At 36.4% G+C, this 288,358-nt stretch overlaps 1 protein-coding gene across 1 annotated transcript; it reads left to right on the top strand.

The window, feature by feature from the left end:
- The first annotated feature begins 53,478 nt into the window (after window positions 1-53,478).
- Window positions 53,479-214,103, top strand: LOC131858454 (uncharacterized). The gene is made up of 2 exons (XM_059211691.1): window positions 53,479-53,726; window positions 213,863-214,103. Exons 1-2 carry the CDS (start codon window positions 53,479-53,481, stop codon window positions 214,101-214,103), a joined length of 489 nt encoding a protein of 162 aa, XP_059067674.1.
- Window positions 214,104-288,358: the final 74,255 nt, after the last annotated feature.

The raw sequence follows: 288,358 nt of genomic DNA, 5'->3' as shown, positions 1-288,358 counted from the left end.
TCCATGCCAAAGGTCTTCAACACATCTTTGACATACTTGGACTGAGTGATAAAGATTCCATCCTTCATCTGTTGGATCTGTAGTCCAATGAAGAACTTAATCTCCCCTATGAGTGACATCTCAAACTCTTTCTTCATCTCATCTGCAAATTCATGACTCATCTTGTCATCTCCACCAAAGATAATGTCATCAACAAATACCTCACAGATCAGGATTTGATCTCCTTCAGACTTCAAGTAGATATTGCTATCTTCTTGTTCTCTCAAATCCAATCTTCACAAGATGGGAATGCAGGCGTTCATACCATGCTCTAGGTGCCTGCTTTAGCCCATATAAGGCTTTCTGTAGCCTACATACCATGTCACTGTCTTTAGATAGGGAAAACCCATCTGGTTGCTCTATATACACCTCCTCTTCAAGTACACCATTTAGGAATGCAGATTTTACATCCATTTGATATACTTTGAAGCCTTTAAAAGCTGCATATGCAAGAAGCATACGAACTCCTTCCAATCTGGCTACAGGAGCAAAGGTTTCTCCATAGTCTTCTCCTTATTCTTGAGCATATCCTTTGCATACCAATCTGGCTTTGTTTCTAATCACTATGCCATCCTCATTCAGCTTATTTCTGAAGACCCATTTGGTACTAATGACATTTTTATGCTCTGGTTTGGGTACCAGAGACCATGTACCATTTTTCTCTATTTGGTCAAGTTCCTCTTCCATTGCCTTGATCCAGTCTTCATCTTTATGTGCCTCTTTAAATGATTTAGGCTCAAATTCAAATATCATACATGAGTTTTCTTTGACCTTTCTTCTTGTAAGGATTCCTGCATCCTTATCTCCTATGATCTAATTAGGATCATGATTCAGCTTGACATACCGAGGAATGGTCTTGATGGATTCCTCTTGCTTTTCTTCTTCATCCTCATCTCCATCAGTATCAGCATCTACATTTGCCGGTGTAGGAACACTATTACTGGTACTCGATTGACTGACAACCGGTTCCCAGAAGGTTGCAACCAGTTCGTTTACTGCTTGCCCATTGCCGGTTTCCTTAGTTTTCTCAGAGGTTTCATCAACTCTTACATTGATGCTTTCCATAATTCTCTGAGTCCTATTGTTGAAACACTTGAGAGCTTTGCTCTTGGTGGAATATCCAAGGAATATTCCCTCATCACATTTCGCATCAAATTTTCTCTGACATTCACTCCTCTTGATGTAACATTTGCTACCAAACACTCTAAAGTAGCTAACCACGGGTGTCTTACCGGTCCAATACTCCTAAGGAGTTTTATCCTTACCTTTCTTGATGAGTACCCGGTTCATTGTGTAGACTGCAGTGCTCACCGCTTCTCTCCAAAAGGTGTGAGCTACCTTTCCTTGAATCAACATGGTTTTAGTAGCTTCAACCACAGTCTGGTTATTCCTTTTTGCTAATCCATTTTGTTGTGGAGTCTGGGGGGCAAACAATTGCCTCTTGGTGCCATGTTCTTCACAGTACTTGTTGAATTCATCAAAAGTGAATTCCCCTCCTTGATCAGTTCTTAGGCACTTGATCCTTTTACCACTTTCCTTCTCCACTAAAGCTCTAAAAGCTTTGAACTTTACAAAGGCTTCAGACTTGTCTTTCAAGAATGTGACCCACATCGTTCTTGAGCAGTCATCAGTGAGAATCATGAAGTACCTATCACCCTGCACACTTCTCGTTTTCATAGGACCACACAAATCAGTATGCACAAGATCAAGCAAGTTGCCAGCAGTGAAAGATTTACCTTTAAAGGTTGAGGAAGACATTTTAGCCAATTGACACTCTCTACACAAGGTATTATCCAGTTTGCTTAGCACCAAGAACCCTCTAACTGCCTTGATGTTACTAGCTTTCACAATGTTATCAAAGTTTACATGGCAGAGTCTCCTATGCCATATCCAGCTATCATCAAATTTTGCCATAAGACATGTACTTATATTTGCATTCAGATGAAATAGGTTACCTTTGGTCTGCATGCCAGTGGCCACCAATTCACCATTCTTTCCTTTGATTATGCATTTATTTCATTCTTGAATTTCAGAGTGAGGCCATTGTCATTCTGTTGGGCAACACTCAGAAGGTTGTGTATGAGACCATCAACCCAATACACATTGTCAGCACTACTCTTCCCATTCAGAGAGATGGACCCTTTGCCTTTGACCATGCATGGTGCATCATTGCCAAAGCAAACCACACCACCATCATACTCCTCCAAGGATAGAAACTTGCTCCGGTCACCAATCATATGATGAGAACAACCACTGTCAATGATCCACTCATTGGAATTATCAAACCGGGAGACAAGAGCCTTCTTGTCTGACACATCTTCCTTGACAGCAACAAACACAATATCTTCATTTTCTTCATCCTCTAATTCTTCATCTGTGACACCTTCATCAACTGCCACAAAATAGTTTCTCCGGTTTCCTCCTTTGAATTTCTTGAACCTTTCTGGTTTGTCCTTGTTGTCGCCATTAGGACAGTTTACAACAATATGTCCTATCCGGTTGCAAGAAAAACATTTCAAAGGTAGCTTACCTTTGTATTTGCTGGTTCCTTTAGGAATTTTCGTGGCAAGGAGAGCTTCAAATGCCATCAAAATCTCCTCATCATCCATTTCTCTACTTTGTCTTCATTCACCACTAGTGCTAGCTTCTTTTCCTTTTCTGGATGATATAACAGAAGCTTTAAAAGCTGATTCAGTCTTTTGAACACTGCCATCAAAACTATTTAGCTCATAGGCTGTCAACTTTGCTATGATGGAGTCTAAGTATACCTTAGTCTTGTCTATTGATCTCAGCTCCTGAATAGCAGCAACCCTTATTGCATAGACCGACAATAGGGATCTTAGGACTTTTCTTACCATAGTGGCATCTTCTATTTTACCACCTGCACTCTTGATATGTCCAACAATGGTTTTGATCCTTATTCCATACTGTTGAATGGTCTCACCTTCAACCATCCTCATATCTTCAAACTTCCCTCTAAGGCTTTCTTCCTTAGCCTGTTTTACATGCTCATCACTGCCATAGATATTTTCAAGAGTATCCCATACTTCTTTGGGATTTACCTTATCCTGAACATCAATAAACTCAATGTCAGATAAACTACTGATTAGGGCTTCCATGACTTGCCCATTCTCCTGCATCTCTCTCTTTTGTTCATCGGTAAGGGTACCGGTAGGAGCAACATAGACAGTCTCAACATAGCTCCAGTATTGAGCACCCATTCTTATGATGAATATCTTCATTCTATCTTTCCATATACTGAAATTTTCTCTGTTAAACTTTGGACCTTCCCTCTTCATCATTAGACTGGGATCTTTATCTCAAGCGGTTAAGCTTATAGCACAGAGGACCTGGAGAATGCTCTGATACCAATTGATAACTTAATGATGAGCGAATAGTACCAAACTGGTACTAAGAGGGGTTGGGGGTGAATCAGTACAGACAAAAATATAGTCCAAAACCAGTTTGATAGTAGACACTTCAAATGATTGGCAGACAATGACACCGGTTTGAAATAGTGTAATCAGTAAAGCTAAGAATGTTTGAGACAAGCATTAACTGGTTACTCACTTAGCTTTTCACTCAACTTGAGACTACACTACCATTTCACCCTTATGCATAAATAGGTAATCTATCATTAGATCATAATAACCGCTAGTTCAACATGTTTTATTGGCAGGCATAAAACACAGAACCATCATATGCTTGACAGACAATAGCAAAGCATCACAAGATAAAAGCATCACACATGACACATGTATTTTTCACGTGGAAACCCAACTGGGAAAAACCATGGTGGGGATGAATACCCACAAGCTATTTTTGAACTCTTTAGAAGTCCGCTCTATTAGGAGCCTTGTCCGGTTAGAGACATTACAAAAGGTTCTGCTAGGAACCAATCCTGTTAGAGATCACTCGATTAAGGGATGGATACAATACCCGGTTAAGGGTTAAACCCTGTTAAAGGTTACCTTGTTAGAGGATTTCAAGAACTCAATAGCTAAAGGATTTTGAACTCAGTAGCTTTGAGTTACCCTGTTAAAGGATTTTTAGCAAGTCGATTAAGGCTACCCTGTTAAGGGATTTTCCAACTGTTGAGGTGGTTAGAGATCAACAGGTATTACAATGATCTGGTAACAATACTCAATGCCAGTGCAGATCCACTTAAGCTCCTCTTCACCTTCTGTACTTACACTCTACAAGTATCACTTCTCTCCTTTTGGTTTGGCAAGAATCACATATCCCTTCTCTTGGATACACACACACAACTTTTTCTAACAACCTTAGAAAGAGACACAACATCGACTTTATAGGAAAATAGATAGGTGGGTAGCATAAACCTTAAACCCTAAACTTGTTAGGTTAAGGAATTCAAACGGTTCAATCCTGACCATTGAGCACACTACATTAAATGCAACAGATCTTGATCCACACTCAAGACATTCTCCATCATCTATTTCCACCGATTTTATGGCAGCTGATAACCCATCACATGTTATCACCGTTTTAAAGACTTCACACATTCCCGAGGTAGATAGGAACAATCTCCCTCATGCAAGATCCTTCACGCACACAGGCATGCATGGCAACACGATCTATTCTTCTTTACAATGCTTGCTCATCACACAATATCATCGGTTGAGCCGCACAAGCTTGAAGCACATAAAATGGAAACCCTAAAGTTGAGACTACCAACCGGTAGACCTACAGTACTTCCATATGCCGGTTCATCATGAACAAGCACACCACTTCACTTTGGCACAAATGCAGGTTCACGGTGTTATACCGGTTCTCACATATGTCGGTTCACAACTCTTCATCATATTGACATCAATGACAACATACAACAATGTCATTATGTCCACATACCAGTTCACATAATGCCAACAGCGAAGGCGGGATCTAATTTGAGCACTCTTGGTGTGGTGATACTAATTTTAATTTGATACTTGATTCCAACAACCAAGGTTTAGTAAGGGAGGTCATTGAATGTATTTATAGTTGAATGAAAACCCTCACAAAATCTTTGTCATTGACCTATTTGTGGTTATGTGCCACTTTTTACCACAACATTAGAAATAGGTGGTCATGCAAGTAAACATGCCATCCACCATTTGGTCTACCTAAGAATGAGTGGTAGATATGGTTGATTTTTCTAAACTTATACAATGGGTTGGATAAAAATTCTCTTGTGAGGAAAAGTATCATGTTCATATAGAGCTACATGTTTGCAATTCCATAAGAGCCATTATTTATCTTACGATAAAATTTGATTTAGAATAGTGATTAGAAAGGGTGATATTTGTTTTCAATTTCACTAGCCATCCTCATATGCAAAGAAATGGAATGTATACTTCTCATAAGTCATCATATGTTTCAGCCAAATAGGACCCTATTAAGACATGAATGAAGGTTATATGCTATAATTAAAGAATCTATCAAGATGTGCAAGATAATTTTTTTATTTATTTTTCATAAATAAAATCAATCTTTTTACTTACTAATCTCCCATCTCTCCAATAATGAACTCCCTCTTTACTCTTAGTAGAATACACAAAATTAATGTCATCATAGATGATTCTATTAGATAACGGTGCTAGGTTGTGAGATCTATTCATCTCCATAATGCCATATTTTTGGCTCATTATTTAGTACATCAACATTGATAGTGCTAGACATTTTCCCATCACTATCAACCTCAATCTACACAAGTTGATACTTTAGCTCCCCACCCCCGCCCCAAAAATAAAATAACAAAATAGAAGAAAATAAATGTGGGGAGAGTAAATTTCATGAATTGGGCATGGAAATCCTTATGCAAGGTGGTGAATTATAAATTATGAGGCCACATTGTCTTCTAAGCATTATTAGGTAAAAATGAAAAGATTACACCAAAAGGGTAAATCTTATTTAAAGATGTGAACATATTAGAAAATTTGTGATAAGTGTTTTTATGCTTAGACATTACATGAACTTACTCCTATATTGTGGTATTTAGAGAGAGAGAGAGAGAGAGAGAGAGAGAGAGAGAGAGAGAGAGAGAGAGAGAGAGAGAGAGAGAGAGAGAGAGAGAGAGAGAGAGAGAGAGAGAGAGAGAGAGAGAGAGAGAGAGAGAGAGAGAGTAGGAGGGGCGAGGGGGAGATTCCTAGGACTCTCATCCAAGCATATGTAACCATCTATATAAAAACAAACTTGACATTACTTGAAACAAATATAATGCCAACTTACAAGGAATAAAAATAAAATACTTTGTAAAATAACTTAATATAAGACACCACATAATTATTGTATGAATCATATTAAAACATATTAGTGTGGAAAAAAATAAAGAAAATATTTTGAACTCTCTATCTTGATAAGAATGAAAATAAAGCTTGTACTGGAGATTATAAAATAGAAAATAAGTTGATTCACAAGTCTAACCATCGAGCTCTATGGGTATGCCTTGCCTACTTGTACACTATATTCTCACAAAAAAATCTCATGAAACAATACACTAGAATATTTTTGCTGACCTATTGACACCTTTTTTCTTCTTTTCCATCTTTTAGATTGTAGGCCATTATCTTATGTTTGCCAAATTCTACTAGTTCATTTCTTGTGTACTCTCCATATGTCCATAAATTGGAACATGTTGCAACCCACCATGATGATAACATATGCCAATCAAGTATGAATTCTTGTAAAATAATTAACCATTGACTATTTCACATAAAATTCTAGATATGAAATCTCTTGAATATTTAGGTGGTGCCTTTATGTTGTAGTCCTACAAAACATCGTTAGTATGAAATTATACACATATATGTTGATATTTAATACAATATGATTAGAAATCTCAATGCACTCTACAACAACAAGTTGTGCGTGTGTGATTTATTTTGACATAAAAATTCTTTACTTTGACTAATTTTAATTTGAGAATACATCTTTAGAAATTTGGCAAAAAATGTGTTTGGATCATATCCAAAAAGTGCTTTGGATGTGGCTCACAGATTTGACAAACAATCCTCCTTCTTAAAACATCTCTTTGATCAAGAGATACCCTTGTGTTATTCTTCCAAAATTATTAAATTAGGGGTTTTAAGGTTTCAACAATTATTTTACTTTTCCATAATAACCTATTGGAGAATGCACATAATCCATTTTTATTTGGGTTCTCCACTCTTTGATACCTTCCCATGGATCTAATTACATATTTTCTACTTATTTTCACTCCTTTACTTGTCCTTTTAATGATGCAATCTTTATTGGTTAGATTTATTACTATTGTTAATATAATGACATGTCATGTGACATTACTATCTTTTGCATGAGTGAGGTAAAACCCACACTATCACATGCACTCATTAGTTTCTTTAAAATAGATTTATCACTTGAATCATCCAATGTTATTAGCTCAATAATCTTCATGATGTGTGTATATTTTGGATTCCTTATCATTTTAACAAATAGTTGACATCTTCTAATTTTATTTAACTTCTCAAAAAATAAGCTCAATATCCTTCAATTGGAGATGAAGAAGATTGATGTACCTTGGTGTTGAGATGTAAAAGATGGTGTACTTTCAAATTGCGATTTGGAAGATGGAGTGTCTCCAACTCGATATGTTAATTATGATGTACTTTCAACATGAGACGTCATACATGGTGCTCCTTAAACTTGAATTGTGGTAGATGACATGCCTCCAACTTGAGGATTCAATTGTTTCATTTTACAAATTTTTTGCATCCATTGGCTTTGTGTTTCTAATTCCACATCTCTCTTATATTGCATGGATTCCATGTTCCTCTTGAATTAGCATGTCTTCTTTCATAGTGTTCAATTTCCTTCCTTCACAAAGTTTCTTCATTCTTTCTCTTTTATTTGCATTCTTAGCTTCACACTCGTCCAATACTAGAGCCTTTGGTTGTTTCCTTGGCATGATGTTAATTATAAATGTATGCACAAATAAGACATAGAGATAGGTTCACAACTTCATTATTACAATCATAGGCTCTTTAGGATAGTCATATGTACATCAGTAATGTCATAACTTTCTAAGGATATTCATAGATTCATTATAGTAGTCTTATTGAATGTAGGACAATCATAGCTTATTTAGGAAAATTGTAACCTTGTTAAGATAGGCCTTGAATTAAAGAGGAAAGTCCTAATGGATTGAGGGTAAAAATAGCTTCATTATGGAAGTCTTAATGGATTTAGGGTAGAAATAGCTTCATTAGGGAAGTCCTAATGAATGCAGGATAAACATAGATTCATTATAATAATCATATATAATATAAGACAATCATGGCTTCATTAGGACTATCATATTTCCTTTAGGATGGTCATAACCTTGTTAATATAGGATTTAACTTCAAGAGGGACATGTCCTAATGACTGTTGGATAAAAATAGCTTCATTAGAACTAACACAATTTCTTTAGTATGGCCATAACTTTATTAAAGTAGGCTTCAACTTAATTAGGGTATTCCTAATGAACATATGATAGTCATAGATATTCATTAATAAAAGTGGGTTCTCATTGTTGCTTGGATGAAACATATTTTTTGTGATCACCATATAAAATTTAAGTTGTTTTCTTGAGAAAGATCTTATTAGGAGAAAAGGATGTGCACTTTAGGTCAAAAAATTGCTTTACCTTCCTTCATGCATCGTGATGATAACTTTTACTTTTATCATATACTTTATTGGATAATGGATGTAGGAAATTCTTAATGAACCCAAGAAAATCCTAATGAATGTCCTAATGATCCTAGGACAATCCTAATGTATGAGGTCACTCCTAATGAACCAAGGATAGTTATAATAATCAAGGACACTCCTAACTCAAGAAGCAAAGAAATTTGAAAAACAAAACAAAATTAAGGTGATAATAGGCCAAGTAATGTGTTTTTACATACACTTAGGAAGTGCTTATTGTCATGCATGATCATAGATTCCTTAGGACTGTCAAAAGATATTTAGGATGGCCATATGCTCCTAGGTGTGACAACATGAACCAATAGGAATTTGAGATAGCAATCCAATATATGTTCACTTGTGTCGACATGGACCACATAAGATGTGCACACATGCTAACTTAATCATAAAGCCAAGTAAATGAATACAAAAGAATAATATTATGTTATGTCTAGTTCTTTCACTTTTAGCTTCAAACTCCCCAAAAATTTGTGTTTTTAAGAATCTTCCTTCAAATTAAATGTTCTACTACATGTAAATATAATAAAATTAGTAAACGTTATGATAAGAATGAATCTAAATTAAATTATTAAATTAAAATAATAAAATTATAATAAAAATTTGAGATCTAGAAAAATGAAAATACTGCCTCATATAATCAATTTCAATCTAAAAAATATTAAATTTTCTTTTGCATTGTCAAATGAACAATAAGGTGGTGGAAAAGTGATATAATATATAAAATATGCTTGTTCAAGAGGTCAACACCATGAAAAAGTGTTCTTTATCAAATAATGGATATGAACCAGAGAATAATACAACATGCATAGGCTTGATTGATGGGTTGCATGTCTCACATTACCATTTTTAGTTAATGTTATAATGTGTATGCATTATATCTCTATTTAAAATTTTCAATCCTTAACACATTAGGAAAGAAAAAAAGACAAAGAAGAGAGAAAGAGAGAGAGATAGAGAGATACAAATACCCTAGACCTTATAAACCTATAATCCTCAACCGTAGACCATATATCCTCAAACCTATATGCTAAACCCTATATGTTATGTACTCATAATCATAAAACCTAGATAACTTATATGGTCCTTACTTGTAAACCCAATACCCTCAAACTTAAACCCTACATCCTCAACCCTAAAGAGGGCAAGAGATTTAGGAGGGGAGAAATAAGAAAAAGGAGAGGGAAGGAGGGTGAAACCTAGAGAGGGGAAAGATGGAGAGATGAGAGAGAAGACAAGGAGTGATAAAGAGGAAGATTATTATCTAGAGGAATGTAGGGAGGAGGTAGAGAGGTGACAAACCTAGAGGGGGAGAGAGAGGTTGGTAATGAGATAGGGATGAAGAGGTAGAGAGTTAGAGAAGGAGGGAGAGACCTTGAGAGGGGATTGAGAAAGTGTGGGTGAGAGATTCCTAGAGATAATAAGAGAGGGAGAGAGAGAATATAAGGGAGAGAGGGAAATAGATAACATGAAGGAAAGAGGAGTGAGGGAGAGAGAGATGAGGGTATTGAGTGATGGGGAGGAAGAGATGGAGAGTGGAAGGAGATAAGGATATATCTAGAGATGAGAGAGAAATGTGAGAGAGAGAACAATGGGAGAGGGAGGGAGAAAGAGGTCAATATCAACACCAAATACCCTCAACCATAAACCTTATAACCTCAAACTTGATGTACCATAAATCCTATACCAACACCCTTAACTTTAAACCATGCACCCAAAACTCTATACCCTCAACTATATACACTATGACCTCAATTGTAAAACCTATATTGGGGAGGGAGAGGTAACGACCTATAGAGGGGAGGAAGAAAATAAAAGGATAGCCAAAATTTAACTAAGATAATTTTTTTTAAAAAGGGATGGAAAGATATAGATAGATAGGGAGGGAGGGAGATACTGTTGTGACATAGTCACACATCACCCCATTGCAAATGGGGACCCCCACTTTTTAAGCATAGTCGTACAATAGGGTGTCTTAATTTAAAGTTAGAGTCAAAATTCAAAAAATATATAAAAAAATTATAACATCTAAAAAATACAAAAAAAATTAAAATTTTAAAAAATCAAAAAAAAAAAATTCGAAATTTAAAAAAAAAAAATATCAAAAAATAAAAAATACAAAAAAATGAAAATAATGAAAATTTGGCTAAAGCATGGGAAATAAGCAGTGCCTTTTAAGCAGCGCCTCTCAACCACATCATGTCACTGCTGCTTTTAAGCGGTGCTTCTTAGTGTCACTACTGCTTTTAAGCAGTGCTCATTAATATCGTTACTACTTTTAAGCATTGCACTCTTCGTGTATTGCTCATCACTGCTCCTAATGATGCAAGTTGCTCAAAATGATTTCAATATTCAATAACACAATGAGCAAAGCAAATTGGATGCATCTTCTCTGTCAGTTGAGCAATATTAAATGATTGAAGCAATAAGGTATCAAATCAGTTAAGTGTGGGAGGCCACGAATTTGTGATAATTTATTTGATCAGGGTGACGATTTCACAATATGAGGCAATCATTTAATATATGTTGTGTTGAGTTATTCAAACAAGAAGGTGGTTCGATTTGATTAAGCAATGGCATCAAATGATTAAAACAAAGCAAAATAACACTAGTGCAACCATGAGTATTTAGCTACGCCACCTTGGAATTCACAGAAAGTAACATCAACGTTATGACCAATGAAAATTTTAAGTTCGATAAGAGGGTGTAAGTGATAAATGATGAAGCATTTACTAAGGATGGTCACTCGAACAAACGTTTGAATTGATGCCTAGTTCGATGCATTTCAATCATAATCAAATCAAATATGCCTCATTCGCAGATAGCGAATTATATTACCACCCTGGCAGTAATTTGACAGCGATTTCCGTTTCTAAAGAAGGTTTTGACAGCGAATTACTCTATTGGAGTCTACGACTTTTGGGAGGTGGCGAATTTGGCACTTGAGTCACAGCAATCTCATATATTTCACTTGGTGGCAGCGAATTGTGCCTATTTTGATCACTGTGTTTGATCAAAATGTCTGGAGTGGGTGATCGAGTTTTCATATCTATTACATAAGATCCCTGTTTCCTTTTGTTTAAATTATCAGATTATGTCTTGCGCTGATACAGTTTTAGGATTCTTACATAATCTTTTATTATGACATTCTCTTTATGTCATTTTAAAATGATTGCATTAAGGGTTGAAAGCATGAATTAGACTTACAAGATTTTATTAAGGTTCATGTCCATATGATCGATTACATATTTGCAAATACATGCCCTTACGTGACATTAAGTCAACCAAATCTCGCAGGTGTGTGACGATAGGATCGCAACAAATTCACATCAAGGAGGATATCGCACTTCAAGTTTTTACAAGGCAATGACATTGCATCGTCAAGTCGCAAGAACACGCAAAGAGAAGTAAGATTGATGCACTTCAAGGCACGAGGAGGGTCAAGCATAGGCAAGACAAGGTCTACACCAAATGCAAGATCAAGGCAAAGGAAAATATTGCATCACGTCAACATCACGCATTCAAGGAGGGAGAAACTTTCACATTCTTGGATTTCTTTCTCTGCGAGTACAGCCAGATGAAAGCTCGTGAATGCAAGTGATCAAGACATGCGATCTTTCAGAAAAGTTAATCAAAGTTAGAAGATTGACATGAGCGGAGTCATCGTCACATGTTGAGTATCAAGAGATATGCCTCATTCATTCATTCAATTGCACCATTGTGATGAGTTACACAATCAATCAAGTTGAGGTGGCACCTAGTCATCATTACATCCAATCACATTATTTCACGAGAAGGCATCTAGATTCAATGTACCTTACTCATTTATCAAAAGGAGATAACCACTACAAGGGCATGAATATCGAAGTACCTACCCTCGTCATCTATTGGTCAAATTTTCTAAGGACACATGTCCCATCATTTGTAATTGTATCATTGGTCAAGCATTTAATGCTTTGCAATAGGGTTTCTATCTTTCAATCTTGGCCATTGATCTCGAATTAATCTGAGCCATTGAATGTAATGAGAGAACTATAAAAGGCCTCACTTCTTCATTTGTAAAAGTTAATAGTCAATAGTTGAAAATGTTGGATAGATAATAATTAGAGTAGAGTAGGAAGAGAAGGCAAAGATTGTTGCCAAGACATTGTTGCAAAAGACATATAAACTTCATTGAAGGAATGGTGAATTCCTCTATTTTAATTCAACAATTTGCGTGGTCTCTATACTTCTCGATTTGATTTCATGTTATTTAGATGAATGGCAGACTTATGTGATCGATGGTGAAATTCGTATATCCATACTATTAACACCTTGATGATGGTAGTGTGCCTTGCGTAGTCAACTGGAATCATTCAACTTAAGCTTAACTTCAATTATTGCTTCTCAATTGATATGCATCAACTTGATGGTGTCTATGCTTGCGGTGATGATTTGAAAATTATAAAGCTATACTTAGAAGATTGCACTAGCCTTGTAGAGATGTTTGTTGCATGTTGAAACAAGACTTAGTTAGAGTTTCATCAAAGATCATCCATCGCTCCTACATTCCTAGAGCTAGAATTAAATCTCTTTCAACCTCTTATCCTTTTTCCTTTTTTTTTTCAACTCAAGTTAACTTCACGTTCCAGCAATCATTCAAACATTTAGGTGTTCAATGTAAGTCCCCTCGCAGGTACAACAAATCACATCAATACCATTGAAGCTATCTAACAAGTCAAGACCTGACATAAAAGAACCTTTAAGTTATCTCAAGTGATCCTTATGCGAATCTTCAACATTTGAGAGTCTTTGCTCAAGAGAGGATAGAGTATTCAATACTTTATTCTGTGTTCAACAGTGCATCAAAAGACCATCAACAAATACATAAAGAGGGGTGAGGGGAGATAAAGAGGAGAGAATTCACAAATAAAAAGGGGCAAGGATGGAGGGACAAAGAGGTGGAGAGGGAGGGAGAGAGCTAGAGAGGAGACATATAGAGAGGGGAGATATATAAAAATGAAAGACCTAGATCCTAGAGAGAGGTGAGCAACCTAGAGGCTATGACAGATAGGTGAGAGAGATACAGGGAGATAGATAAAGAGGTAGAGGGAGAAGTAGAGAGGTAAAGAGGGAGGGCTAGAGAGAGAGAGAGAGAGATGGTTGGAGGGTTAGGTAATGATAATAGAATGGAGAGAGATGGGAGATAAAGAATAAGAGAGGGATAGAGAAGAATAGATGAGGAGGAAAGAAAGGAGAGATATGGGGGTAAGGAGGGAGAGATAGATAGAGTGGAGAGAGAGGGAGGGAGAGACTTAGTAAAGGGAGAGAGAGGTGAGAAAGAGAAGAGAGGGTGATAAAGGGAGAGGGAGAGAGAGATAGGGAAATATCAACATGAGGAATAACATCAACCCTATACCCTATTCCATGTACCATCAAATATGTATTGTAAACATTGTACCAATACCATCAACTCTATATCCAAAGAGAGAAGAAGAGATGGGGAGGCAAGAAAAGAGAGATATGGGGGTAAGGAGGGATGTAGAGATAGAGTGGGAGAGAGAGGAAGGGAGGGAGAGACCTAGAGATGGGATAGAGAGGTGAGAAAGAGAAGAGAGGGTGATATAGGGAGAGGAAGAGTGAGAGAAGTATCAACATGAGGAATAACATCAGCCCTATACTCTATTCCATGCATTATCAACTATGTACCCTAGAAACATTATACCAATACCATCAACCTATATACTCAATTGTATATTTTATACTATAAACCCTAAACCCTATACAAGAGAGGAATAGGTGATGACCCATAGAGGGGAGGGAAAGAAAAGTAGATAGAGAGAAGAACAAAGAGAAAGAGAGAGGGGTAAAGAGGTACAAAGGGAGAGGTAGATAGGAAGGGAGTGAGAGACCTAGAGAAGGAAGAGTTAGAGAGATGAGGGAGATAGGGAAGAAAATGAGAGAGAGAAGTTCACAAAGAGAGAGAGGGGCAAGGATACATGAAGAGAGGTGGAAAGGAAGAGAAATAACTAGAGAGGAGAGATATATAGAGGTGAGAGACCTAGAGGGGGGAGGGAGGTGAAAGAGATAGAGGGGAAGAGAGAGAGAGAGAGGAGATAAAAAAATAGATAGGGAGAGAGAAGAAGAGATAGGGAGGGAAGTAGGAAGAGAGATGTGGTTAAGGAAGGAGATGGAGGAACATATGGAGAGACTTAGAGAGGAGGAGAGAAATAAGAGAGGTTGAGATATGTAGAGGGATAGAGAGAATTATCAACACTAACAATACCATCAACCCTCAATCCTATATGCTAATCCCAATACCAATACCATCAAACCTATACCCTCAACTATATATGTTATAGCATCAATTGTAAATCCTATATAGGTTAGGAAGAGGCGATGATCTATAGGGGGAGGGAGAAAGAGACATAGATAAAGTAACAAAGAGAAAGAGAGAGGGGTAAGGAGGTAGGCATGAAGAGGTAGATAAGGACAAAGTGGGGAACCTAGAGAGGGAAGAGGTAGAATGGTTAGGTCACAGAGAGAAGTTCACAAATCTAGAGAAGGGTAAGGAGGCATAGAGAGAAGAGGAAGGGAAATAAAAGGAGAGAAGAGATATATATGAGAGGGGAAACAAGGCATGGAGAGGTGGAGAGAAAGGGAAATAAATAGAGAGGGGAGAGAGAGATACATGAGGTTAAGCTTCTTTTTGCTATGTGGGTTTTGATGGTGACTATGTCATGTTAGTTTACTAGTTTATGTTTAAGAACTTTGTTATGAAAGATTGTTCTTTACTTAGACCATTCTAAGACTTGCAAGATTTCTTATAATTTTTGCCTAATAGGTTAATGTCTAGTCTTAGTTTAAGCTTTGTTATAAGTAGTTTAAGTTGGACTTTGTTAGGTTAAATATTTTTTTAATATAAGGGTAATTTTTGGCTTTGTTGTTTCTAGCTACTTCTGGGCTAGTTGCTTCATGATGGGTCGATGTGGGGATTTGTTGTTCTGTTATGGGTTTAGGGCCCCTGTCTTTCTTATATAATCTAAAATATTAATTTATGATGTTTTCTATAGAGTTGTTTTTAATTCATTTTGAACTTTAAGATCTCTCGATATTTCTTCCATATTTTATTTTATTTTAATATAAGTATATTAGTATATTATCCTCTCTTAGAGAAATTAATAGGAAAAATAAATCACAAATTATAATCAACTCATTCACGTTGTAAAATGTTGGAGATAGTAATCCCAACCACCCCAACCATGCAGTCGGCTTTGTATCCTCTAGTTTGAAAGTATGTCTCAAAATGAAAGAAATTTAGTGAAAACCGATATTGGGGGATTTGAATTGATTTTCATTAACTACTCCAACCTAGCCATCATACCATCTCAAGTCTTCACACAGATTATGGGTAACATAAAATATAATTTTATATTGTTATTCTATCTCCTTGGGAGGTTCTAGATGTCTATCAGTCAATTCTTCAACACATGTATCTACAATTCTATATTGTTTTGAAAGCCTTTAATATGAGGCACATGTAACAGGTTAAGACTAGAGTAGAATGATCAGTAGGTTTTTGTGTTATATATATTTTTTTGTTTTTATTTATGTGTTTTCCCCAACTCCCCTGTTTCTAATAGTGGTATTAGAGATGATGGTATATGATCTAGAGAAACTTGTAGAGGCAAATTAATTTGAAAGAAAGAGAAGGCTGCAATAGTCATAGAAAGAGAGCTAGCCACTACCATGGGAAGGGAGGTTATATATTGGAGTACAAAAATTGCTAAAGAAAAAGAAGTTATGCTAGAGAAATCAAAAACTTAGAAGGCACTTGGCTACTTGGAAGTCATTACCAAATTGACATGGACATCATTAAAAAGTTGGCTACTTGGAAGACTACGATTTGAGGCCACCGATTGGATAAAAGAAGATTTCCAAAATGAAAAGAGATCTCACACCAATAAATGTGAAGCCGCTAAATGAAGAAGTTGTTTGTAGATGCTGCAGATTAAGAATGTCATCAAGGAAAGAAGATTGCCAAGTTTAATCAATTGTTTGGGGTTGGTTGAAGTGTAGTTTGAAGACAAGTAGGCTGATTATGGGAAAGTTCAAGTCAGACGAGGTTGCAACTATTGAATGCAGTAGTAGGATGAGAGGAGAGTGCAACAAGAAGGAAGCCACTTTCAAGTATCATAGATTTTGAAACCACCAAAGATCCCAACTAGTCAAGGGTATGCTGCAAATTGTTAAATCATTGTAAATCTAGAGTGTGAAGGCAAGGTTAGTTTAATCTCAATGGGAAAATCAGATAGAGTAATGAAAGAGAATACAAATAATTTGGAAGAAGAATTGAAGGAATGTAAGAAAAAATGTTCAGAAATGATCTCTTTCAAAAGAGAAACAAGCTGAAAAATGTAAAAATTTAGATGAGAATTGTGAGCTTGAAAAAAATTTGAACAAAGTAAAAGAGAAAAATGAAGAGCTAGAGAAAAAGTTAAAATTGTTTAATGAGATTAAGAAATTGAACACAAAGTTAGAACAAAGAGTAAATTTTTTTGATGACTTAGAAGAGAAACTAAAAAGGGTAGAAGAAGAAAATAGTTTACAAAAAAAGGAAATAGCAAAATTGAAACAAGAAAATGAATGTTTAAAATTAAAGGCATTTGTTTGTTAAGTTTCTCTAACACAAAGGATTTATGTTCATCATTTGGTAAAAGGTGATTTAGCTGAAATTGTTTGTGATGAAGAATGTCAAGATAAACATGACCACGTGTGTGCAAATGATGTTAGTTGTGATGATAACAACAATGATTTGAAAATTATGAAAAGAATGGGATATGATGGAAGTGGATTAGGAAAACATGGTCAAGGAATCAAAGAGATCATTCAACCAATAGAGAGACCAAAATATGAAGGGCTTAGATATAGAAAAGGTGAAAATAATGTTCAACATAATATATGTTTAAACAAATTAGTCCAAAGAAAGAGAGAAACCTGGTGTTCTCATTGCAATAGAGAAGGACACATAAATCATTCTAAAAAAAGGTGTTGGAAGAATGAATGGAAGAAAGAATCTATGACAAGCTATATAAAAATGGATTTTGGATGGACCTATGGATCTAGTTGGGAAAATTTTACAAGTATGTTCAAAAGGTTGTACAAATGTTCATATGTGAAAACTAATAGAAGTCATGAAAGATTTGGATGTTCAAAAGCAATAACAAGTGTTTTGAGTAAAAAGAAATTATTTTTGATTGAAACAAATAGGTTTTATAGGGACCCAAAACCCAAATCCAACAAAACTAGAACCTGTAGAAAACCAAAGTCTAATCAATTGCTAAACAGTAACAAAAACAGGGTAAGCTCCCTACTGGGCCAAACAAAAAGAAACTAGCCTATAGTAGAAAAAAAGACAAAAACAACTAGCTAAGGGCGTTCATAAGCTCAACATTCTTCTGAATCATACTATTGTTAATCTCTTTGAGCTCATCTTTAATAAATCTGGAGTTGTCTTTTTCCTATTTTTTGCTTTTGGTCCTAGTAGATGGCCTCGTGAAATTCTGCTTCTTGTCCAAGTTGATTATTGAAGACGAATCTGCACTGACAGGCTGGGCTTTCTCTATCACATTTTTTTTGTTGATCCTTTTGGGGCCTTTCACATTGCTAAGCATAGCTTCTTTTCTAATCTTGACAAGTCCCCCGAGTTTGCCCATTAAATCCTCCATACCTTTTTCCAGGCGTGGAATCCTAGACTCGTGCTCTGTTTTCATAATCTTGATGTCCTTAGTAATTTTTTGAGTCAACTTTAGAAGCTTTTTAGTTTTATCAAGCTCTGGATTTTTAGTAAAAGTGTTAATGATGTCCTTGGTGTCATGTTTCAAGAGGTCAATTTCACTGATAGCCCAACAAAAGCATTTCTCCTAGTTGGAAGTCAAGTTAACCAAGAGCTTGTCAATATCCATCTCATCCTTTTTATAGTCCCCCGGGTCCACAATTAGTGTAATATCCAATTTTATTTCTTGACCCCCTTTAGTTTGGGTTTCCACCTTTTTCCCCATTTTTTTCTTTTTTAAATTCCGAGAGCCCAAATTCTGGAAATGGGGAATTGGGGATTTCAACTTTTTCGCTGCCCATCTAGGTGGATTTTTACTTTTTCTGCTGCTAGTAGTGTCGGGAGTGGGTTTCTGAGGGAAACCCTCATTCTTTGAGGGTCTATACTCTAAATCATCTGACACATGGACATCATTCCAATCCATTGCCATTCCCCCTCCTTCTCATCAAATTCTGTATCTGAGACCACATGCACATCTTGGCTAGAGATTACTTTAGTGGCGAATATTCACCAATGGTGAATTTTTCATGTCGGCCATGTCGGAAATGGAAAATATTTTGTACCATCTGGGGTGGCCATGTCGCTAGAACATTATCAATTTTTGTCAAAGTCACGACCCGATCACCATACATTTTATGCAATTAAATATTTCTATGCGATGATTTCGCCAATACAATAAATGGTGGACACAGGGTAAATTTAATTGTTTCACCTACACTCTCTGAGGTTGGCTTAATAGATGACCTTAATTCGCCTATAGGCATGTGAAGATTTGTTAGCCAGGGGGACCCAATTCACCTGACATCTTGCCGATGTGTGTCTCCATTCACCCCAACTTTCGCCAACTATATTGTATTCGCCTATTATTTGGACGACCTATAATCACCTTGAAAATTACATAAGTCATATTTGGACGACCTATAATCGCCTCAAAAATTACATAAGTCATGTTATAGCTACGTGGGATTCGCCAAATATTTGTATACTCTATAAAATTCCCACGGAATTTGCCATAGAAGGATTGGTATAAATACATGCAAAGATCAGGTCTATCTCAACACAATCTGGTGGGTTCTAGGCTCTGAATTCTGATCAATAGTGAAGTTTCAGACCAAGGAAAATCATTGTTGTTGACTGTATTGGCGACTGCTAGTGACCTAAAGCCTAAAGATGAGCGATCATATTTTTGAAGTGGTATATTATACATTATAGTCTATTATTGCTTCTTTAGCAAATTGATATTTTTTTGGCAGCCTTTATTTCGTTGGAGATGTCGCACAGGAAGAGGGGTAGGAAACCTGAATGTGGGGAGGGCCAGGGGAGGCCAACAAAAAGAAGAACGTTGTCTTCGTACTTTGGCATTGGAAATGATTATGGTACTGGTGAAAATCGGGAAGGTACATCATCACAAGTACAAGTACAAAATTTGCCACCTGCACCGCATGTTGAAGATGACGGCAAACCTGATATCTCAGATTAGGATGATCTTGAAGAAGATTATCTGGTAGATACCCAAGTTAGCCGGAATGATATAATCGACTTGGGTGATAATGCCATTGATGATAATTCATGGAAGGGGAAAAGAAAAGCCATATCAAAAAAGGGTGAACCACAATCAAAAAAGGATTGGGAGTGGGATATGTCAGTGAGGAATTTTGAAATTAATTAGGCATCAAAGTATCCATTCATTGAACCAGTTGAGAATCCAATTGAAGGCGAGCCTCCAATAGAATGTTGGTGTAAGATTTGCACTTGGAAACATAACAAGGAAATTAGGTTGCAGCTAAAATTTGACACCATAGAAAAGCATATGGGTAAAGTTTATGAAGAACAAATGATAGATAGGGTTGAAAAATTAGTGATAAGATGGAAAACAAAGGTTGAATGTAAGCATGCGAGGAATGCCAAAGAGTAAAATTTTTCATGAGAAATTATAGACAAAGCCTGTTGAAGTTAAAGGTTCTATTGAAGCTATTTTTGGAAAAGCAATGCAAATAGAACAACTAGGAAAAATTGTTCACTTAAGCGTTGTTTTTCATATTTTGAGCAGAGGGCGTGCTATGACAGATTTCCCATCAATTAGTGGTTTATTGCACTTTTTGAAAGTTCCTAACTATCCTAATAGACATTGGTCAGTAAACAGTGGATGGGAATGGGCAAGTTGTCTTGTTGAGGTTGAAAAAGAAGATGTACAGGAAAAAATAAGAGAGTCAAACTTCATTGCATTTTATTTAGACGAAGTTACGATAGTAGAAAATACTTCATCGGTATGCATGCATTTTTATACTGTAGAGAATCATACCTGCCAACCTCATCTACTATCTGTTGCAAAAATGAAGGAGAGTGCGACAGCGGAAAATTTATTTCAACTAGTAAAGAGAAGTTTAATTGAATATGGAGGTATGGATGACATGACGGTAGCCAAAAAATTGGTTTGTGTTGGAGCAGATGGAGCTTCAGTAATGCAAGTTCACAGGAATGGTCTTTGTACAAAGATTGAAACTTCATTTGCACTGTACATTACTGCAATTCACTGCATGGCTCACAGAATGAATCTAGCTTTTGGAATTGTGAGCAAGTTTGCTTCGGTTAAAAAAATTGAAATTTTAATCAGAGAGCTCTACTCACACTTTTGTCGAAGTCCTAAATGATTTATGGAATTTCAACACTTGGCTGATGGATTAACTGATGGGAACAAGCTTCTCAAGGATAATGATACCAGATGGATCTCTTTGGATGGTCCAACGTATTGAGTGTTTTCAGAAAATCCATCCTTGATTGGACTATTTCACACAACTCGCGATGAATCAGATCAACCGAAATTTCCTGAACTTCTTGGCAAGTTAAGTAATTTAGAGACACTCTTAACTTTAGCAGCTCTTCTGCCCATGCTAGAGGAAATGAGGAATATTATGAAGGCTTCCCAAAAAAGAGCTATGTATATTGCAGAATATGCTATGTTGCGTAAGATGACATGCATGACCCTCGACAATCTCTATCGAAATCAACCAACACTATCTGATGAAAAATTTGTTAAGTGGCGGACACTCACAGATTTGAACAATCTTGATAACTTTTTACAAATCGGTGCAAACGGGGAGGTATGTGCCAATGTACGGGGAGTTGAGATACCAATGCACTTCTATGCCACGGTTGACCCCGAGGAACCAGGAAAGCGCCCCAGGAAGAAACTAGCAAGAGTTACAAAGGAATATTTCGACAAGATTGTTGAGACTGTAACTAGTTCTATGAAGAAAATTGCATATGATCTTTCCTCACAAATTAGAAGTAGATTCCCTCTTGACAACCTACTCGAAGCCATGTCTATTGTGTTTCCTCATTATTGGAGCCTCAATAGTGCATTTGATTTTTGAAGTAAGCTACTGACTTTGATAAAACAATTTTGCATATCTAGAGAATTTAATGGAGTAACTATAAATGGAATATTAGATGAAACTCATCTTCGAGAGCAATCATCTCATTTTGCATACACTATGAAAGAACAATATGCCAAAATTGAGAACCCCAGCGAAGAGGGATCAGTAACAAGGCTTTGTAAATATATAGCTGAGAACCCATCCTTGCGTGATTCAATGACAAAATATGTGAAGCTTGCTGATTTATGTCATACCATGATATTGGGTTTGGTGGAAGATGAGAGAGTTTTCAGTGCTTTGGGGTTCCTAAAATCAAAACTAAGAAACAAACTAGACAAAAATTTGGAAAATTGTTTGAGGCTCTATACATCTAGGTATGATGTCCACACTTTTCCTTATGATAGGGCACTGCAAATTTGGAGGTCCAAATGTGAAGAGGTTTGGGCAACACTTCAAACCAAAGTGCTAGTGGGACTACTAGACCTAATGGTAGTGTTGAGATGCAGTGCGACCAAGATATGTAGACTTAGACTCGGAGTGAAGAAACCATAGACGAGAATCAAAATCAAGAAAGCACTGAATTTGATGAGGATGAATGGCAACTATAAGAGATTGGTATTTATTAATCTTATTATTGTATCTCATCATTCATATTACAAAAGCATATTAATTTTTGCAATTAGAATTTAATATTGATTTGTAATTGTATTTTTCAACTTTCTATTTGTAGATTTAAAATAGCATAATTTAAAAAAACCATAATGTGTTTATTGATACAAAGATGTTTATTGTTTATTTATACATGTTTGAGTCTCAAATCTCTGTGATACATTTCAGAACCATATGATATTCAATAGTAATATACATGTAGAAAACTTAGATTTTCATTAATTCTTTCAAAATATAGCCATATGATACAATTCATTCAATAGTAATACACCAATCTGTGTGATTCTCCATGCCAATTGCAAAAGTGAATACAAAGTTTTAGAACCCTTTGCAAAAGACCTTGAATTCCCTTTTATAGAAACAAGAGAGCATCAACAACTCCTGTGTGATTCTCCAATGTCCATGCAAAAGTGAATACAAAGTTTCAGAACCCTTTGCAAAATTGCAAATGACCCTGAATTCCCTTTTATAGAAACAAGGGAGCAACAACAGCTTCAGGTAGAATTGCAAGTTTGCAACATGTGAACACTGAACATCAAAATCACAAACTCAACACATATTTATATGGCCATCACAGGCCGTATTAGCAATTTAACATCTGGTACATGTTTGATGTCTCCTGTTCAAAAAACAGAGTTCAAAATTAAATATTAATTCACACCATGACAAATCAAACATAGATAATAGCAGTGCCTAAAACCTACTAATCAGAAATAGAGAAATGAATAAATGTTAAAGCAAGGGAGAATTTGAGAATACAAATGCATTGACTAAAGTTGTGCACTGTGCATCATAGATTCATAGGCTGGATTAGCAAAATAGCAATAGTGAGTGCTATTTTTTACCTATTCATAAAATAGATTCATAGGCTGGATTAGCAAAATAGCAATAGCGAGTGCATCATAGATTCATAGGCTGGATTAGCAAAATAGCAAACAGAAAAAACATAAAACCTTGAAATTAAGACTAAAAGAAGAAAATTGTGCAATACATACTATGATTCTTAAGAATTTTGTGCCAGTTTTTGTAGGGTGCTCCACTCTTTGTCTGATGGAAGTTCAATATTCTGTAAACTATGGAAAGTCAACTCCAACTTCGTCAACATTCCATATTTAGAAAATTTACTTGACATCACTGTTTCATCCAATACCGTATTTAGAGTTGTAAATGGTTGGATGAATTCCATAAAACTTTTGGGAGTTGTGTCCTTTGGAAGCAATTCTAAATCAGACTTCATTTTTATCTCCATGATTTTTTGTAAGCTTCTTCTCCAATGAATTTATTTGATGTTTCAATAGGCTTAGGCAAACCAAGTTTAATCAAATTATTTTTCTTTTCTTGCAGCTTCACTATCTTTTTTCCACAACTTTCCATAACTTCTGATGTTTCCCTTAGCTTCTAGCATTTTTGAATGATAGACAATGTCTTAACTGTGGCATCAATGCGGCTCTTAATTCCCTTGGATGCCAAGTAGCTGTTACTGGAATTGTAGACTACTTTCAATTTTTTTTTTGCCATTTCCTCTTTTGAATAAACATGTGTACTCTTCTCATAGTGCTCTTTGATTTTTATAAAAATTTGTCTCATACTTTCAGTGAATTGAAACCATTCACACAACTTCTCATTCCTCTGCATTATTTTCCGCCAAATGTTTTCTTGTATATACTTCATTGTATTTTTCATGTTATCTTTCAATCTATCCTCCAAAGTTTTTATTTTATCATTTGCATTGTGCAGGCCTTCTTTCATTTGTGCACATTTTTTTCTTTCTTCCTCTACTTCCTCTTGCAAATTTTTTTCTTTTTCCTTCCCATGATCCAGTAGGTCCTGTAATTTTCTCATTTCAGCCGTAGCAAACTCATTACTTTTGTATAATTTTTGAAAACTGGCTTTTTCCTCAACAATTTTTTTACTGCTTTTAGCCAGTTTTTTTGTCAGGTTCTTCAATTCTGCATCCATCTTCTCCTGCTCTGCAATTTCTACTGCAGAGCCTGATTTTTTTATCCTTTTCTGTAAATCATTGCACTTGCTATCTACTGCTTTCCTCCTTGATTTTTCATTTTCTAGGTCTGCCTGTAACTTTTCTATTTGTTTCTCCAGTTTATTTTTTTCTCTCTCCACCTTTAGCAGTGAAGTGTAGACCACTTCGTTAGTCCTTTTTGACACACTAATTTTGTCCACATTATGTACTTTGGAAAAATCCATTTGGAGGGTGCTAACTTGAAATTGAGAGGGATCTATCTGACTATGTGGTGGATTTTTATCTTTAGATGGGCCCGGGGGCATAACAAGCATGAACTCCATCATATCTTTATGTGGGTCATATGTTGGAAATATCCCGTTCCTTGTAGGCTGTTCGTTTACAACTTCAAACATGGAATTCCTATGAAATGATTTCTTTTTTCTTTTTTTTTCTTTTGTTGTGTGTTCATATATTTCATAGTAATCACGAAATTAAAAATCAGGGCTTGTTGAAGCAATTGAATGTTTGAAAGGTGACATAGGAATACCATAGGCTACAGTTCCACTTATTCCTTTGGTTTTAACTAATGCTTGACCAGGATTACCAACAACAGTTCGTGATGCTATCCCACTCCCACTGACACTTTCATGTGTAGTTTTCATAGTCTTTTGAGGTGTGTGATCTAAAGCTGCAAATGATTGATTCCTAGTGTCAGTGGCACTTGATATAGGATTCTCAATAGTATGAGATTGAGTATCTACCTCTAGTGGCCTCTTGCAAGAGATATTTTGATGTTACCCTTGTCCAACACCAAGACAACTAGTATCAGTAGTAGTACCCAAGCCAACCCCACCAATCACAGTGGCACTTGACTAAATAATAATAGGAATACTATCCCCAGATTGCCCACCAGTGGCAGTGGCACTTGATTCACCACCAATGGGAATACCATGATGTGGTGGTGGACCTGGTGGTTGTGGATTTGAACCTGAAACAAATGTAGGTGGACCCTGAGGGTAATGAGTAGTACCTATCCTTGATGAATCTGAATAATCAAGTCCAATGATTGGTTTAAGATGACCTTTTGATTTTGACTGTGATGGAAGTTGTACCTGAAGTGGATACCAAATGCCATCTCCTCTGGCACCCAGACCACCACCTTCAAAACCCATTTTTTCCACAAGGTTTACCCCTTTGCTATATTTTTCTTTCATGGACTCACTGACTCCACCTATATTTTCAGGACTGTAGTAGTTGTTGGAGGGGGCTCAATGACAACCTCATGCTCATCATCATCACCTTCAGTCCCACCATGCTCCATATCCCACAATTTGCTAAACTCTGCATCCTCGTCAATGCTCTCAAATTCTGCACTTGTCTTTGGTTCACCGAGATTCCTCCTCATATTCCAAAAATCATTTATTTTGGTTTGAGTGAAATAATTCTCTTTACATTCGTGCACAATTGATTGGGGAACAGATTTGTTAGATGGATTAGCAGATTTTAGGTAGAAATTGTAGGACCTCCTATTTTGGATGCCCTGGCCCTGCTCTGTTGTCCTCTCTGTGTGCATTTGTAATGCCATAATTTGTGATGAAATTTCTTTTGTTGAAATGTTTTTGTCAGCTGCAATTTTCTCCATCTCTTTTTTAACCTTATCCCAAGAGTCCATGTTTCTAAGCTTTTCTAGCAATGGTTCACTTTCATTTTGACATAACGCTGAAGCGTTCCCATTTTTCTTAAGCCTTGCTTGAACTACACCGATTGGATCATACTGCCAGAGACCCTCATCACCAAAGTTAAAAACTCTCAATAAATCATGTGCCACATTGAATGCTTTTCTCTCAAATGTGAACCCTCCACATGAGAAAGGCAAGGAAGGAAATATGTTCTTCTTTTACCGACCATGGAAGTGCCTATCTATGCTCTCCAATTGTTGTACATACTCTAATGCAAATACCCTGTCTGTCACATGTATTGGAAGTTTGTATGGTTTTACTGCCGATCCGTAAAACCTTAACACAGTGAATTCTTCCATTAAGAGCCAGTCAGCCTGTAGATCAGGAAATTGAAAATCATCAAAACAATAGCAATTAGGACAACCACAAAACCTAAAGCTTCTATGAAAGCAATCCTAATCCAATCAATAAAGACATAAAGACAAGATATTCAAGTCAAATGAAATCGAAGCAAACCGACGCAAATATCTCCTTCATGTGGCTCCATTGTTCTTCTTTCACCTTCAAATTTGATGTGGATCTCACCTACAAGTGCAAAATGCAAGTAGAAAGCAAGTTGTTGAGAGATGAAATTCGCAGCATAAGGTTACTCAAAAATGTGATTGATTCCCCTTTCATTGAGGAAAATCATCCAATTTATAGAAAAATTGGAGAGAGGACAAGATTAGCATGAAGAGATTTGAAAGGAAATTCAAATCAAGAATGGCAAAATTATGACAAATGTGTGACACTTTCTATGCAAGGTGTATGACAAATTATGCACAAATTATGACAAGTTGCTATGCAAGATGTATGACAAATTATGACAAGATTGAAATGACATTCCCATGAGAAAATAGCCTCCATGATTGCAACAAATGGAAGCATAAACATAGGAGAAAATGAGGGAATGAAATTAGGGGAAATATTAGAAAAATTAAAGAAAATAGGAGAAATAGAAATTAGGAATTAGGAGAAATTAGCAAAACTAGAAAATTGAGGAAAAAGATGAAATAGAAATTAGGTGAATTAATTAATAGGTTTTCATCCATTATTTAATTCATGAAAGAGACCTAGGACTAAATAAATAGATTTATTTAACCCACAAAGAAGAAGAAAAGGATTAAATGAACAAATCATAAAACCCTAGAAATAAGAGGACAGGGAATTAGGTCAAGACAACAAGAAATTAATGTAGGTTCGATCATGATTCTAATTGACAAAGGACCAATGTTGATAAATGATTGAGATTGGTTGACAAAAATCAATGAAAAATTGACCAAGATTGACAAGGAGATCAAATTGATAGGTGCCAATTGACGAGGAACAATGACTAATTGATCCAAATTGACATGATTGAAAAGGACAAGGATCAATGACGAATCGATCGCAAAATGACAAGATTGACAAGGACAAGGATCGATGACAAATCGATCGCAAAATGACAAGGCTGACAAGGACAAGGATTGATGACGAATCGATCGCAAAATGATGAGATTGACAAGTTAATAATCGTAAATGATTACTAACAAGATAAAGATGATTGAAAGATTGACAAGAGGACAAAACCCTAATTCTATCATCGATTAGGATTAACGATGTCCAAAATGATGATAAATGAGCACGCACCATGATGCGACAGGATAAGATCAACCAAAATCATGATTGAAGATTGCTATCGACAAAGACCTAATTCAAAAGCGATAAAAATGAGGAATGCAGAAGAAGGACTCGATGCTTGCAAATGATAAAGACCAAGTGCGCAGCATAGAAGAAATGTTAATGCAACTCAAGAACCCTAAAATAAGGCAATGCGCAAATGTTAAAGTATGACTCCACAAGCGTTGACCATTTTTAGACGTCTACATTTTGCCCCTCTTTGAGACAATGCAATTCTAAGTGTTGTTTCAAAGAACAATAATGAAAATTTCCTAGACAATAACAATGACATATGCATGCCCCCTCGAGGAATTGGCCGGAAAAATCCAAAAAAGAGGCCAAGTTATCGATAAGAATGAAAGAAGACGATAGGTTCGAACGGATCAAAAATTGAAGGTCGGATGCACAAAGGACAAGCAGTGGAAGGCGCAAAAGACCGCGACCATCATAAGATGGAGAGCATGCACGTCCATCTAGGTACTGACAAAGATCTATATAGGAGACAAGGAATAGGAAAAGAATTCATTTTCACTGGCCAAAGTGGAGGAGTTGTTGCTCAGGAAAAAGGACCCTTGCAGAGAGATGGTGAACATTCCAATGGTAGGTCACCTTGGGGAACATGTACACATCTATAGATGATCAGAGGACGCGGGAGCAATGACATGTAGCTCAAAAATCCATATGTTCAATTTCATGAATTTTGCTTTATTGCGGGACATTGCGGGGCCCATAGGTGAAGGAAAAATGCAGATCTGCGCCTGTGTAGTGATGTTCTGCACCTATGTAAGGTACACAGGCGTAGCTTGATGTTGCACAAGCGCAAGACAATGTGCACAAGCGCAATTGTGCACTTATGACTCTAGTTTGACTGAAAGCAGTGTGTAGATGATCCTGAAAAGAGGGATAAGGGTAGGATAGGTCAAAAATAGATAAGAAAACCCTAATTGGTGCATGAAACAAGGAAATGTAGCCCTTAGGAAAAAAAACCCTAAAACTGACAAATTGTGCCCCAATTGTGATGCAGAGTCGACAGTATCCATTGATCACGTAGGAGAAAAAACCCGACTGCTTCATGTTGCGATCAAACTCAGGAGTACTGACAAAGACACATTAGCAGGACTTGGATTATACTACATTACGTACATGCCCGAGATTAGGGCAAACACAGGACTTCTCACCGAATTGGCAGAGTGATGGCATTTAGAGACTTCCTCTTTCCATCTTCCGACTGGAGAGGCGACTATGACACTAGAGGACGTGTGGCGTATCCTCCACATTCTGATTCATGGGGAGATGGTGGTGTACGACCCAACAACAGGGAGGGACTCTTTGTGCAGATTATTCGAGTGCGACGCAGATGACCTTGATATCATAGAGAGGGAGATCCGCTGGGAGACCATGGCAGCAGAGTATGATCAGTGATATGTGGTGATAGTAGTGGTTATGGCATGCCTATTAGTAGGTGATAGATGAGGACATGGATTCCCTATTGGATGGGGAAGAGTACTAGAGCGGATGGCGACAGAGGGGACTGTATACACATGGGGAACATGTGTGCTTGCCATGCTATATTTTTAGTTGCATCAGATAGCATATCAGAGGGTACATACTTTGAGCTGTGGGGTCACACTTTTACAGGTATGGGCATTTGAGCACATAGCCATATGTTGGCTGATTGCAGAGAGACAGGTAGTACCACATCGACCATATGTGTACTGCTATGGGGGAGCGGTGAGACAGGGTCCATTCGGATACATATTGTATTGGCGACATGAGCTAGATAGGTTGAGAGATTTCACATGGAGGCCATATCATGATTGCCCTGGATGGTCAGATGATGGCGATGAGCTACCATATTGCAGATAGGAGAGATACCTGATTGGGCGACTAGTGAATCACGAGAGAGTGATTGAGATGTATCTGCTAGAGAGAGTCAGACGACAGTTTGGAGAGAGGCAGGATGTACTGATAGGGACTGCACACTTTCCCCGATCCCACAGAGAGATGAGTCAATGGGGAGGATGATTCAGCCACACATAGCATATGCCAACTTCATACAGCTACAGCAAAGACAGTGGGATTGGAGATCAGATGTTGTAGATGTCGGGATGACAGAGGAGTATGAGCGATGGTTTGCACGATAGCGGCCAGTGCCATTGATGGATCTTGATATTTCGGTACCTAGGAGACAAGAGGACTTCCCACTCACTGGAGAGGAGAAGGATGACGATGAGGGAGAGGAGGAGGGAGATGATGAGGACGAGGGGGATGAGGATGAGGGAGATGAGGAGGCTGAGGAGGACGATGAGGGAGAGGAGTCTTAGGTGCACGTAGAGAGATGAGCCAGATCCAGTAGATCATGAGTCATTGTAGGATATACCCATAGGGCAGGAGATAGCTAGCATAGAGGAGATACATATATGTAGGGCCCCCTAGCGAGTCAACATGATTACATTGCGACATTAGAGAGACAGAATGCTATCTTGAGGACGGAGCAAGATCAGTGGAGAGTAGAGCAGGAGTAGTGGTCAACTGACAGGGATAGGTATAGAGCAGAGATAGCCAGGCTGACAATGGCTCAAGATACAGCGATAGCCCAGGCATAGCAAGCAGAGCAGAGAGTGATCGAGTATGTTGGGTCGATTAGGGATGCTAGTACGCGTGAGATGGAACAGATGTTATTAGAGGCAGGAGATGAGATGCGCCATTTGAGGACTTTATATGAGAGTGCAGTTCCACTAGAGCAGAGAGCAGCATCATATTGGTCACGATCAAGGACAGAGAACAGGCCACACTCTCGGAGGTCAGTGAGTAGCATGGGGGGTGAGTGGACCTATGAGACCACCACAGCCAAGACCAGGGACATGAGGGGCTTCATCCTTGAGACATGGCAGGAATGAGGAGGATAGAGGGAGCACCCAATGACAGAGGCACGTGCTCCTTATGACAGAGACATATATAGTTTGACATTATGTACTTAGCCTGCGGGCCATACGTAGGACAGACAGTCCAATTTTGTACTCCGATTTTTATTTTTTTTGATATATGATATGATATGCAGCTATATGATGGGATGCAATGTGTTATGGCTTATGTTTACTTTCCATGTATGGATGTCTTATGCACTGTCTATGTACTATCTTTGGAACATGTATGAATGTTGTTTATGTTTTTGATGCATTTATAAGATGAAATGGATAAAATGCTTTGTATGGGCTTGATATAATGAATGCAGGATGCAGCTTATTTTTTTTATTTTTTTTTGGAGATCGGAGAACTAGATCGAACAGACTACCAAGATTGATGGAAGAAATTTTAGTAAGAAGAAATTAAATAGAGGACAGTTAGAGATGAAGGAAAACTTGCTTTCACAAATGCACATAAGTAGGTGAGAACCTTTATTTATTGTAGCAAAGCGGATGTAGAGCATCGTGGCATTGAAGGCCAGAGCTGGAATGCAACCCCTTTTGCAAAAGACAGACACATCGCACACAAGGAATGAGTGAAGCATTCTAGGGTGCATACATCAAGGGTGAGGTATGTGCGGCATTCACAAAGAGAACATACTTATCACAGACACCCAATGATATAGTTGCCCTAGTTTGTGACAAACATTCCACAAACAGCAAACACAACAAAAAAAGGAAAGGGACCATGAACCATCCCGGTCACTCTAAATCACTCAGTGACATCATCGAGCAACATAGGAACATGATTGAAGCCAAAGATAAATCAATAAAAAGATAAGATGCACAAATTCAACCAAGTCAAACAAATAGTCTAATCGTCATTGTCAAAAGTGGAAAACAAGAATGATCATGCTGTCTGGTTTCAGGGAATGCGGTACCCCATCAAAGATAGGACACAGTCTGGTTTCAAGTATACCACACCTTGTATAAGACCCATGATAATGTTGACAAGGACCAATGGTAATGTTGATGCTATTTTGATTGATGTGACAACTGTGATCAGGTTGAATGCTTGCTTGGTCGAACAGTTTATCTGTTAATGCGTGATTTCATTAAAGCACCATGTTTGATTGATTGTCGTTAGATGTATGCTCAACGATCTGTCTATGCACAAAGGGGACCATTTATTGACAAAATGCTAAATGCCAAAGAAATTGTTTTTGGATTTTGATGTTTTTCACTTTGTAGGAATTTCGAGTTTTTTACAATGTTTTTGTTCGTTTTTCAGGACTTTATTTGACATTTTAGGGATTTTTTCAGGACATTATTTGATTTTTAGGGATTTTTTTTAGGACATTATATGATAAGAAAGCTCCAGTCCGCATGCAGCAATAACTCCAGTAATTGATCATGACAAGGGGCGCGCACCCAATGAAAATTTGAAAGACATATACAACGACCAGGACCAAAACATATGCACAAGGACTGGGAACCTAAGTATGCAAGACAATGATGTTGACCAATCACAGGCCTAGAACAAAACATTGGGTCAGGGCAAGGATAATCGTGATAAACTTATGGGGGGGGGAAAGTATAGCTAGGAGTCATGATAGATAACGGAGCAATAGTCATTTACACATGGCACCTGTTTGCCAGGTTTTCACCATGGTACTTGCCCAAAGCGCCTGTTTGCCAGGTTTTCACTAGAGGGCGAATTATTTTTCCTTACTTTTTTTTTTCTTCTTTTCAATTTTTGACTTTTCTGACTTTTTTGTATTTTTGAGCTTTTGATTTTTATTTTTGTTTTGTTCAGGATCATATTGAAGAACTGCTGACAAAAAAACTATGCCTAGTACTTTCGTAGGTGCATGCTATTTACAAGATCTGACAGAGGTTCACCATCTGGGGTTGCAAGCTGATATGCCCCTAAACCATAGGCTGCAGTAACTATGAAAGGCCCAACCCAATTAGGCTCAAATTTTCCTTTGATGATGTCAGTAGATTGTGTATTCTTTGGGTTCTCCTTTAGGACCAAATCTCCCACTTCGAAGTGTCGCCCTTTGACCTTCTTATTATAAGAGCGACGGAGACGGTTTTGATATGCTTGCAAATGTGTCTGGGTTGTTTGACATTTCTCATCTAACATCTCAAGCTGATGCAACTTAGAGACTTTGTGCATCTCATCATCAATCAAATGTTGCCGGGAAACACGCAAAAAGGGAATTTCCACTTCCACGGGTAAAATGGCTTCCGCACCATACACCAAGGAATAAGGTGTTGCGCCAGTAGGTGTGCGGATGGAAGTGCGATAAGCCCATAGTGCTACATTCAACTGTACATGCCAATCTCAACCAGCATCATTGACAACCTTTTTCAAGATCTTAATGATGGTTTTATTTGATGCTTCGGCTTGACCATTACTTTGTGGATAGTAAGGACTGGAGAAACGGTGTTGGATGCGAAACTTTTCATAGAGTTCTTTAACATCTTTATTTTTGAATGGACGGCCATTATCTGTGACTATTGCAAGGGGAACCCCATATCTGCATATGATATAATTCAGTAGAAACTTTGAAATTTGAACACTAGTGATATAGGTCATAGAGATAACTTCGATCCATTTTGTAAAGTATTATGTGGTTGTGATGATGAATTTGTGTCCGTTTGTAGATGTCGGGTGAATCTTGCCAATAAGATCCAATCCCCATTAAGAAAAGGGCCACGGAGATGACAGAGTGAAGTTCTTGAGCTGGTGCATGAATGTAATTTCCGTGTATTTGACATTTGTAGCATTTCTTGACAAAATCATGAGCATCCTTTTCCATGGTGGGCTAATAATATCCAGCACGAACCAACTTTTTAGCTAGACTCAGACCATTGAAATGGCCCCCACATATACCATCATGAACCTCACGTAAAGCCATTTGTGCCTCATTAGAATCCAAACACCCAAGGAGGGTGTGGTCAAAGGAACGACGGTAAAGGGTGTCTGCGATGATGACATATTTGGCAGTTTGGCATATGAAGGCTCAACGTTGGTTAGAGGAAAGGTTAGGTGGTAAGGTTGGGGATTTCAAATACCGATAGATGTCATTATACCATGGGGAATTAGGACCAACAAGAACACACATCACATCTAATGTCAAAATTTCAAAAGAAGGCACCAACAATTGTTCGACCAAAAATTCACATCTGTCCATATTGTGGGGCATATTTAACATGGAAGCAATAGTTGCCATAGCATCTGCTGACTTGTTTTGAATTCTTGGAACTTGATTGAAATGGATATCCGTAAATTTTGTCTTGAAGAAATCCACCATATTCTTGTAGGGAAGAAGCTTTTCATCTTTTGTTTCATAGTCATCATTCACTTGACAGATGACTAACTGGGAATCTCCATAGACTTGCAAATGTGTAATGTTCCATTGGATTGCTATTCTGAGTCCTATGACCAAAGCTTTGTATTCTGCAATATTATTGGTGCAATGGAAAGTGATCCTATATGACTTTGGGATAGCATCTCCTTGAGGGGTGACAAACAATATACCTGCTCCTGAGCCATACTTTGTGTGAGATCCATCAAAGTATAATTGCCATTCCTTAGAAGAAGTAAGAGCAAATACTGATTCATCAGGGAAATCTGTCAACATTGGTTGATCATCATGAATAGGTGCCTCTGCAAGTTGATCTGCTATGATTTGTCCTTTTATTGCCTTTCTCTCAATGTACTCAATGTCAAACTCACTTAGGATCATAACCCACTTTGCCAGGCGACCTGTCAAAGTTGCCTTGCTAAGCAAGTATTTCAAGGGATCAATTTTTGCAACTAGCAATGTCTGATGATTTAACATATAGTGTCGAAACTTCTGTGTTGCAAATACCACTACTAAACATGCCCATTCAATAGTTGAATAATTCAGTTCATAGCCCACTAGTGTCTGACTGATATAATAAATAGCTCATTCTTTGCCTTTCTTATCTTGTTGGGCTAAGAGAGCTCCCAATGCCGTTTCAGTTGCAAAGATATACAATATGAATGGCTTCCCTGCTATAGGAGGCATTAGAATAGGTGGTGACATCAGATAATCCTCAAGAGTTTGAAATGCTGATAGACATTGCTCAGTCCATTTAAAAGTGACACCTTTATGCAATAAATGTTGGAAGGGATGACATTTGTCTGCCAAGTGAGCTATAAACCGGTGGATTGACTATAACTTCCCTTGCAGATTTCTTAGTTGACGGAGATTGGAAGGAGGAGGCATATCCATTATTGCTTTAACTTTTTTTGGGTCTACTTCTATGCCTTTGTGAGAAACAATGTACCCTAATAATTTGCCGGCTATGACACCAAAGACACATTTCTTTGGGTTGAGTCTGAGCTTGTAGGTTTCCATTTGATCAAAGATTGGGCCAAGGATGGCTAGATGACTATCTCTTGTGATGGATTTGCATAATAGGTCATCAACATAGTCTTCCATCAAAGTATGCATAAAATCATGGAAAATTGTTGTCATAGCTCTTTGATATGTTTCTCTAGCATTTTTAAGGCCAAAGGGCATCACATTCCAGTAGTAGGTACCCCAAGCACATGTGAATCCAGTCTTATGTTGATCTTCAGGACCAATGTGAATTTGATTATATCTGGAAAAACTATCCATCAATGATAGCATCTCATATCCGGTAGTCATGTCAACTATGATGTCTATATTCGGTAGTGGAAAGTCATCTTTAGGGCATGCTTTATTGAGATCCCTAAAATCCATACAGATTCTGATGCCCCCAGTTACTTTGCTAACTAGTACCAAATTTGAAATCCAATCTGCATAATCAATTGGTCTGATAAAGCCCACATCTAATCATTTTTTGAGTTCTACTTTGACTAAGAGAGCCACCTGGGGATGCATCTTTCTGAGTTTTTGTTTGATGGGCTTGGCATATGGTTTTAATGGCAAGTGATGAAGGACTAATTTTGGATCAAGGCCGGGCATATTTGCATAAGACCATGCAAAACTGATCTTCTTCTCAAGAAAGAAATTGACAAAATCCATCTTTTCTTGTTTTGATAGAGAAGCAGCAAATGAATGACCTTAGGGTTGTCAGGTGTACCCAAATTTATCTCTTCGGTCATTTCCACAAGCAATGTTGATTTATCCTAACTTGATGAGGGTATGTCCAATCTTCCACCTTTGGGCGCCTCAGAGAGGTTTTCACCCACAGGTACATCTTTTATTTTTACTTTTCCATGATCAGAGAGTGCCTTACGGTTTTCACTCAAAGACCCATTCTTTTTATTTTTTACTTTTTCTTTTTCTTTTTCATTTTTATGACTAGAAGATGGAGTTGACTCCCCAAAATATGTTGTGGAATCTAAATCAATAGCAAACCCTGCCTTATGATCTCCTTATGGTATGCCTTCCCGTAGTCCAAGGAATTCTACAATTGCTTCGTCATTTTGAAAACAATCCAATTTGAGTGGTTCTTGTTGGTCATGTTGGATAAGCTGTGGATAGACAAGGGGCATGTCATCATCTATTTCAAGGAGAGTTAGGGCCAAGATGGTAAGGATAAAAATGTTCGTGGTATCATTGTTTGAACTGCTCGTATTTGATTCGGAGCTTGGGTCCCAGAATGACTCTATCCAAGCATTAGGACACATTTTGGGAGGGGGAGTTATTTCATGTTTGTCTTCCATGGGCAAATCATCAGGGTCAAGGAAAACATTTTCAAGGGCATAGGAGCTAGAAGAAAAGGAACTCCACTCCCATTCATTGGAATCAGTTTCAGGTTGGATATCCTCAGGTGTTGTTTCATCATCAGAGTGACGCCCCTTTCCACACGTGGTCACTTTGGTAGACGAGGTTCCAATTCGCAATGGTACAAAACCTAACCCTAAAGTTGGATGTCGCATCTTAGGTATAATAGGTTCTAGTCTTCCTTTCTTGTCAGGGCCCAAACCACTGTAGCCATCATATCCCTTTTTCTGCATTATAATAAACCCTTTTCCATACTGCTCCACTGGCAATTTGACAGGTGGTGTATCAATTTGATTCTTATAAAGCCAATCTGTTACATCATCATCCAAAGTTTCCTTGTTAAGTTCACCCCATTTTGTAAATGTAGTGGGGGGCTGATATTGAATGACTGTCTTAGGTTCCTTTTGCAACAAATGTGGTTTGCCATGTGATTTTGGAGATATTGGTAAATTCCCAATGAGGAATGTTTGAGCCATTGAATACTCTCCGCATCCTTGGTCCAATATCTTCAATTTTCCTTTGACAACATCTAACAACTTATTAGGATCCACATAATTATGTGAGTGGGCCTCTCTATTGACTGGGACTTGTTGCTACGGGGAATCCGTTAGATTAGCACAAAATTGAAATGGATTACGATCTCCTGGAATTGTTATCTCAGTCCCATTGTAAGGATATTTTAAACACTCATGACAAGTAGATGGAACTGCTTTCATTGCATGGATCCACAGACGACCAAGAATCATATTGTAAGGGAGATCAAGGTCTAGGACCTGTAGGAAAGTGTTTTCTATCACTGGACCTACTCTGATAGGCAATGAAATTACCCCTTTAGATGGGCACTCAACATCATCATATGCTTTGATTGTTATTCTTCTGGAAGAACCAATGTCATTTTCTGTATAACCAAGACCAATGACTACTCTCAAGGTACAAATGTTAAGACCTACTCCACCATCTATCAAGACTCGTCGGATCTTGCACTTATGGACAAAGACTTCAAGATGTAAAGGATCATTATGAGGGAGCTTATCAGGGGAAATATCGTTATCAGAAAAGGCAATGTGTTGGGAAACAACGAGATGTCCAATGCGGGCTTGAAACTGGTCAACATCAATGTCTGTCGGGATGGTGGACTCAGTTAAAGCTTTATCTAGGACTGCGTGATGCATAGGGGACATTTTCAACAACTCAAAAATTGATATTTGTGCAGGTGTCTTTTCCAGATGATCTAGGAGATTATATTGACTTGTAGGAGTTTATTTGGGAGGAATTGCAGGAGCTCCTTTTAGGACTATTTTGGATCGACGAGTGGTGACTACACAAGAAGGACCTTATCCCTTTATTCTTATGGTGGAAACATACTCATTTGACGCTCGAAAACAATTGATGACATTGTTATAACCAGTATTTGCATAATTAAGATTCACTGTTTGGGTAGAGTTTGAAGAAGATGCTTTGCCTTTGTCATGATCAAGCAAAGGAGTTTTGAAAATTGTATGATCAGTGTTAGAGGTCATGTTGGGTGGGTCTACCTCAATTACTCCTTGATCTAACAAGTCTTGAATCATATGTTTCAATTGAAAACATGATGCGGTTTTATGTCCTTTTGATCGATGGTATTCACAATATGCATTATCATTCCACCAATGCAGCTTTACCAATGGTTCTTCCTTGACATCTAGTAACTTGATAAAATTTGCTTGTATCAATTGTTTCATTACTGATTCAATAGGCTCTCCCAATGGCGTAAACTGTCGAGGAGGCCCATCCCTTGATCTGAAAGGTTTTTGTTGTTGGTTTTGTTGCTGACCTTGTTGTTGATTATATTGTTGGTATTGCGGCTGTTGAATAACATTGCTTACTTGTATCTGATTTTTTTGCATAGCTGACATATTAGGAGCACTCAATTTCTTTATCGTGAACTTGGGTTGATTTGCATTCACTGCTCTTGCGTCGACAACTCAATCATTAGTGACATTCTTGTTTTTGTACCAAAATCTATTTTTGTCCCCTGAATTGTTTGTGTTGTCACTGTCTTTGTTGAGCTTAATGAGTCCCTTAGCTATAAGAGCATTTTCAATGTTCATCCCTTTCTTAATGAGCTTCTCAATGGTACTAGGACTTTTCAGTTTGAGCTCATACATCATTTCTGGGACCAAATTTTGAATAAATAAGTTCACTTGTTGTTCTTTAGGTATATCTAGGGAAGAACGACTATACAAGCTTCGCCATCTTTGTAAGAAAGTCACTAATGGTTCACCTTGCTTTTGCTTTGTGTTGCATAAATCTGACATGGTCACTTCATTGTCAATGTTGAATGCGAAGTGGGATATAAACTTTTGAGCCAATTCCGGCCATGTCTTTATGTTCCCTGGCAAATGTGAATACCAATCCATGGCTTGTCCTGTGAGACTTCGTGTGAATAAGCGCATCAAATATGTTTCCTCATAGCTCACTTCAGTACATGCTGTGAAAAATGCTCGAATATGGTCTTTTGGATTGCCTTTCCCTTTATATTTCTCAAAATTAGGTGCCTCAAAATGCTTAGGAAAGGGAGGCATGTACAAGCTCTTGTCAAATGGATTAGGACATAAATTTTGATCTGTGTATAATTTCTTGGTCCCTTTGGTTTGCAATGCATCGATTTGTCATTGCAACTTCTCAAGCTGTTGTGTAATTGTGTCAGATAGCAAAGATTTTGGAAGTTCATCATTCATTCTTGGGTGTACTCTTTGTCGATACATCGTGCTCTCCATTGGCTATTGATGCTCTAAAATTGTTGTCTTTGGTGTCTCTGGCATATAAAGTTCTTGATACAGCTCTTGTTGTTGTGGTTGTGCCATGCCTTGACATTGACCCTTTTGTTGTGCTTCTTGTGATGGGATCATCATTTGTAGCCTTGGTTGATATTGCATGGACATTAGTTGTGGTTGTGATGTATGATAACTTGTTTTTCCTGGCACATATTGAGGCACATGTTGTTGTTGATGCTGACGAATCAGAATTTGCTGACTTTGTGCTAATTGTTGTTGTCCTGATGTAAATCCCATCATTTGCAAAAAACTTTGTTTGGGAGGTTTCTATTGTTTCTCCTTTAGATGGGGTATGGCACTTGCATTGACTTGTTGTGTTGTTTGTCCAATCCATTGTGGTGGTTGCAAGTTAGAATTGACTTGTAATGGTGCAGAAGACACTGCAACTTGTTGTTGAATGCGATATTGTTGTTGTTGTGCATTGCTTGTTTGCGCATTCGATTGTGCCTTTTTTGCATTCCTCAATTGTTGCAACACTTGTTGTTGGTGTACACCACTATTTGTGGCTCTTTGTGTTGGCACTATCGAAGGATCTATCACAATATTTTGCATAACAGGTACTTGAGTATTTTCCAAATGTATTGAACTTGATGGGACATATGAACTTTGTTGCATTGTAGAATTGTTTTGAACATTTGTAAGATCAGGCATTCCAGTCGTAAAGCTTTCTTGCATCTTAGATTTGGATCCACTTTTAGGTATTCAAGGAATCACTTCTTGTTGAGGGACACTTGTCAACATTTGTGTGGCTATCATTTGATCTTGTGTTAAAGGTGTTGCATTAAACAATGGATTGTTTATTGTTTCGAATGTTGACTTTTGTGGAATAGTCACTGCCAAAGTTTTTGAAGCACGCTTACTCAACAACGTGTGTTGAGGTTCTTGTTGCACATTTTCTTTGTTTGGATGTGGAGAGAAACTTAACAGATCACCGCCTTGTTGTTTTTGCACATTAGTTTGCTCATTTGAGGAGGTCACATTACTCATCATATCAAGATATTTTTGTGGAAACATCTTAAACACCTTGTTCAAGAATTTATCCATCCTTTTTGTCACCTTCAGATCTTTAAGGAGCATATCAACATCATCGGAAGCATCGGAATCTGATGAAGAATCTGGTAAAACATTTGGATTTATTTCTTGTTGAATGCCTTGATCTGAACCAAATCCTTGAGAAAGAGTTTGTTCCTCATGTAATGTTTAAGTTTGAATTTCATGTTGCAGGTTCAGTTGATTCCAATCAAAAGGTGCATTTTCCCTTGGCATTGGTGGAACACTCCCATATATCGGTTTCATGGGTACAAACACTGACTCATATAATGGAGGTGGTCCAAGTTGAACCATTTCATATTGTGGTAATGATGTGTTTGATGAACCTTCAATTTGTAATGTTTGACTAGGTTGAAACTGTGAGTTTGATACGTTGTGAATGGGTTGATATGTTGGTTCGCCCATCTTCTTAGATTTTGACCTTGTTTCAATAGGCATGTCACTATGCAAATGTAATATTTTTGGGACTTTTTTTTATTTTAAAAGGATGATGTATGATATGCAACTAAATGCAACCTAAATAGATGAAAATGCAATCTATGGCAAGAATGCAACCTATGTTTTTGTTGTTTTTCAAGATTTGGACAAACTTTTTGGAATGCAAATCTAAAGACTCAACCTTGGGAAGTTGAAATGAAGCCAAGACCTTAAAGGACAAAGGACCAAATGACAATAGGACAAATTTACAATGTCTCACCTATATCCTTGGATACTAAGCTAGGTTTGACAAAAATGATATTAATGAAAGGACAAATTTTAGACAAGGTCAAGACTCCCTAACAACAACTTAGGGTATCATCCAAAGTTTTGAGACTAAATGCAAGAAGGCAATGATTATGACAATGACTTAGGATATGACATGAAAATGATCTAAGGATATGATATGAAAAGATGAAGCCAAGACAAGATGACAATACAATGATAAGGATATGTGAAGACCAATGACTTGGAATATGCAAAATGCAACCTAGGCAAGACCTGATTTTAGCATGACAAGGATAATGCATGAATGTCACCTAAATGGAAATCTAGCTTGGATATGACAATGAAATGCAAACTTAGGGAAATGATTTTGAACCTAAGTGCAAAATGAGGATGCTTGCAATGAAAAGGACTAAAATGAAGGGAGATGATAATATGCCCTAAGACCTAAGTTGGACTATGCAAAACCTAGCCTAAAGTGACATGAATTTTGAAACAAAGATATTCAATGTTTTGACAAGCCATGTTCAAATGTTGGATGAATACTTGGACAAATTTGGACTTTTGTTTGGATTTTGTTTTGAATTGAAGGTTGTTGATTTTGAAAACCCAAGTTGATTATGAGCACTTTTGAAAGTTTGTTTTTGATTTAACCTTTGACAATCACGGAAGACAAAATGTTTGTTTGACTTTGACTCAAGACAATCAAGCACATTCACAACAAATCCTATGGCTGGCAAGGGCAATATCTGTTGAATCCTCTAACCATAAAATACAACACTCAGTCGGATAGCTAGACGCTTGGTAGCACTGGCTCCCCCTTACAGTACACTCACTTCTCAGGCATACCAAGCTTCGAGTTCAAGGGGCATCACTTCCCAAGAACTTGCTATCTCTAATTGAGGAGTACATGAGAGGTGTCTTCGGCATGTGCGTATCACAACGCCTGAGCCAACAGATAGAAGGATTTTGGCATCTAAAAACAAGAGATTCTAGTAAGGGCATCCATTCGGGTGGGTATTGATCTGACGAATAAATCATCGCAATACCATTCCAGCACTCGTTGTCTACAACTTTTGTTGCATCCACAGTTATTTAGAGTGGTTCAAAAGAGCTTGGCTTTAGCCCGTCACCACTTTGGGTCGTTCCCTCTCACCAATGCCTGTGCGAAGTGCCAGGCAAATCGATAGGCAGGCCCAGTTCTAAGGGTTAAAACATGCAATCAAATTAAAAATAGACAAAGCATGCATGGTGTTCATTAACCTTTAAGAAATGAAATGTGCAACTACTTTAAAAATTGCAAGCAAGATGTTTTAATGAGAGCCTTTGACCACGTCCTCCATAAGATTCGTTAGTAGTTGCATTTTTAGTCTTCGTCACATGTAACACCAAGATGTTGCACAGAGAATTAGTACCAAAGAAAAACCAGAATGCAAGAAACAAAATGAAAACAAACAAATTTACAAGTACAAACAACTGATTTCACCTCTATTTCTGGCCTTGCACAGGCACAGAATGCCTCAACACAAGCGTAGAACCAATCAACACAGGCACATAAAAATTCAACATGGGCGCAGAATTATTAACACAGGCACATAAAACTTCAACATCGGCACAAAAAACTCAAACACAAGCGCAGAAAACTTCAACACAGGCGCAGAAGTGTCTAGAGAGCTCCGAGTCGCCCTGTTTCTTGAGTTTTTCACCTGCAAACAGCTCAAAAGCACTCAAAACATGGTTAAGGGGTTAGTTCACGTTGGGTTCACCAGAAAATGTAGATTAGGAAATTGAAAATCATCAAAACAATAGCAATTAGGACAACCACAAAACCTAAAGTTGCTATGAAAGCAATCCTAATCCAATCAATGAAGACATAAAGACAAGATATTCAAATCAAATGAAATCGAAGCAAACTGACGCATATATCTCCTTCATGTGGCTCCATTGCTCTTCTTTCACCTTCAAATTTGATGTGGATCTCACCTACAAGTGCAAAAGCAAGTGGAAAGCAAGTTGTTGAGAGATGAAATTCACAGCATAAGGTTACTCGAAAATGTGATTGATTCCCCTTTCATTGAAGAAAATCATCCAATTTATAGAAAAATTGGAGAGAGGACAAGATTAGCATGAAGAGATTTGAAAGGAAATTCAAATCAAGAATGGCAAAATTATGACAAATGTGTGACACTTTCTATGCAAGGTGTATGACAAATTATGCACAAATTATGACAAGTTGCTATGCAATATGTATGACAAATTATGACAAGATTGAAATGCCATTACCATGACAAAAGGGAAGAGAGAAAATAGCCTCCATGATTGCAACAAATGGAAGCATAAACATAGGAGAATATGAGGGAATGAAATTAGAGGAAATATTAGAAAAATTAAAGAAAATACGAGAAATAGAAATTAGGAATTAGGAGAAATTAGCAAATTAGAAAATTGAGGAAAAAGATGAAATAGAAATTAGGTGAATTAATTAATAGGTTTTCATCCATTAATTAATTCATGAAAGAGACCTAGGACTAAATAAATAGATTTATTTAACCCACAAAGAAGAAGAAAAGGATTAAATGAACAAATCATAAAACCCTAGAAATAAGAGGACAAGGAATTAGGTCAAGACAACAAGAAATTAATGTAGGTTCAATCATGATTCTAATTGACAAAGGACCAATGTTGATAAATGATTGAGATTGGTTGACAAAAATCAATGACAAATTGACCAAGATTGACAAGGAGATCAAATTGATAGGTGCCAATTGACGAGGAACAATGACTAATCAATCCAAATTGACATGATTGAAAAGGACAAGGATTGATGACGAATCGATCACAAAATGACAAGATTGACAAGGACAAAGATCGATGACGAATCGATCGCAAAATGACAAGGCTGACAAGAACAAGGATCGATGACGAATCAATCGCAAAATGACGAGATTGACAAGTTGATAATCGCAAATGATTACTAACAAGCTAAAGATGATTGAAAGATTGACAAGAGGACAAAACCCTAATTCTATCATCGATTAGGATTGATGATGTCCAAAATGATGATAAATGAGCACGCACCATGATGCGACAGGATAAGATCGACCAAAATCATGACTAAAGATTGCTATCGACAAGACCTAATTCGAAAGCAATAAAAATGAGGAATGCAGAAGAAGGACTCGATGCTAGCAAATGATAAAGACCAAGTGCGCAACATAGAAGAAATGTTAATGCGATGCAAGAACCCTAAAATAAGGCAATGCGCAAATGTTAAAGTATGACTCCACAAGCGTTGACCATTTTTAGACGTCTACATAGCCAATTCTATTTGACTTCCGAGTTGAATGCAATCTCTACAAGACACAGGCAACCTAGGCATTGGAGTGCTTGTAATTTCATTATACATTAGTGCCAAAAAGAAGTCTACAAAATGGTTGTAGTTCTTCCTGTTATCAGGCATCCTTATCTTTGGCGTCCAATCATATATTGGACACTCTGTTCTCTTCCCAGTCTTCTCATCGATCTTATAGCTCACAATTTGAAGCTTGTTGGTCTCTAATATTGCACGATACTCAGATAGAAGGAGATAGCACAAGTAGGATGAGAACCTAAATGTCTCACAGGAACCTTTTTTGATCATTAGGAATTGTTTTTGCATGGATTGAACAACGTGCTCAACAAAATTATATCTTATTGGCTGACCTACACAATGGATATTATAAATTATTTCAAGAAGGCTTGCATCCACTTCCCTATCATTTTCCAATCCCAGGCAAAACGACGGCAAGGAAATAGTATCCCCAACCCATGGAACAAAAATGTTAGAATCATAACGAGGCTTATGATTCTGATCCAACACAATAATAGTACCACTCTTTATTAGAGATTTGATAAATGAATCTCTGCGACTTGGATCGAGACTCTCATAATTCCCTACCAGCTTTTCAAGGTCAATTTGGATGTTTGAGTTTTTGGCTTCAAATCCTAGGTTCAACAAACAAGCAAATTCTCCCTCGTTTATGGATAGAATTTCCTCTTTTGTATTTTTATTGACAATTGCTTTTTTATCTTCATCATAATTTTCGGTGCAGACCATGACAAAATCAAGGCAAGGTAATACTTCAGGAAACACCATGCTTCCCAATCCAACATCCCACGATGTGATTTTATTTGTTTTTTGTTGTAACATTGGGTTGAAAATAGTAAATTTTACCCTGTTTGCATGTCCCGCCTTACTAGACAATGTATATCTAATATCTATGATACGCTTTTCACCATGGATAGCAGGGTCATAAATATCATGGTATTCATTAGTGAAACCTAGTGTTTTAACCAATTCGATTAGGTACATTTTGTTTTTCACTTGGCTTCTCATTTTCCCCATCACTATTATTGTCAATAATTCAAAATAATGCTAGATAAAAACCTGAAAATGCTAACCCTTAAATTGGACCACGAGATTACCAAAAGCAAAAAGGGCAGGATGTTGGTGTTCTAGATTTTACTCGGAAATTGGAATTTCTATTTCACTAGATTGGCACAGACAGTCTCTGTTGCAACTTGCATTCCTCAATCTAGTAGTTGTTTCTGAATCTCCCTCAATTCATAGGTTTGTCCAAGAAATGAAAGACGATTATGATTTATGAGTCTCTTATTTTGAAAACTCTGAAAAGTAGAAAAGTAAAACCTAAAGGGCAAAATATCTAGAATCATGTTGTAATTTTATTAATTACTATTAACAACTATTCGACGCCGAAGGACAAAATTAATTACTATTAATAAGTATTCGATGCCGAAGGACAAAACATTCATTACTTCAGTATAAATTCTAAGGACATTAAGAATCATGTTGTAATTTTATTAATTATTATTAATAACTATTCGATGCCGAAGGACAAAACATTCACTACTTTGTAACTTCAGTGTAAATTTTGAGGACATTAAATGTAATACGTTCAATTCCAGGCGAAGTTCTCCCAAATGTGTTCACTTCCCACATTCGGGCTGAAATCTACCCTAAGTCGTTGATCTTTGCTCATCCAACGGACGAGGGACCAAGGTACTTGTTGTGATTTTACAAGTCTGTTTTTTAAGTCTGTTTGATAATTTTAAACTTCCACCCGAAAAAGTGCTTTATAGAGTTACTTATATTTAATTAAATTTAAAACATTTCAATTCCGGTTGAAGTTCTCCCAAATGTGTTCACTTCCCACATTCGGGCCGAAATCCACCCTAAGTCGTTGATCTTTTCTCATCCAACGGAGGAGGGACCAAGGTACCTGTTGTGACTTTACGGGTCTGATTTTTAAGTTTGTTTAATAATTTTAAACTTCCGCCCAAAAAAGTGCTTTAATGACTTAATTATATTTAATTAAATTTAAAACGTTTCAATTCTGGGCAAAGTTCTCCCAAATGTGTTCACTTCCCACATTTGGGCCAAATTCCACCCTAAGCTGTTGATCTTTGCTCATCCAACGAACGATGGTACCTATTGCCAGTTGTCGTGGGTCCCATGACTTCTGCCAGTTTTCAGGCATGTCACCATACTCGTGTCACTTTTCCAGGCAAAGTTCTCATAAATCTGTTCACTTCCCACATTCACCCTGAAATCCACCCTAAGCCGTTGATCTTTGTTCATCCGACGGTCGATGGTACCTATTTTAAGATGTAGTGGGTCCCATGACTTGTGCCATTTTTCTGGCACATCACCATAATTGTGTCACTTTTCGGGTTTGATTTGTAGTCTATTTAATCATTTTAAACCTCCAGTCGAAAAATAATTAAATATAATTTAGGCTATATACTTAATTATATTTAATTACATTTAAAATGTCCAATTCTGGGTGAAGTTCTCAGAAAGGTGTTCACTTCCCACATTCAGGCTGAAATCCACCCTAGTCATTGATCTTTGTTCATCCAACAGTCCATGGTAGTATGGTACCTGTTTTAAGATGAAGTGGGTCCCACGACTTCTGCCATTTTTCTGGCACGTCACCATACTCGTGTTACTTTTCAGGTCTGTTTTAAAAGTCTATTTAATCATTTTGAAATTCCGCCTGAAAAAGAGATTTATAGTCTATAGACTATAGACTTAATTCAATTTAATTAAATTTAAAATGTTCAATTTCGGGCAATAGTTTGAGATAACTATTAAATATAATGTTAATATTATTTATAAAAATTTGAAATTCAAAAATAGTATAAAACATGAAACTTAGTTTCTAGAATAAAACAAATAACTAAATAAAAATATAAATTTTGATATACAATTTGAAAGGTAAAAGTTTAATATTAAAAAGAAAACATTCAATATTAAATGTAAAATATTAAGTTAAAGTTTAACAAAATTGTTTGAAAATATGTTTACGTTATATTATTTTCAAAAATAGTTTAAAAATATATTTAAAAGTTCAACATAAATTTAGTGTATTAATTTAAAAAAATGTGCAACTGCAGTCTTCAACCTGTTAAGGTGTGCAAATTTGGAAAGTACAAATGCCAAGGTGGCGATTAATTGTTGCAGAAGGAGTTGCTTGTGGCATGTCGCACGAACAGAGGAAGGGGAGGATGGTAGGAAATCTTTTTCCTGATCTCATGGCATTAATGTTTTATCGTGCATATTCATTACCCGGCCTATAAGACGGAGGCAGATTTTTTTACCTTTTGATCTGTGTAATGTGTACCACTTTTTGCTTTGAAGCAGCTATAGAACAAATCTGTAGTTCCTAGAATCGTACCTTCTGTAAGACATTTTTTGTAGGAAGTGATTTTGAAATTGCAGGTGACAATGGAGGCCAATTTCACACTTTGAACAGACAAGAAGTTGGTGCCCTTTTTGGGCAAAGTATCTGATAAATGAATGCAAGGACTGTTCAAGTTTAAGGAGGAGAAGTTGTGGGTGGTAGCTTGACTGATGCTTGCAGAGGAGGTGGCACATATCAGTCACCAGTATCGAACGAACATGGAGGTTTACTCTTTGATTATGGCATGGGCCTATGAATTCGGACTGGAGGTGGAAAAGGTAAAACTCACATTGGTCAAATTGATTGATGGGGAGTTTTTGATTAACCTGGATTCAATCTTGGAGTGGGTGGTGTTGAAAGTTGGCATTCAAATTAAGGAAGGGGATGACCAAGAGGAATTGCTTCCTTTTATTCATAGCCTAGAGGATGAAATCAAATACCAGTGCCGTGAATGAGCCTGAGTGGGGTGGGAAGCGATGAAACACTTTGTGAAATTAACGAAGGTGGATGAAGTCCTAAAGGCTTTGCATGTGGTGGCAAGGATGGAGGTTGGTAGGGCATTGAGAGATAGGGCTGAAGAAGGAAGGGCCATACAACTACTACAAGCTTGGAGGGCGACCCCGACTTCGGGTGCCTAAACTGCATTCCTAAAATGAAAGCTGAAGTGGAAAAAGGGAAAGCCAAAGCATCGACCTCCGAGGAGGGAAGGGACTGGGAGGAGATGACCCAGAGGGATAGTGAGACTGAGTGAGCGGCCTATTGGACTAGTTTTTTTGTCTGCTTTCTATAAGCTGTGGGCAAATTTTGCATCCTGAAACTTTTGAATTAATAGAATGAAAATAACTTTACCGATAAAATTTTGTATCTCGATACTTTTGAAATTTTGTATTTTGAATGACTATATAGTATATATTTATAAAATTATAATCAACCATAGTCAATGTACAAATAATTAATGGAACGAATTTTTTTATTTTATTTTATAGCATTACATAAAAAAGATCACGGTATTAAATTTATTTCCATTGTTTAACAAATAATTGAAATAACGTAGCTCATATACAAAAAGCATTTGAAAGAAATTAATTAATAAAAATGAAATAAAATTATAGAAAGCATTTTTATATCCATAAGACTGTAAGAGGCAAACTGAAACAAACTGGAATTTGAAAAATTATCATTAATATTTATGCTTTTGAAATTTACAATTTTTTCGTCAGAGACTTGAGTCCCCTAGAAACTTAAAAGCCAAAATGAGTGAGCCACTGGCACTCAGCCTATTAGGGTTCAAGGACATAGGAAAAAAAAACTATAGGTAGTGGAATTGTTTACAATTTTGCCCTAAGAATCTGGCCCTCCTTCCATGTAGAATTCTTCAGACAGCATAAGCTGAGAGAATTCTTCAAGCCACATGTAGTTTTGAAAGTCATCCAAGAGGAACCATTTCTGGAGGAAAAAACTGCCAATCTGTGCCCATTTTCTATGACGCGTCAGCTGCTCCGCATTCAAGTTTAGGAGAAACGGTTGCCTCGCCACTGGCAATGTTTGGTCAGGGAGGAGAAGCTTGGATAAATCACTCGCCCAAGGGATCCCCACTCCTACTTCTGCAAGAACGACAAGAGTAATGTCGTCTACAAGGAAGTCTTCCTTAAAAACCTTCCTCAACAGCATCAACATATCCACCTTGTCTCCTCCCAAGTCCAAAAGAGATGCTAAGAAGCGAGATGTAAGGTCCGTGTTAACACGGTACCTATTTTAGTTTCGTAAAAATTCTCTGCCCAACACCATCCGCACAACCTCATTGGTGAACGACCCAACCTCCTTGCAGACTGATTGGAGGGTTGGGTCTCTAATGGAGCCTAGAAAGGCCCTCTGGTCCTCTGCAGAAATGCTTCTCAAGCGGATGGGAGTGTCCATCTTGAGAAAACAGATTAACAAATTAAACAACCTGAGCAATGAGCCTATAAACCTAAAATACCATGAGCTCTGACGATTTATCTACCAAATGGCAAAGGCTAATTGAAGATGAAAGAAGCAGAGATCGTATATAAATTGTTGAAGCTCTTGATTGTAATAATTACTTCTTTAATAGTATTAGCTGCTCTAAATTTTTTAAAATCTTTTGTATCTCTGCAAATCTTTCCCATAAATGCACGAGTGTGCAAAATTGGAAACAGCTATGAACCAGTACCAAATTGCCAAGTATCACATTGGAAGTCGTGGGGAAAAAGTGGGTTGACGTAAGTGAATAGATATATATTAAATGAATGAAATTATCGATCGTGATTCGTGACATTTGATACATGTCTATTGAATCCAATTCCATTCCGGGCACTTTCTAGTGAGCTATGTTCTCTTCAGAAAATTGGGCCGAAATAAAACTTCAGCCATTGATCTACGATCATCGAACGGTTTAAAAGCATTGATAGATTTTAGGTATGTGTCACCCTTTACGTGTCAAAGAGGCCGCGCTTATTGATACATCATGTAGAGTTCGGACTCAATGTATAATGTGATGTGATGTGATGTGCCTTGTCTATTAATGGCAATGAATTTATGAAATCGCCAATGAATTATATATTGTACCATAAATAGCAAAATATTCGCCAAAACAAATTAAATAATTTTCAAGCAGTGGATAAAAATCGCCAATACATTTAAATAATTTTCAAGCGGTGGATAAAAATCGCCAATACATTTAAATAATTTTTCCTTAGGAGTAAATTTTTTTGCTCATACAATTATATATTTGTTCCTTTTAATAATAATTATTCACTTCCCACAATAAATATTTTCCCCATAGAACAAGGTATTATTCGCCATAAATTTATGGCATTTTCGTACCCTAGAAAAAAAATCGCCAATACAAAATAATTTTTTCCTCATTTAAAAAATAAATTTCGCCATTGATATGAAAATTTCCCCCCTAAAATAATGTTTGATTCGCCAGGATTTTACACAGTTGCCCGGGGCGGGGGGGGGTTTCTTAAAGTTATCGCTGATCTTGGCTATCTAAGGGCTTAGGTTTTTTCAAGATAGGGGAGGGTTTAACCTCGTGCACCTTAGCATACTCCATGATGAGGAGGATTAACCCCTCATGCAAGACAGGATTTTCATTGGTCTTAACATGATTTTTAATGCCATGCTCAAGAGAAGAAACTAAATAAAATGACATCAAGCCTAAAGTGATTTAGGATTGTAAGATGATAAGAAAATATGCTTGCATAGCGACCATCGAGGGTTATGTACCTCATGATAAATTCTGCAATGTCTGCCCAGAGCGTCAGAAGGTCCTTTCGATTGTAGCCTTCATCCATATTTTTTCTAACTATGCTTCTCTCACTTTGTTTATCATAGAAAATAGAGAGGGCCGATTTTTTTCTTTCTCTGTAGAACTTCTTTCCTTCCATACTCAGCCCTATAACCTCAGCAATGAAGGGTTCGTCAATCTTGAATTCAGCCCCATACACACTAAGCACCCCTTTGCTCCAACTTTTCACAAACCTGTCTGTAATCTTGTGATCCTGGCCATGAATTTTTCTAACATACGGTTCTAGGTTGTCATTCACAACATTCGTCCAAAGCTCTTTGCTTTCCTCCCATAATGCACACAATGACCGTTCCATCCTATTCTTGTCTCCCCCCATATGAATTTTACCTTTGCAAATTTTGGTATTCAAACTAAAACCAGTCTTAAGCCAAAAGCTAAAAAACCAGAGCCAAAGGAACAATCTGAAAGGATGGCTCCACTTCTTTCTAGGAATGCCTTTACACGTGAAAATCTGCCATAATTAATAGTCAATCGATGAGATATTATCAGCATCCTTCTGAACTAGCTCACACAAATGAAACAAGAAGGAATCCCCCTCCCACCATCATTTAATATCATCATTAATCGCACCAATACTGGCTTATCACCCTCTCTAAAAATGTGGGAAATTTGAGTTTCATCCAACTTGGCAATCAAATCAAATCATTCCTGAATAAGGTGTTTAATAGTCCAGCTAGGGGAGGTCTTTTTACTCAAGCAGTTAATGATGTTTAGGGAGTCACTTTCCAACCAGACCTTCTTGTACCCTCCACGCATAGCCATTTGGAGTAAAAAGAAATTGTTATCTAACAAGATATTTACAGATTGTGAAGATGCATGAAGTTCTAGGTTGATGTTTTGAAAATTTGAGACTGTTGCAGCAGTGGAAGAAGCCAAATGAAGAGTTGAAAATAGTTTAAAGGAAAGCTTCCAAAGTCTAAAGACTTGATATTGAAAAGAGACAAAATAAGACAACAGTCTAGAGCAAAAGAATTTGTGAATGTTGCAACATTCAAGGTAGTTGTGATTAAGGGGGAGCGTTGGAGATAGTAATCCCAACTACCTCAACCATTCTGTCAGCTCCGTATCCTCCAGTTTAAAAGTATATCTCAGAATTAAAGACATTCATTGAAAACAAATCTCAGCAGGATTTGAATTGATTTTCATTAACTACTCCAATCTGGCCACCGTATCATCTAAAGTCTTCATAAGGATCGTAGGTAACATGAAATATAATTTTATATTGTTATTCTTTCTGCTTGAGAGGTTCTAGTTGTCTATCAATCCATTCTTCAACGCATGTATCTAGAATTCTAGACTGTTCTAAGACCTCTAAAATGAGGCACATGTAACAGGTTATGACTGGAGTTGAATGATCAGGAGGTTTCTGTGTTATATATTTATTTTTGTTTTCTCCAACTCCCCTGATTCTAACATAAAATAGCTAAATATAAAGTTACTCCTACTTTGCTAACGAGCATCGACAATTTTTTCGAAATATTCTGTTTATTCAAAATATTCTCCGGACTCAGTTCATAACGTTATTCTCCTCACGTTTGGTTATAAACAACATTAATTGAACGTTGCCTTTTGTTTCAGACACAATAAAAATAACAAGCCTGAGGTAATTGGAATCTTGGAAATTAATGAGAGTCCTCGTTTGTTGCATCGATTGATCACAGTACAACTCATAACCACCTCAAGTTGATGTAATTTTACAGACTGTGTCGGATGCATCACAGACAAACGAGCTTTTAAAACGAGATAAAAGAAATGTCGGACTAAGACTGATAATATAAATGGGCTTCCTCCTCTCCTTCCACGAAACTACATAATCTGATTACCCTGACATTATTGCAATTATTTCTGTTTTCCCAGAGATAAAATATCTTGCCTCCGCGACAGACACTAAAGACACACTGTCTTTTAAATAGAAGAATCATTTTCATGTGCGGAGTGTTCCCTGTGAATGAAACCAATGGGAATTCTTTATTGAAGTTTGTTTCATCACACAGATTTCACAGCCATTTGCAATCATATATTAGGCTACCAAGACCATTGTTACTGTACTAAGCCTGAATGAGACAAGTGTCTCATCTTGATCTTTAGTGATTTCGATTTCTGGAGTAATTGATCAGTGAGCACAGTGCCTATGTGTGAAGGGTGTTTTCCTCTACAGAAACAAATTATTCAGGGAGAAGTTTTAAGTCAGATTTTACAGTGATAAGAGGGAATTGTTTTCAACTTTTGATAATGGGAATTTGCATTTCTGTTGAGGGTAATGATGTCTATGAACCGACTGCCAACGTTATCTTAATGGACGGGGGCATTCAGAAATTCTCAGGTCCAGTCAAGGTTGAAGAGATATTGAAGAACAATCCGGGTCATTTTGTTTTTAGCTCTGATGGTCTTTACATTGGGAAATTTATATCAGAGATTCTTCCTCAGGAAGAACTGCAGATTGGGCAGCTATATTTCGTTCTTCCTCGAAAGAAATTAGGGTTTGTTTTGTGTGATAAGGACATGTCTTCTTTCTTTTGAAGGCGAATAATGCAACGGCACAAATTTACTCTTCTAAACTTCAAGGAAGAGTGCATCCACTGTTTAACATGCATCCCTATTCTGGTGAAGATGAGGAATGTTCACTACCATCATCATCATCATCACCATCTTCTTCTCTGTGTTGTGTTAAAGTGGCCCGATCGGGTAGAAAAGAGTGGAGATCAAAGCTAGAAACAATTGTGGAAGGTGCTTGAATGGGAGAAATTTTTATATTGTATATAAGAATAAAATGTACAATGAATACAAACATAGATAGTCTTTAATCTGAGAACAGAATGCATGGGAGATGAAATGTGCAACGGAGTTTGTTCCAATTCTTTGTTTTCTTCGGCTCCCACTATGAAAATATGTAATCTTCCTCCTGCATTAACCTCTAGATTTAGTCTCCTTTTGCTCCTAATAACCAGAATAAGTAATACTGGGAATCCTAATAATAGTGATGAGGGAGGAAAATAAATAAATAATTAAGTGTTTACCTTCATGTATTAAATTTAGTACTGGAATCCATAGTATCACAATATTACAGCTGTCTCAAACAACCAAATTCTAAAGATATATGGGATAACGATTGTTACAGCTGTTTTAAAGTAGACAAATCCAATCAAATCCCATGATGTACTAAATCAAATCAGTCTTCTGGGAAAGCTCAAGTGTAGGATGCCTCGTCTTACCTCTCATGCTATCCGTTTATTAATCACCAATATTGTAGTATATTGTGAGTCAAGGATCCTACCTAATCTGATATAAAAAATTCAGGGAGGATATGTCAAAGAGAGCATATCTTACTTCAAATTGTTCTTATCCAAAAACTTGTCCATAGATAGTCTAAATGAATGTAAGAAACGACAGCAATTAGATTTATGTAATTTATGTGTTTTGATGTACGAGTATAAAAAGTATAGTTTAGTTTTATTTTGTATGTCTATATTGTTTTTTTTTCTTAAATGGTAATTTGATATCTCTTTCATTTTATTTATGTTTGTGCATTATTGTTTTGTCTTGTATAGGTCATATTGTACTAAAACCTTGTAAGGAAGAAACTTATGATAAAATTTAGATTTAAAAATAATTATATTAATTGCATGCAAACTTTCAATAGAAAAGAAAAGGATATGTTCTTGAGTTTGATATTTACTCCTACTTAGCATCTTCATGTTCAAACCAAGATTATAAGTCTTGAAATATAAGGGATTTGGCACGATATTTCTATTTTATTTTTTTCTCTTAATTGAATAAATTTACTTTCTTATAAGAGACATCTTACTAATAAAGTAGTTCACATGAGGATAATCATCAATATCAACATGTCCCATATCAATACACATGTATGAATATCATATATAATAGAAGGAGAGGAGTGGAAGATGTATCATCAAGTAGTGCCACATTATCCTTATATATACTAAGTAAAAGAGGTAAAAAAATCCTTATGTTATATTGTTACAAAGATTTCATGTATATTGTACTTTTGTCTAGTAGGTGTATACAAATGCATTTTGTTATCACTTAAAGACGCATCATAAGAAACTAAAATATGATCCAAAGGAGTGTCGCATCAAAAAATTGCATATCAAATCATGATGTAAAGAAAAGCTAATGAGATTCACTAAAGAAAGGCCAAAAAACATGGAAGAATGAGAGTGATAAGTAGGAAAATATAAAGGACCAATAGTAGATTAATTTATGAAAGCACGTGAAAATCATGGAATAATGTAAAAAACATAAATGAATTAAATAATTGCTTATCTCTATCAATTAAGGAATCTGCAATTGCATGCACCAAATTACCGCCATCATTCACATAGACACATAATAAGAGGATTTAAGAAAGATCAAACATGTTAACACGCACCTTCATTCCAAATAAATAACGTGTACTAAAAGTATTCACATCATGTACATTCAATAATTATGAATAAAAAATTCCATTAACAACATCATAAGAAGATAAATAACCATCATGTTATGTATATCATTAATAGACCAAGAACCACAAGAAAGTGAAAAAAGACTAACAATCTTATGTGGAGATAAAACGTGGATGACAATATTGCTAGGTCCCTCAAGGCTAGATAATTCAAGAGATACATTGATAGATGAAGCCATATATTAACCAAAAAATCTATAATGAAATGTATAAATGATATGATTATTAGGTATAAAATCATCACATTAAGGTAGATCTCTTGATGCATGAGGAGAGGTTAAGGACACATTATCAATAGTAGGAACCAAATAATGGGAAGAAAATATGATCATAGGTAACACGTAATCATACTTACCACTCACTATATTAATAATAGAGACATCATGAAGGTCACATACAAAGGATGTAAGTGTCTCCAATAGATCTAGAAAATTTTGCAGTAATAATATTTTTGGAGGAGGAAGAACATACTTGATGGAATGACACTTTGATAGATGAGACATCTCCATCCATATGATAAAAAGATATGAGATATTTAATTATTGAAGGATTGAATGCTAGAAAGAATCAAAATTCATCAAATTTGATAATATATGCATAGATGAAGGTTAAGAATAATTTGGTCTATGAGAATCCATGCAATTATCAATAATACATAATAAAGGGTGGGTGGAATTGACTAAAGTAACAAAGGCTCTAGAAGGGATAAAATTAAAGATACAACAATGAGCTAAGGGCTAATATAAAGAAAAAGAAGTCAATAATCAAATCTATGAAGCACAACCTAAAGGGCCAAAGCAAAGCTAGATAGGGTGTGAAAAAGATAAGAAGGAAATGACAAGAAAAAATCTTGATGAAGTATCATCAATTACTAATAACATAAGAGCATAATTAAATCCTAAGGAAATATTATATGAAAGGTAAGTAATTAGAAAAATCAGTTTTGAAATACTAACAAAGGAAAATAAACCATAAGGGAAAATCGTAGACTCACAAAGATGTAAATAAAATTAAATATTTTTAAAAATTATCTATAATTTAAATAAATAAATACAAAACACTAGAAAATAATAAACATGGATAATGAAAGTGGGATTAATAATAAAACTAAAGTAGATATATGATCTAATTAAGTTGGAGGATAGTTGTACTTAGATCTGGTATCTACAATAGATAAATGATGTTGATGTTATTGTAGACTATTTCATCATGTTGTAAACCTTTATTCCCTACTCAACACACTTTTTTTTTTTAATATATTTGATAAAAAAAATGATCATTATATTAAATATAGCAAGGTCTAAAAGTGCATACCATGCACCCAAGCACCTCTTACTCTCTGCCATTTTGTGTGGATGTTGGAGATGTATGGTTTTATCAATCAATTTTATTCATTTGCTGTACTATTTGACCATTCAATTATAACTCAAGTTTAGATTTGATAAATATCTTCTCCTATGGAACAAGATTCATCTATTTTTATTAGGTTTTTCCATATGAACTAGGTTACACATGCACTTTTGTCACTTTGATAAGACTACATTATTGTCTATTTCTCCCAATTTTAAATTTGAATCTCCCACATATGATTTTAAATTTCTAAAGCTATCACTTGCAAATATTGGAGGTTGCTAATAGGAAATTCAAGGGAATGTTGTCATTGTCTTATCCTTGAACCCAACCATTATTATCCTCATCATTACTTTCTTTAAATTGACTTACAAATGTATCAAACACAAGACTTGAAGAATTATAAAAAAAAGTAATTTAAGTTATGGAAAAATATTCTACCCAACATACCTATCAAGATTTATTGAAAAAAGTGAGTTAAGTGTTGTGGTCCCATGGAGAGTACGTACACCAATTTTATGTACACATCAATAACTACTCTTATATTTTGTAGAAATATGAAGACTAAGATAGAGAATTCTTTTTTGCAATTATAGAAACTTGATACTTTAAGAATACTCTTTTCAGACATAGTCGTGTCTAGAATTGGTTCTTAAAAAATGTTGAGTCATTGAAAATTGATGCAAAATTAGAGATGCTAGCTCTATATATCTATAGAAAGATGATCTCTCAAATGTGGAACCCTTATTTTTGTTGAACATGGACACATGAATTCATAAATGAATTTATCAAAAGCATGTAGGTTACCTAATTGTACAACCAAATCTTAACCAAGTAACCAACCATGTGAGATGATGTATCCATTTAATAAGCCAAGCTATTTTTACTTATTTAAAATAATATTTTTAACTTTAAGTCATTTTGTGTCAAACCAACCCCTTTCATTGTGATGCTTGATCTTTAAAGTACAAAAGCTAGTAGTAATTGATATATGTGAACAACTAATTGATACACTTAAAGACTATGCTAGTATGATTTAGCTATATAATTATAAATTTAATGCAATAGAGGACTTGTATGATGTGGCCCCAATGAGTACATGTCCCATATAAATCATTATATTATGAATATATGACCTCTTTTTATATGTAATAATTGTCTATAAGGTCTATTATATCCACTACCATTGGTGAAGGGTGTAATAGTTGACCCCTTGTATATACTCATTATGTAATGATTTTATCTTCACTGTTAGTACTTGTGAGGCTTTCATAGTAATGAGATATATTTACTAATTTTAATGGTTGATGATATGAATAGTATGGGATATGTAATGTATTCTTGTTAAATTAGATTAAAATCTTCTAGTTATTTTTTTGGATGTGTTACACATGCCTTGTCATATTGTCATTAATAATATCTCATAAGTCCTCAAATTTCAATTATATTTGAAAATTTATTTTTCAAGTACAATGGTCATCATCTCTCAAGTGTCCAAATACATCAATTTGGAAGTATTTGAAGCCACTTTGTAAAATATGAGGACTGTATATCTCCAAATAAATTTTCCTTCCTACATACTTCTCTAACCAATATACAAGAGTCTTCGAGACTCTCACTCCAATTGAATCAGTTGGAATTGTGGTGAAACATTGAAAATAGAATCCAACTAAAATAGGCAAGGCAATCATGCAAGAGGATGTCCTTCATCAATTGTGTGTGTTACAAAACCATTTTCTATAATGTTTTTTCATAGATTTTTTAAAACAATCTGAAAATATTTTTCTAGCAAGTGGAAAGATGTTTCACATGTGAAACAAGTTTACCGATGAATTGTGAACTCACAAATCCACTTAAGAAGACTATTGACTAAATATGATCATTATCTAATGACCAGTACTCTAAAATTATAATGTTTAATGTCTTAAACATATATTTAAAAACATCTTTTCATAAATAATTTTCGTTATTAACAATTAAAATCATAAAACATCTCATACCCAACTATAATTAATTTATTTAAAATTCTAATCTCAAACACATGAACATTTTGCATGTTCTAAATCTTTTCCTATAGTATCTATTTATCAGCTTACAAATAGAATCCAAATCTCAACTATCTTTTCCAGACAGCTTACAAATAAAATCCAAATCTCAACTACATCACCATTTTAAAATCCCTATTTAACATTTTTCAAATCTTTTCTTTGTAGGATGTATTTATCAGCTTACAAATAGAAACCAACTACTAGATCCGCCCACAGAATGACCGATCCCTATCAATTGTTTTAAAACTGATAATCATATTTTGATGAGCCCAATAAATGCAACTCAGCTCAATGGAAAGTGCTACATCCAAGAGATTCCATTTTTGGGCACCCTCAAAAACTGCAGGAAACAACTATTTTATAATGCAGACAGCTAACCCAGCTGAACGATCTAACGTGCTGTTCTAGCTGGACAAATCTCCCACCTGCAATCTCCTTTTCCATTTGCTCACAGAAGATTCACCGCCACTATTAAAAAAAATACAAGGCACTCTCCAACTCATCCATTTAACAACTCTCTGATATTTCTTACTACTTTCCATTCTTTGCTATTCTCCTTATCTTCACACTGATTCATACCTATATATACCCTATCGATCTTCTTCAACCATCACCATTCATCATGCACCGCTATACCAGAGTGCTAGAAGATCGAAAGATATAGTGCATATAATACATATCTGCAATATAATAAATGGCATGCACATTGTCCCTATAAGATCACGTGTAATACAGTATTCTTCCTCTTCCATTATTTTACGCTCCGAAAAGTTGGTATTGGAGTCTTTAATTTTTGTGCAAATCTCTTCTTTGGTTGAACTAACCATATGTGAGAGCTAAATTTGGAGGATGATCTTAGTTCTCATTAGTGTTATAAATGGACACTAAATTTGGTTTGCCTTCTTATGAATTATGGAAATTCAATTTTACCTTAATATTTGTAAGAATATGTAACTACTTTTTTTATAATATAAATGGTTTTTTCTATTAGAATTAAAATTTCTAATGTTTGAATCATAAGGAGAATCATTTGATCTTATGATTCAACATTCACTTTCAAGTGATTTTTGATTAGTTTTGAGAGAGAAGAGAAATTATGATTATGATTATGATTGTGATCAAGTTATCATTATGAATTAGTTTAATACTTTGACACAAATTTTATCAAAAAATCAATTTAGGGTCTCAAGCGTTGGACCTTTGAGCTTGATATTTCTCTAATTGTTGTCATTACCTAAGTATTTATTGGAAAGAGATTCAACATAGAGTTACAATGGGTTTGGAGTTGTAAAAATGCATAGTAATTTTGAAGAATTCACAAGGAAAGCTAAACAAGTCATGGACCTTTTCATTGGCTATTTGCATAAGCACAAAATAAAAAAGTTCATTAAACTTAAACGGACCATCGTCAAAAGATTGAGTAGCCAAATCAATATTAGAGAGAATACCCAAATATTGTTTTAAAGATTCAAAGTACTTTGCAAGATTCACTTGGGGTTGAAAATATTAGTTTATAGTAGCCTTGAAAGACTTTATATTAGTCTTTGGGAGAGATATGAATTATTGATGAGAAAAATGGATAACCTTAAGTTGTAAATGTCAATCACTTTAGGTAAAGAGATTTGAAGAATTCTCTTGTGGTTTTGTCACCGAATTCAACCTAAGTGAAGGTAGGATTTAATATGAGCACTCTTGGTGTGGTGATACTAATTTAATCTTATACTTGATTCCAACAACCAAGGCCTTGTAAGGGAGGTCATTAAGGTATTTATAGTTGAATGAAAACCCTCACAAAATCTTTGTCGTCAATCTATTTGTGGTTATGTACCATTTTTTACTACTACATTAGAAATAGGTGACCATGCAAATAAACATGCCATCCACCATTTGGTCTACCTAAGAATGAGTGGTAGATGTGATTGACTGTTCTAAACATATAGAATGGGTTGATTAAAAATTGTCTTGTTAGGAAAAGTATCATATTGATATAGAGTTACATGTTTGCAATTCCATAAGGCCCATTATTTATCATAACATAAAATATGATTTAGAATAGTGGTTAGAAAGGATGAAATTTGTTTTCACTTTCACTAGCCATCCTCACATGCAAAGAAGTAGAATATATACTTCTCATATGTCATCATATGCAGCAACCAAATAGGACCCTATTAAGACATGAATGAAGGTTATATGCCATAAATAAAGGATCTATCATGATGTGCCAACATAAATAAATAAATAAGGTTTAAAATAAAACCAATCTTTTTACTTACTAATCTCCCATCTCTTCAATAATGTTCCCTCTTTACTCTTAGTAGAATATGCAAAATTGATGTCATCATAGACGATTCTATTAGATAAGGGTGTGAGGTTGTGAGATCTATCCATCTCCATGATGTCATATTTTTGGCTCATTATTTAGTGTACATCAACATTGATAGTGCTAGACGTTTGCCCATCACTATCGATCTCAGTCTACACAAGTCAATGCTTTAGCTCCCCCCAAATTCATGAATTGAGCATGGATTTCCTTATTCAAGGTGGTGAATTATAAATTATGAGGCCATGTTGTCTTCTAAGTATTATTAAGTAAAAATGAAAAGATTACACCAAAAGGGTAAATCTTATTACATGGGAACATATTTTAAAACTTGTGATAAGTGTTTTCAAGTTTAGACATTACATGAACTTACACCTATATTGAGGTATTTAGAGATAGAGAGATAGGGTAGGAGTGGTGAGGGGGAGATTCTAGGACTCTCATCCAAGCATATGCAACATTATATATCAAAATAAACTTGACATTATTTGAAATAAATATAATGCCAACTCAAAAGGGATAAAATAAAATACTTTGTAAAAGAAATTAATATAAGACACCACATAATTATTGTATGAATCATATTAAAACATATTAGTGGGAAAAAAAATAAAGAAAATATTTTGAACTCTCTATCTTGATTATAATGAAGATAAAGCCTATGGTGGAGATAAAAAAATAGAAAATAACTTTATTTGCAAGTCCAACCATCAAGCTCTATGGGCATGCTTTGCTTACTCATACACTATATTCTCACAAAAAATTCCCATGAGACAATACACTAGAATATTTTTTGCTGACCCATTGACACCTTTTTGCTTCTTTTCCATCTTTTAGATTGTAGGCCATTATCTTATTTTGGCCAAATTAGATACTAGTTCGTTTCTAATTGCATGTGTAGTCTCCAAATGTCCATAAATTGGAACATGTTGCAACCCACTATGATGACAACATGTGCCATCCAAGCATGAGTTCTTGTAAAATAATTAACCATTGAAACTTTCACATAAAATGAAATCTCTTGAAAATTTAGGCGTCATCTTTATGTTGTAGTCCTACAAAACATCATTAGTATGAAATTATACACATATATGTTGATATTCAAAACATTATGATTAGAAAATTCAATGTACTCTATGACAACAAGCTGCACGTGTGTGATTTATTTTGACATAAAAATTCTTTACTTTGACTAATTTTAATTTGAGGATACATCTTTATAAATTTGGCAAAAAAATGTGTTTAGGTCATATCCAAAAAGTTCTTTGGATGTGGCTCACAGATTTGACAAACAATACTCCTTCTTACAACATCTCTTTGATCAAGAGATACCCTTGTGTTATTCTTCCAAAATTCTTCAATTAGGGATCTTAAGGCTTCAACAATTATTTTATCTTTCCACAATAGTCTATTGGAGAATGCATGTATAATTCATTTTTATCTGGCTTCTCCACTCTTTGACACCTTCCCATGGACCTAATTACATAATTTCCACTTATTTTCACTCCTTTACTTGTCTTTTTAATGATGTAATCTTTCTTGGTTGGATTTATTACTATTGTTTTTATAATGACATTGTTACTACTTATCAAATTGCCATTAGTTTTATATACAAAGTCATTCTATATATTCTAGTCGGTTACCACTACCAAAATATTTAGTCGGTATGAACAGTCTAGTCGGTTACAAAAGGAAAACAGTCACAGAGCCCAGTATACATTGAGTTGTCTACCAAGTGTTATTTCATGTCTACCGAGCAGTAAAGATAATACACCGAGTGAAACGTGTTACCAGATTCATTGAACTTGGACACACATATGAAAACGTGTTACAAGATCGAGGCACATAGAACCGTTATCACATTGGAAATTGCACATATAGATTTTGTATAATTTTGAGGTCATCTAACCAATGAAATATTTTGTATAGTTATTTATTCGAGAAATCATGTTTGTAAGATTGAAGCAAAGAATTAGATCACCGACATAAGAAATCTATTTATACAACATGAATTTAGGGTTAGATACATATGTGAATGAGAGAAATGTGTGTGCATATGTGTATGAAGCAAGACTTATGTGACACATGAGAAATCATAGAGTATTATGACTGTTACAGAGACACAGAGGTCATCGAGAAGGTTATCAGAGAACAGTCAAAGAATAGAGTAAATAGAAGGGTTTACCGAGTTACTTTATGAGTTACTGAGGTATGCTATAGGAAAGGTAATCTCATTTTGAGCACATAGAATCTGCTACAGCATTTCAGATGTAAAGTTGCACATATTTGTAAAATCTTATTGTAATATTTTGAAGTTGTAAGAGAAACCTTTAATAGGGTAAAAGACTCTAATCAAGTCTATAAATTGTAAAGCCTCCAACTAGGTGCAACATTTATATAGTGTTGTAAAATCCTTTAGCAAGGTAGATCTAATAGATCTTGTTACTCCTAACAGGGTAAGCTATCAGAAATAGCTAAACATGTAGCTCTAACCAAGCACTCTTTATTATTGCAGTAGTGAAGTTGTGGGTGTCATCCCCACTGCAGTTTTTCTCTCTAACAAAGAGTTTCTGCGTAACCAAAATATATGTGTTATGGAGTGAATCATGTATGATTGTTACTTATTTGTTTTAGCTTTATGTTATGTTACAATAGTTTTTGGTTTATGCATAACATTAAAGGTATTGTTGATAAAAGGATTTGAAGTATTGATTCACCCCTCCCCTCTCAGTACATTAGCTTTCCATATTGGGCCTAACAATTGGTATCAAAGCTTGAATCTTGGAAAAGGGTTTAACTGCCTAAAGAGAAAGATCTTATCAATGGAAGGTTACAAACAATCTTGGAGGATTGTGTATCTGCAAGAAGAATTGGATCATGCTAATCAAGTGATTGCAGACATGCAAAGGCAAATGCAAAAATCTCTAAAAGTGAGAAGAAGATTATCTGATGATTTGCAGGACTCTCAAGAGTTAGTGGAAAAAATTGAGACATCATCTGAGAATAGTATGTCTGAAGAGACTGAAGAAATGATTGGACAATTGAAAGAAAAAAACAAAGCACTAGCTGATCAACTAAAAGCAATGAAAAGAGAACATGAACATTTCAATACACAGATGACTGAAAATCTTGATGCATTGAGGACAACCAAGGACAAAGTAAGAGATCTAGAAAGAGAGAAACAATAACTTGAAGCTTTAGTATCTGATAAGGATGATGAAATCATAAGGTTGACTGGGATTCAACAAAATATGACAGATCAACTAGGTTATGCACATCATGAAGCAAATCTGAAAGATGATGAGAATCAAGCATTGAAACTTGAAGTATCAAGGCTAAGCAATGAACTTGAAACAAAGAAGAAATCCAAGGAAACACTGAAGAAGAGTTATGAAGCATCAAAGATGTTGGATGAGCAACTGAACACAAGACGACCCTACAAAGAAGGAGGACTCGGTTACAAAGGAAAAGACTCTACTGAGAAGGGAATCTGCACTACCGAGAAAGGAGAATCATCAAAACAAGCTGGAAAAAGGAATAACATCAAAAGGAAGAAGCCTATTTGCTACTACTGTGGAAATCAAGGTCATACTACCAACATGTGTCAAACCAGAAAAGGTAAGCAACTGAATGCCACTAAGACCAATGGTTATTGTTACAATTGCAATAAATATGGTCACACATCTAATTAATGTAGGACAAAGTCTGTTAATAATTATCAGAAGGCAAAATTCAAAGGGTTTTGTAAAAACTGCAATAGATATGGACATAGTACCGAGAATTGTTGGTTTAGGCAAAAGAACCACATGTGGTCTGCACACCGAGTAAATACTAGAGGTTACCGAACTCACATAGATCCTTACCGACAATATTCTGCAGTACCATGGGATTACAATACAAGGATATGGTGTGAATGTTGTGGAAGATATGGACATATGAGTGCCAACTGCTTTATAAGGTTTGGAATGAATAATCGAAGATCATGGAGAAATCCTGGTATGGCATGTTTTCATTGTCACATAGTTGGACACTTGGCTGGAGATTGCAAAGATCAACCTAGAGAAGACACTGAGGAAATAAAAGAGAAATTAAAGATGATTTGGAGAAAGAAGGAAATTGTGTCAAATAAAGAAAGCACCTTACCTACTGAGTTAGGTGCTCCCACTCCAAATTAATCAGTAAAGGTATGAAGGGACTGCATTCTCACAAGGTTAAATCTTAAATAGTTCCTATTTTAGTATGTACTGAATTCAAAATCTGCATAGTAAGATGTAGTAGTAAGTTTGAATTTCTATCAAAGTCTTTTGGAGCACTTTACAGGAAATCTATCAAGTCAGTGAATTCAGGAAGCCTTTCAAGTCGGTATATGAAGGAAATTTGGTTACTCGGTTAAAGCACAAAAGGGAAAGAAAGTTAAGTGAACTAAGTGCATTTAATGTCTTTGACCTAACTTGCGCGGAGCCCGATAAGGTATTTTTGAGTACTTAAAGGTTTTTCACAGTCATTTTCATTCACCAAGTTTTTGAGAAGCAGAGCAAAGCGAATCAAGGCGATCAAACCATCTTCAAAGCAAAAACTAAGGTATTTACATCGAATCTCATCACATTGCTAAGCTGGTTTACCGAACTCATTAAGTTTTTATTATCTGCTGAGTGTGAAACATCTGTCATTTGTTAAAGTTCTCAAACCCTAAGGTTCCTGTGTTAATTTTTTATCTGAAATCAAAATGGCACCTAAGATCCATGACCCCATTGTTGTCAAGATTGTAGAGAAGCCCTCACTGAAATACTCTTTGACTCCCAAAATTGCATCTGAATTGCATGACAAAACTGTCTTTTCACTCATCCCTGATGAAGTCTTGTTATTCAAGGATGTGAGATTCTTCACAAAATGTTGTGTTGAAGAACTCGGTCATGTTGAGATCAAAGATGCATATGATGAATTGTGCACAGATGGTAAAATGGATAGCAAATATGAGCACATGAAAATCAAGGGATTGACTGAAGCCCTAACCTATCCCCGTGTGTTCAAACCTCAGTGGGTCAAATTTGTACTAAGCCAAGTGCATGATGATTTCATGTGGCTACAAGAGCAACCGTTTAAGATCACTAAAGAAATCATTCATCTGATTACCAGCTATCCTATCTATGATCATGCCCGAGCACAGAAAATGATATCACAGAAGGAATTGATCAGTTTGACTGGAGTAGAATCTGATTGCAGAGGTCTGAAGTTGAACAATGTCACTGATCCTAAACTCAAATTTGCCATTAGAGTAATTGGTTACTGTTTCTTCCAATCGGCAAGGGAAAACAATGTACCCTGTGCAGCAGTGACTTAGCATACAAAATTGTTAAGAAAGGCATGAAAATTGACTTGTGTGAAGTATTGTTGAAGAACTTGTTTGAAAATCTGAACACAATCAGGAACCTGAAGAAGAACAACTCGGCAAATACTCTAAAATTTGGATCACTACTTGTATGTATGTTTTTCTACTTTGAGAAGTTTTTTCCAACAGTCGGTAAAGTTGTTTGGGAACTACACAGACCAATAACCCATCAGATCAATGACTTCATCAAGAAGTTAGGTGATAACTTTAATGATATAATGGATGATTACTTCAGCAAGTTCCAAGAGAAAATGCATAACAGGTACTGGATTCCACCACAGCTGGTAGAAAAATACAAAGATGAAATATGTTTTGAGGTCGACACCGATTACTATTATGTGAATGTTGTGGAACTGAGGACTCAATCTTTGTCACCTATGGGTTACGAGATTGATTTTGATATCATACAACAGCAAATCGATGCATTTCTAACACTACCAAGGCATGCTACCGAGCTGAGGTATGGAACCTATGAAGAGGTGAAAGAAAAAGTAAATATGAGCATTGTAGTACCCAAAGCTACAAGGAAGGCTACAAAGATGATTAAGGCATTAACTGAGAAATTCAGAGAAGAGTCTTCCTCCACACCTATCAAAGGAGTTCTAGCCATCACCGAAGAGGAGATAGAAGCCCAAGAAGCAGCCATAACACTTAGCATCAAATTGCCTAAGGGAAAAGTGTTGAAGAGAAAGAAACAGGACACTTCAATGGCCCTACCGACCCCTCCAACAAAGAGACCTAACACAAGGGCATCTACTGCATCACCAAGTAAGAAACAAAAGACTGTTGTCATTCCTAAGGTAACTAGAACTTACAAGAAATCTACTCGGAGACTCATTTTGTCAAAAGAGTCGAGTGATACCAAATTTGAAGATGCAAATAAATTTCAGATTGTGAAAAGCAAGAAGGTAGATGTACATAGTGTAGAAATTTTTTGTAAAAATCTGAAGGAATATGGTGGATTTGGTGGATTCAGATTTGTCAAATATGAATCCAGATCTGCTGATGAAAAGAGGCAAATTGAAGAAGCTGTCATTTGCACACTTTTAAAATTCTAAGTGGTCCCATTAGAAGTATGTAATTCTATTCCTAAGGAATTATATGCACATATTGAAACCAGATGGCAATATGCCCTAGACTCGGAGAAACAAATCAGAGAAAGAAGTCTGGTGCATCTCTTACCTGATATGTCGGTTGATGAAATTAAAGAACATCTGACAAACAGCCAAACACAATTTACAGTAAAACAAAAGGCCTTGAAATTGATGAATGGCATGTATATAGATGTGGAGAAGGAAACAAAAGAGCAATGGAAGGACATCTTTCAAAGAAAGAATGCTGGTGAACAATCTACAGTGGAAATAGTCGATGTCACTGACCAAGAGCCTGATGTCACCGAGCAAGACCCTGCTGACACCATTCAAATAGATGAAGATATCATGGATGTAGAGGCACCTGAACAAGAAATGATTGAAGGCAATGCTTATGCAAAACTTGTCTTGAGTGAATCTGTTTTGGAACAAGTTCAGCCTTATCCACCGATCAATCAACTTGCTACAACCGAAGCTCCTCAAGATACAGGTGAAGGCACCAAAGGTCAAAAGTCTATAGCAGAAGGTACACCACAAGAACAAACCTCTCAAGCACCTTCTAGCACCGAAAATCTTACAGCTAAGACACCAAGCACCGAGACACCGAAGGACACTACCGAGGCTAAAGAAACTGACCAAAGTGTTGTCTCTACCAAGCAACCTACTGAGGGTCCTCAAGCCTCTCAAGCTATTGTAGTGGTTCACTCGGTGAAAGGTAAAGAAAAGAAGTTGAAAAAGCATAGTTTCAAAATTGATTTATCAAAACCGATAGTGTTGCCCAATGTAGACATCTCCAAATTGAAAGGGCAAGCACTCACTGAATTCGGTGAACTGTGCAAAGCAAAGGCCGAATAGGAGAAGCAACTGGCCATACAAAAGAAGAATAAAGTACTTCAGAAGGTAAAGACCTTACTATCAGATATGCTACCTTCAGCTACAGTATCAACCGATGCAGCCATCCATATTCAATTGGATGAACTCCTAAATCAGATTGAGACATCTGGAGTAGATGCATCCGAATACTTGAGCAAACTAAAAGACAAGGAGCTAACTGCCAAAATGATAGAGGAAGTATAGAAATCCATTGCTATTGGCAAGGTAAAACTTGTCAAATTTATTGCTGAGTTGTCCCCTCAACTCAAGCACATTCTTTCATTATTTCAGAAACTCTGCACATTTTCTTTATTCCTTAATGACATTAAGAATAAAACAGAAGCAATTGAGAAAGAGATCACCGATCTCTCAAATAAGTTGACCCCCAAGCCCAATTCAGTTCAGAATTTTTATACTAAGCTACAACAGCTCATGGCTCAACAATTAGAACTGAGGAATGAAGAGCACAAGATCAGGATGGACATAATGACACTTCAAACATTATTCCTTCCTCATCTTTCATCCATTCAAGAACAGCTAAACCAAGCCACTTACCTCTCTACTACAAAAGAGGGAAGCACTTTACATGGCCTCATTTCATTATTGGCTGATATTAATGCATAAAATTCTTTAATGGACAGTGTAAAGGATGCACTCTCTGTCGCTCTCGCCGAAGCAAAGACAAAGTACAAATCCATTTTTGATCAATTGCCACCTCCAAATGGGTAACTAAATTTTGATGTTTGTCAAAAAGGTGGAGTATATCATCAAAGTATATATAGCATCAAAGTACATAGGGGGAGTGTATAGTATTCAAAGTATCAAACAACTGAAGTGTAGTATATAGGGGGAGTATACCGAGCAGAATGAGCAGAATAAGCAGAGCATCCAAGAGTAGTGAACTGAGCAGTGAACAGAGGAAAGAACAGTCATTACAGAGTATTGATCATCGAGCACACATAATCAGAGTTTTGTATAGTATATTGATAAGGGGAGTATATTTGATTATACTATTTCATTGACTAATGTATATTATGTATGTTTAGTCAAATTTTATAAAGTATACAGATTTTTGAGTAATGACTTTGAAAGTAGTTTTGTCAAACATCTCAACTAATGTCAAAAGGGGAGATTGTTACTACTTATCAAATTGCCATTAGTTTTATATACAAAGTCATTCTATATATTCTAGTCGGTTACCACTACCGAAATATTTAGTCGATATGAACAGTCTAGTCGGTTACAGAAGGAAAACAGTCACAGAGCCCACTATACACTGAGCTGTCTACCGAGTGTTATTTCATGTCTACTGAGGAGTAAAGATAATACACTGAGTTGATATACACCAAGTGAAACGTGTTACTAGATTCATTGAACCTGGACGCACATATGAAAACGTGTTACAAGATCGAGGCACATAGAATCATTATCACATTAGAAATTGCACATATAGATTTTGTATAATTTTGAGGTCATCTAACCAATGAAATATTTTGCATAGTTATTTATTCGAGAAATCATGTTTGTAAGATTGAAGCAAAGAATCAGATCACCGACATAAGAAATCTATTTATACAGCATGAATTTAGGGTTAGATACATATGTGAATGAGAGAAATGTGTGTGCATATGTGTATGAAGCAAGACTTATGTGACACATGAGAAATCACAGAGTAGTATGACTATTACAGTGACACAGAGGTCACTGAGAAGGTTATCGGAGAATAGTCAAAGAACAGAGTAAATAGAAGGGTTTACCGAGTTACTTTATGAGTTACCGAGGTATTCTATAGGCAAGGTAATCTTATTTTGAGCACATAGAATCTGCTACAGCATTTCAGATGTAAAGTTGCACATATTTGTAAAATCTTATTGTATTATTTTGAAGTTGTAAGAGAAACCTTTAACAAGGTAAAAAACTCTAATCAAGTCTATAAATTGTAAAGCCTCTAACCAGGTGCAGCATTTATATAGTGTTGTAAAATCCTTTAGCAAGGTAGATCTAATAGATCTTGTTACTCCTAACAGGGTAAGCTATCAGAAATAGCTAAACATGTAGCTCTAACCGAGCACTCTTTATTATTGCAGTAGTGAAGTTGTGGGTGTCATCCCCACTGCAGTTTTTCTATCTAACCAAGAGTTTCTGCGTAACCAAAATATATGTGTTATGGAGTGAATCATGTATGATTGTTACTTATTTGTTTTAGCTTTATGTTATGTTACAATAGTTTTTGGCTTATGCATAACAGTAAAGGTATTGTTGATAAAAGGATTTGAAGTACTGATTCACCCCTCCCCTCTCAGTACATTAGCTTTCCATATTGGGCCTAACAAACATGTCATGTGACATTACTATCTTTTTTGAGTGAGGTACAACCCACACTCTCATATGCACTAATTATATTCTTTACAATAGATTTATCACTTGAATCATCCAATTTTATTAGCTCAAGAATCTTCATGATGGGCCTAAATTTTGGATTCATTATCATTTTAACAAATAGTTGACATCTTCTAATTTTATTTGACTTCTCAAAAAATAAGCTCCATATCCTCCTAAAATATTTTGACAAGTATGCTTCAAAATCTTATCAATCATTTGTTTCAAAACATTCTCATCAGTATCAATAAAAAAATTAGGCTTTCTATGCAAAAATCTAAGAGGTGTTTTAAAAGGTAGACTTGCCTCAATATAAGGAATTTCAATAACATTAGGGATACATGCCATACGTTCAATTGGAGATGAAAAATATTTATGTTCCTTGATGTAGAGATGTAAAAGATGGTGTACCTTCAACTTGAGGGTAAGTGCACCAAGATGGTGTACAAAAGGGGGGGTATAAGTGGACACCTTTTTTCTAAAATCAGCTAAAATTAAACTTGGAGGAGAAATTTGAGACTCGTCCACTCAAAATATGAAGATACTCAAAGAAAAAATATTGTAGTACTCTGAATCTAGTTTCCAAACTACTAAATTTTCTCAAAATTGGATAAGATTAAGGGGGTCAAATCCTTCATGCATGAAAAACAGATCCTGATTTTTTCTGAAAAAAATAGCATAGTGTTTGACGTGCACATCAAAAAAGTCATAGTTAGATTTAGTATTTTGACAAATCCTTTAGTAGAAAGATAGTTAAGAGTGAGCACTAGAAGTTTTGTATTTTTATGTAATTTTTTGTTGAATATTTTTTTTATGATTTTTCGAAATGGGCACATCTTGAAAATTAGGTACTTGTTTGTGCGTGAAGCATAACTTGCACCAAAATAATTAAAAATGTTATTTATTTTTTTTAAGTGTAAAGAGTCAAGTGGAATACAATAATATATAAATTTTTTAAAATCTGGATAAGTAGATCAAAATTTATTAAAAAAATGGTACACATATGTCTTTGAGAACTATGGAGACACTAGTAAAAGAAATTCAAGATTAATATGTTATTGTTGTTCAAATTTTTAAAAAAAATATATGGTTAGAAAGCTCAGAAGATGGGTGAAATATGGTGGCAATTATGGAAATACCCAGTTGATGAGGTGTAAACTTGATGATGAGAAAGTCGAGAAACCAATTTGATAAAACAAAACACATCAAAAAGAAGGGAAATTGAGGGAAATCAAACTCCCAACCCCCATCCTTGTCATCCAAGCCTATTCACAAGCCTAAACACACTAAGCGTGTACTGGTTTTTTTAATCAAAAGCACGTATGTGGTTTATAGAAATGAAAGCACATACGAGGTTAAAAAAAGAGAAAGCTCGTGCACATTTTAGAGAGAAAGAAACCCGTATGCATTTTGGAGAGCAAAAAACCCGTATGAGTTATGTTAGTATAAAAACATTTCAATATATAGAAATAGATATGTATGTATATAATATGTATATGCATATGTATATACCATGTCTATGTCTATATGTATATAATATGTGCATGTATATGTTTATGTCTATGTATATAATATTTGTATGTGTATGTGTATGTATACATATATGTATGTAAAATATATGCATATATATTGTCTCTCAATATATTAGCACATTGTATTACCACCCTCTTTAAATATCTCTCTCTCCCTCTCTCCCCCCTTTAGGACCCCACATGACCCCTAATGAGATCATATAAGATCCCTTAGCACACCATATGATCCCTTAAGACCATATGATGTCGTAAGGGGTCATATGATGTTCTAACACATGTGCGGCCCCATTAGGACCCCACATGACCCCTAATGACACCATATGACCCCTTAGGACCATGTATGATATCCTAAGGGTTCATATGGTGTCCTAAGGGGTCATATGGTGTTCTAATACATGTGTGGCCCCTTAGGACCCCACATGACCCCTAACGACACCATATGACTTCTTAGCACACCATATGACCCCTTAGGAGCATATGATATTCTAAGGGATCATATGGTGTTGTAACACATGTGTGGCCCAATTAGGACCCCACATGACCCCTAACGACATCATGTGACCCCTTAACACACCACATGACCCCTTATGAGCATATGATGTCCTAAAGAGTCATATGGTGTCATAAGGGGTCATATGGTGTTGTAACACATGTGTGGCTCCATTAGGACCCCACATGACCCATAACAACACCATTAGACCCCTTAGCATCCCTCATGACCCTTAACGATATCATGTGACCCCTTAGTAGACTACATGTCCCCTTAGGAGCATATGATGTCCTAAAGGGTCATATGGTGTTGTAATGGGTCATATGATGTTGTAACACATGTGTAGCCCCATTAGGACCCCACATGACCCTTAATGACACCATATGACCCCTTAGCACACCATACGACCCCTTTTGTACCATATGATGTCCTAAGGGTTCATATGGTGTCTTAAGGGGTTATATGGTATTGTAACACGTGTGGCCCCATTAGGACCCCACATGACTCCTAACAACACCATATGACCCCTTAGCACACCATACAACCCCTTTGGATCATATGATGTCCTAAGGGGTCATATGGTGTCCTGAGGGGTCATATAGTATTGTAACATGCGTGTGGCCCCATTAGGACCCCACATGACCCCTAAGAACACCATAAGACCCCTTAGCACACCATATGACCCCTTAGGACCATATGATGTCCTAAGAGGTCGCATGGTTTCCTAAGGGTTCATATAGTGTTGTAACACATATGTGGCCCCATTAGGAGTCCACAAGACCCCTAAAGACACCATATGACCCCTTAGCATGGCACATGACCCCTTAGGACCATATGATATCCTAAGGGGTCGTATTGTGTCCTAAGGGGTCATATGGTGTTGTAACACATGTGTGGCCTCATTAGGACCCCACATGATCCCTAACAACACCATAAGACCCCTTATCATACCACATGACCCCTTAGGACCATATGATACCCTAAGGGGTCATATGGTGTCCTAAGGGGTCATATGGTGTCCTGAGGGGGCAAGATAAACCATTATTTCAATATATTTTTATCAAGTATAATTTTCTGAAGGAGTAGGTGGAAGCAAATGAAGTCAGATTGGTTTGAAGAATCATTTGAGCATTTGAGAGACAGGTTGAGGTTTTCTTCCCCTCTGATGGAGACTTGATTGATGTTGTTTGGCATCAGTCTAGTATGCATTATCAGAGCTATCATTCATTCTGGATTGATGTGGGGATGCTACTACTCAGGAGGAGGAGTTAGTCTTGTGATTCAATGGTTTATGATTTTGCGTTGATATTTATGTTAGATTTCTAGCATTGATGTCAAAGGGGAGAGATATTCATGTGAAAAACAAACTTAAGGAGTTATATACATTAAGGGGAGAGATATTTATTTGAAATATAGAGCTTAACAAAGATATCAATCTAAGGGGGAGATTATTGGAGGAACTGAATTTCAGATTGGTTGTATCCCATTGGGGGAGTTTGGTTCAGGTCTCTGGATGGTTAATTGGTACATAGACATTTTTTATTGAACCTCATTGTTATATCATTTTGTGGGAGATTGTTGGTTGTCTTCTATTGGGGGAGACTTGTTTGGCATTTCTTGGATCTTGGATGTTTTTCATATCTAGTGTTGCCATCAATGCCAAAGGGGGAGATTGTTGGCAATTTGGAGGAACCGATTATGTATTGTAATGATATTTGTCATTGATGTCAACACTAGCTACTTTGGCTATTTACCGGCATCTAGTTGGTAAAATCATGTTGATCTGGTATACTTCGGTATGCTTTGGCTTATGGAATTGGCTTATTTCTGCTATTGATGCTACTCAGATATATGTTCAGTCAGTTGGTATTGATTTGGTGATCAGATGCTATCTTATATGCTGGTAAGCCTGGTTTATTGATCCAGTGAGGGTTTCACCGACAGAGATTTGTTGAAGATCTTTTGATATTATGCATAAGTGGTGTTGGTGCGGCTTCTAGTAGGGATTTAGGATGCTAATGGTTATCATGTTCATGATCCATTTGATGGACCAGTTTTCTGTAATGTGATGGTTGATGCTCCTGATGCATTACCAATTGGTTTCATTGATTGGATTATATTGTTTTAGTCTTAAGACAACTTGGTTGATCATTAGATTATGGGTTTTAGTTATGAATTTATTGTATTATCTTTTAGATGGCCGACCTAATTGTTTAGGTCTTGGGTTGGTATAAATATGATGTAAGATCTCTTTGTAGATCATAGAAGAACATGTATGGTATGGGATTATGCAAACAATGTTGTAATCATTCATGCAGAGGATTTGATCGATCATAGGTCATCGAATTGGGTTTGTGGAAGAGGTTTAAGATCTCCGGTATTGAGCTTAACCAGAACTATACTCAGGCATGGAAGATGCTATACTTGCAGTTCAATCTTCATTCCAAATTGTTGTCCGATGTTTTTTGTAGTCAGTGAGACTCCTTTTGTGATGAGCAGTGCGCTCTAGGCTGTTGGCCTTCCTACATGTGCAGACCCCTTATTGTAATATTTATTCATCTGATTAGTGGATAGATATTGTGGGTCTCCAATCCCACCGTGGTTTTTTCGCTTTGAGGTTTTCGACGTATAAATTTGTGGTTTTATGGTGTTTATATTTATGGTTGCATTGTTTCTTATTGTTATATTCTTTTATGTTTACCGGTTTGAGTTGTTGTATTGATAAGGTTAAATTTCTCCATTCTGGTAGAACACTAATTCACCCACCCCCCCCCCCTCTTAGTGTTCTTGGATCCCAATAGATTTCTCATGAGCCTCAATACTTTGTTACACATATCCTAAACCGCGTCAAGTGCATCCATGTTTACAATCAAGTATAGGTGTTGGAATGTTACAAGGAGAGCTTTCATTCTTAGTTGTAAAGTCTAAAGAGCCCCAATCACCATCAAGACATTTTTTGGAAGAAAAAGAGGTTGTAATAGTATTAGAAGAAGCTTGGACAAATAAAACACTAAGCCCCTATGAGGATTCAATTTTAAATTCAAGGACTTTATACTCTCTAAAAATGAGGTGTAAAGTCTAAAGGACCCCAATTATTTTATAAGAAAATATCATCAATAGGATATTGTGTTCTAGAAGGAATCATAGTCTTAAGGGAAGATTTAGATCCTACTTCTTTTTTGGACACCACTATACAATTTTTTATCACCATCTAGAGTGTACATATTTTTCTTGCAAATTAATTTGAGCTTGTGATGAAGAGTAAAAGAGACTGATTGCATAGCATGGAGCCATGGTCTACCCAGAAGAAGATTGAATCTGAGAGTAGTAGGAATGACATGGAAAAGTGTGGGTAGGATCACCTCACTCACTTTAATAGGAAATGTAATTATAGCTCACTCATCTCACCAATCATAGACATCTTAAATTCTTTTTGCATATCACCAATAAACTTTATGCTTGAGTCATCATCACTTCTAAAGATAATATTATCAACGAAGACTTCAACAATCAATATGTTATCATTTTATATCTTAAAGTACAAATTACTATCAAAAATCCCTTTGTTAAATCCCAATTTTAGCATATATTTATCTAGTCTAGCATACCACGCTCTAGGGGCTTGCTTCAATCCATAAAGAGATTTCTTCAATTTACATACCATGTCTCCATCATTTGATAATGAAAATCCTTCTGGTTGCTCAATGTAGACTTCTTCCTCAAGATCACCATTCAAAATGGTAGATTTGACATCCATTTGATATACCTTGAAATCTTTCTAAGCAACATATGCAAGTAATAGTCTAACACCTTCAAGTTTGGCCGCCTAAGAAAAAGTCTCCTCATAATCGATTCCTTCTCTCTATGAATATCCTTTGCAAACTAGACTAGCTTTATTTTTGACAACTTCACCGAATTCATTCAAATCGTTCCTGAATACCCATTTAGTACCAATAACATTCTTATCCTTAGGTCTAGGCACAAGTTCCCATGTTTTATAATTTTAATCTAATCTAATTCTTCTTCCATAGCTCTCATTCAATTTTCATCTTTGCAAGATTCAACAACATCTTTAGGTTCAAATTTAGAAATTAAACATACTTCTTTAGCAGCTAACCTTCTTCTAGTCATCACACCTTTATTCTTATTACCAATAATCTGATTTTTAGAATGATTCAATCTTACATACCTCATAGTCTTCTGATTGTTTTGATTCTCAGGTTTATGCACCTCTTCACCAACAACATAAACATTCGGGTTTACTGTCTCTACTAGATCATTCTTCTTAGGCTCTTCAATTTGCACAGGGGCTAAAACAACATGTTGTCCATTTTCAGATCCACATGCTCAGATCTCTTTCCCAAGGTTCTCATCCACCTTCACATTTGCACTTTCCACTATCTTTCTGAATCTCTTATTCTAGCACCAGTAGGCTTTCCTCTTTGTATAATATCTCAAGAAAATTCCTTCATCACTTCTAGCATCAAACTTCTCTATATCCTCATCTCTCTTGATATAACATTTGCTACCAAATACTCTGAAATATCTCACAATAGGAACATGACCAAACCATAATTTATAAGGGGTCTTACCTGCATCACCATTAATGTGAACTCTATTGAATGTGTAAACAACAGTGCTAATAGATTATCTCTAGTAGATCTTAGGAACATTCCCTTCAAGCAACATAGTCCTTGCAGCATCCAAGACAATTATGTTCTTCCTTTCAACAACTCCATTATGATGAGGGGTTCTAGGAGTAGATAATTGTCTTCTAATTCCATGCTTCTCATAGAATGAAATGAACTCACCAGAACATAATTCTCCAACTCTCTCAGATCTTAGACACTTCACCTTCAGTCCAGATTCAGTCTAAACCTTTGCTTTGAATATCTTGAATTTGTCCAATGCTTCTGATTTCTCCTTCAAAAGGACAACCCACATCATCCTAGAATAATAATCAATTACCAACATAAAATATCTATCACCCTGCACACTTCTAACATTTGTAGGTCCACATAGATCAGTATGTACAAGATCTAGCAATTCATTAGATGAATATTGTTTACTCTTGAAAAAGATTCTTGTTTGCTTACCCAACTGACATTCCTTACATACGGGATTAGCAGGCTAAACAATCTTAGTCAGATCTCTAACAACTTGTGTGGAACAGATCTTAATCATTGAATTAAATTTACATGACACATTCTTCTATGTCACAACCAACTCTCATCAATCTAATCAATCAAACAACTTTTCTCACTGGCATTCAAATGAAAAAAGTTACCTTCAGTCTTAGTTCTAGATGCAATCTCTATACCGGAGTAATTTAGGGTTTTGTATTTTCCATCCTTAAATTATAGATCATAATCTTTATCAATCATCTATCCAATACTCAAAAGATTATGCTTCAAACCTTCAACATACAAGACATCATCAATGTTATGCTTATCATCAAAAGAGATAGAACCTCTCCCATGGATCACATAGGATTTGTCATCTCCAAATTTTACGATTCCACCATCATACATTATCATACTCATAAATTTGCTTTTATCACCAGTCATATGATGTGAACAACCACTGCCAATCACCCATTCATTTTTCTCTTCTACTTTAGCAGCTAAAGCTTTCTCCTCAATAGTGCAGCTTGTGGAATCAACATGTAGCGATCCATATTCCTTAATGGCAATAAACACAACTTCATCTCCTTTTGATTCTTCATCTATAACACCTTAATCATCAACATAATAATAGTTCTTATGATTCCTTTACTTCCAGTTAGACTTGTAAGGCTTATTATACTTATCATGCTTCTCATAACTATCATTCCTATCATGCTTATCAAACTTATCAAGCTCATCATACTTAGCCATTCTCTCTGGGAATCTAGAAGCAAAATGTCCTATCTTATTGCAAGAGAAACATTTCAAAGGAAGTTTTCCATCATACTTATTGGCTCCTTTAGGTAATCTCCGGGAAATCAATGCTTGAAGCTCATCAAACTCTTGTTCTTTCTCTTCCATCTCTCTTCTCTCTCTTTCATATCTAGATATTCTGCACTCATTAGGATTATACTTCTTCTTACCAGATACAGATGTTGATCCTCTAAATGTTGTCTCAGACTTTCCATGTGATTCTACAAATTTTCTTAGCTCAAATGTAGCAATCTTTCCAACTAGCATATCTCTTGTCATTATAGTCACACTCTGGATCTCATCAATAGCAGCAACTTTATGTTTATAAGCAGTAGGCAAGGATCTCAACACCTTATCAATAATATCATCTTCCTCAAGGGTTCCACTAGCACAATTGATACATAGGACTAGATCATTCACTTTAGCCATGAAAGAGTGTATGTTCTCATCATCTCCCATCTTCAACATCTCATACTCTCCTTTCAAACTATGTAACTTAGCAACTTTCATTTGTTTATCTCTTTCATACAAGATTTCAAGCTTCTCCCAGATCTCATGTGTTGTCTGAAGTCCCATTAAATTTGTCATTTCAGAATTAGTCAGGGAACTAAGAAATGCTTCCTTTGCTTTAATATTATGTTCATCTTTCTTGATCTCACTAGCAGTAGTGGGTCCATTCGGAGGAGCAGAATAGGCATTTATTGTAATCTTCCCATAATCTTCCCCAAGACATTTCAAGTGCACTTCCATCCATTCATTCCATATAGCATAGTTACTTCCATGAAACCTCAAACTATCCATCTTAAAGATAACACCTGGAGCTGCCATCCGGGATCTCAAGTGGTTAAGCTTCTTTCAGAGGATCTAGCTCTGATACCAATTGTTAGCAACAACAAGGAGGGAAAACTGAGAGGGGGGGTGAATCATTTTTCACCAGATCAACAAATTTAATCACAAAACATGGATCCGATAAAATGTAACAATAAGATAGATAAGAAAATTAAAAGCACAACACACAACACCAAAATTTTGACATGGAAAACCCAGTTAAGGGAAAAACCATGGTGGGGACCTACCTACAATAAGATGATACTCTATAGTAGTATGTGAAATGTTACAATGGGGAATGCACATGCATTCAGGAACACTACCTAGAGCTCACTGCTCAAAAGATAATGACCTGGAAGGCTACAACCCTTAGGGAAGTCTCACTGACTTACAACAAGATTCAAACTTCAGTCCAAAAGAAATGAACTAGAAGAATAACATCTCCAAATGCCTAATTACAGTTTTGGTTAAGCACAGTTGTTTGCTCAGCAAAACCAATCTCTCCTCAATGACAACACTGAAGGATAAATCACTTGTTTAGACATACACCACTCTTTGATAATGTAGACACAACATCGACACCATAATTACATGACAACATCACTTATTTATACAATTGATCAACCTTGAAAACAAGGTCAGCTAAACCCTCAACTCACAATTACAAAATTACATCACATGATACAAAGATCAACCACCAGACCAATATAAATATTTACATGACATAACATGGACCTAATTCAAATTCCTAAATGCACAAATCCACTGAAAATCATGCTAAGATCAACCGCAACACGCTACACCACCAAAAATATTGCATAACACGAGAATCATCACTGGTTCAGTAAAACACCTAAAACTTGCACAATGATCAATATGGATTGACAAAATAAATAGGAAACAATTAGGAAACACCAACAAGCACATTAGAATCATCAAAAACAATAGCACCAACACCACTTATCAAATCTTCATCGATCAACATCTAAAAGGCTAGAACACTCAAACAACAACATCTGTCATGAAGAAAGATAACTTGTGGAGAACCAAATAATGAACCATCAAAGATGAAGATATAGAAGACCATCCCAAAAAAATATCCCAATATCTTAGCTCAAGATCTGATCACACCAAAATATATCAAAGGAAAAACTGAACTCTACAAAGCAGTGATTAGCAAAACAAAACTACAAAACTGGATCATAAGATCTTCCCAATCTGCAAACACCGGAGCAAATCACATGAATATGTTGACATGAATGAAAACAACATATCCTAGTAGTAGCAATGACCAACAATATCCAACAATCTCCCCCTTTGGCATTGATGGCAACATATGAATGTGAAAAATGATCAATGCAAAGAAAGAAGATATCTCTAGCAAATTCGAACAAACTCCCCCTAAGATCAAGATAGATAGAGCAGTTTTTCACATGATATCTCTCTCCCTTTGACAAAAATTCCAAACATCTCGAAATAGATAACCAAATCATAATTCTCTCTCCCCCTGAGACAGATAACCAAGCAAACAAACTACTCCACCAAAGGAGCAGCACCATCTCATTAATTTGGATAAAAAGATATAGCTCTGAAGTCCACTGGATTGAAGCAACTTAATGCATCGAGTTCTCAATAGGAGGGGTAGATACCCCCAACTTGTCTCTCAAATGGACAAATATATATGTAGCCAAAGTCTTAGTGAAAATATCAGCTATTTGTTCCTTTGTAGATACATACTCCAACTCCACTTTCTCTTCACTGGCTTGCTCTCTCAAGTAATGATATTTGATTGACATGTGCTTAATATTTGAATGTTTCAGCAGATTCTTTGACATCTTAATAGCAATGGAATTATCACAATAAATGACAATAAGCTCATCATAGATAATTTTAATATCCTTCAACATTTACTTCATCCAAACTACCCGAGTGCAATTACTGGTAGCAACAATGTACTCAACTTCAACAATAGATAAGGACACTGAATCTTGTTTCTTACTCGCCCATAAAACTAATTTCTTTCCCCCAAAAAATTCTCCACCAGTAGTTCTTTCCCGATCATCAACATCATCAGCCCAATCAGCATTAGTGTAAGCACATATCATGAAATCATCATTCCCTGGATACCACAAACCATAATCCACAATCCCCTTCAAGTATCTGAATATCCTCTTTACAACAATGACATGACTCTCTTTCAGATTAGCTTGATATCTAGTAGCCATGCACACAACATGCATAATGCTCGGTCTATTCTGAGTAAGGTATAGTAGTCCATCAACCATAGATCTGTACAAAATCTGATTATCTTTTGGAGATTCATCATTCTTAGTTAATTTACAACCAGTCACCATAGGTGTTCCAACTAGTTTGGAGTCATCCAACCCAAACTTATTCAACAAATCTTTCACATATTTAGTTTTAAATATGACATATACCTTTTCCAGTCTATAAAATTTGCAAACCTAAGAAATTTTTTATCTCACCAATCATAGACATCTCAAATTCTTTCTACATATCACCGATAAACTTTATGCTTAAACCATCATCACCTCCAAAGACAATATCATCAACAAAGACTTCAACAATCAAGATGTTATCATTTTCTATCTTAAAGTACAGATTACTATCAACAGTCCCTTTATTAAATCCCAATTTTAATAAATAATTATCTAGTCTAGCATACCAGGATCTAGTGGCTTGATTCAATCCATAAAGAGCTTTCTTTAGTTTACATACCATGTCTCCATCATTTGATAATAAAAATACATTTGGTTGCTCAATGTAGACTTCTTCCTCAAGATCACCATTCAAAAAGGTAGATTTGACATCCATTTGATATACCTTGAAATCTTTATAAGCAACATATGCAAGTAATAGTCTAACAGCTTCAAGTCTATCCACTAGAGAAAAATTCTCCTCATAATCAATTCCTTCTTTCTGTGAATATCCTTTTCAAACCAGTCTAGCTTTATTTCTGACAACTTCACTGGCTTCATTCAATTTGTTCTTGAATACCCATTTAGTATCAATAACATTCTTATCCTTATGTCTAGGCACAAGTTCCCATGTGTTATTCTTTTCAATTTGATATAATTCTTCTTCCATATCTCTAGGGGATGATATTGGTTTTCAGTAGGTGTTGACATCAATGACAAAACCATACCAAAATACCAATAGTATAGAGATTGCATCTGGAACTAAGACTGAAGGTAACATTTTTCATTTGAATGCTTGTGAGAAAAATTGTTTGATTGCTCAGATTGATGAGAGTTGGTCGTGGCATAGGATAATGTGTCATGTAAATTTTGACTCAATGATTAAGATCTATTCCACACAAGCTATTAGAGATTTGCCTAAGATTGTTAAGCCTGCTAATCCAGTATGTAAGGAATGTCAGTTGGGTAAGCAAACAAGAATCTCTTTCAAGAGTAAATATTATTCATCTGATGGATTGCTAGATCTTGTGCATGCTGACCCATGTGGACCTACAAATGTTAGAAGTGTGCAGGGTGATAGATATTTTATGCTTCTAATTGATGAATATTCCAGGATGATGTGGGTTGTCATTTTAAGGAGAAATCAGAAGCATTGGACAAATTCAATATATTCAAAGAAAAGGTTGAGATTGAGTCTGGACTGAAGGTGAACTGTCTGAGATCTGAGAGGGGTGGAGAATTTTGTTCCGGTGAGTTCAATTCATTCAATGAGAAGCATAGAATTATAGGACAATCATCTTCTTCTAGAACTCCTCAGTAGAATGGAGTTGTTGAAAGGAAGAACAAAACTATCTTGGATGTTGCAAGGACTATGTTGATTGAAGGGAATTTTCCAAAGATCTACTGGAGAGAAGCTATTAGCACTATTATTTGCACATTCAATAGAGTTCATATTAAAGGTGATACTGGTCAGACCCCTTATGAATTATGGTTTGGTCATGTTCATACTATGAGATATTTCAGAGTATTTGGTTGCAAATGACATATCAAGAGAGATGAGGATATAGGAAATTTTGATGCTAGAATTTATGAAAGAATTTTCTTGGGATATTCTACAAAGAGCAAAGCCTACCGGTGCTAGAATAAGAGATTGAGAAAGATAGTGGAAAGGGCAAATGTGAAGGTGGATGAGAACCTTGGGAAGAGATCTAAGCATGTGGATATAACGATGGACATCATGTTCGTTTAGCCCTTGTTCAAACTAAAGAGCCTAGGCAGAATGATCTGGTAGAGATAGTTAACCCGGATGTTGCTACTATTGGTGAAGAGGTGTAGGATCTTAAGAATCAAAACAATCAGAAGACCCTGAGGTGTGTAAGATTGAATCATTCTAAAAAATCAGATTATTCGTAATAAGAATAAAGGTGTGATGAATAGATGAAGGAAGGTTGTTGAAGAAGTATTCTTGATTTCTAAAGTTGAACCTAAAGATGTTGCTAAAGCTTGCAAAGATGAAAATTGGATGAGAGCTAAATTGATTTCATAGTCTACTTTGACATCTACATGGTGCATACCTTGTAGATGTCTTTGAAATATTCATCTACAACATACATACCCTTGAGGGAATCAACTCCTACTCTCTCAAACTGGATTTTTGAAACTGTTAGTGCCCTCCTGCTAAGAGCATCTGCAACTTTTTTTGAGACACCTTTTTTTTGTTTGATTGTAAAGGTGTAGGCCTAAATGGACTCAACCCACTTCATATGCCTATGGCTCAATTTCTCCCAACTATTTAGGAAACTTAGTGCCTGATTATTTGTATACACAACAAACTGTTTGGGAAGCAAATAATGCCTCCACTTCTTTAGTGCATGAACTAATGCATACATCTCCAAATCATAGGAAGAATATTTATTTTTAGTATCATTCAATTTTTCACTAAAAAATGCAATTGGCCTACCTTCTTGACTAAGTATCACACCTATTGACAAATGACATGCATCAAATTCAATCTGACAAATTTTGTCAAAATTCGGTAAGGTAAGAACCGGTTGTTGTGATACCTTTTTCTTCAACATTTAAAATGCTTCATCCGCCTCCTTGGTCCATGAAAATTTGCACTTCTGTCCACCCCTGATGGTCTCTAACATGGGAGCACAAATCTGGCTAAAATTCCTGATAAACTTCCTATAAAAGGTAGCTAGGCCATGAAAACTCCTTACATCACCAATTGTTCTAGGAGTTGGCCATGTGAGAATGGCATTCACTTTATCAGCATCCATTTTCATATTTTCTAGATAGAAATCACAAACCCAAGGTAAGTCAGTTCTTCCTACAAAAACACACACTTTTCCATGTTTATCATTAGTTTCTCTTCATTCAACCTTCTCAAGACCATATCCAAATGTTTTAGGTGCTCCTCCTTTGTCATGCTAAACACTAGGATGTCATCTAGATACACTATGACAAACATACCAATGAACTCCTTCAACACCTCATTAATGAGTCTCATGAAATTTCTAGGGGTATTTGACAACCAAAATGGCATCACCCTCCATTCATACAATTATTTGTTTTTTTTTAAAGCAGTTTTCCATTCATCACCGACTCTATTCCTTATTTGGTGATAACCACTTTTTAAAACAATCTTGGAATAGTACCTTGAACCTCCTAAACAATCAAGCAAATATTATATTCTAGGCATAGGGAATCTATACCTAAATGTTATCTTGTTAATGGCCTGAGAATCAATGCACAATCTCCAAGTTCCCTCCTTCTTTGGTGATAATATAGCTAGGACTGCACAAGGGCTCAAGCTCTTCCCTATCAAATCTTTATCAAGCAACTCTTGGATCTGCCTTGAAACTTCCTCATTTTATTGGGGAGTCATTTTGGAGGCTGGCTTATTTGGTAAGGTGGCATCGGGAATGAAATCAATGCAATGACTTATCTCCCTCATTGGTGGTAGGGTTCTTGACAACTCTTCTACAACTATGTCCTTGTATTTTCTCAACATTTCCTCCACCTCCTCAGGGATTGTCACCCTTTTCTTTTCTACTTTACCATATGAAATGGGCTCTTCTTCTTGCCTTGGTATTGACATCAATGCAAAACAAGGTGTTCCCTCTTCCTTGATTGCGTTGAGGAACTCTTTTCCTTCCATGATCATGATCGTGGCCTCCTTCTCCTTCCGATCCTTACAGTTATTAGGCATGGGTATCAATTCAATCACCTTTTCATCCTTGGTGATGGAGTAGGTGTTTTTGTGTCCATCATGATGTGTCTTGAGGCTATATTGCCATGGTCTCCTAAAAATAAGATGAGAGGCATCCATCTCAACAATATCAAACATAATTTTGTCTTTGTATGCTCCTATCTGAAATTCAACCCATGATTGCTATTCTACCAAGGTTTGTTTTCCTTTTGTAAGCCATGAAACTTTATATGAAAATGGATGAGGAATTATTCTCAATTTTAGTTTCTCTACCATTTCTAAGGATACTAAATTTTAAGTTGAACCTGAATCTATTATAACCTTATATACCTTGCTTCCTGCTTTGAATGTGGTCCAGAAGAGTGTCTTCCTTTGTGGAGATTTAGTATTGCTTGGTACCTTCAACAATGTTCTCCTCGTCATCAAGGCTTCTCCTCTCTCTGGAAGTCCATAGGAATTAGGTGAATTGACACTCTGACAATCAGTGTCTTGAACCAAATGTGTTCTCCTCTCTTCTTGGGAGCTTGATTTGGTCCTCTCAACGCACTTAGTTGTGGTATGACCTACTTGATTGCAGTTGTAGCATCTAAAAGGCTCTGAGCTTGTTCCACCAAATCTACCTCTATGGTTTGGTCTTCTTCCTCTGAAACCCCCTCTTGTGTTACCATCTCCATGCCAACTTTCTTGATTAGCCTCTCCTTATGGCCTAGGACTCTATCCTCTCCCATTCATTGGGCCTCTGCCTCTGAAGTTTCTGCCCTATCTACCTCTATTATTCTGATCATTCTTTCTCTTTAGCTTCTCCTCTGCTCTTAGTGCTAGTTTAAAGCACTTGTTCACTATCTCTGGTGCTAGTATGCCGATCTCATCTTGGATACTATATTTCAATCCACTAATATATCTTGCCACTTTCTCCACTTTCTCCTCATGGTGTTTGGTCCTTAGACTCAACCTATGGAACTCCTCGGTATATGTACTCACATCAAGGTCTTTTTTCCTCAAACTCTGCAACTTCTTATAGACATGGACTTCATAGTCTATGGGAATGAATTGTGCCTTCATTTTTGCAAACATTCTATCCTATGAGGTTATCATACCTCTACCTTCCTTCACCCTCTCACCTTGGAGGTAATTCCACCAAGTGAGCACTACTCCTTTCATCTTGGACTTAGCAAAGATAACCTTCTTATTCTCAGGGGTGTATTTGCATTCAAAATGGTTGTTCAATGCCTCAATCCAATCCATCACTTCTTCTACATTCATTTTCCCACTAAACATAGGGATGCCATCTTTACCTAACAAGGATTCTCTGCCAATGAACTTTAGGACCTCAAAAAATGCTCTCTGATCTGTAGGTAACTCAGCTTCCTGCCTTGGGGTCTCTTCTTCTCCCCCTTGTTCTTCTTCTTCATCAAAGTCACATTCACCCTCCTTTCTTTTACCTTTGGACTTCTCTAGCTCCCTGATGTAGAGGTTGGCAGGGGAAGCACAATTAAGCCCTAACTCTAACCGTCTACAGATGACCAATCCTTCTAGTTCACTCTGATCTAGTGAACAATGTCTCCTTACTTAGCATGCTAAGGCTAATGGCTGACAAGTCAAATTAGCAAAACATGGAAATACTCAAACCCTTCAGTTTAGGGAGTGGACAGGGTTCCCCTATCTTATTTTAGACTTGTTTTGATCAACCAAGTTGATCCCCAATGACTCCTAGACCCACAACACCCAAGTGTTACAATACTATTATGCCAGATTGAATTTAGCTTGTAGCCCTCCAGACACTGTTTTCTGCAAACTAGCCTCAACTCCTCCAAAGGATGAAGAAAACAACATTTATATCTAAGTACTCTTTATTGAGTACTTCCAGATTCCAAAAAAGGATAGGCTCCAACTCCTTTTGCACACCTCTGAACTCCTCTCAGCTAGACAGACCTAATAGGGGCAACTAGGTCTGGTTCTGAAGCAACAAACTACAAATGAATTCACAAGGCTAAATAAACCTTAAGTTTAGGTCTAAGGATGCTCCTACATACACAATCCAACCTTGGATTGGTTCAATCCACTCTCAGAGTTCGTCTGCACTCCTACTTCCTAAATTCTGAGACCAAGCCCATGGGCATGCCTGGCCTAGGGTATGGTGTGGAACCTAAGTGGTGACACTTCTCAGGCTGCAATTACCAGTGTCCTAATGTACATTGCTCTAACTTGAACTCCCCTAATGCCCGTTGTGGTCCAATGCAGGAATCTCAAGTTAAAGCCATTGCTAGATGAAACCTTGATTTCACTTTACCCTGGTTGACAGACTAGAACAGAAGAATTTCTGACTCAGATATGTCCACCCAAATCCTAAGCCAATTTGAAAACAATTGGAACTACACAATTTAAGCCTTCATGATTGTGCCAAGTCCTACCAATGCAAATTATTGATTTTCAACACCCAAAAGATGTTCTGTGAAACCTGTAACTATATTTTTGTCCGCACCAAAAGATCACATTACATTTGTTGAATCAATCCACTCCCCGTTGGAAATGATTCACACTTGGTCAAATAGGTCTCGACCAATGTCCTCAACTGAAATTCAAATGGGTCTAGCCATTGGAAGGATTTGGGAGACCGAATTCCTTTTCGGTTACATTTTCTGGTAGTTGTCAACTTCCATCGGGTCATTGGCATAGGTCAAAAACATGACCTCTGATGCCCGACGAAATGTTTTACAATCATGCAGTTCTATTGGGTCATCGGGTTAACTCAAAAACAATGCTCTCAATGTCCGATCACAACTCTGCCAATGGTGCATTCCTATCAAGTCTTCATAGTAGCTCAAAAACTCTCCACCCGATGTTCGATGAAATGTCCTCAAGGTGGTGCACTTTTCCATCAGCTCTTTGGGATAACTTCAAGTGTGCTTTGCCGATGCCCAATAACATGTGAACACAAGTCTTCTTTTCCATCGGGTCATCGGGATGACTTCCAGACAATTTCTCCGATAGCCGATGCGAAAAATCCAAGTGTGTTGACTTACTGGGTCGTCGAGGTAAGTCAAGATCCTCGACTTCTGATCCCTGATGCCAACTCCTTCCATATGCTACTCTATCAGGTTATTGGTGTTGGTATTTTGGTATAGTTTTGTCATTGATGTCAACACCTACTGAAAACAAGCACTTTGGAGATCCAACAACATTCACCAGCAAGCAACTATTGCACAGTTACTAGTATATGGTTCACCGACAGGATATAATGTTCACCGGTATCTGGAATAATATGGAAGACACTTGGTAATGTCGAAGAGATTGTGTGGACACTTTGTTTTGAAGAATTAATCATTGGTATATTCATATTTGCATATTTGCTTTTACCAACAAATAGGTCTAGGTTATCTAGGGTTACACCGGCAGGTTTATCTTTTCCAGATCAGCATGGCACGCTATGGAGATGATTTATTATTGATGTAAATGCATTAAGCCGAAAAGTTTAATCGATTATTGCATCAGATATTATATTGTTTGTAAAATGATTTTATTGTAATATCTTGTAGAGCCGACCTACTAAAATTGGTCTTAGGGTATGGTATAAATGTAAGATCTTATTTGTAAGATCAAGTGTGGAATGCGAAAAAGAATTGAGTGAAGGTATATGCGAGATCAAGCAGAAGTATACATGAAGACATCATTTAAAGGTGAAGCTAGGTTTTTGTATAAGCATATCAGCATTACATCGGTACTGAATACAACATATGAAGATGCTATTTTGTGCAGTACATTCTTATTGGATTTAACCATCCAACTGTAGTCAGTGTGACTCCCACTTTGTGATTGAGTAGTGAGCTCTAGGCTATTGGCCTTTCTGCATGTGCAGACCCCATTTATGTACACTTACTATTTGCAGTAGTATCATCTGATTGTGGGTAAGGTTTCCCACCATGGTTTTTCCCCTTACAGGGTTTCCACTTACAAATATTGGTGTTATGTGTTGTGGATGACTTTATGTTTGTGTTTCATGCATTAATATTTATCGGTATAGCAATTTACTGTTAACACTGTCTACCAACATACTTAACTGGTTTACCGGTATTAAGCATTAAGTTGGTTAATTAGTTTTTGGTTTGAATTTATTAGACAATTGATTCACCCCCCCTCCCCCCTCTCAGTTTTCTCCAGGACCTAACAATTGGTATCAGAGCCTAGTCCTCTTTTGCAGAAGTTTAACAACTTGAGGAGATCCAATGTCTACAAATTACTTCAGGAAGGACAGTCCTAAACTTGATGGAACCAACAATGGGATATGGAAGATCAGAATGGAGACACATCTGAATTACATTGGTAAAGACATCTGGGAAGTTACAAAGAATGGTTATACTACTACTATAGCTGGTCAGACTACTCCAACTACCTTAGCCAAAGATGAAGAAAATGATTGCAAAGCAAGAGAAGCACTTTTGAGCACATTATCGGAACAACAAATCATGGGATTATCAGATAGGTCTACTGCTAAAGCTATTTGGGATCATTTGGAAACACTGAATGAAGGAGATTCCACAGTCAAGATTGTAAAACTTGAAAGCTTCCAAGTCAGGTATGAACATCTGAAAATGGAAGAAGATGAAAGGATTTCTGCTTTTATGGAAAGAGTAAATGAAATTGTTTTGGGTATTAAATGTTGTGGAGGAACTCTGAGTGGGGATGAAATTGTTTCAAAAATCTTAAGAGGTTTGCCACCGGCATATAAAATGAAGGTTACTGCTATAAATGAGTTGAGAACAATGCCTAATACATCAGTAACTAGGGATACATTGATTGGAAAACTTTCAGCCTTTGAAATTGAGGAATTTGGTCCTATTGCTACTATAAAAACTGATTTAGCCTTTAAAGCATCAACATCATCTACTCCATCATTTGACAAATCAGACTGGAGAGCCTTTTATGCAAGAGAACTTGAAAAATCCAGAAAGGAGAATGAAGAGCTTGAAGAACTTGAAGCACTATTTGCAAGGAAAATACCAAAAGGTCCAATTGGAAGTAAGTATGAAGTTAAAGCACCCTTTAAATGTTTTAACTGCAATAAGATTGGTCATATGGCTTCAAGATGCCCTGATAGACATGCTAGACTAAGAGAAGAAGCTAGAAGAACATACAAGCCTAATCCTGAATATCAGAGATACAGATTTAAGAAGAACAATGACAAATCTTGTTACATTGCTGATGAAGGTGTGACTGATGATTCTGATGAGGATCCAACAGACAATGGATGGGTTTTTGTTGCTATAATAGAAGATCAACTAGCACCTAATGCTCAACCGGTAGAACAAGCCCTAGTAGCTAAAGTTGAAATAAAGGATGAATGGATCAATGATTCAGGATGCTCACATCATATGACTGGAGACAAAGATAAATTCTTAAACTTTCAAGAATACAATGGAGGTTTAGTAAGATTTGGAGATGACAAAGCCTGTTCAATCAAAGGTAAGGGTTAAATATCTCTTGATGGTAAGCATAACACTGACAATGTCTACTATGTTGAAGGATTAAAGCATAATCTTGTAAGTGTTGGTCAATTAGTTGAGAAGGGATTTCAGTTACAATTTAAAAATGGAAAATGCAAAATCATGAATAGAACTAGTTTGGAAATTGCAACTAGTAATCAGACTAGAGGCAATGTCTTTCATTTGAAAAACAGTGAAAAGGCATGCTTGATTGCACATATAGATGAAAGTTGGTTATGGCATAAGAGACTATGTCATGTAAACTTTGATTGCATGGTAAAAATCAGTACTTCTAAGGCAGTTAGAGATCTACCTAAAATTGTGAAACCTCAGAATACAATTTGTAAGGAATGTCAATTTGGAAAACAAGTTAGAGATAGTTTCAAAAGTATTCCAAAAAAATCCATTAATGCTTTTGATTTAATTCACACTGATTTATGTGGTCCAGCTAGAACTAAAAGCTTACAAGGTGATAGACATTGCATGCTAATTATTGATGATTATTCTATAATGTGTTGGGTTATTTTTCTCAGAGAGAAATCAGAAGCACTTGGGAAGTTCAAACTGTTCAAAGCAATGGTTGAAAGTAAAACCGGTAAGAAAATCAAATGTTTAAGATCAGATCAAGGAGGAAAATTCACATCTAAGGACTTTAATACATTCTATGAAGTGAATGGAATCAGAAGATAGTTATCAACACCTCGAACACCACAGTAGAATGGAGTTGTTGAAAGGAAAAACAAAACTATCTTGGATGTAGCAAGAAGTATGTTATCAGAAGCAAATCTACCACATGTGTATTGGAGAGAGGTAGTTAGCACTGCTGTCTATACATTCAACAAAGTTCACATCAAAGGTGAAACCGGTAAGACCCCTCATGAACTATGGTTTGGTAATTCTCCTACTCTTAAGTATTTCAGAATTTTTGGAAGTAAATGTTATATTAGAAGAGATGAGTATATTGGCAAATTTGATCCTAGAAGTGATGAAGGAATATTTCTTGGTTATTCATCTAAGAGCAAGGCATATAAATGTTTTAATAAGAGATTGCAGAAAATTGTTGAGAGTACAAATGTAAAGATTGATGAACAATTCAGAGGAACTTTAAGGTATATAGACTCTGAACTGGTAACAAAAATTGTGACAAATGAACCTATACTGAATCCACCGGTACAGAATGAAGATCCAGTTACTCCGGTATCATCAAAGGATTCCACAGTAATTGAAGAACAATAGCAAACTAAGACACCCCAGTATGTAAAATTGAATCATTCTGAAGATCAGATAATTGGAAACAAATTTAAAGGAGTTATGACAAGAGGAACATTGGCAAATGAAGGGGTATGTCTTATTTCTCAAATTGAACCATCATCTATCAATGAGGCATGTGAAGATAAATTTTGGATTAAAGCTATGGAAGAAGAATTAGGACAAATTGAGAAAAATAATACTTGGACATTAGTTCCCCGGCCTAAAGATAAAAATGTAATTGGAACCAAATAGGTATTTAGAAACAAACTTAATGAAGATGGTAAGGTTGTCGGAAATAAAGTAAGACTAGTGTGTAAGGGATATTCTCAGAAAGAAGGAGTTGATTACAATGAAACCTTTGCACCGGTAGCCAGAATTGAGGTAGTTAGATTATTCTTGGCTTTTGCAGCTCACAAGGACTATAAAGTTTATCAAATGGATATTAAATGTGCATTTTTGAATAGAGATCTTGAAGAAGAAGTATATATTGAACAACCTGATGGATTTTCTTTGACAGATGACAACGATATGATTTGCAGGTTAAGAAAAGCTCTGTATGGATTGAAACAAACCCCAAGAGCTTGGTATGCAAGGTTGGATAAGTATCTTTTAAAGATTGGTTTTACTAAAGGAAATGCAGATAGCAATTTATATTACAAAATAACTAATGATGACATCTTGATTATTGAAGTATTTTTTGATGATATAATCTTTGGAGGAGAAGATGGATTATGTAACGAATTTTCTCTTAAAATACAACAAGAATTTGAAATGTCTATGATTGGAGAAATAAAATTCTTTTTAGGTTTACAGATTTCACAGACTGATAAAGGTATATTTTTGAGTCAATCCAAGTACTTGAGAGAATTGCTAAAGAAATTTGGGATGGAGAACTCTAAACCGGTAAGCACACCTATGACTACAAATGACAAATTATTTCAAAGGGATGAATCTACACCTGTTAATCCAACTAGATACAAATCTATGATAGGAGGTTTACTATATTTGACACAAACTGGGCCTGATATTATGAATGCAATATGTATTGTTTCTAGATTTCAAAGTAATCCTAGGGAAAATCATGAATCAACAGTAAAAAGGATTTTCTGATACTTACAAGGCACATTAAATCTTGGATTATGGTATCCTAGAGATGAAAATTTTGACCTATGTGCATACACAGATGCAAATTGGGCAGGAGATGTGGATGATAGAAAGAACACCACTGGAGGAATATTCTTTCTTGGAAAGAGATTAGTTTCTTCATTGAGTAAGAAATAAAGTTGTACATCTTTATCAACAGCAAAATCAGAATATGTTGCAGCAGCAACTAACTGTACATAGGTATTATGGCTTAAGCAAATGTTGAAAGACATAAAGGTAAAATGCAAAGAACCCATTACTATATAATGTGATAACACTGCAGCAATTGATATATCTAAGAATCCGGTATTACATTCTAAAACAAAACATGTTTCTATCAAACTGAATTTTCTAAGGGAAAAAGTTGAAGAAAAGGAGATAAAACTGGTTTATGTGAATACTAAAGAATAGCTTGCAGATATTTTTACAAAAACTTTGCCTAAGGAGACTTTTGAATATCTCAGAGATCAACTTGGAGTCATACCACCACCGGTAGAGACTAAGATAGTTGATGATTGTCATCAACCAACAGAATTAAAAAGACAAATCTTTATTCCGGTATTTGATGAGAAAGCTACTTCTCAGGGGGAGTAGTTGGTATTTTTGTATGGACTTGAATTTTGTAGCTTTGGCATTTGATGTCAAAGGGGGAGAGATATCTATGGAAAAACACATTATCTTTTGAGGAAAGATTGGTATTGAAAATAAATCTTTGGATAAACACATGTTGCTCCCAAGGGGAGAAATGGAGATTGTTGGTTTTTGGTATTTGGCATTTATGTTTTGGCACTTTGATGGTTTTTCCATCTTGTGTTGCCATCAATGCCAAAGGTGGATATTTTTGGTATTTTGGTATGGTTTTGTCATTGATGTCAACACCAATTGAAAACAAGCACTTTGGAGATCCAACAACACTCACTGGCAAGCAAGTAAATTGTGCAATAGTTACTGGTATATGGTTCACCAATATCTGGAATAGTATGGAAGACACTTGGTAATGTTGAAGACATTGTGTGGACATTTTGTTTTGAAGAATTAATCATTGGTATGTTCATATTTGCATATTTTCTTTTATCGGCAAATAGGTCCAGTTATCTAGGGTTACACCGACAGGTTTATCTTTTCTAGATCAGCATGGCACGCTATGGAGATGATTTATTATTGATGTAAATGCATTAAGCCGACATGTTTAATCGGTTATTGCATCGGATATTATATTGTTTGTAAAATGATTTTATTGTAATATCTTGTAGAGCCGACCTACTAAAATTGGTCTTAGGGTATGGTATAAATGTAAGATCTTATTTGTAAGATCAAGTGTGAAATGCAAAAATGAATTGAGTGAAGGTATATGTGAGATCAAGCAGAGGTATACACAAAGATTTCATTTGAAGGTGAAGCTAGGTTTTTGTATAAGCATATCAGCATTACACCAGTACTGAATCCGACATATGAAGATGCTATTTTGTGTAGTACATTCTTATTGGATTTAACCATCCAACTATAGTCAGTGTGACTCCCATTTTGTGATTGAGCAGTGAGCTCTAGGCTGTTGGCCTTTCTGCATGTGCAGACCCCATTTATGTACACTTACTATCTGCAGTAGTATCATCTGATTGTGGGTAAGGTTTCCCACCATGGTTTTTCCCCTTACAGGGTTTCCACGTACAAATATTGGTGTTATGTGTTGTGTTTCATGCATTAATCTTTACCGGTATAGCAATTTACTGTTAACACTATCTACCGACATACTTAACTAGTTTACCGGTATTAAGCATTAAGTTGGTCAATTAGTTTTTGGTTTGAATTTATTAGACAACTGATTCACCCCCCCCCTCTCAGTTGTCTCCAGGACCTAACATATACTAGAGGCATTTAGGATCTTGCATTTACCATCCTTGAATTGTAGATCATAACCCTTATCAACCATCTGTCTAACACTCAAAAGATTATGCTTCAAACCTTCAACACACAAGACATCATGAGTGTTATTCTTACCACCATAAGAGATAGAACCTCTCCCATGGATCACACAGGCTTTGTCATCTCCAAATATTACTATTCCACCATCATACCTTTCCATACTCACAAATTTGCTTTTATCACCAGTCATATGATGTGAACAAACATTTTCAATCACCCATTCATTTTTCTCTTCTACTTTAGTAGCTAAAGTTTTCTCCTCAATAGTGCAGCTTCTGGAATCAATAGGTACTAGTCCATCTTCCTTAATGGAAATAAACACAACTTCATCTCCTTCTGATTCTTCATTTTTAACAGCTTCATCAACAACATAATAACAGTTATTTTGATTCCTATACTTCTGGTTAGGCTTGTAAGGCTTATCATAGTTATCATGCTTCTCATATCTATCATTCCTATCATGCTTATCAAACTTATCATGTCTATCATACCTAGCCATTCTCTCCTAGAATCTAGAAGAAAAATGTCCTATCTTATTTCAAGAGAAATATTTCAAAGGAAGTTTTCTATCATACTAACTGACTCCTTAGGCAATCTCTGGGAAATCAATGCTTCAAGCTCATCCAACTCTTTTTCTTTCTCTTTATCTCTTTTCTCTCTTTTTCATATCTAGATATTCCACACTCGTCAGAATCATACTTCTGTTTATCGAATACAAATGGGAATTCTCTAAATGTTGTCTCAGACTTTCCATGTGATTCTCCAAATTCTCTTAGCTCAAATTTAGCAATCTTTCCAACCAGCATATCTCTTGTCACTATAGTCACACTTTGGATATCATAAATAGTAGCAAATTTATGTTCATAAGGAGGCAAGGATCTCAACACCTTAGCAACAATTTCATCTTCCTCAAAGGTTCCACTGCCACATCTAATACCTAGGACCAAATCATTCACCTTAGCCATGAAAGAGTGTATGTTCTCATCATATCCCATCTTCAACATCTCATACTTTCCTTTCAATCTCTGTAACTGAACAACTTTCACTCATTTATCTCCTTCATACAAGATTTCAAGCTTCTCCCAGATCTCATGTGCAGTCTAAAGTCCCATTACATTTATCATTTCAGAATCAGTCAGGGAACTAAGCAATGCTTCCTTTCCTCTAATATTATGTTCAGCTTCATTGGTCTCATTAGCAGTAGTCAGTCCATGCGGAAGAGTAGAATAGGTATTTTTTGTAATCTTCGAGTAATCTTCTCCAAGACATTTCAAGTGCACTTCCGTCTAGTTCTTCCATATAGTATAGTTACTTCCATCAAACCTCATACTATCCTTCTTAAAGATAACACTCAGAGCTACCATCCTGGATCTCCTCATGTGGTTAAGCTTCTTCCGGGGGATAATGATACTTATTGTTAGCAGCAATAAGGAGAGAAAACTGAGAGGGGCAATGAATCAGTTTTCACCAGCTCTATAAATTTAATCACAAAACATAGATCTGATACATTACAATAATAATATAGATAAGCAAATTAAAAACACAACACACAACACCAAGATTTTGATGTGGAAAAACCACGATGGGAACCTACCCACAATAAGATGATACTTTGCAATAGTATGTGAAATATTACAATGGGGAATGCACATGCATTTAGGAACACTACAACCCTCAGGGAAGTCTCATTGACTTAAAACAAAATTCAGACTACAATCGAGATGAAATCAACTAAAAGAATAGAATATGCAAATGCTTGATTATAGTTGTGGTTAAGCACAGTTTTCCACTCAGCAACACCAATCTCTCCTCAATCACAAAACCGAAGGATAAATCACTTGTGCGCACATACACAACTCTCTGATAACTCATACACAACATCGACATAAGAATTACATGACAACATCACCTATTTATACAATTCATCAACCTTGACAACTAGGGAGGCTAAACCCTCAACTCACAATTACAAAATTACATCACACGATACAAAGATCGACCACTAGAACAATATAAATATTTACCTAACATAACATGGACCTAATTCAAATTCCCAAATGCACAACTCTGCCGAAAATCACGCCAAGATCAACTGCAACACACTACACCACTAGAAATAGCACATAACATGAGAATCATCAACCTAAAACTTGCACAACTATCAATGCGGATCGATAAAAAAAAATAGGACACGATTAGGAAAGACCAGCAAGTATGTTAGAATCATCAAAAATAGTTGCATGAACACCACTTATCAAATCTTCATCGATCAACATCTGAAACTCTAGAACACTTGAAGAACAACAACTGTCATGAAGAAAGATAACTTGTGGAGCATAAAATCATGAACCATCTGAAATGAAGATACACAATACCATCCCAAACAATATCCCAAAATATCAGCTCAAGATCTGATCACACTGGAATATACCGGAGGAAATACTGAACTCTACAAAATAGTGATCAGCAAAACAAAACTGCAAAATCGGATCATAAGATCTTCCCAATCTGCAAACACTGGAGAAAATCACAAGAATATATTGACATCAATGACCAACAATATCCAATAATTGCATCATTCAAAAATATGAGTATGTTTATAGTGTTAAAATCCCCTTCCAATTAATTTAGTTACCTTCATTATTTCACACACACACACACACACACACACACACACACACACACACACACACACATGCATGAGAAAATACACTTGATGTGTGAATATTTTAGTGACTACAAGTATAGAGCATAAAATCCACTTGGCTCCATGGGTTTGTGTGTGCTCATATCATCAATGGTGGTTATAATAGCACCCTAGCCAATATTGTTACCCAACCATAGCCATCATTTCTAATTTGGATGATTTTCCCTAATTTCATTTATATTCACCTTTGGTTACCAATTTAGTAATGTCTAGTTACCCTAATGCATAGTTGTGAGTGATTTGTAAATATTGTTTGTGCAAAGTCAGTAATATGTGAATTGTTGATATTTAATGTGCATATATTAATGGTATTTTAATATTATTATGATGCTATGATATTTAATTGTGAAATATGGATTATATGTATTCGATTTGATGTGGATCACATGCTTTTATATTTGGGGGTCTTTTGGGAGTTAATTGGTTTTATTTGTCTAATTTAATTTTTAATATTTTAATATTTTCGCTTCAAAAAGTGAGATATAATTGGTAACCAAAGTTTTATTTTGAACACTACTTTTTTTTTTCCTATACTTACTCTCAAAACCCTACATAGCCATTTTGAATTTTTTTTAGTAGAATTTTGTGGGTATGAGCTCAAAAGATTTGTGTCGTCAAGCTTTTTATGTTGTTCAAATTTTGTGGCCTCTTTTGGTGTGTTTGGCTTTCATTTTAATTTTGAAAATTTCTTCAAGTTGAACATATGGATCTTGATTTTCTCCATTGTTTCTCTACTTTAGTGTTTTATTCTTGTTGCAAAAGGTTTATAAATGGATTTAGAATACTTCCATAATTTTATTTTGTCTTTTGACTGCATATTTGAATTTATTATTTGAAATTTGAAAACTATGGTCAATATGGGGAAACTCTACCCAAATTTTTATAGATGGATGACATGTGGATTTAGTGCATTTTTGGAGTGTTGCATAGTTGCATATCAATGGGTTTTCCCATTATTTTATTTATTAAGTTTGAATTTTGAAGCTTTTGAGAGGTCCATCAATGGTAGATGGCCTCCATGACTGGTTTTAGCCAAAATGGGCATTTGATAAGAAGTTGAAATTTGTTGCTTTAACTATGATTTTGTTTTGTGAAATCATGATATTATATGAGTAAATTTTATTAATGAATTGATTCAAATATATTTTATTGGCATTATGGCCAATTGAGTATGTTATGGTTGTATGTGAAAATAGTAATGTAAATATAATTCTTTGATATGTATTGAGAATTTTTGCGCTTAATTGATGGAAGTGATTGTCTTGAAAACGGGTATCTCTATCTTTTTATTTCATGTTTTGTATTTCTTAAGCCTAGGGTAGGTAGTAGAGTCAATGATGGGAGTGGCTCCCACTCACGTCCTCTACCCATAAGTGGTATGAATGACAATTGCATTTGGGGATTTTCATAGTCAAGTATTAGTATAAAAAAATAGGGTAAAACACTAATAAGATAATTGGATTCCTCAAGCATGCCATGAGTACTATCATGAGGCTATAGGTGTCTTGAGGAATGCCTGCACATGGAGCATTGGGACTTGTTCGGAGAGGCATGCCCACTCATGTAGCATTAGGATTTGCATGATTGTAATTCTCATCCACATGAGAGAATATTTGGTTCTAGTTTAGCCATCTCTTTGAGCTACATAATGACACTCCCCGCTCTTATTGTTTATGTACAGTCTTATTCTCTATGTACCTATCCCTATAGGTATGAGTAGCAAACAAAAGATGATATTCCTTCCATTTTGATAGTTCCCTTTTATGGATTTATGTGGAATCCTTATAGGTTGGTCATTTAGCCCTATTATCTCTTTGATGATTGGACTCATTCTTGATGCTTGATATTGCTCCTTCTTATTGAGAACAATCTTGTTACTACATGAGATTAATTTATTGGGATCATGACTTTACCATATTTTACCTTCATGTTGCATTATGCTCCTTAATTGTCAATGTGATCATGTTAGGTCATCTAGAATAGCTTGAAATTATATGAGCTTATCAATGGAATTCAAGGTAAACTCCATTTCCTTAGTTTTTGTACCGAAAAGAAGATTGAATTCTTGAATAATATTATCAACTGGGAGCAACTTATTATCATCATCAAATACCACACACTCTTGTTGTGCCTTTCCCAAATCCTTGATTAACCTTTCTAGAGTGTCCATTTCATACTCCAAGGCCTCACACTATTCAATATACATTTCTCTTATAGGAATGACACCAACTTCTACCAATTCTTTTGATTCGAAGTCTCTAAGTTTTAACCATACATCTGTAGCGTCCTAAAATTGCGACACTTGCAATTTCGACTGCATTTTGGTCTTCACGATGGCGACGCAACACGCAACCTGAATGGAGACCCCAAAACTTGCTCACGACACTGAAAACTACATTTTTCAAGCACCCTGGCCTGAACCTCCTTGCACCCTGATGTCCCGGGAGGTGGGACCAGAGCGCCCAATGCCATGGTCCCTCAGGACCAGGGCGCCCAGCGCCCTGGTCCCTGGGTCCTATTTTGGGCCCGGTTTCCTAAGTGATATCGGGTCTTTTTTATTGCAATTTGGAAATATACTTCCCTGGTCGGCCTAAGGTCGGGAAAATCAGTCTATCAGCCCTAAATGACAAGTATATAAACTACATTTTTCTCTCTCATTTGATATGAGGAGGATATGTGTACAAAGCGTGGAAATTATACTCAAGCATTCAAGCATTCAAGCATTCAAGCAATTGATCATTCCAAGTCTCCATTCAAGGCTAAGTGTTGCATTCAAGACAAGGATTCAACCATTGAAGAGGAGATCACATACTACATGCTACAACATACAACATACAACATCTAAACCTTCGCACATAAGGATACAAACATCCTTAGAACAAGGTATTAGTACTTGTTTTACAGTCATTTACATTTACAGCTCTTGCTCATTTCTTGGTTAATTCCAAAACCAGGGTTTGACCTAAAGGCAAACCCCTAATCCCTAACCCCCCAATCGTCTTCGCTTTTCTGTGTGTAGGTTGCAGGTACGCGGCTGAAATTGAAGATCTGGAATCCTTGTGCAGAGACGAACAGATCCCCCTTCGTTTCGCGGATTTTTCGGAGGACCGTGGCGCCGGGCACCATCGTCCTGACAAATTTTGCCCAAATTTGCAGGACAACGCCGTATCGACATTTTACTGCTAATTCCAGGTCCGCAGCTTCATCCTATAACCTAAACTCAGTTTATAAGCGAATCTTTATGACTTTCTATGCATCCTTAGCTTAATTTCCTTAATCAACATTCTTTACAAAAGAGGGTAGCCTTGCTTTCCTAACCCTTGAAATTCATTTAGTATCCAATCTTACATCGTGTGGGATTGAATCTTATGAGTTTCAACCCCTCTTTTGAATGTAAAGTCTTCCCCCTAAGTGAAAACCCATCGAATCCTAGCGAACCTCCCTTCTCTCTCCTTGGAGTTAGAAAAGGGGAGACCAACTAGGGTTCGACCGCGATTTTCCGCTTTACATTTTGGTGAACCCGACGTGAACATCCTTTCTGATTTTTCATGCTTAGATCTGAAAAAATTGATTACATTTCCATGTTTGATCTTTTGCAAAGTTTTAGAGGTGATTGCATTAAAACCCTAAAATTTCTTTTTAGTAATTAAACTTGCGAAATGTCTAAATGTTAATGCTTGTTTCAGATCTGTCCTTCTATTACAAATTATCAATTCATATTTGTGCTTTAATTCTGAAAATTAAGTGGTTAAAAGTCAAAACCCTAATTTTTGAAACCCTCTTGATTCAACCTTTGTCCGACAATTTGACCGATCAAAACATCTCCAAATCAGCTGTAACTTTGGATTCCGCAATAAAATCACAATATCTTTCATCCCTGAAAATTTGGAAAAAAGTTGCGAGGACTGTGTTGCACTCCGAGCGCCATCGTCCCCGACATTTTTCCCAAAATTTCGGGAGCAAGATCTTGCTGTATTTTCTTGCTAAAATCCAGAATTTTGGCTGATTTTGTCAATTATAACACTTTCAAAATTACAGTCAAAGTTGGTCTTGTGATTGCTTGGTCTAAGGCTCCTAATCATTCAAAAATTATCGAAACTGAAATTTTGTGTCAAAATTGTGTTCTTACTGTCTTAGATTTGAAAATTGTATTTGCATTCATTTGAAATTTCAGTGCTTTATTCAAATATCTGCATTTTGTGACTTTTGAAATTAAGTGCCTAATTACAACAACTTTGATTTCCGCTTTCAAAATTGAATTTTGCGTGAAATTGAGTCAATTTTCAAATTTCAAAATTTGCATTGCTCTTGACATTCCCTCTAAAATCATAAAATTCAAAATTTCAGTCTCCCTCTCTTTTTCAAAATTCAAATTTTGCATTTTTTGACAATCTTGATAGGGTTCAATTTTGAATTTGCAACTTTAATTTGGCCTATCTACAGATCGTAAAATCCCTCAATTTTTTCAGATTAGCTCTAAAATCATCATACCTTTCATCCCTGCAAATTTCGAAAAAAGTTGCAGGGACCGTGTTGCACTCTGAGCGCCACGGTCCCGAACATTTTTTCTGAAATTTCGGGAGACTGTTGTGATTGCATTTAACAGCTTAAATCTGGAAGATTGGCTGGTTTTACTGAAAATTGCTACCTCTAAAATCAAAATCTTCTCTCTCTCTCTAGTGCATGAGTTTTACAACAATAAGCCCTACTTACACTATTCCCGTTAGACGAAGCCGTAGAATTAAGTCTTTCCGAGGTTTAACTACTGAGGAGATGGAACCTAATTTGAGTAGTCTTTTTAACGAGGACATGGGTAATTCCTCTAATCCTCCTAATGATGAAGAAGCTCCCCATGAAGTTTCTGTTGAACAACTTTCCAAATTGGATAACCAATTTGACGATTTTCACCAATGGATGTCTCATGAGTATCCCGATAGTCAAGCTCTTCCTTTAATTGAGGGTCTAAAACATATGCTTCAAAGTGATAAGAATGGAATTGATGTTTTACGTGGTATCGCACACATTGTGGATTCGAATGTGATGCCTATGAAGAGTTGTGCTGAATCTTTAGGTTATACACAACCTCCTACACAAGTCAATCATTCTATTCCTTTGACCACTTCTATTGCTAGTATACCTACCTTTACATCAAACATCATGGCTACCTCTATACAAGACATTCCTCCTGTGATTACCAGTCATGGGGGCAATCCTCCTTCTTCAATTAACCCTATTCCTTCATTTAATCCGACTTCTTCATACATTCCTTCAATGAGTGTTCCCATTACATCTTCACAAATGAACATGATGCAAGGGGGCAATTCATTTAATCATTCCATTCCTCCTTGTAGTGTTCCTCCTATCCAATCATCCCCTATGGTTGACTATCATAGGGTCCCACCACCTTACTCTTTACCTTCTTTCAATAACATCACACCTCCATCTCAATCTAACACACCTAATATGAACTCTTCGACTGAAGCTACCATTAATAATCTTGCACAAACTGTCTCTTCTTTACAGCAACAAATTGCCTCTATGAATCAATCTAAGTTTAGTGTGCCTACATTTGATGTTGCGAGCCCACTTTCTCTTGACATTGTTCGAGCTATTCCTCCTAAGCATGTTGAAATCCCGCATTTGGAACTTTATAATGGTAAAGGAGATCCTCTAACACATGTTAAGACTTTTCAAACAATATGTACTGATTTTGCTTATGACCAAAGGTTGCTTGCAAAACTATTTACTAGAACATTAAGAGACAAAGCCCTACAATGGTATTGCTCGTTGCCTTCTTATTCTATTACTTCTTTCGAACAACTTGCAAATGCTTTCATTCAACAATTTCAAAATAATATAAGTCCTAAAGTTACTTTGATTGATTTAATGCATTGTAAACAAGGTGTTAAAGAAAAAGTGACTGATTTCATTAGTAGATATAAGCATTTGTATGCTCAAATTTCTTTTCCAGTGCCTGACAATGATATTCAAAGAATCTTTATTTCTAATTTGCAAAAAGATATTCGAGACAAACTTCTGTTTTCTGAGTTTACTTCTTTCCAACAGTTGTGTGCCACTCTTCACAATTATCAACTGACTGTGAGTCAAATGGAACAATCACATCCTATGGCTCTGAGTGATAAGGGTGATAGCAGTCAACAACCATTTGGGAAGTTTAAACCGAATAGAGATTCCATCAAATTCAATGAAAACATCATCAACAACAATGTGAATGCAGCATCAGGTGTGCCTCCTATTTCTAAATTTTTCAAGAAAGAAAGAAAGTATACTCCTTTGAATGAATCATTGCATGATATTATGAATAAGTTATTGGGACAAAATGTGCTTACCCTTCCTCCTATAAGACAAATTGATCTTGCAAAGATTACTTCACCTTATTTTGATCACAAAGCTTTTTGTCACTTTCATCGTCAGCCTGGGCATGATACTGAAAAATGTTTTTCTTTAAAGGGTAAAATTCAAGATTTGATTGATAATAATACTATTTCTGTTTCTGGAGTGAATGATAAAGGCAACACATCTGTAGCTCCTCCTAACCAAAATCTTCAGATTTTTACTGATCCATTACCTTCTCATACTTCTCATACTTCTAATGTGATTGAGGCTAATGATTCCTCTTTCTCATCTGATGGTCTTGTGTCTATGACTCCGAATGTGATTAACTTTGTAGAGCAGCAAGAAAACCCTAAAGAACCTTCCATCACATTTGATTCTAGCGAAACCATTAGGGCACCTGATGGTCCTTTATACATAGTTGCAAAAGTCAATAATATGCCTTGCCGTGGAGTGCTTATTGATCCTTCATGCATGGTTAATGTTATTACTGAAGAATTTCTTTTTACTTTGCAATTGAATCAAGTGATCTATGACAAAACAGATGTGATTGTGAAATTATTTGATGCATTTTCTTCTCCTGCAATTGGTTCTATTACATTGCCTATTGAGGTCCATAACAAATCTCTTGATGTGAACTTTGCTATTATTCCATCTTCCGAACAATTTCATGTGAAGCTTGGCTATCCTTGGCTATCTTCCATGAAAGCTATTGCTTCTCCTATTCATAAGTGTTTGAAATTTCCCCATAATGGTGAAGTTGTTACTGTCAATCATAGTCTCTTTAAACCAGCTGAAAGAACCTCTAGTGTTCCTATTGATTACTTTTGGCCCAAACAATTCCAATCTCTTCCTCCACGAAGTGATCATCTTTTCAAATCTTATCAAAAGTGGAAAACAGATATGATCCTATCTCTAAGTGAACCTAGAGCACCTAAACTTGACATTCCTATCATTCTTGAGAAGGAAATTCTTCCTTTGAAAGACAAAAGTAATGTCTTTCCCCAAGAAGATTCCCAACCCGTCCCTATGGATGCGACTATGTCTATGCCTAATAAATCTTCTAAAAGTAGACCTATACCTCCTCGTCATGATGGACTTGGTCTTCTTCCTAAACCAAAAACTCCTCCTTTATATGGAGTAGTTCCTCCTCCTGCCTTCTATAGAGAGAAGAGACCTTCTTCTTATCCTATTATCCAGCCTAAGAGACCACAACCTAAACACCCAAGTGATAGGGATGAGAACATTCCTCCTCCTCTATCTTCTACACTTCCTACTAAGACTAGACGTAATCGTTCTGCACGGGAACGTCGACGAAAGCGTCGTCTTAGGGCTCAAGCAGCTGCTTCTCAAACTTTGCAATCTCCAAAAACACCTTCAACAAGCATTATTCCATTTTCTCCTCAGCCGGATATTGAGCCTAAATCTCCTAAACATAAGATGCATGATGGTCTTGATCCTGTGCGAGTTAAAGATCCTATTTTTATAAATCTTGATGATGATATAGATGAAAATATTACTCCTCTTGCTTCTAATAGTGAATATGAACTTGTTGATATTGATAACCATTTATCTAATGAATTTTCTAAAGCACTTATCCTAGCTCCTAGACAAGAACAATGTGGCTTGGAACATGAACATAGCCCTTGTTTGGATCTTGTGATAGCTCCATTTGCTGTGTTGGATGTTCCTCCTCTAGCGTGTTCCCTGCCTTCCCGAAACATTGATCAGCAAGATCGGGGGGTAGATGACATGCTAGACTAGTTACATTAGCATAGCAGACTCTCTCCCCCTCTCTTTTGTTACTTCTTCTATATGTTATTTTCATTCTTCTATTTGTCGTCCTTAGTGTTGTCTACTTGAGGATGATGCAAAGCATTGAGATCTCTCGGTCTCTCTCATGTTGACTCAAAAGACACATGTGTTCCCTTCTTCTAGGTGACCTTCCTTGATTGGGGAATGAAGAACAATTATGCATACATACATATGATATATATACATGACTTATCATACAGCATACTAACCCCAAGGAAAGCGAAGTCACCTCGTGCTTTGTGTTTTGTGTCTATTATCCTTGGGCTTATCTCACACTTGGGGGCTAAATCCTTGCGATAACGTGCTCCTTTTTCCTTTCTCATTTCTTATGTGTATCACTACGTTAAAACAATCACCTCCGTTGAGGCGTGTGCGATCGCTTTAACGTAGGGGGGCATACACCCTGTCTATCCTTTCAAAGATACTTGAAAATTTCTTGGCAAACTTAGCTTTGTCTTGAAGATTTTTGGTATTTCTTTTGCATGACTCATAGTGAGGGAACCTTACTACTGACAGTCATGGTTCTTCCTCGTGATCTTCCCTTTTACTTTGTCAATCGAAGTTGTAAGATCCTTAGTCCACTGGGGGCTTGGTGTATCTTGCCTCCTTGACGTGGTGAAAGTCTTTCAATGTTGTTTCCTTGTACTTTACTGGAAGTATGAGCATACATACTCCTGCTAAAGTGGGGGCTAAATGTAGCGTCCTAAAATTGCGACACTTGCAATTTCGACTGCATTTCAGTCTTCACGATGGCGACGCAACACGCAACCTGAATGGAGACCCCAAAACTTGCTCACGACACTGAAAACTGCATTTTTCAAGCACCCTGGCCTGAACCTCCTTGCACCCTGATGTCCTAGGAGGTGGGACCAGAGCGCCCAGCGCCGTGGTCCCTCAGGACCAGGGCACCCAGCGCCCTGGTCCCTGGGTCCTATTTTGGGCCCGGTTTCCTAAGTGATATCGGGTCTTTTTGATTGCAATTTGGAAATATACTTCCCTGGTCGGCCTAAGGTCGGGAAAATCAGTCTATCAGCCCTAAATGACAAGTATATAAACTACATTTTTCTCTCTCATTTGATATGAGGAGGATATGTGTACAAAGCGTGGAAATTATACTCAAGCATTCAAGCATTCAAGCATTCAAGCAATTGATCATTCCAAGTCTCCATTCAAGGCTAAGTGTTGCATTCAAGACAAGGATTCAACCATTGAAGAGGAGATCACATACTACATGCTACAACATACAACATACAACATCTAAACCTTCGCACATAAGGATACAAACATCCTTAGAACAAGGTATTAGTACTTGTTTTACAGTCATTTACATTTACAGCTCTTGCTCATTTCTTGGTTAATTCCAAAACCGGGGTTTGACCTAAAGGCAAACCCCTAATCCCTAACCCCCCAATCGTCTTCACTTTTCTGTGTGTAGGTTGTAGGTACGCGGCTGAAATTGAAGATCTGGAATCCTTGTGCAGAGACGAACAGATCCCCCTTCGTTTCGCGGATTTTTCGGAGGACCGTGGCGCCGGGCGCCATCGTCCCGACAACTTTTGCCCAAATTTGCAGGACAGCGCCGTATCGACATTTTACTGCTAATTCCAGGTCCGCAGCTTCATCCTATAACCTAAACTCAGTTTATAAGCGAATCTTTATGACTTTCTATGCATCCTTAGCTTAATTTCCTTAATCAACATTCTTTACAAAAGAGGGTAGCCTTGCTTTTCTAACCCTTGAAATTCATTTAGTATCCAATCTTACATCGTGTGGGATTGAATCTTATGAGTTTCAACCCCTCTTTTGAATGTAAAGTCTTCCCCCTAAGTGAAAACCCATCGAATCCTAGCGAACCTCCCTTCTCTCTCCTTGGAGTTAGAAAAGGGGAGACCAACTAGGGTTCGACCGCGATTTTCCGCTTTACAACATCGTAGCAAAATTTGAAGCTTTTGTGAAAAGGTGTCCAATGTTTGGTCCAATTCTGATTTCATGTTATCCAAACCATCAATTAACTTGGTAGAAGAACTCAAAAGATGAGTACCTTGAGAAATCATCTTGTCAATCCATTCACCAACCACCCTTACTCGTGCGCCTATACGCTCCACTTTATTCATTGATGCATCATCAACTACTATTTCAACATGACCCACTATCTCAGATTATTTGGTGATTTTGATCAGCACTATGATCAACTACTTTTTTCAACATTTATAGTGATCTCTTATTTTCTCGAGTTTATCATATCTTTTCACTAAAGCATCTAAGGAAGATTGGGCATCAACCTTTACACTATTATGACTTTGTATTTCTATCTCAATTCTTCTGACAGTATTATCCTCCTCTTCAACTTCATCATGAATTTTATCTAGGGGAGGTGTCACCACTTCTACATATTTAATCGTATTCCAATCTACCCTAATCCAAGTGAAATTTTTAGCATTCTTGATCATTTTAGGTTTGGTGGCAAGTAACAGACTGAAATAAAAATAATCTAGAGAAACACCTTATTTCTTCCTATGTGTGGTAGAATCCAACCATGGAGGTAGACCTAAAGAAAACATCTATTGAGACATATCTTGATGTTGAATGATGGTGGTGACAATGACTAGAGCACTAACTTGTACTGTAGGAGGAGTAATTGTTGGATATTGTTGCTACTAGGATATGTTGTTGTCATTGATGTCAACATATTCCCGTGTCTTGGTGTTGTTGTAATGCCTCACCAAGAAACCATACAGGTATTGACTAACATTTCCCAAGAAGAGTGAAATATTTTTTTTTAATTAAAACATTTAATGAACATTCAATTACATTAGTAGGATAAGTTTAAATAATAATGCACAAGTGGAATACTTCTACAACATTTCCCCTAAGGTTTCTTAATGTGATCACTTAATCTAACCATACATCACTTAAGGAAATTAATCTAACTAAAGATATCATTAATACATATATGTACTTAAACAAAATAATCAACTAAATTAATCCATTTTAGCAAGTATTGAATCATACATTTACATTTCATAATATAAATATTTCTAAAGCTACATTCATCAGGAACATAGTTTGTTGCATAAAATCAATGTTTCCATTAACTGATATAAAATCCTACCATCTAAGTCTAATTTCATATACATCAAGTTTAAATCAAAAGTAAATCATACTTACATCATGATTACATCATTTTGATTAAGGCATTCATATATATAGGTTACATCTGATACACATAAGTACCATTGACAGAAACATAAAGTCACCATCTAAAACATTGATTTCACCAAATCCAAGAGAGTAAGCTGGAACAAATATGAAGCCAATCTACACAAGACCAATATAAAATTTCTCATGGAAGAAGGCAACTACAACCTGACCATGTGGATCCAAAAGGCCACCCCCTATGCTAGGAGATAGACATAAGGCCCTCAAGCAAAACAAACAAGGAAACACAACACATGGGATAAACACATTTCCACCAAGTAAATCACAAGTGAGATACACATAGACTAACTCTAAATAGGAGTACTCAAGAGTATTCAAACACAAAAGAAGAACAATAGTGCTCACAAGGGGAGAGTGTCGTCACATATCTTGCTATGGGTTATTATGGCAGGTCTCCATAGGCCCCGACCCCCATCTTGGGTTATCCTGGTAGCCTCTCCTAACCCTCGACCCCCATACAACTCTCATGCAGAACCAACATGCCTTTCATGAGGACAAGGTAGTTGATTTGTCATTCCAAGCCTTCCACACCTCATCTTGAGCCTAACGACCACTCACACCATGATCGAGGCATCCATTATCTTGTTTAATGTGTTTAAAACCCAACCCCCCCCCCCACCCCATTCATTAATTAGGTTATTGCATATTAGGGAAACTTCCAATGGGTTATCCTGGTAGCCACTTTGGGCCCCAACCCCCACTTGGAAGCCACTCCCCCTTATGACACTAACTACTCAAATCCATCTCAAGGCAACAAATGACCATATAAAAAGATTCTACCAAGTCTTAGAATAACATCTCATCTCAACTACAAATACACCAATAATAATAACTTCCATCAAAGAACACCTCATGGCTCAATTCATAAGGAGAGTAATGATAAAATTACCAAGAAGTAGATAAACAAAAAAAAAATCCATAACTAAAGTCCATTAAGAAAAATTGAACAAGATAACATTGACCAATAACCTTACAAGGAGTTCAAAAGAAAAATTGTCAAACACTTGGCCACATACATCCTCTACATGGGAAAAAAAAACACACACACACACAAGGGTAACACAAGTGACATAAACAAGTCAACCCACATTCATTGAACCTCATATGGGAAATGACAATTACTGACATACAAGAAAGCATCATACCAAAAGTCTTCTCTTAAAAGAATGATAAATTAATTTAAAAAATACTGAAAACTTTACTTAATTAAAATATTTGGAAAAATAAAAACTCACACAATCCCAGTAAAGTTCTTTACCCCAAGACAACCAATTTGACTAAATAATCAATACATAAATAAATATATATACATAAACAAATATATATATATATATATAAGCATATATTTACATTAGACTATAATGAAATTAATAAATAAAGAGGCAAATAGGCAATCTTCTAGTCAATAGAATACAATAATAATTATTCCAATAGTATTATTTCCAGCACAAGAAAGATAAATTAAATTACCAATAATCTAATTTTATTTAAAAACCAAAAATAATATAATTTCATTGAAACTAAATTAATTATTAAATAATTTAATTTCATAAACCAAATTACATATATCTAAATTCCTTAAAGCAAAATAATTTAATTTTGATTGATCCCAAAATAGATAAATAATAATAATAATAATAATTTAATTCTATCCATAGGGTATGTGCAGGATCATGGTGTGCCAAAACAGGCCCTTAAGTGGCAATGAAATTTCAAAAAATCAGGGTTATGCAACTTGACATGAAAATTTGAATAAGTTATGAACATTATTTTTAAAATATGTAAGAAAAGAATCTATAGAAAATTGAATTTAGTTTCTAAGCTATTAGTTGTTTTTTGGAAAAAATAAAATCCTATTTGATGAAAATTTTAAATTTCAATGCAGTGATATGAAAATTTCAGGAAAAAGATAAGAAGTAGGCATATGTCTGACAACCCTAATCATAATCAAATCATAATATTTTTTTATAAGATTTATAATATAAGTATTAGAATCATGTCTGGATGTGACACATATTTGTTTATAATTTTTGATAAAGTAAATAATTATTTATGAAATTTTAGAATAGGTTTTCAAAAATTCAAAAACTCCTACGTTTGACCACCTTAACTTGATCAAAACCTTATAAAACTCTTTTTTTTTCCCTATAGCAGATGAAGCATAGGATGTGACGCATATTTTGGATTCAAAAAATGTTATACCATTTGAAAGTTATGAGTGTTTTTTAAGCAATCTATCAATCAAGACTTTTGTCAAAATTCAATTAGAAAATAAATAATAATAATTTATTAAAGTCAAAATAAGACAAGCCTTATATTTTTGGAAAGCTGAGAACGTCCTTAAAAAACCTTTTTTCGTTTTATCAATTTTGGCTATAAAAAAAAGTCGTCAGCCACCAGTGTAAAGTCTGGAAAATCAAGGAATACTGGAAAACATGTTTTTTCACTTGACTTTCTAGGCTTGTCACGTCCGAGCCAAATCCCAAAGCAAACCCGAGACAAAATTTCAAGTTTGAAATTTGTACAACAAAAATCGGATATCTGATGTTAATAAGTAAATTCAATAACTAAATTTGCACATAATTAATCTACTGCTTATTAATATATAATACATTAATTTATAAATATATTAATATATAATACATTAATTTATAAATATATTAGTATATGATATTAGGGAGAGGAAGAGGGGGGAGTGGGGGAGAGAGAGGGTAGAGAGAGAGGGGGGAAGGCAGAGAGAGAGAGAGAGAGAGAGAGAGAGAGAGAGAGATTATGGGAGAGGGAGAGAGAGGAGGGAGGGGGGAGAGAGAGAGATAGATAGAGGGAGGGGGAAGGGGTCATATTGTGTCCTATGACCCCTTAGGACACAATATGATCCCTTAGGTGTCAAATTTTTGTAAGCAATATTGGCACTGCTTTTTATATTGTAGTAATGGTTCATCTTGCCACCTTATGACACACTAAGACCCATTAGGACACCATATGGTGTCGTCAGGGGTCATATGGTGTCCTAAGGGGCCATGGGATACCATATGACCCCTAAGGACAACATATGACCCCTTATGACACCATATTGGGTCGTTATGGGTCCTATGGTGTCCTAAGGGGTCATATCATGTCCTATGACCCCTTAGGACACCATATGATCCCTTATGACACCAAATTATGTCGTTATGTGTCTTATTGTGTCATTTGACTCCTTAAGACACCATATGACCCCTTAGGACACAATATGACCCTTTACAACACTATACGGTGTCGTTATGGGTCATATGACCCCTCATGACACCATATGGTGTCGTTAGGGGTCATATGGTGTCCTAAGGGGTCATGGGATTATTGGTATATGTGCAGAATATGTTGACATGATGATATTGTATGTTTTCATTGATGTCAATATGATGAAGAGTGAACCGGTATATTGAAGTAAGCACTTGCAAGAGAACCAGTATATGTGAAAAAGTGAAGCGGTATGTTTGTCCAAGTGAACCAACATGTTGAAATGTGAACTGGTATATGTGAAAAAGTGAACCGGTATGTTGGAATGTGAACCGGAATATGGAATGTTTTGTATCAAGGTTTCATATGGTATGACTACCAGTTGGTAGTCTTAGCTTCAGGGTTTTCGGTTGAAGTGTTATATGCCTATGTGATTCAACCGATGACATTGTGTGATGAGTTAGCATTGTAATGAAGAACATATTGTGTTGCCACATCAGCCTTGTGCGTGTGAAGGATCTTGCATGAAGGAAATTGATCCTATCTACCTTGGGAATGTGCAAAGTCTCTATAAACGGCGGAGAACGCGTGATGGGTTATCAGCCTCCAAGAAGTGGTGAAGAATGAATGTTGGAGAGCATCTTGAGATATATTCAAGACTATTGTAATCAATGCAATATGATCAATGGTTAGATTGAACCGATTAAATTGCTTAACCTAAATGATTAGGGTTTAGGGTTTTATGCTACCAACCTATCTGTTTCCTATAAGGTCGATGTTGTTTTTCATGTTGATTTTGTTGGCAAATATTGTGTGTGTATCTAAGTGCAAAGATACGTGATTCTTGCCAGACCAGATAAGAGAATAGATACCTGCTGAGTGTGAGTGTAAAAGGAAGAAACTGAAGTGGATTTGCATTAGCATTGAGTGTTGTTACCAGATCATTGTAATACCTGTTGACCCCTAACCACTTCAATGGTTGGAAAATCCCTTAATAGGGTAGCTTTAACCGACTTGCTATAAATCCTTTAACAGGGTGACTCAAAATCATTGAGTTCTTAAAATCCTCTAACAAGGTAACCTTTAGTAGGGTTTAATCCTTAACCGGGTATGTTAGCCATCCCTTAACAGGGTGATCCCTAGTAGGATTGGTTCCTAATAAAACCTATTGCAAATTCTTTAACCGGACTAGGCTCCTAACAAAGAAGACTTCAAAAGGGTTCAAGGAACACCTTGTGGGTATTCATCCCCACCGTGGTTTTTCCCAGTTGGGTTTCCACGTGAAAAATATGTGTGTTATGTGTGATGCTTTGTTATTCTCTGTTAAGCGGTAAAGCATGTTGAACCTGTAAGTCTTTACATTTTTGTTAAAGTATTACTAGTGTATGCATATGGGTGAAGAGGAAATAAGATGTTAGATTGTGTGGAAAGCTAAGTTACCAGTTTATGTCTTTCACTGTGTTTAACTGGTAGTAATTTGGTTTAGACCGATGTTATTGCTTGCCAGTCAAGTGCAGTGTTTTCAGTCAAACTGGTTCAAGGAAAACTATTTTTCTCAAGACTGATTCACCCCCCCCTCTCAGTATTGGTTTGGTACTAACTATTCATCATTGATTCATCAGGGATACCATATGAGCCCTAAGGACAACATGTGACCCCTTATGACACCATATTGGGTTATTATGGGTCATATGGTGTCCTAAGGGGTCATATTGTGTCCTATGACCGCTTAGGACACCATATGACCCTTTACAACACCAAATTGTGTCATTATGTGTCATATTGTGTCTTAAGGGGCCATATTGTGTCATATGACCCCTTAAGACACCATATGACCCCTTAGGACACAATATGACCCTTTATGACACTATACGGTGTTTTTATGGGTCATATTATGTCTTACAGAGTCATATTGGGTCCTATGTCCCCTTAAGACAACATATGACCCCTTACGAAACCAAATTGTGTCCTAAGAGGTCATGTTGTGTCATATGACCCCTTAAGACACCATATGACCCCTTAGGACACAATATGACCCCTTATGACACCATATTGGGTCATTATGGGTCCTAAGGGGTCATATGATCCCTCTCCCCTAATCTCTCACTCTTTCTCTCCCCTAGTCTCTCTCTCTCTCCCTCTCCCCTAATCTCTCTCTCCCCCTCTCCCCTAATATTTTTCTCTCTCCCCCTTTCCCCTAATCTATCTCTCTCCCTCTCCCATAATCTTTCTCTCCCCCTCTCCCATAAGCTCTCTCCCCCTCTCCCCTAATATTTATCTCTCTCTCTCTCCCCCTTTCCCCTAATCTCTCTCTCCCTCTCCCCTAATCTCTCTCTCTCCCTCTCCCCTAATCTCTCTCTCTCTCTCTCTGTCTCTCTCTCTCCCTCACCCCTAATCTTTGTCTCTCCCTCCCCTAATCTCTCTCTCTCCCTCTCCCTAATCTATCTCCACCTCCCCTCCCCTAATCTCTCTCTCTCCCCCTCTCCCCTAATGTTTCTCTCTCTCCCCCTTTCTCTCTCTCTCTCTCTCTCTCTCTCTCTCTCTCTCTCTCTCTCTCTCTCTCCCCCATCCCCTCCCTCTCTCTCCCCTAATCTCTCTCTCTCTCTAAAATATAAGTACTCAAATTAGATATCTGATTTCTACCACTGCCATTAATGTGGCAACTGTGAAAAAAAGGTGACAACAGGAATTATTTCTGGGATGCCAAATTTATGCATTAAAATCAGATATCTGATTATATCGGATATCTGATTTCTATAAATAAAAAAGATCCTTGTGGGCCATTTTGTGGATTCCAACAACCCACATTCTTCACATTCTTGTTTCTGTCGACAATTACGGGTTTGGGAAGCATCTTTGTGGAGGTAAATGGGGAGTAGTAGTCATCGTAAGTCTAAATGCAAAAGAAAGCTTTCAAATGACCAAATTGAAGTGTATAGAGAAAGAGATAGAGAAGTTCATAGAAGGAGAAGACAAGGTATGTTAAATATTGCTAATGTTACTTCAAGTGAAGAGGAAATTGAATTTGCAAATGTTGAACAAGTTATTGAAAATGAAAATGTAGATTTTGAAAGTGAAAATGTTGAACATGTTGAAAGTGGTAATGAAAATGCTCAACATGATGTGAGAATGGAAATTGAAAATTTGGGAGTTGACAATGAAGGTGTTCATAATTTTAGTGTAAATATGATATTTTTTGACATTTGAGGTGAAAATGTAGAAATTTTTGACATTGGAGGTGAAAATGTGGAAAACTTTGACATTGAAGGTGCCACATATTCCGAGCTAGGGCCCGTCAAAGTTTGACAATTTTTAGCACTTAGGGCGCTCAAGGGACGACGCCGATAGGGTTGACCCTAATTGTTCGATCGAGTGGGGGGGAAAATAGGAGCATGTATAGGGTAAGAATGCCTAATTAGACATGTCAAAATCAACGGTTCATGATCACGATGAGAAAAATGAGAAATTTGCCACGCAACAATATTTGATTGAATGAGATTGATGATAATTTCACCAACTGAAAAAATGCTTCCACAATAAAACCATAGGGAATCTTGAAAAACTGACATAGGATTTTGTAGAGACCCCTCTTGTGGCCCCGTAGATTCAAACAGATTATTCGCAGGTGCCACAAATTCTAAGTTAGGGCCTGTCAAAGTTTGACAATTTTTAGCACTTGATCTCAAGGGATGACATTGGTAGGGTATGACCCCGAGCGTTTTGTTGGCATTTGCATGAAGATTGCATTAATGATATGTTATGTTGTCATTGATGTCAATTAAACCGGTAATGATATTATTGATATTGTTGTAATATTGTTACTATAACTGGTAGGAAGAATATGTGAGGCGAATCGGTAATCAGTGTAATGGTGTAAACCTTATCTATTGTTGTAACTGGTAGACCCTACATGTTTTTGATAAACTCTAACCGATTAAGTTTGGTGAATTGGTTATATTGGTTTATGATCTGATGATGAATGATAATGATGATGACACGCATGATTATTGTATGAAGACATTTCCAAGAGATTTTGGCGATTTGTTGTAACGGTTTTTTCTTCTAGGGAATGAGAAAATGTATTGCATCTAATGCAAAGCACGTGATGAGTTACTAAGTTCAATGAAGCGGTGATCAAGGAGCGATCAAGGTTTTATTGATTGATGTGAAGAGATTGCTATGTAATCCAATAGTCATATGTGAACCGAATTTATTTGTAATCTCAATGAGAGTTAGGTTTTTGTTGTGTTACTGACCTGATTGATTTGTATTTAAGATTGATGAAGTTGTTTAGTTTTAAGAGAGTTGGCAAAGAGATAGAAACAAATCAGTTGATTGTGTGGTTGTTGAACTAGATGATGTATCTGTAGTTTGAGTAAAGGTAGATAGGAGCATGAAATGGGTCTGATCAACCAAGTGTAGTGCTATTCAGACAGATCAACAAACTCGTGTTGTTTTCTAACATTTATTGCATAATTGAAATCCCCTAACTGGGTAAGCTCTAACAAGCTTGGTGCTATTCAAATCCTCTAACAAGGTGGTCCATTAGATTGGATTTTTAAATCCTCTACCGAGGTTACTCCTTATAGGGTATTGCTTCTAACAAGGCATTTATAGTCAATCCCTTAACCAGGTGATTCCTAATAGGATTAGCTCTTAACAAGACTTTTTGTAAAGCTTTAACAGGCTAGGCTTCTAACAGGGAGAACTTCAGAAGAGTTTAGATATTATCTTGTGAGTCTCATCTCACCGTGGTTTTTACCTATTTGGGTTTCCACATCAAAAATATTTGTGTCAAGTGGTGAATTTTTTGTGGTTATGTTCTCATGGTTGATTTACTTAACTACTTAAATATTTTTGATAAGTCATGATAACTAGAAGTATTAAGATATGAAGAAGTTCTTTACTATTAATTTGGTGTAATAGACAATCGGTTTATCTTATGAGTTTTTATCTTGACAGAGTTATTATTCTAAGTTTACTTTGAGAGATTGATTGGTGAAGTTTATTATCAATTTTTCTATCTACTGATTCACCCCCCACCCCATCTCAGTAGCTGACCAGATACTTATTCTTTCATCATACCATCAATTGGTATCAGAGAAATTCAGGTCCTCTAAGCTCTAAGCCTAACAACTTGAGGTAAAGATCCACTGATCATGATGAAGAAGGAAGGTCTGAAGTTTAATAGAGAGGACTACAGGATATGGAGTGACAGAATGGAAATTTATATCAAGAGTATGGGAAGTAAGTATTGGGAACATGTTGATACTAAGTATGTTTCACCTACTATGATGTTGACTGATGATTAGAAGAAAGAGAAACAAGATAATCATCAAGCATTGGAGGCTATTATCAGTTCTTTGTTTGATGTAGAGTATGTAGATGTTCATGGTCTTGGAACTGCATATGAGGTATGGAAAAAAAATGAAGAGATTTATAGTGGTGATGAACATGTTAAGATTGCTAAAGTGGAGAGTCTAAGAGGAAAGTTTGATGACATGCAGATGGCTGAAGGTGAGAATATCCAGCAGTATGGTCAAAGGATAAAAGAGATAGTCGATAAAATTAAGAGTGCAGGAGGTAAAGTGGAAAGTTCCATAGTGATCAGCAAGTAACTAAGAACCCTGCTACCAATCTATGCTATCACAGTTGTAGCTATTCAGGAGATGAAGTCCATTGATAAAACTAAGGTAACTCTTGACTCCATCATTGGCAAGCTTACTGCTTTTGAATTAAATGGTTATGATGGTAGTGTACATAAATCTGAGTCTGCATTTAGAGCTTCTATTTCTAACCCATCTATGAGAAAAAGTAGAGATGTCAGTCACATTTATGAATCCAGATCTAGCAGAGAAGTTGATGATGAAGACAATTTAGTTGAGCTTGAAGCATTGTTGGCCAAGAGGTTTCCTAGAGGTACATGTAAATATAGAGGCAAATTACCTTTGAAATGTTTTGCATGCAACAAGATTGGACACATTGATGCTAATTGTCCTAATGGTGATAATGAGCACAAATGAGAGAAATTCAAGAAGTATAAGGGTAAAGGAAAAAGAGATTATCTTATTGTTGTTGATGGTGGTATCACTGATGAGGAATCTAATGGTGATGCTAATGGAGACATTGTGTTTGTAGCCATTAACGAAGAGATATTAGACCATAAGACATTAGTATCCAAGATGGATAACTCTGATGATTGGATCATTGATAGTGGTTGTTCACATCACATGACCGGTGATCAGAGAAAATTTCTTTATCTGAAGGAATTTGATGGCGGAGTTGTAAGATTTGGTAATGACTCGCCCTACATGGTTAAAGGTAAGGGAATTATTTCTCTTAATGGAAAGAGTAGTGGAGATGATGCCTATTAGGTTGAAGGTCTAAAGCACAATATTTTGGGTGTGGCACAACTCAATGACAGAGGAACCCATTGGAATTTAAAAATGGTATGTGCAAGATCTATGACAATAAAGGTGAACTGATTGCAACTGGGAAGAAAACTAAAGGTAACTTGTTTCATCTTAATCCTACAATTAGAAACTATTTAATTGGAAAGATAGATGATAGTTGACTTTGGCATAGGAGACTTTTTCATATAAAATTTGATAAAATTGTTAAAGTAAGTAAGTCCAAGATAGTGAGAGGTTTTCCTTAGTTAGACGAACCAGTTAATGCTCTGTTAGATTTGGAACATTTGTTAGATTTGGTTCATACAGATCTTTGTGGACCAATAAGAACAAAAATTATTCTAGGTGATAGATATTTCATGATCTTCACTAATGATTTCTTAAGGATGATGTGGGTCACATTCTTGAAGGATAAGACTGAAGCTTTTGGTAAGTTCAAGGCATTCAAGGCCTTAGTTGAGAAAGAGAGCGCTAAGAAGATAAAGTGTTTGAGGAATTCACTAGGTATTGTGAAGGAAATGGAATCAAGCGGTAGCTTTCTGCACCAAGGACACCACAATAGAATGGTATTGTAGAGAGAAATAGTTGGTCAGTTGTTGAACCTGCTAGGATGATGTTGATACAAGGAGAGGTAGCGAAAACTTTTTGGAGAGAAGCTGTGAGCACAATTGTCTACATTATGAACCGAATTATGGTAAAGAGAGGTAAGGACAAGACTCCTTATGAATATCGGTATGGTAGATCACCTGATGTTAGTTATTTTAGAATATTTGGAAGAAAATGTTTTATTAAGAGAGATGATTATATTAGCAAATTTGAGGCTAAAAGTGATGAAGGTATATTTTTTGGCTATTCCACCAAGAGTTGTTGAGAATTGTTGAGAGTGTTGATGTTCAAGTGGATGAATTTCCTGAAGTCTTAGAGAAAACTAGTTTAGAGAAAAAGGATGAAGATCCTTGCATTTTGTTTTTGGAACCAAAAACTATAAAATATGAAATCGACAAAGCAAATATTGATGTACCAGTCCAATCGGAACAGATAAATTCAGAAGAAGATGATGATAATGAAGAAGTTGAATCTAAAGATAATGATCATGTTCTTCCAAGATATGTGAGACTAAATCACAATCCTGAACAAATTATTGGGGATAAGGATGCTAGACTACTAACCAGAAGAAGAAGAAGAAGAAAGAGAATTCTTGCATGATCTCCACTATTGAACCAAGAACTTCTAAGGAAGCATTTGGTGATGATCATTGGGTTAAAGATATGGAAGAGAAATTAGATCAAATTGAGAAGAACAACACATGGACCTTGGTACCCCAACCGGTAAATAAAAATGTGATAGGAACTAAGTGGGTTTTCAAGAACAAGTTGAATGAAGGTGGTGTTGTGGTTCGCAATAAATCTAGGTTGGTTTGCAAAGGTTATGCACAAGAAGGAGAAGAATATGGTGAGACTTTTGCACTAGTGGCAAGACTGGAAGGTGTCAGAACTTTACTTGTATTTGCAGCACATAATAAATTCAAGGTATACTAGATGGATGTTAAGTCAATGTTTTTGAATGGGATACTTGAAGAAGAAGTATATATTGAGCAGCCAGATGGTTATGCTCTGACTAATAAGAAAGACATGGTATGCAGATCACATAATGATTTATATGGATTAAGCAAGCACCTAGAACATGGTATGAAAGGCTTCATACACATCTGATGAAGATAGCCTTTCTAAGAACCAGTGGTGATAGTAACATATATCTCAAATCTGAAGGAGATAAAATACTAGTCAACAAAGTATTTGTTGATGATATCATATTTGGAGGTAATGATGACATGAGAAACAGTTTTGTAGATGAAATAGAAAATGAGTTTGAAATGTCTTTAGTGGGGGAAATTAAAAAATTTATAGGCTTGCAAATGTAGCAAATGAAGAATGGTATTTTCATCACACAGTCTAAGCATGTGAAAGAGGTCTTGAAGACACTTGGCATGAGTGACTGTAAACTAGTTGGGACACCTATGGTTATAGGTTGTAAGTTTCCTAAGGAATATGAGTCCAAATCTATTGATGAGAAGGAATACAAGTCAATGATTGGAAAATTGCACTATGTTGTTCACAGCAGACCGGACATAGCTCATGCAGTTGGTAAAGTTGCTAGATTCTAGAAGAATCCTAATGAAACACATCTGATAGCAATAAAGAGAATTTTTAGATACTTGAAAGGTACTGTTGATTATGATTTATGGTATCCATATGGAGGAAATTTTAACTTGAAGGTGTACACATATGTAGATTGGGTAGGAAATGTTGATGACCGGAAAAGCACAACCGGTGGAGCATTTTTTCTTGGAGGAAGGCTTGTTTCATGGAGTAGTAAGAAGCAGAGTTGTACTTCACAATCTACTGTTGAAGTTGAGTATGTTGCATCTTACATGAATTGCACACAGGCTATATGGATGAGGCACATTTTGGAAGGTTTTAAGATGAAGATTTCAGAACCTATAAAGATTTTATGTGATAACACAAGTGCCATAAATATTTCCAAGAACCCTGTTTTGCACGCACAAACTAAGCATATTGGATTGAAGTATCATTTCTTGAGGGAAAAAGTTCAGTGTAAAGATGTTATCTTGGAGCATGTTTCTACCAAGGAGCAGCTTGCAAATATTTTTACTAAACCTCTGCCTAAGACTACTTTTGAGTATCTTAGAAGTCAGTTAGGGGTTGTCCCTCTTCATGAAGTCAGTTAAGTATGATGTAGATTACATCAGTCCTGGAGCTACTTGCAAAATTTTACAGGACGATTGGTGTAAAAGTGGATGTATTCCATAGGGGGAGCATCAAGTTGCAGATTGTTGATGATGGACAGTGAAATTTGACATTACATGTTTTACTTTCAATTTGGCATTGTTGTCAAAGGGGGAGAAGAATTATGTGATTATGGGAAGGAGAACCAGCAACAAGTTGAAGACATAGTGAGCATGGTGAATACTTGGTAATGCAAACCAAGGTTCCTATTCACAATCATGCAACAATCAATGGTATTGATATTTCTATTGCCATAAATGCTAAAGGGGGAGATTGTTGGCATTTGCATGAAGATTGCATTAATGATATGTTATGTTGTCATTGATGTCAATTAAACCACTAATGATATTGTTGATATTGTTGTAATATTGATACTTTAACTAGTAGGAAGAATTTGTAAGAAGAACCGATAACCAGTGTAACAATGTAAACCTTATCTATTGTTGTAACCGGTAAACCCTACCTATTGTTTTTGATAAACCCTAACCAATTATGTTTGGTGAATTGGTTATATTGGTTTATGATCTGATGATGACATGCATAATTATTGTATGAAGAAAATTCCAAGATATTTTGGTGAGTTGTTGTAACGGTTTTTTTTGTCTAGGGAATGAGCAAATGTATTGCATCTAATTCGAAGCACGTGATGAGTTACTAATTTCAATGAAGAGGTGATCAAGGAGCAACCAAGATTTTCTTGATTGATGTGCAAAGATTGCTATGTAATCCAACGATCATACTTGAACCGAATTTATTTGTAATCTTGATGAGAGTTAGGTTTTTGTTGTGTTACCGACCTGATTGATTTGTATTTAAGGTCGATGAAGTTGTTTAGTTTTAAGAGAGTTTGAAAATACATAGACAATGTTCAGTTGAGTGTGTGGTTACTGGATCGGATGATGTATTTGTAGTTTGAGTAAAGGCAGATAGGAGCATGAAATGGATCTAATCAACCAAGTGTAGTGTTATTCAAACATATCAGAAAACTACTATTGTTTTCTAACATTTACAACAGAATTGAAATCCCCTAACCGGGTAAGTTGTAACAAGCTTGGTGCTATTCAAATCCTCTAACAAGGTGGTCCATTAGATTGGATTTTCAAATCCTCTATCGAGGTTACTCCTTATAGGGTATTGCTTCTAACAAGGCATTTGTAGTCAATCCCTTAACTGGGTGATTCCTATCAGAATCTTTTCTTAACAGGATTTTTTGTAAAGCTTTAATAGACTAGGCTCCTAATAGGGAAAACTTCAGAAGAGTTCAGATATTATCTTGTAAGTCTCATCTTACTATGGTTTTTACCTATTTGGGTTTCCACATCAAAAATATTTGTGTCAAGTGGTGAATTTTTTGTGGTTATGTTTTCATGGTTGATTTACTTAACTACTTAACTATTTTTTAGAAGTCATGATAACCGAAAGTATTGAGATATGAAGAAGGTGTTTACTGTTAATTTGTTGTAATAGACAACGGGTTTATCTTATGAGTTTTTTATCTTTACAGAGTTATTATTATAAGTTTACTTTGAGAGATTTATTGGTGAAGTTTATTATCAATTTTTCTATCTACTAATTCACCCTCCCCCCTCTCAGTAGTTGACCAGATACTTATTCTTTCATCATACCATCACGTTCGACCGAGTGGGGGGAGGAATAGGAGCATTCATAGAGTAAGAATTCCTAACTGGACATGTTAGAACTGGCATTTCGTGACCATGATGAGCAAAATGATAAATTGGCCACGCGATAACATTTGATTTAATGAGATTGACGATTTTTTCACCAACTAAAAAAATGTTTCCTTAATAGAACCATAGGGAATCTTGAAAAACCGAGATAGGCTTTTGTAGGGACCCCTCTCGTGGCCTCATAGGTTCAAATATTTCATTCATAGGTGCCATAGATTCCAAGTTAGGGCCCATCTAAATTTGATAATTTTTAGCACTTAGGGCGCTCAATGGACGACGTCGGTAGGGTATGACCCCAAGCATCCGACCAAGTGGGGGGGGGAAATAAAAGAATGCATAGGGTAATAATGCCTAACTAGACATTTTGGAACCAACGGTTCATGATCATGATGAGCAAACGAGAAATTGGCCACGCGACAACATTTGATTGAATGAGACTGGCGATTTTTTCACCAATTGAAAAAATGTTGCCCTAATAAAACCATAGGGTATTTTGAAAAAAAGAGATAGGATTTTGTAGGGACCACTCTCATGGCCCTGTAGGTTCAAACATATTGTTTGTAGGTGTGATGGATTCTAAGTTAGGGCCCATCAAAGTTTGATAATTTTTAGCACTTAGGGTGCTCAAGGAATGAGCCCGTAGGGTATGACCCCAAGGATTCGACCGAGTGGGGGAGGGAAATAGGAGCATGCATAGGGTAAGATTTCCTAACTGGACATGAAGTAACCAACGGTTCATGATCACGATGAGTAAAATGAGAAATTGGCCACGCGACAACATTTGATTGAATTAGACTAACGATTTTTTCACCAACTGAAAAATGCTTCCCTAATAAAACCGTAGAGAATATTGAAAAAATGAGATAGTCTTTTGTATGGATCCCTCTCATGGCCTGGTAGGTTCAAACAAATCATTCGCAGGTGCCACAGATTATGATTTAGGGCCCATCAAAGTTTGACAATTTTTAGCACTTAGGGTGCTCAAGGGATGACGTCGGTAGGGTATGGCACCGAGTGTTCGATCGAGTAGGGGGGAAAATAGGAGCATTCATAGGGTAATAATTCTTAACTAGACATGTTGGAATTGATGGTTCATGATCACAATGAGCAGAACGAGAAATTGGCCACACGACAACATTTGATTGAATGAGATTGATGATATTTTCACCAACTGAAAAAATGTTGCCCTAATAAACCATAGGGAATCTTGAAAAACTGGGATGAATCATTTCGATACATGAATCCCCCATGGACAACTTTTTATAACTTTTGAGCAATCTTGAGGCAATTTTGCCAATATGAGTAACCTATGACTAGACATAACAAATATTGGTCTAGATGACCTTATTACATTAAAAATGATTATATTTCACCTTATTTACATTGAGGATCCTTCAAAACACTTGTCTTCCAAATTTGACCTTGTGGAGGCCTGATGAGCAATGAGATCATTAAATTTGGTGAAGTTGCCAAAGGCAACCAAATTTAACACTTTGATTTAGATGAAATGGAAAATATATAATCTGAATATTATAAAAACAAAACTTACAATGAAATGAAATGAATTCTATTGATCATTAAATAACCATTATTAACCATTGTTAATTATTGGATTGAAGATTAAAGTTTAAAATGATAACACCATGCACACGAGCAACAAGTTATATGATCAAATATCAACTTCTGTATATATAAAAAATGTCAAATGACTACAAGTGTATGTCCATACACAAATATAGCATAAACGCCAACTCAAACAAAATGTATGTCTATATACATGAATGTATCTCCATATACAAAATATACATGCCAAATACACATGTAAGCATCCCAAAAATATCTATAACATCCTAAGATACCGATGGATCATCAAAATTGATCCTCTTTGCCACACTGCTCGGCTCTGAAGGATCCTACATAAGAAAAAACAAATCATGATTAAGATTAGTTATATTATATAACATACATTCAAAAAGTATAATTGAACTATTCTTGTTTACCTCATCTCCACGTTTTCTGTTCATATTTGGAGGACTCTTGATGTATGTCTTCGATAGAGGAGGTATGTTTTCAATATTTTCATACACAACCTACATATGTTCACAAACATGACATTGATACAAGTTAGCATATAATTGTCACTGATAATAACAAATTATATCTACTAAATACAAAATAAAATAAACACATGTAGCCGAGGCATTTCTTCTTCTTCTTCTTCTTCAGGTATAATGGGTGTAGTCAACAAGGATATGAAGCCAAGAATTTTTTGTACATATACACAACAAGTATGTGAAACTATCAATCTATGTATAGATGTCTATAATTATTATAAGTTATTTATACTATTCATTCAATCACATTTGCATTCAATTACATTTTCGTTGTCTCCAACTCCACTACTTGATCTTGAATCGCACAGCCCTGCACTCCCGCTACTTGTGCCCTACAAGAGTAAAATAAGATATACATGCAAGTTAATACATAATCTAATTAATGCCGATATAAATGATGAGCATGTATGTACAATAAAATACAAACGACTAGGTACAATAATATATGTACTGTAAAGCTATCAAGGGCAAATGAAATGCCATCAAGGTGCCCTCCTGGATCTGTGTCAACTTCTCCTCTGTCATCAACTGTTAAATAGACCATGTAAACAAACATTAGTACTTAATATTATCTAGATTATAAGTATTCATTTAAAATATAGAATAGACTGTGAAAAAACAAATCTTACCACTACATCATCAATGCATGATGAAGGTGTCGCCTCTCCTTTAGCATGTGAGGGCTCTCCAGGGTATCCTCTAGTCCCTATCATGACATTTGGTGCATCATGCATCTCATGCACCTCATAATCTATAGTGTGCGTAGGAGGATCAACAAGCTGTCCAACTAGACCCAAGCATAGGTGCCCACACATGACACAACTATGGGGCATGCAAATGTGTGGAGCCGAGGAGGATGTGTTAGCGCCACTAGATGCACCGCTACCATCAAAAGAAGGCTGAGCTACTGCCACAACCTGAGAAACCAAAAGGCTACTCAAAGATTGAATAGCCAATATGGTCTATGACACCGACTCATAGATGATATCTGGATGTTGCACCGAAGGTAGGGGATCAACAGGAGGAGGGGGGATATATCGGCCCTGGACTACTCTGATTGCCCCAAGTCTATCTTGGGGCATACCTAAACCCACACCCTGGAAAGGTTGGATGTCAAAATAGTTCACATGTTTTCCTAAAACAAACTCAGCATACAATTTTTTGATGAAGTAGAAGGGGACATCAAGATTGTTGTTGGGTGGTTTATCGAAAACCATCCACCATTGATCCCAAAAGTTTTTCACAATATCATAATTTGTGCACCATTTAATAGAAAGTTTTGTTTTTTGGGGGTCTACGGGTTGACTAGTGGATTTAGAAAAAATGCGGTGATATTGACTTTGTATATCTCGAGATCCTTGATCTCCTTATAGGACAATCCATTCGCATATTTTTCTCTCATAGAATCTCGCTATAAAAGAGTAGAATTGTGCTCCTCAGTGATGATTTCTATACTCTTTATGATGGACATGAGGGGATCAAGCATTGGGTTCAAGCGAGGGATCCTATGGTAGACATCTACAATCCCCCTCAATTGGTTCAAATTTTGTGCAATTAAATCCTGAATTGAGGGGGGGTTTGACAAAGGAGGGTTTGGTTGTTGCGGTTGTGGTTGATCAATGCTTTCACTATTATCCCCCATTTTAACCTAATTGATTGTAAACAATTGAATTTAGTTAACAAATTTGAACAATTTTGTATTTGATTTAAAAAAACCTAGTTTTCATGAAAAAACACATTTTGAATGAAAAAACAAAAAAACATTAAAAAAAAGAAAAAATTTGAATGAAAATGATGAAAAACAATAAAAATCCTACTTTTTATTGGATTTTTTTGCAAATTTGAGTCACAAAATCAGATATCGAATTTGCTTGAATTCATGCAACCCATGGGTAAAAAAAAACCCATAGGCTGTCACAGTCCTCTTTTATTGTCTTGGAGAAATCGGATATCCAATAAAATCATATATCTGATTTTTATAGTTAAATTATTATATTATATATTATAATATTATATTATATATTATGTATTATATAATATATAATATAATATAATAATATATTATATATTATATATTATAAAATATGTATTATATAATGTATAATATTATATTATATTATATTATATTATATATAATTTATTTTTTAATTTAAAATACCTATAAAAATCGGATATCCAATTTTCCCAGGTGTTTACCATGCCAAGGTTTACTGACACCTAGGCCAAGCAAAAAGTCAACATAGATTTTCGTGTTTTTAGGCAAGTGGAAAAGGCTCTATTTTTCACATCACCACTTTTTGCCCCCCCAATGATCCTGCACTAAACCCATATATATAATAACAAAATAATAAAAATATGATTCAAATGGTGAGCAAATACTAATTAATTTAAAAATTACACCAACATATTAGATTGTTGTAGGCTAAAATTATAATAGATGGGTAACTAAATTTATTGTTGGTCAAATTAATTCACTGGGCTATACAAAATATTGTTGGGCATTTAATAACGATTTTTTAACAGAACAATATAAATTTTAATAAAAATCATAATTAAAATAATAAATCTACAATTTATAGACAACTAAACAATAATCAAAATTTATGAATTAAAATATTGTAAATACAATGGCAGAATTAAATTCTCCACACAGGTTTTAAAATTGTAAATAAAAATTATAAATTTAAAACTTTCAACAACAATTTCTTTGAAAACACTTTTAACTAAAACTTTGGAAACCAATTTAAAGCACATAAATGAAATTCCAATGCAATCTCAAAAAAAATATCAATCTAAAATTTCCAAAACATAATCCGACAATCACAGACAGATCTAGAATTAAAATTAAAATTTAATAATCACATATCGAGATTAAAATAAATCCCTAGACAATGGATAATAATAATCAATTAAAAAATAATAATTTTAAAACCCTCGACAACATATCATAATAAAATTCTAAAATACAATATTCTTGAAGCTGATTTATTCATAGAATCAAAATTTTCAAATGCAAACACAAAATTTGTTCAATTCATATCTTCCAACAAACAAGTACTAGCAAATTCAACCAATTTTTTTTAAAAAATATATATTTTCCTTTACAAAAAATTCAAAGAAATTTCACAAAGAAGAGGGATTAAATCCCTACCTCTATTCGAAATCCTAAAAGACAAGTGAGACGCAAAAATTTGAATCCCAAAATTCATAGCTTCATAATCACAACAATTCTAAGGAATCAAAAAGTAAACCTCAAAACTTCAATTCCTCTATTCAAATCCCATTCTCTACAAATTTCCAATCTTCTCCAATTTCTTTTTTTTCTCCACAAATTCATCATAAGGCAAGAATTCAATAATCCCCCCCCTGCAAAAATTTTCCAAAATTAAAACTTTGACTCCTCTTCCCAAGATTGTTCCTTGGAAAAGAAATTTCCCTGACAAAAAATCCCCATTTTTCCTAGAGTTCCCAAAAATGTTTTTTTAGAAATAATATATGAATTTTAATTTGAATGCCATAAAAATTATTTTATGAACTAATTCTATTCTTTTAATTAAAACAACTTAATTAATAAAACAATAAAGACTTTTTATTTTACTTTATTAACTTAAGCATTAATATTAAACTAACTTATTAAAAGCATTAACATTAGTTTTTTTTGGGTTCGGTATTTAACATTAGTTTATTAACCAATAAAGTTTATATTTTAATTTTATTTACAAATCATTAATATTTATTCATTTATTTTAAACATTAAGACTAATTTTATTAATTATAATATAAAGGTACTAATATTCCAATACACGTATATATACACATATATACACCCATATATATACACACATAAATTTTATTTTATTTCTTAATACACACAAGAAAGAGTAATTAAATAATCTCATATCAAATATAAATAATGCCTTACAATAAACTTAACTCCAATATAAATAAAATTTTTAAGTAAACTTATGATTAAAATCTACCAACACAATAAAATAATAAAACCTACAAGAACACCAACAAAAACACATACACTGCATACCAAAGATATCGGATGATTGCCTATGTGGCAATCTAATTGGGTTGACATTAAACATAGAACTTTGTCCTATGATCAATCAGGGCTAAGGGTAAGTACATTGGGCCTTGTGCTATCTCCCACAACTTCCATCAAGATTATGTAGGCATGCTCAGACCTAAGAACCAGGTGGATTCGATGTCTTGTACCTACAACCCTGCATCACCAAGAAGAGCATATACACGAACAACATACATATAACCAACAATAACTTGCACACTAGTGAAGGGGAATCATGACATTCTATGTCTCTCCGAAGAGAGTGACGGAAGATCATCCCCTCACACCCAATACAAAATCAAACACATAACATGAAATCTAATACATGATAGATCTCATAAATATGTTAGCCCATGGGTCAGTACACATAGAAATCTAACATATAATCATCAATAAAAATAACGTACATAACCAACATATATCAAATTAGAACATCATAATATATCTCAACCAAGAGGAATTCAATTAACAATAAGGAAGTCAAATGCATACATGAGATTCGTTATCATCTAACATAACTATCATGAGAATGTTTCCTAGAGGGGCATTATAGTTGTTGAGGTTTGTTTGGTGTCTAGGTGATTACATTGAGTTGATATGGCTAGTTTATCTATTTGGGATGCTGGAATACTTCATTCCTTGTTGGATTTAGTAATCTAGAAGATTGCTTGATCATATTAGTTGATCCAGTTTGTAGTTCAGTCTTTCTGTTCAATGGTTAGCTGAGTTTGGTATTTGATCCGATGAGCTCCGGTATGGTTATATCTTTGGTTATGATTTTGGGATAATGTTTTGGATGTTAATGTGTATCTTCAGTTCAGATGGTTCATGATTTGGTGATTCGAAAGCTATCTTTCTAGTCTGAATTGTTGTTGTTGAATGTTGTTGTGAGTTAGCGTGTTGATCGACAAAGCTTTGAATAAGTGGTGTTGGTGTAGCTAATGAGGATGTTTCTAATGTGCTTTTTGGTGTTTCTTGATCTTGTCCAATTTGTCTTGATGGTTTGCATTGATCCTTGTGTGTGTTCTTGGTGATTTTGCTAATCCGGTGACATCCTTCGTGTTATGCGGTGTTCTTGGTGGTGTAGCGTGTTGCGGTTAATCTTGGCAAGATTTTTGGTGGTGATGCATGTTTGGAGATTTGGTTTAGGTCAATTCTATGTCATATATATCATTTTATTGGTCTATTGGTTCATATGTGTATCGTGTGATGTGATTTTGTAATTGAGGGTTAGGCTGACCTTGTAGTCAAGGTTGATGATTTGTATATATAGGTGGTTTAGTCATGTAATTTTAGGGTATATGTTGTGTCTGCATTATCAAAGAATGGTGTATATGAGCATAAGTGAATTTATCCTTCGGTATGGTGTATTGAGCAGAGATTGTTGCAAGGCGAACAAATGATCTTAACCAGAACTATCATCAGGCATAACGATGCTATATTAGTAGTTTATATAATCCAGATTGTAGTCTAAATCTTATTGTAAGGTATTGAGCCTTCCTTGAGGGTTGGAGCCTTTTGGGTCATCTTATTTTGAGTAGTGAGCTCTAGGTAGTGTTCCTAAATGCATGTGCATTCTCCATTTTAATATTTACACATACTATTGCAAAGTATCATCTTATTGTGGTTTGGTTCCCACCATGCTTTTTTCCTTAACCGGGTTTTCCACGTCAAAATATTGGTGTTATGTGTGTTGGTACTATTGTGTTTATCTTTATTATTGATGCAGTTGTCTAGATCTAATATTGTGCTTTATTTAGTCAATCTGGTGAAAATTGATTCACCCCCCCCCTCTTAGTTCTCCTTCTTGGTTGTTGCTAACAGTTGGTATCCGAGTTAGATCCTTTGGAAGAAGCTTGAATGCTTGAGGAGATCTAGGATGGAAACTTATGTGTTCAATAAGTAGAGTCCTAGATTTGATGGAAGCAATTATACTATTTGGAAGGATCGGATGGAAGTTCATTTGAAATGTCTTGGAGATGAATATTGGAAGATTACAAAAAATGTTTACAATGTTCCTCAGAATGGACCAGTTACTGTTGTTGAGATCAAGGATGTTGAACATAACATAAGAGATAAGGAATCATTGCTAAGTGCCTTGACTTCTTAAAAGATGACTAAATGTGATGGGTTTGTAGACTACACATGAGATCTGGAAGAAGCTAGAGACCTTGTATGAAGGAGATGCACTAGTTAAAGTTGCTAAGCTGTAGAGTTTGAAAGGGAAGTATGAAGCATTGAAGATGGGTGAATATGAATATATATCAACCTTTATGGCTAAAGTGAAAGAGCTTGTCATGAATATCAGATTTGTTAGTGGAACTCTTGAAGAAGATGAGATTGTCGCTAAGGTGCTGAGATCATTGCCTCCTACTTAAAAACATAAAGTAGCTGCTATTGATGAGATCCAGAGTGTGAATACTATGACTAGAGACATGTTGGTTGGAGAGCTTATTGAATTTGAGTTGAGTGAATTTGGAGAATCACATGGTAAATCAGAGATTGCATTCAAAGCCTCTATATCTGGAAAGAAGAAGTATGATATGGGAGAAAGTTCTTGTTGGGCATTCATATTTAAAAGAGAAAAAAGAGAGATGGAACAAAAGGAAAGAGAATTGGATGATCTTGAAGCACTTATTGCTCAAAGATTGCCTAAAGGAGTTGGTAAGTATGATGGAAAGTTACCTTTGTAATGTTCCTCTTGTAGCAAGATAAGACATTTTGCTTCTAGGTGACTTGGGAGAATGTCTATATATGATAAGCATGATAAATTTGAAAGGTATGATAGATCTGCCAAGTATGATAGATATGAGAAGCATGATAAGAATGATAAGCCATATAAGCCCTACTGGAAGTATATGTTAGACAATTCAAATAACCGAAAGACAACTGAGAGGGGAGTGAATCAGTTGTCACCAGATTACCGGAACCCAAAAGATCAATACTGGAATGCATAAACCAATTACCTAAATAGCAGATATATCAATTAAGCATAAGCAATAATTAGAGAATAAATAGCATCCATGTGACACCAAGATTTATACGTGGAAAACCCGGCAAAGGGAAAAACCATGGTGGGAAGCCTACCCACAGTCAGAGAATACTTCTGCAGTAAGTATGTGATTACAAATAAGGGGCCTACACTTGGAAGAAGGCCAATAGCCTAGAGCACACTGCTCATTATAAAAAGAGTCTCACTAACTATATAGAAATTCAGACTACAATCCGGAAGAAGGAATGAACTGCAATGATAGCATCTCCTATGCCGGAATATAGTTCTAATTAAGCTCAATACTAGAGGAATAAATCCTATTATATTAACCCTAATCAATCACCAATGATTGACAAAATCCTCTACATGAATGATTATTACATTATTCGCTCCTATACATCCTTATCCCTTACATATATGATCTACAATGAGATCTTACATCATATATATATATATACAAACCTTCAACCATAAACAATTAAGTTGACCACCAAACAATAAAGAAATTACATAATTATAAAACATGTAGGCCTGAGACCAAACAAATAATATCCAACCCATAAAACATCCCGAAAACACATCGAGAAGTCCAATCAACACGTTACATTAAGTCGGTCCATAACCTATATAAATCGAGACCCAATTTAGGTCCACACACACCAAAGCAATGATCCCAATCAACCAAGTCTCAAACATGATCACCATCAGTATCCTGAATCTCTACTAGAAGCCGCACCAACACCACTTAGCATAACATCAAAGATATTCAATAAATATCTGCTGGTGAAACCCTCACTGGATCAACAAACCAAGCTTACTAGCATATAGGATAGCATCTGATCACCAAGTCAAAACCAATTGACTGAACATGAATCTGTGTAGGATGTGTTGGCAAATGCACACTCCAATGAGAAATTATAGGTGATTGAAGGTTTTATCATTGATGGCAACCTTGCAATCATATGACACCGGCAAGACAAAGATACTGGCACCGACACCGACAAACTCTACACTGGCATATAGAACACCGGTAGTGAAAGGAAGGATACTGACACCTTGGCCGACTTCAATTTTGTTTAAAATGTATTTTTTAATTAATTGTTAAATCATTGTAAGCCCACATGGCGAGTTGTAATATGACTCATATATGTATGAGATCATTGTAGATCATTTTGTAGAGTAGAGAGGAAAAGAGATAGGATGCGAAATTATGTGAATCATTGGTTAAGGGTTTATGTATGTAGAAAAGCTTAAACTAGTATTGAACCTAGCATAGAAGATGTTAGTATAATCCATTTTTGTAAGTCAGTGTGACTTCTTTTGTAATTGAGCAGTGAGCTCTAGGCACTTGGCCTTCCTGCATGTGCAGGCCCCTATTGTACAAGTAATATTCTCTTATTGGCCAGTAAGTGAATATTGTGGGTCACAAATCCCATCAAGGTTTTCCCACACTGGGTTTCCTTGTTAAAATACCATGTTATGGTGTGCTTCTCATGTTTTTGTTATTGTTCTTAGTTACTACATTATTTCTGGTTTACTGGTACACAGTTTTAATATGCTTTTCATGTTTTAAGTCAAGTAAATTTAAAGACCAGTTAGATACTAATTCACCCCCCCCCCCTCTCAGCATCTTTGGGAATCCTAACAATTGGTATCAGAGCCTAGTCCACTATTTTCGAAAGCCTAATAGCTTGAGGAAGATCCTGACACTGGTAAAGATGGAAAACTTGAGGAAATAGTTGGAAACAACTCTTTCAGACTATGATGCAGAAAAGGTGAAAAATATAAAACTTGAAGATGATCTAAAGGATGCTCAGGATATTATTCAAGAACTTCAAGAAAATTTTACTATTGCAAGGAACAAGAGAAGAGAACTTTGTGAAAAGATGCAGAATGAGGAAAATAAAAATAAAACTCTTAACAATTTGGTAAACAAGCTAAGACAAGAAATCAGTACAACAAAGAATGAGATGCAGGATATGACTATGAGATTTTGTAAAGAAATTGAAGATAGAAAGAAGAATGAAGATGATTTGGTTAGAAGACTAAATGATGTTGGTAATGAAAATCTAAGACTTAATCATGAGAATGATGTGCTAAAGACAGATCTAATTCAATTGGAACATGACAAAACTAGACTCATGAGACAAAAAGAATTCTTGGAAAATGAATTGGCTACTACAAATCATCACAAGGAGAAATTCAAGAAAAGCTCATAAGAACTTGGTGACATGCTGAAGAATTAGAAACCTAATGGTGATACAAATGGACTTGGCTTCGAAACTGGTGAAAGCTCTGGTACTGCAAACCATCATGATCACAACAAACTGGTAAAACAACCTACTACCTACAAATTTAATGGCAAATTCTTTAATTGTAGCAAGTATGGTCATAGAGAAAATCAGTGTAGATCTAGAAATTATTAGAACACTAATACACCCACTGGTCAATATTCTAAATGCAACAAAGTTGGTCATAATTCAGAAAATTGTAGAATGAATGTAAGATGTTATGTTTGTGGAAGATTTGGACACTTATCTAATCAATGCAGAACAAATACCGACATAGGACATGGGAAAGCTATTCAGAAAAAACAATGTAACTTGTTATGCCTATAACAAGATTGGACATATTGCTAGATTCTCTAAAAGTAAGACATCATCGGTAAACAATAAAGGTCCGAGTTTGAAAGGTAAAGCAAGAATTCTCAAAATAATGGATCGAAAAATCAGATTAGAATGTTGATGGGAATACTCCTCCACCAGCAGGAGAATCTTCATCTAATTGAAGCAAATCTTTTGGGGGTTTAGCAACAAAATGAAAAACATGCTATTATTCCCTCGGTTGATGGTAAGAAGTTGAAATTACTTCTATACCAGCGGATGAGTTAAGTTGTGACTTAACCGGCAAGCATTAAATGTGGTAGTTGGAGAAAATAATATTATAAAGAAAGTGTTTTGGCTCTTTTTTTTCATTCACCAAACATTCAAATCTTCGAGAGCGCGAAAATTCCGGAGTGAAGGCATTTTAAGCGAAGAAGTGAAGCAATCCATCAAATCATTCATCCTTAAGGTAGATTGAGGTATTTATAGCTATGGCATCTTCATCCACTCCTAAATTTATTGCAAACCCTGCTATTGTTGTAGTTGTTAAGCACCCTAGACCCGTCTTTAAGCTAGTTCCCAAAATTGCAAAGAAAGATGATAGCATAGGTGCATTTTCTCAAATCCACAAAGGAGTAGTATATGCTGAAGACCCTAGGATGTATATACATTGTCATATTGAAGAACTAGGTGATGATGAGATTAAGAATATGTATAAAACCATGATTTGTGATGAATCTGGAAATGTCAAACCTAAACATAAGATAGTAGAAACACTAGGTTTCACTGAAATTCTTAGTATCCCGGATTTTCCCAAGGATATCATAAGGATTGTGTTAAGCAGAGTACATGGTGAATTTTTTTGGTTGGACTCAATTCATAAAATCATAAAAGAAGCAGTGAAAGCTATAACAGGGTTACCCTCCACCGATAACAGACCTGACAAAACAAAGAAGGTCTCAAATGACATAGTGATAAACCTAACTGGTGCAACATTTGATAAAAGATCTCTAAGGGTAAATGATGTAAAAGATATAAATGTCAGATTTATTAGTATGATCTTAGGATATAGGGATACGCATGCAAATAGGTTAAATTCAGTTTCTAGCCTATGTATCAAGAGTGCCTATGATATGATCAATGATAATGCAAGGATAGATATATGTGAATGGCTCAAAGATGAGTTGATTGATAATTTGGGAAAGATTAAAAGAGATAAGAAAGGAACATTCAGATTTGGAAACTTGTTTGTTTGATGATGTACATAACCAAACAAGTACTTGGTATTGGTGCTAGAGACTTTGGCTTTGACATTCCGGTAGGAAAACAACTGTTGGATCTACTAAACAATATGGGAGAGAACTAGGAGAAAAACCTAAATGGACATTTTTAAGCATTAAAGGCTTGAATGAAAACCAAAGTAAGACTGTCACAAGCTATTGTGGATAAGTATCAGAAAGAAATCTATTTTGTAATCAAGAAAGATGAAATCTAGATGGAGGTAGTTATCCCTAGAACTATTTGGGTAACTGAAATGGGCTATGAAACAGATGACAACATCATAGAAACTTATGCAAAAGCCCTCCTTGAATCACCCAAGGAACTAATAGAGAAACTATTTGGTAGTGCTGAAACAATAGAAAGTAATATTCAATCTAGAAAAAGGGTTAAGAAAGTCGAAGCAACTGTAAGAAAAGGAACCCGACAGGCAAAGGCAATTAAGGAAGACGTGTTAAAACAAACTGGTATAACTGAAAGTGAGTTGGAAGAACTTCAACCAAAAACTCATCTTTCACCGGTTGGAACTTCTTCTAAGAGTGATATATCGATAGAGTTTAAAAGGGTTGAAAGGAAAAGAAAATCCTCATCGGCACCCTCTCCTACACCAAAAAGAACAAGACAGAAGCAACAAGCAGTAAGGCCTCCGGTGAAGAAAATGACTCCTAAAAAGAAGAAGGTGAAAAAGACTATTGCTCCTCTAGACAAACTTCTTGGCGAAATAATAGAGGATGGTAAATTGAAAAACATCAACAAAATATACAACACACTATCAACAGATGACAAGGAAAGTATAGAGAATAGTGTAATTTTACACTTAGATATATAGAAGAAATGCTTAATGGAAGTTGTTGATGAAATTCCAAATGATCTGTATAGGAGACTTGAATCTAGAAGATTAGCCATTGTTGAGCTAGATAAGAAAATTAAGATTGAAAAATTACTTGCAGTGCATCCAGTTAACTCACCTGATGAAATAGACAAATTAATCAATGAGGCTAACCGGACAATATTCTCCACTGCTCGCCGACATTTAGCACTAATGGCAGGTAGAGTAAATGAAGTATTTGAGGAAACAACAGATGGATGGGATATATTCTTTGTGGTAAAGGAAAAAGAGGAAGAACAACTTAGGCCAAAAACTATCAAAGTATATCAAAAGGACAAACATAAGGGGAAAGGTAAGGTAAGTGGACCACCAAGCCTAAAAATAACTGACAATATGCCTCCACCTCTTTCAAATACTCCACCGTTAGACACTACTGACAATTAACTTGTCATAGAGAGTATGGAGACTCCAGTAGAGGATACTAATCCTGAATCAGAAGTTTTGTATATGGTAAATGTAGACACACATGAAGTTAATGTTGTGGTTGACAGAGAAACCACTGAGGATGAGGAGAAAAATGTGGCTACTAATTCACTCGTTGTAGAGGTTGAGATGAACATATAAAAAAATACACAGGCAGAGCAACCGATAGAGGATACCACTAAGGAACCAACAGATACAATAGAAAAACCATCTGAAGAACTGGCAAAGGAAAGTTCTGAGGTACAAACGGAGATTACATCTAAGAAACTGGCAGTTAAAAGCTCTAAGAAACCCTCTGAGATACAGATAGAGAAACCAAAACCGGTATAGGTTGAGGCACAAGTTCAGACAGAAATAGTGCCACATGCCCAAACTGAAAAGCCCAAACCCCTACTTATAGAAATGCAAACACAGACTGACCTACTAGAGGTCAAATCAAGCAAGGTAATTACCACAACCGGTAGCATGGCTATTGTAAAGATTGTTGGAAAAACATCTGGTACATCTATGGTAGAATTCAGACCTACAAATGTAACAGAGGTCTTGTTAGATTCAATAAAGAAGATCACCAAATGCAATGCACAAGCCTATAAGGCTATTGATGATACAATTCCAATTCTTAAATTGATTGCACCAAAGTGCATAGTTGATAATAAGGATTCTTTAGGACAACTAGACACATTGTATAAGTTCATCACCAGTAACATATTGACTGTTGATCAAATAAAGGAGGATACATTTAAGGAAAGAATGATAAAAGAAAAATAGAAATTCTTTGAGGAAATTGTAAATAAGAATAAAGAGAAAATGGATACTCTATTACCAGAACTTGGAGAAATAATTTTTGACCTCAAGAAACTGTACAGAGACACTTGTAAAACAAATATTTTGATAGAGGATCTTGACAAGGAGATCAGCAAAGCACAAGATAAGATAAACAATACTGCTGACAATCTGATAGGTGCATCAGATTCATTTTTGTAGTTAGAGAAGAAGATTGCAGAGCAAGAAGAGAAAATCAAGAAACTAGAAAATGACAAATAGGGAATAAAGGATAAAGAAAAGGACTTGAAATGTAGACTTAGTCCAAGACTAGAATACTTTATTTCTTTGAGAAAAGAAATATCTGAGGCTCTAGTTCCCGGACTAAAGATACCAGAAGAGAAAATGCACATACTCACCGGTACAGTGCAGAAAACTCAAGAGGCAATAAAAGATAGCAAAACATTCGGTAATAGTATAAATCTAATTTTGATAGATATTTTTTAGATTGTAACCCACCAGTTACAAGAATCCAAGCAAAACTCCACTGACACCGAATGACAACCTTTGTCATTGATGTCAAAGGGGGAGTAGTGGGATGAGAAAAATGGTTAGGAGAAAGGTCATCATTAGCTCAAGGGGAGCATACATTTTTTTTGGCACACAGTTTTGGTAAGACAATTTTGGTAGACTAATTTTGGATATCATTTTGGACACTTTTGATTTTTCTCATGAGTGTTGCCATCAATGCCAAAAGGGGAGATTGTTGGAAAATGCACACTCCAATGAGAAATTGTAGGTGATTGAAGGCTTTGTCATTGATGGAAACCTTGTAATCATATGACACTGGCAAGACAAAGATACTGGCACCAGCATCAACAGACTCTACACTAGCATACAGAACACCAACATACAAAACACCAATAGTGAAAGGAAGGATACTGACACCTTGGCTGACTTCAATTTTATTTAAAATGTATTTTGTAATTAATTGTTAAATCATTGTAAGCTGACATGGTCAGTTGTAATATGACTCATGTATGTATGAGATCATTGTAGATCATTTTGTAGAGTAGAGAGGAAAAGAGATAGGATGCGAAATTATGCAAATTATTGGTTAAGGGATTATGTATGTAGCAGAGCTTAACCCGGTACTGAACCTAGCATAACAGATGCTGATTTGAAGCAGTACAAGGCATTGGATTAGTATAATCCATTTTTCTAAGTCAGTGTGGCTTCTTTTGTAATTGAGCAGTGAGCTCTAGGCACTTGTCCTTCCTGCATGTGCAGGCCCCTATTGTAAAAGTAATATTCTCTTATTGGCCAGTAAGTGAATATTGTGGGTCATGAATCCCACCGAGGTTTTTCCCACACCGGGTTTCCTCGTTAAAATATTCTGTTATGGTGTGCTTCTCATGTTTTTGTTATTGTTCTTAGTTACTGCATTATTTCTGGTTTACCGGTACACAGTTTTAATATGCTTTTCATGTTTTAAGTCAAGTAAATTTATACACTAGTTAGATACTGATTAACCCCCCCTCTCAATATCTTTGGGAATCCTAACAGGATGAATAAGCCAATTCCATAAGGCAAGACATACTAGAGCATACCGAATCATCATGATCTAGTCCAACCAGAAACCAAGCAACCTACCGAGACCAGAAGGATACCGGTAAATAGCCAAAACAACTAGTGTTGACATCAATGACAAAACATCAATGCAACACATGATCAATTCCTCCAAATGGCCAACAATCTCCCCCTTTAGCATTGATGGCAACATTAGATGTGAAAAACATCCAAGTGCCAAGAAATTCCAAACAAATTTCCCACACAAAGATATAGTAATGAATTTTTGATCGATACTCTCCTTGTAAATGATATCACAATTACGTTCAACAAATGTTTCCCCCTAATGTATATATCCCTTAAGTTTTTCACATTAATATCTCTCCCCCTTTGACATCAATGCTAGAAATTTGACAAGAATGTCGAAGAAATAACATAAACCACTGAATCACAAGGCTAACTACTCCCCCTGAGTTTTAACATCACCACATCAATCCGGAATGAATAATATCTCTAATAATGCATATCAGACTGATGCCAAATAGCATCAATCAGGTCTCTATTAGAGGGGCAAAAACTTGTAATCTGTCTCTGAGATACTGCAATGATTCTTTAGGCAAAGGTTTAGTGAAGATATCTACAATCTTCTCTTTAGTGTTCACATAAACTAGTCTAACTTCATTTTCTTCCACCTTCTCCTTCAAAAAGTTATACTTGATAGATATGTGCTTTGTCTTAGAGTGAAATATAAGATTCTTTGATATGTCTATAGAAATAGAGTCATCATAGTGAATAACTATCGATCCAATGCAATGCACTTTAATGTCCTTCAACATTTGCTTCATCCATAGAACTTGCATATAGTTAGTAGTAGCAGCAACATACTCAACTTTGGTAGTAGATAAAGAAGTACATGATTTTTTCTTGCTGATCCATGAAATAAGTTTCTTTCCAAGAAAGAAACCTCCATCGAAAGTACTTTTCTGGTCATCAACATCACCTACCCAATCTGCATCTATATATGCACATAAAGTAAAGTCATCATCCTTAGGGTACCACAAACCATATTCAGATGTACCTTGCAAGTATCTAATTTTTTTTCCACCGCACTCTCATGATTTTCTCTATGATCACTTTGATATCTTGATGCAATGCAAATAACATGCATTATATTAGGCCTAGTTTGAGTCAAATATAGCAGACCTCCAATCATAGATATTTCAAATCCATTCTCCATATTTTTAGAAAATTCCATGCACAACTTATCTTCATCTCCAAAAATGATGTCATCAACAAAAACCTCAATAATCAATATATCATCATTAGTGACTTTATAATATATATTACTGTCAGCATTACCTTTAGTGAAATCAAGCTTCAAAAGATATTTATCTAACCTTGCATGCCATGCTCTAGGTGCCTGTTTCAATCCATATAAAGCTTTCCTTAACTTCCAAACCATGTTTTTATCATCTAAAAGTGAAAAACCATCAAGTTTCTCAATATAAACTTCCTCATCAAGATCCCCATTTAGAAAGGTACACTTAACATCCATCTGATAAACCTTGTAGTTTTTATGTGCAACATAGGCAAGAAATAATCTTACAGCTTCAATCCTAGCTATAGGTGTAAAAGTTTCACCATAATCAATTCTTTCCTTTTGAGAATATCCTTTACAAACCAATCTAGCTTTATTCCTTACAACTTGTCCATCTTCATTTAGTTTATTCCTAAAAACCCATTTAGTTCCAATAACATTCTTATTTTAAGGCCAGGGAACTAAAATCCATGTGTTATTCTTCTCTATCTGATTTAATTCTTCTTCCATAGCTTTCATCCAACATTCATCTTTACATGCTTCAATTACTGATACCAGTTCAACTTGAGAAATTAAACATACCTCATTAGCTACCAATCTCCTTTTTGTCATCACTCCATTGTTTTTATCCCCAATGATCTGATCTTCTGAATGATTCATCCTTACATACCTAGGAGTCTTCTGATTCTCTGTTCCTCTTTCTTCTTCTTCAATTACTGTTGAATTTTCTGATACTGTCGGAGTAACTAGTTCAACATTCTTTCTACTCTTGCTCATAAACTCTGCTTTGAATTTATTTAGCTCATCCACCTTGACATTAGCACTCTCCACAATTCTCTGCAATCTCTTGTTATAACATCTATATGCTTTGCTTTCATTAGAATAACCAAGAAATATTACTTCACCACATCTAGGATCAAATTTTCCAATGAAATCATCTCTCCTGATATAACATTTACTACCAAAGATTCTAAAATACTTAACTGTAGGTGTATTGCCAAACAATAAATTATAAGGTGTCTTACCAGTTTCTCCTTTGATATGTATGTTGAATGTATAATTTAATGCGCTCACTGCTTCTCTCCAGTAGATATGAGGTAGATTATCTTCCATCATCATGGTTCTAGAAACATCCAAGATAGTTATGTTCTTTCTTTCCACAACTCCATTCCGTTGAGGTGTCCGGGGAGCAGAAAATAGTCTCCTTATGCCATCCTTCTCACAAAAGTTATTAAACTCACCAGATGTGAATTCTCCACCATGATTTGACCTTAAACACTTAATCTTCAATCTTGTCTTAGTTTCAACTTTAGCTTTAAAGATTTTAAACTTTTCAAAATCCTCAGATTTCTGCCTTAGAAAAGTAACCCACATCATTCTAGAATAATCATTAGTGATTAGCATAAAATATCTATCACCTTGAAAACTTTTAATTCTAGCAGGACCACACAAATTTGTATGAATAAGATCAAGAATATCATTAGATTTGTCTTGTATACTCTTAAAAGAGATTATGACCTGTTTTCCCATTTGACATTCTTTACATACCAGATTATAGGGCTTCACAATCTTAGGTATATCTCTAACTTCCTTAGTTGAACTGATCTTTACCATGCAATCAAAATTCATAGACATAGCCTTTTATGCTATAGCAAACTCTCATCAATTTGTGCAATCAAATATGTCTTATCATCGGAATTCAAATGAAGTATATTACCTTTTGTCTGAGTATAGGTTGCAATCTCCAATCTAGGTCTATTAATGATTTTGCATTTTCCATCCTTTAATTGTAATTGAAATCCCTTATCTACCAATTGTCCTACACTTAAAATATTATGCCTTAAACCTTCAACATAATAAACATTATCAGTATTTTTCTTACCATCTAATGATATAGTTCCTTTTCCTTTGATCATACATGCTTTGTCATCTCCAAATCTAACTAGACTGCCATCAAATTCTTTCAAAGATATAAACTTCCTTTTATCTCCAGTCATATGATGTGAACATCCACTGTCAATTACCCATTCATCCTTATCTTCAATTTTAGCAGCAAGTGTCTTCTCTTTAGGTACATTGTCTTCCAGTGTTGGAACATCTTCCTTGATAGCCAGGAACACCCATTCCTTTCCATTGTCGGAACCACTAGCAAAGTCTTTTGTTAGTTCATCATTAGAATCAGTCACACCTTCCTCATCCTCTATTTAGCATGATTTATCTTTGTTTTTTGTGTACTTATATTTATTCTGATATCCAAGGTTAGGCTTAAAAGATATTCTAGCTCTTTCTTCAAATCTTTAATTCCTTTCAAGACATCTAGATGCAAAGTGACCTATCTTATTACATGCAAAACATTTAAAAGGTGTTTTTCCTTCATACTTACTTCCTACCGGTCCTTTAGGTACTCTTCTAGAAAATAGGGCTTCAAGTTTCTCAAATTATTCATCTTCTCTTTTTATATCATCCAATTCCTTTGCATACAAATCTTTCGAATCTTGCTTGCCGATTGATGATGTAAATGCATGAAAAGTAGGTTCAGACTTCACAGCTCCAGAAGGTCCAAATTCTTCAAGCTCAAAAGCAGATAATTTCCCAACCAAGGTATCTTTATTAATAGAGGTATTAGCCATTGTTCTCAATTCATTAATTGTAGTAGCCTTCATCTTCTAAGCCGATGGTAAAGCTCTTAGAACTTTAGAAACTATTTCATCTTCACTCAGAGTTCCACCACAACATTGAATTCCCATAACAATTTCATTTACCCTTTCCATGAATGCAGTAATCCTTTCATCTTCTTCCATCAAGTTTAGAAATCTTAACAGTAGGGTCACCTTCATTAAGAGTCTCCAACTTGTCCCATATAGCCTTTGTTGATGATTTGTCATTTAATCCCATTATTTTGTGATCATAAAGTGCACACAAGAGGACTTCTCTTTCTCTACAATCATTCTCAATCTCCTTATCCAAGTTTTTTGGAGGAGGATTTTCAAATGCCGTATTATAAGGTGCAACACCATTCTCTGTAGTTTCCCAAATTTCCTTACCGAGAGATCTCAGATGAGTCTCCATCCAAATCTTCCATACTTTGTAATTTGTTCCATCAAGCCTAAGAATATCTCTCTGAAAGATAGCAGTGAATGAACTAGATGAACTTGAACTATTAGTCACCATAGGATCTTCCTCAAGCAGTTAAGCTCCAGAGCTCTGATACCAATTGTTAGACAGTTCAAATAACTGGAAGACAACTGAGAGGGGGAGGCGAATCAGTTGTCACCAGATTATCGAAACCTTAATAAATTAAAACTTTAATACCAAAACCCAAAAGATCAATACCAAAATGCATAAACAAATTACCAAAATAATAGATATACCAATTAAGCATAAGCAATAATTAGAGAATAAATACCATCCACATGACACCAAGATTTGTACATGGAAAACCCGATAAAGGGAAAAACCATGGAGGGAAGCCTACCCATAGTCAGATAATACTTTTGCAATAAGTATGCGATTACAAATGAGGGGCCTACACTTGTAGGAAGCCCAATAGCCTAGATCACACTGCTCACTATAAAAGGAGTCTCACTGACTACATAGAAATCCAGACTACAATCCAAAAGAAGGAATGAACTGCAATGATAGCATCTGCTATGCCCGAATATAGTTCAAGTTAAGCTCAATACTAGAGGACTAAATCCTCTTACATTAATGCAACTCAATCACCAATGATTGACCAAATCCTCTGTATGAATGATTATTACATTATTCACTCGTATACATCCTTATCCCTTACATATATGATCTACAATGAGATCTTACATCATATATATATATACAAATCCTTGACCATAAACAATCAGATCAACCACCAAACAATAAAGCAATTACATAATTACAAAACAAGTCGTCCTGAGACCAAACAAATAATATCCAACCCATAAAACATCTTGGAAACACATCAAGAAGTCCAATCAACATGTTACATTTAGTCGGTCCATAACCTAGATAAACTGGAACCCAATTTAGGTCCACACAGGCTAAAACAATGATCCCAATCAACCAAGTCTTGAACACAATCACCATCAGTATCCTGAATCTCTACTAGAAGCTGCACCAACACCACTTATGCATAACATCAAAGATCTTCAATAAATCTCTATCGATGAAACCCTCACCGGATCAACAAACCAGGCTTACTAGCATACATGATATCATTTGATCACCAAATCAAAATTGATTGACTGAACATAATTTGAGTAGTATGAATAATCCAATTCCATAAGTCAAGACATACCAAAGCATACCAGATCATCATGATCTAATCCAACCAGAAACCAAGCAACCTTACGAGGACCAGAAGGATACCAGTAAATAGCCAAACCAACTAGTGTTGACATCAATGACAAAACATCAATGCAACACATGATCAATTCCTCCAAATGACCAATAGTATAGAAATTAGGAGAGATGCTATTATGTTGCTGATGAAGGTGTGACATATGAGGAATCAGAGAATGGGAATTTAGAAGACAAATTTGTATTTATTGCTATCAAGGAAGATGATTCGGTATTAGTGAAGCCTACAAGCTGGATTGTTGAGGAGAAAGATTTAGCTGCTAAGATTGAAGTGAAAGATGAATGGGTGATTGACAGTGATTGCTCACATCATATGACAGGTGATAAAAACAAATTTGGGAATATGGAAAGGTATGATGGTGGAATAGTGAGATTTGGAGATGATAAAGCTCATGTTATTTGTGGTAGAGGTTCTATATCTTTCAATGGTAAGCATAATACTGATGATGTCTTGTATGTTGAAAGATTGAAACATAATCTTTTGAGTGTTGGACAGATGGTTGACAAGGGATAAGATTTGTAATTTAAGAATTGTAAGTGTAAGATCCTAAATGCCTCTAGTATAGACATTGCATCAGGTACTAAGACTAAGGGTAATATCTTTCACTTGAAAGATGGTGAGAGTTGTTTGATTGCTCAGATTGATGAAAGTTGGTTGTGGCATAGGAGAACGTGTCATGTTAATTTTGACTACATGATATGGATAAGTTCTACTCAAGATGTTAGAGATATGCTTAAGATTGTGAAGCCTGCTAATCCGATATGTAAGGAATGTCAGATGGGAAAGAAAACAAGAACTCCATTTAAAAGTACGTTGTATTGATCTAATGGATTGCTAGATCTTGTTCATATTGAATTATGTGATCCTACTAGAGTGAGAAGCATGCAGGGAGATAGATACTTCATGTTGTTGATTGATGACTATTCAAGAATGATGTGAATTACCTTCTTAAGGGAGAAATCAAAAGTATTGGAGAAATTCAAGATATTCAAAGTTAGAGTGGAGACTGAGACAGGATTGAAGCTGAATTGCCTAAGATCTAATAGAGGAGGAGAATTTACATCAAGAGAGTTTGATACATTCTATGAGGAATGGAATTAGAAGACAATTATCTACTCTGAGAACTCCTCAGCAAAATGGAGTTGTTGAAAGGAAGAACATAACTATCTTGGATGTCGCAAGGACTATGCTAATTGAAGGAAATGTTGCACAGACCTTTTGGAGAGAAGTTGTTAGCACTATTGTTTACACATTCAACTGGGTGCATATTAAAGGTGATTCTGGTAAGAATCCTTATGAGATATGGTTTGGCCATGTTCCTATAGTTAGATATTTTAGAGTTTTTGGAAGTAAATGTTACACCAAGAGAGATGGTGATATAGGAAAGTTTGATGCAAGATGTGATGAAGGAATCTTGTTGGTATATTCTACTAAAAGAAAGGCCTACTGGTGCTACAATAAGAGACTGAAGAACATAGTTGAAAGTGCAAATGTGAAGGTGGATGAATACCTTGGAAAGCAGATCAGAGCATGCAGGCATGATTTTGATGATGAAAATATTCCTAAGCCTGTGCTGATAGAGATCTTGAAGAAGAATGACCTGGTGGAGATAGTTAGTTCAGATATTACTGTTGCTGGTGAAGAAGTGCAAGAGCCTGAAAATCAAAATAATCAAAATACTTTGAGGTATGTGAGATTGAATCATTTAGAAAATTAGATTATTGGTGACAAGAATAAAGGTGTGATGAATAGGAGAAGGATTTTTGCTGAAGAGATATGCTTGATTTCAAATATTCAACCTAAGGATGTAGCAAAAGCATGTAAGGATGAAAATTGGATAAAAGCGATGGAAGAAGAGTTGAATCAGATTAAGAAGAATAACAGTTTGGAGCTTGTTCCGAGACATAAAGACAAGAATGTGATCAACACTAAATGGGTGTTCTAGAATAAACTAAATGAAGTTGGCAAAGTGGTCTGAAACAAAGCAATATTGGTATGCAAAGGGTGTTCTCAGATGGAAGGTTTTGACTATGAAGAAATTTTTTCTCCTATAGCTAGAATTGAAGTGGGTAGATTGTTGATTGCATATGATGCTTACAAGAAATTTAAGGTATATCAGATGGATGTCAAGTCATCCTTTTTGAATGGTGACCTTGAAGAGGAATTCTACATTGAGCAACCAGATGGATTTTCTTTATCAGATAAAGGAGATATGGTATGCCAGTTGAAGAAAGATCTGTATGGACTAAAGCAAGCCCCTAGAGTCCAGTATGAAAGATTGGATAAGTATTTGTTAAAGTTGGTATTCTATAAAGGTACCATTGACCGTAATTTATAATACAAAGTTTAGAATGATAACATTTTGATTATTGAAGTCTTTGTTGATGATATCATTTTTAGTGGTGATTATGATTTGAGTATGAAGTTTGTTGATGATGTGCCAAAGGAATTTGAGATGTCTATGATTGGTGAGATTGAATTTTTCTTAGGATTGTAAATTTATTAGACCGTTAAAGGTTTTTTCAGTTCTCAATCTAAGTATGTGAAGGAATGGTTGAAAAAGTTTGGATTAGCTGAATCTAAACCTGTTGGAACTCCTATGGTGACTAGATTCAAATTGTCTAAAAATGATGAATCTCAAAAAGTTAATCAGACTTTGTATAGATCTATGGTTGGTGGATTATTGTACTTAACTCAAACTAGACAAGATATTATGCATCTTGTTTATCTTTGTGTTAGATTTCAATCAAATCCTAAAGAGACTCACATTACTATTGTGAAGAGGATTTTTCAGATATTTGAAAGGGATTGTTGACTATGGCTTGTGGTATTAGAAGAATGATGATTTCCTAATTTGTGCCTATACTAGTGCTGATTGAGTTGGTGATGTTGATGACTGGAAGAGAACTATATTTGGGAAAGAAGTTGATTTCATGGTCCATTAAGAAGCAAGATGTTGTATCTTTTTCTACTACTGAAGCTGAATACATTGCTGCTACTAGCAACTGTACTCAAGTAGTTTGGATGAAGCAGATGTTAAAATATATCAGAATGATTTATGATAAGCCTACTGTTAATTTATTGTGTCAATTCAAGTGCTATCTATATTTCAAAGAATTTGGTGTTGCATTCTAAAACAAAACATGTGTCTATAAAGTATCATTTCTTGAGGGAGAAAGTCAGTGATGAGGAAGTCAGACTGGAATCTATATCTACAAGGATCAGATTGCAGATATTTTCACTAAGCCTTTTCTTGTAGATATATTTGTTGGCATATGTGTAGAGTTTGATGACATGATGGGATTGTATGTTGTCATTGATGTCAATATGCTAAAGTATGAACCGATATATTGAAGTAAGCAAACTGGCAAGAGAATCAATATGATGGTATCAACTGGTATATGCAAAAAGGTGAACCGGTATGTTGGAATGTGAACCGGTATATGCAAAGCTTGTATTGGGGTTTCATTTGATATGAGTACTGGTTGGTAGTCTCATCTTCAGGGTTTCCAGTTGATGTATTCCAAGTCTGTGTGATTCAACCGACAACATCCTGTGATGAGTTAGCATTGAAATGAAGATTAGATTGTGCTACCACATCAACCTTGTGCACGTGAAGAATCTCCTTGAGGATCTTGCATGAAGAAGATTGATTCTATCTACCTCGAGAATGTGCAAAATCTTAGTAAACAGTGGAGTGTGCATGATGGGTTATCAGCTTCTAGAAGCAGTGAAGAAGTAACAATGGAGAACGTCTTGAGATTTGTTCAAGATTGTTTTACTCTATGTAATGTGTTTGAATGGTCAGGATTGGACCGACTGTATTGTTAACCTAGATGCTTAGGGTTTTAGGTTTTGGCTACCAACCTAATTGTTGTCTATAAGGTCGATGATGATTTTCATTTGAATTTGTTGGCAAATGAATGTATGTGTGAGGTGATTCTTGTCAGACCAAAGAAGTGAGTAGAGATTTGCAGAGTGTGATTGCAAATGTAAAGGAACTGAAGCGGATCTTCCTTGGCATTAAGTGCTATTATCAAATTAGTGTATTACTTGTTGACTTCTAACCATTTCAGCAGATGGAAAATCCCTTTATAGGGTAGCTTTAACAGGCTTTTTGTAATATCAGAGGGCTAAACACCCCCCATAAGCAGGACGTGTTATGAAACATCATCAGAGATCATAAACTAGATGTGGTCCTTGTTCAGGAAACCAAAATGTCTAAAGAAAAAGTTGAAAGGATTAGAATTTTCAAGGAAAATAGAGTCATAGGAACTAACTCGGAGGGTGCCTCTGGAGGAACTGTGATCTTTTGGAACAAAAATAATATAATAGGAAAGGAAATCATCTCATATTTTAATAGGAACTCAGTTTTGCTCAAGCATATTAAGGACAACTTTGTTTGGGTGTTATCTAATGTCTACGCTCCTAACTCTAAATCCGAGAGAGCTAAATTCTGGAAAAGCCTTGCGGCTGACAGACTCCAGTTTGCTGATCAAAGTTGGAATATCATGGGAGACTTCAATACCCCACTTAGAGACAAAGATAAGCTGGGAGGAATCCCCTTACATCTTGATGGAAAACAAGACCTTATAGATTTCATTAATGACCAAGCTCTCATTGATGTTGATCTCCAGGGCATAAATTACACCTGGACCAATAGAAGAACTAGAGATAATTTGATTCAAGTTAGGCTTGATAGATCTTTAATTTTCCTGACTGGCTTTCTAAGTATAGTTGTTCCCTTGGCTCTGTTATCAAAATCGGTTCAGACCATTTCCCTATCTCATTTTCTGCCAACTCTTTTTCGGCTAAGAGAAACTTCCCTGTCCCATCCTTCTCTGGAAGCTTGCATTACTGAATGGTGGAACTATGAAGTGGAGGGTAAGGCTCTTTTTAGAATTACTAAAAAGCTCAACATCATAAAAGCCAAAATCAAAACCTGGAACAAGGAGATCTTTGGGGACATATTCAAGAACAAAACTCAAGTTAAAGCTGATCTAAAGCTTGTCCAGGATAGAATCCAAGAGGTGGGGTTGACCGAAGATCTTAGCATGGCTGAGAATGATCTATTATCTAAATACCACTCCATCATTTCTAATGAAGAGACTTTCTGGAGACAAAGATCTAGAGCTCTGTTCTTGAAGGAAGGTGATAAAAACACTCACTTCTTTCACTTAACTACCCTTAAGCACAGGGCAGCCAATAGAATATCTAGACTTACTTGCAATAAAGGTGTCTTAATAGAGGATTGTGACATTGGGATGGAAGCTCTCGAGCATTTCAGTACCTTGCTGGGTGAAGTGGACAACCTGGACCATAGTAAGCAAAACACACTTTTACAAGCCATTCCTTCTATCCTATCGGAAGCTGACAATCGCCTCTTATCCCGTATTCCCACTAATCCTGAAATCAAAAAGGTGGTGTTTTCCTTTCAGAGTGATAAATCCCCTGGCCTGGAGGGCTTTCCCATGTTTTTCTTCCAAAAATTCTGGCACATCGTGGAGGCGGACATATGCAATGGGGTTAAGGAATTCTTTGGCTCCAGAAGACTTCTTAAGGAACTGAACGCCACTTTCATTGTCCTTATCCCAAAGATACCCAAAGCTGATTCTCTCAACAAGTTTAGACCCATCAGCTTGTGCAACTCCATCTACAAGATCGTTTCCAAAGTTTTGACTTCCAGGTTGCTTGATGTTCTCCCAAGGATTATCTCTGTCCAATAGAATGGCTTTGTCCCCGGAAGATAGATTTTGGACTCCATTATCTATGTTCATGAAAATATCCACTCCTTGAAAGTGGCGAGTAAACAGGGATTCTTCCTTAAGTTAGACATGGCTAAAGCTTTTGATAGAGTGAACTAGTAGTTTCTCCTCAGGATTATGGAATCATTTGGTTTTGGTGACAAAGTTATCCAGCTCTATTCTCAACTCATGGGAACTTCCTCCTATGTTGTTATTGTCAATGGCTCCCCATCCAATTTCTTCAAAATCTCCAGAGGTCTCAGACAAGGAGACCCCTTCTCCCCCATCCCGTTTACTATTCTTGTTGAATGCCTGGGTAGATTCATCCTTAAAAATGTGGAAGAAGGCAATCTTAAGGGTCTAAAACCCTCTTCTTCCAATGCTATTTGCTCTCATGAACAATTTGTTGATGATTCTATCACCATGGGGGAAGCCTCCATCTTGGAAGCCAAAAACATGAAAATCATTCTGAATACCTATGAATCAGCCTCTAGTCAAAAAATCAACTGGGATAAAAGCTCTCTATTTTTCATTAATACCCTGGCCCAAAGGCAAATGAGGATTGGCAGGATTCTTGGTTGTAACATATCTAAGTTTCCTTCTACCTATTTGGGGCTTCCTCTATGTCTCAAGCCTAAGGATTCCTTCTGGAATAAGTTAATTGAAAGACTCAACCTGAAACTCGTTGGCTGGAAAGGGGCTATTCTTAGTCAAGCTAGTAAAGTCACTCTACTCAAAGCCACTCTCCAAAATCTTCATGTGTATGCTCTTAGCTTGTTCAAAATCCCCTCAAAGTTTGTAGAAGCTATTGAAAGAATCCAAAAAAAGTTTCTTTGGTCGAGAGTGGAAGCTAAAAATAGAATCCCCCTAATTGTTTGGAATAACATTTTTACCCCTAAGGCCTTAGGTGGGCTGGGCCTAAGGAGCATTAGCTCCATGAATAAAGCTTTATTAGCCAAACAAATTTGGAGATTCAAAGGGGAGGAAAGAGAATGGAACTCTATTTGGAAAAATAAATACCTCTATATGCAACCTTCTGAGGAAGAATTCTTTGACATTTCTTTCTCTGTTGATGGATCTGCCATTTGGAATGCAGTACAATCTGCTAAAGGTTGGGCAGTTGCTGATAGAACCTGGAACCTTGGGGATGGGAGGAAAATTAGATTTTGGGAAGATAGATGGATCCTGTATAAACCTCTAGAGGATATCCCTATCATCAAAGATTGGAAAGACAGCTTCAAATGCAGGTATGGTGAAATGGTAAGAGATTACTGGAAAAATGGGGACTGGATTAAATTTAGCCAGCAGAGCCCGGATCTCAAGTTCCTTCAAATTGCTCTTTCTGCTAAAATCCCTAGAGACAACAAATATGACATTCTAATATGGGGGAAAACTTTGGATGGGAAATACTCTATTTCCTCTGCTGTAGCTATTCATAATGTCTTAGAGGAAGCCACTCCCATTTGGGCTAAAGTTTGGAATAAGAATTTAGTTCCCAAAATCAACATCTTCTTTTGGATTTTCATCCAAAATAAGATATTAACCCTGGACAATCTTCATAAAAGAGGCATCATTTTTCCTAACATGTGTTCTCTTTATTGCAGGGAAGAAGAGATAGCTTGCCATATTCTCAATCAATGCTCTTTTAGCCATGACATCTGGAAAATCATCCTATCCAGGTGGAACTTGAGCTAGGTCTTTCCGAATTCTCTTGGTGACACTTGGCTTCAATGGCATTGTCCAACTCTAATCCTAAAATTGTGGAGATCTGGAGACTTACTCTGCCAATTGTTATCTAGAATATTTGGAAAGAATGAAACAACAGGATTTTCAGAGATAAAAGGGCTATTCCTGAAGTGGTCGCAAACAAAATCTATAGGAGTATTTTTGAATGCCTCTATGGCACTGATCAGGGAATTGCTGCTAAAGAGGATTTCAAAGACAGATGGAACCTTTCCACCACCACTTCTAGTAAGGAGAAAGGCAGAGAAGGTCTTGTCTGGTGTTTCCCCCCACAGGGACGGATTAAGGCCAACTTCGATGGGGCTTCTAAAGGAAATCCGGGTAAAGCTGGATATGGGGGCATAATCAGGAATTTTGCTAGAAGTTTCCTTAAGGCGATGGCTAGTCCTCTGGGGAATCAAAATAGCCATTTTGCTGAAGCCTTCACTGCCTTGCATACTTTAATCATAGCCAAAAATCTCAATCATGATAAAATATGGCTTAAGGGGGATTCACTTAATATTATTAAGTGCTTAAAGGGGGAATCAGAGCCTTCTTGGTCCATTGAGAATATCATCATGAAAGCTAGAGAGATTATCGCTAGTTTCAAAGAAATTATAATATGACATGCTTACAGAGAGAAAAATAGTGTTGCTGATTGTTTAGCGAATATTGGAGTTAATTCTGACGTTCAAATGATTTGGCACGAGGATGATCTCAATTTAAACATTAAAGAGATCCTCAAAAAGGACCGTAATACGGGGAGAGAAGGAAAATTAAATCATGACAAGTAAAAAGCGTCACTCGCACCTCGCTGGAAAGACCATCATTACCTGGCACCGCAGTAGATCTCCTACTATTTCCAAAAAATTGCCGCACGCTTTGTGGGTTACTCAGGGCGATAATTTGAGTTGCAAAGGGAAAGAAGTTCTAAATTTGCAGAGAAATAGAGTTGACATCCGACATCCAAAAATGGGAGGAGATCTAAGACACGAAGAACCTGACAACACAATGACCTGGAAAGCAATGCCTAAAGTCTGGGCAAAGCCGAAGAAGGGCCACCTCACCAGCTTCATGGAAAAGCTTGAGGACTATGACAAAGGTAGGGTCAACCTAGCTATTTCCAAGATTTTTGAAAACTGGTCTAATGGCTCTTTTAAACTTTACGGAGTTAAATTTAAGTTAGATGCTGGGCTTATTTCTACTGTAACTGGTATGCCCACCTCTAGGCTCAACTTATTTCGAGACCTCAAGGTCTCCAACAATGCAGTTGCCTTGTTCCTGCGAAAAGAGAAAGAGCGGGCCAAAATCAACAAGGCTATTGGGGGCTATTAAGATGTTGCAAACATCAAGAATTTGTGGGGCTGGGTCTTAAATGCAATCATGGAGTATATTACAGTTGAAGGTTGTTTCTCTAGGGCCCACACTTACCACTTCGTGCTCTTGAACCATTTCAGATACGACAAAAAAGTGTCTTTGCCCTACTACCTTTTTCGATCCAGATCCCTGAACAAGCACATGATGAACCCTTCCAGCCCAATTCTCCACTGCGGGCTCCTGCTGCTCACCTATGAGCATTGCAAAACCCTCGCTTTGTAGGAAAACAAGCAGATTTCCACCTCCCCTGGTAAAAGGAGGATGGAAGAGGGAGATACTAGCAAGGAGAAGGCGTCATCCAGCAAGAAAAGGAAAAGCTCCCCTAGGTTGGAAACTAAGGACATTGTCAAGGAAAGCAGTGATATGGAGACAGACGACTCTAACGGAGAAGACAGCTGGAAGTAAGAGGAACTGGGTAACAAGGAATAAAGTGGAGATTTTGAGCCTGGTCAAGATAGCCCTATTCCAAGTGATCACCCTGGTAAGGACAATAGCCATCTGATGGAGGAGACATCTCCCAAGGATAATGAGGAAACTGAAGCTAATTCTAAGAAGGAAACAAATAAATGCTCTGAGAAGAACCTGACTGAGGAAGGGGATAGCAAGGCCAAGGATAGTGCTGGAGAGGGGCTTATCCTGGATAATCTCAAGAAGCTCTCTAAGGCCAGAATGAATTTCGATAGACAGACTTACGAAACCCTGAAAAACCTAGTGAAGTAAGGGATAAATTCGGATAAAAAGAGGGAGGATGAAAACAAAGAGCATACTAATTGGAAGCAGGAAATGGAGAATAAGGTAAAATTGCTAGAAGAGGGAAAAGAAGCGATGAAAAATCTTATGGGAATTATCCCAAGTATCCTCTCTGCTATCACCAAAAACCTGGAAGACATTGCCAAGGTCTTTGACCATACTCCTAAACCAGTCATGGACCTTGACCTAGAGGAGGAGACCATCCAGACTGGAAGTGGTGGTGATGCTACCCCAGTGGGCGGATCTGCTAAGAGAACTAGGGCCAGTATCAAGAAAGTTGTGGATGCTGTGGCCAAGGACCCTCCCAACCTCAAAGACAACATCAAAGAGCTGCAAGAAATTAGCAGCACCCTGGCTAAAGCCTTGGATAAAATCTGATTTCTGGACGGCCTGCTGGCTTTTTGGGGCTTTAGTGGGTTCTTCTCGGTTTTTCGCTGGTTTTTTCCTTTTGTTCTGTTTCTCGTGGCTTTGTTGTTTTAATCATGCTTGTATAGGGTTTTGGGGCCCCTTCAAAACTTGCTTTTTCATTAATCAAAAATAGGCTTTTTGTAAATTCTTTAACAGGGTGACTCAAAATAATTGAGTTCTTTAAATCATCTAACAAGGTAACCTTTAATAGGGTTTTAACCTCTAACCAGGTATTTAGCCATCCCTTAACTAGGTGATCCCTAGCAGGATCAGTTCCTAGCAGAACCTGTTGTAAAGTCTTTAACCGGACTAGGCTCCTAGCAGAGCGAACTTTAGAAGAGTTCAAGAACAACTTGTGGGTATTCATCCCCACTGTGGTTTTTCCTAGCTGGGTTTCCACATGAAAAATCACTGTGTTATGTGTGATGCTTTTTCATGTGATGTTTTAGTGTTTTCTGTTAAGTGGTAATGCAAAATGATCCAGTGGTCATTATCTTTCTGATGTATTACTTTTTTAAGCATATGGGTGAAGTAGAAATGAGATATCAAGTTTTGTGAAGATCTAAGTGTTATGACTCTTACAGTCACTATGTTTTACTGGTATTGCCTTGATTTAGATCAGTGATGTTGTTTACCAGTTAGTGTAGTCTTTGTAGTTTAAGTTGTTAAAGAAGTTTTTGTCCATACTGATTCACCCCTCCCTCTCAGTATCTGTTGGGTATTTACTATTCATCATTATTCGTCAATTGGTATCAGAGCATCCTCTAGGTCCTCTGTGCTATAAGCTTAACTGCTTGAGGAAAAGATCCTATTCTAATAATGAAGAGGGAAGGTCCTAAGTTAAACAGAGATAACTTTAAGTTATGGAAGGAAAAAATGAAGATCTACATTAAAAGCATGGGTGCTCAACACTGAAACTATGTTGAGAATACTTATGTTGTCCCTACCAGTACTCTCACCGATGATCAAAGAAGAGAAATTCAAAAGAATGGGCAAGTCATGGAAGCTCTTATCAGCAATCTATTTGATATTGAGTTTATAAATGTTCAGGATAAAGATAATCCCAAAGATGTATGGGATACTTTGGAGACTATCTATGGTGGTGATGAGCATGTAAAGCAAGCTAAGGAAGAAAGCCTTAGAGGAAAATTTGAAGACATGCAGATGATTGAAGGAGAGACTATTCAACAATATGGGATAAGGATTAAAACTATTGTTGGAGACATCAAGAGTGCAGGAGGTACAATGGATGAGTCCACCATTGTTAGAAATTTTTTGAGATCCATGTTACCAGTCTATGCAATAAGGGTTGCCGCTATTCAGGAGTTGAGATCTATTGACAAGACAAAGGTATCCCTAGATTCCATCATTGCTAAGTTGACCACATATGAGCTAAACAATTATGATGGTAGTGTTTAGAAGACTAATTCAGCCTTTAGAGCATCTGCTGCACTATCTAGAAAGGGAAAAGAGGTTATTACTAGTTGTGAGCCTAGACAAAGAAGAGATATGGATGATGAGGAGATCTTGATGGATTTTGAAGCTCTTCTTGCCAAGAAACTTCCTAAGGGAATTGGAAAATACAGAGGTAATATCCCTTTGAAATGTTTTTCTTGTAATAGGATAGGGCACATTGATGTAAATTGTCCCAATAGTGATAATAAGGACAAACCAGAGAAGTTCAAAAAGGTCAAAGGAGGAAATAGGAGAAACTGTCTTGTTGCAGTTGATGAAGGTGTCACTGATGATGAATCAGAAGATGAAGAAAGTGAAGACATAGTGTTTGTAGTCGTTAAGGAAGATGTGTCAGACAAGAAGGCTCTTGTCTCCTGCTTTGATAATTCTAATGAGTGGATTATTGACAATGGTTGTTCTCACCATATGACTGGTGCCTAGAGAAAGTTTCTATCTCTGGAAGAATATGATAGAGGTGTAGTCCGATTTGGTAATGATGCACCATGTATGGTAAAAAGAAAAGGGTCCATCTCTCTAAATGGAAAAAGTAGTGTTGATAATGTGTATTGGGTAGAAGGTCTTAGGCATAACCTTTTGAGTGTTGCCCAGCTGAATGATAAAGGAATCACTCTGGAATTCAAAGATGGAGTGTGTAAAATAAAAGGAAAGAGTGGTGAACTGATGGTCACCGGTATGCAGACCAGAGGTAACTTATTTCAATTAAATACAAATATCAGTCAATGTCTAATGGCTAAGTTTGATGACAGTTGGATATGGCATAGGAGACTCTGCCATGTGAATTTTGTTAATATTGTGAAGGCTAGTAAGATCAAGGTAGTTAGAGGATTGCCCGTGCTGAACAAACCACAGAATCCTTTGTGCAGAGAATGTCAACTAGGGAAAATGTCTTCCTCAACCTTCAAAGGTAAATCTTTCACAACAGATAATTTACTTGATCTTGTGCATACTAATTTGTGTGGTCTTATGAAAACTAGGAGTGTTCAGGGAGATAGGTACTTTATGATTCTTACTTATGATTGCTCAAGAATGATGTGGGTCACATTCTTGAAAGACAAGTCTAAAGCTTTTGGAAAGTTTAAAGCCTTCAGAGCACTAGTTGAAAAGGAAAGCAGTAAGAGGATTAAATGCCTTAGAACTGACCAAGGAGGAGAGTTCACTTCTGGAGAATGAAATCAAGAGGCAACTGTCTACCCCTCGGACTCCACATTAGAATGACATAGTAGAAAGGATCAACCAGATTGTAGTTGAAGCAGCCAAAATGATGTTGATTCAAGGGAAGCTTGCTCACACTTCTTGGAGAGAAGCGGTGAGCACTGTAGTCTACACTATGAACCGGGTACTCATCAAGAAAGGCAAGGATAAAACTCCTTATGAGTATTGGGCTGGTAAGACTCCAGTAGTAAGCTACTTTAGAGTGTTTGGTAGCAAGAGTTATATCAAGAGAAGTGAATACTAGAGAAAGTTTGATGCAAAATGTGATGAGGGAATATCCTAGGATATTCTACCAAGAGCAAACCTCTCAAGTGTTTTAACAATAGGACTCAGAGAATTGTTGAAAGTATCAATGTTAGAGTCGATGAAACCTCTGAGAAACCTGAGGAAACTGATAGTGAGTGAGCAGTAGATGAACCGGTTGTAACCTTCTGGGAACTGGTTGCAAAGCAACCAAGTAGAAGTAATAGTGCTCCTACACCAGTAGATGTCGATGCAGATGAAGATGAAGATGAGGATGAAGAGGAAAAGCAAGAGGAATCAACCAAGATCATTCCTAGGTATGTAAATCTACATCATGATCCAAAGTAGATCATAGGAGATAAGGATGTTGGAAATCTTACAAGAGGAAAGGTCAGAGAAAATTATTGCATGATTTCTGAATTTGAGCCCAAAATATTTAATGAGGCGCACAAAGATGAAGACTAGATTAAGGCTATGGAAGAGGAACTTGACCAAATAGAAAAGAATGGTACATGGTCTTTGGTACCCAAACTTGAGCACAAAAACGTTATTGGCACCAAATGGGTTTTTAGAAACAAGATGAATGAAGATGGCACAATGGTAAGAAATAAAGCAAGATTGGTATGTAAGGGATATTCTCAAAAGGAGAAGACTATGGAGAAACCTTTTCTCCAGTAGCTAGATTGGAAGGAGTTTGAATGCTACTTGCATATGCAGCCTTCAAGGGATTCAAAGTGTATCAGATGGATGCGAAATCTGCATTCCATAATGGAATACTTGAAGAGGAAGTGTATATAGAGAAACCAGATGGGTTTGCCCTATCAGAAGACAATGATATGGTATGTAGGCTACATAAAGCCTTGTATGGATTAAAGAAAGCACCTAGAGCATGGTATGAACATTTACACTCCCATCTTGTGAAGATTGGATTTGAAATAACAAGTGAAGACAACAATATCTATCTAAAGTCAGAAGGAGATTAGATTCTAATCTATGAATTGTTTGTTGATGACATAATTTTTGGTGGAATGACAAGATGAGTCATGTGTTTGTAGATGAGATGAAGAAGGAATTTGAGATGTCACTAATTAGAGAGATTAAGTTCTTCATTGGACTATAGATTCAATAAATGAAAGATGGTATCTTTATCACTCAGTCCAAGTATGTCAAAGAGGTGTTGAAGACCTTTGGCATGGAAGACAGCAAACTGGTTGGTACACCTATGATGACAAGTTGTAAATTGTCAAAAGAAGATGACTCAGCATTGGTGAATGAGAAGGAATACCGTTCAATGATTGGTAATTTGCACTATGTAGTACATAGAAGACCATACATAGCACATGTGTGGGCATTGCTACATGTTTCCAGAAAAGTCCAAAAGAATCCCACTTGGTAGCAGTCAAGCGGATTCTTAGATATCTAAAGGGAACTATAGATTATGGATTGTGGTATCCATACAATAATGATTTCAATCTCAAAGTATTTACCAATGCCGATTGGGCTGGTAATATGGATGACCGAAAGAGCACAAAAGGTGGTGCATTCTTTCTTGGTGGTAGACTAGTCTCATGGATGAGCAAAAAGAAGAGTTGTATCTCTCAGTCCACAACAGAAGTAGAATATGTAGCATCATTTATGAACTGTACTCAGATAATATGGATGATGCATGTATTAAGTGGTTTCAAAGTCCTTGTATCTGAACCAGTGAGTATATTTTGTGACAACATAAGTGCAATTAATATTTCCAAGAATCTGGTATTGCGTGCTAGAACCAAGAACTTCAAGCTCAAGTATCATTTCTTGAGGGAAAAAGTTCAGAACAAAGAGGTTGTATTGGAACATGTTTCCAGTAAGGATCAGTTAGCAGATATTTTCACCAACCCTCTACCAAAGGCTACATTTACCTATTTAAGAGGTAAATTAGGGGAGCTGCCCCTCCAAGAGGTGAACTAAAGGTATGTGCTCCACATCAGTCGGGTATTGAATTGTCAAATCTTTTCAGGATTGATGTGTTGAAGGATGCTACTCCTCAGGGGGGGTAGTATAGTAGATCATGGATGTTTGTGCCTCCACTTTGGCATTGTTGTCAAAGGGGGGGAAGATGTGAAGCAAAGAAGACATCTACAATATTGAAGACATATTATATGGAAGAAGATGTTGAGATATCTTTGTGTATTGCCATCAATGCCAAAAGGGGAGATTGTTGGCATATGTGTAGAGTTTGATGACATGATGAGATTGTATGTTGTCATTGATGTCAATATGGTGAAGTATGAACTGGTATATTGAAGTAAGCAAGCTGGCAAGAGAATTGGTATGATGGTATGAACTAGTATATGCGAAAAGGTGAACCAATATGTTGGAATGTGAACCGGTATATGCAAAGCTTGTATCAGGGTTTCATTTGATATGACTACCAGTTGGTAGTCTCACCTTCAGGGTTTCCGGTTGTTGTATTCCAAGTCTATGTGATTCGACCGATGATATCTTGTGATGAGTAAGCATTGAAATGAAAATTAGATCATGCTACCACGTCAGACTTGTGCACGTGAAGAATCTCCTTGAGGATCTTGCATGAAGAATATTGATTCTATCTATCTCAGGAATGTGCAAAATCTTAGTAAACTGTGGAGAGTGCATGATGGGTTATCAGCTTCTAGAAGCGGTGAAGGACAAATGATGGAGAAAGTCTTGAGATTTGTTCAAGATTGTTTTACTCTATGTAATGTGTTTGAATGGTCAGGATTGGACCAACTGTATTGCTAACCTAGATGCTTAGGTTTTTAGGTTTTGGCTACCAACCTAATTGTTGTCTATAAGGTCGATGATGATTTTCATTTGATTTTGTTGGAAAATGAATGTATGTGTGAGGTGATTCTTGCCAGACTGAAGAAGTGAGTAGAGATTTGCATATTGTGATTCCAGATGTAAAGGAACTAAAGCAGATTTTCCTTGGCATTAAGTGTTGTTATCATATCAGTGTATTACCTATTGACTTCTAACCATTTCAGCAGATGGAAAATCCCTTTACAGGGTAGCTTTAACAAGCTTTTTTGTAAATCCTTTAACAGGGTGACTCAAAATCATTGGGTTCTTTAAATCCTTTGACAAGGTAACCTTTAACAAGGTTTTAACCTCTAACCGAGTATTTAGCCATCCCTTAACCGGGTGATCCCTAGCAGGATCGGTTCCTAGCAGAACATGTTGTAAAGTCTTTAACTGGACTAGGCTCCTAACAAAGTGAACTTCAGAAGAGTTCAAGAACAACTTGTGGGTATTCATCCCCATTGTGGTTTTTTGCAATTGGGTTTCCACATGAAAAATTATTGTGTTATGTGTGATGCTTTTTCATGTGATGTTTTAGCATTTTCTGTTAAGCGGTAATGCAAGCTGATCGAGTGGTCATTATCTTTCTGATGTATTACTTGTTTAAGCATATGGGTGAATTGGAAATGAGATATTATTTTTTGTGAAGATCTAAGTGTTATAGGTTTATGACTCTTACAGTCACTGTGTGTTTATCGGTATTGCCTTGATTTAAATCGGTGTTGTTGTTTACCAATTAGTGCAGTCTTTGTAGTTTAAGTTGTTAAAGAAGTTTTTGTCCATATTGATTCACCCCCCCTCTCAGTATCTATTGGGTATTTACTGTTCATCATTATTCATCAATATTTGTTTATTTGAGAGACATGTTAGCGGTCTCTACCCCTCTTGTTGAGAGCTAGATGCATGGAGTTGCATCAATTCAATGGATTTTAGAGCCTTTTCTTTTTGTTGAGGTTGACGAGTTGGTTCTATTACTTAGCTGAAGTAGTCAGTGGTTCAGATGATTAACGGATTGGGTTGTGGTTTTATCCTAAGGGGGAGATTGTCCTTCTTGGAGGATGATTTTATAGGGGGAGAGAGCATAATCTGTATTTTGTCTTTGGCATTGTTGTCAAAGGGGGAGAGAGTCATGTGAAAAACTGCTTTATTTTTGGAGCTTTGTTATGCATGATCTTAGGGAGAATTTTTCGTAGGTTGTTGGTGTTGATATATTTCATTTGCATTGATTATTTTTCACATTCATATGTTGCCATTAATTCCAAAGGAGGAGATTGTTGGATATTGTTGCTGATAGGATATGTTGTTGTCATTAATGTCAACATATTCCTATGTCTTGGTGTTGTTGAGAGATGTTTGGTGTCCTGGTGATTTCATTGAGATGATATGGTTGGTTTATCTATTTGGGATGTTGGAATATGTTATTCCTTATTGTTTTTAGTGATGCAAAAGATTTCTTGTTCATATTATTTGATCTGGTTTGTAGTTCAGTCTTTCTGTTCAATGGTTGACCGAGTTTGGTATTTGATCTGGTGAGCTCTAGTATGATTATATATTTGGTTGTAGTTTTGGGAGAATGTTTTGGATGTTCATGTGTATCTTCAGTTCAGATGGTTCATGATTTGTTGCTTTGAAAGCTATCTTTCTAGTCTTAATTTTTGTTGTTGAATGTTCTTGCGAGTTAGCATGTTGACTGATGAAGATTTGAATAAGTGGTGTTGGTGTAGCTAGTGAGGATGATTCTAATGTTCTTGTTGGTGTTTTCTAATATTGTCCTATTTGTCTTGATGGTTTGAATTGATCCTCGTGCATGTTCTTGGTGGTTTTTTTGATTTGGTGATATTCTTTGTGTTATGCGGTATTCTTGGTGGTGTAGCATGTTGTTGTTGATCTTGGCGAGATTTCCAATGGTGATGCATGTTTGGAGATTTGGTTTAGGTCCATGCTATGTCATATATATCATTGTATTGGTTAGGTGATTCATATGTGTATTGTGTGAGTTAATTTTGTAATTGAAGGTTGAGGGTTTGACCAACCTTGTAGTCAAGGTTGATGATTTGTAAATATAGGTGGTTTAGTCATGTAATTTGGGGGTAGATTTTGTGTTTGCAATATCAGAGAATGGTGTATATGAGCATAAGAGAATTTATCCTTTGGTATGGTGTATTTAACAAAGATTATTGTAGGGAAGACAAATGAGTTTAACTGGAACTATCATCAGGCATGACGAGATGCTATATTTGTAGTTCATATAATCTAGATTGTAGTCTAAATCTTATTGTAAGGTAGTAAGCCTTCCTTAAGGGTTGGAGCCTTCTAGGTCATCTTATTTTGAGCAGTGAGATCTATGTAGTATGCCTTAATTCATGTGCATTCCCCATTGTAATATTTACACATACTACTACAAAGTATCATCTTATTGTGAGTTGGTTCCCACCGTGGTTTTTTCCTTAACCGGGTTTTCCATGTCAAAATATTGGTGTTATGTGTGTTGGTATTGTTGTGTTTATCTCTATTCTTGTTGTAGTTGTTTAGATATGATATTATGCTTAATTTAGTCAATCCAATGAAAACTGCTTCACCCCCCCTCTTAGTTTTCCTTCTTGGTTGTTTCTAATAGTAATACCCTTATGTGTAAAATCATTGATAATTCTATCCAGGTCAAATATATCTTCTTGCATGGTTTTTGAAACATCTAATAGACTTTGAAATGATGACGAGTACCAAAAACATTCTTGATACTATCATGAGGAGTCCCTAATGCAAACCCACTTGGATTAGAAGAAGGAATTGTCTGTACAAAAACATTAGACAAACTAGGAACAATATAAATTGCAAGAGTTGAGAGAAAACTTAACAATGTTACCAAGGAAGTATTGAAAGTAGAAACAATAGGAGTTGACATTGTGGGAAGATCTTCTGGTGTAGTGTCTCCCTCTACTATGAGGTTCTCCTTTGTTTGATGGTTTGGTTATTGTTCCAATTCATCTTCGAGCTCAACTTCTAGTTCATGCACATTAATAGGTTCCTCATACTCTTTTTCCTTCTCATTTCTTTTCCTTTGAAATTGGTTTGAAACCTTAGGTGAAGATGACTCAACTATACCTTTACCCTTATCCTTCTCAATAATGAACTTGATTATGGGAGTCTTCTTGGTAGCCTTAGGATCTTCTTTGTTGTTTTTCCTTAGCTTACAGGTCTTCCCAACTGGACCTTGAGGATCCTCCTTCTCAAAAATGGGCTCAAAAGGTTTCAGTTTGATTACTTTTCCCTACAACCAAATGTTTGTGTTTGCAAGAATAGGCTGAAATCTTTCTTTGTTTGACTCTGACTCCTTGGACCATTGGATTGATGGGAGTGGTGAATCAGAAACATGATTAGTTACATAAGAAGGATCAAGAACATAACCTTCTTCTTTCATTTCATCAAGAGTGTTAGCTAGGTTGAGAGTTCTCAATTGATCAAGAGTAAGATAACTATAGTCAAGCTTCCTGATATCTTCTACCTTGTGAACATGATGATAGGCTCTTTTCAACCTATCCTTCATTCGCTTGTAGTCAAAGTCCTCCCTACATTTAAATTTACTCATTGTAATCCGATGCATTTTAGTTTCCATGTTATTAGCCTTGAAAGAAGTGTTGATGGTATACCTACCAATACAAAGTGGAAACTTGAATCCTACCTTATGGGAATCTACCTATTGAGCATGAACATATATTATTTGCCTAAATTTATCCATGAGGAGAATATTTTCATCGCAGTACCTTGAGAGGATTTTGTTGGCCATTTGGAGGAATTGATTATGTGTTGCATTGATGCTTTGTCATTGATACCAACACTAGTTGTTTGGATGCTTTACAGGCACCCTTATGGTCCCAGGTAGGATGAGTGGTTTTCTAGTTAATTTGGATCTAACATGATTCGGTAGGATATATTATAGTTTGGATATGGAATTAGCTTATTCATGATACTCATATTCATATTCAGTAAGTTGGCTTTGGTCTGGTGATCAGATGCTATCATGTTTTCTTAGAAGCTTGGCTTCTGGTTCTGGCGAGGGTTTCACCGGTAGAGATTTTGATGAATATCTTTGATGAAATGCATAAGTGGTGTTGGTGTAGCTTCTCAAGGAGTTTCAAGATGCTTATGGTGATCATGCTTGAGGCTTGGCAAATGGAGATCATTGTTGTAATGTGTCGACCTATACTGGGTCCCAGTTGATCTAGGTTGTGGATCGACTTTAATGTAACGTGTGGATTGGACCTCTCAATATGTTTCTAGGATGTCTTGTGTGTAAAATATTAATTTTTTGGTCTAAGGCCGACATGGTTTGTAATTATGTAATTAGTTTATTGTCTGATGGCCAACCTGATTGTTTATGGTCGAGGGTTTGCATATATAGATGTAAGATCTCATTGTAGATCATAATATATGGTAGACATCATGATTATGGAAAGGGATATAATGTGCGAATAATGTAATATCATTCAGGCAGAGGATTTGGTTGATCATTGGAGATCAAATTGGGTTTATGTAAGAGGATTTAGTCCTTTGTTATTAAGATTAACTGGAACTATACTCATGCATAAGAGATGCTATCTTTTGCAGTTCAACACTTCTCCGGATTATAGTCTGGATTTCTATGTAGTCAATGAGGCTCCTTTTGTGATGAGCAATGTTCTCTAGGTCGTTGGCCTTCCAACAAGTGTAGGCCCCTCACTTATAATTCACATGCTTATTGCAGAATTATTATCTGACAGTGGGTAGGCTCCCCACCATAGTTTTTCCCTTTATCGAGTTTCCACATATAAATCTTGGTGTCATGTGGATGGTATTTATTTTGTGATTATTGTTTATGCTTAATTGATTTAACTGCTATTCCAGTATTAATGTTTTAGGTTCTAGTATTAATGTTTTAAGTGCTAATAGTTCTAGTAATCTATGACAACTAATTCACCCCCCCCTCTGAGTTGTCTTCTAATTATTTGAACTATCTAACAATTTGTATCAAAGCATTGGTCCTCTCTGCAGAAAGCTAAACCACTTGAGGAAGATCCTATGGCGACTAATAGTTCAAGTTCATCCTGTTCATCTGAAGCTATCTATCAGAGAGATATTTTGAGGATTGATGGAACAAATTACATGGTATGGAAGATTCAAACGGAGACTCATTAGAGATGTCTTGGCAAGGAAATATGGGAGATCACATAGAATGGTGTCACATCTTATAAACCGGCATCTAGCAATCCTCCTCTGAAAAACTTGGACAAGGAGCTTGAGAATGATTGTAGAGCAAGACAAGCCTTCTTTTATGCACTTTCTAATCAACATATAATGGGATTGACCGACAAATCATCTGGAAAGGCTATATGGGATAAGTTGGAGACTCTTAATGAAAGTGACCCTACAGTGAAGATTGCTAAACTTGATGGTTACGGGGTGAGATATGAAAACCTGAAGATGGAAGAAGATGAAAGGATTACTGCATTCATGGAAAGGGTAAATGAGATTGTTATGGGAATTCAATATTGTGGTGGAACTCTAAGCAAAGATGAAATTATTTCTAAAGTTCTAAGAGCCCTACTACAAACTTACAAAATGAAGGCTACTACTATTAATGAGTTGATAAAAATGGCTAATACATCTATCAATAGAGATACTTTGGTTGGGAAACTATCTATTTTTGAGTGTGAAGAATTTGGACCTTCTAGAGCTATAAAGAGTGAACCTTCTTTTCATGCATCTACATCTACAATCGGTAAGGAAGATTGAAAAGATTTATATGCAAAGGAATTGGAAGATATGAAGAGAGAAGATGATGAGTTAGAGAAACTTGAAGCACTATTTGCTAGAAGAGTACCTAAAGGACCGGTAGGAAGTAAGTATGAAGGAAAAGAACCTTGTAAATGTTTTGCATGTAATAAGATTGGTCATTTTTCATCTAGATGTCCTGAAAGGAATTCAAGGTTTAAAGAAAGAGTTATAAGATCATTTAAGCCTAACCTTGGATATTAGAAAAAGTATAAATAGAAGAAAAACAGAGAGAAATCATGCTACATAGCAGATGAGGAAGGCATTACTGATTCTGATGATGAACCGATAGAAGATCCTGCTAGTGGTTCTAGCAATGGGAAGGAATGGGTATTCCTAGCTATCAAGGAAGATTTTCTAGCACTGGAAGAAAATGTACCTAAAGAGAAGGCACTTGCTGCTAAAATTTATGACTGGAGATAAAGGGAAGTTTCTATCTTTGTAAGAATTTGATGGCAGTCAAGTTAGATTTGGAGATGACAAAGCATGTATGGTCAAAGGAAAAGGAACTATATCATTGGATGGTAAGAACAATACTGACAATGTTTATTATGTTGAAGGTTTAAGGCATAATCTTTTGAGTGTAGGACACTTGGTGGATAAGGGATTTCAATTACAGTTCAAGGATGGAAATGCAAAATCATTACGAGATCTGGTTTGGAGATTGCAATTGGTACATAGACAAAAGGTAATATAATTCATTTGAAATCTGGTGAGAAGACCTGTTTGATTGCACAAATTGATGAGAGTTGGCTATGGCATAAAAGGTTGTGTCATGTGAATTTTGATTGTGCTGTGAAGTCCAGTTCAACTAAGGCAATTAGGGATATACCTAAGATTATGAAGTCCTATAATGCGGTATGTAAAGAGTGTCAAATGGGTAAACAAGTCAAACCTCTTTTAGGAGTATACAAGATAAATAAAATGATGTTCTTGATCTTATTCATACCGATTTGCGTGGCCCTATTAGAGTTAAAAAATTTCAAGGTGATAGATATTTCATGCTAATCATTCATGATTTTTCTAGAATGATGTGGGTTACTTTTCTAAAGGAAAAATATGAATCATTTTAAATTTTTAAAATCTTTAAGCCTAAAGTGGAAATTGAGATAGGATTAAAGATTAAATATTTGAGGTCAGATCCAGTTCAAATCCTGTGAGTTTAATAATTTATGTGACAAGCATGGTATAAGAAGAAAATTTTCTGCTCCCCGGACACCTCAGTAGAATGGAGTTGTGAAAAGGAATAATGAAACTATCTTGGATGCTACTAGAAAAATCATGATGGAAGCTAATCTACCTCATATCTACTAGAGAGAAGCAATGAAAATAGCAGTTTTGTGTAGGGGAAAAAGTGACACTAAGCAAACATGCCCTAATCTCACTTTCAATCACACACTTGTGGAATACGAAAGAGCCTAGAGGTATCACACAATTGGCTACTTCTTTTTGTGGAAGAGAGAGCCACGGGCTACCTATTAGGATTTCTATTCCTTTGTTGCAAATGATAGATAAAATGATGCAAGTTCAACTACTAGCCCTAGAGTGCAAGTATGAACTAGTAACAAGATTGCAAGATTGAGATTAAGTGATGAAAAGCTGTAAACACAAGGATAAAAGGAGAATGCAGATGTGTACCTGGGGTTAAAATCTGAGTGGAAATGTTCAGGATGGGGGCACGGGCACCACTGTCCTGATTCTGCACCTAAAACTGTTGTTTTGCAACCTGAAAAGCTGTTAGAAAAATGCTGAAACTGTTGTCTGACAGAAGGACCAGGGCACCCAGCGCCCCTGTCTCAGGGACCAGGGCACCCAGTGCCCCTGTCCTGGCAGGACTAGGGCGCCGCACGCCCCTGTCCTGGTCTTTTTCTCTACAATTTGGTGTGAAGTTCAGTCTCCGTCTGCTTCTGTCGGATCTGCAACTTGCGGCGTCGTCCGAATCCCAAAACCTGCACTTATATCTGAAAAGGTATGGTGGGCGGCTATATAGGGTTTTTCCTTAGTCAAACCCCCACTTTGGTGATTTCCACCTCCATGAATAGCCAAGTTGTATTGTAAAAGTAGTGTGTGCAGACCTTGTGTGTGTGCAAGATCCTAAAATGCAAGTAAGCAAACTAGAGCAACCTAGAAAGTAAACCCTAATTGCTTGTACATGATAATGTAAATGCTCCAAATCAAGATGAAAAGAGATCTAAAGCATGAATACAAATGATATGATGGAGCTTATACAAAGACATGAAAACAACATGAAATCATACCCAACCCTAACGGAGGGGTACAAGCCAATCTTTAGTCGGTGATCCCTTAGTGCTCTTCAATGTCTTCAAAGTCCCAAATGGATGAATGAAATTGATGAATGCGTGATGGATGGATGTTGAATGTTGTTGAAGTCTCCAAAGATCTGCTCTTTCACTGCATAGAAGGTCCCTGAAACCGAAATTCGGATCCTTTCAAATGAAGAAAGAGAGCTCTTATATATGAAACCCTAGGTCTTAATTTCAACTTTTGGCCGACCTACAGATTGAATCTCCCGCCAATTTCTTGGGGTTAAGCTTTATTTTATGATTGGATTGCACTGCTAAAATTTCAGGAAAAATGTCCAGGACCGTGTGCACTCCGGGCGCCATGGTGCCGACAACTTTTCACCAAATTTTTAGGGCCGTCAGATATGATGATTTTAGAGAGAATCCCGAAGTTACAGCTGATTTTGAGATGTTTTGACCCCTGAAATCAAGCCCCCAAGTTCAAAATAGGACCTAACTAGGGTTTTTGATTAAATGATGTATTAGAAGAATAAAATGAAAGGGGCACACTTTAATGAAAGGGCCCAAGTGGAAGATGATGAAATAAGACCTTAGACCTAATTAATTTGATTAATTAAGTGCTAAAGGAAAATGCGATGCAAAGTGCAAGATATGCCAAGGTAGGAGCTAAACCAAGTGTGAAATTGTACCACCCTAACAAGTGCGTACAATTTATGACGCTACATTTAGCCCCCACTTTAGCTATCATATGGACACTACGTGCATATGCAAGCTAAAGTACAGGAAAGTAAACATTATTTGAAAAAGGATATATCCATAAGTCTGTCGAATGAAGCCCCCATCGGTATCTATAGTACATAGTTAGGAACCGCACCCTACAAAACACACGTTAGATCACAAAATCACCTAATGCTTACTAAGGAAGGTGATGAAAATTCGAGGGTAGCTATATGCCCCCCCCTGTTTCGGCTTGCTAATTTTAGTGAGTTGAAACAGTGTATCATGTTTACCACTTCGAATTGTTAAAGAATATTGATGACAAACGTTCACAAGAAGATTTGATATGAGATTAAAAACTAAAGGAGAATCATTTGGTAAGAAAGAGGACTAAATCTCAATTCCAACACAACAAAGAGTGTGAGGATTTGAGAGTTCTCTAACACGAGATGAAGGATGTAAATGGAAAAAAAATGCAAAGAGAAGAAAAGAAAGGAAAAAAAGCATGAATACACACATTGGTGATCCACGAGAAGAATAGTGAGAGAGAAAACATGGACTTCTCGCCCCTAGATCTTGTCTAGGTGATCCATGGGAAAAAAGGACATGGAAAACTAGCCCCTAGAGTCTGTCTAGGTGATCCATGTAAGGGAGGAGAGTGAGAAATTCTAGCCTTATGCCGCTAGTTCCACTCAACCTCGTGCATGTGTGTGTAAGTGAGGTTAGAAGCACCTCATAGGAGTCTATGCCCATGTATGCTACAACCTGTATATGTATAGTACAAAAGCGTGACATCTCGCTCTAAGAGTCTGTGCTCTGGTTCCGAGAATGACCCATTGCTCAAAAAAAGTGTAATGTTTATGTCATAAGCAAAGTAGAACAAGGATACCTACCTTCATCACAAAAGAAGATACCCCAAAAATGCAACAATGTCATAGATCCAAGCAAGAGAGTTTTGCACTCCTTAAGAAAGGATAAGATAGTTGAAAAGGGATATCTTGTAGTATGTGTAAAGGAGATCCTTAGAGGAGAAGAGATCTTTGTACAAAAGATACCTATCCCCGAGAGGAATTGTCTTAGACAAATATAACATCTTCTAGAATAAGACAAAGAAGAGAATAAGAATGCAATACTTCCTTCTTTTGCGAGGTGAAAGTGATTCTTAATGAAGGATGACACTTTTTTTAACCCAATTGGGAGAGTGAATTCATTATGGATGTATTTTACCAAGTGCAAAAGAGGTTGTAGTCAAGGACTTACACCTCTTGTAAGAGAGAATCCTTGAACAAACAACAACAAATGCATACAAGGAATAACATCAAGTAATAAAGTTCACACCATCCACGAAATAGGAAAAAGTGGATCCTTAGATAAAAATAAGGAAAGATCATTGCCTCCCAAGGATAAGGACAATGAGAAGGACTTACACAATCTTCCAGGGAGAGATTTAGACATAAGCAAAATGTACTACATACTCACATGAGTTCATGCAAGCAAGACATTAGTGTATGTAAAATGCTCCTCACAAGAAGTGGGTAGGATAAGAAAGATAATACACATCTTCTCCCATATCTAGGAAAAGAGGATTCTAAAGAAAAGATGATCAATATTTCCACACTATTACCCCAAAGGGAAATTTTAACCATAAAAAGAAGAAATGTATGAAATCACTCTTGTCCCCATAGGATCAAGAGATAACATAGAAAATTAGGCTATTATGTTGCTTCAAAAATATGATTGCACTTGAAATTGTACCATCATGAATGACAATGAGCCCCCAGTAAATGAGCTACCAATGTCACATAATGATGAGCAACATAATAGCCATTAATGTTATTTAAAGACATGATAGATTGAATGAGGTATTTGAATATGATATGCTAAATGCTCAACTATAAGTGAGATCAAAAACATGTATAAAATGATAAAAATTGAAGAAGAAAAGTCACAAGAAATCTTAGAAGAGGGATGAGTGTAATTTATTACAGCCTTATCCCTAGAGGAAAGGACTTTATGATGAATAGGAGATAAAGATTCATAAGTGGATTTAGGAATTTGAGGGGATTCATAAAGAGATTTGTTCATCGCCAAGATTTCCTTATGAGGGGAATGAGAGTTGATAGAAGTAGAAGATGATTTAGTTGAAGTGAGATCATCATCACTACTAAATATAGCATTCACATTGAGAGATGGTCTTTTAGATGCTTTGGTGGGCTTAGAAAGATTATATCCAAGTCCAAATGAATATTCATGCATGTTATGTTCTAAAGGAACTTTAATTCCTTGTTCATTTGTGCCACAACCATTTCCACTATAGCCACTCTTAGCCAAAATGTGAAAACCACGACCATAAAGATTAGCCATTTCAGAAAGAAAAGGTGGTTTTTCATAAGACAAAGAATCAAATTCTTCAGAATTAGAGGTGTGAGGAGAAGAAGTTTGAGAAGCGGCCACAAAATTATTGCTCATAGGTTCAGGTAAAACTGATTGATCTCTAGTTTCTTCCTTCTTTTTAACTTTAAGCTCTCTAGGAGGAACCCTATACTCACCTGCAAAGGTGGGATTGAAATCAAGAGATCCCCAATCGTCTTCTGCGAGAACCTTCTCAGGATCAAAAGCCTTTTCATGTGTAGATTCAAGTTGAGAAGAATCTTCTTCAGGAACTTCAGACTCATCCAAAGAATTTTGATTATCAGAGGGTGATGATTCATCCATAGGTACCTTGTTTAACGAGTCATCACTAGAAGAGAAAGGCTTAGAAGCACTCCCTTTGGAAGTAGATGTTTGCAAACAAGCTTGAAAATTAGTATCACCTATCAAGGTATATGTCTTATTATTATAAATAAATTTAACTTGTCTATGCAATGTAGAGGGGACAGCTTGCATACTGTGAATCCAAGGTCTCCCTAATAACAAGTTGTATGTTAGATTTCCCGACATAACATGGATTGGAGTAGGCAAAGTAATAGGTCCCACCGTGATGGGTAAGGTGATAATACCTAATGAAGACTTAGCCACATTATGAAAGCCTCGAATGGGATGAGAGTCAAGCTCAATAAGGGATGTATCCACATTCATCCTATGCAATAGATTAATGCTACACACATTAAGGCCAGAACCATTATCTACCAGTATTCGTCTTATAGCAGTGTCATTTATGATAACCACAATCATCAAGGGATCATATTGATGTTGAATTTCACTAGTAGGCAACTCATCTTGAGTAAACACAATTTGAGCTTTAGGATTCATCACAGAGTTAACCAAAGACACTATATTACTAGGTGTATTAGGTGGAGGAATATTCAAATATTTCAAGGCATCTTGTAACATTCCATGATGAGCGGAAGAAGTTTGGATCAAATCCCAAAGGGATATCTTAGCAGGGTTAGCTTTAAGTTGCTCTATGAGATCATAGTCCTTACTAAGCATTTGTGACATACGAGGAGCTTGAGGAAGAATAGGTTGGGAAGGAGGAAGTGAAGTTGGGATAACTGGAGGAGGATTAGGTTGCCTATTGTTTCTTGTGTTATAGGTATGAGCAACCACATTATAACTCTCTCTAGTCAGTTGCTTAGCATACTCATAAGGGCTCTTAGTAGAATAACCTCCTTGCACAGTAATAATAGGTTTCTTAGGAGTGCAAAAAGAATCATTAGCATAACCACCTTGGACCACTAAGATAGGCTTATTTAAAGGTTGAGAATTTTGAGAAGGATAAGCACCTTGGATAGTGAAGAGAGGTTTGTTAGGTGTTTCATTCACATGTATCAAATTGATTGAGGATGGTTTAGAGGAATGAACAAAAGTGTTGGAAGAATTATTGATAGTCTTCTCTTGCACTAAAATCTTATCATGGATTAAATCAATTTTAGGAGAGAGACAAGGGGTAGGCATTGATGTTCTAGTAGGAAGAGTAATACTAGGAAAAGTCATATCATCCTCTATCATCAAAGGATCTACATGGGGAATAAACTCTCTAGGAGAAGGATCAAAATTACTCTCTAAAGTCTCACTTTTGAGAGGGAGATCTTTGAAAGAGATGTTAACCATCTTTCTTTGAACTAGGGTATCCTTATGAGTAGAACCAAGTTGAGGAGAGGGAGATGCTTTATTTTTAGAGGGAGAATAATTGAGATTTAAGGAAGGTGAGAAACTATCAAGGGAGTTTTCAATCTTGATTTCATCCCCTTTGGATAGGGTTCTCTCATGGGGTAGAGAATAATCTACACCTTCTTCTAATGGTTCATCCCAAATAGTGAAGTGGTTGAAAGGAATGCTTGAAGTATTGTCAATTTCAGGAGAGGAGATAACATTGTTTATTAATTCCTCATCCTTAGGAGGGAGACCATCAATAGATGTGTTAAACTCATCCTCTTTCCTCAAAATATGTTCAATATGATCTTTAGGGGAGAGAGAATTAAGGAAATTGCTTATTATTTCATCTTCTTTCTCTAAGGGATGCTTATGGGTAAGACAAACTTTAGGAGAAGGGTAAGCATTTATCATTAATTCATCATCTCTAGTGGGAATTTTGTTGGACAAGGAAATGCCATCACTAGGAAATGTAGGGATAATGTCATCTTCTTGCACAAAAGGATCCTCATGAAGGGAGTGTTTTTTAGGAGGAACATGAACATATTTCTCCAAAGATTCATGCTTAGGAAGGAGATCTTTGAAAGAAGTGTTCATAACCTCTTGTTGCACTAACATGCCCCCATTGGAAGGACCAACTTTAGGAGAAAATAAGTCAATGTCCATCAATGCCTTTTCACTTAGAGAGGCATCATGTAGGGAAGGTGAAGTAACATTAAGAAAGGTGTTTATGATATCATTCTCTTCCTCTAGGATAGCTAAATAGGAAGGGCACATTTTAGGAGAATTGCCAAGATCACTCTTAAAGTCTTCATCCTTAGAGCATGGGAGAGTCTCAAAGGGATTGGTAGCAACTCTTTTAGGCACTAAAATGTTGTTATAGATGGGGGGAGGTTCTTTAGGAGAAGGAAAAATTGAAACAAGGGAAGCTAACCCATTATCACATCTATGAAATGAATGCATCATGACAACAATTTTCCTTTTTCAAATGATAACACATGAAAAATAGAAGGAAATGTTTAATTTTAACCAATGCAAGCACTTAGAATGTAGATTTAGAAAATGAAATTTATGATTCAAATGAGTTCCTAAATCAGATTTGAAATTATTGATCCCAATTAAGCTATCCACAAGCTCAACTTTGAATTGAAAAATTAGGGTTTTAGCAAAAATTTGCTCTAAATTTTTAAATCTTGCAAGAAATTAGAACTTGTAAATGCAAATTTGAATTTGAAATAGCATAAACACAATCAGTATTAGAGAAGATTGGAGTTCACGTCGGGTTCACCAAAATGTGTAGGGGAAAAAGTGACACTAAGAAAACATGCCCTAATCTCACTTTCAATCACACACTTGTGGAATACGAAAGAGCCTAGAGGTATCACACAATTGGCTACTTCTTTTTGTGCAAGAGAGAGCCATGGGCTACCTATTAAGATTTCTATTCCTTTGTTGCAAATGATAGATAAAATGATGCAAGTTCAACTACTAGCCCTAGAGAGCAAGTATGAACTAGTAACAAGATTGCAAGATTGAGATTAAGTGATGAAAAGTTGTAAACACAAGGATAAAAGGAGAATGCAAATGTGTACCTGGGGTTAAAATCTGAGTGGAAATGTTCAGGACGGGGGCGCGGGCGCCACTGTCCTGATTCTGCACCTGAAACTGTTGTTTTGTAACCTGAAAAGCTGTTAGAAAAAAGCTGAAACTGCTATCTGACAGAAGGACCAGGGCGACCAGCGCCCCTGTCCCAGGGACTAGGGCGCCCAGCCCCCCTATCTTGGCAGGACCAGGGCACCCCACGCCCCTATCTTGGTCTTTTTCTCTACAATTTGGTGTGAAGTTCAGTCTCCGTCTGCTTCCGTCGGATCTGCAACTTGCGGCGTCGTCCAAATCCCAAAACTTGCACTTATATCTGAAAAGGTATGGTGGGCGGCTATATAGGGTTTTGCCTTAGTCAAACCCCTTCTGTGGTGATTTCCACCTCCATGAATAGCCAAGTTGTATTGTAAAAGTAGTGTGTGCAGACCTTGTAAGTGTGCAAGATCCTAAAATGCAAGTAAGCAAACTAGAGCAACCTAGAAAGTAAACCCTAATTGCTTGTACATGATAATGTAAATGCTCCAAATCAAGATGAAAAGAGATCTAAAGCATGAATACAAATGATATGATGAAGCTTATGCAAAGACATGAAAACAACATGAAATCATACGCAACCCCAAGGGAGGGGTACAAGCCAATCTTCAGTCGGTGATCCCTTATTGCTCTTCAATGTCTTCAAAGCCCTAAATGGATGAATGAAATTGATGAATGCGTGATGGATGGACGTTGAATGTTGTTGAAGTCTCCAAAGATCTGCTCTTTTGCTGCATAGAAGGTCCCTGAAACCAAAATTCGGATCCTTTCAAATGAAGAAAGAGAGCTCTTATATATGAAACCCTAGGTCTTAATTTCAACTTTTGGCCGACCTACAGATTGAATCTCTCGTCAATTTCTTGGGGTTAAGATTTATTTTATGATTGGATTGCACTCCTAAAATTTCAAGAAAAATGTCCAGGACCGTGTGCACTCCGGGCGCCATGGTCCCGACAACTTTTCACCAAATTTTCAGGGTCGTCAGATATGATGATTTAAGAGAGAATCCCGAAGTTACAGCTGATTTCGAGATGTTTTGACCCCCGAAATCAAGCCCCCAAGTTCAAAATAGGACCTAACTAGGGTTTTTGATTAAATGATGTATTAGAAGAATAAAATGAAAGGGGCACACTTTAATGAAAGGGCCCAACTGAAAGATGATGAAATAAGACCTTAGACCTAATTAATTTGATTAATTAAGTGCTAAAGGAAAATGCAATGCAAAGTGCAAGATACGCCAAGGCAGGAGCTAAACCAAGTGTGAAATTGTACCACCCTAACAAGTGCGTACAATTTATTATGCTACAAGTTTTTACATTCAATAGAGTACATATCAAAGGAGAAACCGATAAGACACCTTATGAATTATGGTTTGGCAATACACCTACAGTTAAGTATTTCAGAATCCTTGGTAGTAAATGTTATATAAGGAGAGATGATAACTTTGGAAAATTTGATCCTAGATGTGATGAAGGCATATTTCTTGGTTATCTTAATGAAAGCAAGGCATATAGATGTTATAACCAGAGATTGCAAAGAATTGTGGAGAGTGTTATTGTCAAAGTAGATTAGTTGAACATAAGTCAAAATAGAGTTTATGAAAAGGAACCGGTGGTGGAAATAATTATATCGGAACCAGTAGCACCTTTACTGGAACAAAGTGTTGAACTAGTTACTTCGATAGTATTAGAGAATTCTATAGTAACTGAAGAATTGGGAAGAGGAACAGAGAATCAGGGGACTCCTAGGTATGTTAGGTTGAATCATTCAGAAGATTAGATCATTAGGGATAAGAACAATGGAGTATTGACAAGAAGAAGACTGGAAACTAATGAGGTATGTTTAATTTCACAAGTTGAACTAGTATCAGTAATTGAGGCATGTAAAGATGAATATTGGTTGAAAGATATGGAAGAAGAATTAGATCAGATTGAGAAAAATAACACATGGACTTTGGTTCCCTGGCTTAAAAATAAGAATGCTATTGGAACTAAATGGGTTTTTAGGAATAAATTGAATGAGGATGGTTAAGTTATAAGGAATAAGGTTAGATTGGTTTGTAAAGGATATTCTCAGAAGGAAGGAATTGATTATGGAGAGACTTTTGCACCTGTAGCTAGGATTGAAGCTATAAGATTATTTCTTGCCTATGTTACTTATAAAAACTATAAGGTTTATCAAATGGATGTTAAATGTGCATTTTTGAATGGGGATCTTGATGAGGAAGTTTATATTGAGAAAACTTGATGGTTTTTCACTATCAGATGATACAAACATGGTTTGCAGGTTAAGGAAAGCTTTATATGGATTGAAACAAGCACCTAAAGGTTGGTATGCAAGGTTAGATAAATATATTTTGAAGCTTGGTTATAATAAGGGTAATGTTGACAGTAATTTATATTATAAAATCACTGACCATGGTATACTAATTATTGAAGTATTTGTTGATGACATTATTTTTGGAGGTGAAGATAAGTTATGCATAGAATTTTCTAAGAATATGGAGAAAGAGTTTGAGATGTCTATGATTGGAGAGATGAATTTTTTCTTAGGTTTATAGATTACTTAGACTGACAAAGGTATTTTCATATGTCAAACTAAGTATTCTAAAGAATTATTGAAGAAATTTGGCATGGGAGATTCTAAACCGGTAAGTACTCCTATGGTTACAAGTGAGAAATTGACAAGAAAAGATGTTTTTGCACCGGTAAATCCTACAAGATACAAATCTATAATTGGAGGTCTGCTTTATTTGACTCAGACTAGGCCTGACATAATGAATGGTGTTTGTATTGTTTCAATATTTTAGAGTGATCCTAAATAAAATAATGAGAGTGTAGTGAAAATGAATTTTAGATACTTGCAAGGTACATCAGAAATTGGTTTGTGGTGCCCTGAGAAAGATGACTTTACTTTAAGTGCATATACAGATGCTGATTGGGCTAGAGATGTTGATGACTGAAAAAGTACTTCTAGTGGAGCTTTCTTTTATGGAAAGAATTTGGTTTCATGGATGAGCAAGAAACAATCATGTACTTCTTTATCTACTGCTGACACTGAGTATGTTGTTACTGCTACTAGTTGTACACAAGTTCTATGGATGAAGCAAATGTTGAAGGATATAAAGGTGGATTGTGATGCACCGATAGTTATTTACTGTGATAACTCTGCTACTATTGATATATCAAAGAATTTGGTATTTCATTCTAAGATAAAGCACATATCTATTAAGTATAACTTTTTGAAGGAAAAAAGTGGAAGCAAATGAAGTTAGACTGATTTATGTGAATACCAAAGAATATGTTGCAGATATCTTCACTAAACCTTTGCTTAAGGAATAGTTTGAGTACCTGAGAGACAGATTGGGAGTTTCTTCCCTTCTGGTAGAGACTTGATTGATGCGGTTTGGCATTAGTCCAATATGCATTATCAAAGATACTATTCATTCTGGCACTGATGGGGGGATGCTACTGATCAAGGGGAGTAGTTAGCTTTGAGTTTCAGTGGTTTGTGTTTTTGCTTTGATATTTATATTAAATTTTTGGCATTTATGTCAAAGGGGGAGAGATATTGATGTGAAAAAGAAAAAGTAAAGGGGAGAGATATTGATAGGGGGAGAGATTCAGAGTGTTACAAAGATATCATTCATAGGGGCAGTTTGGTCTTTGTTTCAGAACTTCCTTGCTACATCTATAAGTGGGAGATTGTTGGTTGTCTTCCATTGGGGAGACTTGTTTGGCATTTCTTGGTACTTACATGTTTTTCACATCTAGTGTTACCATGAATGCGAAAGGAGGATATTGTTGTCCATTTCAAGGACTTGATTATGTGTTGCATTGATGCTAACACTAGTTGTTTGGATTCTTTATCGGCACCCTTCTGGTCCTGGTAGGATGAGCGGTTTTTTGGTTAATTTGGATTCGGCATGATCCGGTAGGCTCCGGTATAGTTTGGTTATGGAATTGGATTATTCATGATACTCATGTTCATATTCAGTAAGTTGGTTTCAGTCTGGTGATCATATACTATCCTGTTTGCTTAGAAGCTTGGATTCTAGTTTTGAAGAGGGTTTCACTAGTAGAGATTTTGATGAAGATCTTTGATGAAATGCATAAGTGGTGTTGGTGCAGCTTTTGATGGAGTTTGAAGATGTTGATGGTGATCATGTTCAAGACTTGGTGGATGGAGATCATTGTTGTAACGTGTGGACCTATACTGGGTCCTGGTTGATCTAGGTTATGGACCGACTTTAATGTAATGTGTGGATTGGGCCTCTCAATATGATTTTGGGATGTCTTATGTGTTGGATATTATTTTTTTGGTCTAAGGCCAACATGGTTTGTAATTATGTAATTGGTTTATTGTCGGGTGGCTGACCTAATTGTTTATGGTCAAGGGTTTGTATATATAGATGTAAGATCTCATTGTAGATCATAATATATGGTAGATATCATGTTTATGGAAAGGGATGTAATGTGCGAGTAATGTAATATCATTCAAACAAAGAGATTTGGTCGATCATTGGAGATCAAATTGGGTTTATGTAAGAGGATTTATTCCTCCGATATTGAGCTTAACTGGAACTATACTCAGGCATAGTAGATGTCATCTTTTGCAATTCAACACTTCTCCAAATTGTAGTATGGATTTCTATGTAGTCAGTGAGGCTACTTTTTGTGATGATCAGTGCACTCTAGGCTATTGGCCTTCCTGGAAGTGCAGGCCCCTCAATTGTAATTCCATACTTACTGCAAAAGTATTATCTGACTATGGGTAGGCTTCCCATCGTGGGTTTTCCCTTTACCAAGTTTTCATGTATTAAACTTGGTGTCATGTGGATGGTATTTATTTTGTGATTATTGTTTAAGCTTAATTGGTTTAAGTGCTATTCCGGTATTAATGTTTTGGGTTCCAATATTAAAGTTTTAAGTGCTAATAGTTCTGGTAATTTGTGGCAACTGATTCACCCCCCCCCCCGCTCTCAGTTATCTTCAGATTATTTGAACTGTCTAACAGCTGTATGGTTGATCATCATAAAAATTAAATCGGATGTATGTGAAGGTGGGAAATTGTAGGAACACACAACCATATTTGTTGACTACTTGGAAAGTCTCATCTGACAATATTTCCTTCACCAAGTCTTTATTGAACATACACATATAAATTGAAAACAAGTCATCATTGACCCTCTTAAAGTGATGTTTACTCTCCTTCATGGTGAGATGAGAAAAGTACTTGTACATAGGTACTTGTCTGCATCACCCTCCATAGTCAAACCTTTAAAATGTCTCATTGAAGTAGCTACATAGAGTAAATAAAATGTCATGTATAACTTCAAGGTTGTGTGAACCTTGGAGATCTGATCACAAATGTCATCATTGATCTCCTTCCCACAATAGATCTTAGGTTTTCATTTCAATATGGTTTAAATGTATTTTTTCATCCATTCTTGAAAGATACTTGAATCTAGTAAACCCTTTCACCTACTAAGAAGAGTGATAAGATGATTGATCTCCTTCTTAAAGTTTCTCCTATGTAATGAATTGGGTCATCTAGTGTTACTTTCTCTCAACCATTCTATGTTGATTAATATTTTACACTCTTCTATGTTTTTCTCATAATATTTTATGGCCTTGTCCATTTTCAAGTGTGCATTAGTTTCAATATTAGGACACATGAAAATAATTTCAAAGAATTCCTCAGTGATTTGAATGGCTACATTCCCATCTAAACCCCAAATACATCAATTATCTGCATCAAAATGAGCCACTGTTGCAAGCACAAATTCAAGATCCTATGTCGATACACGGAAAGTTGCAACCTTATGGATTCCACTTTTGATAACCTTCTTCATCTCTATAGAAGGTGATTCTACTTCAAATCTTTCTAATAATTTTTTCATGTTTACATTATTGGCAACAACAATGAAGGAAAACTGAGAGGGGGGGTGAATCAGTTTTCACCGGATTAAACAAATTAAGCAAAATCTCAGATCTTATCAACCACAACAAGAATAAAGATGAACTCAATAAGAGAAATACACATAACACCAAGATTTTGACATGGAAAACTTGGTTAAGGGAAAGACCACAGTGGGAACCTACCCACAATAAGATGATACTCTGGAGTAGTATGTGTAAATATTACAATGAGGAATGTACATGCATTCAGGCACACTGCTGAGATCTCACCGCTCAAAATAAAATGACCCAAAAGGCTTCAACCTTGAGGAAAGGTTCACTACCTTAAAATAATATTTAGACTACAATCTGATTAAGATGAACTGAAGGAATAGCATCTCCTAATGCCCAATGACAGTTCCGGTTAAGCTCATTTATCTGACCTGCAAAAATCTCCACTCAATATATCACACTGAAAGCTGAATTCTCTTATTCACACATACACCACTCTCTGATAATGTAGACACCACCACCACACATGAATTACATTAATATATCACCTATTTATACAATTCATCAACCTTGACTACAAGGTCAACTAAACCCTCAAGGCCTTATTACAAAATTACATTAAATGATACACAATTTAACCACCAAACCAATACAATACCATAGATGACATAATGGACCCAAATCAAATCCTTAAACATGCAACACCACCATAAATCTCACTAAGATCAATTGCAACACACTACACCACCAAAAATACCGCATAACACAAAGAATATCACCAAACCCAAAAGATCTTAAATACTGCACACAATAATCAATGCAAACCACCAAAAAAATAGGACACGATCAGTAAACACCAACAAGAATGTTATAACCATGCACAATAGTTTCACCAACACCACTTATTCCAATCTTCATCAATCAACATGCTAATACTCAAGAACACTTAACATCAATAATTCAAACTAGAAAGATAACTTGCAGAGCACCAAATCATGAACCATCTGGAATGAAGATGCACATGAACATCCAAAACACTCTCCCAAATCCACAACTTAAGATATGATCATACCGGAGCACAACAAATCAAATACCAAACTCTGCCAACTACTAAACAAAAAAACCAAACCTCAATCTGAATCAAATGATATGATCAAATAAACTTCTGGATCACTAAAACCAATAAAGAATGAATTAACTCTAATTGATTCGGCATCCCAAATAGATAAACCAACCAGATCAACTCTATGCAATCACTGCATCAACAAAACACGGGAATATGTTGACATCAATGACAACAACATACTATAGCAACACCAATATCCAACATACATGACCCATCTCGGTATCCTTGATGTTGAATACATTCAAGGAAACTGATATTTATGGGTACATCTTAAGGGACTCATCATACTTATACTCCATCCCTTTCTTACTTGGGGATGGCTCAGTCATTGATGAATTGGAGGCTACAAATAAATATTGTATATGAACTAAGAATCAAGAAGAATATCCAATTTGGATCCATATGTGTAGTTGGAGAGAAACACTCCTTGTTTATATTGTGTGTGCAAACAAGGTAAAGACTCATAAAAATACAACGTAGATGCAGTTTGGGTTTCAAACCTCGTATTACATATTTAGGTAGTTCACTTAACTTACAGTTTGAGGTTTGAAACCCAAATTGAAAGTATGCTTAATAGGAATTCTTCAAAAATATGTAGTTTGGGTTTAAAGGCTCAAAATATAAATTAAAAACTTGTATTTTTTCTTTGAAAAATATATATATATAACAACTTGTAGTTCAGGTTATGAAACCTGAACTACAAGTTGTAGTTTTGGCTTCATAAAATAAACTACATGTTAGTAAAACTTATTTGAAAGAAGGGAAAAGTCATGTAATTCAGGCCACGAAGCCTGAACTGTATGTAGTTCAGGCCTCAAGGTTCGTACGACAAGAATTACTTATATTTCGTTAATCAAGGCATCAACATCACAAACTTATAATACATGTTTGGAAACCTGGTTTAAAAGTTTGTGATGGCTTGTACCTCAGGTTTTCAAACTCGTATTATGAGTCACATATTACTGTGAAGCTTGAGTTTTTAAAGAGCACCATAGGGGTCGGGAGTTTCGTCCCACCCCACACCATTATATCGTGTTGGGTAGGGTTAAATCCCCAACCACCGCCATAATATGGTGGCATTTAGAAACAAAGATAAAAAATAAATTTAGGAGCTAAACCCATAGGACATTAAAACAAAGAGCTGAAACAAGATAGAAAAGAAATAATTGGACAAGGGTTCTCGGCTTGCTTTGCTGCACAAACATAGACTTGAAGAACTCCAATGACTAAAAATGAGATGATCAAAGAGAAAAACATAAAATGGTTTTATAAAAATTGAAACAAAAGTTTATTTAATGCTAAACGTGTAAAGATAGGACATGTATATCGCATTTTGAAACTTAATATACATATGTATATTGGGTTTTGTAACCCAATATGCATGTGTAAATCTTGAAATATTTTAAACACATGTGTAATGTTGATTATGAAATACAACCAAACACATATATATTATATGCAAAGCTAAAAACACATGCAGTTTCTAGTCTAAAACTTGATTCTACATGTGTGTTATACAAGACTTTGTTGGGTTTTAAACCCGAAGGTACAAGTGTATTAGAAACTTGTAAAATAAGAGTAAAACAAGGATTTTAAATTTTAAACAAATGACACAAAAATGACTACGAATCTTTAGGAATTTCAAGAAGATGATTTGGCATGACTAAAAAGACAATTATGACTCTCTTCAAAAAGCATGCCTTAGAGAATTGGGCTATGGTATAAACAAAATTCTTAGGGGTTATCTAAATTTTAGCTCTATTGAAATTTGAGAATAACAATAGGCTCTGACTAGGGAACTTCCTTTGATAACCCTAAGAAGTGATCAAAGGGAGTAGAACCTTAGATCTCTTTAAGTGCCTTTATCTGCTCCATTAGGATACAAAGTTAGGCGACCAAGAACTCAAAATATAAAGAAAAAGATGCAAAAACTATACAAATATTTACAAAGTATGTTAGATCTTCATTGAGTAAAAATCCTAAGATGTTGTCCACTAGGAGGAAGTGAAAATAGAGTCACATCTTGGTATGTGAGGAAATAACTTCCCTCACCACAAACTTGATGAATTGTGAATGGACCCATCCATAGAGAATCAAACTTTCCATGCATACATTTAGGTTCTCACCTCTTGTCCCAAAGTATAACAAGATCTCCCACTTTGAAATCTCTTTGCTTTTCTCTCTTGTCAAAGAGATCCTTTACTTGCTTCTAATGTTTCACAATTCAATCCACCACCTATGTATATTGTTCCTCCAATTGAGTAAGGAACATGATTCTTTTTTTATCATGAAGGATTGCACCATGATGTTAAGTATCAAACCCAACAATCCTGTGAAAAATGGGAATAATTTCAGGCCTATGGGTATACTTATAGTGAAAGTAGACCTCTAGATTATAGGTCAGATTCATGTATGATGAATCTCCTACAATTAATTTCTATTGAGAAAAGGGATAGAAGGAATACTGAAATTAAACCTATCCTATGAGGTAATGCACCAAACATTCTTTTTGAGACCTACAACTGCTTAAATCACAAAAACCTTCAACAAATAACCTTGAATGCTTCAGAACTCAATTGATCATGTGAATACATAAATATTTAATAGAAAGGGCCTAATTAGAAGGGTTGCTTGAAGGAAAATAAATTGTCTTCACAATTACAAACTCATCAAAATCATATTACACAATTTATAACCTGCATTAACCATGTATCCTATTGAATTAATATTGCTTGAAAGAGACAACATTAGAGGATTCGAAGAACGAATCACACAAAAATAATCAATATCTTTCATTCCACACTAGACAAGAAGTATCAAGAAGGAATCTGCTATTTTATTGAAAAAAGGAGTTGTTGTTACAATCTCATAAAATGAGCTACAATATTGTCCTTGAGCATGAAAGGGTTTGAATGAGTCCACAATCATGCTGAGGAAAAAAAGAACTAGCCAAAATAAAAGAAGAGGAGAGAAGAATATATAGAAGAGAAGCTCTAAAAATTTGCATGAAGAAAACCCTAGGCAAATTTGCCTAAAAATGCATGCAAAAATCTGTCAAATATAGTCCCTGCTAATAAAAATAGCTCCCCATCAAACTGTATGAAAGTGATACTCAAACTACTGTAAACTGTCAAAAATAGCTCCCCAAAAAAGCACTTCTCTCTCTCTGAAAACTGCATGTTGCACTATTGCTAAATATAGCCAAAAAAAGAAACACACCTCCCCCTTTGAAAAATCTCCATGATTGCACACTGCCCAATATAGCCAAATAAAAATCTCCCCTTTTTCTGATTTTGTGCATGCTGCTATATGGATGATCTATTTTAATAATAATAATATCAATTTCAATAAATAATAAAATAAAATTATTAATTTTAATTTATTTATTACTTTGCTTTATAATTTAAAACAACTTTACTTTTTTTTGTTTTAAAAAAAAAAAACTTAATAAATCTATTATAAATGAAAGTAAAATAAAAATAAAAATAAAAAAGCTTAAATTAAGCCCTTGCCCTTTATTTTAGGGCTGCATACTTTGCCTAGATTAAAAGAGTTGAAGTCTTCACCACGACATATATTTCATGCAACATTTGTTTCTTCAAAACAAATAAAAAGAAACCCTTGTTTCAAATAGGGAATGCAAATAAAAACTCGAACCCTTAAAATCCATTTTATTCTTCACTTGTCTTCTTGAAGAAGACCCATTGTTGTTGTGTTGCCATTGCCATGTATCTTCTGTGTTGTTTGAATAGGGACTTAACAGGGTCTTTGAGTTTGATCAGCTACATAGTATGTGCTCTGTGATCTTCTCATGCTATTATCTCTAGAAGAAAAGAATTATTGCAAGAACACTTGCTTTTTTAATATATATGCAAAATATTAGGGTTTTCTTATTGCTCTACTTGCATGATATTGGACTGCAACCTTGAATATTTCTGCATATCTATGTATTTTGGCAATGTTCATAAAGATTGTTCCTAGATTGTTATCTTGTGCTAACTCATTATTCTTAAGATCTTTATCTTCATTGTGTTTCCAAATTGATTGACATGCATTAAAGTTCTAGTGACATAAATATGCTTTCATGGACTATCTTTAAGATTTTTATTTTATAGGTTGCAATATGAACACCTTTCTCATTTTGTTATGATGCTTTCTTCTTAGTAAAAAAACCCATATCTTATTAATTTGGTGGCTATCTCCATGTTTTTGTAAGATCCTTATGCCTTTTGATTATGTTGACCCATTCAATATGCAAATTTTTCAGATACCAGTCTTTGTGCTCTGCTAGTTGCTACTCTATCATTCCAAATGGAACTGCATGTTTCACTGTTAGAGTCATTGTTCTTCCTCATGGGTGTATCTTTTCCATTCGTAGTTGTAACAACTTCAAATGATGCATGATGACTATCATCTTTCTCTGAGACCTTATGTTTTTAAACTGCAACCATGACTTGATATATGTATGATTTTTTAAATAGCGACTGTGATGTGTTGACTGCAACATCTCTAGGAACTGCATGTTCACTATTATTTGAACTATCAATACCCCTACCTATTGATTTTAGACCTTCTTAATACTTCTCTTAACTGTCATAACCTGGGTTTACTGCTATGAAGGTGACCTTTATCCTTAGGGTTCTATCCTTATCATGGAGGTGGTTTTCCTATCACTGTTCTTTGCCTTGACGTTGTACTCATGGTATATTATTGTATCTCGGGGCTTAGGATTATCTTTGTTGTGGCCTTCACTGTTCTATACACCCTCATACTGCAAGTAAAATTATGACTATCCATAGTGTTGTATTCTCTATCCCATAATTTATTTATGTTTGCAACCTATCATTTGGTGATTAGGACTATGGCTTGATCTTGAATGAACTCCTTCTCATGCCTTGCTTTGCTGCTAATGAGTAGTTACAATCCTCTTTGAATATTTTAAGAAAGTTTTGTAGACTATTCTATGCTCCATAGATGCATGCTCATAATAGTTATGTGTATAACAATCATGTGGGCAATGAATTTCCCTGTCTCCAAGACCAAAGTCACCGTGCTTTCATAAAACCTGCTACTGAGATAGTGCTTTGGTCCACTTATCCCACTTTGTGCTTCTTTCTATTTGTGTATGACCAAGCACATTAAAGCTCTATGATTGTCTATATTTAATGAACTTGTATCAAATCACCACAATCCTCCTTATATTATTCTTGACTACAATCTTGCCAATAAGAATTGTTCTAGAGATTTGTAGACTGTCCATGTTTAGTGTATGATGAATCGTTGAGTCTTTATCATTTATTTCTTCTTAATGGAGGAGATAAGTGTATATCTTCTTATGATCTCTTATGGAGCTCCTTTCTCACTGTTATCATCAATCTTTTCAATGTTACTAACCTTTCACTAAGACTATCACTGTGTTTTGATTGTGTGTATAAGGCACTGTGAACTATAGAAAGTCTTTTCATTTGCTTGTCTTACACAATGATATTGTTCTCTTGAATAGACTGCTACTATGCTCTTTGGTTGCATCAGCTATTAGACCTTGTTGTTGTGATCAATCATTCCACTATGCTTGTAGATGTTCTCACTACTTTATTATGATTCTTCTTTGATTCGCTATTGATGTGTCCTTTTTCTATCGTCATATGACTCTTACATAATTTTAAGGACCATCTTTATATTTCTTTACCTTCTTGTGACAGTCAAAAAGGTGGTTGTAAGTTGTTTGAATACCACTGTCAAGGGTAATGAAATAAATTGTTGACTATCCAAAGCACTCCAGATACTTAATGTTGTTTTTATGGTTAGATATAATTATTTATTTTGGAATTACTGTTACAAGGCTCATTCAATTTTTCTTCCTGCAATATCCATTCATGACCACTGGCCTATATCATCTCTTAAGGTTATATTTCATCTTTGAATGAAGGATTGCCCTTCTTTTTTCTCATTGTCAGTGATTCAGGATTTTGTGTACTTTGAAACTAAGAGTGTTCTTTTGCAAGATATTTATTACTTGCCTTTTGGCATGGATGTCCATTGATATTACTTAGGATGATTATCTTTTCTTGTGATATTTTCTTTATGATTGTAGCATGATCTTCAATGACTCATTACCCATGATTCCAAGGTTGGAGTTGATCACTACACTATTAATGGGCTCCTTTAAGCTTTATCTTGTCTACCAAAAATCTATGATATTACTTTGATAACCTATGTATTTGCTTTAGACAGTAACCTCCTTGGCTGCTAGACAGTGACCTCCTTGGCTGCTACAATGTGCAATGTGTCATTTTAGATACTCCTTTTGTGATTGTGATATCACTGTCTTCTACATGGGTGTTTCTCTGAGAGATCTATACATTGTCATCTAACTATGACTATGTCATTGCATCTATATGACTTTCTATCCCTAAGTCTCAGGTTGTTGCTCCTCCTAGCCTTTAGCACTATGAGACCCTTGGCTCATTGATATCCCTGATAGTCTTCTACACATCTGTAGTTGATCACTATTCATTGTCTTTGTAATAGGCTGCACTCTTTTTATGCTTTGTGACTGCCTTTTCAAGACTCTTTGATACTCAACCTATCTATACAACACTATCAACTTATCTAAAGAGAGCTATTGTGACTCTTTAAACCTCTATTGCAGTCTTTTCTTGTGTGCCTGTTATTACTATTGTAGTTCTCTCATTAATGCCATCATGTATAATTGTAATTACTGCATTATTGGACTATAATGTGTTTAAAACCTATGAGTAAAGAATGTTTGATTATGATCCTTCTTTGGTCTGTTCATAAGATGTTCATGCACATATCAATTGTAATATTCATGAGGATCATGCTTTCATCCTTATTGTTTGACTATAGAAATCATCACTACTTTTATGGTCTACTTGGTTGCTCTTTGTATTGAAGCATTCCTTATGAAGATTGTCTTGCCTTTGACATGTATGGTGACTGTATTCACTGTTTTACACATTGCTTGTATGATACATTTCTTATGATGTAGCCTTTTCATACTCATTTATTGTTTTTATTGTGTGACTGTGTTTTAGTTATTGTGTCCGCTCAATCAGACTCTCCCAAGTCATTGTCATGTATTTCCTTATAATAATGATGTAATGTATAACCTCATATCCTGCTCTGCAAATGTGCATACTTTCCTGATGATTTTATGACTGATATCTCGCTCTTTTCTATTTTTTAATGTATGTAGCAGCTTTATGTCTATTTGAGTTATCTTTTATGACTATATCTTACCTTGTGAGACCCTATCAGGGTTGTCTTGGTGTTGATATGCCAATATGGCTACATTGGTCACAAGCACACCATCCCTAACCATGATAATGAAAGTTTCACTGTTGTGAATGATGAGTCCCTACTGAATGGGTCGATATTGACATATTAGCATGTTGGGCTCAACTCTTATGGATGCCTCTTTTAACCCCACATGCTTTATGATGAATCAGTAATGCACTATATAATCCATGTATCTACACATGAAACAAACATGTTAGATAAAACATGGTATTCTCTCTGCGTTGACTCCTTGCTCCTGAATCGGATACACTATTAGCTATAGACATATATTTTGATATATTTATGCAGATAGAATAATTTTTCCATTGAGTTTGAATATGGAAGTTTGGTTATCCATATTTTTCTAAGTCAGCTATTATCTTGCACATAATCTTGAAATAGGTGCGGAAGAAGCTAGAGGTGGATGAGCAGATGAAGATTCAACAACTCCTTCAAGATTGGGCTCATCATTCCTGGAAATGATGGGTCATCTTACTCTCATACTCATTCTTACATTATGTTGTATAATTGTATGAAAATATATGTTTATAGCTATGTTAGCTATTCCCACGGCTTGTGTGGGAAAACTTACACATTTTTTGTAATACAAAAGCTATTTCTATGCAATATTTTGCTGTTATTTGTTATATTTTCTTGCATAATGAAATAATCTTTCAACTTTTAAATCATAATGTGCAAAAATGAATATTTTATGAAAAAACATATTGTGTACCTTTGTTCAACTAAAATATATAAGGCCTGCAATAGGCCACCAAAATTTAGTTGTACCAAAATTTTGATAACATTTTTGGCAACCTCTTGGGGGTGTTTGCCTGCTAAACAAATAGACCAGTAGCCTTTAAGTGCATCCATTGGGCATGGAGTCAAATCCGTCCTCTGAAATTCTGAAATTTTTTTCTTGAATCTGTGTAACCTCTTATGTACCTCAATTGTTTATAGCAAAGCAACAACAAAATAAAACTGAAAGAAAACTACAATGGCTCTGCCAACAGTTGCACTTGAAAACTGTGCATCAACACTTATTGAAAACTACAAAAATAGAACTGAAAACTTCTGAAAACTTAAAGTGAAATTGAAATATGCAAGGAACACTTATTGAATAATGCAAAAATTGAATTGAAAACTTTTTAAAATTAAAACTGAAAATGAAATGTGCCAGGAATACTTATTGAAAATTGCAAACTGAACTAAAAATTGAAACTCAAACTGAAATGTGCCAAGAGCACTTATTGAAAATTAAAAACTGAACTGAACTAAACTAAAAAACTACTCTACCCTACCCTAACCAAGAGTGAAACCTGGTTATACAAGACCATTCACTAGTTTTGATAAATAACATCCTTTTCTTCCCATCTTAGGTTGTTTCAAAACCTTAAGGATGGCTAAGGAAAAATGATGAATGAAGATATACTCTACCAGTTGGTGCAATATATCTTCAAAAGTGAAAACGAATCCTCTTACCTCACTAAGTTGATTGTGCATACAATTTTATTGAAGTGTGTAGGTGAGTGGAGCTTGTTTCACTTGGGCTGCAACTTGTACTACTTGAGCAACTTCTTCATGCTTGGCTTCTATTCAGGATAGAAGCCTGATTGGACAACCTCTTGAGATGTTAAACTTTGGAATCTCCCTGTTGGTTTCTTCTTTGTTAACTATGTCTTGAATCACTGCCTTTTCTTTCTTACCATTCTGCTCCATTCCAAACTCTTTATCAACCTCTTGAACCTTCTCTACCATGTTGTCTTCTATTTTTTGCTCACATACCAGCACCTTGTTAATACCATTTCCATGTTCTTACTTCTCACAACTTTCCATCTTTGTTAGTCCATATGCATTATCTTTGGTATTAGCAACAGAAAAAGGGAGTGCAACAAATAAATCAACTTGAACTTGAGATTAAGAAACTACTTCTTTAACAACATCCAGTTGATCCTAATTTGTTTCCTCTAGAGATGTAAGACCAGTATCTAAATTTCAAACAAATACCTCCAGATCATCCCAAAATGAGTCCTCTTCATCATTCTTTTTGATTTTCTCGGGAAGAGGATTGTCTACTACCTTGTTGCAGCTTTCTTGAGTGGTCAAAACAAATATGTTTTGAACTTCTTGCTATCCTGAAGCCGGTATGACTATTTTCTGAGCTTCTTCAACTTCATCTTCGGCAAAATGTGGTAGATCATCAAACAAAACAGTTAGAACTTGACAATTATCAACCTTTTCAAGATCTAGAACTTGCAATTCTTCATTTGTAACCTCTTCTATCTCTTGTAACAGATCTAACCTATCATCTTGAATATCATATGCATGTATATCAATAGGTGAAAGATCTGATTTTTCTTCCCTAAGAACCTCCTTTTTTTGTTCTTTGACTTGAATATCTTGAGGAAGCAAGACATCAATGGGTTATTTAGGAATGAATTGTTGACGTTTTTTAACTAAAACGGGTTGTCTAAAACTCAGGAATGCAAACATGTGAGGTTCATCCTTTATAGGTTGATTTTGGATGGAAAAATTTGAAAGGATTGGCTTTTCAACAAATTGCTCTTGAATATTCATTAGGTGATCTTGCACAGGGAGAAAACTTCTAAAGCTTGGAAAAGCATATTTCCAAACCTTTTCTTTAATAGGTTGATCTTGAATGTAAGGAGTCAATTAGGCTACTTGAATGGGCTCTTTATAAGGATGCATTTTCTCAAGAATAGGTTCTAAAACTAGAACATGGCTTCTAAAACTTGGGAATGGAAATATTCTAGGATTTTCCTCTATAGGATGAATTTTTTCAATAGTGGGCTTTTGGGAAATCATAGGATGAATTTTCTCAGGTATAGGCTCATTTTGCATGTAACATATAGTGTTAAACTCCATACCAAAGAATGGATTTGGAAAAGTACAAGCTAGATGATCCACTTGTTTAAGCATAAAGTCCTGTAATGAAAGAGAAAGAGTTGGTTGGGTATTCAACTTTTGTAAGATATCACAATATGACTTTGACACCTCTTCTTTTGCAGTTATTAGCTTATCCTCATATTGTTCTTTTTGTGTAGCTAATTCATCTACAATCTTTTCTTCCTATTCATTTCTTTTGTACAATCAACTAATTTGCAAAAGATTTGCAATCTGTTTACCCTATTCCTCCAAAAAAAATTGCTCATAAAATTGGGCTTGAAGATCCAATTCTTCTTTCTCATGGAGATAGGCTTGATAAACCCACTCATCCTATTTTTGATTAAGCTGATCCTATCTCTTGATCTCCTCCATCTACTATTCTACAACCTGCAATATACTTTGGGTTGATTGTTGCTCACTACAAATCCTTTGTCACTCATTGCCAAAGCTTTACAATGTTCCTTTTATCTCGTTAAGCTCTGAAGCATATTGATTTGTACCAAAATGGCCATCTTAAGGCTAGTTATAGGCTAGGTTAGGATTCCAAGAAGACTAAGTTGTGGTGGGTGGGTGGTAAGTATGGTAAGCCTACTAGTTATCTGTTGTTGTAGAGCTATTTAGATTAAAACCATCATTATGGTTGTATGCATATTGTTGATAAGAAGGTGTAGGGGCAATATTTTCATAATATGGAGGTGGGTAATTGTATTGTCCTTGAATATTAGACATATTTACTCATATAAAGGGCTGGAATTCATAATATAGAATAATTTTAAAACATACCGGCACTTGTCTCTGTGAAACGAAAAGAATTGTAACTCGAAGTCACTAGGTGTGGGTGGATCTTGCCTCCAAAGACTGGATTTTATGATTTTCACAGCAAAAATCAGAATTGTGTGGAAAAGCTTTGGATTGAAACAATCTAAAGAGGTCCCATCGGATGTACCAAAAATAGTTGTCATGAAGGATTGCACCATGATGCTAAGTATGAAACCCAAAAATCATGTGAACACATGGGAATACTTTCAGTCTTATGGGTATGCCTGAAATTAGACCTTTGGATTATAGGTCGGCTTCTTGTATGATGAATCTTTTGCAATTAATTTTTGCTGAGAAAAGAGATAGAAGGAATAATGAAATTAAACCTATACTACAAAGTGATGCACCAAATGTTCTTTCTGAGAGCTACAACTGCTTAACTCACAAAAACCTTCAACAAATAACCTTGAATACTTCACGACTCAACTAAACATGTGAATACATAAATATTTCATAGAAAGGGCCTAATTAGAAGGGTTGCTTGAAGGAAAATAAACTGTCTTCACAACTACAAACTCATCAAAATCAAATTATACAATCTATAACCTGCATTAACCATGTATCCTCCTGAATTAATATTGCTTGAAAGAGACAACATTAGAGAATTCAAAGAGTGAATCATAGAAAAATCATCAATATCATTCATTTAACACCAGATAAGAAGTATTGAGAAGGAATCTACTATTTTATTGAAAAAAGGAGTTGTTGTTATTACAATCTTAGAAAATGAGTTACAATACTATCATTGAGCATGAAAGCGCCTGAATGAGTCCACAATCATGCTGAGGAAAAAAAGAACTAGCCAAAATAAAAGAAGAGGAGGGAAGAATATATAGAAGAGAAGCTCCACAAATCTGCATGAAGAAAACCCTAGGAGAATTTGCCTAAAAATGCATGCAAAGAGCATGCAAAAATCTATAAATAATCATCCCTGCTGATAAATATAGCTCCCCATCTCAAACTATATCGAAGTGATACTTAAACTGCTATAAACTACCAAAAATACCTCCCCGAAAAAAGCACTTCTCTCTCTTTGAAAACTGCATGCTGCACTATTGCTAGCCAAAAGAGAAACATACCTCCCCCTCTGAAAAATTTGCATGATTGCACACTGCCCAATATAGCCAAATAAAAATCTCCCCTTTTTCTGATTTTGTGCATGTTGCTATATGGATGCTCTATTTTCATAATTTTATTTAAATATTTATTGAAGTAATGATAATATTAATTTCAATAAACAATAAAATAAAATTATTAATTTTTATTTATTAATTTTTATTTATAATTTAAAATAAATTTACTAATTTTGAAAAAAAAAACCTTAATAAAGCTATTATAAATGAAAGCGAAATAAAAATTAAACTAAAAATAAAAGAGCTTAAATTCAGCCCTTGCCCTTTATTTTAGGGCTGCATATTTTGCCTAGATTAAAAGAGTTGAAGTCTTCACCACAACATATATTTCATGCAACATTTGTTTCTTCAAAACAAATAAAAAGAAACCATTGTTTCAAATAGGGCATGCAAATAAAAACTCGAACCCTTGTGCATTTTATTCTTCACTTGTCTTCTTGAAGAAGACCCATTGCTCTTGTGTCGCCATTTCCATGCATCTTCTTTGTTTTTTGAATAGGGTGAGTTTGATCACCTACGTGGTATGTGCTATGTGACCTTCTCATGCTATTATCTCTACAAAAAAAGAATTATCATAGGAACACTTTCTTTTTTTTTATGTACAAAATATTAGGGTTTTCTTATTTCTCAACTCACATGAAATTGGACTACAATCTCGAATATTTCTGCATATCTTTGTATTTTGGCTACGGTCGTAAAGACTGCTGCTAGATTTCTATCTTGTGCTAACTCATGATCCTTGAGATCTTTATCTTCACCGTGTTTCCAAACTGATTGGTATGCATTAAAGTTCTGGTGACATAAATATGCTTTTGTGGAATGTCTTTAAGATTTTTATTTTATAGGTTGCCATATGAATGCCTTTCTTATTCTATGATGATGCTTTCTTCTTGGAAAAAAAACCCGTATCTTATTCATTTGGTGGATATCTCCATGTTTTTGTATGATCCTTATGCCTTTTGATTATGTTGACCCATTCAATATGCAGCTTTTTAGATACCTATCTTTGTGTTGTGCTAGCTGTTGCTCTACCATCCAATTGGAATTGCATGTTTCACTATTAGAGTCATTGTGCTTCCTCATGGGTGTATCTTTTCCATTTGTAGCTATAAAAACTTCAAATGATGTATGATGACTTCCATATTTCTCTGAGACCTTATGTGGTTGAACTACAACCAGGACTTGATATATGTATTTTTTTTAAACAGGGATAGTGATTTGTTGACTGTAACATCTCTAGGAACTGCATGTTCACTATTATTTGAACTGTCAATAAGGCTTCGAACTATTAATACCCCTACCCATTGATTTTATACCTTCTTAATACTTCTCTTCACTACCATAGCCTAGGTTTACTGCTATGAAGGTGACCTCTATCCTTAAGGTTTTGTCCTTATCATGGAGGTGGTTGTCCTATCACTATTCTTTTCTTTGAAGTTGTATTCATGGTACATTACTGTATCTCAGGGCTTAAGATTATCTTTGTTGTAGTCTTCAGTGTTCTATACACCCTCATACTGCAAATAAAATTATGATTGTCCATAGTTTTGTATTCTCTATCCCATAATTTCTTTATGTGTGGAACCTATCATTTGGTGATTAGGACTATGGCCTGATCTTGAATGAACTCTTGCTCATGTGTTGCTTTGTTTCTAATGAGTAGTTACAATTCTCTTTGAATGTTTGGAGAGAGTTTGCAGACTATGTTATGTTCCATAGAGGTATGCTCATAACAGTTATGTGTATAACAATCATGTGGGCAATGAATTTCCCTATCTCTAGGACCAATGTCACCGTGCTTTCATTAAACTTGCCACTGAGACAGTGCTTTGGTCCATTTATCCCATTTTGTGCTTCTTTCTATGTGTGTATAACTACAACCTTAAAGCTCTATGATTGTCTATATTTAATGAACTTGTATCAAATCACCACAATCTTCCTTATATTATTCTTGACTACAATCTTCTCAATAAGAACTTTTCTAGAGATTTGTAGATTGTCCATATTCAGTGTATGATGAATCATTGATTCTTTATCATTTATTCCTTCTTTATGGAGGAGATGACTTTATATCTTCTTATGATCTCGTATGGAGCTCCTTTCTCACTGTTGTCATCAATCTTTTCAATGTTACTAACCTTTCAATAAGACTCACTGTGTGTATAAGGCATGGTAAACTATACAGTCTTTTCATTTGGTTGTCTAACACGGTGATATTGTTCTCTTGAATAGACTGTTACTATGCTCTTTGGTTGCATCAGCTATTAGACCTTGCTGTTGTGATCAATCATTCCACTATTCTTGTAGATGTTCTCACTGCTTTATTATGATTCTTCTTTGATTCACTATTGATGTGTCCTTTTTAGGCTATCATATGACTCTTACATGATTTTAAGGATCATCTTTATGCTTCTTCACCTTCTTGTGATAGTCAAAAAGGTGGTTGTATGTTGTTTGAATACCACTGTTAAGAGTAATGAAATAAACTGCTTTTTGTCGAAAGCACTGTAGATACTTAATGTTTTCTTTTATGGTAAGATATTGTTATTTCTTTTAGAAATACTATTACAAGGCTCATTCAATACTTCTTTATACAATATCCATACATGACCACTGACTTATATCATCTCTGAAAGTTGTATTTCATCTTTAAATGAAGAATTTCCCTTCTTTTTCCTCATGGATAGTGATTCGAGCTTTCGTCTACTTTGGAACTGAGACTATTCTTTTGCAAGATATTTATTATGTTCCTTTTGGCATGGATGTCCATTGATATTACTTAGGATGATTATCTTTTCTTGTGATATTTTCTTTATGATTGCAGCATGTTCTTTCGTGATTCATTACCTATGATTCCAAGGTTGGAGTTGATCACTACACCATTAATGGTCTACTTTAAGCTTTCTCTTGTCTACTACAAATTTGTGATATTGCTTTGATGACTTGTGTATTTTCTTCAAACAGTGATCTCCTTGGCTGCTATAATGTGCAATGTGTTATTTTAGATACTCCTTTTGTGATTGTGATACCATTCTCTTCTACACGAGTGTTGCTCTAAGATATCTATACATTGTCATCTAACTATGACTGTGTCATTGTATCTATATGAATATCTATCCCTAGGCCTCAGGTTGTTCCTCGTCTTAGCCTTTATCACTGTGAGACTCTTGAATCATTGAGATCTTTGATAGTCTTCTACACATCTATAGGTGATCACTATGCATTGTCTTTGTAATAGGTTGCACTCTTTTTATGCTTTGTGAATGCCTTTTCAAGAATCTTATATACTCAACCTATCTATACAACACTATCAAATTATCCAAATAGAGCTATTGTGACTCTTTAAATCTTTGTTTCAATCTTTTCTTATGTACATGTTGTTATTGTCCTCGATCTCTAATTAATGTAATCATGAATAACTATTATTACTTCATTATTGGACTATAATGTGTTTAATACCTATGAGTTAAGAATTCTTGATTATGAACCTTCTTTGGTATGCTCATAAGGTGTTCATGCACATATCAGTTGTAATATTCATGAAGATCACACTTTCATTCTTATTCTTTGACTACAGAAGTCATCACTACTTTTATTGTCCACTTGGTTTCTCTTTGTATTGAAGTGCTCCTTATGAAGATTGTCTTGTCTCTGACATGTGTGGTGATTGTATTCACTGTTTTACACATTTCTTGTATGATACATTTCTTGTGATGTAGCATTTTCATGCACATTTACTATTTGTATTGTGTGAGTGTGTCTCCTCAATCAGACTGTCACAAGTCACTGTCATGTATTTCCTTATGATAATGATGCATTGTATAATGTTATCTGCTTCTCTGCAAATGTGCATACTTTCCTGATGATTTTATGATTAAGATCTCACCCTTTTCTATTTTTTAATGTCTGTAGCAGCTTTATGTGTATTTGAGTTATCTTTTATGACTATCTATTACCTTGTGAGACCCTATTAGGGTTGTCTAGGTTTTAATATGCCAATGTGGCTACATTGGTCATAGGCACATCATCCATAACAATGATACTAAAAGTTTCACTCTTGTGAATGATGAGTCCCTACTCAATGGAGTGATATTGACATATTAGCATGTTGGGCTCAACCCTTATGGGAGCCTCTTTTAACCCCACATGTTTTATGATGAATTAGTAATGCACTATATAATCCCTGTATCTACACATGACACAAACATGTTATATAAAACATGGTATTTGTTGTTATCTCATGGCATTCTCTCTGCATTGACTCCTTGCTCCCGAATCTGATACACTGGTAGCTATAGGCATATATTTTGATATCTTTATTCAGATGGACTATATTTTTCCGTTCAGTTTGAATATGAAAGTTTGGTTATCTTTATTTCCCTAACTCGGTTATTATCTTGCACATACTCTTGAAATGGGAGTGGAAAAAGCTAGAGGTGGATGAGTAGATGAAGATTCAACAACTCCTTCAAGCTCAAGCTCGTCATTCCAGGCAATGATGGGTCACCTTACTCTCATACTCATTCTTACATTTTGTTGTATAATTATATGAAAATATATGTTTATAGTTATGTTAGCTATTCCCAAGGGTTGTGTGGGAAACCTTACACATTTTTTGGAATACAAAATATATTTCTATCCAATCTTTTGCTATTATTTGGTATCTTTTCTTGCATAATGAAATAAAATTTCAACTTTTAAATCATAATGTGCAAAAATGAAGATTTTGTGAAAAAAAAATTGTGTACCTTTCTTCAACTGCAATGTATAAGGCTTGCAATAGGCCACCAAAATTTAGTTGTAGTGAAATTTTGACAACACTTTTACCAATGAGACTTTCATAAGTATCATCTTTAATATCCTTTTCTAACCTTAGAGTAGGTAACTCTAAAGTAACTATAATTTCAACATTCAGTCCATATAGTAACTAAAATGTGGACATCCCTATGGCTTGCTTAGGGGTGATTTTATCTACCCACAATGCATCATATAATATCTTGTGCCACAATTGTTGGTTTTCGTCTACTAGCTTATGGATGATATTAACTAGATTTTATTGTTGGATTTTGCCTAACCATTACCTTGTGGATAATAGTCAATAGAGAGAGCAAGAATAATACCATATTCAAAACAAAACTAAGTCACTTCATATGGAAAATGTAGCTGCATCATCTACTATAATTTTTTGTGGAACACCAAATCTACACATGATTTTTTCCTTGAGGAAACAACATACCACTTATGAAGTAGCATGCCTTGCCAAAATAGACTCCACCCACTTGGTAAAGTAATCCAATTTAGTATGAACATAAGTATATCCTGCACTTGAAGATGGATTGATAACACCAATGAAATTGATTCTCCATTGCTTGAAAAGTTCTTTGACAACAATTGGTTTCAAAGGTAGAGTGGCCAACATTTTCTTTCCAACAAATTATTGACAAAGATCACATTTACACAACCACTTATATGCATCCTAGAAGAATGTGGGCTAATAATACCTAGCCCTAGAAATATTGTGAGTTGTAATAGGAGTAGAGAAATGTCCACCGTAGGTTAAGCTATGAAATGACTACAATAACATTTCCTGTTGTTCTTTATCAATGCACCTTGAGAAAGTGCCATCAATATTTCTCATATATAAACAATTATCCCAAACAAAAAAAATTGCATCTTTGAGCTTAATATTCCTCCTTTCCTTGTAATTCAAATGAGGAAATTCTCCATATGTAATAAAATAAGAAATGTTGAAGTATCATTCATTTATTGTGCTAACAAACATGACTTGAGGAAAAGACTCATAAGTTTCCCCTTCTTCTTTATTTGGTTTATTTTTAGCCATAAAATGACATAAACCTTTACCACAAACAAGATTTTTAGGCTTAATCTCTAAATAATATTCTTGGATTTTATCAATATAATTTCCTCTCTTAGTGCCAAATTCCTATTGAGTTAGAATACACTTCACAATTGTATTATAGACCAAGATGAGAGAATGGGAGTTAAGGATGTAGAACCTGAAACACTTTACTGCCTTAACCACAACAAAACAATTTTTCTCCATTTGTGAATACTTCAACTCATGAAACTTCAATGGATATCTCATGAAAGAAATAAGGGATTCAATACCTTCCTCGTTGTTCTACATCAAGATGGCAAACAATATGCTCTGAAGCATAACTATACATGATGAAAAATTTGGTGTAGTCTAGGAAAAAAAGAATTGGAACATGTACAATGGCCTCCTTGATTTCAATGAAGGTCACTTTTAATTCAGTACTCTAATAGATAGTGGATTTACCTTTCATCATATCAATGATATGATGTGTCTTTTCTACAAAGTCAAGAATAAACCTATTTAGAAAGTTCACCTTCCCAAAGATGAGTGAATAGATATCTTGCTAGTAGGTAAAGAGATATCATTTTTTCACCCCAAATACTGATTTATTGGGGATGAGTGAGATACCATTCTTTTGACACCTCTCCAACATATTTTGTAAGTGATAGAGATTGTTCTCACAATCTTTGGAGAAAATAGCAAGATCATCTAGGTGCACAACAATAAATCTACTGAGGATAACTTGAAAGGATATGTCTATGGACCTCTAAAATGTCTCCCCTACATTAATTAGTCCAAAATGCATTCTAGGATATGAAAATATGCCCCATGGAGTGGTAAATGTAGTCTTGTATTGATCCAATTCACTTACCTCAATCTGATTATAACCAAAAAAACATCTAGCTGAATATAATTTGGGATCCAGTCACTGTTTGTAGTACTTGATCCATTACCAACAAAGGGTAATTATCTTTAAGTGACAATTGATTGAGGTTCTTGAAATCCACACAAATATGGATTTCTCCATTATTCTTGCATACCAAAACTATATTTTCTACCCACATTGAATGGTGGATAAGAAAGATAATTCATGCATTCAATATCTTTTGAATTTTAGAGAGGATGGTACTTGAAATCTTTAGGTTGTACTACCCCTTCTTTTTACTAAAAGACACTTCACTAGATTTGAGAGGAATGTCATGTTGCACCTCCTTTGGCTAAAAAGACTTAATATCATAATATGATTATGCCAATACATCAACGTACTGACATAACAACTGAATGAATTGGTCTCTTTCATCTGGAGTGCAACTGTTACCAATATTTATGAATTTAGGATCATCTTCTGATATAATATTATATTTCTCATATCTCATGGAATAATCTAGATCTCCTTGTTTTTGCCTTTTGATATATTGGCCATGCTTATCAAACAACTTTTCAAGTGAAACCAAACCATTAGGGATTTTATTTCCCTTTAATTTCAAGAATTGCTCACTAGCTTCAGAATCTTCCTCAGATTTTGATTCTTGGGAAAAATAATTACTTCCCTCAAAGTGAAAATTATTAAAATTATCATTAGTCCCAAGAAAATTGATAATTTTCTTATCATCATTGAAAATTTGTCAATGAACCTAGTTATTGGGAACACTTGGCCTACAAATCAATTCAATGGTCTACTTATATTGGTTGAAATCTTGATGTAGAATCAGAAGAGTAGTAGATGTCGGAAGAGAATCAACCCTATCAATGTATTCTCTGGGCACCATGAAATATTGAAAGCATCAAAACCTTCAATGGTATCCCACACAAGGTTCCAGGAATACTTGACCCTATCATTTCTTGTTTGATATATCTTTCTTACTTGACAAACCACTAACTCATCAACACCCTATGCATGGAGATTATTTATTCATCTCTTATGTACAACGTCAATACCTAATAACAATGATTCATATTCAATTGTGTTATTAGTATTGGTAAACAACAACTTGAAAGAATATGGAAATTTTTCTCCTTGATGAGAAATAAGAACAATGCCTTCTTTAGATCCATTAGACACACAACTATCGTCAAACTCAAGGATCCGAACATCATTATAATTTATCTCATCATTTTTGGTAGAACTATGAACTAGATCATCTATATAACTTTGAACTTGATCAATCATCACAAAAGATTCATCAAATTTTGAACTTTGACCACCAACATCATCACTGTTTAGAGAAGTAACTTCTTCATTTGCATCTGCAAACTTCTCACTATCTGAAATACTTGATGATTTTGAGCCTTCAAATTCTTTGAAAACTTCCAACCAATCTTGAGAAAAATATAAGACTTCATCAATGTGTAAGTAATAATTACCCATTCCAGCTAACTCAAATAGGGTCTATGCATGAAGATCATCAAACTTCATCATAGCATATTTAGTCTCCCTTTTAGGAAGATGCTTGTGCATAGAGCCTTTGATTGGAATCTTTTCTTGCGACATATCCATGTTTAATTATCCTCCTAAATCCTTGCAAAAGTTACATCCCAGTAGCATTCCATAAGATGCAGGAACATCAACAACCAAGACCATCATCTTAATCTTCTTTTCTCAAAATGATGAAAATGCGAATTGGGCATTCTTAATTTTCCCCACAAGAGGCACTTGTCTATTTTCCATATAATAAAAATTACCAAAAATTTTCGTCAAAGTTAATCCTAAAGCATTGGCCACCTTAAATGACATTACATTATCTAAGGCTTTTGAATCTATTACACAATTACCTAGCTTGAAACCATTAAATAATAAGGAAATATAGAAAGGTTATATCTTTTCTTGGACATATGAGGGAATGGTGACAAGGTTATTGGGTAAATTCTTGGGCTTAGATGAAATAGGAATGCTCTGAGAATAACCTGAAATGGGAGGAGTTTCCTTATCTTTCACAAACCTAACCAACCTATCAAATTGGTCTAGGTTGTCTTGCAAGTGTCTATTGTTAGGTCCCAGAGATAACTGAGGGGGGGGGGGGGTTGAATTAGTTGTCTAATAAATTCAATCAAAATTAACTTAACCAAAACTTAATGCTTAATGCTGGTAAACCAAACTTTATACCGGTAGACAGTTTTATCAATTAATTGCAGTACCGGTAAAGATTAATGCATGAAACAGAGAGACAACAACATCCACAACACATAAAACAAATATTTGTACGTGGAAACCCTGTAAGGGGAAAAACCATAGTGGGAAGCCTTACCCACAATCAAATGATGCTACTGCAGATAGTATGTGTTTACAATATGGATTATGCACATGCAGAAAGGCCAGTTGCCTAGAGCTCACTACTCAATCACAAAATGAGAGTCACACTGACTACAATTGGATGGTTAAATACAATGATAATGTACTGCTTAAAATAGCATCTTCATATGCTAAATTCAGTATCAGTGTAGTTTCGATTGCCTTCACAAAAACCTTCCTTCAACCTTTAAATGATGTCTGCGTGTATAGCTCTATTTATTTTTGCATATGAATTTTTTCACAATTCTTTTCTCAATCGCCTATCAATCTCACAAATGAGATCTTACATTTATACCATAACCTAAGACCAATTGAATAGGTCGGCTTACTAAAATATATTATAATAAATAAATCATTATGTGATGCATGATGTTGGCTCAATGCATTTACAATAATAACAAATCATCTCCATAATGTGTCATGTTGATCTAGAATAGATATGCCTGCTGGTGCATAACCTGGACCTATTTGCCGGTAACAACAAATATGAAAACCCGAATAGTCCAATAACCAAATCACCAAAACCAAGTGATCAAATAATGTCTTCGACATAACCAAGTAGTCTCCAAGACATTCCAAGTGTCGGTGAATAATATAACCTAACGATGAACCACATACCGGTGACTGTGCATAAGTCTTTGACTTGTCGGTGAACATAACTAGGGATCTCCAAGTGCTGATAAGTGTTGACAAGTGATGACAAGTGTTGACATAAATGACAAAACCATATCAACATATACAAAATACTAACAATCTCCCCCTTTGGCATTGATGGCAACACAAGATGGAAAAACCACCAAAGTGCCAAAAACCAGAAACCAACAATCTCCTAAAGAGATCATTAACCAGACATCAAAATACAGATACAGAGAGTAATCAATCTCTCTAATGATCTCTCCCCCAAGGGATAATGTGTTTTTTCATATCAATATCTCCCCCTTTGACATCAAATGCCGAAGCATTATGAAAACTCGATTAAATACAAAATACCAACTTATTATACCAACTACTCCCCTCGAGAAGTAGCTCTCCTCATCAAAGCCGAAATAAAAGATTTTTTTATTAATTATGTCGGTTGATGACAAACATCAATTGTTTAAGTCTCTACTAGTGGGGGTAGGACTCCAATTTTCTCTCTGAGATATTCAAAAGTTTATTTAGGCAAAGGCTTTGTGAAAATATCTGCAATCTACTCTTTAGTATTCACATAAACCAGTTTCACTTCTTTTACTTCAACATTCTCTTTTAGAAAATTAAGTCTAATAGAAACATGTTTAGTCTTAGAATGAAATACTGGGTTCTTTGATATATCAATTGCTGACATATTATCACAGTAAATAGTTATAGGTTCCTTGTATTTTACCTTTATGTCCTTCAACATTTGTTTGATTCCATAATGCCTGTGTACAGTTGGTTGTTGTTGCAACATATTCAGATTTTGTTGTTGATAGACTTGTACAACTCTATTTCTTGCTTAGCCATGAAATTAGTCTGCTACTAAGAAAAAATGCTCTGTTGATGGTGCTTTTTATGTCATCCACATCTCCTACCCAATTAGCATCTATGTATTCAAATAAGTTAAAATTTCCATCTCTAGGATACCATAAACCAAGATTTGTAGTGCCATGTAGGTACCGGAAAATCCTTTTTACTGCTGATTCATGATTTTCTTTAGGATTACTCTGAAATTTTGAAACAATGCATACTGCATTCATAATATCGGGTCTTGTTTGTGTCATATACAGTAAACCTCCTATCATATACTTGTATCTAGTCAAATTAACATGTGTTGATTCATCCTTCAAAGATAATTTGTTAGTTGTAGTCATAGGTGTGCTTACCAGTTTATAGTTTTCCATGGAAAATTTCTTTAGTAATTTTCTTCAAGTACTTAGATTGACATAGGAATATACCTTTATCAGTTTGTGAAATCTGCAATCCTAAAAAGAATTTTATCTCTCCAATCATAGACATTTCAAATTCTTACTGCATTTTGTTAGAAAAGTCTTTACACAATCCATCTTCTCTTCCAAATATTATATCATCAACAAAAACTTCAATAACCAAGATGTCATCATTAGTCACTTTATAGTATAGATTTCTATCAGCATTACCTTTAGTGTATCCAAGCTTCAAAAGATATTTATCCAATCTAGCATACCAAGTGCTAGGAGCTTGTTTCAGACCATATAAAGCTTTCCTTAACCTGCAAACCATGTCTTTGTTATCTATCAAAGAAAATCCATCAGGTTGTTCAATATAAACTTCTTTTTCAAGATCTCCATTTAGAAATGCACATTTAACATCCATTTGATATACTTTATAGTTCTTGTGTGTTGAAAAAGCCAATAAAAGTCTTTTTGCCTCAATTCTAGCTACCGGTGCAAAGGTTTCATTGTAATCAATTCCTTCTTTCTGTGAATATCCCTTACACACTAATCTTTCTTTATTTCTAATTACTTTACCATCTTCATTATGTTTATTTCTGACAACCCATTTAGTTCCAATTACATTTTTGTCTTTAGACCAGGGAACTAATGACCAAGTGTTATTCCTTTCAATTTGTTCCAATTCATCTTCCATTGGTTTAATCCAATATTTATCTTCACATGCCTCATTAATTAATGTAGGTTCAATTTGAGAAATAAGACATACCTCTTCATTTGCCAATCTTTCTCTAGTCATAACTCCTTGAAATTTGTTTCCAATTATCTGATCTTCAGAAGTATTCAATCTTACATACCGGGGTGTTTTTACTTGTTGCTATTCTTCAGTAACTGTTGAATCCTCAGATGATGCCGGTGTAACTAGATTACCATTTTGTACCAGTGTATTTAGAGTGGGTTCATTTGTGATTATCTCTATTCCCGGTTCAGAGTCTGTGTACCTTGAATTTCCTCTGAACTGCTCATCAATCTTCACATATGCACTCCCAACAATTTTCTGCAATCTCTTGTTAAAACATCTATATGCCTTGCTCTTAGATGAATAACCAAGAAATATTCCTTCATCACTTCTAGGATCAAATTTTCCAATATACTCATCTCTTCTAATATAGCATTTACTTCCAAATATTCTAAAATATTTAAGAGTAGGAGTATTACCAAACCATAGTTCATGAGGGGTCTTACCGGTTTCATCTCTGATGTGAGCTCTGTTGAATGTATAAATTGTTTTATTGACCGCTTCTCTCCAATATATATGAGGTAGATTTTCTTCTGATATCATACTTTTGGTTGCATCCAAGATAGTTCTATTTTTCCTTTCCACAACTCCATTTTGTTGGGGTGCTGATAATTGTCTTCTGATCCCATTAACTTCATAGAATGTACTAAATTCCTTAGATGTGAATTCACCTCCTTGATCTGATCTCAAACATTTGATTTTCTTACTGGTTTCATTTTCTACCATCACCTTGAATAGTTTGAATTTCCCAAATGCTTTAGATTTTTCCCTGAGAAAAGTAACCCAACACATTCTAGAATAGTGATCAATGATTAGCATAAAATACCTATCTCCTTGTATACTTCTAGTTCTTGCTGGACCACATAAATCAATATGAATTATATCAAGAATATTGTTAGACTTCTCTAGAATACTCTTGAAAGTTGCTCTAACTTGTTTTCCAAATTGACATTCCTTACATATTGCATTGTAAGGTTTAACAATCTTAGTTAAATCTATTACTGCCTTAGTTGTACTGATTTTCACAATGCAATCAAAACTTACATGACAAAGTCTCTTATGCCATAACCAACTTTCACCAATATGTGCAATCAAACATGCTTTTTCATTATTGTTCAAATGAAAGATATTACCTTTAGTCTGATTACAAGTGGCAATTTCTAAACCAGATCTATTTTAGATATTGCATTTACCATTCTTGAATTGTAACTAAAATCCTTTCTCAACTAATTGACCAACACTCAAAAGATTATGCTTAAAACCTTCAACATAGTAAACATTATCAGTATTGTGCTTACCATCAAAAGATATAGTGCCTTTTCCTTTTATCAAACAAGCTTTATCATCTCCAAATCTTACTAGACCTCCATTGTATTCCTGACAGGTTAATAATTTACTCTTATCACCAGTCATGTGATGTGAACATACTAAATCAATAATCCATTCATTCTTATCTTCAAGTTTAGCTGCCAGGGCCTACTCTACCGGTTGAACAATAGGTGTCGATTGATCTTCTATTATAGCAACAAAGGCCCATGCATTGTCCAACGGATCCTCATCAGAATCATCAGTAACTCCTTCATTAGCATAATAACAAGATTTGTCTCTATTCTTCTTAAACTTGTATTTTTGATAGTCAGCTTTAGGATTATATGTTCTTTTAGTTTCTTCTCTTAATCTCGCATGTCTATTAGGACATCTAGAAGCCATATGACCAATATTATTATAGTTAAAACATTTAAAGGGTGCTTTACCTTCATACTTACTTCCAATTGGACCTTTAGGCATTTTTTTGCAAATAGTGCTTCAAGTTCTTCAAGTTCTTCATTTTCTCTCCTGATTTCTTTAAGTTCTCTTGTATAAAAGGCTTTCCAATCAGATTTTTCAGATGATGATGATGATGCTATAGTTGATGATGATTCCTTGAAAGCTATATTTGTCTTAATAGTAGTAACAAGACCAAATTCCTCAAGTTCAAAAGCTGAAAATTTTCCAACCAAGGTGTCTCTAGATACTGATGTATTAGGCATTGTTCTTAATTCATTTATAGTAGTAACTTTCATTTTATATGCTGGTGGCAAAGCTCTTAAAACTTTAGAAACAATCTCATATTCACTTAAGGTTCCTCCACAACATTGTATACCCAAAACAATTTCATTTACTCTTTCCATAAAAGCATAAATTCTTTCATCTTCTTCCATTTTTAGATTTTCATACCTGACCTAGAAGCATTCAAGTTTTACAATTTTGACTATGGAATCTCCTTCATTCAATGTTTCTAGTTTGTCCCAAATAGCTTTAGCAGTAGATATGTCTGATAATCCCATGACTTGCTGATCTGACAATGCGCTCAGAAGTGCTTCTTTTGCTTTGCAATCATTTTCCTCATCTTTAGCCAAGTTAGGTGGATTAGGTTGACCTTGAGTAGGAGCAGTATAGCCATTCTTTGTAACATCCCATATGTCCTTTCCAATGCAATTTAAATGTGTCTCCATCCTGATCTTCCATATGCCATAGTTAGTTCCATCAAGTTTCAGACTGTCCTTCCTAAAATAGTTAGAAGATATTGAATCTCCTCAAGTTGTTAAACTTCTACAAAAAGGGGACTAGGCTCTGATACCAATTGTTAGGCCCTGGAGACAACTGAGAGGGGGGGGTGAATCAATTTTCCAATAAATTCAATCAAAATTAACTTAACCAAAACTTAATGCTTAATGCCGATAAACCAAACTTTATACTGATAGACAGTTTTATCAGTTAATTGCAGTACTGGTAAAGATTAATGCATGAAATAGAGAGACGACAACATCCACAACACATAACACAAATATTTGTATGTGGAAACCCTGTAAGGGGGAAAACCATGGTGGGAAGCCTTACCCACAATCAAATGATACTACTGGAGATAGTATGTGTGTACAATATGGATTCTGCACATGCAGAAAGGCCAGCTACCTAGAGCTCACTGCTCAATCAGAAAATGAGAGTCACACTTACTACAATTGGATGGTTAAATCCAATGATAATGTACTTCTTAAAATAGCATCTTCATATGCTAAATTCAATATCGGTTTAATCCTAATTGCCTTCACAACCTTCAAATGATGTCTGTGTGTATAGATTTGCTTATTTTTGCATATGACTTTTTCACAATTCTTTTCTCAATCGCCTATCAATCTCATAAATGAGATCTTACATTTATACCATAACCTAAGACCAATTGAATAGGTCAGATTACTAAAGGATATTACAATAAATAAATCATTATGCAATGCATGATGTCGGCTCAATGCATTTACAATAATAATAATAAATCATCTCCATAACATGTCATGCTGATCTGGAATAGATATGCCTATCGGTGCATAACCTAGATGTATTTGTCGATAACAACAAATATGCAAACCCGAATAGTCCAATAACCAAATTTCCAAAACCAAGTGATCAAATAATGTCTTCGACATAACCAAGTAGTCTCCAAGTCATTCCAAGTGTCGGTGAACAATATAACCTGTCGGTGAACCACATACCAGTGACTGTGCATTAGTCTTTGACTTGCCAGTGAACATAACCAGGGATCTCCAAGTGCTGATAAGTGTTGACAAGTGATGACAAGTGTTGACATCAATGACAAAACCATATCAACATATCCAAAATATCAACATGTACCTCATACATTTCGATTTTGGTCTTCTTAGAATGATATGAGTTTGTCAAATAAGGCAAGGGATTTAGGATTTGGGGTAACAGATTTTACTACATTTGAAGTAGGAGGATAAGTAGATGTACTTACTTGGTTATCTCTCAGTCTATTCTTAGGTTGAACTGGAAGAAGAATTTCTCTCTTTGCAATAGTGATCAGCAGTTGAGGATTATTATTCTTTTTTACCCCATCAACTTTAGGGTGATTGAGATGACTTTGAGAGCGGATAAGAATTAAATTAATGTTTGCATCAGCTACCTTAGACAATTCTTCAAAATGCATGTATCTAATAGTAGAGTATGTTGGCAAGAGACACTACATTTTTGTTCCAACGTCATTGATGGCAACTCGAGTTAGATATTCAATCTGCAGTTCATAATTCATTCATACTGAAAGAGAGATTGAGATATGGTAAGATAGAACAGGACATCTGATAATGTACAGTAATTTGGTTAGCGGTTCAGTTGTGTTGAGTATTTGGTATTGTGGATCTTAGAGAAGGATTGTGGATGTGTAATCTACCTTATTCTAGGTTTGTGGCATCTGGTGCTAATTCTTGAGTAAGTTGGAGGATCTGGTATACAGGTTTTCAAGTAGAACAATGTTCAGCAACATTAACGTGTGGAGCAATTTTGGTGTTTTTTTTGAGTGTTTGAGGATATTAAGACGATATGTGGGAAGCATGTGGACAACTTTCTTTGGTCTGCATGATTGTTTTGATTTGATTTGACTTGACTTGGTATACATGTTTAATTTGCGTGTTATGCATATTTGGGCCGACATGTAATAGATCTAATGAGATGTTGCAGATATAAAAGATCAATTGATATAATTATTTTTTATATTGGTGGTTGTGTGAAAAGTGTGTATGAGCGATTATGCACATTTTCACATGTACAAGTGAAGGATTTCTGCTCCGATATAAGGTAGAATATCATAACAAAGTAGTATAGAAGAGTAGTGTAAGATGAAGTATTTTGTGCTTATCTGGAACTTTTTTTGGCATTTGCAAATGTTGTTTTTCAGTTTAGACATTCCAATTATTATTTGTAATCATTTATAGGGTAGTGAGCCTTTCGGGGTTGTAGCCCTTATTGTAATTTAAGCAGTGAGCTCTAGGCATTGTGCCTGAATGCATTTGCATTCCCCTCATGTAAAATTATTATAATTCTAATAAGGTATATTAATATTGTGGGTTGCAATCCCATCGTGATTTTTCCCTTAACCAAGTTTCCACGTAAAAATGCTAGTGTTATGGTGTTGTGGTTATTCACTTTGTGTTTCTATGTTCTATTTTTATTCATTTTCATTAATGGTTTAAAGGGTAAATTAAGAATGTTAAAAATTGTAGAGCACCAATTCACCCCCCCCCCCCCTCTCAGTGTTCAATGGATTGTGCTAGTCTTAGACATCAACTTGTTGTAGCACTTGAGGATCTTGATCAAGCCCAAGATAAGGTCCGACAAGTAAAATAAAACCTTAAGGATGCTGAGAACTTCATTAAATCATTGAAAGATCAATTGAACAAGTCAAGGGAAAAGAGAAAGGAACTTGTTGATAATCTAAATGAGAAATAAAGTTAAAGCATTGACGAAGAAGTCCTGAAGGAAAAGACAAAAGAGTGTGATAGACTTGCTCGAACTAATACAATCTAGAAGAATGAGATGGAAGCTATTGTGATGAGATTGACAAAGGAGATTGTGGAAAGGAAGAAGAATGAGGATAATCTTGCTCAGTCCTTGAAAGAAAAATCTGATGAATTTTGCAAACTTGAAAATGAGAATGGACAACTGAAGCTTGAACTACAAGAAGCCAGAGAACATGAGGAAGATCTTGGAAAGTAGGTACTTCTTCTTAAAATTGATCTGGATGTTGAAAATGAGTATAAGGAGAAGTTTTAGATCAGCTCAACCAAGCTTGATCGAATGCTTGCAAACCAAAAGAATCCCAATGATACTCAAGGTCTTGGATTTGAGAAAGGTGAAAACTCCAAATCAACATAATAGAAGAACAATTCAACAAGGCCTCTGATAAGGCAAAATAATGCTCATAAACTCAATGGTAATTGTTTTGTTTGTAATAAATTTGGTCATATGGCTAGTCAATGAAGAAATAGGATGAATAATAATGGTCCGTCTTTCTGTAGTCAATGTTTCAGATACAATAAGTATGGTTACGAGTCAAATGAATGCAAAAGTGTCATGAATAACTTTCCAAATAGGAGAAATGTTAGATGTTATGCATGTGGTATGTTTGTACATGTTGCTAATCAGTGCAGATCAAGAATAAATTAGGTGTATTTCAGACCTATCCAAGGATATGTTGTTTGTTATGCTTTCAACAAATGTGGTCACATTGCAAAGTACTGCAGAAGCAAAAATGTGAATAGGAGAGGTCCAGAAGATAAGAAAAAGAATGTGAAGGCAGATGAGAAGGGGAAAATGAAAGTTGAAGAGATCAGAGATCAAATGAAGAAAAAATGGGTTAAAAAGACCAATGATGATCCAGGAAGTGGGTCCGCACCTGATTCTGGTGCTAGAATCTCATCCGATAACCAAGCTAAGGCATTCGACCTTGGGGGAAGATATCACGAAAATCTTACAAAGCCCCTATTTGAGATTTGTGCCTAATTTTGGCAGGTTGCACAGGTGTATATGATGATCAGAAATATTTTCAATGGATTTCTAGAAGAGTTTGAGCAGATTTGAAGGTCCACAGAAGATTTTTGTGAAATTCAGAGTATCCAAAAGTATTAAGTAAAAGTGCATATATTATACCTAAAAGTTAGGTATGCGGAAGACAAAAAGAGATTCTATAACTTCATTTCTCACTTTATGATTGAAGAGAAGAGGTTTGGAGAGCTCCAAAAGGAGATTTTTTAGCAACTAAAGCATGAAAGAAGACTTCTGAGGTGATTTGGCAAGAAACCCTAACTCGATGAACAAGGTATTTATCGATAGAACTTTTCAAGTTTAAAATTTGTGATTTCAGAAATGGTTGCATCTGGTATTGCTACCCCTCTTGTTGCTAATATCACTGAGCGTGCACGACCAAATTTCAAACATCATCCATTTATCTCTATGTTAGATGTCCTGAAGAGTGCATTTTCGTCAGTTCCACATAGAGTTTTGCATATTGAAGACATTAGGGTTTACACACACTATCCCATTAAGGAATTGGTAAGCTCAAATATGTTGAATCCATACAACAATTAGCTATTTGATAAGAGTTCAATGCTGAAACCTGATTTCAAGGTTTGGAAGACAAGTGTTTCATACAGTTTGTTAGATTTTTGATGTTCTATGAACCCGAATGGAACTGGTACATATTGAGTAGAATACATGATGAGTTTATGTTGTTGAACAAGCCCACAAGATCACAAAAACTTTTATTCAAGCCATGCCAGGTCTATGTGCATTTGGAGAGATACCATCTTTGAAGGTTGTGAAGAATGATATTGTGACAAATGCAACCTGATCAAAATTTGATAAGCGGGATATGACTATCGATGACATCCTAGAGCATGATATCAGATTTGCCTCTATGGTATCGGATATAAGGTCTATTATTCCAATAGAGAGATTTTTTTTTTGATACAGCAATATATGTTGCCTATGAAATGATGAGGGAAAACAAAAAATATGACCTTTATTAAGTGCTCCAAAGTGAGCTGATAAAAAATCTTCAAAATATCAAAGAGAACAAAAAACGTCCTTTCAAGTATGGAACTTTTCTTCTATGTTTGTTTTTCTACTTTATGAATGAGATTCTGGGAGTTGGGCAAGTGCAATGGGCCTTTGACGGACCAATAGGAGTTCAAATTAGAGAATACGTATACAATCCTAGTGACTCTAAGGTCCAGAATAAGAATTTATGGGGTTATTTTAATAATTTCCAAAAGGAAATGTATGAGAGGGAAAGAATCCCTAAGTCCATAGTGGAAAAATATCAAGACAATCTATTTTACAATGGATATCGATCAGTGCTTAATGGAACCTATGGAGACCTAGACAGTATGGATTACTCCTATGGGATATGAGGTGGAAGAAAAAATATTGGATATTTATGCACAACATATGATGAGAAAAACAGTTGATCCCAAGGAAGAAAGATTTGGGACTTATGCAGAAAAGAGTTTAAAGCTACATCAGCAATTGAAGAAACTAGTGATTTAGAAGAAATTCTAGAAAGAAGTTGAGGCTCTTGCAGAGAGAATGGGAATAACTAAGGTAGTAGTCCAAAAACAAAGAGAGAACAATATCCTCTCTAAGGAGAAAACTGTTAAGGTAGAGAATAAGGCTAAGTTGGAAGCATCAACACCTAAGGCAAGGCAATCAAGAAGTGTTGCTCCCTCCTCTAGTTCACAAAAGCCTTTAAGAAACCCAAGTCAGATTTGTAACTATAGATGATGAGGAAACTGAATCTGATGAAATAGTCAAGGAGGTTAAAGCCAAATCTTCTAAGGCCACCAAGATCACTAAGGAGAAGCCATCTGATGGAGCTAAATATGGTAAGAAAGCAAAACCATCCGAAATTGATGAGGCGTTAAAGAAAGGTAAGCTTGAAGCTAAACCTCCTATGTCCTTGAATCAAATTGTGAATGAGGTTGTGAAGAATGGTAACTTGAAGCCATTATTAGAATGGTATGAAAATTTTGATGAAACTAGTAAAAGAACTTTAGAGTAAGAAACTATAGAGTATTTGAATGTAGATAGTAAAGTCCTAATTGAACTAATGTCAGTCATACCCAAGAGCTTGTATAAAATTTTGGATGCTAGGAGACTAACAACAAATAAAGAAGATGAGAGATTGAAAGAATATGTATTGGTTAATTTATGCTTTATGATTTCTAAAGAGGAGATTGCAAGGTTACTTAAGCTAGTTAAGCATGAGTTCGGGAGTAAAACCAGAGTGAATAAAATAATAATTGGAAAAGTTGATGAAGTTATTAAGGAAACTAAGAAAATTTTGACAAAATTTTTGTTAGAGAACTAGTATGATGTTAATCAGGTAAAAGGACAAGATGGTACTTGTTTGGAAGAACAAAACATGTCATCTCAGGAAATTGAGTAGACAATGGATGATACTACTTATGTCTCGAAAGTTTAGATTGCTAAGAAAGTAGAGGATGTGGTTGATAAGGGTGAAGAGGTTGCAGGGAAAGTATATGAGGGTAAGGACAAGGATGTTAACCCTCCAGTTGATGCAGATAACCCTCTGGTTCTTGAGAAGGAAGTAGATATTGAGATGAATGCTAAAAAGGAGAAGGTGGAGGTTAAGGTTGAAGTTAAGATAGAAGAAAGAGACACTGAAGAGCCAGTGAAGGGAAATCAAGTCATTGATAATCCAAAATTTATTCAAAGTCCTATTAATCTTGCCTCTTTGTCTCCAATCCAAAAGCTTCAACTTTCATCATTTGCTCAAGCAAAATCCAGTGAGGCTCTCTTAAATTCACATACTAAGGAAAATATGATGCTAACCCTAGCATCTGGAGTTTTTGAAAATTTAATGCCTTCATTGCAGAAGGATTCAACAGACACCCCATCTGGCCAATTAAAAAGTTTGATTAACTCTCCAAATACACATTTCAAATCTTTTGAGAAATTTGCAGAGGAGAAATTGAGAAATGAGTTTAATACTGAGAGGCTCCAAACATTGAAGAAGATGATTGCAAAAGATAGTGTCATGCTATATGCTTGTGTAAAGAGTATGCAAGATGCATTGTTCGAAGGTGGAAATATGTACAAATCATGCCTATTATTGAAAAGGTTCACGAAAGACATTGAGAAGAAATCTAAGGAGCATTAGGATGAGATAGCCTGTATATCTCAATCGGTTGATTCTCTATCAGTTTCTTTGAGAAGTCATGAAAATAAAATGATATCATTGCTTGAGAAAATCATAAGCTTGAATCATGACATGGAGAGAATAATTGAAAGAGATGGAGAACTTTGGAGTTGCATTATTCCTAAGTTAGATATTATTCTCAGTGCTCTCAAGGACTCTCAAGATGCTCTGGCCAACAGTGATCTGGAAGATCTAAACATATCATAGGTGCAAGCTTACTTGTTTAGTGGAGTTATAACCATGTTCAAGATTCTAAAGAAGGGCTGGGATAGCCATCTGGATACATTGAAGAGCTATTATGCAGACATCTTCAAATTTTTGTGAGTAAAGACTATGAGTACATATGTAAATAAGCATTTTTGGCTTGAATTTTTTATCTCCAAAAACCCTACCTTTTCCATTGATGTCAAAGGGGGAGTATAGAGGAGTGAAAATGTTGATCTTAGGGGGAGTTTCTAATTTTTGGAGTCCGGTAGTTAGATTTTTGGTTGCAGTGTACAATATTTTGGTTTTGGTTTGACACATAGTCATTTTTCACTAAGTGTTTCCATTAATGCCAAAGGGGGATATTGTTGGCAAGAGACATTGCATTGTTGTTCATATGTTGTCATTGATGGCAACTAGAGTCATATATTCAATCCGTAGTTCATAATTTATTCATACCAGAAGAGAGATTGAGGTTCGGTAAGATAGAACATGACATTTGATAATGTACAGTAATTTGCTTAGCGGTTCATTTGTTTTGATTATTTGGTATTGAAGATCTTAGAGAAGAATTGTGGATGTCTAATCTACCTTATTCCAGGTTTTTGGCCTTTGGTATTGATTCTTGAGGAAGTTGGAGGATCTGGTAGACAGGTTTTCAGGTAGAACGATGTTCATCAACAGTAACATCTGGAAATTCATTGTGTGGATCGTGCAAATCACTTTTGGTGATTGTTTGTGTATTCAAGGATGTTAAGACAACATGTGGAAAGTGTGTGGACAACTTTCTTTGGTTTTAATGATTGGTTTAATTCGATTTGAGTTAACCTAGTATACACGTTGCATTTGCATGTTATACATTTTTGGACCGACATGTAATAGATCCAATGTGATGTTGTGGATATAAAAGAGTGATTGATATGATTATTTTTTATATCAGTGGTTGTGTGGAAAATGTGTATGAGTGATTGTGTGTAGTTTCACATGTGCAAGTGAAGGAATTGTGATGTGGTATAATGCACAATATCAGAACATAACTGTAGACACCTAAAATTGTCATGTCTAATTAAATAAATATTTTATTTATTTAATTACTTTAGCTTAATTCTTCTATTAATCAAATAAATCTTTATTTATTTAATTAATTCATTTATCCTCTTCTAGCCTTATTTCTCATTTAAATAAATACATTTATTTATTTAAATTATCCCTTTCCTAAATTAAATAAATATTTTATTTATTTAATTGCCCTACTTCTTCTATTAATTAAATAAATCTTTATTTATTTAATTAATTCATTAACCTTTTCTACACATGACACATGTCATTCATCTCTTATTTCCTACACTACCTACCCCTTTCATTATTTTGGTATTTCTTATACCTACCCTCTAATCCTAGCCGACCTCTCTTTTTACACCTCTCAATCTTAACCCTCCATTTTCTATTGTGTCTTCTATTTAAGGAGATGCTTTCTTCATTACCAAACCCTAATGACTAATTTTGGAGGACTTGGCTACACTACGATCCTACTTGCAACCACATTCCGTTCTTTGTTGAGCTCTTGTGCATACAAAAATCTGAGAGCAAGCATATCAAACAAGATCAATGGAGATAGGAAGAATGGAGATCAAAACCCTAGTGGACATGTGATGGTATAATCTTTGTGATTTTTTGAGTTATTTTGCATTGTCTTAGGTTATCTTCATATGTTATGGTGGATCTTTGTTCATTGTTAGGCTAGGGTTTGGTGGTTGAATCCATTTTAGTCTTTCAATATTGTTGTTTATTGCTATCCATTTTCACCATATACATTTTGGCATGCCCGGTGGGACTCTTGTCCCTTTGCATTTAACATTTTGTTGCAGATTTTGCATTTTTGAAGTTGCAGATCGGACGATTTCGACGACATTTTAGGTTTTTTTCGCGTCTGCGAGTGTTCGGATCGCGTTTTTGTATTTCAGAGGCGTCTGTGACATCTTTTATCGCGTCTATGTTTCTGTCATTTTCTATTTTTGCAGGTTTCCGAAAGTCGCGTCTGTGATCCCGAATCGCGTCTGTGAACCCTCTAATCGCGTCTGCAGAATAAAAAGGCGTCTGTGTTCTGAAATCACATTTGCGAATCACAGAGCCGCGTCTGTGTCGAACAGACGCGTCTGTGTCTGGTATAACAGCGTCTATGCATTCTGTTTTGCAAAATTTTTTTCAAGTTTTTTTCGATTCGGGTTTTCGGATTTTGTACTTAGGGTTTCAGATCTGGTTTATTTTTGGCTAACCTTTGCAGATCTAGCTAACCTGGTTTGTGCAGCTTGCTTTGGAGACAAATACGTTTTTGTTGAAGGCCCCTTTTCACAAAGTCTTTTTGGGTTTTCTTAAAATTTACCTAACTTGTGTGCTTGCAGGAAGGGGTTATCATTTGAAACAACCCAAACTACTAACAATTTTGTTGCAGGGCCTTAGCTAGGGTTTTGTAATTTTATTTGTGTGCCTTGTCTGCATAGCTTAGCAAACACTTCAATTGGTGCACTAAAATTGAACCATTGTCTTTTGTGTCTTGAGCAATAGGCTCTTTGTGTTTATTCTTTAGGGGGCCTGTCTTCCCGTGTGGTCATTAGGACTACTAGTGAGAAGAGAACGACCCAAGTGGTAGCAAAAGAAAAGCCATCTTCTTCCAAGCCACTATAATCAAATGTATTCATGGTGAAAACTATGAATAACGTGTGCTAATTAGTTCATACCGACACTATGTCTCCCCATAAACCCGTTTGATCAAATTTATTTGATCATTTGTAGGGCGTAACCCCTACCGGCTGGGAGCCTTCTGTATTTACAGAGCTGAAAGTGCCGCATGTATGGCCACACGAGCGGATGCCCTTACTAGCACCTCATTGTTTTAGATGCCCAAATCCTTCTAGTTGTTGAGGCAGGAGGTCGGACCTCTGGTAGCGGCCCACACACATACGGTTCTTAGTAGAGATACAAAGTTCGCCATGGGGAGTTTTCATGGGGACTGATGCTTGGCTGACCCGAGAAGTGAGTGCCGAGGGTGGAGCCAGTGAGGTCAAGCATCTAAGTATCCGCTCTGAATAGCGTAGCCTCGGGGGTAAAACCCCATGTGGGATCAACAATTATTGTCCTGGCCAGCCATAAGAATTGTGCTTGACTTATGATAAACATTCAAACAATCAAGACAAAACAGCAAAACATTGTGTCTTTTGTGTCTTCAAGTGTATGCAAAAAACTTTTCACATCAAACAACACACTTTTTGGAATCTAAACAGTCTGCAAACATTGGGTCATCAACACTGTGTCCTCTTGTCACGAAAAACAGTCGAAAAATCAGATTTGGTCACAGCAAAACAAATTCACAGATAGGAAAGATTGCACTAAGGTTACAGAAACGCGTCTGTGTCTGTTAAAACCGCGTCTGTGTCTGATAAACGCGTCTGTGAAGTACAGAATAGCGTCTGTGTTTTTATCAGCGTCTGTGTCGAACAGAGACACGTCTGTGTCTGGAAATAGCGTCTGTGAAGTATACAGGCGCGTCTGTGTCCACAATTGCAAAAATCTGTCAGTCTTAGCAAACATCAACAGGAAATCTCAGAATCACGTTTGTGTCAAACAGAATAGCGTCTGTGTCTTAAAACCGCGTCTGTGAAGTATACAGAGGCGTCTGTGTCAGGATTTGAAAAAAGTTTAACAGTCAAGCAAACAAAGAAATCAGTTTCGGCACACTTGAGCTTCCTAGGTTATCTCTTCAGGTTCATCTAGCATTCAGCCTGTTCTAAGGTCTTACACAGTCCATCATTGCTTCATACCTCATTTTACAGTCATGCTTGTCTAAACTTGAGTCAAAAAGGTCACTTGCTTGTCCTCACTATACTTTGTCAACACACTACATACTACAACACTTTGCTAAGTGATCCCTCATCAAGGTTTCTTACCTTTGGGTCTCATTTGGTCTTACTTAGAGTCAAGGTCAGCTTACCTCATCAAGAGAAACTATCCTCTCTTTGGAAGTCACACCTACTCTACAACATACATACTTGGTCTTACACTTTGGACATTGCAAGTAAACTTCAGATTCATTTACACTCCATACAACTCTTGGTCTTACATACTCTTGTCATTTTCGTCTAAGTCTCTCACATATTGGTCTAACACCTAGTTCATGGTTGAAACCCGTCTTCAAAAATCTAGGAGAAAAGCTAAAGAAGCTCAAGGACCCGTAAACATGAGTTCTTATGAGTATGACAATGATGTCTTCTACAATCCTGAGCACACTACATTACCAGACATGAATGTTTATAGACACAATCCAAATATGGAAAGCGCAAACGCTATACACAACGCTACACACAATGATAATGTGGACAATTCTTCAATACTATCAGCAGACATACAAGAATCTATAATGGATCCTCAATTCAATAGATTGGTTGAAGAGATAATGAGGAGAGATCGTCAATACTTTCTAAACATGATGGCACAAAGTGGAGCTAAGATACCACATGATTTTGACTTATCTCAACTTATGGAAAGTAGACCTTCACAACAAACTCAACCAAATAGTGGAGGACCAAATAATATGATGCCGGAGTCACCATCAGTTTTGCTTCAGAAACCAGCAATCCCACATACACAAGCTCAAATGCATGATACTTGTACTCAAAGACCATCATGGAGGCCTTATGTTCAAACACATGCTCAAGATATGGGTCAACCAAGACAAATGGATACTCAAGGACTTCCTCAAAATTTTGACACAAGGAGACCTCATGCCAAAATTGGGGGCAACACAATGGAAAATGAAAGGCCTATTGAATATGGTTTATACACACAAAACAGATATGGAGTCCCTCAACAAGAAATTATGCCAAGTGCTCCATACATGTCGCAACAATATAGACCTCCATATGGACATGTCTACGATCAGTATCATCCATACATGCAACAAGCTCCTCCTCAAATGGGTGTTTCAAACATGGGATATGCTACAAGAAATCCATCTCCTCCCAAAAATAATTTGGAGCAACAAATTAGAGATCTACAAAAGAAAGTGGAAGACATGGGCACATCAAAACCCACATATACTATGAGAGATATATGCCCTTATCCCTTTGATAAGAGCATTCCAATGCCTCCGTTTCCTCCGCACTTTGCAACACCGAAATTTGACAAATATAGAGGGAGAGGAGATCCCAAGGCACACATAAGACAATTCTTCACAGCTTGCATTGAGGTAGCGGCAGAAGAAACATACTTAATGAGGTTGTTCCCACAGAGCTTAGGAGATCAAGCGATGGAATGGTTTTCTCAATTACCTCCTGGTATTAAGTCATGGGGTGACTTGGCAGAGGCATTCATTCAACATTTCTCTTACAACATTGAAACAGATGTCTCAGTTACTACCTTGTGCAATACGAAACAAAAAGAAGGAGAATCTTTTGCGTCATTTTTGCAAAGATGGAGGAACTTAGCTAGCAGATGCTCTTGTGAAATCCCGCAAAAACAAATGGTGGAAATGTTCACACAAAATGTTAACAAGGCTATTGGTTATGATCTCAGAAAAGCTTGTTTGTCTACATTCAAGGATGTCATTGAAAAGGGCCTAGCAACAGAAAGAGTCTTAATTGAACAAGGAGTTATCAAACTATTCAAAGAAAACAAAGAGGACTTTAAGGGAAAAGACAAACCAAAGTTTTGGAACAAGAACAAGAACACAGTTAATGATGGTGTTGTTGATGCTAACACAGTGAGACCAAAGTTCATCTTTTCTGGATCAAATTCTACCAACAATCAAGTGAACAATCAAACGGCTGCTAGACCACGAAGGAAGTACACTCCATTGGGAGAACCACTTGAATCAGTATTCAAAAAGCTTGTAGCAAACAAAGTGATCACGGTCCCAGATTTTCCTCCATATGAACCAAAGGTAAAACCGAATTGGTGGAATGATGATGAATATTGTGAATTTCATAAGAGCAAGGGTCACAAGACAAGTAATTGCCATCGATTGAAAAACATTGTACAAGATCTCATTGACAGAGGAGATATTGAGATTGAGGGACATTCATCTAACCAAGAGCATGAGGTGTTTAAGGAACCATTCCCAAAACATGAAAAGGGAAAAGGCAAAGTCACAGATGATCAAGCCAATTACACCAGAACATCTTACAATTATGATTCCACTATTAATCACATCTCAATGGACAATCATATTTCTACCATTACTATCAAAAATAAAAATCCTGAGAATCCTCCTCAGCGACCTAAAATTGTCCTAAAAGGTGTGGGATCTTCATCCGAAGCTACCTCTGAATGTCATGTTACAACCCGTCGAGGTAAGATCACATTGCCAGGAACCTCTTCTAAGAATACCAATCTTCCGTCAACTAAGCCTGAGTACGATCTTGTAGAGCAATTAGGGAAAACACCCGCACTCATCTCTATTCTTGAGCTCTTACGTATATCTCCTGCACACAAAGCTGTCCTTGACAAAACCTTGAGAGATACTGCTGTCCCTACGGATCTAAACGTGGATCAGTTTCAAGCCATGGTGGGATACCTATCCGTTCCACACTCCCTCACATTTACAGAAGCCGATGACGCCTCCATAAGTCAGCCTCACAATGCACCTCTACATATTGAAGCCTTCATACATAAACACCGAATAAAACGAGTCCTGATAGATGGAGGAGCAGGTCTTAATATTTGTACATTGAGCACCATCAGACAATTGGGATATTCTGACAAAGCTGTGAATGCTACAAACCAAATCACTATTAAGGCTTATGATGATGAAGAGCGCTCGTCCAAGGGCACGGTCATCTTACCACTCAGAATAGGGCCAGTAACAAAGGACGTGATTTGTCAAGTCCTGGATCTAGACCTCACGTATAACATATTGCTAGGACGTCCATGGATTCATGAAATGAGAGCGGTCCCATCAACATACCATCAGTGCATAAAATTTCCTCATAATGGAGTCGAGGTAACGGTCAATGGTGATCCAAATCCATTCATATATTGCAATAACTTGAGATCACATACTGAGATTATCATTCCCAGCAATCGTGAGGCTACTCCTTCTTCAGCATATATTGATCCTGAGTCATTAAAGCCCTCGACATCCAAACAAGGTGAACTTAGAGCCAAGTTTCAAGACAAAGGCATGGGAGAATACGCTCTGAATCAAACAATGTTCTTACGACAAGTCATGAACTCCCCCAAGGAATATGGGAGACCACACCCAAATAAGCAAATCTCCATCATGCTCCTCAAATGGGATCCTACCGTCTTTCAAAAATGGGGCGAACTAGAGGAAGAAAATTTATATAAAATGCTATACAAAGACGCTGAAGATGATACACATGATCAAATTATAATACCCTGTGAAAACTATGGCAAAGGTTTCAAAATTCTACAAAGATTCGGGTATGATGGAAAAAGTCCTCTCGGACTACGCAAAGAAGGTGTCATGGAGCCTCTACAACCTGAGCTAGCTACAAGAAGGGAACGCTCCAAGGGGCTTGGTTTTCTAAATCCCAAGATTCAAAATAAGAGAACAAAACAGATATGGCGAGTCAAAGTGGCTGAAGTTCAACAAGAAGATGACTATTCTACAGACTCCAATGAGTGGGAATGGGGTTCAGACAAATCCTCCAGCGACTATGAGCTCAATGAGACATTTAGAGAGCCAGATGAACCTACAGAGGAGGAGGAGTTTTACAAGAAATTCAGAGTCGGTCAAAAACCGACCCATAAGGATCCCGCACAAGCTTCGTTTCAAGGCCCTAGGTCAGGATCACATAGGATGAGGACACCTGTCCCTGAGGGTGCTACTAGTGATGATAATTTGGACTCACTCACGATCGAAACTGATAAGGAGAGTGCCATTGACGACCTCGATGACTATTTTGACATACCTGAATATAACCACATCTTCACTATTAGCCTTGCGGATTCTAAAAACACTAAAGACCTTCCCCTCGTTCACCCCCAACTCATTGACTGGGATCAGGATGGACCACCACAGATCGATACATTTCAAAATGACGAAGCTATTGTGGATTATCTTGGCATTCGCGATGATCTTCCTCTTGGAGACCATAAAGCAGGATACGCCATAGAGCTAAATAACATGGCATACTTTGGTGAGGGTGTCGGGCCTTCTAGTCGCAAAAATGTGAAAATAAAGACAAAACAAGGGTCTTATGGCGAAAACCACACTGTGGCGCTCTCTGACTCTAAAAAAGTAAAAAGAAAGGACGTATCTGAGGGTGAAAACCTCTCTGAGGCGCCCGAAGATGGAAGGCTTGACATTCTCCCCGCATCATACGAGGAAAAATCATCCATGTTGGTAGAGGAGACTATAAAGACAAACATTGGTACAGCAGAGGTTCCACACAACATATTTTTGGCTCAATCATTGACAGAGGCCGAGAAAGCAAGGTTCATAAGCTTCTTTAAGGAACGACAAGTCAACTTCGCATGGTCTTATGCTGATATGCCTGGACTAGACCCCGACTTAGTAATGCATCATTTAACAGTCAAACCGGGGGCAAAACCAGTAAAACAGAAATTGAGAAAAATGCATCCACAGGTGGCATTATTAGTCAAGGCAGAGCTGGAGAAACTACTAGATGTCGGATTCATACGCCCAATTGATTATCCTGAATGGATCTCCAATTTAGTACCTGTCAGCAAACCAGATCGCAGCATCCGAATATGTACAGACTTCAGGGATATCAACAAGGCTTGTCCGAAGGATGATTTCCCATTACCAAACATTGATTTAATTGTTGATCTCACAGCAGGCCATGAGATGTTATCTTTAATGGACGGATTCTCTGGATATAATCAGATCAGGATTGCACCTGAAGATCAACATAAAACATCATTCACTTGTCCATGGGGAACCTTCTGCTGGAATGTCATGCCCTTTGGGCTGAAAAATGCAGGTGCCACGTATCAACGAGCCATGACGACTATCTTCCATGATCTCATGCATGTAAAGGTGGAAGATTATGTCGACGACCTTTTGGTTAAATCAATAGACAGAAATACACACTTGGACATACTTTCAGTTGCTTTTGATAGGCTGGAAAAATACAAGGTAAGATTAAATCCAAAGAAATGTGTCTTTGGAGTAACCTCCGGGAAGCTCCTAGGATTCATTGTGTCTAAAAGAGGAATAGAAGCGGATCCAGCAAAAGTCAAGGCTATCTTGGACATGCCGCCACCCAAGAATATCAGTCAACTTCGGTCTTTACAAGGGAGACTCCAGTCCATACGAAGATTCATAGCACAACTTGCAGATAAGTGTAATCCTTTCCAGCACCTGCTACACAAAAACATTAAGTTCAAATGGGACGAGAACTGTCAACAGGCTTTTCAGGCACTTAAAGACTATCTTTTGAACCCGCCAGTTTTGATGCCACCAATTCCGAATCAACCATTGCTACTTTACATATCAGCTACTCCAACAGCACTGGGGGCACTACTAGCACAGCAAATACCTGACGGCAAGGAAAAAGCAGTCTACTATATCAGTCGCACATTGGTGGGATATGAGCTCAACTACACACCAATTGAGCGTGCATGTCTCGCTGTGGTCTTCGCTTCACAAAAATTATGACATTATATGCTCACTCACAAGACCAAGTTGATTGCCAGAATTGATCCACTAAAATATCTGCTCAACAAAGCTACACTTACTGGGCGACTGGCCAAGTGGGTAATGATTTTGAGTGAATTCGACATTGAATACGTGGACAGAAAAGCAATCAAAGGACAAGCCATTGCAGATCAACTGGCAGATGCTCCCATGATAGATGATGTTCCTCTACAGTCAGAATTTCCAGATGAGTCCATTCTAACAATATCACCTGCAAAGCCATGGCAACTATACTTTGATGGCTCATACACACAGCACGGGGCAGGAGCGGGTATACTCTTTATAACTCCCCAAGGCGATTCTATACCAAAGTCATACCGCTTATCATTTCCTTGCACCAACAATATAGCGGAATACGAGGCATTAACAACGGGGTTAAGAATTGCAGTTCAGTGGAAGATCCAGGAACTTCGTGTTTTTGGCGATTCTCAACTTGTCATCCGTCAAGCAACTGATGATTATCAAACAAAAGATGAAAAGCTAATGCCTTACAAACAACTGGTAGATGATCTGAAACAACACTTTGCAAAGATAGAGTTTGAGCAGATACCAAGAGAACAGAATCGCGCTGCTGATGCCATGGCTACAATTGCTTCACTCATTGACCTACCACAAAATGAGACCTGTTATGAGTTCCTGGTTGACAACCTGCTGATTCCGTCATATGAGATCACTCTCACGGAAATGATATGTGTTGTTGGTCCTGAATCCCAGTTATATGGTTCCATATTCACATACCTTCGCGACAACATCTTACCTCCCGATTTATCGAACAACCAACGCCGCACTTTCATCCGCCAATCCTCCCGATACGTTATCCTAGCTGATATCCTATACCGACGAGGTCTAGATGGCACCCTCCTTAGATGTTTAGAGAGTGACGAAGCTCAGATTGCGTTACGAGAAGTGCACGAAGGGATATGTGGTCCGCATACTAGTGGTCCTACCTTGGCCAAGAAACTCATCAGGACTGGATACTACTGGCCTACTATGGAAAAAGATGCATATCAGTTTGTCAAGAGGTGCAAGCAGTGTCAAATTCATGGAGACCTCATACACGCACCAGCACAAGAACTACAGCCACTTGCATCTCCTTGGCCCTTTTGTCAGTGGGGACTCGATCTCATAGGCAAGATTCACCCTCCTTCTTCCAACGGACATAAATTCATTATCACAGCCACAGAGTATTTCACAAAGTGGATTGAAGCCGTGCCTCTCATGCAAGTTACTGGGAAACAAATCGCTACTTTCATCCTGAACTACATCATTTGCCGATACGGGATTCCTACTTCCATTATTACCGACAACGGGCGTCCTTTCAAGAATCAGGATGTTCGTGAACTCTGTGAGCGATTCCATATCTCTCATCGTTTCTCCACACCATATTACCCCCAAGGTAATGGCCAAGCTGAGGCGTCTAACAAAACAATTCTCAAAATACTTAAAAAGACAGTCGACGACGCTGGCCGTAACTGGCATGTCCAACTCAATCCCGCACTTTGGGCCTATCGTACCAGTGTCCGCACACCTACAGGAGCTACACCTTACTCACTTGTCTATGGTGCTGAAGCCATCTTGCCTATTGAGGTCGAGTAACCTTCTTTACGGGTCTCCTTGAGAAACATAATCAACGATGAAGACTACAGGGTCTCTCGCTTACAAGAACTAGAACTGCTGGAGGAACGACGACACACTGCTTTTAATCATCTCAAGGCTTACCAACAACGAATGAGTCGCAGTTACAATCACAAGGTCAAGCCTCGCACATTTGAGGTAGGTGACTTAGTCCTCAGAGAGAACCCCAAGAATCAGCAAGATAGAGAAAAGAAGGGCAAATTTGAACCCAACTGGCTTGGTCCTTACATCATCACAGCAGCATATGGATCTGGGGCATATCAGCTCTCAACTACAGAAGGTGAATCTTTGGAGGATCCTATCAACAGCATGCACCTTCGCAGGTTCTACACATAAGCTCTTTTTGAGTATCCTAATGCAAAAACACAAAAAAAATCAAAAAAATTCAAAAATACAAAAAAAAAAAAAAATTTAAAACAAAAAAATCGTTACTTGGTGAAAACCTGGCAAACAGGCGCCTTGTGACAACAAAAAAATTGCAAAATCCAAAAAAAAGTAAAGAGAAATAATTTCGTCCAACGGTGAAAACCACTTCGGTGGCGCCCTGGGCAAGTACCATGGTGAAAACTGGGTCACCAGCGCCATGCGTAGGGACTTTGCTCCTCCCTCCTTCAGGATTCTCTTTCATCCTTTCACTTTGCACACACTCACAACTTATTCGCTCACAATAAACTTACCCATTCCCATCATGGCTTGTTATTGATCTACCCAAGATTGGTCAGCCATTCATAATAAACCCTCCCTTTTCACTCTCTTTCCATCCATAATAAATCAGATCCTATCTGTGACTACGGCCAATTCCTGCGTCTAGTAATGGGTGTGGAACTGAGAACATCACATGTTTCGAGGAATACAGTTTCTTTCAGCTCTCTTCAGTCTATCCGCGCACAATTCGCAATAAAGCAACATTTTGCATCGCAGATCCGCAATAAAGTTCCATCTTCTCCACAATAAGGTATCAGTTTCATGGATTCAGTCAGTTTCCAAGGAGACACAGCAGCAACAATGGGCTTCAACAAAATCAAATCTTTTAACAGACTCAGACAACATATGGTTCAGTGCTATCTATCCTTTTTGTGAAAGTGAACATTGTGACCACAATCAAAATTTGACTTAAACAAGTGACAAGAGACACAAACTTGAGGACTACAGTGGATGTGGGTGTCGAGTCTTGGTTTTCTTTTGGTTTTATCTTTTTGGTGACATGTCTTTTAGCTTTTCCGGGATGTCTTTGACTAGAGATTCTATCTCCAGGATGTCTTTGACTAGAAAGGCGAGGATGGGGTATCGTCACTTATTTGCATTTGCTGTCTGTGGATTGTCTTTTAGTAATACTATGACTTGTCCAAGGATATGAGGACACTGTGAGTCTAGTGTGAACTGGGGCATTCCTTGTTTGTGACTGTCTTATCTCCATGCAAACAGGTACAATGACTTTCTGGGCCGAACATATGCCTCGATTGTCATAACCTATTCTGCCATAATAAAGCTCAATGATGATAACGCACAAGAAGCTCTTTCACGTTCATATCTTCTGTCTTCCATCCCCCTTTCTTGATTGACTTCCATTGTCCTTCTCGAGTCCGCGTAGCCCGCTATCACATGACTGAGTATAATGACACACCAAAAACATTTGCATTTCATATAGTTGCACCTGCATCACCACATATAAGCATTTCATACATATAGATATTATAATGGCATCACATCCTGCATACAACACATGTTAGCACATCTCACATTTTCATTATGTAAATAATCATTTGCATCACATACATTTTCATTCGCATCATGCATCACATATACAACATAAAAGAACAAAAATATATGGCCTTGCATCATATAAGCATCCATATCATAAAACATGCATCACATAAGAACATCTCATCACATAAGGTACACATGCATATAGCTGCCGCAAAAGATGAATCATCTCATATATATAATCAATCAAATGTGTCATAATACAATGATGTCAAAAGAATCATATGGCTACAAAAGAATCACCCGCAGGTGTCTACAATACAACAATGATACATCTACTGATACAATGGGAGCCCACTATAGCTATGAGGAACTCCCTCCCTCGGAGCCACCTCGCCTCGACGGAGTCTGAGCTGTAGATGGCCCTGCCCCTGGATCCCCCTGTCCCTCTGGTGGTGGTGGAGGCCCCATAACCCCACTGCTGGATGCCTGTCTCCTGCGGCTCCCTCCCGTAGCCGTCGCTGTGCGCGACGACCTCTGGAAGCTCCTAGCCCGCTGCTCTGCTGGCACGGCTGCATAATATAGATCCCTCCAGTAGGCGATCTCCTCTCCCGCTCGCAAAACATAGGCGTAGCCTGCCCCTGCATCCTCTGCTGCCCGCCTACCTGCCCTCAGAGCTGTCTCGGCCTCGGTATATCTCTGGATGGCCTGATCCCTCTCCCGCTCTGTATCTCGGACCCTGATCCTGAGGTGGTTCCTCTCTCGAACCAAATCCTCAATCTCATCTGCCTGGCCCTGGCAGATCTCCCGCAGCCTCACCACCTCATCCTCCTCGGAGTCTCCGCTCTCCGCCCCTGCCTGTGGCTCCTCCTCTATAGGTGCCTGTCCCTGTGCCTCTGCCTGCACCTGTCCCTGTGCCTGTATAGGTACCTGTGGCTGTACCTGTCTCTGTCCCTCTGGCTGTACCTGTCTCTGTCCCTCTCTGGGACCCTGTGCTGCTGGCACCTGTAAGGGCAGTCCACCCCGTCCTCTCACCACTGGAGCTGCTCTCTCCTGACCTCCCTCCCTCCGAGGTGCTACCCGTCTCTCTCCCACCACTCCCCTCCGCCTCCGCCGGCCCCTACCTGCATCCCCTCCTCCCTCATCATCATCTCCTCCACCCTCTCCATCCACTGGCTCTGCCGGATCTGTCAACCTCGGAAATGGATGCTCTGCCCAGTACGCAGAGTACTCTGCGTCCATCCCTGCATCATCTACCTCTGGCCACATGTCCCATGGCATCGGCATCATCTCCGCTAGCTGCATCACTGCCTGATCATAAGATAGCAGTGGGCCAAACTGCACCTGATCTCTAACTGTACGGGCATACATGCCCGAGCCTCGCGGCATCCTCTGAATCCTGCCATACTGCCTGCATACCCTATCCACCAGCTGTCTCTCTAATATATAGGGCGTCCGCCCAATCAGGTACCTGCTTCGGAAGGTGTAGGGCAGCTCCAGTGCATCGTCCCCCCACTCCTCGCACCCCAGGTACGGCCTCCAGATCACCATATCAATGTCATCAATGACTCTACTCCAGTGCTCCAATCTCCCAATCCGAGGCTGGGATGTGATCATGGCATACAAATGAACAAAACTCTGTCCCTGTCCTCTGCCTCTGAAATGAATCGGCCTCGTCACTGGAAGGTGCTCATAGGCCCACACCTGCAATAGAGTCACACCGCAGCCCAGCCCCACTGATCCGTGGTATACAAACTGATGCAGCTCATAGTACAAATGTGCTAGGACACATGGCCCCCATGCATACCTAGTGTGCTCTGCCATCAGCGTCTCCAAGGCCCCTCCCCAGCCTACTGCCAATCCTCGTGTGGCCCTGTCTAGACACAGGTATCCACTGATAACTCCCCCAATAACTGCCGGCAATGCCAATCCTGTGGCAGTCATGGTGTCCCAGGCTACATGCCCTGCTCTCATCTCTAACTCAGGATCCTGAAAAACCCGTCTCAAGGCCTCCCTGTCACCGTCACGGTCGTAGGGGATCAACTCTCCATCAATAGGAACATGTAATATCCTGTATACATCCTCCAGTGTCACTGTCATCTCACCCATCGGCAGGTGAAACGTGCATGTCTCTGAGTGCCATCTCTCGGCCAATGCAGTCAGCAACCCCATGTTTGCCCGAAACTCGGGCACATAGAGCATATATGTGAGACCCATCTCCTCAATGGAAATCATGTCCTGGATGGACAACTCTGGACGCAGTCTCTGAGTCGATGGGAATCTCTCCCGTGACTCCAACATCGGCAAATACTCCTGCAGTCAAGCAAATCAATCTTGTCAGTTATCGTGGCATTCACTGTTTATCACAAAATGCTACTCGCTACCCAAATGCATATGGCTATCTACCCTAGTGACACTCACTGTTCATCACAAAGTGTTGCTATTTATCCTAGTAGTGCTCACTGTTCATCACAAAGTACTACGTGTGTGACATTCCCTGTTCATCACAAAGTGTCACTCACATTCGCACTCCCTGTTCATCACAAAGTGCTGCATATCCTGGTGCTCCCTGTTCATCACAAAGTGCCTTGATCTATCCTAATCTTCCTAGAGGACCTGCTTGAGTGTATCCTCTCAGCAGCTTATCCAATCGACAGCGTATGTTCATCACAGAACTGCCGATTTGACCTAAAGGACTAAAACCATGCATTTAAACACATAAACGCACTTTTTCAACACACACGCGCTTTTAACTCATAAACGCGCTTATAGACTGCATAAACGCGCCTCTGCAACACAGACGCGCTTTCTAAACACAAACGTGCCTATGCCAGACATAAACGCGACCAGAGAACACAGACGTCCCTGCATGACATAAACGCTATTCAAAAGCACAGACGCTACTACATTTCACAAACGCATCCGCATTCAACACAAACGCGGTTCCAGGCACAGACGCGCCTGGACCCGACACAGACGCGCCTGTTGGACACAGACGCGCCTGGCGCTGACACAGACGCGGTTGCGCGTTTTTGCACTTTTAAACTACCCTATTTCTAGCGCATTTATTGCTCCTAAACATGCATTAATGACAAAACTTGAAATACGTGAAAGTACGAGGAGGTTTTCGGGTACTTACTGGCTCTCCTGCATCGGCTGGTCGCTGGAATCGGCGGACACGGTCGAATCTATGAACGAATGCCATCGCTGCTGACTGCTGCTGCTCTTTTCTCGCTCTGCACTGTGATCTCGTAAGGGTGTGAATGACAATGAGGATGTCTTTTGCCCGTGGTCTATCTTATAGCCTACCCTAGCCCTCGCCCTCATTTCCCGAGTCAGTCTTCCTCATCCCGTGACTTTGTCACTTTATCCAATCAGTCCATTCTATCCCATCTTTCTTATCGCGAGATTGTCTGCAATCTTTCCAGACTTTTTCATCCAATCTCTCGAGGGGGCATATCATTCCCATCCTGGGGCAACTCTGTATCAGTTCATCTTATCTTCTTTGAAACAATGCGACAAGCCGCATTGTCTCAAAGAGGGGCAAAATGTAGACACCTAAAATTGTCATGTCTAATTAAATAAATATTTTATTTATTTAATTACTTTAGCTTAATTCTTCTATTAATCAAATAAATCTTTATTTATTTAATTAATTCATTTATCCTCTTCTAGCCTTATTTCTCATTTAAATAAATACATTTATTTATTTAAATTATCCCTTTCCTAAATTAAATAAATATTTTATTTATTTAATTGCCCTACTTCTTCTATTAATTAAATAAATCTTTATTTATTTAATTAATTCATTAACCTTTTCTACACATGACACATGTCATTCATCTCTTATTTCCTACACTACCTACCCCTTTCATTATTTTGGTATTTCTTATACCTACCCTCTAATCCTAGCCGACCTCTCTTTTTACACCTCTCAATCTTAACCCTCCATTTTCTATTGTGTCTTCTATTTAAGGAGATGCTTTCTTCATTACCAAACCCTAATGACTAATTTTGGAGGACTTGGCTACACTACGATCCTACTTGCAACCACATTCCGTTCTTTGTTGAGCTCTTGTGCATACAAAAATCTGAGAGCAAGCATATCAAACAAGATCAATGGAGATAGGAAGAATGGAGATCAAAACCCTAGTGGACATGTGATGGTATAATCTTTGTGATTTTTTGAGTTATTTTGCATTGTCTTAGGTTATCTTCATATGTTATGGTGGATCTTTGTTCATTGTTAGGCTAGGGTTTGGTGGTTGAATCCATTTTAGTCTTTCAATCCATATAAAGCTTTCCTTAACTTGCAAACCATGTTTATGTCATTTGAAAGTGAAAATACATTAGGTTGCTCAATCTAAAATTCTTCTTCAAGACCTCCATTCAAAAATGCACACTTAACATCCATCTCATAAACCTTGTATTTCTTACAGGCAGCATGATCAAGAAATAATCTCACAACTTCAATCCTAGCTACCGGAGCAAAAGTCTCATCATAATCAATTTCTTCCTTCTATGAATATCCTTTACATACCAATCTAGCCTTCTTCCTCACAACTTTTCCATCCTCGTTCAATTTATTCCTAAAAACCCATTAAGTTCCAATAACATTCTTATTTTTAGGCCAGGGAACTAAAGTCCATGTGTTGATCTTCTCAATCTGATCTAATTCCTCTTCCATAGCTTTCAACCAATATTCATCTTTACAAGCTTCAATAACTGACATCGGTTCAACTTGAGAAATTAAACATACCTGATCAGTTGCCAACCTTCTTCTTGTCATTACTCCTTTGTTCTTGTCTCCAATGATCTGATCTTCTAAATGATTTAACCTTACATACCTAGGAGTCTTCTGACTTTCTGTTCCTCTCCTTTGATCTTAGATTAGTGTTGATTTTTCTGATACTGTTGGGGTAACTAGTTCAACATTTTCTTCCGGTATAGGTGCTACCAGTTAAGTTATGATCATCTCCACTTCTGGTTCTCTCTCATAAGTTTTGATTTGACCTTTGTACAACTCATCCACCTTGACATTACCACTTTCCACAATTCTCTGCAATCTTTTGTTATAACATCTATATGCTTTTCTTTCATTAGAATAACCAAGAAATACCCCTTCATCACATCTAGGATCAAATTTTCCAATGGAATCATCTCTTTTAATATAGCATTTACTACCAAAGATTCTAAAATACTTAACTGTAGGTGTATGACCAAACCATAACTCATAAGGTGCCTTATCGGTTTCTCCTTTGATATGAACTTAATTAAATGTGTATATCATCATGCTCACAACTTCTCTCCAATAGATATGAGGCAAATTAGCTTCCATCATCATAGTTCTAGCTACATCCAATATAGTTTTGTTCTTTCTTTTCACAACACCATTCTGGTGAGGTGTTTGGGGATCAGACAACTATCTTCTTATCCAATGCTTCTCACAATAACTGTTAAATTCACCAGATATAATTCACCACCCTGATCTGACCTTAAGCATCTAATCTTCAACCCTGTCTCTATCTCAACTTTATCTTTAAAGATCTTAAAATTTTCAAAAGCTTTAGATTTCTCCCTTAGAAAAGTAACCCACACCATTCTAGAATAGTCATCAATGATTAGCATGAAATATCTATCACCCTGAAAACTCTTTATTCTAGTAGGACCACACAAATTAGTATGAATAAGATCAAGAACATCATTAGATTTGTCTTGTATAATCTTAAAAGAAGTTTTGACTTTCTTTCCCATTTGCCATTCCTTACATACTAGATTATAGCGCTTCACAATCTTAGGTATATCTCTAATAGCCTTAGTTGAACTTATCTTTACAATAAAATCAAAATTCACATGAAACAACCTCCTATGCCATAACCAACTTTCATCAACTTGTGCAATCAAAAATGTCTTCTAACCAGAGTTCAAATGAAAAACATTACCTTTAGTCTATGTAGCAACTGCAATCTAAAATCCAGATCTGTTAATGATTTTGCATTTTCCATCCTTGAACTATAATTGAAATCCGTTATCCACCAACTTTCTTACACTCAAAATATTATGCGTTAAACCTTAAATATAATAAACATTGTCATTGTTATGCTTTCCATCCAAAGATATAGTTCCTCTTCCTTTGATCATGCATGCTTTGTCATCTCCAAATCTAACCAGTCCACCATCAAATTCTTGCAATGATAGAAACTTCATTTTATCTCTAGTCATATGATGTGAACATCCACTGTCTATCACCCATTCATCCTTGTCTTCAATTTTAGCAGCAAGGGCCTTTTCCTCATTTTGAATAAAAGGTGTTGGAGCATCTTCCTTGATAGCCAACAATACCCATTCCTTTCCACTACCGGATCCGCTAGCTGAATCTTGTGTCGGATCATCATCAGAATCAGTCACACCTTCCTCATCTGCATAGTAACATGATTTGTCTTTGTTTCTCCTATACTTATGCTTGTTCTGATAATCATGGTTAGGCCTAAAATATTTTCTAGCTTTCTCTTCAAGCCTTGAATTCCTTTTAGGACATCTAGATTCAAAATGACCTATCTTATTACATGCAAAACATTTAAAAGGTGACTTTCCTTTATACTTACTTCCTGTTGGACCTTTAGGTACTCTTCTAGAAAATAGGGCTTCAAGTTTCTCAAACTCATCATCTTCTTTCTTCATTTCCTCTAGTTCCTTTGCATATAAGGATTTCCAATCACTCTTGTCCATTGATGATGCAGATGTGTGAAAAGCAGATTCAATCTTTGCAGCTCCTTGAGGACCAAATTCTTCAAGCTCAAAAGAAAATAATTTTCCCAACCAAAGTATCCCTGTTAATAGAAGTGTTATCCATTATTCTCATCTCATTAATTGTAGTAGCCTTCATCTTGTAAGTCTATGGAAAAGCTCTCAATACTTTATAAACAATCTCATCTTCTCTTAGAGGTCCACCACAACATTGAATTCCCATAACAATTTCATTAGCTCTTTCCATAAAAGCAGTAATCCTTTCATCTTCTTCCATCTTTATATTCTCATACCTTACTTGGTAACCATGAAGTTTAGAAATTTTAACAGTAGGGTCACCTTCTTTCAGAGACTACAACTTATCCCATATAGCCTTCACAGATGATTGGTCACTTAATCCCATAATTTGCTAATCAGAAAGTGCACTTAAGAGTGCTTCTCTAGCTCTACAATCATTTTCAATGTTCTTATCCAAGGTTGTCGGAGGAGGATTGCCAGATGCTAGATTAAGAGGAGTATAGCTTTTCTCCGTGACCTCCCAAATCTCTTTCCCAATACATCTCAAATGAGTTTCCATATGAATATTCCATACCCTGTAATTTATCGAATCAAGCTTAGGTGTTTCTTTCTCGAAAATAGATGTAGTTGAACTATTAGTTGCCAAAGTATCTTCCTCAAGAAGTTAAGCTTCTATAGAGAGGACCAGGCTCTGATACCAATTATTAGGATAACCGGTGGACAATTGAGAGGTGGGGGCGGGGGGTAAATCAGTTGTCAACAAATTATAAAACTTTACGCACACAGAACCTTTTACCAAAATGCATAAACTAAATATTGGAATAGTAGATATAACAGTTAACCATAAACATAAATCACAAAAAAATTACCAACCATCCATAACACATAACACCAATATTTGTACCTGGAAAACCTGATAAAGGGAAAAACTGTGGTGGAAAGCCTACCCACAGTTAGATAAGACTTTTGTAGCAAGTGTGTGATTGCAATAAGAGGGGCATGCACATACAAGAATGCCAATAGCCTAGAGCGCACTTATCATCACAAAAAGTGCCTCACTGACTACAAAATAAATCCATATTACAATGGGAAAGGTGAATGAACTACAAGAATAACATCTCCTATGCTTGAGTACAGTTTCGATTAAGCTCAATACCAGAGGTCTTAAACCTCTTTTATAAACCCATTTGGATCACCTATGATTGACCAAAACCTTTTCATATGATTACAACTTTATTCACACACGGATAATCCCATAACCTCAATCCCACAATCTACAAAGTGACCTTACATCATATTTATACCAACCCAGGATCTAAACAATTAGATCAGCCACCTAAAAGATAATACAATATATATGTTACATAATCCCCAGAGCCAAAGATAAACCAATTCAGCCTAAGACCAAAACAACATAAACCAAATAATAAATCCAACCGGTGATGCATCAGGAGCATCAACCAACACGTTACATAAAACGGTTCATAGCCTAACAAAATAACACCAGACCCAAAATAGGTCACCATAAGCCAAATGAAACACCATGAACAACTAGAACATGAAAATGATAATCATCAGCATCCTAATAACCTTCTAGAAGTCACACTAACACCACTTATAAGATTCACCAAAAGATCTTCATCAAAGTGCTACCGGTAGAACCCTTACTAGTAACCAAAAGACTTACTAGAACATATGATAGCATCCAAATCATCAAATCTCAAACCAATTGAATGTGATACACATCATAAACACATGAATAACTAATTCAAACCAATTCCAATAGCCGGACCAAAACCAGAGACAAATCTCCAGATCAACACGATAATCCAGCCACTCTACCGAAAGCTGGTACATAGCAAAATAGCTAGTGTTGACATCAATGAAAAACATCAATGCAACACATAATCAATTACTTCAAATTGCCAAAAGAAAGGATATTTGTGATAGTTGTTTCTTCAAGGCCAACACTTCATTTTCCAACCTCTACACTATGGGATCAATTGTACTTAAAGAAGAAGAATTCAAGTATTTTAGAGGAAAAGAACTTACTTTGGTTTTATTGGGATCTTTACCTATTTTCCCAGCTTGGATCAAGCCATCTTCGACTTCCATGACCAAAAACTGCACATGTGACAAATCTCTTGTAGGTGCTTATCTAAACAAAAATATTTACTTTGGCAACTGAGTAGTAACAAAGAAGCATTTGAGATTTTCTAGAGTTGGTTGAGCAGTATTTGGGATCTAGTTCTTCAACTTGTTGAATTTAGCAACAAAATCCTACAAAGGCTCTTATGGCTTCTTCCACATTGAGGTGAGTTGAGGTAGGAAAGCATGTGCATCTTCTGTCAGCTTGAATCTTGCCTCAAATTGGGTTTTAAGAGTATCCCAATTGGTGATAGTTTTCAATTCCAAGTGATAGAACCAATTTGTCACGGTGCCTTGTAATGTCTCAACAAAAAATCTGACTAAGACATCCTCATGTTCAACACCAAGAATCCCACATGCAATATAGAAAGTTGCAATGTTTTCATCTAGATGTTGGTTTCCATCCCCATAGAACTTAGAGATGTTCTTCAGACAGACTTGTGGGAGTGGATGAAGTGGAGGTGTCAAATTGACTAGAGGGCCAAAATTCTGCCCCCAAGGACCTTGGGCACCTTGACCATCTAGAGTGGCCATGATTACTGGTCATATTGGTTGATATAGTAAAATTAAAAACCTTTGTACTTGGGGTAGGACCAAAGGTCTAGCAAGAATAGAAGATTCTTGTAGTGTAGGAGACCTTGGATTTGTAGGTGGAAAACTTCTTGTCCTTTGAAGAGGAGAAGGGAGAAGCAAGTCAAATTTGTGCTTCTGAAGAAACTCTAACATAGGATCATTAACACCTTAACTCCTTCCATGTGTGTAGATTGGTTTTTTCATAGTAAACCTTCAAACAAAGTAAAAATTAGCAATTATAAACACCAATGATAAGGAATGCAATACTTCAACCAAAGTGTGAAGTGTCGTGGTTATGTTATTTTATCCCCATCAGAGTGATTTAATATTACTTATAGTATGGATCCAAGGGTTCCACATGGTCAAGCGGTGTTTTCAACCAACATTGGGGACCAAATGTTTTGAATCATAAGCCTCATGAAGAGTTCTTCCTCCTTCAATGCTTGTTCTTTCTCCTTTTTTCGTTTCTTGTAAAAATTTTAATAATTATATGTTGTATCAAGTATTACAAATATTTATAATATATGTATTGGACTATCCAAGAGGAGATAAATGTATTTGTAACACATTATATTGGAATATTATAGCTCTATGTGGACCAATGTTGTAATCAGCTGGGGGCATGATCTTGTATGCTTCTAATTTCATGGTATATGAGGTTTTTATGATCAATTGGTGCTTTAAAATTAATGTAGATGTGTCTCTTATATATTTAGAGAATGATTTAGTCATATCCTATTGTGTCCATGATATATTTACCAAGCCTTAGTAGGATTGAGCCCTTTAGAGCCAATTCAGGCTTAATCAAAACTACCAAATGAGTGTTTCTTGGAGTGTAATTGTGGAATATAGTTATATTGGGTTATTTTGTGTCTATATATAATGTTTTTGGGTGTTTTGGCTTGATTTTTAGTGAGATGAGTGATAGTATGATGAAAGAACAAGAATCTAATAAAAAACTGAGAGGGGGGCGAGGGTGAATCGGTAGATAGAAAAACTGATAAACTTCACCAGTCTCAAAATCAATCTCTCAAAGTAAACTTAGAACTATCAATGTGTTACTACTTATAAAGTTGCCATTAGTATTATGTTCAAAGTTGTTCTATATACTCTAGTCGGTATGATCAGTCTAGTCAGTTATTGAAGAAAGTAGTCTCAAAATGTAGTATACACCGAGTCGTCTACCGAGTAGCAAAGATGACACACCAAGTTGATATACACCGAGTGAAACGTGTTACCGGATTCATTGAACCTGGACATACATATGAAAACATGTTACAATATTGAGGAACATCTAACCATTATCACATTGGAAATTGCACTTAAAGATTGTGTATGATTTTGAGGCCATCTAACCAATGAAATATTTTGCATGGTTATTCATTCAATAAAACATGTTTGTAAGATCGAAGCAATGAATGGAACACCATCATAAGAGATCTATTTATACAACATGAGTTAAGAATTAAAGGTGTGTGCATGAGTGTAAGAAGACTGTTATAGAGACATAGAGGTCACTGAGAAGGTTTTTAGAGAACAGTCAAAGAATAGAGTAAACATAAGGGTTTACCGAGTTACTATATGGGTTACCGAGGTATGCTATAAGCAAGGTAACCTATTCTGATCACATAGAATCTTCTATAACATTCTAGATGTAAAGTTGCAGATATTTGTAATGATTTTATTGTAATATTTTGAAGTTGTAAGAGAAACCTTTAACAAGGTAAAAGACTCTAATCAAGTCTATAAATTGTAAAGCCTCTAACCAGGTGCAACATTTAGTTTAAGTGTTGTAAAATCCTTTAGCAAGGTAGATCTAACAGATCTTGTTACTCCTAATAGGGTAAGCTATTAGAAATAGCTAAACATGTAGCTCTAACCAAGCACTCTTTATTATTGCAGTAGTGAAGTTGTGGGTGCCATCCCCACTGCAGTTTTTCTCTCTAACCAAGAGTTTCTGCGTAACCAAAATATATGTGTTATGGAGTGAGTCATGTATGATTGTTATCTATTTGTTTTATCTTTATATTATGTTACTGCACTATTCGGTTTATGCATAATAGTAAAGTTATTATTGAAGAAAAGTTTTGGAGTACTGATTCACCCCTTCCCTCTCAGTACATTAGCTTTCCATATTGGGCCTAACAATTGGTATCAGAGCTCGAATCTTGGAAAAGGGTTTAACTACCTAAAGAGAAAGATCTTATCAATGGAAGGCTATAAACAATCTCAGAGGATTGTGTATCTGCAAGAAGAGCTGGATCATGCTAATCAAGTGATTATAGACATGCAAAAATCTCTGAAAGTGAGAAGAAGATTATCTGATGATTTGTAGGACTCTCAAGAGTTAGTGGAAAAAATTGAGACATCATCTAAGAATAGTATATCTAAAGAAACTGAAGAAATGATTGGAGTATTGAAAGAAAAGAACAAAGCATTGGTTGATCAACTAAAAGTAATGAAAAGAGAACATGAACATTTTAGCACATAGATGACTGAAAATCTTGATTCATTGAGGATAGCCGAGGATAAAGTAAGAAATCTAGAAAGGGAGAAACAACAACTTGAAGTCTTAGTATCTGATAAGAATTATGAAATCACAAGGTTGACTAGAATTCAACAAAATCTATCAGATCAACTAGGTTATGCACATCATGAAGCAATTCTAAAGTTTGATGAGAATCAAGCATTGAAACTTGAAGTATCAAGGTTAACCGATGAACTTGAAACATAGAAGAAATCCAAAGAAACACTCAAGAAGAGTTATGAAGCATCAAAAATGTTGGATGAGCAACTGAATACAAGAAGACCCAACAAAGACGCAGGACTCGGTTATACAGGAAAAGACTCTACCGAGAAGGGAATTCATACTACCGAAAGGGGAGAATCATCAAAGCAAGCTGGAAACAAGAATAACATCAAAAGAAAGAAGCCTATTTGCAACTACTGTGGAAATCAAGGTCACACTGCCAAAATGTGCCCAATCAGAAAAGGTAAGCAACTGAATGTCACTAAGTCCAAAGGTTATTGTTACAATTGCAATAAATATGGTCACACATCTAATCAATGTAGGACAAAGTCTGTGAACAATAATCAAAAGGTAAAATTCAAAGGGTTTTGTAAAAACTGCAATAGATATGGACATAGTACCGAGAAGTGTTGGCTTAAGCAAAAGAACTATATGTGGTCTACACACCGAGCAAATGCTAGAGGTTACTGAACTCACACACATCCTTACCGACAGTATTCTGTAGTACCATGGGATTACAATACTAGGATATGGTGTGAATGTTGTGGAAGATATGGACATATAAGTGCCAATTTTTTTATAAGGTTTGGAATGAACAACCGAAGATCATGGAGAAATCCTGGTATGGCATGTTTTCATTGTCACAAAGTTGGACACTTAGCTAGAGATTACAGAGATCAACCTAGAAAAGACACTGAAGAAATAAAAGAAAGATTAAAGATGATTTGGAAAAAGAAGGAAATTGTGTCAAATAAAGAAAGCACCTTACCTACCGAGTTAGGTGCACCTATTCCAAATTAATCGATAAAGGTATGAAGGGACTACATTCTCTCAAGTTTAAATCTTAACAGTTCCTATTTTATCATGTACTTAATTCAAATCTGCATAATTAAGATGTATTAGTAAGTTTGAAATTATATCAAATTCTTTTGAAGCACTATACAGGAAACCTATCTAGTCGGTGAATGAAGGAAGTCTGGTTACTCGGTTAAAGCGGAAAAAGGAAAGAAGGTTTAGTGGAACTGAGTGCATTTAAAGTTTTGACCTAACCCACACAGACCCTGATAAGGCATATTGTGTACTTAAAAGCATTTTCACGGTCATTTACACTTACCAAGTTTTTGAGAGAGCAGAGAAAAGTGAATCAAAGGCGATCAAACCTCCTACAAAGCAAATTCAAGGTATTTACATCAATCTCAATGCATTGTTAAGTTGATTTACCGATCTTATCTTGTTGCCATTATCTGCTAAGTGTAAAGCATCTATCGTTTGAAAATCCTGAAACCCTAAGGATCCTTTGTTAGCTTTTATTTGAAATCTACAATGGTGCCCAAGATCCAAGATCCCATAGTTTTCAAGAATGTAGAGAAGCCCTCACTAAAATACTCTTTGACTCCCAAAGTTGCATCTGAACCGGATGACAAAACCTCCTTTTCACTCATCCCAGATAGAGTGTTGTTAGTCGACGATGTGAGATTCTTCACCAAATGTCGTGTTGAAGAACTCAGTCATGTTGAAATTAAAGACACCTATGATGAGCTATGCACAGATGGTAAATTGAACAACAAGTATGAGCACATCAAGATCAAGGGATTAACTGAAGCCCTAACCTATCCCCAAGTGTTCAAACCCTAGTGGGTCAAGTTTGTTCTGAGCAAAGTTCATGATGATTTCATGTGGCTAGAAGAGCAACCATTTAAGATTACCAAGGAAATCATTCATTTGATTATCGGTTACCCCATTTATGATCATGCCTGAGCCCAAAAGGTGATATCACAGAAGGAATTGATCAGTTTAACCAGAGTAGAATTTGATTGTAGAGGATTGAAATTGAACAATGTCACAGATGAAGAACTAAAATTTGCCATAAGAGTTTTAGGTTACTGTTTCTTCCAATCAGCAAGGGAAAATAGTGTACCCTGTGTAGTAGTAGACCTGGCCTACAAAATTGTGAAAAAGGGAATGAAAATTGATCAATGTGAGGTGTTGCTGAAGAACCTATTTGAAAATATGAATAGCATCAGGAAGCCGAAGAAAAACAACTCGGCTAATACATTAAAGTTTGGATCACTACTGGTATGCATGCTTTTCTATTTTGAAAAATTCTTTCCATCAGTCGGTAAAGTTGTTTGGGAACTACACCGACCAATCACCCATCAGATAAATGACTTCATCAAGAAGTTAGGAGATAATTTCAATGATACTATGGATGATTACTTCAATAAATTTCAAGAGAAAATGCATAACAGATATAGGATTCCACCCCAACTAGAGGAGAAATACAAAAATGATATATGTTTTGAAGTAGACATCGATTACTATTATGTGAATGTTGTGGAAGCGAGGACTCAATCTTTGTCATCGATGGGTTGCAAAATTAATTTTGACATCACACAACAACAAATTGATGCATTTCTTACATTGCCAAGACATGCTACCGAGTTGAGGTATGGAACCTATGAGGAAGTAAAGGAAAAGGTAAAGATGAACATTGTAGTACCCAAAGCTACAAGAAAGGCAACAAAAATGATAAAGGCATTGTCAGAGAAATTCAAAGAAGACTCTTCCTCTACACCTGTCAAAGGCACCATTGCCATTACCGAAGAGGAATCTGAAGCCCAAGAGGCAGCAATAACACTAAGCACTGAATTGCCTAAGGGAAAAGTGTTGAAGAGAAAGAAACAGGACACATCAAAGGCCTCACCGACTCCACCTCCAAAGCGACCTAACACAAGAGCATCTGTAGCCTCACCGAGTAAGAAAACAAAAAGTGTTATTGCTCCCAAGGTAACAAAGACCTACAAGAAATCTACTTAGAGACTCATTTTGGCAAAAGATTCTAGTGATACTGAATCAGAGGATGCAAGCAAATTCCAGATTGTCAAGAGCAAGAAGGTAAATATACATAGTGTTGAAAACTTCTATGCTAATCTAAAAGAATATGGAGGATTTGGATCATTCAGATATGTCAAGTATGAAACCAGGAATAATGATGAGAAGAGGCAAACTGAAGAAGCTATCATCTGCACACTTCTAAAATTCCAGTTAGCTCCATTGGAACTAGCTAAGTCACTTCTGAATGAACTTTACTTGCATATTGATAATAGATGGAAGTATGCAATGGACTCGGAGAAACACATCAAAGAAAGGAGTCTGGTTCATCTCTTTCCTGACATGTCAATAGCTGAAATAAAGGAACATCTGACAACTTACAACTCAAAGTTTCTTGTCAAGTAGAGAGCCTTAAAACTGATGAATGGGCTGTATATTGAAGTTGAAAATGAGACAAAAGCAAAGTGGCAGGAAATCTTTAAAGTCAAGGACGCCAGTGCGCAAGCTACAGTTGAAATCGTTGATGTCACCGAGCAAGATCCTGATGTTACCGAGTAAGACCCTGCTAACACCATTCAAATAGATGAAGATGTCATGGATACAGAGGCATCGGAACAAGAAATGATAGAAGGCAATGCATATGCAAAACTTGTATCTAGTGAATCAGTCTTGGAACAAGTTCAGCCTTATCCACCGGTCAAGCAACCTATCTCAACCGAAACCCCTCAAGACACGAATCAAGGCACCGAAGGTCATAAGTCTACAATAGGAGAAGGTACTACTCAAGAACAGACATCTCAAGCACCTTCTAACACTGAGAATGTTTCAACTGAGACACCGAGTATCGAGACACCAAAGGACTCTACAGAGGCTAAAGAAACCGATCAAAGTGTTGCCTCTACCGAGCAACCTACCAAGGGTCATCAAGCCTCACAATCCATTTTCTTAGTTCCATCGGTGAAAGGTAAAGAAAAGAAGATGAAAAAGCATAGTTTTAAAGTTGATTTGTCAAAACCTATAGTGTTTCCCAATGTAGACATAGCAAAATTAAAGGGGCAAGCACTCATTGATTTCAGTGAACTATGCAAAGCAAAGGTTGAACAAGAGAAGCAAATGGTGCTCAAAAGAAAAATAAAGTACTTCAGAAGGTAAAAGCACTCTTAATAGATATGCTACCTGAAGCTACAATATCAATAGATGTAGCCATCCACATTCAATTGGATGAATTCCTATCAAAGATAGAAACATTTGGAGTAGATGCATCGGAATATTTGAGCAAGCTAAAAGACAAAGAGCTCAATACAAAAATGATAGAAGAGGTACATAAAGCTATAGCTATTGGCAAAGTTAAACTTGTCAAATTTATTGCTGAGTTGACTCCTCAACTCAAGCACATTATTTATTTATTTCAGAAACTCTGCACATTTTCTTTATTCATTAAAGACATTCAGAATAAAATAGAGGCAATTGAGAAAGAGATCACTGATCTCTCAAGCAAGTTGACCACAGAGCCAAATTCAATTTAGAATTTTTATACAAAGCTACAACAACTCATGGCTCAACAATTGGACCTAAGAAATGAAGAACATAAGATCTGGATGGACATAATGACACTTCAGACATTATTCCTTCCTCATCTTTCATCAGTCCAGGAACAGATCAACCGAGCCACCTCCTTATCTACTACACAAGAGGGAAGCACTCTAGATGGTTTAATATCATTATTGGCTGATATTCAAGCACAGAATTATTTAATGGATAGTGTAAAGAATGCCCTCTCTATCGCTCTCACCGATGCCTAGACCAAGTACAAATCCATTTTTGACAAGTTACCACCCCCGAATGCTATTTAAGTTTTGATGTTTGTCAAAAAGGGGGAGTAATATGTTACAGTACTAAGGGAGTGATATAGTATTCAAAGTATCAAACAATAGGAGTATAGTATATAGGGGGAGTATACCGAATAGAGAAAGCAGAGTATCCAAGAGCAGTGAACCGAGCAGTGTATAGAACAGTAAGCTAAGATCAAGGACAGATCACCGAGCATGCAAAATCATAGTTTTTTACAGTATATTGATAAGGGGAGTATATCTGGATATATTATTTTATTGACTATTGTATATACTGTCAGTATAGTCAAATTTTGCAAGTATATAGATTATTGAGTTATAACTTTGAAAGTAGTTTTTGTCAAACATCTCAACTAATGTCAAAAGGGGAGATTGTTACTACTTATCAAGTTGCCATTAGTTTTATGTTCAAAGTTATTCTATATACTCTAGTCAGTTATCCCTACCGAGATATTCAGTCGATATGAACAGTCTAGTCGGTTATTGAAGAAAGTAGTCTCAAAACGTAGTATAAACTGAGTTGTCTACTGAGTATCATTTCATGTCTACCAAGCAGCAAAGATGACACACTGAGTTGATATACACCGAATGAAACGTGTTACTAGATTCATTGAACCTAGACATACATATGAAAACGTGTTACAAGATCGAGGAACATCTAACCGTTATCACATTGGAAATTGCACTTAAAGATTGTATATGATTTTGAGGTCATCTAACCAATGAAATATTTTACATGGTTATTCATTCGATAAAACATCTTTGTAAGATCGAAGCAATGAATGGATCACCGTCATAAGAGATCTATTTATACAACATGAGTTAAGAATTTAAGGTGTGTGCATAAGTGTAAGAAGATTATTACAAAGACACAGAGGTCACCGAGAAGGTTTTCAGAGAACAGTCAAAGAATAGAGTAAACAAAAGGGTTTACTAAGTTACTATATGGGTTACCGAGGTATGCTATAAGCAAGGTAACTTATTCTGAGCACATAGAATCTGCTATAACATTCCAGATGTAAAGTTGCAGATATTTGTAATGATTTTATTGTAATATTTTGAGGTTGTAAGAGAAACCTTTAATAGGGTAAAAGACTCTAATCAAGTCTATAAATTGTAAAGCCTCTAACGAGATGCAACATTTAGTTTAAGTGTTGTAAAATCCTTTAGCAAGGTAGATCTAACAGATCTTGTTACTCCTAACAGGGTAATCTATCAGAAATAATTAAACATGTAGCTCTAACCGAGCACTCTTTATTATTGTAGTAGTGAAGTTGTGAGTGCCATCCCCACCGCAGTTTTTCTCTCTAACCAAGATTTTCTGCGTAACCAAAATATATGTGTTATGGAGTGAGTCATGTATGATTGTTATCTATTTGTTTTAGCTTTATATTATGTTACTGCACTATTCAGTTTATCCATAACAGTAAAGTTATTATTGAAGAAAAGTTTTGGAGTACTAATTCACCCCTCCCCTCTCAGTACATTAGCTTTCCATATTGGGCCTAACACAATGCATATCACTATCAAGATAAAACTGTCAAGCTAAACTGGTTGACTGTTACAACAGATTAACAGTAAACAACTTGTAACTCACAAACATCCAAATATTTTTACTGACATAAGTAAAACTTCATTTCATATTGTTGTCAATTATCATAACTTATCAAAGTGGATTAAGTAGTTAAGCAAATCAACCAAAGAAAACATAACCACAAAAACATTCACCACTTGACACAATATTTTTGACATGGAAACCCAAATGGGAAAAACCACGGTGAGATGAGACTCACAAGATAACTATCTGAACTCTTCTAAAGTTTGCCTTGTTAAGAGCCAAGCCTAATAAAGCTTTTACAAAAAGTTATGTTAAGAAAAAATCTTGTTAGGGACCACTAGTTAAGGGATTGACTATAATGCCTTGTTAGAAGAAATACCCTATGAGGAGTAACCTTTGTAAAGGATTTAGAATCCAAGCTAATGGATCACCTTGTTAGAGGATTTGAATAGCACCAATCTTATTAGAGCTTACCTGGTTAGGGGATTTCAATCTACTGTAATTGTTAGAAAACAACAAGAGTTTGTTGATCTATTTGAATAGCACTACACTTGCTTATTTAGATCTTTTTCATGCTCCTATCTTCCTTTACTCAAGCTGTAGATACATCATTTGGTTCGGCAACCACAGAATCAACTAAAACTTTGCCAACTCTAAAACTAAACAACTCATCAACCTTATAATCAAATTAACTAGGTCAGTAACACAACAAAACCTAATTCACATAGAGATTACAAATGAGTCGGTTCAAGTATGACCATTGGATTACATAAAAATCTCTACACATCATTCAAGAAAGCCTCGACCTCTCCTTGATCACCACTTCATCAAATTTAGTAACTCATCACATGCTTTGCATTACATGCAGTATACTTGTCCATTCCCAAGACAAAAATCATTACCTCAATGCACAAAAATCACTTTGAAACTCTCTTCATATAATATGCATATGTGTCATCATCATTACCGCTCATCATCATATCATAAACCAATATAACCAATTCACCAAACTTAATTGGTTAGGGTTTCTGAAAACAACAGGTAGGGTTTACCTGATGAATACTAAGAGGGGGGGTGAATTAGTATACCAAAAAATCTTGCACTTAAACACTTAAACAGTCTAAAGATAAACCAGTAAAATAGTTTAATAGACAGATCGGTTATCACACATGCAAACCAAAATGCAAATAATGCATTCACCCACAAAAGCAATACAATCATAACACAAGATATTTGACATGGAAACCCAAATGGGAAAAATCACGGTGAGATGGAACTCACAAGTCACTATCTACAGAATAGAAACCAGACCGGTTAAGGTCTTACAATGTTCTTCACCAGAACAAATCCTGTTAGGAATCTCAATCTCTGTTAGGAGATAATTTTGATCAAGGACTATCTTGCTAGAGGATTTTAGATTCACAGAGGTAAACCACCTTGTTAGAGGATTTTACAAAAGGCTTTTGGGCCTACCCGGTTAAGGGCTACGGACTTGTCAAAGATGTGAGTAATCAACAAGTGTTTGATCTATCTAATAGCACAGACTACTCAGTTAGATCCTTGATAGCTCATTCTTAATGTACTCCTGCATTACTTTAGTCTTCTACACATTCATATTCTTTTCAACTCCTCAACCATCTTAAACCCTAGTCACAACATAAACCCTTTCAGGAAAAACCTAAAACCCTAGACATGATGTCCTTTTAAAGGAATCTGATTTCATGTCAGTCCAATAGGATTACATTTCAGTTTCCTAGGTTCAATGAATCTAGACATACTCAGTAACACGACACAAGAAGCACTGCCAGTGTGTCAGCACCATCAAATAATCAGTGGATTGATAACTTATCACAAAATGCCGGTTGGTAACTCATCATAGAGTATTACCGGTTCATGCAAAATACCGGTTGTCGATTTGACAAAAATGAAAACTGGTCGAAATGTGTTATGCCGCTTCAATCCCTCGTACCGCTTGAGGTCAACATGCCACTTTAGACTGATAAACACACTCTGCAAAACATCAATAGTCTAATGACTATAATACAACATACTTGCAACATACCGGTTGGAACAAATACCGGTTGTGTTCTAACTCATACTTATAAAGAGGATCTTGATGAAAGTGTGTGTCCATCAATGACAATCACAACATAAACATCAAAAATGCCAACAATCTCCCCGTTTGGCATTGATGGCAACACTTAGGAAATAAAATTTTGACATCTAAGTGTTTTACAACAAAATCATGCCATTAGCAAAATTGCTTCCCCTAAGCATATACACTATCCCTTTAACAATGCAATGAATAGCAATTTTGCATACAGAGCATAAACATTGAGATATTAGAGCATATATCAAAGCATATAGAAAAAATTTAAAACCAGATACTTCTCCCCTATACTTCTCCAAAATAGAGTACTTCTCCCCCTTTGCCAACAATGACAAAGTACCGTTGAACAACCCTATTTCCATTTGATATTAAAACAATAAAAGTTTATGACAATAAGTAGTAGTACTTGTCAAAAAAAGATTTATAGCCCTGCAAGAATTGCTTCATTGATAGAGACTAGGACTCAAGTAGGGAGGTGGCCACTTCTTTCTCTGTTTGCATCTAGGAGACCTGTTCTTCCATGGCATCAACTGTGCTCATCTCCTGTGTAACTGTCAAGGCATCCAGGTTCAGATAATACTTCTAAAGAATTTGCAGATGTGGAAGTAAAACTAGTTGAAGTTCTTGCAAATCTCTAGACCGTGTGTTGATTTCTTGCTCCATTTTGGTTGACTGGATATGAAACCGATGAACAGTTTGCCCATAAGTTGTGAAGGAATCATAGGGTAGCTTGAATGTGCTCAAGTAGGACTACAAGTCCTATTCAAGTTTTTGCTTCTGAGCTAGCACATCATCATAGAATAGATGGGGTTGACAGATTTTCTTGAGTAGCATATTCCCCTCATCTAGAGCATCCCTTATATCCTTTTGTTCTTTCTTTAGTTCAGACCAGAGCTCATTCAACTTTTTCACCAGAGCTATATTAAGAGCCTTTTGATACTCCTTCTTGACATTAGCCTCTGCTGCCTCTTCAAGACTCTACACTTGATCATCTACTACTGTGCATAGGAGCTTTAGTCTAGCTAATGAAGAATCGGTGTTTGGAAGATTTGTACCGGGTATCAAACCGGTAAGTGTATCCACAACAGCTTGGATTACATCCTGCTCCTTTCATCGAATGTTTTCAAGGTGCTCTTGAGCTACCTTGATGCTCTGCGTTAGCTCTGATTCACTTGCAGATTGGAGATCGATAGGACTAGTGATATCAGCCAGTTTGGCTTGACTCTCGGTTGCCTTCGGAGTCTCCACCTGTGTGCTCTTCTTCGCTTCTCCTGTCTCATCCTTTTCTGCTTTATTTTTCTCCACTTCTCTATCTTCTTCTTCCTTCTTCTTTTTCTCTACTTCCTTCTTCTTTTCCTATTCCTTGTCTTCCTCTTCCTTCTTCTTCCTCTCAGCTTCCTTCCTCTTCTCCTCTTCTTTCTCTTCCTCTTCCTTCTTCTTCTTTTCTTCTTCCTTCCACTTTTCCTCTTCTTTATCTTCCTCTTCCTTCTTCTTCTTTTCCTCTTCCTTCCACTTCTTCTCTTCTTTATCCTCTTCTTCTTTCTTTTTTCTCTCATCTTCTTGCCTCTTCTTCTCTTCACCTTTTCTTTTCTCCTCTTCCTCTTTTCTCTTCTCTTCCTCTTTCTACTTTTCCTCATCTTCATCCCTCTTCTTCTTCTCCGCCTATTCCCTAGCCACTTCCTGTCTGTCCTCGGCTTGCTCATTGCCCTATTCAGCTTGATGCTCCTATCCTATTCCCTCAGAAGGTATGTCTTGAGTGACATCTTCTACATCCAGGGCATCGACATCAATAGTGTCGATTGGTTCTACAACCAGATTTCCTTCATCATCAAATGCTTCATCCGGTTTGGATATAATCGGTTCTTCTTCTGCTTGTTGGTTGGCCAAATGTGCTTTGTGAGTCTGTACAACAATTTGCATAAACAGATGGGTGTCCTTTTTGACATCAGCAACTCTACCTTCTAACAGCCAGAGTCTTCTTTTTCTAGTGAAGAAGAGTCCTTTATTTAGATCAATAACATCATATAATTCAGAATTTGACAAGTCGGGATATTGTGCAAAAACCTTCTCTCTAATTTCTTGTTCTTTCTCTATGGCAATGCACCATCTATTATCTAATGACATATATAAAGAATCTAGTGTCTGAGACTTAATCTCTAAGGGCAACCAATCATTACTACACAGATACTGAATTATTTCCTTTCCAACCACTTCCTTTTCATCCTCATTGAAGTCATCAAAACACTCAAGTAAATCGTTTAACACTTTTCTCCTAATATTCTTTATTGTTCTTTGACAATGTGTCAAAGGTTTATAGGAGGAGATATCTATATTTACCGGTGCTGAAGATGTCGGTTCACTCTATGTCTTCTTTCTTGTCTGTCTCACCTTTTTGGGTTGCTCCTCAGACACAGTTTCTTCTGAGTCCAGAGAGTTGCTTCTCATCTTCCTCTTTCTCTGGAACACTTTAGTCAGTGCAGCTTCCAGTTTCTTCTTAGCTGGTGACCACTTGGTCACTTTTGGAGTTGCAGTAGTAACCAGTGCTGATGCTGCAGGCACTTCCTTTGCCTTCTTCACTACCGGTCCTTTCTCTTTCATTGTTGGTGGTTCCTCAGCCGGTGCTATCCTCTCCAGGTAGGTGTCGCTTCTCTTCGCCTTAGGATCAAGTGGTGAGGCATTAAGGGTAGAGGCATACCCTTCTAGCATGTTGTACATCACCTTATAGCCCACTGGCTCCACTTCTTCCATTCTAGGCTCAACAGCCTCCATTAGACATTTGTCTACTTGGATGGTGAAGTAGATATCGTCTTCATATTTCTTGACAATTTCTCCTGATATCCTCACTCTTTCGCTCATCTTCCTTCTGAACTCATCAAAATACTTGTTCAAAATACCAGGGTAACTGGTTCCAAGTGCTTCAATGCTTTCCTTGATTTGCTTGGTTACCGGTTGGTCACCAGACCATTGAACATCTCCTACTCTTGGGAAGTATCCTTGAAAGTAAAAGACCAACCCAACCAATAGTTGTCCACACTTGAACCTCAGTGCATTATCTTGTTTGATTGATTTCAGGTTCAATAGGAGTTGCCTCTGCATACTGGTACATAGGTCAAATGATGCATCCTCCTTTATCATTCGGTAAGTAGCATTTACCACTGTAGCAAATACAGAGTTGATTATGTTGGCTGAGAACGTTCAGTAGCCTATCACCATGCAGGCATACTTAACCAGATCATCCTTGATTGAATCTATAGTCGTGCCCCGTGAGTCACTCACTGAACCGGTGAGCTTGGACATCTCAATTTTGCTAATTGTCCTTAGGGCTGGTACTTCCCTTGTATTGCAGAAACTGGTGACTACATGAATTGCTTGCAGTGTGATATCATGCGTCCTCTCCAAGTACATTTTGTCACCATGGACCCTACTCAGAATAATCCTTATATGATCTTTTGTGAAATCCTCCAGGAAGTAAACAACATTGTGGAGTTTCTTCTTCTCCAGAATACTATACTCTGGTTTGATCATCTTATCTTGTCCACAAAATAGACCTAGCTGGGTATGGATAGCTAGAGACCCTAGGTCTTCAAGTTTACAATCAATATAATCTGAGATTCCCTCTTCTACTATCACTCTAGCTGGAACTTGTGATAGGGCATTATACTTTGACTTCCGTTGAATAAAACTTTCAGACTTAATAGATGCACTAGAACTGGTATGAGATGCGGAAGCCATTGTAGAAATTTTAAGAACTCAAGAAATGCCTTTCAAAACATGTGAATTTAGGGCTTTCTAATTCTCCTTTACTCCTCACTTCATCGGTAGCTGAATCACTGCTTTGTGTTCTCCACTTGACCATTTGCTATTTGAATTTGAATCTCCTTCGCGGTTTCTCAATTTCTCCAAATCTCTACTCAAATTGCCTTTTTGTCACTCTACTCTTTGAAAAACTTTTCTTCACGCGAAAACTGATAGTGATAAATGCTTTTAAACATAGTCCTCACCTACCATCATTAATGCTCCTCCATTAGGGCATAAACCCTAATTTGCCTTTTTACCATTTCCGGTCTTCTGTCAGGCAACAGGTATCATATATCGGTTAAGGTCTTTTGCCGGTTTAAACCGAGGGTTCGAAAACATTTTGCCGTTTGCTCCCCCTAAGCCTTTTGAAGCTTAGTTTGCTGATTCCGATATTTCCACACTAGGTGCAAAAACCGGTTCCTCTTCCAACATTACTAGTTTCCTCTTCCAGGTTTTCTTCATGTCCGATTGAACTATTTCAACATCAATTCCTCCTTTCTGAGTACTGATATATCATTAGATTTACTCTTTCTGCTTTTGCAGAATCTTGCAATGTGACCCGGTTTGTTGCAGTGATAGCAAACCAATCCAGGTGCTCTCCAAGGTCCATTGTTCATGTTTCCATTCTTCCTTCTACATGTTGCAGCAGTGTGACCATGACCATGACAGATCATACAATTTTCTCTCCATCCGGTTGTTGCTTGATAGTCACCGCTTCTTGGTTGATGATTGAAGACATTAAACCAGTTGTGATTTCAGTTCACAAAAGGTTCAGGACCAACTCCTTGGGTCCTCTGAGGATATCTTCCAGTGTCATTCATGACAAACCTGCACTCAAATGCTCTATGCCCATACTTATTGCATGCATAACAATGACCATTGAACTTACTGGATCTAGGTACATTGTTAATAAAGTAAGGAAAATTATTGTAGGCTTTGCTCCTACACACATTGGCAGTGTGTCCTTCTTTAAGACAGTTAAAGCAAACAGGTTTGAATTTTTGCTTACCTTTATCTTTGAATGTCGGTTGCTTCTTTGATGCTTCATTATTTGTTCCTGAGGATTCTCCTTCCTCATGTCTAGAGAAACCAAGTCCATTGGTATTCTTTACCGGTCTAGCTAACTCAAGCTTTTGCTCTAGCTTGACAGTACTTTTGCTAAACTTAGCAAGTATTTCCTTTGACTCAGAGAGTTCTTTGGAAATAGCAGCATTTGTTTCCAACAAATTTTCATTCTCAGAGATGGCAGTGTTCAGTTCTCCTTGCATGTCTTCCTTTTCCACCTTGCTTGCATGGAGTTGAGCATTTAGGGCACTCATATCTTTTTTCAACTTGGAGATCTCACAATCTCTTTCTTTCACTAGGTCTTCGATTTTTCTCCGGTTCTCAAGCTCTTGACACATCCAGATAGTCAGTCCTTCCAACTCCTTTCTTAGGTTGGAGTTTGATTCATTCAACTTATTTACTTCTCCAATTAGGGCTTCCATGTCTTCTTCATCTGCAGAACTATTTTCAGATAGCTCCAATAGCTTTTCTGCATGTTCTCTCCTTTTTGCTTGAGATGCCTTGTATTTGACCATAATATCATCATAGGCTTTCTCAGACTGAGTGAGCCATTGAGTAAGTTCCCTTAATGTGTATTCCCCCATATCTCTTTCCAGGTGGTTAAACTTATAGAAAGGTTGGCTTTGATACCAATTGATGAATACTAAGAGGGGGGGGTGCATTAGTATACCAAAAAATCTTGCACTTAAACACTTAAATAGTCTAAACATAAACCGATAAAATGGTTTAACAGATAGACCGGTTATCACACATGCAAACCAAAATGCAAATAACACATTCACCCACAAAAGCAATACAACCATAACACAAGATATTTGACGTGGAAACCCAAATGGGAAAAACCACGATGAGATGGAACTCACAAGTCACTATCTACAGAATAGAAACCAGACCGGTTAAGGTCTTACAATGTTCTTCACCAGAACAGATCTTGTTAGGAATCTCAATCTCTGTTAGGAGATAAGTCCAATCAAGGACTACCTTGCTAGAGGATTTTAGATTCACAGAGGTGAACCACCTTGTTAGAGGATTTTACAAAAGGCTTTTGGGCCTACCCGATTAAGGGCTACAGACTTGTCAAAGATGTGAGTAATCAACAAGTGTTTGATCTATCTAATAGCATAGACTGCTTAGTTAGATCCTTGATAGATCGTTCTTAATGCACTCCTGCATTACTTTAGTCTTCTACACATTCATATTCTTTTCAACTCCTCAACCATCTTAAACCCTAGTCACAACATAAACTCTTTCAGCAACAACCTAAAACCCTAAACATGATGTCCTTTTAAAGGAATCTGATTTCATGTTGGTCCAATAGGATTACATTTCAATTTCCTAGGTTCAATGAATCTATACATACTCAGTAACACGACACAAGAAGCACCGCCAATGTGTCGGCACAATCAAACAATCGGTGGATTGATAACTTTTCACAAAATGTTGGTTGGTAACTCATCACAGAGTATTACCAGTTCATGCAAAATATCGGTTGCCAGTTTGACAAAAATGAAGACTGGTCGAAATGTGTTATGCCGCTTTAATCCCTCGTACCGCTTGAGGTCAACATGCCACTTTAGACCGGTAAACACACTCTGCAAAACATCAATAGTCTAATGACTATAATACAACATACTTGCAACATATCAGTTGGAACAAATACTGGTTGTGTTCTAACTCATACATATAAAGAGGATCTTGATGCAAGTGTGTGTCCATCAATGACAATCACAACATAAACATCAAAAATGCCAACATTACCGATTCAACACTCCAATACTTAGCAATACCGGTTCACTCCAAAAACTTACCTACCGATTACAGTTTCTTTTCACTAGCTTTTCCTACCAGTTAGAAAATAGCATTACAACAGTATCATTACCAGTTTAATTGACATCAATGACAACATAACATTTCATTAAAGAAATCTTCATGTAAATTCCAACAATCTCCCCCTTTGGCATTGATGGGAATACAAATATCAATACCATTGATTGCTGTGATTGTGAATAGAAATTTTGGTTTATATTTTACCATGTACTCTTCTTGTCACTAGTTCTTATCCCATAATCATATAGTTCTTCTCCCCCTTTGACAACAATGCCAGTTTGAAATTAAAACATGCAATGTAAATCTTCACTATTCAGCATCAATGACCTGCAACTTGATGCTCCCCCTATGGAATAAATCCACTCCTACACCAATCCTGCTATAAAATTCTAAAAGTAGCTCTAGAACTGGTGTACTCTACATCATGCTCAATTTACCTCATGAACAGGTACAACCCCTAGCTAACTTCTAAGATACTCAAAAGTAATCTTAGGCAAAGGTTTAGTAAAGATATCTGCAAGTTACTCCTTGGTAGAAACATGCTCCAAGATCACATTTTTACTCAACACTGTTTCCCTCAAGAAATTATACTTCAATTCAATATGCTTGGTTCGTGCATGCAAGATAGGGTTATTTGAAATATTTATGCAACTGGTATTGTCACATAAGATCTTTACAAGTTTTGTAAACTTCATCTTGAAACCTTCTAAAATGTGCCTCATCTAGATAGCCTAGGTACAATTCATATAAGCTGTAACATACTCAACTTCAACAATAGACTATGAAATACAACTTTTCTTCTTGCTACTCCATGAAACAAGTCTTCCTCCCAGAAAGAATGCTCCACTGGTTGTGCTTTTGCTATCCTTAGTATTACCTGCCCAGTCTGCATTTGTGTACACCTTCAAATCAAAGTTTTCTTCATATGGATACCATAATCCATAGTCAACTGTACCTTTCAAATATCTAAAAATCCTCTTGGTTGCTATCAAATGTGTTCCCTTCAAATTCTTTTGAAATCTTGCAACTAGACCAACTGCATGAGCTATATCTGGTCTGCTGTGAACAACATAGTGCAATTTTCCAATCATTGGCCTATACTCCTTCTCATCAACAAATGTGGCCTCATCTTCCTTAGACAACTTACAACCTGTAACCATTGGTGTCCCAACTAGTTTACAGTCCCTCATACCAAATGTCTTTAATACCTCCTTCACATACTTGGACTGTGTAATGAAAATACCACTCTTCATTTGTTGTATTTGCAAACCTATGAAATTTTTTATCTTTCCAACTAGAGACATTTGAAACTCATTTTTCATTTCATTTGCAAATTCATTGCTCATGTCATCATTCCCTCTAAATATGATATCATCTACAAACACTTCACTAACCAGTATCTTATCTCCTTCAGATTTTAGATATATGTTGCTATCTTCATTGGTTCTTTGAAAACCTATCTTCATCAAGTGTGAATGAAGCCTTTCATACCATGCTCTTGTTTCTTTCTTTAATACATATAATTTCTTATGAAACTTGCATACCATGTCTTTCTTATTAGTCAGAGCATAACCATAAGGTTCCTTAATGTAAACTTCTTCTTCCAGTATTCCATTCAAAAATGTTGACTTTACATCCATCTGGTATACTTTGAATCCCTTGTGTGTTGCAAATGCAAGTAAAGTTGTGACACCTTCTAGTCTAGCCACTAGTGCAAAAGTCTCGCCATAATCTTCTCCTTCTTCTTATGCATAACCTTTCCAAACCAATCTAGCTTTGTTGTAAACTACAACACCATCTTCATTCAGCTTGTTCCTGAAAAACCCACTTGGTACCTATCACATTTTTATTTACCAGCCGGGGTACTAGAGTCCAAGTGTTGTTCTTCTCAATTTGTTCAAGCTCCTCCTCCATAGCTTTAACCCAATGATCATCTCCAAATGCTTCCTTAGTAGTTCTAGGCTCAATAGTGGAGATCATGCAAGAATTCTCTCTGATTCTTCTTCTGGTCAATACTCCAGCATCCTTATCTCCAATAATCTATTCAGGATTGTGATTGAGTCTCACATACCTTGAAATAACATGATCATTATCTTCAGGTTCTTCTTCATTTTTAACATCATCTTCTTCTGAATCTACCTATTCCAGTTGAACTGGTACAATAGCATTCTCTTTACCAGTTTTAGGTTTCACAGGTTCTAGTTCCAGAAACAAAATGCAAGGATTTTCATCCTTTTTCTCCACACTAGTTTCCCCTGAGACTTCAGGATACTCATCCACTCAAACATCAGCATTCTCAAAGATTCTCTATGTTTGGTTGTTATAACATTTGTAGGCCTTTCTCTTGGTGGAATAACCAAGAAATATACCTTCATCACTTTTAGCCTCAAACTTGCTAACATAGTCACCTCTCTTAATAAAATATTTGCTATCAAATATCTTGAAATAACCAATGCTAGGTGATCTACCATACCAGTATTCATAAGGAGACTTTTCCTTACCTCTTTTTACCCAAATCATGTTCATTGTGTAGACAATTGTGCTAACAACTTCTCTCCAAAAAGTCTTCACTACACCTCCTTGTATCAACATTGTCCTAGCAACTTCAACAACTGATCGATTTTTTCTCTCCGCAATACCATTTTGTATTGGTGTCCTCAGTGCAGAAAGTTGTCATTTGATACCATTCTCTTTACAATATCTTGTGAATTCCTCATAAGTGAATTATTCACCTTGATCAATCCTTAGACACTTTATCTTCTTTCCACTCTCCTTTTCAGCTAAGGCCCCGAATGCCTTGAACTTACTAAATGCCTCTATTTTATCCTTCAAGAATGTGACCCACATCATTCTTGAGAAATCATTAGTGAAGATCATGAAATATTTGTCACCTTGAATACTTTTAGTCCTTATTGGTCCATAGAGGTCTGTATGAACCAAATCTAACAGATGTTCCACTGAAAAATATTTTCTCTTGAAAGTTGAGGATGCCATCTATCCCAACTGACATTCCTTACATTTTTCATTAACCGGTTTGTCCAACTGACACAAGCCTCTCACTATCTTTGACTTACTCACTTTAACAATGTTATCAAAATTTATATGACAAAATCTCCTATGTCAAAGCCAACTATCATCTACTTTAGCTATTAAACAATTGTTGACTTTAGGATTCAGGTGAAACAAGTTACCTCTAGTCTACTTGTCGGTTAAAATCAGTTCAACTTTGCTCCCATAGATTTTGCACATACCATTTTTAAATTCCAATTGATATCCTCTGTCATTTAGTTGGGCAACGCTCAAAATATTGTGCTTTAGACCTTCAACCAGTAGACATCATCTGCATTTCTCTTTCCATTAAGAGAAATAGTTCCCTTTCCTTTAACCATGTAGGGTGAGTCATTACCAAATCTTACAACTCAGCCATCAAATTCCTTCAAAGAAAGAAATTTGCTCCAATCACCGGTCATGTCATGTGAACAACCACTATCAATGATCCAATCATTAGAATTATCCATTCATGAAACTAAAGCCTTCTGATCAGATGTTTCCTCTTTAAGGGCTACAAACACAATGTCTTCATTAGCATCACCATCAGATTCCTCATCAGTGATACCACCATCAACTGCAATAAGAAAATATCTTTTGCCTTTTCCCTTGTAGTTCTTGAATTTTTCTCGCTTGTGCTCATTATCACCATTAGGATAATTAACAACTATGTGTCCAATCTTGTTGCATGCAAAACATTTCAAAGGTAATTTACCTCTATATTTTCCAGTACCTATGGGCAACTTCTTGGCCAACAATGCTTCAAGCTCAACCAAATTATCTTAATCATCAACTTCTCTATTGGATCTAGATTCATAACTGTGACTAGCATCTCTACTTTTCTTCATAGATGGGTTAGAAACAAAAGCTCTAAATGTTGATTCATATTTTCGAATACTACCATCATAACCATTTAATTCAAAAGCAGTAAGCTTACCAATGATGGAGTCAAGGGTTACCTTGGTCTTGTCAATCAATTTCAGCTACTGAATAGATACAACTCGGATAGTGTAGACCGGTAGCAAGGTTCTCAATACCTTACTAACCATTGTGGCATCTTGCACTTTACCACTAGAACTCTTGATCTCACCATCTCTTTTATCCTTTGACCATACTGTTGGATATTCTCACCTTTAACCATCTGCATGTCATCAAACTTTCCTCTTAGACTCTCTTCCTTGGCAATATTTACATGTACATCAATGCTACGAATCTCTTCAAGTTTCTTCCATACCTCATATGCAGTCCCCAGACTATGGACATCTACATACTCTGCATCAGACAAAGAACTGATAATAGCTTTTACTGCTTGATTGTTTTCTTGTTGCTCTTTTTCTGATCATCAGTCATAATCCCACTAGGTGGAACATATTGAGTATTAACATGTTCCTAGTATTGATTTCCAAGACTCTTGATATAAATTTTCATTCTATCACTCCATATCCTATAGTTTTCTCTATTAAACTTTGGACCTTCCTTCTTCATCATGTTCTATAGGATCTTTACCTCAAGTTGTTTGGCTTAGACCTTAGAGGACCTGCTCGCTCTGATACCAATTGATAGTATGATGAAAGAACAAGGATCTGGTCAACTACTGAGAGGGGGGTGAATCAGTAGATAGAAAAATTGATAAACTTCACCAATCTCAAAATCAATCTCTCAAAGTAAACTTAGAACTATCAATGGAATATCACTGTCAAGATAAAACTGTCAAGCTAAATCAGTTGACTATTACAATAGATTAATAGTAAACAACTTGTAACTCACAAACATCCAAATATTTTTACTGACATAAGTAAAAATTCATTTCATATTGCTCCCGATTATCATAACTTATCAAAGTGGATTAAGTAGTTAAGAAAATCCACCATAGAAAACATAACCACAAAAACATTCACCACTTGACACAATTTTTTTGACATGGAAACCCAAATGGGAAAAATCATGATGAGATGAGACTCACAAGATAACTATCTGAACTCTTTTGAACTTCACTGTGTTAGGAGACAAGCCTATTAAAGCTTTTACAAAAAGTCTCATTAAGAACAGATCCTATTAGGGACCACCTAGTTAAGGGATTGACTATAATGCCTTGTTAGAAGCAATACTCTGTGAGGAGTAACCTTTGTTAAGGATTTAGAATCCAAGATAATGGACCACCTTGTTAGAGGATTTGAATATCACCAAGACTGTTAGAGATTACCTGGTTAGGGGATTTCAATCTATTGTAATAGTTAGAAAACAACAGGAGTTTGTTGATCTGTTTGAATAGAACTACACTTGCTTGTTCAGATCCTTTTCATGCTCCTATCTGCCTTTACTAAAATTATAGATACATCATCCAGTTCGGCAACCACACACTCAACTAAAACTTTGCCAACACTAAAACTAAACTACTCATTGATCTTATAAACAAATCAACTAGGTCGGTAACACAACAAAAACCTAATTCACATATAGATTACAAACAAGTAGGTTCAAGTATGACTGGTATATTACATAACAATCTCTACACATCATTCAAGAAAGCCTCAACTACTCCTTGATCACCTCTCCATCGAACTTAGTAACTCATCACATGCTTTGCATTACATTTAGTATACTTGCTCATTCCCAAGACAAAAACCGTTACCTCAACGCGCCAAATTCACTTTGAAACTCTCTTCATACAGTATGCATATGTGTCATAATCATTACCGCTCATCATCAGATCATAAACCAATATAACCAATTCACCAAACTTAATCAGTTCAGTTTTATCAAAACAACATATAGGGTTTACCAGTTCAACACTCCAATACTTAGCAATACCGGTTCACTCCAAAAACTTACCTACTAGCTATAGTTTCCTTTCACTAGCTCTTCCTACCAGTTACAAAACAACATTACAACAATATCATTATCAGTTAAATTGACATCAATGACAACATAATATTTCATTAATGCAATCTTCATGCAAATTCCAACAATGTGTGCACCCAAACTATGCCTTGTCTCATAGGATCCATCTAGTGCCTTAATGTCACTCGACTCATTTTCACACTATTTCATCATTTTCTCCAAATTTTGGGATTATATGCATATTTTGACTTCACCAATGGATATAGGGTGTCTAGGGATTTTTACAATCTGAATGGGAAACTCATTGGTTTCAGAAAAATGTTGCTTAGGAATGTTATCATGAGTTCACTAGTCTGGAGGATGCTAGTGTGTCCGAGGGATGAAAGCACAAGTTAAGGACACTTTTGCATCATGCTAGTTTACAAAATATTTACTAGTACCCTCTTTGAACACTTATGTAGGCTCTCACTAATGTCTAGGACACTTCTGCAGGATCGTTCTAGTGTCGTCAAAGACACAAGTGTCATCCCTACTTGATCCCATTTTTGGTGTGTGTTGAAGGTAGAAATTTTAGGGAACCCTCTAAGGGGTCTTGAGTAGGTTTTGAGTGAATTTGGATGGAGTCAAGGATATCTGTTTGTGATTAGAGGTCCACCAAAGCCCATGTGTGATACCTAGGGCATATTAATTTGTCTTGTTTATTTTATCAATCTTGACAACTTTGAGTATGGTCATGTGTGACCCTAAACACCCCTTAGACCTTTTCCTAAGGTTTGAGAGACCTTTCCCATTGCTCATTTGTATTTTTGAGTATTTAGTCCTTTGCATGTGTGTTGTCAGCTATCAACAGTTTTAAATTATCTTGAGGATTGAATATTGAAATTGTATATGTTATGCATGATGACACTTTATTACTTCAAAATAAAAATTCATGCATTTCATGTGTATTCAAATTTTATCCTATAGGGTTCATTGGTGGGACATTACATCAAGTGCCAGAGCCCATGTTGCAGCACTAGGATCTCTGGTTACATTGTTTCACATGAAGTTGATGTTGTTTGTGCATAGTTGCATGGGTGATTACGTTGTGATTTATCCTTTAGCTTCTTTCTTGGGAGCCTAGTGTGGCAGTTTTGAGAGATCGTGATGAACCAACCCAAGTAGCATTTGGTGAAGTGTGCCTCCTACATCATTTGCACCTATCAAAGATGGACAAATGCCCCTTTGCGAGAGCCCCTTAAGTGGTCTAAGGATTGGTTGTTGGTGTGTTTCTCCAAGAGAGTGATATTTTGTTTGGTATTTGTGAGGTCCATGTGTGTTGATTCTTTTTACAATAACAATAGTGTTTCTTCATTGACTTAGCATGGTATTTTATGTGTGTTTTTTGTTTAGGGTTGATTTGACCCTCTTTTATGTTGAGGATTCCCTTCTTGTGTGATTATTTACTCGATGATTGATTCTTGATTTCATGAAGTGTAGAGGATCTTGAGTAGCCTTGTTTCTTTTGTAATCCTAATGGGATGGCATAATTATTTTCTTGTTTGACTTGACTAAAATGCTTAGGATTGACTCTTGATTGAGCATTGTTTCCCTCATTGTGTAAATATTCTCTATAGATGTGACAAAGATAGAAGTGATGAATGTTTAGAATATTTTGAGAATCATTATTCTTGCATTGTCTATATTGTCTTATTTGGTCATAAGAATGCACTACATTACATGTCAAATGAATTGAAATGATTCAAGAAAATGATGTGTTGATATTGTGTGGTTGCATTGAAGATCATCATGTATTGTTGCATAATTAAAACAAATGATCATAAGTAGGTAATGTGCTAATTCTCATGGTAGATCAATTGGGTTAAGGACCTATGTTCCCAATTCACATTATTTATCACATTTGTATGATAATTTATGTTTCTCCATAGCCTTGTGGCATCATGAAGATAATTGATTCATCTACATCATGCATATTTTACATTATGACCTTGGTATTGTTTGATTTTCATCTTGTATATGTGTACCACAGTGTGTTCTAAAGGGTAATTGGCATTGTTGGCCTTATCCTTAAGTGGACCTAAATGGTTTTATGAGAAAACTATGTTTTTAATGTAAAAAAATTATTGTGTTACCCTAGCGTTGTGATGTGAGTTTGAGAATACCCTTATGAGGGAAATCCTTATGTGATCAATTGTTAGTCATCATGCTATATGTAGATGTGTAAATTACCTTTGTATTGCAGTCATTATGTATCTTCATCAATCCTTTTGATGGAGATCATGTGTTTATTGTGACCCTCCTAGTGAATATGAGTAAAGTGCCCTAGTAATGAAACCATAATTTACATTGGAGTGGCGTCATGTCATGAATGGGTGAATGAGGTGGATCTTGTGTAACAAACCCTTGTGATCATAATTACCTTTAAATGTTACATTGTAAGTGAAGTTCGACCATGTATTTAATGTGTTTCATGTGGATGTGGTGTTAATCTTCTTTGCATATGTCTTCTTACATAAAGAAATAAATTATGTAAGTCTTCTTGCCTAAGAAAGGAATTGCATTCCATTGAAATAGTAAATGATTGTAAGTAAATAAAAATCATAATTACATATATATTGTTGCATATAAGTTACTGAGTAATGAAATAAAAATGACTCTATTATATTTTGTCTTTGGGTACGTTCTCTAACACATATGGGATATTGTATCCTTGGATGTTGTGTAGTGGTTACTCCCTTCAATTTAGCTGATACTAGTTACTTCATTAAGTGAATATGTTATGTGATTGATAATTTTTTGGTTACTAGTGAATTGTTTATGTGTTGTGTGGGGTAGCATTGAATTTTTGGACTTTTTTATGCATGGAATCAGCCACCAAACTCTCCTATCTATCTATTTTATGACTTTTGTACTCACACTTTATTTATTGTTGAAATTGCACACATTTCTATAACTTAATGTTGATTTTGATGATTTCCTTCACTTGGGTTTTCTCTTTTCAAATTTCGTGGTGACTATTTTAATTTTTTTAAGTTGTTGGCCCTATTTTGTGTTAAGGGTTATTTTCTATCATGTTCATTGTGAGCCTTTGATAGTATGTACAAGGGAGAACATCACGAATAATGTCCCACATGTGATTATTGATTAGTTATAATTGTAGTTCAATAAAATAATTAAAAGATGCTGTCCATGACAAATGTGTTTCAAACTCCTTGAAATATATGAAATGGTTTAGAGATGTGCAATTCAGTAACTGTTAATTTCATAATATTTCATTAGTCAAAATCATAATGAATTGCAAATTATTTGTCCTCTATGAATGATAATGCATGCCTTATGTGATATTGGTTAAGCATGGATACATATGTTGGATTTTGAATGAGGTGTGCATTTCATGTTTATAACGTGTTTATAGTAATTATTGTATACTCCATTGCTATGTAATGGATTATTAATGAAGTTAAAATTGGTTATTTAATTGTGCTTGTTGTATTCTTGTATGAACTTGTGTGGTTTTGAGACCATATTTTGTCTTATTGTTGATTCTCTCAATGTGATTCTATATGTGTTTAATGCACCATTGATCTCATTATTGTGTTGCTTATGGGTATTCAACATGTCACTTTAGATCCAAATTCCCTAACTACATGTATAGTTAACATAGTGTAGGGATGGGAAGTACCCTTGGTTAGTGCTTCAATACCTAATGATTATATTTATATTTGCTATATTTTTGTGAGTGTACTTTGCTAGACTCCATGTTGGAGGTTGGTGTGATTTTGAGGAGTTCTCCTTAATGGTTTCTGTTATTCATAGTCTAATACTAGTAGAGGATGTGGTGATTTTAAGTGGAATTGGCCATCTTGATCTTTTTGGAGTTGTGAGTGCAGAACGTTGACCCTAGTAAGAGGTTAAGTGTTACCTCATTGATTGTGAAACTATGATCAGGATTGGGTTGATCAACCATTATTTTAACTATAGTTGAGTGTTTGATAGGAGAGAAACCCTTCTTTTCTCATATGCCTTCTAGTTAGTTGGTAGTTGTGTGGTCTTTCTTGCAATGTTTTGGGAGTTGTTGAGCCTCTATTATGTGAGTGCTCTTAGTTGTGAGAGGTGAATTTTGTTGTGTTCATGCCTTTGAGTACCTTTGCACTCATCTTGGTTATTTGAGGTGAAGTGGATGTTGTAAGGAATTCTCATTGTTATAGAATCATGGTAGATTAAGTAAAGCTCTTTCTAGATTTAGTTGAGATCTAGATAAGCATAATGGTGTTTTTAGTCTTGTGGAATGATCATTTAGCTTTTTCTGGGTTGTAGCCCTAATAGATTTGTTCCTTATTCTAAGAATAGGTCATTGAGGGTTACCTCAAAATGAGGTTAAATTATTTGAGTTATGTTGCTTCTACTAGAATTGGTGTCTAGATGGAGTTCCTAGCACCATGTTGTGGATTGATTATTAGATTTAGTGAGTTGTTTATGCTCTTGTGGATTGAGTGTTAGGTATAATTCTTGATTAATTTGGTGATAATAAGTGTAGCATCGTAAATTGTCACTGGTACAATTTACACCTCATAATTCTGCCCCTACTTTAGCGTGTCCTATCCTCATCCCCTTCCTAGGTTCTACCATGAGATAAGTGTTGAAATGTGGCGACTAATCAGCAAATTACTATACACTCAGCATGTATCCTTGTCGGGGTCCAGGGCCGGGTCGGGCCCTGGGCAGGGGTTCGGGGGCGGCAGCCCCCAAGAAAAGTGAGGGTTCGGTGGCGGGAACCCCTGAGAAATTTTTTTTTGCCATTTTTCGTTGATGAAAACCGACATTTTAATAAAACCCTAAAAAGGCTGACTTTGTTTGTTGCCCTAAAAATGCATGTTATAAGCGGCTGGGATGCTTAAGGCATTGTAAGGTTGATGTACTATTTTTGCTGGATAATAAGAAAGATTGGGCGACTGTGTATGGTGGATGTAACCCATTCTGGGTGAACCATGTTAAATCTCTATGTTATCTATGTCCTGTTTTATTTCTTTATCTTTTGTATTTAAATCTACATATAATTGTTAGTTCTTATTTGCTTTGGATCTGCTTGAAACCCTAACAATTGGTATCAGAGCGAGGTTTTCTGTAAATTGGCAAGACTTTCAGATTTGAGTGGGAGCAATGGAGGATTCCAAATTCAAGGTCGAAAAGTTTAATGGCCAGAATTATCAGTTATGGAAAATGCAGATGGAGGATTACTTGTATCAAAAGGATTTCTGGCGGCCATTGGAAGGAAAGGCAAAGTAAGTGACCACAATGTCAGATGAAGAGTGGGACATTTTAGATAGAAAGGAACTGGGATCCATTCAATTGTGCCTTGCACCGTCTGTAGCATTCAATATAATAGAAGCAAAAATGACTGTAGATTTGATGGCAAAATTGGCTAAGTTGTATGAGAAACCCTCAGCTTCGAATAAGGTATTTCTTATGAAGCGTCTGTTTAATTTGAAAATGAGTGAGGGAGGATCTATAGCAGAGCACTTAAATGAATTTAATACAATTACCAATCAATTGTCTTTGGTAAAAATTACTTTTGCAAAAGAGGTTAGGGCTCTCTTGATTTTATGTTCTTTGCCAAAAAGCTGGAATAGCTTGGTTATGGCTATAAGTAACTCTGTCTCTGATAAAAATACTTTGGTATTTGATGATATTGTTGGTGTTATCCTAAGTGAGGAAATGCGAAGGAAAAGCACAGGTGAGACTCCAACATCATCGGGTAGTGTTTTGAACATGGAGAACAGAGGAAGATCAAAGGAAAGTGGAAAAGGCCCTGGGAATGAGAAGTCACGAGGGAAGTCAAAGAAAGGATGCTCTCAATCTAGAGGAAAGAAAGATTGCTGGTACTGTGGAAAGCCCGGTCATCTAAAGAAAGACTGTTGGTCTCGGAAAAACAAAGAAGGAGACAAAAATGAAAATGACAGTAAGGAAGCTAATATTGCAAGTAATACTTTACAAGATGCTTTAATCTTATGTTTGGATAATGTTAATGATCCCTGGGTAATAGATTTTGGGGCTTCATTTCATGCTACACCCCATAGAAAATATTTTCTAGATTATGTTCAAGCTGATTTTGGGTAGGTATATTTGGGTGATGATGAGCCCTGTCAATTTGTTGGAAAGGAAAGATAAAGATCAAGTTGCAGAATGGAAATGATTAGTTTCTGCAGGAGGTAAGACATGTTCCTAATTTAAGAAGAAATTTAATTTATGCATGGCAACTAGGTAGTGAAGGTTGCATAGTTACCCTCTAAGACAGTATGTGGAAGGTCGCTAAAGGATCGTTAGTAATAGCTAAAGGTGCGAAGGTAGGCACATTATATCTATGTACAGGTAACACTTACTCTACCCTAGCTGCTACAAATAAAGTTACTGCAAGGACAACAACAATAAATGTTGCAAGAATAGATTCGATAATGTGGCACCATAGGCTTGGGCACATGAGTGAGAAAGGGACGAAAACTCTTCACTCCAAAAATCTATTGCCAGGACTAAAGAAAGAGTTCTGTGAAAACTGTGTTTATGGTAAATAGAAAAGAGTCAGATTTCTCAAGGTTGGGAAAGAGAAGAGTGAGAAGTTAGAGCTTGTATATTCAGATGTATGGGGACTGGCTCAGGTATCATCTCTTGGTGGCTCTTGTTATTATGTTATTTTTATTGATGACTCAACCAGAAAAACATGGGTATATTTCCTAAAACAAAAATCAGATGTTTTTGAAACTTTTAAGAAATGGAAAGCATTGATTGAGAACGAAACAGGAAAAAAGTTGAAGTGTTTCAAATCAGATAATGGAGGTGAGTATCACAGCAAAGCATTTGAAGATTACTACTCCTTAAATGGGATTCGAAAGCTAAAGACAGTTCCAGGAACTCCACAGGAAAATGGTGTGTCAGAGAGAATGAATAGGACTATCATGGAATGCGCGAGGAGCATGAGATTGCATGTTGGATTGCCCTTACATTTTTGGGCAGATGTTGTACATACTATTGTCTATTTGATAAATAGAGGACCTTCAACCCCTTTGGATGGTGGTATTCCAGAGGAGGCATGGACTGGTAAAAAGGTAAATTATTCTTTTCTGAAAACTTTTGGTTGCGAAGCTTTTGTCCATGTTGATAAAGAAAACAAAACCAAGATTGATGCTAAATCTCAGAAATTTACCTTCATTGGATATGGGATAGATGAATATGGCTATCGGTTATGGGATTTTGAAAATAAGAAAATAATTAGAAGTAGAGATGTTATATTCAATGAGAAGGTTATGTATAAAGAACAGATGCAGGAAAAGAAGCATGAACAGGACAAACAAGAATATGTGGTGTTGGATGAGATTCCTGAAAATGAAATGCCACAGGTACCTGATACTCTGCAACAACAGATTGTCCCACAAACTTCTGCAAGTGTTAGACGTTCTACGAGGACAAGTAGACCCCCTGAAAGATTTTCTCCTTCTTTGTATTCTATTTTATTAACGGATTCTGGTGAACCAGAAGAATATGAAGAAGCAATGCAGGTGGATGCCAAACAACAGTGGGAGCTAGGCATGAAAGAGGAGATGGACTCCTTGATGAAAAATAAGACTTGGGACTTAGTCCCTTTACCTGCAGAAAAAAGAGCCTTGCCTAACAAATGGATTTATCAGTTGAAGGAGGAGGAAGGAGGTCTAGGAAAAGATATAAGGCCAGACTTGTGGTAAAAGGTTTTGCACAGAAAAAGGGTATAGATTATGATGAAATATTTTCTCCAGTTGTAAAAATGACTTCAATTAGAACTGTACTTAGTCTTGTGGTTGCAGATGATTTACATATTGAACAATTAGATGTCAAAATAGCTTTTCTCCATGGAGATTTGGAGGAGGAAATTTACATGTTGCAACCACAGGGATATGAGGTCAAAGGTAAGGAGAACTTGGTGTGCAGGTTGAAGAAAAGTCTGTATGGCCTAAAGCAAGCACCCCGACAATGGTATTTAAAACTTGATAGTTTCATGGCTGAACACGGTTATCATAGATGTCATTATGATCATTGTGTATATTTTAAGAGATTTGATAATGGCAGTTATATTATCCTGTTGCTCTATGTTGATGACATGCTTGTTGTTGGGTCTAACATGCAACATATAAATGATCTTAAACAGAAATTAGCCAGGTCATTTGCTATGAAGGATTTGGGTGCAGCTAAGCAAATTCTCGGTATGAGGATTACAAAGGATAGGAAAAATAGAACCTTGAATTTGTCCCAAAGTGAGTATATAAAGAAGGTGTTGAAAAGATTTAACATGCAGGATGCAAAAGCAGTTAGTACACATTTGGCTAGTCATTTCAAATTGACTAAGGAGATGTGCCCAAAGGCACATGAAGAGGTTAATAAAATGTCTAACATCTCATATTCATCAGCTATTGGCAATTTGATGTATGCAATGGTATGCACAAGGCCAGATATTGCACATGCAGTGGGAGTTGTGAGCAGGTTTATGAGTAATCCGGGTATGGAACATTGGAATGTTGTGAAATGGATTCTTCGGTATTTGAAAGGAACTACTATGAAGGCATTATGTTTCAAAGGATCTAATGCTGCTCTAAGTGGATTTGTTGACTCTGATCTGGTGGGTGATATTGATTCATGGAGGAGTGCTACAGGGTATGTTTTTACTATAGGGGGAACTGTAGTTAGTTGGATTTCTAGGCTGCAAAAGGTTGTTGCACTTTCAACCACTGAAGCTAAGTATGTTGCTGCTACAGAAGCCAGCAAGGAGATGATTTGGTTACAATGTTTTCTGGAGGAATTGGGTCAGACACAAGAGGATAGCCCATTGTATACTGATAGCCAGAGTGCTATTCATCTTGCGAAGAACTCTACTTTTCATTCAAGGACCAAGCACATTCAGCTCAGGTACCACTTCATCCGGCCTGTTTTGGAGGAGGGTTAGTTATGGCTTGAGAAGATTCACACAAGTGAGAATCCTGCCGATATGTTCATGAAGGCAGTTCCATAGGAGAAGTTGATTTCTTCATTATTTTGTGTTGGTCTTCTTGATTGATAATTGTGGAATTTATACCAATTGAGTCCTAGTGTTTTATCCAGCAGATGTTGCGTGTATAGTGGTGTCGTGTAGTATTAGTCTCCAAGTGGGAGATTGTTCGGTATGGAGCCTGATCAGTCTCCAAGTGGGAGCTTGTTGAAATGTGGTGACTAATCAGCAAAGTACTATACACTCAGCATGTATCCTCACTGGGGTTCAGGGCTGGGCCAGGCCCCGGGCAGGGGTTCGGGGGTGGCAGCCCTCGAGAAAAGTGGGGGTTTGGGGGTGGGAGCCCCTGAGAAATTTTTTTCGTTGATGAAAACCGACATTGTAATAAAACCCTAAAAAGGTTGACTTTGTTTGTTTCCCTAAAAACGCATCTTATAAGCGGCTGGGATGCTTAAGGCATTGTAAGGTTGATGTACTATTTTTGCTAGATAATAAGAAAGATTGGACAGTTGTGTATGGTGGACGTAACCCATTCTGTGTGAACCACGTTAAATCTCTATGTTATCTATGTCCTATTTTATTTCTTTATCTTTTGTATTTAAATCTGCATATAATTGTTAGTTCTTATTTGCTTCAGATCTGCTTGAAACCCTAACAATAAGCACCCTCTTTCAACATTGTTTTGGTTCTGATTTTGGTGGGACCAAGGAGTGGAATGCCTTGGTCTGGACCATGGTACCCCAAAATGCCATTGTCTTGCTCAATCCAGCCCCAATTTGAAATGGGGTAGGGGCTATATTTCATCAGTAAGATTTGATCCTCGTGACTTTGCATGACTAGTGGAGGTCGGCCTAATAGATAATTTACCTAGAATCCCCTATATAAAACATCCTATTAGTTCATTTTAAAACCTAAAAAAGAAGAGAACATCCAATATCGATTATAACATTTGTGTATCTATGAATCATTCATTATCTAACATTTTGAAAGATCTTCAAGGCTGTATATTCATCATCAAGCATTATGGAGAAAATTCATGTCAATTGTTATGCAAGCATGTGTGTGTGGCTACGATTTTATCATGATCATGCCATTTCATACAACATTTGTGATTACATTCAAAGAGCAATTCATCATCAACAACATTTTTTAGATTTGAGGTATATTTCCTTAATAGTTATTTTAGTATTTTCATTATTTGATTCAAGGTTAATTCCAAATCAAGGTTTGACTTAGGAAAAGCCTTATTCCCAACATATTTCCCTTTCTTTTTTGTGTGCAAGAACAGGTATAGAACCATAATTAGGAGGATCAACATAATTCATAGAGACAAAGAGGTTTAGCCTTTGATGACGGAAAATTTGAAGGACCATGGTCAATTGATACTACCTGGTCTCAAAAACCTAGGTTGAACTTCTGCTAATAGATCTAAAACATATTATTTTTCTTAGATCTAGATCAGTGGTTGCGTTTGACATTTGTAGCTCATTGTTTCTATCAATTTATATAAAACATTCCTTGTTTTACCCTAATTTCAACAATTTCACAATTCAACTTAGAAAGAGGGAACCAAACCCTAACCAGTGAATCTAATAAAAAATATTATCCCTTTCCTTAGTTGGATTGAGGCTAGATCTATTGGATTCATGCTTCTTTCAATGCATAGGCTAATTTGGTTAATTAGCCGTCTTATCCTACTTGGTGAAACCCTAGTTCCAAATTACGCATCTATTGTAAGAGAGTTGTGTGATGTGACCTAGACTTGTGGGTGTGTTGAATGGTCATTTTCATATGTTCAATGTGATCTTTAGATTGTGCATTGATGGTTCTTTGTTCTTTATTTGTAGGCTTCCTAAAGTAAGCCTAACCCTAGGGGAGAGGATGTAATGCTACTCTAGTTCTCTCTTCTACACTCTTTCTTCTTCAAGTGGATTTGACTATGTGCCTTTGGTTGTGTCATTTTCATTTTAGATGTAAATTATTTTGTGGTGCTTTAATTTTATTTTGGATGCTTCATGTATTGCAGTGTATGACCTTGAGTGCATATCTTATGCTTTGTTTGATATATGTTGCATTACTATTCTAGATCCATGATAAGTTAGATTACTTATGGTGATTTAAAATTATGCAATTGTATTGAGATGTGTGATGATATATTATTTATTTTATTATTACAATGGACTGATGTAGTGATTTAAAACTACGATGTGTGAGATATTGATTTGATTAATGATTGGAATGTAACAAGTGATGCTAACTTGATTGGTTGAATTGAAAGTAGCAAATTATGTTTATGTTATTTTATTCTGTTAAAAGGATTAATTTTTTATTGATGTAATTGATAATATTCATGTTAGATCAGTGAATTCTTATGATGATAGTGATGTTATGATGTTGATCATTCAGAGAATATATATATGTTTATCATTGAAGTGATATAATATTGATGTTATAATTTAATGCAATTAATTAGATGAGATTATTATTAATATTATTTAATTCATATTTATAGTTGAAAGGAATGATATTGCATCATTTGAACACATGAGAATGCATGTAGTGTTAAAATCCCCTTCTGATGATTTTAATTACCTTGATTATTTTATACATATATATGGATTAGCATCAACAGTTACACTTGACATGTGAATGTTTTAGTGAATATAGGTACAAGGCATCGACTCCACCTGGCTCCATAGGTTTGAGCTTGCCTGTTTCTAGTTACAAGAGATAATACCCTAGCTAGTAATGTTACCGACCCATAGCCATAATTCCTAATTTTGATTTTTCTTAATCTTATTTATATATGCCTTTGATTACCTATTTAGTAATGTTCAGTTACCCTAATCCATAATTGTGAATGACTGGTAAAGATTGTTTGTATATAGTTAGTCACATGAGAATTGTCATCATATAATGTGCCTATATTAATAGTGATACTCTGCAAAATGGGATATTGTTAGACAAAAACCTGCGGGCATATAACACATAAGAAACACAAGAAACAAAGAGAAATGTTAGTGTTAATCAACCAAAGACTAATCTAAGCAGGCATACCAAGAGAGACACTAAAAACATAATGAAGCATTTAACTATGAAAATAAATGCAAGAAGACATCTCCAAATGCCTTCCACCATGCTTGTAGCTCCTTCTCCCTTGTTCCTCTCCTCTCCAAGTTCTGATAAGTGTAGCTCTCAAAAACTTCTTGCACTATGGATGCCTTATGGAGGTTCAAGATTGAAAAATGATTAATCTAATGCTATGCAAGTGTGAACAAAAGCTAAAATAAGAGATTATCTGATTAGCTAGTGTTGATTTTAAACCAAAAGAGTGAATATGATTGATTTATACTAAATGCTTTCTAAAAATGACTATAATGTAAATGCCTACAAGTTTTCAAGATCTGGATTATGAAGAAATAAGCTCTATTTATAGGGAAAATGGAGCAATGGATGGTTGAGATTGAGTAATCTCAACAAGGGTTAGGATTGAATGGTTTAAGATCCATGTGAGGGCTTTCAATCCAATCCCAAGATGACAAGTGTCAACATGAGATGAGTTGAGAGGAGAGGGAAGAAGCATTAAATCCTTGACATGACCTGAGGGTTAACTTGGGAGGTAAGGTTAATGTTGAGTTGAGTGAATAAATTCATTATTCAAAGAATAATGCTTTTATCCAATGGATAAACTCTTGTCCAAGAGTTGTGAGGATAACCATGGTAAAAGCAATAAATGCTTGAGAAGACACATGGGTCACATGAGGGTTGAGTTAGGGGTCAAAGTCCCTAACCATGGGTGCAAGTGGATTTAACCATAAATGGTCATGTAAGAGCCATTAGTGGTTTGGAAGACTTTAGAGGTTAGCTTGTTGGACACATAAAGAATTAAATGTTTTTCAAAGACTTTGGATTCTTTGAGAAGTGACTCCAAGTTGCTTAGGAATGTGACAATAATTAGGGGATGGATTAGGCTAATTAGGAAGGGGTTAGAAGAATCTAAAAAGGCTTTAGGATTGCAAGTGGGTTTGGTGAGTGAGGGAAAATAGGATTTTTATTAAAATAAAATTCATTTATTTCAACAAATAGGTGCAAGTTGCATTTTTAGGAGAATACAAGTGGGGGGGATTTAATGATTTAAATAAATGTTTTATTTAATTTATTTAAAAGAGGAAAGGGGATTAAATTGAATAAATAGGATTTATTCATTTAAAAGATTGTGAATTTGGTTTAACGAATTAATTAAAATAAAGTGAATAATTTATTTAATTAATAGGAGAATGTTTGAAGATGAATTAATTAAATATTAATTTATTTAACTGGTGGCTAGTGGATTTTTAATCAAATAAATAACAAATATTCATTTAATTAAATTGGACAGACTTATGTGACTACATTTGCCCCTCTTTGAGAGGGTGTGGTTTATCGTGTCATTTCAAAGAAAGAAGAATAGGTATGTAGAAATATGCCCCATAAAATGTTAATTTAATGGGTGGTATGCCTCCTTCAGAGATGGGCCGAAAATTTTGAAAAATCGGGCGATCTCTCGAAAAAGAATGAAAATTGGCAGGGTGGTAGAAGAGAAGAGTTTAGCAATACCGGTGAAAGAATAGAATAAATCAGAGATAAAATGGAGAAATGGGAGGCTCGGGAAGTTCACGGGGACTACGGCGATGAGCGGGGTAAAATCAGGGTTATGACGAAGGGTATATATGGGGGGAAAGGGGTGAAAACAGGTTCATTTGCATTTGTCTCCATAGTGATTTTTGAGCTCTGATAGTGACCTTTTGAAATATCTAATAGCAGTCAAGATGTCGGTACTGATAGCAAATCATCGGCTAGACCGAGTTCGTTGATTCTAGTGGCCAGATGACTATGGACCAGCGGTATGTGAATTTGAATTTTTTATTTGTATGCATTTTTGATAGGTTTTTAGCTTGTCAAAGTAGAGTCAAAATAATAGCGCTAAAACTGTGTTTTGGCATTGTTGTCAATTTAATTAGTGCTATCATGCCACTATAGCACTATTGCATAGTGGTTTTAGCGTGTTTGCAAAGTGTAGCGCTATTGCATAGTTGATTTAGCACTTTTGTATGTTTAATGCTATTGCATGGCTTGTAGCACTTTTGTTTTTATGTGGCACTATTATATAGTTGTTATAGCCCTATTGTTGGTTTAGCACTATTGTGTAGTTTGTTTAGCGCAGTTGTCAGCATATTAGCGCTATTGTTTGAAAAGTAGCGCTATGGTGAGGAAAATAGATGCTCCAGTGTGTTGAAAGATAATCTCCCAATGCTAATGATGGATGAATGGAGATCCAAGTTGTTTTGAACCATAGCAACCATGTTGAGACTTAGGTCATTAGGATAAATATCTGTTGTAGTCTAGGTGTTCCATGATTGCTTACCTATTGAGACCCGAAGATACTTGATCAAAGTATCTATTGATAGTCTAGGTTTAAACTTAAGAAAGTTTGAAACAAAACAACTGATGATGATGGTTGATGCATGTGTGTAGGAGGACCTTCACATCTTACAGATGCAGGAGAAGCATCCAGCCACATAGGTGTTGCATGATCGATTGATAGAGGCCGAGGTTAATTGCATTGCAGCAACATGCATGTATGGTATTATGTATATGTCAATGATTTAGACGAATCGTGGTTTGATCACAACAATGGCAGAGCAGTGGCATAGTGAGACATGCACGTTTCACTTAGCATAGGGGGAGATGACAATTACACTAGAGGATGTATGGTGCATCCTACACATTCACATTCGAGGAGAACTGGTGATGTATGATTGAGCTTGGGTAACACCAGCAGTGCAAAGATTTTTGATGAGGATGTATTTATTGACGATGGCTCAGTAGCATTGGAGGATATAGCTGCTTTGTATGAGCCACTACCATCTATGTTATTAGGGATTGTTGGGGGATTGTTATGCCCAGATCAACGATCGCATGGACTAGCCATTGGTTGGGGCCAGGTTATAAAGTAGATGATGACAAAGGGGACCCTCTTTACATGGGGACCGTGCATGCTATCACACTTATATCGGGAGCTACATTAGGTAGTATACTAAGAGGTGAGCTCATTGGGAGTGGGGATCACTCTTCTTCATATTTGGGTGTGGAAGCACCATCCTGTGACTTGACCGGTGAGTCTAAGATTTAGGGCAGTAGACCAGTCCTATGTATATATGTATGGTGGTATGATGAGTCAGCCCCACCTGGGGAAGTTAGAGTAGTGGCAGCGGGCATTGGATGATCTAGATACAGTGATCTAGAGACCGTATATTGAGTGTGAGCCCTTGGAGGATGATGTAGAGGCCTTTTCATATGTGTTTATGAAATGATACCTCATTGATAGGAAAACCTACAATGTGGAGAGATAGGTACCTGGGAGAGTGTTGAGATAGTTTGGACGAAGGCAAGTACTGCCGAGTGGTTCTGGAGAGTATGAACAGGTGGTCCAAGAGAGGTTCCAGTGGGGGCCACTTTTACCTTATGATTAGGCTTTGGCAGAGTTTTGCATTCTATAGGCAAGACCTTGGCAGATGAGGCCAGGGATTGTAGATGCAGGGGTGTCGAATGAGTACACTTAGTACATTGTGGCACATCTGATTCCTTGGATATCAGATCCAGCAAAGCCTATTCCTTCCTTCGAGGAGGAGAGGAGATAGAGACAGAGGATGAGAGGAGGTCACATTGGTGGACAAGGGAGAGGGGATGGAGGAGGAGGATTTGGAGGAGGAGGAGGAGGAGGTGGTGGTGGATTTGGAGTTGGAGGTGAGGGCAGTGGATGGTTATAGTGGAGAGGGAGAGGTGGGCAGCCTTTATGGATATCACAGGGACCTTTGATGCAGGGAGGCATGAGATTAGGTGGCAGGGATGCAGGGGAGAGACAGGAACCTATGGATATAGGGGAGGGAGCCACTAGAGAGGCACCTATGGATATAGGGGAGGGAGCTACTGGAGGAGATCTGTGGGACCATATGACATTAGTTTTGCAGACGCAGCTAGAGGATATGGAGGCGGAGGTGGCAGCTAGAGATGTGCATTTGTTTGCACAAGAGTCAAAGTTGACTATAGTGCTGCGAGAGAGAGATCAAGCCGTTGACAGGGTGATCCAGTTACAGGAGAGAGTTCGGGCCTTGGAGGGAGTACAAGGACATGGACCATCAACTGATTCCCTGGCGAGAGAGTTGCAGAGAGCAGGTGAAGAGGTTGATTACTAGCAGGGCTTGTATGAACAGGAGGTTCCATCTTGTCAGCGGGCACTAAGTTATTCACACATGCATTGGGAAAGATAAAAGTGATCTTAGAGGATGCAGAGCAGTGGTGGTGTGATGGGTACTCCTCAGTGAGGTAGTGTAGGTGGTGCAGGGGGTAGTGGGGGACCAGATGGTGATGGTGGTACAGGTGGTGATGGTGGTGCAACATATGGTCAGAGTGGCATCTGAGAGAACATTTATGTATGTTATCATATTGTCATTTTGGACTATGTCTTGGATGGCTCTTGGTAGCCGATATGTTTGGACTTAATTGTACTCGGATACATGTATGTTTTTGTGATGATATAATATATGAGGAGATCACATATTTTATTATGATATGCATGTTGATGATATGTATTGATTTGTGCAGGGTAATGATCTATGATGTATGCTTAGATGGATATTTGTACTTGCTATATGTAGGCATTGATGAGATGATTCCTATATGCATTTTATGTTTGATTTATATGATGTCTATATGTTTTATGAATGTGGTACTAACATGTGGATGCAAGTTTATATGTATGCATGGTTGATTGGTGTAATGCCTTATGTAATGCCATGATGATGATGTATGCATAATGAAATTATACTAATGATGATATAGATATTATTTGTGCTTTATGTTGATGAGATGATGAGATGATGATATGTAGTGATGATTGATGCAATGTATGACTGATTAATGTAAATTCATCTAGATGGTTAAAATGAATGCAATATGGATAAACAAACATTTATATGATGATATCTAAATGAATGTATATGTAAAATGTATAAACCAATGTTGAGACAAATGGTTTTGTTATGATTCTAAATGTTGATAAAATATGACTAAGTGAAATGATAATGTGATGATAATGTAACTTATGAGTAAATAACTTCAACTTAATGCAATAAAAAGGATAATGAATGTTTTTTAATGAATCCTAAATTATTATTGTTTGTAAAATGCAAGGAATGAGTATAAGAATATACTGGATGGATAAATGAATGCACTTAACTCGTGGATAGATAAATGCATGCAACTACAGAAATCTAAACAAATGTATGGTAAACTGTATGGTAAACAAGTTTAAATGATGGTAAATGATGAGGTGTGAATATTACTAAATGAACGCATAGTAATTGCTAAAAATGGTGGTAAATGCAAAGGATGACAAATTTATCATACAAATAAATAAATATGGTGGTAAATGCAAAGGATGAACTTTAGGTGTTTAAATGCAACTGAATGATATTAAATGCACTTGAATGAATATCGAAGAATGAGGTTAATAAAACCTATATGCAAGTACATGATAATAAACTAGGTGTATTTAAATGCAACTAAATGTAATGAAATGATGATGTGCTCATGATAGATGAATGCAAGGTTGTTTAGACTTTGCATGACGCACTGATGATGTATTAGAGAACTCTACCATGATTGTATCCAAGACCAATTTGTTTTTCAAATAACTTCTCATATTAATCTTGTTCACGCTTGCATACAAAACCATGCATATGCATAATGAATGATTAAATGGATGGGTGACATGCAATGGAATGCAATATAAACAGATGAGATGGAATGATGATCCATAGTGCTTTATTTTTTTCACTAAGCATGATAGTATCAATCTTGGACGAGGTAGTAGGAACCAAGGATGGAGCATTGTACTTGCAAACAAACAACATAAATAAAGAATAAAGAATATGGACCCTCCATAATGGTTCATTCTCATATGGTCGAGGTAAACGCTATAGTCAGCAAGCCATAGTGATCCATGACTGTATTTTGCATAAAATCACATAGCTTAGTGAACTTCCCACATAGACACCATTAGCAAATGCCCCAAAACTTCATTGGAATAAATTGCAGAATATAAACAAACAAAATGATACTTAGGAACCATCCCGACCACTCTAATCACTTGTGCATATCCCAGAGTAGCGTAGGAACCTGATATAAATGAAAAATAACCTACAAATCAATCAAGTATTTGATAGCTTTAAACAAAATTTTCTTGTCAAAGAAAATGTGATCTTGTCTTTATTTTGGTAAGGAAGGATGCATCCTTGTTAAGACAGTGTGCATGTCGATGTTGATTGTTTGGCTGATGTAATAAGTGGTTATTGTTTGAGTATTTCACAGTGTTTGTTTGGTATCTGCTTGGATGCATATGTACAATGTGTTGCCATGTTTTTGATTAGTTTTTGATGTTTTAACATGTTTTTGGATTTTGTGCATGTTTTTTGAATGTTTTTGGTATTTTGTGAGACAATTTTCTGAATGAAGAACCCAATGAATCACAAGTAATGTAGAATCCACTTCCATCAATAGGTTAAGGGCATTGCCCCTAGTTTAGACATGACTATGAAAAAGCTGGATGCAAGACGCATGAAGTACTATCCTTGATGGTAGACCAATAACAATCTATGGTTTGAATGATGGATGAGTGGATGTAATGAATGTGATCGCAACAAGTCTGAAATACAATGGAGACATAGCCTTTATGGGTGGTGCATGTTTGCCAGGTTTTCACCATCGCACTTACCCAAGGTGCCACCAGAGTGGTTGTTCACCATTTGGATGCATGATTTTTCTTTACTATTTTGATTTTTTTGTTTTTCTTCAGGACATTTATCTGAATGTTTTTGGTTTTTTTATGGTATGTATGGGAGCTTGATGCTCTATATAGCTTATGTATAAAACAGTTTGAGCTACATGTTGTTGATCGTATCTGCTAGCGGTTCTCCTTCTGAAGTAGCCAACTGATATGCCCCAGACCCAAATACAATAGTGATAAGATATGGACCCAGCCAATTTGATTCAAACTTTCCCTGATGTTCTCTGTTTGGTTGGTGATGAGGATTCTCTCTAAGAACAAGATCACCTACCTCAAATGTGTGAGGTCTAACTCGATGATTATAGCTTCTACTCATGCGCTGCTGATAGGCTTTGAGGTGATTGTATGCAACTTGTCATTTCTCATCAAGTAGCTCTAATTCTTGAAGACGTGAGACCTGGTATGCTTCATCATCTATGAGATTATGCAAGGAAACCCGTAGAGATGGTATCTCAACCTCAATAGGAAGGATGGCTTCTGCACCATAGACTAGTGAGTAGGGAGTTGTGCCTATAGGGGTTCGAATGCTAGTTCGATACGCCCAGAGTGCTAGATTTAATTGAAAATACCAATCACGGCTAGCATCATTGATTGTCTTCTTGAGGATTCGCAATATATTTTTGTTTTATACTTTGACCTGACCATTTCCTTATGGGTAATAGGGAGTGGAAAAGTGGTGTTGGATGTGAAACTTCTCACAAAGTTCACGGACATCCTAATTTTTTAAAGGAAGCCTGTTATTTGTGAAGATGGATATGGGTACACCATACCAACAGATGATGTAATTAAGGATGAATGAGGTGATATGCTTGCCGGTGACTTGGGTAAGTGGAATAGCTTCGATCCACGTTGCAAAGTATTCGGTAGTGGTAATGATGAACTTATGTCCGTTGGATGAAGATGGATGAATTTTACCCACAAGGTCAAGTCCCCATTGACAAAAAGGCCATGGTGTTGTGATTGGTTGTAATTCCTATGCTGGTGCATGTATTAGGTCTCCTTGATCTTGGCACTTTTTTCATTTTCTAACAAAGTAGTATGAGTCTTTTTCCATGGACGGCCAATAGTATCCAGCACGTATGATCTTCTTAGCTAGTGAAGGACCGCTTGCATGAGTTCCATAAATTTCTTCATGTACCTCTTCTAAGGCCTTTGTTATCTCAACTTGTTCCAGACATCGAAGGAGAGTACCACCAAGACTATGTCGATATAGGGTTTCAGCAATAATGGTATATCGAGCGGTTTGGCGAATGAAGGTTTTATGTTGGTTATTCGATTGGTTAGGAGGAAGTGTGTGATCACTGAGGTAGGTGGAGAACTTGTTGGGAGTATTTAAAATTGAGTCAAATTTTGTAGGCCTATTTCAAAATTTTGCTCAGTATGTCAGAAAGGCACCTAAATAAGTCAGTTTGAATGGCCTAGTTTGCGAGAGGGCAGAGTGGAGCCGGTTGATTTTCAAAGGGTAAGGCTCGGGATTCATGTCCTAGACCTTTCATTTGGCCTATTCAGTGATGTGCAACTTTCAAAATTCAATTTGGATAAGTTTATGAGGTACCTAGTTTGAGGGGTGAGCTGAAAGTGCATTTTAGGCACAAATGCAGATTTTATTGAGTAGCCTTCTTTGACTGATTACATCTTTTTCCCTGTTGATTGTCATGGATAAATTCAAAGTGGATTCAATTGTATGCATAAATGTGAGTTATCTTGCAAAATTTCAAGTCTTAACGAATCCATTTTCTCTGTTTTTGAAGCCAAATCTGTTTGCAGTTTGTGTGGTTTGACTAGTCCCTATTTCGACAGCTAGTCGGAGCCCTATTTCACACAAGTGTAAAAGTTGCCTCAGTAAGCGTCATGTCAGACTGTTTGTTTTGAGCTAATGTTGGTATAAATGATGAGCTACGTTTCAAATTTCAAGGCTCTACCAATCTGTTTGATCGGTTTTCAAAAGAGCTCATTTTGCCATCAAATTCAGTTATTCGCACTCCATTGTTATATCAGTTAATGTAGCCGTTTTGGTGAGTGCACCATTTGCATCCTGTCAGTCTCATGGTTGAACTGAGATTTCCAAGTTTTAATATGTACTTTAAGGTACCTATGTTCCAAATTTGAGGACCCACAGAGGTCGTTTGATATTTTTTAGAAAGGCGTCATGTGTTGCCAGGACATTGACTTCATCAAGTGCGCACTGTCGACAAAGCTATTTGGGCATTTTCAAAAATTAATATCTCTTCACTCGGGACTCATCTTGAGAAACCATTTGGTAGAAGTCATCCTTGTATATCAAAGTACACGCCTGTCAGATGGCGAGCTCCAGAAAGGTGTTTTGACAGGTTTGAAAATTACGTCTTTGCAATTAAATGCGAAAATGAGGTGTAATCGCCTGAAGGCTATAAAATGTGGATTAATGATCCAAAAATGGTGTCAATCGATTCCAGAGGTATGTTTGAGTTTCCTAAGGTATTTCAGAGGACAGCTGCATGAAAACGAAAAAAATTTTAGTCGGACCCACTTTGGGGCCCGACCTGGCTCGTGCCCGTGCATTATTTTTTATGGCGAAAATGTTCTTAGTACCTGGCATCATGACACATAAATTTATGGAGATTTAAAAAGATGATGTTACTTTAAATTCTTGTAGAATGTATAGATATGTGGCCTCGGGGACTATAAGGTTTCAAAATTTAAGTTCTTCTGAGATGCTTATTAATGGGCAAGTTGCTGGGAAAAGATGAACAAATTACCTTTGAAAATGGGAGTTCAATGTTCACAATGCGATCCTTTTCAAGGTTCTATTGGAGAAGATATTCATTTTTTGTGGGAGCAAACCCATGGATTTAATACCATTGAACAAGATATAACAAGAAGGTTCATTCATGATCAAGGAAAGATAGTATTTGAGGTTGTACAAGAATGGAATCTGAAACTTGATGCTGGTGAAATTGATTAACTAGGCTACAGGAAAATCCAATTAGCCAAATAACTTCAGCAACTCCTCTTTGCAATTCATGTGCCAAAGTTTTAATTGCCCATGGGTGCACTGGTGCAGACTTTTAAAAAAAATGAAATTGGTAAATGTATTGCCAAATTTCACAACCTTCCCAGCAAGCTCTCCACGTGAAGCCTCTGGTAGCAGTTACAACAGTTAAAGAATTTCTCAAACAAATGCAATGATCAATGAATGCAGTATGGCCCCTCTCACGTGTCATGGTAGAGTAATTTTAATTTCAAGTAAATGCAATATGGTATTACATGGGCTATGATAGCCTCCAAACCAATGCCAAGTCCTCCTCTCTGCTATGGCGTAGATCTGCTGAGAGGCATATTTCATCTTTAATAAACTCAAATTGCAATGCCAACATCCTTCCCTAATGTGGTATGTTAAAGATGAAGGAATTCTTAATAGCAAAATGTATGCAGCAGTCAAGTTCCTCCTCACGTGTGCTCAGGAAACTTCAAGCAAAAGTAATTAGAAAATGAAATTATATCCTTTTCCTTCTGTGGCAGCGTTGAAGTCTTGAGGAAATGCAAACACAATAGCTTCAGAGAATGCACATTGGCATGCATAAAGCTCTGTGTGGTGGGTGAGTTGCAGTATATGAAACTTGGTAGGTATTAAAACCCAAGCAAAACCCAGTGAAAACCCTGCACAGAGCATGTCTGGAAAATGGGGCAATTAAAATTTCAAAAAAATGCAGTTTATAGGTGTAAGATTAAGCTCTACGCTCAGTCAAAATCCTCTTTGGCTAGCCATGAAAAGTAAAATGGCACCAAAGAAATTTCAAGCCAGTAAAGTTGGCAGATGTAAAGCTAACATTCCACATTTTTTGCCGGCAACTCCTCCCTATTATGGCGTGGTTTTCTTTGTGTGGAAATGGAGGAGTTTGGGAGGCATTAAAGTTTAATCAAATTTCACCAACAGGTATATTGCTTAATGCCACAACCTTGGTGTTTTCCCTCTATGTGGTTGTAGCATTGAAACCCCCAGGCAAAAATCGCCATTAAAACCCAGGAGAAAAGCTTCAAAAACGCAATTATAAGCAAAACTATTAATCCCACATGCACTGGGAAGTGGTATTTTTAAATGTTTATATTCAATGCTCCACACTACTAATATGTCAAAGCCTAAAGGCTTTTGACGGATGGTGCCTATGGGCGCCCAACGTGGGCCCATGCGTGAGTATGGATCTCGAGGTGATGGAGGAGATGACTGAGCGGTGACTAGGTGGACCCCATGCGGCACACTTCTCGAGGTAGATAGGTTCAAAATGGATCAACGGTGCATGTGGTTTCATGAAGGCAAGATGCACGCCCATTAGAGCCTGCGAAATGGTGAAAGGAAAATGGCAAAAATGCAGTGGGTTAACTAATGAGCATGTTGGGTCAAGATCGACGGCCCGCGTGATTTCGCAGGCCAAAGATGCACGAAACTTAGAGCCTACGAAATGGCAAAAGCTAGGTGGACAGACATATGGCGGGTACAGTCAGATGTCCAGCAGGTAGGTCAGGTGAGGTTGCGCAGAGGTGGCACCTAGGTGGTGATGACATGGCACTGAGGTGGCATACACGTGGCAGCCAAGTGACAGATGAGCAAGCGAACATGTGGCGATGATGAGGTGTCATCCCAGGTGGCACCCAGTGGACCCCATCAACCAATCAGATCCCGCCACATGGCAAAAGCGTCAGGACCAAATGGAGGCAAAAATCAAAATTAAAATGAGTAAATGATATAGTCTAAACTATATCAAATTTCGCAAAATTTAAATGATTGAGCACATTGGGGAATTAATTCGCCCAGGGTCTAAATGTTGGCCAAAATATAAAGTGTTATATGTTTTCAGAAAGCTCTCGGAGTGAGAAATCCGATTATGGGGTTAATTTTGACAAATGTGGGATATTTTGGAGGTAGTTTGGCCGGGAGTAAAATTCAATTAGAGAGAAGATATTTGATAATTTCAGTTGTAGATTTGATTTTCTTCCCTTCTCTTTTTATTCCCAATTCTTCTCAGTTGTAGGGGTTCCAGTTTTTTGAGAGATTTTCTCTAGGGGAGAAATCCGAAATTGCAGGTTCCAGTGATGACATCTTTTCAATCAATGCAAATGATAGTGTGTTCTTCTATGTTTTCAGTGTTGTCTTTACTGTAGGTTTAGTTTCAGTTTGTAGGTTCACACATATGCAAGGCACGTGTGAGTTTCCATGAAATTGTCTCCAAAATGTACTCAGATTCATATAATTTCATATTATCAAGGATAATTTGAGTTGTCTCTTTTAGATTCCTCTAAGAGTGTAATGTTGTCTTTTGCGCATTCTTCAAGGAAGGATTTAAATCCTAAAACCTAGCATTAATGATTTTGAATGCATATTGGATATATACATATAAGTATGGTTTTGTGATAGAGCAGAGGATTGTATTAATGTAAGGTATTGATACATGAAAATTTAATGTTGAAAAGAACTTGCATCTGAGATTTCTCATCCAGTTTTATGCATGACTCTGTGGCCTGGATAAGGCACTGGTCTCTTGTAATATTGAAAGGTTGTCAGAACAACATTTAAAAATAAAAAATCAGAATATCTTTTTATATTTTATATTATGTGGAAGTGTCCCTCCATCTCATGATTCAAAAAATGTTGAGTTGCAAGTGTGGATCTAGCCCATCTGTAGTTACCTCTTAGTTTTTGAACCTTTTGAGATCCATTTGCTTTTGATTGATGCAATCTTGTGTGTAATAGGTCTGATTAAATGCATCAAAGGTATACCCGC

This window comes from Cryptomeria japonica, chromosome 9 (assembly GCF_030272615.1).
Source record: "Cryptomeria japonica chromosome 9, Sugi_1.0, whole genome shotgun sequence".
NCBI classification, from domain to species: domain Eukaryota; kingdom Viridiplantae; phylum Streptophyta; class Pinopsida; order Cupressales; family Cupressaceae; genus Cryptomeria; species Cryptomeria japonica.
Note: the sequence above shows the minus strand (reverse complement) of the source record. Positions and strands in the feature narration are given on the sequence as shown.

What these genes read in the sequence shown, in the direction of transcription:
- LOC131858454 (XM_059211691.1), top strand. Translation starts at nt 53,479, where the DNA reads ATGGGAATTTGCATTTCTGTTGAGGGTAATGATGTCTATGAACCGACT. An exon ending in CTTCCTCGAAAGAAATTAGG is followed by an intron (nt 53,727 to 213,862) that starts GTTTGTTTTGTG and finishes AAATGTGAATAG; the next exon opens with GAGAGGTCCAGAAGATAAGA.